A 261,071-nucleotide genomic window follows, 5' to 3' on the forward strand; every position below is an offset into this window, starting at 1 on the left:
GGGCTTTTGTTATTAGTGATTTTTTGTCCCAGCAGTCAACTGCCAGAGACATTGAGGCAATGATACCAGCATGATATGAGTGGACCACATCAGTGTCACTGCAGTGCTAAGAATGACCCTCCACACAAATAATACCTGCTCTGTGGTGGTCCTCTGGGACCACTGAAACTTAACTTAGGGTAAAGAAGGACAAAGTGTGCAGAGAAACAGAGTCTGTAATTGTAGAACACTAAAGTCCACCTATATGATAAGTGGGGCTGATAAAATGGACAATGTGTAGAAACAAGGAAGTGGTTTTAATGTTATAAATTCATAAAGTAACTGTCAACAATTTGAAGAAAAGAGTAGCCAGAGTTCAGAACATATACATTTGCAGAAATATGTTTTACAAATTCATTGTCACAACATCTTTTTTGTTTTTGGAGAAGGCCATGGGTACTGCCTGGTAAAATGTGCCACATGGGGCAGAGCTGTAGGATAATGAGACCCTGTAGACCTTTAGAAACAAGGCAAATATTTGCGAGCTTCTGTGTTAGCTGATGTTGGCTAGCAAATTTTGGTGTAATCATTTGTCACAAATCAAATGATTACACTGCAGTGAAGACCAGCCTTCAACAGTTCTAAGCAGTGCACATGCATCTGTTTTAAGGGGTGGCGCTTAGAAGAGAACAGTAGGAAGGGACTGTATTCACTTAGTAGTTGAGTTTTGAACCATCTAGCTTCAGACAACCTCCACCAAAATCTATGACCCTTCCTTTAAAGTAATGGTTTGCTGAAAAATCTAATTTACACAATTATCTACATATTTCAGATGTAGTCCATCAGCCAAGATATGTGTGGTGTCTGAATTTTGTTTCTTTAGTTTAGCACTGGAACCACAAGGCTAACATATCTGACAAACACTTGAAGATACCTTAATCTTTTCTATAAATTCATCCTCAAAACTTTACCAACCCACTCACTTGATCTTAAAGAAGAGTGGGTTGAGACAAGTTTTGTGGATGTATTTAAGGAAAAGTTTTGGGTGTCTATATACTGTAGCTCCAGTGCCAAACTAAACTGTAAGTGAAAAATTTGATTTGAAGGTAAATTTTCTGCCAAACTGTTTTATTAACCCCTTTAATGACCTACCAATGGGCCCAAAGTTTATTACACACTTCTATAACCTAAGAATAGATCAGCCAGTTTGCGTTGAAGTCTCTGTAGCTACTGAATAATAAGCCTTAGTATGTATTTCAAAGGGTTAAGGCACAATTTGGTAGTAGATGTTTAAAAGTGCAAGGTATGTTAAGATCATAGTGGACCCCAAAATTACAACTCCTCCAACTCCACTGCAGAAGATCACCAAGAACCCAAACATGGACATCTGATAGAGGTCTGAAAAGAGAGATAGAATACAAATGTTGCACAGCACTGAAGCCATTTGTTTGATTATCTTCTGTTGTTTCCTACGTTGGATTCAAGAACAGAATAGTTCAATTTGTCCTGCTGGTGGTGTGACTCACCTTGCTTTTCACTGTAGAATATTCGGACGGTCTCATTGTTTGACTCCACATTAAAAAAAAACATTTCATTATGACAGGAAAAGGTTTGTGTTTCAGGTGAATAAATGAGCTCAGTAGAGGAACAGCCTGGTTCACAGGGTTCTTTTCCTGATGCGTTTGACAACCTACACTGAACACAAGCCCTGGAGGGAATAAAGAACCAACATGAGTAAAATAAGGGAATTTATATTTTAATCAGATGTCCTACTCCTCTGGTAATAGACATTCTACTATGAAGTCTTACACACATTAAGCTAGGATGGAGTTTAATCTGTGTATAGACAGCCAGAACTCAAGGCTTTTAATTTTTAATTCTTACCCATATTCAAGGCAGGGATACAGGGCCTCTTTGCAGTGCTTGCCTTTGAAATCTGGATTGCATATACATTGATTACATTCGCAGTGCCCATGGTCACTACATATACTGCCGTTTCCTGTTTGGCACTCATCTGCAATGGTAGGACATTCACAGGCAGGTCCTTCATAGTTTGGGTGACATTCACAAGTGCCACAGTTACATCGTCCATTTCCTGCAGAGGCCAAAAGAAGGCTCAGGTCAATAGATGTGCTGACAAATACAATATACAATAGATGTGCTGAGCATTTCTTCAAATATTGTATTTATATGTATGTATATACACACACACACACACACACACACACACACACACACACACACAGGTCACTTTATTAGGTACACCTTGCTAGTAAAAGTTGGAAACATTCCTCAGAGATTTTGTTTGGTTATTTGAGGTACTGTTGCCTTTCTATCATCTCGTAACAGTCTGCCCATTCTCCTCTGACCTCTCACATCAACAAGGCATTTTCATCCACACAACTGCTGCTCACTGGATATTTTCTCTTTTTCGGACCATTCTCTATAAACCCTAGAGATGGTTGTGTGTGAAAATCCCAGTAGATCAGCAGTTTCTGAAATACTCAGACAAGCCCATCTGGCACCCATAAACATGCCTCATTCAAAGTCACTTAAATCACCTTTCTTCTCCATTCTGATGCTCAGTCTGCACTTCAGCAAGTTGTCTTGACCACCTCTACATGCCTAAATTGTGTTAACAAGCAATTGAACAGGTGCCTAATAAAGTGGCAGGTGAGTGACTAGTCATTACCTGAATTCCCTAATTAAAGAGATCTGGATACTTTTGAAGATACCTAAAAAGTAAATTGATTCTAATTCTTGGGTAATATCACAAAAGACTTACTATAAAAAATTTAAGAAGTAGCAGTACATTATGGGGCCTCGCTGGTGACATCCTGTATAAATTAAAATAATGCATGACTTAATAAGTCATGGGAATGAGATGATTAGGTCGTGGCCATGACTTAGGAAGGCATGGGAATGAGATTGCAGTTAACTAATCATGGCCACGCATTAGGATTTTGTTCCCACGCTTTACTAAGTCATCGCCACGACTTTATCATCTCATTCTCATGCCTTGCTAAGTCGTGGCCACACATTTTATTAATACAAGATGTCACCAGTGGGGCTTCGTAGTAAATCATTGTAATTCCTGCTGAACCTTTTTTGGGGGGGACTGAGCCCTTCCCTACCTCCACAGATGAGGTTTCTGTGGTAATTGCAGCTGGTGTCATCACACTGGCAGTGTTTGCCTCGGTAGTGACTGCGACAAATGCAACGACCACATAGGCAGCTCCCATGACCGCTGCAAATTTGTGTGCTGTTATTGGGTGTGCATGAAGCGTCCATGGACAATATGGAGTCTGCATTCTGCTGCTTCTCACACTCGCACATCTGACCAGTGTAGCCTTCTTCACAGCTGCAATAAAAAAGCACAAATACTACTTAAACATGGAAGTAGAATTTAGAATAATACTCTTAAAAATTAAGATGCCAATGTGTTTTTAAGGAATGTATGTAATTATATATATATATATATATATATATATATATATATATATATATATATATATATATATATATATATATATATATATGTGTGTGTGTGTGTGTGTGTGTGTGTGTGTGTGTGTGTGTGTGTGTGTGTCATATATACAACATACAGTAAATTAACCTAGATAATGATTCAGACATGTTTCCCTCTGTGTTAAGTTAAAGAACAGAAAAATCACTCATAACTGACCCTGTACTAATAATGACTGCCACTCTCATTCTTACAGAGATGGAAAAGCTTAACTCCTCTAAACAAAACTGCAGTTAGAGCGCTGGCAGTGAATTAGAATTAATTGTAATTATTACACTATAATGATGGAAAGGAGTTACTGAGGAATGTATAATGTCTGACGCAAGCTGTCCTGGTAAAAAAAAAGTTTTGGGATAATCTATGTGGAAGACAACACTCATTAAAACATTGGAACTACTAACAGGGAGTCGTATACTCACTCTGTGATAAGTTAAACTTTTTCTGGGTAAGTTTATTTGCAAAAATCACTTCAGTATGATGTCTAACAACAAACAACATTCCAGAAAAGGGTTGAGAATCCTCCTCAGCATCTGACATTGTTGTAACGAGCTCAAGTGTAAGCTTTAACATTAGCTCCTCTAAAGGGACAGCATCTGTCGCTAAAACCCCTTCTTGATAACAAAACCTGCTACTTTAATGTCAAATGCCTAAACATATTCCCTGGTTTGATTCATGTTAGCAAGTTTCCAAAATCCAGTTGTTGTTCACTAAAATTGGCCTACATTCACATTTTGTGAGTTAAAGGTGCAGTGTGTATGATTTAGTGACATCTAGTGACATCACAACACAAAATGATTAGACAGTCGAGGCAGCAACCCCTGATTCTTTTTCTTTTTACATCTTCCAACCGGTGCACCACCAAATTTAAGCTGCTGCAATGTAAAAATGTGAAAGGCACTCTCTAGAGCCTGTATTTGGTTTGTCCTTTCTGGGCTACTGTAGAAACATAGTGGTGCAACGCGGCGGCCTCTGTTGGAAGAGGACCCGCTCCCTATGTGCACATGAAGAGCTCATTCTAGGCTAATGAAAACACAATGATTTGTATTTTCAGATTGTTAGAGTAAGGAAAACATGGTTTTGTATCCTATATTCCATTTCTGCTAATAGATCCCCCTAAATAATTCTTACAAATCGCACCTTTAAACATGTATGTCCCCAGTGAAGGTAAACCGGTTTCAGATGTAGCCAACAATAACTATAATATTCGTGTAACTATTGTAACTATGTATATATGTAACTATTCTAAATACCAGTAAGGTTCAGATGGGGACTTGCCTGCAGATGCCACATGTGTATGTTCCAGTGCCATTACAGTTTGCTGACTGCTTCTCTGTGTCACTGCAATTGCAATCACAGATTGTCTCCACCGTCACAGAAAGCTCTTCTTTAAGGCCTTGGGGTTTGATGGTGAAAGACTGGATGTCGGAGAAACATACTGAACTGCTCACTGTGACTGTGAAATTAATCTGTAAGGGAAAAGCAAACATTTAGAATACTGTAAGCATTTGACAGTTTGAAAACTGGTTAACATTCATTTTAATTTTTACACCACTGCCTACAGTTGTATGCAAAAGTTTGGATACCCTGGTCAGACTACATGTTTTGTTGATTTTCTGAGAGAAAGTAAGTTAACACATCCTCTACAGAGAACACACTTCTGTGCATTTTAATGAACAATTACTGTTTATTTGCTGAACGTAACTTATTGGGGGGAAAATAAAAAAAAATTGCAAAATGCAAAAAAATTATGGCACGTTTTATATTTTCTGTGAATTTTTTACTAAAAAATAATTACAGTGAATAAAAATGTGCTGCACTAAAACTAGCAGAATTCTGTTTTTGTTACCGTATTTCATGTTCAAACTTTCTCATACACCTGTTCAAAATCACTGAAGCCTGAGCCGAACAACAGTCACTTCATCTGAAAATGATGAGTCAGTTGCATTGATTTTGGAATGTCCAGTAAAGCATGTATTATTTTCCTTTTTAAAGTTAAAACCCAAAACCAAGCTTATTGTGTTGTTTGTATTATCTAGATTCTACCATGTAAACATGAGGGTGTACAAAATAACCAAAATACCATGTCGTACTCAAATGTGAGATCACAGATTTACACCTTTTTTTACCTGCTGAGCGAAGCCTACGTTCCTGCACTCTCCTCGTCTCTGGCCATGACTTTTGGTGCTATCGCTGCAGTGTGAGCTGTAGGAGATGTCCAGTCCTGCTGGAGCTTTGTGATGCTCCAGTATCAGCTTAGAAACCAAATCCTGAGAATATTGTAATTTTCTTTGAAGGCTTTCTTCAAGCTAGTAAACCAAGATGCAAAATCCAGGAGATCCTGAACCCCCTGAATGTCTCAAAATCAAAATTGTGGGGGGTCTCTGAAAATAAACTTATTATGACATTGTCACAGATGTTGTTCATCGGGGGAAAAAGATCCTCAAGTGCAAATTCAGTGAAAGGTCATTGTTTAGCTGCTTCACCCACAAACAGCGAGCTTCTGTCTGCGGTATTCTTAACTAAGGATGCAGCACTGGTCTGCCTCAGGGTGGCGCTGTAGTAAATTAGTTTACCAAAATTAGTCCTTCATGGCTTAGCAACTGTAACTATGCTTGGGATACCATTGAGAAAATGTAAAATATGCCACATCATATTTGCAAACCTGAAATGTGAAAATAGCATTTCCAAAAGACAAATTGTTAAACTAAACATTTTGTTGCCATTGAAGCTACCACCAGTATCGCTATGGCAAGTGAGTTCTTACTATTATAGTTCTTACTATTACTATTGAGTATCTTACTATTATTTTCTAAATACATACTTTGATGGCAAATTCTTGTTCTCTTTCAAAAATTCTGCTTAATTGATTTGTTGAGATGTAAACAAAGTGGCGATGGTTGGAAGCAGGGATCCTGATGCCTAAAACACAGTTATAGCCATTTTATTTACTACTCACAGTAACCAGTGAACCTACATGTGTCTTCTGAGTTTAAATGTAGCACTGACAATGGAAAATTATGGTGTGGGTGCTGTTTTGCCTTTTTGAATTGGAAAAATATGTTTTAAGCCAAAAAACTCCCAGGCTCCAGACATTGTATTTATAATCACTTCATATAATTACTTTCAGTAAGGTAGTTTTAGCAGGATTAAATGCTTTGGACATCTGTTTCCTATCACCACCAATTCTAACATCAGACCACTCTGAATAACACTGTTTACATCTTAAGAATTATACACAAATGTTGAAAATTATACACAAATCTTTGAAGGAATTCCATTTTAAGGGTCAAAACAAAGCTGTTCACAGGCCTACCAGTATAAAACTCTGATTTTATTTTTGCAGTATGCTGGTTCACTTACATTGTAGGCATCAGAGATGAGCTGCAAAACATTGCTGGAATCATGCTCCAAAATTCCCACCACAGATTGGGGAATTAATTCACTGACTGCCTTCAAGGTCAATACATTTACAAGTGTGAGAACAGAACAGAGGATATCGATGTAAACTTTATTGCAAAAAAGTCCCACATAAATAAATGAAGGCACTAACCTTATAGCTCTCCATAACTTCCTCAGTAATTGCAAATATTATTTTTATATGGTTCTTAGCAAGGACCTCAGAAAGATGTGCAATTGAAGGGTAGTCCTAAAAACAGCATGGTGGGAACACAATGTAAGCAACATGATTGTCACTGAGAATCATTCAATGTATTTAATTTTAAAAAATGGTTATACAGACAATTTTATCCATGTAAAAGGGTATTTTTATGTCTCTTACATAGAGTGTGGCCTTTTCATAGAATCCCATACTATTTAAGTGGCATTTTCCATCATTTGGTCTGACAATACCAGCAAGCCTGCCATCTCCAGCCACATGGAAAAGATCATCAGAGAGGTATACCAAGATACGGGTCACGTTGCCCCACCCAATCTCTTTCTGAAGAGAACAGCAAACTGAAGATCATTCAAATGTTGCAATTCAAATGATACATTTCATCCTCACTTCTCAACCCTCCTCCTCCCCCTCCACCCTGTTCTCTCACCCCTGAGGATTTTGTCACCTTCTTTGAGGAGAAGGTTGATAGAATCTGCCAGTCTTTCCCCTCTGTCCCCACTCCTTCCACTAGACCACCTTCTTTTGTTCTCAGTCCCTTAAATTGTTTTTCTTCTCTTTCCACAGATGCTGTCCTTCAACTGATCAAATCCAGTAACCTAACCACTTGCCCACTGGAACCCATCCCATCTGCATTGTTTCAGTCAATCTCCAAGGATTGCTGTGCTTCATCATTTTTCTCATCAACAAGTCCTTTGCATCAGGCAAAGTTCCATCAGCTTACAAGACTGCAAGAGTACTTCCCGTCTTGAAGAAACCCATGCTTGACAGCTCTGATGTCAACAACTACAGACCGGTATCACTTCTTTCTTTCCTTGCAAAAAATCTTGAAAGTGCAGCCTATAATCAACTTTCTCTCTTTCTCACACAGAACCAGTTCCAGGACCCCAACCAGTCTGGTTTCAAACCAGCACACTCAACAGAAACTGCCCTAATAGCAGTGAAGCTCCAATCAGCAAGATCAGCCAAACTGAAATCTTTCCTGATCCTTCTTGATCTCTCAGCAGCTTTTGACACAGTAAACCATACGATCCTTCTGGGCATCCTCAACAACCTTGGAATCACTGGCTATGTGTGGAAGTGGTTCAAGTCCTATCTGGAGACTCTTATGAGGTAACATGGAGAGAGTTCACATCCTCTCTGTGCAGGCTCTCCACTAGTTTCCCACAAGGCTCGGTGCTGGGTCCTCTTCTCTTTTCTCTTTACACTAGCTCTCTTGGTGATGTAATATCTTGTCATGGCTTCTCTTGTCACTGTTATGCTGATGACACTCAACTAATGCTTTCTTTCTCACCCTCTGACACACAGGTTTCCAGTCACATCTCAGCATGGCTGTCTGACATCTCTTCATGGATTGCAGCTCACCACCTGAAGCTCAATCCTAGCAAGACTGAGCTGATATTCATCCCTGCAACTACAGGTCCTTATCATGATCTTGCCATCTCATTTGGGAATTCTCTGATTGTTCCATCTGTAGAGGCAAGAAGTCTTGGTGTGACTCTGGATGGCCAGTTATTGTTCTCGACTCACAACCCGAACCTAACTCGGTCATGCAGATATCTCCTGTACAACATCTGTAGGTTCCGACCCTTCCTCACCCGAGAGGACACCCAGGTGCTAGTGCTCAAGGTCTAGTCTCAAGGCTAGACTACTGCAACTCGCTCTTGGCTGGTCTTCCCATGCAGGCCATAAAGCCTCTGCAACTCATCCAGAATGCAGCAGTACGGCTTGTCTTCAATCTGCCCAAGTTCAGCCACGTCATCCCACTGCTGCCCTCCCTTCATTGGTTTCCTGTAGCTGCACGCATCAGATTTAAATCCCTAATGCTTGCCTACAAAGCCAAAAATGGACCAGCCGCTACCAACTTGTTGGCAATGGTGAAATCTCGAAATGTACTACGAGCCCTTTGAGCTTTGAGTACAGTTCGGCTTGACCTGACATCCTTCAAGGCGCATGGAAGACAAGCGTTGAGAATGTTCTCTGTACTGGCACCCAAGTAGTGGAATGAACTCCCACTGGCTGTCCATACAGCAGAGTCTCTTGCTGTCTTCAAATACAAACCGAAGACACATCTCTTACACAGCACTTAAATGAGCATTGAATTAAGTATTGATTGTGGAATATTGTGCTGCACTTATATATTATATTTTATTGTATTGCACTGTGTATTGTAGTTTACTGTATTTTATTGTATTATATTGCATTGTATTGCACAGATTTCTGTGTTTAACTTTTTCTGTTCCTTTTTTCTGGGTATCTACAGTGACTTTTTGTTTCTACTTATTTCATATTACAGTCTATTATTTATCAGTTTTTTTATTTGTTTCTTTTTGTATTTCTCCAAATTGCATTGGCTTTTACCATTGTATTTTATATTTTACTAAGTTTTACTCTCATGTATCTCATGTCTCATCTCATGTAATTCTTCTTTTTCTTTCTTCTGGATTTTGTTTCTGGTCCCTCTTAAATGCATTTGTTTAAAAAAAAAGATATATGTTGTCTTAACAAAGCAACCTCCTGGGGCACCATATGGCCTAGCAATACCTTAGCAACCACCTGGCATAGCATACCAACTGGCTAGCAATACCTTAGCAATCACCTGGGACAACATAGAAATAACCTAGCAACAACCTAAAAACCACCTAGTTATTACATTAACACAATTAAGTTATCAAAAACAATCACCAGGTTCCCCCACAACTGTTTTAACTTTTAAATTGTATTTAGTTGGTTTTTTTTTTCAAGACAACCTGTTTTCGCTAACTTTCCCTTTCTAGTTACAGTATATCCTCATTATCAAACATCCTTTTACAGTTACCTCACATACAGCAACCTGCATTACTCCGTCAAAGCCAGATTCAGGCAGGTCCTCGTTTGTGGAGATATTTTGCTTGCTGACCTCTGTCTCAAATTCCTCCATGTTGTCAGTGAGCTTTAGAATGTGCTGGAAGCTGAACGATGGCTGACACTGGTGCTGGGGGCAAGGATTGGCCAATTTTTTTGGATTTGTGTTAACGTAGGGACTTTCACGCTTGTCCACAAAAGCTCCAAAACCTGCACATAGGAAGGGTAATTAGTTACAGTACTGGGTGACAAAACACAATATTCAACATCATCACTTCTTGATAAATCATCTGCTCTCTCTGGGCAAGGTTAATACTCTATTGCCACATCACCCATCAGGTTGTTAAAAATTTGCTATAGTACACATGAAAGACAGAACTTTCAGTGCTGTGAAAAGGTCAGATACCACCCTTCATTTATTTAATTTTCAGTTAAAAGTGGCCAATGAATACAACAGAGCCTCAGAACTGACAAAGAAACAGTTGGTGTTCCCAGAACAATGGACTGGCCACCCAGGAGTCCAGGCCTCAACATTAATGAATGTGTTTGGATCGTGAGAAGCAGAAAATGCAACCAAATTCAAAGACTGAACTTTGGTGGTGTGGAAAAGTATCCCTACAGATGTAATTTAAAAACTGAAAGCAAGTCTTCTGAAGTGAATGGATGCTGCAATACAACTACAACTGAAAAAAAATATATAACATGTAGTTGCTGAAGCTTCTGAGGCTACTTTTCTGTTAAATACGTAGGTTTTTTCCCCCGACATTGAAATATGTTGAACTCATCGTTAAAAGCCAGTATGAGTGGAAATTACAGCACTGAACATCCATGAGACTAAACAAGGACAAAGCAAAATTAAAACAAAAGTTGCTCAAAAGCTTACCGAAGGACAGTAAAATGCAACACATACAAACAGTGGTTCAAAACATACAAATAGCAAAATAATAATATTAAAATACAGTAAATTCAATCAAATTAATTATGCCAGTTCCTCCTTATAAGACCTGCCAGAGTGTCAGAGCACCTGTCACACACCCTCAAAAATTCAGAAAGCCTTCAATCCAAAACACCTCATTTCAGCATACGCACCAATCCTCACAGCATGGGTGAAGTTCTTCAAAGTAGAGACGACATTCCGGCCCAGTGATTTCACATTCTTTAAATCATCTCTCATGGAAAATGAAAGATCCATAAGGTAGTACAGGTCAATAGGGTAGCCCTCAGCTCTTTTGAACACCACCTCAAATGTTTGGGGAACTCCTTCAAAGCAATGCAAATATCAGTCTATGAATAAATGAATAAATAATACATGTAGATCACATCACATAGAAAAAACATTTTGTTTACTTTTGACAGTGGAAATGTTATACTATGTTATAACATGTTATAAACCTGTTTGGCAGTGTAATCGGTTTAAAGAGCAAAACCTCATTTTGAATTTTTTTGATATAGTATAGAAATTATGTACTATTGTATAAAGTAGTTTGACTTAAGTTTCAAAAAGTACCATTTACTTTCCATTCCTATGCAAAGCTGCAAAACAGTCAAACAGAATTTTTAATTTAACATTGTTGTGATGTCACAAAAAAACAACACATCTGCATACATCCATATTTTCAGCCTGCGGCATTTTAGCCCTGCCCATTTATGCGCACCAACTCTGAGCGTGAGATGGAGCTTCTGTGGTCGAAGCTGGACCATGTTCTCCAAACTGCTGCCCAGCTCTGTGTCAAGGATCTTCTGGACGTTAGGCTTGGGGTCAGTGATCGCTGAGCAGTTCCTCTTCCTCAGACCCTCTGCGGTGTCACAGCGCTTATATTCTGGCTCTCCTGCACTCAGAAAACCCTTCAACCACACACACACATTCATCACTGCATTTGTCATGTCACAAGACGCATGAATTGGAAATGTGTGAGGCAGCTGAGGTGAGTTTGGGTAGTTGTTTGAGTAAATGTCTGTGTCTCATTGAAGAGGAACATGTCAGTGAGAGCTTTGGGAGCAGCTTTTGTTGGGAGGTTGTAGCTGTAACGTGCTTTTATTAAGGTGGAAGAATTGGAGAGTTAAAGTGGCAGAAGGTACGCAAAAGTAAAAAGTTAAATACTGATCAATTTGACATTAAATCCATGAATTTTCTGTGAAAGATGTGCTTAGCTCTATATAAAGAATACAAAATTATTCTGGATAAAATTGTGCTGTGTTGAGGTACATTAAAAGCATTTTACTTCTACAGTAAGTTGCTGTTTAGAAAATTGATTTTGTCAGCATTGATATTTTGAGGCTCCATGATGACACCAGATGAACTGTACAGTCAATCTTGGAATGTTCAACTGCTCACCCTCTGCTTACACCAAGCACAGCCGGCATGCTGCACACACTCTGAGCAGGTGGGATTGGACTGGCACTGGCCTAGAGTGCCTGGAAGCAGAAGATGTTTGACAAGTCAAAATCATGTTAGAAGAATAATGTTTAGGAGCACAAAATGAACTGAAGTTTAAGAGGAAGACCATGTCTGAAGCCCCGCCCCTTTCAACCTATCCTATAAAATTCTGTCCCCTTCTTCATCATATGGTTTCATCTTATACTACACCATACTGCTGTTGTCGGAACAAAACCTCATATCTCCATTTTTTGTCGTTTTTCAGGTTTTGACAGGACTGAAAGTACCTCTCATCCTATATATTGTGTGTAAATTTCATGATAAATGGACCAACAGAAATTATCTCAAATTCCTTGGAAAACTTCTGGTTCCATTGACTTACATTAACAGCAGAGCAAGTTTTTACCTTCTCCTGTAAAGCTACCATTTTGGAGATACAAGGTTTTGATCCAACAGCAGAGATATATTGAAGGCATGGTCCAAACTTGCAAACTGTTAATTATTGGTAACACTTCATAATAAAAGGCCCTAATAAACAGCATCTTAATAATGATCTAAGAATTTCTTTAGTTGGTTATGTCATAGTTAGTTATATCATGTGCATCAATAGATAGTGAATTATTAACCATTTACTCAGAGACACAGATGTTCAATAATTATCATTTTGAATTGTAGAAATCTAATTATTAATTATCATTTGTTAATAATGACCATTTAATTAAAATTCAAAATGGCATAATTTAAAATATTTAACATGTAGCATATCTTAATAAATATGAACTTTTTGTCCTGTTTGAAATTATTCGATAGTTAATTGCATGCTAGTTTAACTGTGATGCATAAAGGTATCAGGTCACACTGATAGAGATAAAAGAACCATACAAGTACATTTTTCATTCATCAAGGTACAATGTAAATGTTTCCTCAAAGGCACAAGTGTGGTTTTAAGGTCAAATGATGTACCTTAAATAAGTTTTTCCAGGTGAAAAGTACATATTTGTACCTTTTCATAGTCTAACGTTTTAAAACTGAACAATAAATTAAAAAGCCTGGAGACGAGACAGGGTGTGTGGAGTCAATACAATTTAGAAAATAACATTTCAATGGATTATGATACAATTATGTTCCCTGACTAAAGGTACTGAGGCATACCCTTGAGGGCACCACCCCAGTGTCCATTTCATATGTTTTTCTGAGAGCATGCAAGTTCACTTGAAAGTAGCTACCAAGCGATCTGTATATGATGTATGGTGTATGCTGATGGAAACCGTCTCTGTCTCTCCAGAACTGGAGCTGTCCAGGGATTATTCGGCTACTGCCACAGGCTTTTTTCAGTAGCCATGAGGTACTGCCAAAATATTTTGTATGTGAATTATGGGCTCATACAACCATTGAATCTTTTGTAGTAAATGTACCCTGAAAGACCCCTATCTAAGCCACTAGATTTAGCATTTAGTGCCCTTTGAGACCCTTTTTACTTAGTGTCTTTATTTCTCGAAAGCCATGAGTGACAGATCTTGTAAAGGGGGAAGCAAGAAATAAAAATCTTTTATAGGACTGTTGTTATTTATTCCCATGCATGCTAAACATTTTCTTTATTGAGTGTTCCTTTGTTTATCATAGCTTTGCTCACTGTGCACTCAAAAACTCGATAAGCCCAAAAGTTAAAACGTATGAATTTTAATTACATGTCAATTTTCCATTCAATTTGAACACATAAATCAAGTGTAAAAATGGTATTATAATTTATGTTTCTCCATCATGTTCAATAAATCTGAATGAATTAAATAATGTTTACATTTGAAGTGCTTATAGGATTTATGCAATTCTTTTACATAACATTTATGTAGGTCTAAAGAGTTAATAGTACCTTCTGTATTCACAGCACAATTACTTAGACTGTGTAAATGTATTCAATGACATGTTAAATTCACAAACATTTATTGTAGTCCAAACTTTATTAAACAGTATTTGCTGAGTCACATTACAAAACACATGTACACATTAAAGTCTAACATATAAGATATGAACATAACTTTATAGATTTCATCTGTGATCAAATTCCCTGGTTTAGGATTTCTATTCACTCGCAACTGAACTACTAATTAAAGCAAATGTTTATGTGCACAACACTCCTATTGAGGTGTAACTCTCATGCTAACCATCATGCAAGTTAGCTAGCTAACACTATCATCAGGGTTTGGACAGCTACTGCAAAATTAGTATTTAGCTACTTTGTAGCTACTTTCAAAGTGCGATTGTCAGAATGTTTGTGAACCTCCACGTGACACACCAACAAGCCCAAATGACAGTGTGAACAAGACACTGCGTTTAATGATGTGCCAGAAAGAAACATACAATTGAAAAGCTCCAAATGTACAAAAAGATCACCAAAAAGTGTAACTAACAATCAAACTTACACACCCAAAGGCGTAATATACAACAAAAAGTCAGTGGTCAGGGCCTCCATGGGCTCTCACAGAGCATATACTATTTGGGTGGTAGATCATTCTCAGTACTGCAGTGGATCAGGCACAGCAGTGCTGCTGGAATTTTTACACACCTCAGTGTCACTGCTGGACTGAGAATAGTCCACCAACCAAAAATATCCAGCCAACAGTGTCCTGTGGGCAGCATCCTGTGACCACTGATGGAGGACTAGAGGTTGATTAGCTCATACTGTAGAGAGTCTCTGGCTTTACATCTACAGGGTGAACCGACAATGCAGGTGCATCTAATAGAGTGGACAGTGACTGTTTAAAAACTCCAGCAGCACTCCTGTGTCTGATCCACTCATACCAGTGCAACACACACTAACACACCACCACGTCAGTGTTACTGCAGTGCTGAGACTGATCCACCACCCAAAGAGTACCTGCTCTGTGAGGGTCCATGGGGTCTTGACCACTGAAGAACAGGGTAAAAGTGGCTAACAAAGTGTCAGAGAAACAGATGGACTACAGTCTGTAATTGTAGAACTACAAAGCGCACCTATAGAGTAAGTGGATCTGATAAAATGGACAATGAGCATAGAAATAAGGTCATAATGTTATGCCTGATCGGTATATATACAGACTTTCACATTCACATTATTAAACTTCAGCAACACTTTAGCCTCAAAATCCTCATCATTGACTCTGACTCCGAATCAACCCTGAATGATCTCTGAATGATGAGAGAACTTTAGCTTGTGTAGCCTGGCAAACTTAGCCTAGTCAACTTTTTTAGCAGGGACTTTTAACATTTATAGATCTACTTGCGAGGTTCTACAAGTCCTGCATCAGCTTTTGACAGCATCAGCTGTTTTTGTTACACCCAAGAGAGTAAGCCAAGGGCCAGAGTGGTGAGGAAAAACTCCCTAGGAGTAAAAAGGAAGAAACCTTCATAGGAAGCACAATTCAAAAGGGGATCATATCCTCTACTGGTGGATGAAGAACAGCAAAACAATAGGACAACTCATTAACTATCAATAACAAACAAATAGATAAGGAATACAGTGCTATATAAAGTGGCCTCTCATTATAAAGTGTTACTATACTGGGTGAAAAAACTACTGAAGCACTGTAGGACTTATAGAACTACAGTGGAACTAATGTTAGCTGCTTCTGTCACTTTCTTTTTGAAGCAAATCATATGCTCTTATCAACAAAACACAATTAGTAACAAAAGGAATCAGAAACTACATGTTAATGACTAACATGTAAAAAGATTCCTTTATCACAGATATACAGTGGGTTGCAAAAGTATTCAGCCCCCTTGAACTTTTCAACCTTTTGCCACATTTCAGGCTTCAAACATAAAGATATGAAATTGTAATTTTTTGTGAAGAATCAACAACAAGTGGGACACAATTGTGAAGTGGAACGAAATTTATTGGATATTTTAAACTTTTTTTAAACTGAAAAGTGGGGCGTGCAATATTATTCGGCCCCTTTACTTTCAGTGCAGCAAACTCACTCCAGAAGTTCAGTGAGGATCTCTGAATGATCCAATGTTGACCTAAATGACTGATGATGATAAATAGAATCCACCTGTGTGTAATCAAGTCTCCGTATAAATGCACCTGCTCTGTGATAGTCTCAGAGTTCTGTTTAAAGCGCAGAGAGCATCATGAAGACCAAGGAACACACCAGGCAGGTCCGAGATACTGTTGTGGAGAGGTTTAAAGCCGGATTTGGATAGAAAAAGATTTCCCAAGCTTTAAACATCTCAAGGAGCACTGTGCAAGCGATCATATTGAAATGGAAGGAGCATCAGACCACTGCAAATCTACCAAGACCCGGCCGTCCCTCTAAACTTTCAGCTCAAACAAGGAGAAGACTGATCATAGATGCAGCCAAGAGGCCCATGATCACTCTGGATGAACTGCAGAGATCTACAGCTGAGGTGGGAGACTTTGTCCATAGGACAACGATCAGTGGTACACTGCACAAATCTGGGCTTTATGGAAGAGTGGCAAGAAAAAGCCATTTCTCAAAGATATCCATAAAAAGTCTCATTTAATGTTTGCCACAAGCCACCTGGGAGACACACCAAACATGTGGAAGAAGGTGCTCTGGTCAGATGAAACCAAAATCGAACTTATGTTTGGCGTAAAAGCAATACAGCTCATCACCCTGAACACACCATCCCCACTGTCAAACATGGTGGTGGCAGCATCATGGTTTGGGCCTGCTTTTCTTCAGCAGGGACAGGGAAGATGGTTAATATTGATGGGAAGATGGATGGAGCCAAATACAGGACCATTCTGGAAGAAAACCTGTTGGAGTCTGCAAAAGACCTGAGACTGGGACGGAGATTTATCTTCCAACAAGACAATGATCCAAAACATAAAGCAACATCTACAATGGAATGGTTCACAAATAAACGTATCCAGGTGTTAGAATGGCCAAGTCAAAGTCCAGACCTGAATCCAATCGAGAATCTGTGGAAAGAGCTGAAAACTGCTGTTCACAAACGCTCTCCATCCAACTTCACTGAGCTCGAGCTGTTTTGCAAGGAAGAATGGGCAAAAATTTCAGTCTCTCGATGTGCAAGACTGACAGAGACGTACCCCAAGCCACTTGCAGCTGTAATCACAGCAAAAGGTGGCGCTACAAAGTATTAAAGCAAGGGGGCTGAATAATATTGCACGCCCTACTTTTCAGTTTTTTATTTCTAAAAAAAGTTTAAAATATCCAACAAATTTCGTTCCACTTCACGATTGTGTCCCACTTGTTGTTGACTCTTCACAAAAAATGTCAATTTCATATCTTTATGTTTGAAGCCTGAAATGTGGCAAAAGGTTGAAAAGTTCAAGGGGGCTGAATACTTTTGCAACCCACTGTATAGAGGTAAAGGTGGTATCATTTGAAAATATGAATTTTACTTGAATACATGTATCTCTAAATGTTAGAATACGGATTTGACTTACCCCTAAGAATGAAGCAAAAGATGAAGACAGCCAAAGATATCTTCTGTCTCAACATTGTCCAGAAACAGTGAGTTTAGTGGACGTGAAAAGAAAAAATGAATTTAATGTCTGTAAAAATGAATTTAATGTCTTATTGAGTGACTCCTGCTAGAGGTTTGGAGCTGCACAAATGGTGCTGTAAAAGTAACTTCATGATATGGTAGAATGGGCACTGAGCAGGCACACCCAGCACTGACCGTCCTTTATGAGTGGCTGAACATGGTCTACGATTTTCTTAATTTTACTCAGGCAGGAAGAAACACAGAAAGAAAATGCAAGAAGCACAAAGAAAATGAATAAAAATGCATTCCTTATAACGGCAATATATTGAAATGTAGCTTGAATTAATAGGTAGGCTGATTATTTTCACAGCTGTCTGTGGGTTTCAGTTCTCTCACACTCAAAAAGCAGTGAGCTGTTCCTAGTGTTCCACATCACTGATAACTCAGTGGGCACCATATGCGATGAAATTTCCTTTTTTTGAACAAAAGTTACTTCATAGTAAATATATCATACACAGTACTGCGCAGAAGTCCACCCTTCTTTTATTTAATTTACAGTCAATACAGCTGTTCAGTACAACATATCAACTTCTTAGAGTCAGAAAGAAACCCCAGAAAACATTAATTGAACAGAAAATTACTCAGAAGACTCAAACTGAATGTCAAAAGCTTCAGTATTTATTGCCTTTATTACAGTTTCCAGTATTTTTGTGAGACTTTCAGTTTTTCAAAGAAATATGGGGTCTGGGGTGGTCAGCCTGTTCTAAGAACAACAGCTTCTGTTTGATTTAAAAATCTTTTTTTCTTTTCAGTCTCTTTCCTTTTATCTCAGTTAGGGCTTCTTGACAGCTGCACATTCTTTCAGACTCATAGTGTCGAGTTGTCTTCTCACAGTGGAAGGATGGATGGAAATACCTGTGGCTCTGAAGCAAAAGTGAAGCTTGATTTTCTCCTCTTTCTTAAAGATGAAAGTTTTAAGTACTTCAGGCTGTTATGTGGACTTAAGTACTGCCATGTAAAGTTATAATTATTGCAAATCTATCTATCCTTACTTCCTATATGTTGGCTGAAATCAATTCCCAGAGAAGACGATCCAAAGAAATGTCTGCTTTAGTTTTCTGTTTAAATTGATTTTAATAGATTGCTTACAGTGGTAACAGGTTTGACAAGTGCATGAACAAAATATGACAAAACAAAACAAAAAAAAAGACAAAAAAAGGTCAACAAAGAAAGAGGGCCATCACAATAAAATAACAATGAACACGAGTCTTTGGTGTACTAAAGACTAGTGTCATGAGAGAGATTGGATGTGTGGTCAGGTTTCCCCACATTAGTGCTTTGCTTTTCTCAGTCCTCATTTTACTCTTTCATTTTACCAGACAGAGTGACTGGAGTTCTTTTGCTTATAATATGCTCCATATGAGTGTGCTCAGAGGTGTCCAGATTGATCTTGTACTTAGCCAAGATCTTCAGAATAGGTCTCAACTTCAGCCACCACGCAGTCCTTGGTATACGGTGCCTAGAGAAAAGATTTGCATAATAAAGTAGACTTATAATGAGTATGCTTACCATGCTTGGAATCACAGGGTTTATAGATTGATTTTAATTTATTTACAAACATATGAATTATACACTAAGCATCACCGTTGTGCTGTTTGTTTTATATCAGGATTGCAACTATGGAGTTTCACAGGAGGGGGTTTTACCCTTTCACACCCATTGCTCACTAGCAGCTCTACCCAGTCACAACACTTCACACACAGAGAGCTGATAGTGCTGTAGTTAATCTGATAACACAGTTACAAGGAAAAATCATTTATTTTTATTGTATTAATTATCTGAGTTAATTTCCATTCAACTGGCAGAGCAGCCATTAGATGGCCTGCAGAAAGAGGCTACAGCAATATCTTTACCATCACCAGCAAACTATGCTGGACACTGTTCTTGGGACAACTACGGACAAATCAATGAGCAGGAAACTAACTGGAAACTTCTGATGATGGTAAAGATACAACAGGAATCCAATAGGTGTGAAACATGATTGCTACTATATTTGACTAGTACTGAAATGCAAACTTACTCAAAATCAGTTTGCTCCTTGAGCTCAGTCAGGGGCTGGAACATGAGACCTCTCTTTCTCATGCCTAATACGCATGCAGAATCCTGACTGTTGGCAAAAATACGCCCTGCACAGACATTGAGATGTTATAAATGAAACCAGGAGAAGACATAACATATCCCAACATTAAAAAACATACATATAAATCTGAGACACCAAAGGTATAACTCTCACCATGTCTGTAACACTCCTTCAGCTTCTCAGTTAGCCAGAGAACAGACTTTGCACCCATCTTAGTGGCAAAATTTCTGTCAAATGGAGTTGGAGTACCACCCTAGACACACAAATGCATAGTAAAGCATTTTGATGCATCTTGAAAAATGCATTCAGTGCCAGCTCTACATAATAAGTGACAAAGGCATCTGCTTAGGGCCCTGTGGCCGTCATGGGGCCCCAAAACAACTTCTGGATTATTAAGATATTTGAGTAAAGAGAAAAAAGCAAGTGGTTAATCATGTCTTGAAAAAGAATCATGTTTCAAAAATGGAAACAAAAAAGACAAGATGAGAAAAAGTTTAAAAAGGTACATTTTGTGTTTTTGTAGTGTTAACATTACGCCATCTATTTTAGCTGACTAAAGCTTCAAAAAATAAAGATGCTGTTGTAAACATTCATTTTACAACAGCAATGAACAAATCTATGTTAATCAAGGTTTAGATCCTTGATCCTTTTGTGAGTTATTCAAGTTTGGAATGGGCTGTGATTAATTCAGGCTTAGATATTCAAGCTGTGATTAATACACATACATGATTAAACAATATGAACAGGCAATCGCATGAAACATGGCGGGGGGTATCTCCAGAGAAGGAAAAAGAAAACATACTATCTAAATATGTAGAAAGCAAAACATCTAAATTGGTAAAAGTAATGCTGTCACTACTGCCACCAGGCTTAGCTCCAACTAAGCTTTAAGTTGACTGTGTAAGCAAGAAATACTGCACGGTGAGACAGAGCCCTGAATCCAGAAGGCTGAAAATGTTTTCCGTAATTTAAACTGTTAACTTATTAGAAGCCCAGCAAGCATGTCCACAGCATCATATCCAGAGGTTGGCTTCAAAAAATAGATGCACGAGTGCTCCCAGCATTGCCTCAGAGGTTGAAGAAGTGGGAGGTCAGCCTATCAGTGCTCAGACCACATGCTGCACAATGCATCAACTCGTCTGCATGGCCGTCGTCCCAGAAGGAAGCCTCTTCAGAAGCTGATGCACAAGAAAGCCCGCAAGCAGTCCAAGAATATGGATTACTGGAACCATGTTCTGTGGTCTGACATGACCAAGATAAACTTGTTTGGCTCAGATGGTGTCCAGCATGTGTGGTGGTGACCTGGTGAGGAGTGCCAAGATAACTGTCTCTTACCTACAGTCAAGCCTGGTGGTGGCAGCATCATGGTCGGGACCTGCATGAGTGCTGCTGGCAGTTCATTGAGGGAAACATGAATTCCACCTTGTATTGTGACATTCTGAAACAGAGCATCGGAAACTGCGCCTATTGGCAGTTTTCCAACTTGATAACGACCCCAAACACACCTCCAAGATGACAAATGCCTTGCTGAAGGTAAAGGTGATGGACTGGCCAAGTATATCTCTAGACCCAAACCCAATTGAGCACCTGTGGGGCATCCTCATGTGGAAGGAGGTAGAGTGCAAGGTGTCTAACATCCTGCATGATGTCATCATGGAGGAGTGGAAGAGGATTCTAGTAGCAACCTGTGCAGCTCTGGTCAATTCCATGCCCAAGAGGGTTAAGGCAGTGATAGGTAATAATTTTGGTCACACAAAATATTGACACTTTGAGAACAATTTGGACATGTTCACTGTGAGGTGTACTCACTTGTGTTGCCAGCTATTTAGACATTAAATGGTGTTATTTTCAGAGGACAGTAAATCTATACTGCTATACAAGCTGTACACTGACTACTTTAAATTACATCCAAGTTTCATTTCTATAGTGTTGTCCCATGAAAAGATATAAAATATTTGCAGAAATGTGAGGGGTGTACTCACTTTTGTGAGATACTGTATGTATTAAATTTAAACAGCTTACAATAGTCATTTTTATTAGTTAGCCTCTAATTTTACAGTACACAAGGTTGCAAGATGGGGGCCCCAAAAAGATCCTGCTTAGGGCCCCCAGAAGGCTAGAGCCACCCCTGAATGCATATCACAAGTTTAATCTAAACAGTGCTTGTGTATATTGAGTTCTTGATCACTCACCTGCTGCATGTGTCCTAGGACATTCTTTCGGCAGTCAAAGATACCCTTTCCTTCCTCTGAGTACAGGTTGAAGATAAAGTCAGTTGTATAGTTGGCATTGCTGTTCTCATTTCTGTGAAAAGAGAAATGATTTAAATGGGACATATTTTTCTTTTTTCTATATTTCTATTGTGCTCCGTTTCCCTGAATTTAAATTTTAATGTTTGTGGTTTGCCCCTGGAGAACTCAAATGTGTTTTAGGTATAAAACATTACCCCTGACTGAGTAATTCTCACAGACACTAACCTGAGAATCAGCCCTCTCTTAACTGTTGTCTTCATTTTCTCTACCAGATGCTCCACATTTACCTGAAACAAAGCAGTTTAGAAAACCAGATTATGAAGAGGGGAACCTGCAGGACTGCACACACATGACTCAAGGGTTTTGCATGTTCACCTCTAAATCACGAATGTTGAACTTCTCCTCAAAAATGTATGCGGCATCTGCACCTGCGGCGAGCCCGGACATGGTGGCTAGGTAACCACAGTAACCGCCCATAGTCTCAATGATGAACACGCGGCGCTTAGTGCCAGCAGCTGACTGCTTGATCCTGTCACAAGTCTAGACACACACAAGCAAATGAACAAATAATATAAAACACCTAGATACAATGGCTGTGATTTTTATGATGTTTTCCTTAATTGCTTGGAAAGAAAATACTTTGTATAACATACAAACGCTGTTAAAGTTTCAAAAGATATCAATTACTCCTCATACAGTTTATATATGGAAACTACCATTTACATAATTCCATCTATGTAGCCTAGAGCAGTTTAGCCCTGCCTTCACATTGAAGTTTAAAGGAGTGTTTCACCCCTGACTGCAGGGCAGCCAGTGAGAACAGAGGTTATTTATACATAACAGTCTTAAAGGCACAGTAACAAAAACAGCCTGTTTAATAAAATAGGAAAAAAGGGAGGTTGGAAAATGGTTGTGTAAAAATCAATTATGACTGTTTTTGGTGCAAAGAAAGGCACAAATGTCATAAGTGGACCCAAGGGGGAAAAATGCATGAAAAATGCAGGAACAGGGACTTGGTCCTCTGTAGATGATCAGTAACACATCAACAACATATCAGTGAAGCGGTAGTACTGCAGCCCTAATCCTAACCCTAACCTTAACCTCAACCCAAAACCTAATCCTAACTCTCATGCTTTTGACATGTTACGGAGAGTCTGTTGAGTGTTTGTTTCATCTAAAAGGACCACTCATTCTGCATTTATTCTGCATGTCCCTATTAATGATCAGCACTGTTTAGTGATTAATGATTTGTCTTGTACATGATTTGGTTTGTGCAGAAACAAAAAAAAATAATTAAAGCATTAAATAAAACATCTGAATATCTAAAATATCTGAAGTAACAACGCGATTTCTTCAGTGTGAATGGGCAGGACGGTCTGACTTAAGCTGAAAGGGCAGTCACACAAAGTTCATTTAAGTTTGAACACCCCCGGGTGAAGGTCATGTTATTCTAATTTTCTAAGTGAAAATAAGCTAAAACAACCTATATGGAGAACACAACTCTTTTTTTTTGGACAGACCATGTTTCATTATTTTTCCCCCTTTATGTTAAATTCAGCAGTTAAGCAGTAATTGTGCATTCATATGTGCAGAAGTGTGCTCTCTTAACTTTTTTTCACATAGAAAAACAACAAAACGTCATTTGACCAACTTTTGCATACAACTATATGAACAAATGTAAACAATTTTAATGAATTTAAAACAGCCTGCATTTCAGAAACGGGACCATATGGACTGGAGAATAAACGGCACATCTGAACAAAGTTTACACATTATAACTCCTTTAAAAAGAGAGCGAGTTAGCTATGGCTCTAACCGAGGTGATGGTGTTCAGGGCAGTATCAGCCCCAATACTGAAGTCTGATCCAGGAACATTATTAGAGACAGTAGCAGGTATGACCACCAAGGGGATACACAACTCCTCATACTTCTGTCTGGCATGGACCAGCTCCAGACCACCTGAGAACGCCTGATTAAAAAACAAAAACAATTTTAGGTCTGAAAATCAGTGGTGCATACAGTCAGACAGGACAATCAGACAACAGAAGAATGACAGCATAACAGCACTGAGTTTGATTTGGAGGTGGATTTAAATGAAATTTTATCACACACCTCAAAACCTCCTATGATGACCAAAGCATGAATATTGTACTTGGCAATGTTCAGGCTGATCTCCTCTATGTGCTTAGCTGGAAGGGTTCTGCCAGAGAAAAGAAAGACAGCAGAGAACATCTCAGGCCAGAGATGAAAATATAGAGATTCGCTGAATAAATAAAGATTAAATAAACAGTGATATTAACGTAATGGGCAATATTACAATTATATAATATAAATCATAATACTAAATATATGACGGGTATCATCAGTACTGCCAGAAAACCGAACTGCATGATTCTTTAAAAAGTAAAACTAATGATTTGTTTGCAAACTTCAGAAAAGCCTAATATAATGATACATATTGTACAGTATATTTTGACCACACCGACTGATGAGTAAACAGTACCTTTTGGTGCCCAAAACTGAGCCCCCTTTTCCTGTCCAGCCGCCAACACTGTTCCAAGTAATAGACTCGATCTAAGGAAAGGATCAGACTCACAGTTCTAACACAAATCAAACCAACAGCACACAGAAACCAATTTTTATGTTGTTCTGATAAACATGCATTCAGTATTTGCTAAAGAACTGTTGTGTGGTGTTTAGTGACCTTTCCTTGGGCCAAACCCTCGAAACCATCGTGCACTGCCAGCATGCTGTGGCCCTGGATGATGCCGATCCTGACCGCAGCTCGGACAGCTGCGTTCATGCCAGCACAGGGAGCCCCCACATTCAGCACAGCCACATTAATGTTACTCTGAAAAAGAGAGGAGGGGGAGAGCCAGAGTGAGACAGAAAATGAGAGATCCCTTTTTCTAGATTCCTGCAGAAATATGACCTAAAACTTGATCTGATTTTCACTCCTAATAGCAGATATAGAGAAACAAATTAAACAAATAAGACAATAACTGTAGATGTGGCCATTTATTTATAGAGGAAAATTATCCCATATTTATTGAGGAACGTGAGCATGAATGGTGTGTCCCACTTGCGCAGCAATAACTGCAGCTAAACGTTTACGATGTCTGTTGATTAGTGGCGCCCATCCGCTTGGTAGAATTTTTACAGAACAGCTTCACTGCTGTTATGTTGGTGGGTTTCCTGCTATGAACTGCTTGCTTTAGGTCCTTCCACATTTCTATAGGATTACGGTCAGGACTTTGACTTGACCATTCTAAAACATTAAATTTATTCTTCTTTATCCATTCTTAGGTAGAGCAACTTGTGTTTTAAGGGCCACTGTCTTGACCCACATTCTCTTGAGTTTCTGCTCACAGACAAATGTCCTGTAGAATTTGCTGGTATAATTCAGAGTCCAGCCCTTTTGCCAAGCCTTGCTATGTTTTTGCTTGCAATGTTATAACTGCACCATGTTATTTCAAGCACCAGAACAAAACATTGTATCTGTATTTTTGTTGTTTTCCGGTTTTTGACACAATTTGAAAATGCCTGTTGTCACTTACATTGGACAAATGTCTGGTTACATTGACTTACATAAAAGTAAAGTATGTTCTTTATATATATATATACACACACACACTATTGTTACGTGTGAGCACCTTGTGCGTGTTTCTCTCTCTCTCTCTTTCTCGCTCCCTCGTTAGCTCTCCTTTCTCTCCTCTTTACTGCGCCAGTCGGTCTTTCACCTTATAGGTGGATCGGGGTGTCATTCATCATTCTCGTCACGCTCGTCACTTACTGGCCAATCAGAGGGCGCGTCCGGACCAAGAGAGGGGCGGGACTTCGTGTTCAAAAGCTGCTCGTTGTGCTCACGCTGTGCTGCTCGATCAAATATCGCTGTTTTGTGAAGTCTTTTGTGTCTCAGTTTAGCTCTTTGCTGTTATATGTATTGCTGTTGTCGTTGTTAACCGTTTGGTGCTGGTTGTTGTTACTGTCTCTCCTTTCTTCCCGCTGTGTTTGAGCTGGTTTCCTCCTGGGAGGAAGAATAGTCTGGAACGTGCGCGCGCTTACACTGCCACACGCAGGTAGTCTGAGTGTCTAGACACCCTGGTTTAGAGGCGGGCACCACCCCCTGTACTTCTGGTCTAGTGTATCTTAGAGTAGCAGTCAGCTTTTTTATTTTGTTAGTTACACATGATACAAAAATACGAGCTAGTGTAGTTCTTCTGTTATTTTATTTTCTTTGGTGACGTCTGTGTTTTCTTTTCTCCGGTTACCTCACTGGTTGGCCATCTCCACCTACTCACACCGCACGTTACTGTCCCCACACCCTCCCCTGGGCTGTAGCTTTTTGTAGGAACGTAACAACTATATTGCCAAAAGTATTCGTTCGTCTACCTTCCCACGCATTTGAAATTGAGTGACATCCCCTTCTTAATCCATAGGTTTTAATATGTTGTCAGCCCACCCTTTGCAGCTATAACAGCTTCAACTCTTCTGGAAAGGCATTCCACAAGGGTTAGGAGTGTTTATGGGAATTTTTGACCATTCTTCCAAAAGCACATTTGTGAGGTCAGACACTGATGTTGGATGAGAAGGCCTGGCTCAGTCTCCACTCTAATTCTAATTCATCCCAAAGGTGTTCTGTTGGGTTGAGTTGAGGACAAGCCAGTCAAGTTCTTCCACACCAAACTCATTCATCCATGTCTTTTATGGACCTTGCTTTGTGCACTGGTGTGCAGTCATGTTGAAACGGGAAGGGGCCGTCCCCAAACTGTTCCCACAAAGTTGGGAGCATGAAATTGTCCAAAATCATTTGGTCTGCTGAAGTCCCTTTCACTGAAACTAAGGGGCCGAGCCCAGCTCCTGAAAAACAACCCCACTCCATTTGAAGGTCTGTAGCGATTGCCATTTTATATGGCCTACCACTCTGTGGCTGAGTTGCTGTCGTTCCCAATCATGTCCACTTTGTTATAATATGACTGACAGTGGACTGTGTAATATTTAGCAGCGAGGAAATTTCATGACTGTACTTGTTGCTCAGGTAGCATCCTATCACGGTACCACGCTGGAATTCACTAAGCTCCTGGGAGTGACCCATTCTTTCACTAATGTTTGTAGAAGCAGTCTGCATGCATAGGTTCTTGGATTTATACACCTGTGGCCATGGAGATGATTTGAACAGAATCATCAGAATCAACAGATGATAGAAACAGACACAGTTAATAAATGAATGAAATGTCAAGCTTCTTACTTTGGTCTCTGGAAGATGTACATGAGCCAGCAGCTTGTATGTGTTCCAGTTGTTCTCAAAGCTCCTGGACACGGAGAAATGGTTTTACATGGCAAAGCAAATTTAGAAACTGATTGATTATTCTACAAACACACTGAGGATACCTTCACAACCACATGCAGTATTAATTCCAAGCATTGAGGAAAACATGAAAACCAGTATTCAACAACAGACGGCGCACAAGGAATAAACCCATGTTTGGAGCAAACTGACTGAACTGAATTAAAACACTTACTTTCCTCTGAGCTTCACAGCTTCATCATATTTGCCCTCTTTCATGGCAATAGTAACATCTTTGGTCTGTAGGGCAGAAAGTGAGCGTCAGAAATCCTCACCACACAAATCAAACGGCTCCACAGAGCGATGCTGAGAAACGTATACAGGAATACACACCACTTGCACACATTCCATCAGGGGCAGTCGGACCGCCTGGTTCCCTGACAGACTGACCACACATGCTGGAGTGTCAGGAGTGGCCTCCAGCAGAGCCATCACAGCCTCCACACCCATCCTACTGCCCTGTTACACCAAACACAAAATCAAAAGGACATCTACAAAACTGAGAGAAGCAAAAGTAAAAAAGAGAGAGAGCAGGAGAGAGAGAGAAATAAAGAAAAAGAGTGTTAAAAGAAAATAGAAAGAAAAGAGAGATGAAGAAAGAAACCAAGAAAAAAAGAGAGAGAGAGACAGATAAAGCTTAGAGAGAGAGACAGATAAAGAGAAACAGAAAGGGTGTGTGAGAGAGAGAGAGTGAAATAATTAAAAAAGAAAGCAGAAAAAAGAAAACAGAAAGAAAGAAGAGAGTGTGAAAAAGACAAAGTGACAGAGGGTGAGAAAGATAGTGAGTAAAGGAATGACAGTCAAATAAAGAGAAATAAAGCAGCACCCCCCCGCGACCCTGACGGAGAAGCGGCTTAGAAAATGGATGGATGGATGGATGGAGTTAGGGAAAAAACAGAGGGAGAGAGAGAGAGAGAGAGAGACCAGAATCCTGTCGAATGCTGAAGGGGTTCCTCCTCTCTGCACATGTCCCAGGATGGTGGCGCGGGTGTCGTAGCCCAGCCTCTTAGTCACCAACTACACACAGAGACAAGAACAAAACAAGAGGACATTCAAACTATTACACACAGGATCTTTAATGAGCAGCAGCAGGTATGAATTTAAACACGAGCAGATTAGTCTGTTACCTCTTTAATCTGATCACACGTGATGGGTTTGCCGTCTCTGCCCATGGCTCCCTCAGCCACAATGATCACATTTAGCCTAGAGCCTCTGTTTCTAGTCTGAGAAGGGAAAAACACAGAAATACAGAAAATAACGGGTTATCTGTGTGTAGGGGTCTTGTTCAAAATCTATTGTGCTGAGGATACTTAACAGCTAGTATTGTATCAATGTACCTTTTCTATATGAACATCTCAATCCAATATACACAGGTTGTGAGCAATACATTCAACAGACTGGAGCAAATAAACTGTGCGGGTTTAATATTGATTATATAGCATGTAGTGTAATACAAATACAACAAATAAGTACACAGTAAGAATATTGCTTCCTCTTTACCTCAAAATCAAGAACCTGGAGGAAAAGCACATTCATTGTAAGTGTATATTACCTTACAGCTGTTACAATGCTATAATAATATGAAAATGGAAACATTAACATAAGGCAGATTTACTTTTACTTTGCTGTATTGAATCAAATTGTCAAAGGAAACCAAATAATGGATTTTGTAAATTGTTACACCCCTAATAATTATTTAATACGTAATGGATGTTTCTGATTTTCTAATGCTGATAACTTTTTCTTCGGGCATTCGGATGATTTTTCAGAATTGTGCATAATGCATTATTAATGATCTGATTATGGTAAAAAAAGATACATGCACGGCATTATAAAGAAAAGACAGAGAATGTTTTTTTTTTCATATTCAACACTATTTTGTCATTATTAGTATTACATTTGGTTCATATATAGGATCACTGGGTGTTTAAGATAGTAAATAAAAATAAATGAATTTTATATATATATATATATATATATATATATATATATATATATATATATATATATATATAATTCATTTATTTTTATATGTTGCATTCATTGTGACCATGGGTTCCTATCACCACCACTATAAAGAAATAACACTGAACAGCTTTGAATGACTGTTTACAATTGGTGGTATTTCACCACTCACCACTGTAATCTGAGTAATGTGAGTTCGCAGATTTGTCTCAAACACATCACAGCTTTCAATGTAGTATGCCAGTCCCACAGTCCAGTCTGCTGTGACTGAAGGTTTAAATACTCTGAGGTTTTCATCAAAAAGCCAAAAGTGTATAATTTGTTCTGCTTCATATTCATCTTTTAAACTTTGGTCCAAACTACCATCCCAGAATTTGCGTGCTCAAATCATGTACATTAAGATGTGTGTACAGTACCTCCATCAGCCTCCTGCACAGGTGGTCCTCCCAGCCATCATCAGGGGGCATCTCAGGAATAAACACCCAGTCAGCACCACATGACAAAGCAGTGACCAGAGCCAGATAGCTGAGACAAATACACAGAAACATGGGGCATTTAGAGTTAACACTATAATTGTCTTTTCACAGTTATCAGTAGGGAGGTGGTGATAGGTGAATTGTGGGCTGTTGCCGATACATAAACGTGTAAAATGTAGACCTACCTAAACCTAAACATTCTATACAACAAATACATCATCAAACATCAGTTGGAAATATCAGTCACATATAAACATCTGTCCAGAATATATTTTTTAACCAGATATCTGCCGATACTGATATAATTGTGATGTTGCCATGCATCCTTAATTATAAGTTATTTGTTGCTTTTTGGGCTCTTACCCACAATGCCTTCCCATGACCTCCAGGATGAAGGCACGCTGGTGGCTGTGAATGAGAACAAAGTTGAAAATTAAAGTTGAAAACTAAATATACCCAAAGTATTAGAAACAAATAACTGCTTTTCATTTCAAGGACGTAAGTGAATGACATACTACTGTCACATATCTTCAACAGAACAATGTTGGTTTTGCATTTGAGACCAACATCAAGCCGGACCCTCTTTTTGACTCTGTGTTTGTGATGTTAATACTTAAAGATGTATGTCTAAAAAGCTTGTGCCTCTGATTTTTGAATGACAAGTTCATGCTTTACAGGGTGACTTCCAGAAGCACAAGCACATCATATTTCAATGTGTTTGTTTTTCTCATGACACACCCAACACTATTTCTATCAATTCTAACAAAAATCTTACATAGAGCAGCCTTAACAAAATGTTGCTATTGTTAAGCATGGTTAAGATTCCATTTATTTTTCAATAAATTCATTCAGTCATTCAGAGTGGTTTACTGTAAAATTGTTCATTGTAGAGAAACTTGATGACTCAGATTTCTTTACAGTGATGCTGATAGGAACCAGGGGTCACAATAGTGTCTACAACACTAATATAGCCATTTTATTTACTATCCAAAATAACTAGTGAACCAACATGTGTGTTCTGAGTTTTTTTCATATAATGTTAATAGTAAAGAAAAAGCTGGCTTATCTCAAAACTATCTTAAATTAATGTCTCAGACATTTATAACCATTTCATGTAATCATTTTCTATGCTAAAGTTTTTGGAGGCATTAAACGTATAAGACATCTAGTTCCTATCACCACCACTGTGAACAATTCTGACGGGCTAAGGTTGAACCACTGAACCACTTCACATCAAACCACTCTGAATGAATTTGCATTCATCTCAATCATTTGAGTGTGCAGAAATGTGGGAGTGGGAGGGGCCCTAGCTTGCTTCGGTCATCCTGCAGACCTCTGAGCTGTGGTGGTGATGCTGTCCACCACCTCCACAATACGGTGGAGAGCGGAGTCAGTGCCGATGGTCATGTCTGTCCCACAGAAATCATTATCGATGGATCCCACCATGCCCACAATGTTCAGATGAGACGCACACTTGGCCTCCTCTGCTGTGATCTTGCCTGAAGCAAAAAAGTCGAGTAATTGTCAAATGAAAAAAGGAGATTTACAGATTCTGCTGTACTCTAATGACAGACTCCTATAGTCACTTTGCCTTCCATACCTACCTCCACACTACATATAATAGCAGTGGTTAAAAAAAGCATGTTGTAAGGTAATATTTATAATTTTGCACAAAGTAATTAGTAGTTAGTAATTAAGTTATTACATTTAGACAGTGTAGCAAAACAACAATAATAACTTGAGATTTCAAAGGGTTAAGTGTCTTGATCAGTTAGGTTATGGATGGAGTTAGACTCTGCAGGAAGGTAGAGCAGGATTGGTAACCACTGTGCTATTGTAGCATCCCTCAAAGCATATGAGAGATCTGGACTCTCACCTTTGCTGATCAATTCGCCCAGCAGGCCACTCCATTCCGTGCGGAACTGATTGGCACCAGTCAGGCTTCCATCTCCACCAATGACACACAGGTTGGTGATGCCCCTTTTGACCAAGTTCAAGGCAGCCTTTAATCGGCCCTCCCGGGTCTGGAAATCCTTACAACGAGCGCTGCCAATGACAGTGCCCCCCTAACAAAGCAGCCAAGTGTATATAATGTTTGCTTCATGAAAATAAAAACTGTGGAAGAATGTAAATAAATTATGTGAAGTACACACGGCTATGTATTTTTTTATATGTGAAATACTTTATAAATACATTGTTTTTGTTGTATTTATTTTGTACTGTCATAGTATTACAATGTACCACAGCAATACTATACAAATGCATTAGTGAATGGGGCAGTCATGGGCTGGAGGTTAAGGAACCAGCCCTGTGACCGGAAAGTTGCCGGTTTGATCCCCTCAGCTGACAGTCTATGACTGACTGAAGTGCCCCTGAGCAAGGCACCTAACCCTCAATTGCTTCCAGTACACTGTGGATAGAACTGCCCACCACTCCGAGCAAGTAGGCTCACTGATCCCCCGTAGTATGCATGTACAGTGGGGCAAAAAAGTATTTAGTCAGCCACTGATTGTGCAAGTTCTCCTACTTAGAAAGATGAGAGAGGTCTGTAGTTTTCATCATAGGTACACTTCAACTATGAGAGACAAAGTGAGAAAAAAAAATTCCAGGAAATCACATTGTAGGATTTTTAAATAATTTATTTGTAAATTATGGTGGAAAATAAGTATTTGGTCAATAACAAAAGTTCAACTCAATACTTTGTAACATAACCTTTGTTGGCAATAACAGAGGTTGAACGTTTCCTGTAAGTCTTCACCAGGTTTGCACACACTGTAGCTGGTATTTTGGCCCATTCCTCCTGCAGATCTCCTCTAGAGCAGTGATGTTTTGGGGCTGTCGCTGGGCAACACGGACTTTCAACTCCCTCCACAAATTTTCTATGGGGTTGAGATCTGGAGACTGGCTAGGCCACTCCAGGACCTTGAAATGCTTTTTACGGAGCCACTCCTTCGTTGCCTGAGCGGTGTGTTTGGGATCATTGTCATGCTGGAAGACCCAGCCACGTTCCATCTTCAATGCTTTCATTGATGGAGGTTTTTGCTTAAAATCTCATGATACATGGCCCCATTCATTCTTCCCTTAACACGGATCAGTCGTCCTGTCCCCTTTGCAGAAAAACAGCCCCAAAGCATGATGTTTCCACCCCCATACTTCACAGTAGGTATGGTGTTCTTGGGATGCAACTCAGCATTCTTCTTCCTCCAAAAACAACGAGTTGTGGTTTTACCAAAAAGTTCTATTTTGGTTTCATCTGACCACATGATATTCTCCCAATCCTCTTCTGGATCATCCATATGCTCTCTGGCAAACTTCAGACAGGCCTGGACATGTACTGGCTTAAGCAGGGGGACATGCCTGGCACTGCAGGATTTGAGTCCCTCTTGGCGTAATGTGTTACTGATGGTAACCTTTGTTACTTTGGTCCCAGCTTTCTGCAGGTCTTTCATCAGGTCCTCTCTCATCAGACCTCTCTCATCTTTCTCAGTAGGAGAACTTGCACAATCAGTGGCTGACTAAATACTTTTTTGCCCCACTAGTCTGCATGTATGTGGATGTGTCATGGCACGGATGGGTTAAATGCAGAGGTCTAATTCCAGTGTGCAAACACAGTTGGCTGATGGTTCTGAATTCAAAATGCATAAAAACAGGAAAACCATTATACGTACATTGATAAACAAACATTGCACATTTTTTCAGTATAAGAATATGAGAACTCACCAGCTGGAGCATCATAGACACACTCTCCCAGGTAGCTGGGCGAATGTTATCTCCCCCATCAACTAGGCCCTGGTAGCCCTGAATACGGAGCACAGTAGAGATAAAATGAACAGGTAATAATGACATGGATTCTTACAACAGATTGATATGAACATATGCATTGTTCCCTAATAATACAGTAAATCCTCCATTAATTAATTTAATACTTAACACAAATCTATGACAAACTGTGCTACATCATGTCTGTTAAACTGTATTTTCTCTTGACCTCATGAACGAAGAAGACTTTAGCTCCCGTGTACAGGCCAACTCTGACTGTGGCTCTCACTGCTGCGTTCATTCCTGAAACAGACAGTATGAGTGTGAGTTTCATCTCCAGTTGGAAAACACCAGTGCTGATTAGATTTACTGCTCCTCACTAATATAGTGTGCATATAGAGAATGTTGATGCACAATTTGCATTTGTCATCCCCTCAGAAACGGTCAGTTTCCTCCTCTATCATGATATTGTTTGAGGCTCATCTTATTATATAGTGAGCTGGTCTAGCTTGTCTCCTGAGGCTTGCAAAGGATGGAACAAGTGAGAAAGGTAGTAGTGGTGACAACCAATCACAGGCTAATCAGTCATAGGCTAATCAGTCAACGGCTAAGTAATTATAGGTTAACTAGTCATAGGCTATCCAATTAAAAGCTAACCAGTCATAGACTAACTAATCATATGCTAACCAGTCATTAGCTAACCAATTGTACATTTACATTTGCAGCATTTAGCAGATGCTCTTATCCAGAGCGACTTACAATAAGTGATATTGCAGGTTAAACAATATAGGCTATGCAGTCAAAGGCCAGCGAGTTGTGAACTAATCGGTCATAGGATGCTTCTAGAATCACATACTACTATATACATATTATTCTAATGAATGGATTCTTATGGTGGTATACTAGTTTTTACAAACTAATTAATTGATCCTTATAAGTTCCACAATAGGAAAATTTCACCTCTGCATTTTAAACCATCCATGCAGTGAAACACCCACATACACACTAGTGAATGCACATACATTAGGGGGCAGCGAGTACATTTGCCCGGAGCGGTGGGCAGCCCTATCCATGGCACCCAGAGAGCAGTTGGCTTTTAGGTGCCTTGCTCAAGGGCACTTCAGTCACATACTGTCAGCTCAAGGGATTGAACCTGATGACATTCCAGTCACAAGGCTGGTTCCCTAACCTCCTATTAGTATTGTAGTATGTGGTTTTGGACACAGTAAAAGACTAACCAGTCACAGGCTAACCAATCATAAACTAAACAATTGTAGGCTAAACAATTGTAAGCTAGTAAACCATCATCAAACTACATATATTCTAAAGAATAATAAGCTAACAGTCACAGACTAACCAATCATATTCCGTCAATAATGGGCTAACCAATCATAGGCTGGCCAATAGTAGAAACCCATCATAGGCCTAACTACACTGATTATGATTTCTGGGTTTGAAAATATTGCACGTCTGCAATGGATATTTAGGGGCTTAGTGTTTTGTAGTTACTCATTCAGAATGAGAAAAAAAACATATCAGGTGATAAATGTAGTGGCAATGAAACTTCATCTAAGTGCTTAATCAAGGTCCAGAATTTCTGTGGGCAACTCGTGAGGTCACTTAATCCTTCTCCTGAATCGCCTAAAACTCCACTGTAAAGGCCAGGATGCATGGTGTCCGTTGTGATGGAGGCAGTGCGGTGTCTCTAATTTCAGAACGGAACAGCTGTGGAGCTGTTGGTGTTCCTATCTACAACTTCACGTCATTCCAGAAAAAGGTCACTTGTGCTAAAATAAGACCCACATTACAGAGACACTGAGCCACAAGACAAGGGAGGCTAAAGGCTAAAGTTAAAGGTTATATGATCATCAGAGTGTAATGGAGACAAGCTAGGGATGATCAAAAGACACATTCTGAGCACACGATCAAGCCTGTTTGAGTGTTGCTCAAGACATGTTGCTCTTGCAGGAAATCGGAGAAGTAAAACAAGGTTTGTTGGAATATGGAACTGGAGTCACCACATAGTTGATTGTTTATGCTTAGCATGCTCAAACAAATGCAATTGAGTTTACTTGATTCAATGAATCATGTAAATAACATCAACAGAATTGTATTGATAACTAAGAAAACTTTCTTAAAAGAAAACAAAAGGAAATTTGTATTTATGTGGAAATAAAATACACATTAAATTAAATTTAAATTTAATGCATCAACCTTTTTCCAGTGTTCTGTATTTGTTATACTGAAAATACAGTGAACTTTCCATATATAAAAACCTTATCAGAAACACTATGACAAAGAGCTTCAATAGTGGCCCAGTGTTAAAGCTGGATCATCTTGCCTCTTCTGCTATTTCTTTGGATGTCCTTCAGAGACGTCTGCAGTGACATTCAAGCTTAGATAAATTGGGCCCCTGCTTATCTGTGCTCAAACAGACATAACCAGACCCTCTCCCCACTCAACGCATTCTGCTTACCTTGAGCATCACCTCCTGAGGTCAGGACAGCGATGGCCCGTCCAACCCCCATCTTGGTGGGGTCTGCTCCTGTGCTTGGCATTTCCGACATAATGAAAAGTGCTCCAGAGAGCCCGGTGGCAAAGAGCAAGAGAAACGCGGTTGAAAGACTGTTGTTTCCCCTGAAGTCTCTCAGAGCAGGGTTGTAGAGGGGGGAAGGTTTTATAAGAGAGCATTCCAGCTCCCGCCCCCTTCCCTTAAACACACAAACATTTCCCCCACCCACCATGTAGGACTAAATATAAGTTCCTGCATCATGCCTTAGCTTTCAAAGTTAACATCCATTGCTGAATAAATCACCGTCTTTAAAGTCATCAAATGGTTTGAAGACGTGATCTAGTGTTGCACAGTCATGCATGGTGTATACTATCCATGTCACTCAAGACCAGGCAAACACCAGGTTTGAAGTCAAAGTGTTGGGTGCTTTTAGCAACATCTTATTTGGGGACAACCACCTACTCCAATAATATTTTTCTACTTCTAAATTATATTAAATGTATTTTTAAAGTTGTACTAATACTTAGAGACCCCTGATAGCTCAGAGGCTCTATGCAGCTGCTTACATTGCTTATACAAAGAAAAAGCCTGTTTCATTCAACTATTTGTGCAGACAGACCTGAGATGGGAAGGAATTACAGCTGATTCAGTGTCTAAAGTAATATCTGTATACCGCCAAACTACACCAGCTATACAAAGCAGCAGTACATGTAAACATGTCACACATAAAAATAGTAGGTCCTGATTGATATATCAGTTGCTGAATATTGAAGATTTATCAGCATGGGTGGAAAAGCCCTCAACTAGAGCACTGATAATGTCTGGGAGTAAAAATATTGCACTCATTTCACAATCTTTGAATTTGCTCCTGTTTGAGCAAGTTAGTTCAGCATTGTGAAAGCTCATACTGTATCACGGTCTTGTTTTATCATTTGATAATTTAGGGTCACGTTTAATTCAGTTTTTTGAGTTTTGAAGGGGTATTTGACCTAAAACTAACATTTAATGTTCTTTTTTTATGCAACATTCTGTAATGCAAAATACAACCAAATTCACAAGTTTCTATTGTTTTCAACTAAACTACAATATCCAGCATGCATCACATCTCTCATTACAGTATCCAGCAGATACATCACACAGTCACTGGGAATCTCTACCATGATAAACAAGAGGCTGTGATGCTAATTAACACTAGCAATGTAGCACTAACCTCAGTTGTTTGTCTTAAATGTATTAAATGAACAATTCAGCCAGGCAACGAAAAAAAAAAAAAAGGATTAAACACACATCCACCCCAAAGCTCTCAAAACCTTTTAAAAATTAACATCCAACTTCAACATACATCAGAGGGAGGTTTTCCAAGTCTTTAAAAGAGGAAAACTAAGTTTAGAGATTAATACAGCACAGCTGTAAGAGGGGAGGAGGGATGTTTACAACAGCTTTTTAAATTATTTAATCAATTTGATCACTGATGTCTGAAAAGCACGTCGGTCTGTAAACTGTAATGCTGCTTAACAAAAACTACTTGCATCCATTTCATTTTTCACTGTATAAAATGATACTGATCTATAGTATCACTTGTTAGGAATGTTTAGCCCAGAATCAGTGACAAAACATAGCATGCCCCAAATTACACTGATTCTTAGTAGAACACTTAGTCTCTTAGTTAAAGGTGAGCTAACTAGAACTTTAAGCTTTCCTCTAATACACCATCTGACTGCAGTACAAAGTAAAGGTTAGCATACTGTTAGCATCAATATTGCACTTCCATGTTTGTTTTTTTTCCCCCAAAATGCACATTTAATCACAGCATTTCAAAGTTTCTGCAGGTTCAGGTAACAAAAAAAAAAAAGAGCTCAGGACATCTTTGTTAAACATTTATTCTTCTTTATAGACAAAATAATTACAATGGCAGTGATTAAAAAAAATCTGCTTTACAACAAAGAAACTGCCATTTCAGCTTCAATGCAAGATTATTTCTGCCTTCCTCTGTGTGTAGGACACTTGATGCAGACGGAGGCAGACAGAGACCATTCGGTCAGACAGTGATCAAACTATAGTGTTCGGTTAAAAATACATTAAAGTCTCCTACAAATGTCACTTTAAAAACAAAGAGCATAAAGCAATCACAAACACCACTGTGTGCAACATTAAGGACCTTCTCATATGTAATTCTACCAATTTTTCAAAATTTTTGTCAATTTAAATTGCTTAGATATAAACAGTCATTCAGAGTAGCCTGATATGTTTGATGTGTTCACAACGGTGATCAAAATAGAACTGAACATGTGAAGACGTCACAGAAAGCTATTACACAACATGGCTATGAATACACTGCCTGAGGCCTGAGACATTGTTCTCACAATTATTTTGATAGAAGTCTTTTCATGGGTAGAAGTACATGTAGGGTGCTATTGAACAAAACAGTCCCCTAAGGATTTTTTCCCCCAGATTTACAACAATTACACCATTAACAAAATCACATACACAAACTCATATGTAGGTTCACTGGTGGTTGCAGATAGTAACTAAGATGGCTATACTTGTGCTATAAACACTATTGACCCTGATCCCCATTCACTCCCTACTGTGAAGAAACCTACACTTTTCTTACCTTTTCACATCAAACCACTTCGAATGACTTGATTTACATGTCAACAATTGAGTTTTGCAAAAAATTAGGAAAACCTGGTAGAATTGTCCTTTTAACAAATCAATTATCACAGGCCATCTGCTTTGCTTTTGTGCACGAACGACAGTAATTATTTTCCAATTGCCTACTGGAAGAATTCCACATAAAAGAGGGCTATAGTAAAAAAAAAAAAAAAAAATGAAATAATACTGTCTTGGTATACTCTAGTATTGAAAAGCTGATTGAACTTTGCCTGGAAAAAGCAAATCAATCAAGCAGGCTTCACTTTTTTTCTCCGCAGATTCAGCCTGGCATTACCCCAACCAGGAGTCGTTCTCCATTCATTTTTAAGGTCCATCCATCCATCCATTATCTAAGCCGCTTCTCCGTCAGGGTCGCGGGGGGATGCCGGAGCCTATCCCAGCAGTCTTCGGGCGGAAGGCAGGATACATCCTGGACAGGTCGCCAGTCCATCGCATTTTTAAGGTGAACCAATAAATTACACTGAAGTCTCTGGCTGTTGGGACAACTTAATACTTAAATAACTGCCTTTGCAAAACTCATACAATGGAAGGCTACAAGAAGTATCTCAGCTGTTTAACAAATTTCTAAGTGTGAGTTTCTGTGGCCGTTTCGATGAAATAAGTTTCACATCAGTACGGCAGAAATTTGCTTTAAAAAATAATTTTGGCATTGAACAGATGTGTAGATTTAACTAATATTTCAAACTGATGTTTAATAATCTCATAACTACTCCAAAAGAGCAAAATGCTCTTGTGCTAAAATATCTGCATTTTATTCCTCTTACTTACACTTTTTAATAAGGTTAATCCAGGAAGATCCTCATTTCTACATGGTTTTGTATTGGCATTGACAGATATGTATATGAAAAATATTAGATATCTGCATCTGCCCTCAATTTGAATAATTGGTGCATCCAAATTAAGGCATTTGCATGATACACTTAATCATTTTGGTTAAAAAACAAAACAAAAACAAACCAATCATTATCTATCACACATCAAGCATCTGCACTGTAACAAAGTTTCTATTGTCTTGTAATTGCAATGTCTAGCAATTAAACAGGGCACAATACCATTTTTTTCTTTGAGCACTGCCTCTAAAAGTAGACCATCATGTTCAAAGTACTCAAACACTACTACATGACAGGGTTTTACGGGATTGAATCAGATTTACTCTTGTTTTTCCTCCTACATCCGAGCCAGACGCTATCGGAACAGCACAGTCCCTAGCAGCAATATTATCACAATATTCAGCCTTAAAATGTAAACTACTCTACACTTCTGGGCAAGAATACTGGGTTTCATACAAACTAGCTCAGCAATGTTTTTTAACTGTTTAAAGCCAACAACACTAAATGTAAAAATACTGACTTCTTTCTGTTAAAGAAAAGTTTTAAGTTACTTAATTTATTTGCTTGATGATTTCTTGTCAAGATCATTAAAAGCTTATTGTTTTGTCATTTTGGGCTTTGCCCAGTTTCTTGCCCAGGAGTGTATAACGCTAACAAAATCTGATGGTATGGAAATGCCAGAATTAATCTGTAGAGTGAAATTTAGTGAAATTCTTACAGAAGTTCAGAATAGTTTGCATGAGGCTAGATTGAACTATGGAAAACAACAGAAATCCATGCATGTTTGAATTTAGCCATCATGCTCCAATTGACGAGGGGAGGTAGGGAAGAGGGCTCTAAGAGTTCAAGTCAATAGGCAAAAAGCACTGTGGAGAGGACAAAACAGAAAAGCAAGTAAGTTAAATTGCAATTTGATCTATTCTCATGTGAGGTGGACAAAAAAAAAAAAAAAAGAAGAAGAAGAAAAAAAAAAAAAAAAAAAAAAAAGAGGGTAACTCACAGTGGAATCCTGAAAGAGGAGTCTGGAGGCCACAGGGTTGCTACAGCGGGGCTGTGCTGGCCATGCCTGCTGGCAGGAAGTGTACATAGCACATTCTTCATCCAGAAACATTTCTTCCAGGGGTGGCAGACGCCGTCTTAGAGCACACACTGCTGAGCTGAGACCAGAGGCTGCTGTCAAGTCCATAGACATGCATGCGCACACATACACAAACAAAAACACATCAATGAGCACCGTTAAACAATACGTTGTACTCAACTTGCTCACTATAACTATAAATTAAGAAGTGAAACTGGCTGATGCAGAGTGCCAGCCTGAATGCAGGAAATAAACTATTCAAGAAATATTTTCTGCTTAAACAAGAATTAGACAAAAATTTCATAAAAATGTCCGCATTATTAAACTGTTCAGTACAAAGTCATTCAGAGTGCTTTGATGTGAATGGTGTGTTCACAGCAGTGGTAGGAACCAGATGTATGGAGCATCTTTAAGATGCTTTACAGAAAGTTATTACATAAAATGGTTACAAATATGGTCCCTGATGCTGGTCACATCATTTAGGAATGTTACGGGGTTAAAGTGAGATAAACTGAGATGTAACACACTGAATGAGTATGCAGAGCATTCATCAATTTACCTTTTGTCTTACATAGAGTGCCGGGGGTAACTTGTTTACTGTCTGAATTTAGTGCACTCTGTGATCCGCTGGACTGGGCTGACTGTGCAGGAGCTGTGCTTTGAACTTCAGTGCTGGTTGGACAGGGCTGAAGCTGCCCTGCAGGCTCAGGGATCTGAAGCACAGGAGTCTGCGCATTGCCAAGAGTCGGGCCTAGCCCGAACAGCCGCAGACCAGATGAGAGAACAATGACTGACTGCCTGTGCGTTGCCTGGATAAAGGGCTGAGCTACTGGGATATTGTTCTCTTTTTGTGAATGGCAGCTGTTTGTGGTTGTGCTCCCCTCAAGCTTAAAGTGAGGTTCAACCTATGAGAAATGAAAATACAATAGAATATAGCAGATTAAGTAAATCAGGTAAATAAAAAAAAAAAAAAAAAAAAAAAAAAAAAAGTGCAACACAGAATGTATCTTACAGTTTGGTGATGTCCCAGTGATGGACCCGTATCTCGTCCTTCCTCCATTTGCTCATTCTCCTCCTGCTCTGGTTCCTCTTGAAATAGCCTCTGAACCACATCCTCCTGACACAGATTCCCATTTCCACATTAAAACCAGCTCATGCCCTTTTACTTCATTAACAGTGTAAATTTTTCAAGTTCAAAAGGTTTCAAACTCTGATGAGCCTTACTTCCTGTGGGGTAGAGCTGTCTGTGCTGGCACCTGGGGTTTTACTTAACCCAGGAGAGGCACTGAAGACAGGAGTCTTTGGTGCACAGACAAGCCTCCTCTGAAAACACACCCACACATACATGTTCAATTGTAGACAAGCAGCCAAAAATTAAGGCTTTAAAATGCCTGCTACTACTGTTTTTAGCAATGTTATGTAAGTTTTTTCTGTTTTTATAGGTAACAGCATTATCAGAAAATACAAAAGCAAGTCCATTTAAGATTACGTAACACCCTGACAGACTGTGTGACAAGTGGGTCAGGTGGAAAATAGCAAAGAAAAAAAGTTGTACACACACATGTGAAATACAAACGAACAAAACAGCAGAGCACTAACCAGAGACTGTGACTGGCCCGGAACTCGTTGCTGCGTCCATTTTGCATTAGGAGTTCGACTGGCACCTCCAGGAGGAACAAATGGAGAAATTAAACAATGAACAAAAAAAAACTTAATACAACAAAATCTTAGGCTTATATTAAAGATGTCTCAATACGGGTAATGTCATACTTCAACAGCTACAGTGCATCAAATCAAACGTGGTAGGACTGTTACAACTGTTACATAATCAGCTAATTAATTATTTGCGAGGATCACAATTACTTAAGCTGACTACAATAATTTTCCGATGTTGTTAGTTTTCAGAATCATATACTGCATCAAACAAAGTGAATTGGGTTTGCTTTGTTAAGGAAAGAAAGAAGGGGTAGGTTATGATAAAAAAAAAATGCTCCTAACTTGGTGCTCTAATAGTGCAATGGTGCATAATATTTGTTTATTTGTTAGCTATGATCAGTCAATATGGCCACTTTAGGTTTGTACCTCATCAGCTGCACACAGTGAGCAAGAAAAGACCAATCATTTGTTGCAATTATTTCTGTGACAATTAATAAACTGTTATACGACAATATTTTAAAACCTTACTTTATATTTACTTCTTTACATTCGGCTTGTCAGGTAGCTGATGCTTGGTAAAAAAAAATATGTTCCATGATCCCAGAGGCCAAGTTCAAACATATAACTTCACTATTATTTTACTGCTCATCTACAGCTGTTGTCAGTAGCTTGTGCTGCAGGAAGGATGAGCGTCTATAAAGAGTCAAACATTAAATCAGGCAGCTTATGTGCACAATGCAGCGCTGACATGCTGCTAGTAGAAAATGAAGGTATGCTCCGGTGGTGAACCATCACAGATCATTGTAAAAATGGGTTCCCACCAGCAGGAAACCTAACTAGGGTTCACTTTCAAATGAAGTGAGACCCATGACTTTTGCTGGGCCATGGCTCAGTTTTTTGGTGCAGACCCAAGAACAGGTGGGATGTTTATACTGTTGCAGTAGTTAAATAATCATCTACTCACATTTCTTTTGAGAGGATTGCAGTCATTTAAGCTGACTACAATTTTCCAAAGTTGTTAGATCACATTATGCTGTATCAAACAAAAAGTGAATTGAGTTTGCTTGGTTGAGGAAAGAAAGAAGGGTAGGTTATGACAAAAAGTGTGATAGGTCCACACCAAACAAGCTGGGTGGGAAAGCCCGCTTAGTCTACACCCTTAATCCCTTTTGTTTTGTACTGGAGCTTCAGGCCTAAACTAATAAGAAGTCTTTGTCACCAAAAAAAATTTTTGTGTCAGCTACATCACGGTCAATGCTCCAGTGCAAAGGTAAAGAAGCTAACTTCAGACACTAACCACATTTTAGCTAATTAACTACATTTGGTGTAATACAAAAGTTGTGTAAAACAAATTTTTTTTGGATGAACTATTAAAACATCAAGTTAGACTCCATGTGACAGGGGTGTCCCATCATATCTGCAATGGGCCAGTGTGGCTGTAGGTTTTCATCCACACACAATTCCATTCAACTGGTCTCTGTTTTGATGTGTTATTCTGCTCTGTTGGAATAAAAACATGCAAACACACTGGCCCTTTGTGGATGAGATGGGACACCCCTGCCTTATGAAAGGATATTTTTTCTCCTTATCACTATTATGTATTAAATACTAAGCCATTCAGCTGGACACAAAAGGAGAAACCATGTTCAGGTATTCAAGATATAGTGAGAGCACAGTCACTCTCAGAGTGACTGGAACACTGCACCCCAACTTCTCTCCACTGATATTTTATTCATCCCCTGAACCCCAGATACACTCTAAACATCAGTGCCTGGTTGCAGAAAAACAGTTTTCCCCTTAAGAATGAACCTTAAGGGTAGGATTTCCCTTACCAAAGGGAATTTGTTAAGTGTGTTGTATAAAACCCCTCAGACATTTCTTTTAGCTAAAGGAAAACAATATCAGCAACTAAACTAGACAAATACTGACAGTGACTCTTTCAATAACTATTGATTACTACTGCCATCTCCTGAATATCATCCACTTTCAGCGAAAACTCAAATGACAACGTGTCATGTACATGTTAAATATTATTTTACATAGACACACACAGACACACACAGACACACACAGACACACACAGACACACACAGGTGGTGCACCTCTCCCTTGATTTAATGAGGAGAGGAGCATGCATGGACACCTTTAAAAACAAGCTCTCTCTGGAAAGTAGCACAGGACGCTGGCCTCGAGGCTAAACGCACAACAGAGAGAGCAAAGAAGGGACTCTGCAAACTGACACTGAGTAAGCTGTTGAGGAGTCAAATTTCAGTTGTTTTTGTTTAAATGTGTAAATAAAGCATGTTTGTTCACTCGTGCTCGTGTTTGTGCGTGTGTCTCAGTGGTGGACAGTAACTAAGTAAATTTAATTCGTTACTGTACTCAAGTAGCTTTTTCATGTATCTGTACTTTACTGAAGTTTTTCCATTTCAGGCGACTTTTTACTTTCATTCCACCACATTTCAAAGTCAAATATCTTACTTTTAACTCGACTACATTTTGAGAAATCTGTTGTTCCTTTTGACTTCTATGTGCATAAAAATGTAACATGTCAAAATGAAAGAAGTGTGAAGCAAAAATACCAATCGAGGCACAGCGGGCACTTTGTTTTGACTTGTAGGTCATACTCACCCAGTGCAAGCACACGGTTCAACATCAGTGCAGCAGTGTACAATTTTGGGAGAGTCTATTCAACATGAATGTCGGAATTGACCTAACTTTGTGTAAACAGACTACAATAAGAAATATGTACACATACGCAGTCATGACTGGCATCTGTCTTTTTTTTATACAAACACATTCATTTTATAGTAAATAAAATAGTTGCTAGTTTATGTTTATAAATAGAGACCTATAAGGAAAACATATTTGAGATCTTGAGTTTAAAGCAAGTTTTTATTACACTTTATTACACATTCAACTTCATCTTGAGTGATGGGGGAGAGAGCAAGGCCAATTGTGCCCTCTTGGACTCCCTGCCATGGACAGCTGTAGCAACACCAGGGATTGAACTCTAATATTCTTGAACTTTAATATTATTCATGAAAATGTACTGACTCCCTTAAAAATCCTAAGGGAAATCACAGTTAGCCAACCTCATGCAGCACTTGAGGGCTTATTGAAAGGTAAGTCAATCGGAAAAAAAAAGGAAAAAAGTAAAGGTGTATGACAATTGCATTTTCAGAAAACATTAAGTGAAACATTTTTTTTGTACAAGAGACTTAACCTTAGAAAATACATAAGGGTAATCTTGAGGGAGAAAATTGAGCTTAAGGTGTTTTATGCAACAGGGCACAAAGCCTTGTAACAAAACTGAACTGTTGCTTAAGTATGCAGCATGAAAAGGGGCTGCAGGCCAAGGACAGAAAAAGACTCACCAGTGCGTTCTCCCCCTGTTACAGGACCTTCTGCCCGAGTCTTCTTAATTGGTACTCTTTGAGCCTGCAATAGAAAAACAGTTTGTTCAAAATTACTTTGTCTCATTAATTTTGTACTGAAACAACAAGGGTAATACAGCCATGGCAGCTTACATTAGGACTGTGCAAACCTTCAAATAGACTTGTGTATGTGGCTTCTGTCACTTTATGGCGTAGCGTTTTATTAGAGAGATAGAGAGATAGAGAGATAGAGAGATAGAGAGATAGAGAGATAGAGAGATAGAGAGATAGAGAGATAGAGAGATAGAGAGATAGAGAGATAGAGAGATAGAGAGATAGAGAGATAGAGAGATAGAGAGATAGAGAGATAGAGAGATAGAGAACACAATTGCTTAGCTAAAAACAGTAGCAACCACTTTGAACTTTCATTTTATCCATATATTTGTTTATTGTACAGCTACATTAGCCTGGTAGCCCAGGTACAAAACCAAATGAGTAAACTTCAGACACAAAACAGGTCTTGGCTGTTTTGACTGACATCAGATTGACATAGGATGAAAATTGTGCACCTTCAATTTTTTTTTGCCAAATTCCTTTAAAGAGATAACCTACTCGATATGAGAGCTGCATCATATAGTCATGTGATCAAGGTGTGAATTGGAATGAATCCACAAGCAAACTCACAGAGTAAATGGACGTTCCTCTTCCTGAGGAGCAGGTAGACACTCTGGGTGTCCCTACAGCAGGACCCCCTGCTTTGATACCCTCATTAAGCAGAATACTACGGAGGGCTGATGGGTCAGGGGAAAATGGCACAGCACTCCCTAGAAAAAAAAGTATATATTTTAGATGTAAGCAATAACATACACATGGGTTTCATTCTAGTAGATCAGCCTACTGTGGCAAGAAAAGAAACTGTAAGCTCAAGAAAAGAAGACCTACCTATGCGTCCTGGCACTGCTGTAGCAGCTTCTGTCTGAGGCTTCTTAACAGGTACTCGCTGAGCCTTTCAGAAACAAACCACTCCATGAAAGAAAATTCCCCTTGAAATCTCCCCATTCAAAAACTCTTAAAGCTGTTAACTCTAAAATTTTAATTAAACTCACTGAGTAAATGGACGTTTCTCTCCCTGAGGGGCAGGTAGACACACGAGGTGTTGCTCCACTAAGACCATCCACCTTCCCTCCGTCTTTTAGAAGAATACTACAGAGGGCTGATGGATCAGGGGAAAATGGCACAGCACTCCCTACAACAGACACACTACATCAGTGTTATGTGTTCATAGAGATGGCACTAACATTACTTATATAATACTATTATTTTTTTTGTATCAAGATCACTTCCTGTGGTTAACTGATCATTTGTCCATACTGTGACATGAATCAATGATCAATCATTAATCAAAACAGTAGGAATGTGGGAAGAAGGAACTACAGAAGAAAGAACTAAAACATACCAGGAGGTTCTGCTGTAGTAGCTTTTGTTTGGGGCTTCTTAACAGGTACTCGTTGAGCCTTTCAGAAACAAACCATTACATGAAAAATTCTTTTAAATCTTTAAAAAAAAACAAAAAAAAAACAACTATACTTAAAAGGGCCCATATCATATTTACCATACATATTTATCTTCTATTTTTTTTAGCTAAAAATGTTTGATGTGTGATGAAAAAGTACCATGCACTACACAGTCCGTATATGAAAAGTAAAAACAGCCTGTCTAGAATTTGCCTTTTGGGATCTCATGAAAACCAGTGCATTGAAGTCATACACGGATCTCGGGGGAGAAAAAAATTAAGTACAAGAAAGACAGATATGGGACCTTTAGAAAAACAAAAAATATATATTAAACACTGTAAATTGGAATCAGAAACTTTTAAGTAAACTTACAGAGTAAATGGAGGTCCCTCTGCCTAAGGGGCGGGCAGATGCTTGCGGTGTTGCTCCAACAGGACCACTCACTTTAACTCCCTCATTTAGCAAAATACTACGAAGTGCTGTCAGGTCAGGGGAAAATGCTACAACACTCCCTAGAGTATGTTAGTATATGTTACATCAGTGTTCAGTATTTATAAAATGAAACAGTAAGCTACAGAATGTCTTGCTAATATTACTATTACAATTATTGTCCTATTGACAGATTTAAAAAAAAAACAAAAAAAACAACAACATTATCCTATATTTTTAAAATATTGCATAAGAACACCTGCTTTTAATGAATTACTATCATGTAGCAGGAATCTACTTACCTGTTGTATTTGCACAATTAGCAGCCAGAAGAGTCTCAATACATCCTTTAGTTGCTGGTTGGCAAACTGCTTGGTCATCAACCTCAGCAGGTCTTAAAGAATGAGTTCGATCCTTGGTAAGTTCTGAATGTGCGAGTGTGATGCTGCCCAGTTGTCTGCTTAAGTCTCTTTGAATGGAGGAGCCTATTTCATTAGTGGAATCACTGACTAGCTGCGACTCAGACTTTGTGTGACCCTCTAGACTTAAAGGCTTCCTTTTAGTATTGTTCATGTGATCCACATGTACACTCCTTAGAGCAGTATTATGAGTGGGAGGTCTGTTTTTTGTTCTTTGTTGAGAGGTGGTCAGTGTCTTGGATGGTGTCTGTTGACTAGGATGAGTCAAGGGCATTCTAGACCTTTCCCTTTCAGAAGCAGCTTCAGCGGTCTTTTGGCTGCGAGTCCGAGACTGGGACAAACTGAAAGGAACAGGCTTGGTACACGTTTTCCTCTTTTGAGCCTTACCCTGCAGTGAGCATAAATAAAATTATTAACAGTGAAAATTTGCAGGCTATTCAAAAAATTACAGGCTATCAAACTTTCTATGCTCAGAAACTCAGTGGTGGGAGCGAACATTTGTTTTGGATGCATTTAACTGTGTAATGATTTCAATACAGATCAACAATTGAAAGTGCACAGAAATTTAAAGCCAGATTCTCGGTACAACCTCTGCTGCCAATCTTTCATTCAAAATTTTTCAATGGAAACCACTGCCAGTGACCAAACAAGGTATATGGGTTCATCCAATCAGAGTAACATAGGCAGAAAAGGGGAGGGGGTTATACATTTTAGCAGTTGTGATTTTGAGGATTTATGTTGTTAAAGGACAGTACAGCAACTGTTGAAAAAAAAGTAAGAACTCAAATAAACCAAACAAGTTCACACACCCACATATCATCTAAGCCGCTTCTCCTTCAGGATACACCCTGGACAGGTCGACAGTCCATCACAGGGCAGACAGACATACACACACACACACACATACATTCACACACACATGCACAACTAGAGGCAATTTTCCATGTCCAAATGGCCTGACTGCATGTTTCTGGACTGCAGGAAGAAACTGGGGTGCCTGGAGGAAACCCACGCAGACAACATGCAAACTCCAAACAGAAAGGACCCTGGTCACCTAGCCCTTGGAATCGAACCCATGCCCTTCTTGATGTGAGGCAACAGCACTACCCAAGCGCTACACCACCACACACATTCAGGCACTGCTTATTTTTGTAGTATTGAAACAAAGTAGCGTGTTAACACTAACATTTGTTACACCACCACCGTTCATACTGAATAACATTTTGTGTACTGTTATGACCCCTAGATGTCATGTGGTGGAAGTGATCCCTACCCAGTCCATAGGTATCCCTTCTTAATCCATGGGCATTACATAATAATAAAATCATCATCATCATCATCATCATCATCATCATTTTAAACCTGCTGACCGACGGACTATATGTCACAGACCCCACTTTGAGAACCATGGCCATATAGGGGTCCATAACATTGTCATCCTTACTGATCTTTGTGAACTGTTATGGAGAAACCAGTCATGAAAATTTTATTGAATGACCACACTTCTTTTGCACAGCTGGAACAGTTCACTTCATCATGCTCCAAAGTACTTTGTGCCCAATTCTGATAACTGACAGTTTATATCTTAGAAAAAGAGCTGGTTGTTGATGTTCATTTGTATTTGCTGCTTTAACATTACTGCCCACAACAGGTCCATATAGAGGTCCTTTCTTGTGAGGCAGGCATAAATTAAATGCTGACCTACCAGCAGAGGCCTCTCTTCCCATCTCTTATTCCCTGGAGTTTGAGAAACTTCTGTAAGAACTGGCTGCAGGGATTTTGCAAGGATAGGAAGCCTGCTGACAGTCTTCAGTTTATTTACTCCTTTTGTGGGCTTAGTAGCTTCATTTGGGTCCTGATTCTCCGATCCTGTTTTGGACAGCTGGGCAGTGTGGGCTTTGGTCCTCAGCTTCTCAGAAATTTTAGTTACTTCTTGATTTTTCAGAAACCTGTTGGATTGAGAGAGTGTGGCTATTAACATGAGGATCAACCACACTTTATACATCTGGAAATCATATACCAAAGTCTAGCAAGTCCCAAGCAAAACTAAAATATGAGCAAAGCACTGTTGTCTTTGCTTATTTACAGTCCATTTACCTTGTATGTTCTTTCTGGTTTTGGTTCTGAGGACCCAGAGGAGTTGTTGAGGATGCCATGGCTTTCAAACGTCTGTTAAAAAAGGAAAGATCATGAATTTTGACTGTAATGACTCAGACGAGAAAAGGGTCGCTAACGAACTACGCTGAAGTTGGTTTTGTCAGCTTTCTATTCAAACGTTCCGTTCCACCTTAAATGGTGCAGGAGTTAGTCGCTGGCACCTGACTATTTAACTTAAGGTGAAATAGAGATTTGAATAAGAGGCTAATTTCAGTTTCAGTTAACACAACGTCTTATAACACACACTTAGCAAACCACACAAATTATATAGAGGTTACATAACTGCGGCACAATTTAAGGTGGAACGGGAACTTCGAATAAAAAGCTGGAGAATAAGAAGCTGACTTCAGCTTCGCTAAACTAACTAGGTTTGACCACAGACCTGTAATGTTATAGCTCGCTATACAAATGAAGTCCGAAGTTTGCAAATCCTCACATACTCACTAAATACTCAGTAAAGCTCCTCCAGAACGCCCGTCTGTTTGACGCGAACCGCGCTAAACCTTTATTTCTGCCCACCACTCTCGCTTGTTGATTTCCGGGGTACACAACAATTTGTAAAAAGCTTCTTTCTCCATTGGCTAACGCGCTCGTTCCATCGACCAATCGTTGAGCTCTATCAGAGCTACTATGGAAACCATGATGCGACTTTAAACCACGTGACCCACGCTCATTTCATTGAATCGTAACCGCCGCAGTGTTCACAGAGGTCTGTGGAGCAGTTTTAAAGGGCAATCTCGTCGATTTTTCTAATGATCTGCGTAGTTGACATAAGAAAAAAGGCGTTCGGATCAGATTAATTGCAGAGGAGCTTATCGATTCATACTGATCAATTTCTTTTGGTAATTTGATTGACGTATGCAAATATGGCCATTTATTTACAATCCAAAACAACCTAAACTTCTTTCCCGGGGATTTTAAAAAGTTAATGATAATAAAATAGTGGTAAATTCAAACAAACAAACAAACAAACAAAAAAAAAACACTTATTTGGGCCTTATTTGCCAATGCCTGAGGCATCTGGCAGCCCATAGGTTTCCATTCTAAACATGCAGACGCACACCTGGCCCCACTTGTCTTGGTCACTTGGCCTCATTCTTCAAACAGCTGATCAAGTGCCTCCTGCTTTGTTGGAATGAAAATCTGCACCCACATATGACACACAAATACGACACACTGGGTTTAACCCATATTTAAGTAAAAGGATCAGGATCTTCTCTGGATCCATCATGCACTGACATACCTGCACAGCTATGACTCCTCACCAGTTAGCTTCCATCAAGATTACACAGACAGCCCTAACGTCTATTTATCTCCCTTCATGATGCATCTCATCCATTTTTAAAATGAGTCCTTCACGGCTTGCAGCTTGACATATGGATTACTTATGAAATGATTGAAAATTATGAAATAATTGTTAAAAAGGTGGCTTAATGTAAACCTTAAGCTTAGTGTTAGATGCCAGTGGGTGGAACTTGTTTGAGATATCAGACAACTACACCACTGAAAACCAGAAGAAGTGCAAAAGTACAATGTCAAAAAAGTAAGTTAAGTATGCAGTAATCCTACATTCAGCATCTATCAGCAGAGGAAATCAAGTTTGTGAGTTTCTACTTTTTTGCTCCAAAATCAAATGCCAATGTAAGATGTGCTGATCTCACAGTAGGCCCAGTGCTTTCACCATGGGGGTAAAAAGGTATAGAGAAATTGCACTTAAGAGAAAATTGTACTCTGTCCAAGTCTCACTCAATTAAAAAAAAGTGTAGAGCCAAAAATATACATGTGAAAGTCAAACTTATACATCTATGCATACTCACACACACACACACACAATTTCCAAGCCGCTTCTCCCTCAGGGTCGCGGGGGTGCTGGAGTCTATCCCAGCAGTCATTGGCTGGAAGGCAGGACAATTTATGCATGCTCAAGTACATAAAAGTAAAAAGCATTTTTTAAAGGATAAATTGGTGTGTGATGTGCTGACTAACTGGTATAACTAGTCCCTACAAAAGACGTTAGCATAATCGTGGGCAGTAAAACAGTAAATTCAAACTTGCTCACCTTTTGTCACATGTACTTTGAAGATCAAAGTAAAAATGTAAGGAGTAAAAGTCTGTATTTTTTCTTGAGGAAAACCCTTTGTTGTTTCCCAAACAAATAAAAAAAAAGAAGTCTAAACCAACTGAGGCATGCACCGTTTAACCGGGTTATATGCTATGGCTTTAATCTAACACACACATAGCCAATCAATCAAAAACTGAAACACTGAAATAAGCTTAAATGGACTTTTGCATTGAATGCTAAATTAAAACAATAACTAGGGAAGAACTGCTGCAGGGCCACAGACACAGAGCGTAAAGTCACTACGAGACAATAAACATGCAAATACAGTTTAACTGGACATTCTTTTGTAGAAATTCTAAGTCATATTCTAATCCTGTAGCGATGCTGAAACACGTTAACACACCTACATTCAGCAGTCTGTCTGAAAGGGTAAGCAACTTGTCTCTGGTGTCCATTTTGCCGTGAATACGTGAGTTACACTAATGCTAGTTTGGTTGCATTAGTGGTTAGTTTGCATTAGTTTTGGTTGCACTCGAATATTCGAGTGATATCAAATTGTGAATTCTATTAAACTGATGAGGCTAAAAGATTCTAATACTGTGCCACAGAACACCATATGACATGATGAATAGCATTAAACTTCAGCTGTAGGCCAGAATGCTCATTTAATATGCAATAACTGCTATGAAGTATGAACATCTAAACACATTTTAATCAGACCTATAGTTACACCTCTCTATTAAATACTTCAATTTTAATGGCAAGTATAAACACAGCCTATTAGACCTCTACTGTATGCCTGGTATTTTATTTCTATTACAGAAATTTGTGATGAACCTGAAATCAGTGAAGTGCGCAGGCTCCATGTAATGTTTATATTTCTGTCTCAAATTCACTTTATTTGAAAGGTAGTTTGCTCATTTATGACTCATTTATGTGAGCCTTCTTGCTATGTGCTCATGTGAATATGAGAAAGATGCAAGCAATAACATACAACGTTAAAAAATATCCTTTAATTGAGCTCATTTGAAAAAATCTGTTCAAACCTTTCAAATTATCAACCAAATGGTGTAGACAATAGCTGGCTGGGAAAATGTCAACATGTCTAATTTTCAATATGCATCGGACTCAATTTATGGCGTGCTTTAAAGTGGTGACGCACTACGTTTGACGTCTTTTTGTATTCCATCAAAATGATATTTGAGATACAAAATAAACCCTGAGAGGAATTGCGGTGAAAAACATGGACCATTTTTTCCAAGACAAAAACAGAAAACAACTGGAAACAACTTGCACAAATCAAAATACAACAGAGGTGAGGACAGAGAAACAAATAACTAAAATTCAATGGGAAGTTTAATTGGTCTTAAAGGGCAGAAGAAAAGAAGAAAAATACAAGAAAATAACCTTTTCCTCTGATTGACTGTGATGACCAAACGTTTCTCATTTCAGTTTATCCTTGATCACATGATTAGAAGTTGGACATGGGGAGGCCATCTGCATAAAAAGGAGGTTTGCACAGGCCCACTTTTCAGAATTCCTATTTTTCTTTTTTTGTCATACGAGCCAATGGAGGAGACTTCAAAAAGTTAAAATAATAAAAAAACTTAATCCAGATTTAGTAAGAACGTATTCAATCCCTCTAGAATGAATATTAAAAAACTAAAATATGTTGACAATACAGTTTATATTGGTGAGGGGGTAAAGCAAAGAGTGAACAGTAATAAACTGGCAAAACTATAGAATACATTAACTTCATTATCACCTTACCAATGTCATAAAACATCAACCAAAAATAACATATTTACCCTATACAAATAAAAATGTCTAAACAGCTTGCTGTTAAACTTTCACACATTTCCCAAAACATTAAGGTATCTTTGTACAAGGTATGTTAAGAAAGATTCAAATGCAACAAACCTTTCATTGTAGCTATAACAAAATTACACCAATTATGTACACTAAGCTTTAATACCCCACCCCTTCAAATCTTTGTCATGACACTACACTAATTTCCGTTTTAGATGCATTACCATTTTACTAAAAGGTACCACACCACTCCTGCTGATATCAGCTGGCAGAAAACTACATTTAAACAAATAAATGGAGGCAAACAGGGGAAACGAAGAGCAAGACAACATTAAGACATCCTACTGTCTGTGCTGAGTGACTAAAAATGTGTATTTACAGAGCTGAAATACATTAATCAGTAGAAATACATTGTGATTATGGTAAAAATGACACATAAAAGCAAACAGTGACAAATGCGCACTCGTTAGAACCTAGAGCATTACAGATGCTAAGGGTAGGACTGCTTTTACTGTTTGTTTGTTGGGAGATCTTAAATCAGCTGCAAACAAATATTACTATTCAATACACAATCACTACCAATTTATGTGTACGTTATGCGCACCAACCATGTGGAAAAAAGATGATCGTGCTGGCGAAAAGCATTCACAGTGAAATATTTAGTTTGATTTGAAAATCTGTCAGAAATAGCAGGACTGCTTATTTAATTACACTCCCCTGACCAAAAGTCAGCAGACTTTGGAAAATAAAAGCTGCATAATAAATGCTTGAAACTTCTATACACTGAAGAAGAGCGCATGTTGGCTTGTGTAAAAGTCATCACCAGCAAGTTTGCCAAAATGGTCTCATCCCTAAAGCTGCAAACAAGGGTTCTGTTTAAAGTGATGAAAAAGAGAAACAAAAAACCTGGTACATTAACTGATATGCTTATAAACTATCTGAAAGGAACATGACCTCCCACTCATTTCTTTTTTAGCTGGGGCTACAGACACAGGACTTGTCAAAACCTCTGCTGAAAGGCAAGAGATCAATGAATAAGAGGGTGTTTACTGATGACGACATTTTACACAGACAGACAACTGTCAGATCCTTATGCTTGATAGAGCCATAGTGAGCTGAATCTATTCAAGCAGCATTATCTTTATAGACCTTGAGAAATGAAAAATGTTTCCTTTGCTTTATCCTTTGACGGACAGCATTACATCACACTTGTTGACTGCTCCAATTTAGCTTTAGCCTTCATTACTTTAGTAGTAGTCCAGATGAAACTAATCACCATGAATTCCTCAGTGTCATCTGAGGTCTGTACAATTTCACTAAGGAACTGAATGAAGCAAATGGGACTGATTATATTAGACACAAAGAATGCTTTAAGTCCTGCTTCCTCATATTTCTACCATTACTTGACTTGCTACTAGAAAATGCTGCATACATATATTAAACACACTCACCCTTCTCCAAATCCGCTCAGTTTGGGTGCTAATCACCTGAAAACTAAACCACTGTTAGGTTAAAAATAACAGGGCTTCATATTTAACAGCAAGTAACTGTAGAGGCCAAATTTACAGTTTGGTTACTATACATACCAATTACGTAGCCGAAACAGAAATATTATAGTAATGAAGACTGAAGCCATATCCGCACTAACTCCCTTAAGTGCTTTGTAGCTTTTAGTTATTGTTTTACAATAGGTAAATAGCATGTAATAACAGATTAACAGACAAACTGATGTCTAAAACGTTAAATAAATGAGTAATAACAAAAGCATGCTAAAAAGAGGAGGTATTGAGCTTAAAATTATGAATAGCACATTTTACATGAAAAAGTCACAATCACAATAGTCAAATCAGTCATGCCATCCTTTGTTCTCTCACATTCAGTCACACAGCGTCTTTTTCAGCCAGTCTGTCCTCTTTCATCGTCCTGCGTCATCCGTTGCCCCATTTCTTCCCCACACATCATTACTGTCTTTTCCAAAGTCCTCTCACAAAAGAAGCTTGCCATTGCGGTGTATTTTCAGAATCTTTCCCAGTCTCTGTTTAGCGGTAGCAAGTCCTTTCTTTGGACGTTTCCCTGCAAGGAAAGGAGGGGAGAAAAAAAAAAAAAGAGAAACAACAACAATGGGTTGCAGATTATACAGACAAGCCCTTTTGTTCTAGCAATGAATGAAAACTATCACATTAAAAAGTTAGCTGTCATATTCAGTTCTGAAACACACAAGTTACTCTGCCATGCTTTCCTTTAAAAAAAATAACACCATGTGTAACAGAACATTCATGTGTACTGAAAATAAAACTTAGTGGCTCATGATACATTGGTACAAATTTTCAGCCATACCACCCTCCCCTAGTAACAACCTATAGAAGTAGAGTTTACCTTGTCCTGCCCCGGCAGACCCAGGACTTGCCAGCCCAGCAGGTGAGGGTGTAGATGGGGAGTAGTTGCTGCTGTTTTGAGGTGAAAGAGAAGGTCGTCTTGATGTGAGGAACACCCCTGGGGCCATGGCAGCACTTCCTCTGGGACCACCTGGGCCAAAAGGTCCCGCTGTGTACTCATGGTCCAGCAGGCTGGCAGAGTAAGCCTCCACTCTCCTCTCCTCAGTGATACAGTCTACTGGAGGCTCAGGGGGCAGTGAGGGGGACATTGGGCTGCAGTCTGGCTGTAGCTGAAGTTGTGATGCTGCTGTGTGGGCCTTCTCTTGAGGGATCTTCTTTTTTGTGTATTTTCTCTTGGTTGTGGTCTTCTGTTGCTCCTAATATCAAACCAAAGAAAAGAAGGTTAACTCAGTGGGCAGCACTGCATATTGAAAGTCTGTCTCTGCATGGAAGCATAAAGCTCACCTGCTGTGCCAGTTTGGCAGCAGCAGCAGCAAGCCCAGTCTCCACCGATGCCACCCTGACGCCCTCCCTCACCGGTCTCTCTTGCTTGGGAAGGGTGGGGGTTACGCGAGCTAGGAGTAAAGGAACAGTGAGAAACATTCGTAAAAGAAAACACAGCTAAAATAAAAATGTTGAAAAAATGTTTCATGTTATAAACTTGTACCTTTAGGGCTCCATGGTGTATCATCCCAGTTCCTCTTTCTTTTCATTTTAGACTTCAGTGTATGGTCCTCCTCATCTGACTCTAATGAAGGGTACACTAAATAAACAGGAACAATTCAAAAGCATTAGAAATAAATCACTGATCTTAAGGACAAATAAGCTATTAAGATGCCCATCAATAAAGTGAACAATTCTCCATATACAAAACAATGCTATAAGACGCATAGTAGGGACCCACCATATTCCGAGTCCTTGAAACAGGTGCCCAGAGTCTCCTGCTCATCTGGGCTCTCCTCGTCACTTAGGTGCCTGGCAGGCCTTTTAATGGGTCGTTTGCCTGGCCTCTGGATGGTGGCTTTCTTCTCACCCTTTTTCTGCGTGCCACTCACCCATGCAGCTCTCTTGCCTTTTTCATTCATGACCCTCAGTGCCTCACCCCCTCCAGACATAGAGAGAGGAGAAGAAGAAGACGAGGAGGAGGAAGACGAGGATGATGAAGAAGAGGAGGAAGATGAAGAAGGAGGATTGGCCATGGACAGCATGCCCTGGATCGCATCACGGGTACTGGGAGAAGCTGGAGCTTCCTCACTAAGTGACAAAAAATGGAAAATGAGTGTTGAAGCTCTTGCTTGATAGCATGCACACATTTTCTTCTTGTATGTGTTTCACCATTTTCAGATGATGTATTGTTTCTTTTCGATTTCATGTATCATGTAAACCACATTTCATCTGAAAGTATGACCAATCATTAAGCAGACAGAAGCAGGAAAGGTTATGGTAGGTTCTGTACCTGAGGGCTGGGTCCAGGCCAGCCACCTGTTTGCTGGCTTTGAGCAAGTCCAGAATTCCTCCAGCACCCCCCTTCACTCCCTGAACAGTGAGCATTTCTTCATCTGTGGTGTAATCCTCCTGAGGGACACAAAAAGTTACAAGATCATGCTTGATAATATCTTTGTGACTGTAACACAAAGCTTTGTACATTAAGAGGGAAATGTTACATGATAGAACATCTGATAAGTTTACCTCAATGTCAAAGTCCACCTCCCCAGGTTCTCTGACTCTATGTGGGTCAGTGCATGGTTTTGCACGAGGTAGTTTCCTGGGAAGACCTGTTGCACAGCAGTATTAGACTGCATTATCAATATTGGAATAAACATCTATTTACACTGCTCTGAAGTTCTGATATACACAAACAGCATTTCAAATAAACTGGACATCATCCTACCAGCCAGTTTTTTCTTGCTGGGTACAGCTGGCCTGCGGCGAGGAGGGGGGCTTTCATCAATCTGAAGCTCATCTTCAGAATCGAAGTCTGAAAGAGCTGAGCTGCTTGTTAGAGGCTGAAACTGAGCAGTGCGCCCTGCTCCATTAGCGCTACTTGAGCGGCCACCTTTCTTCCTGAGAGGACAGTAAGCATAAGTAAGACACAGAGCAAAGTCTTGACCAAACAAAATGATCACTACGCCAAAGCAGAGTCATGCAACACTGTCCATCATGAAGGCCCAATCATACCCTTGTATCTTGCCGTTGGTTAGGACCAATTTGAGCTTGCTCTTATTTATTTTCCCATCAAAGTCATCCAGGCAGGCACCAGGCAGGTCCAGCTTTTGGAAATGAGTAAAAACACAAATAAGTGACAACCTATATTTTGTAATCTACATAATTTTTAAAAATCCAAAGCGTCTGTAAAAGTCTTTGTCTCTGTTTTCAAAACTATTACACAATTCTACCTTGCTCTTGTTCTTGGCTTTATTTCCTGGCTGGAATTTCTTGAGGGTGTGTTTAGTATGAATCTCAAGCATATCCAGCTCTCCTGCCTCCGTCTTCATCTCCTTCCCTTTCTGGCCCTTCTTCTTTGTCCCTGGAGGGCCTACTCCCCCTCCTCCAGCCATATCATTAGGTTTGGGGCCCCTTTTTTTACCTGGGGGTCTGCCAGAGTTGAGAGGAGTAGTTAATGGAGCTTTGGGATGAGGAGAGGGAAGGCCTTGTGCGCCACCAAAGGGAGCCCCACTTCTGCCAATATTCTGCTGGAAGATGTCCTAAGAGGAGATCAACATGTAAAAAAAAGTCTGTAAACACTGGACTTATTCATAACTTAAACAAACATGCCAGATGGTAGGCTTTTAGTGCAATACGTCCCCAAAAGCTTGCATTAAAATAGAATGACATTCACCTCCACAAGTCGGATCTCTTTAGCCAGGTCCTTCACCAGTTGCTGGGTCTTTATAGTCTCAGGTATCTCATCCTCATGTTCAGCCAAAGACTGAAAGGCAAAAAAAAAATAAAAAAAAAATCACTACATACATTGAATTGTCAGTTCTAGTGAAATCAATCTTAATTTAGAATGTATGTCTTTAAAAATCACATATCAGTACAATGCTTTATGGGTGGAGACCAGCTTCAAATCAAGACAAATTGAGACCAAAGCAGGAAATGCAACTTCTATTAATATTACACTCCTGTTGAACACAAACAAAACAGTCTGAACACTGAATTGATTTCACAGAACAGACTTTCAAAATTACCTCTTTGCGCGTCCAGCTTCGGAAGGCATTATTAAGAGCCTTGGCTCCATTGACAAGGTACGAGGCAGGATGCCGACGATTTTCCCTTAAGCCTACAATGAACACAACATTTCAAAAGAACAGGCCTTGTTTTGGTTTATCAAGTTTAGGTGTTGTTGCTGTAGTAGCAGTGAAAAGCCTGTCTCTATGGATAGCATAACAAGCCTTCATCAAAGACACCTTGGCCAGAGGGCTTGAAAATCTGAACCTAAACAGGTCTCAAGCAAGTAACTCGCCCCCAAGGTTTCCTCAATGGGTGAAACAAACACTACATTTTAGTAAGCAATCTAAATGTCAATGCTCACCTCTGAATATTTAATAAACAGCTGGAAAGTCTTACCTCTGAAGGTGTCAAGCAGGTGCTTGCCAACATACCAGCACACAGTCTCAAAATTAGGAAACTTAAACAAGTCTGCTGTGCTGAGTCTCTTCTCTATTTCATAGGCCCTAATCAGAACAGAAGTGTTAGAAACAAAATGCATGACATACAGCATAACATACTAGGCATAAAAATTAATACAACTAATGACAAAGACAACATTCCTAACATCCCAACTAAAAATAGAAGACACCTCACCGAAGCTGCATGTCAATGTTGAGGCTATGAAGGAAATTTCCCCCAAACGCCAGACAGTCAACAGGGGTGAGAACTGCATGGATCCAACCTGACACAGGATAAAAAGACCATCAAACATTAGAAATGATGTTCGTTAAGGCCCCGCAAGTGCCTTCTGTATGATGGAATTAAAAATGTCTGCACAGTTCTCATTTAGGCAGGCGCTGAAATGTGTTTAGAAAATAGTCCCTTTAGTGTGAGAATAAACCAGGCACTTCCACATTCACCAAGCACGTAATTAATTAGAAACTACTTAAAACACCCCTCGACAAACATACTGCACGTAGATTTTGACATTTTAAACACAAACTGAATTTAAAACAAGGAGCAGATGCAGCCAAATATGTGGCTGATCTCAAACCACTCTCATTCACCGCAATTACAACACTAATTCAAACAGCTGCATACCAGTAGGGATAAAGAGAGTGTTTCCCTGTTTGAGTGAGCACTTATAGCACATGTCCACTTGGTCCCCAAAGAAGAGCTCATTTTGATTGGAGGAAGAGCTCCAGCGTTCAAAGAGGGCCAGGTTGGCAGGCGTAGGACGGATCAAGTAGAAGATCTTCTCACCCTAAGATAAGAACACACACGTGTTAACCATATTTATTCAAACTTCTTAATATGTTTCCTTTTTGTTGGTAATAAAAAGATGGATTATCTGCTTTAACCGTTTTACTAAAATTAAATTAATATGCCTTACCCGCAGCACATGGTACCATACAGAGGTTCCACCAAAATCAATGTGAAAGTCTGTGTAGCTGTCCTTCACGCCCATCAGGCAGTACTTCTGCACATTTGGCCTCTCAAACACAGACTCCTCTGGCCAGAGGTTTTCCACCCATGAGAGTTTCCTCACAATCTTTGGTGTCTCTACCAGGTTAGACAACCTAAAGGCATACAAAGTGAAAGAGAGTTAGTGGACAGCACTACCTGAAGGAAAGAATCTTCAATTAATGAAGACTGATGAATTACATACTAAGAACATGTTGAACATGCACCAAATTGTACCTAGTATCTGAGAACTCCAGGCTTATCACATTGAGCACTCTATCTCTGTTGGGGCTGTTATAGTATGCAACAAAATCCCCAAGTTTCATCTTCAGGTCTGCCTGACGGATCACGTCAATCACATCAATTTCCTTGTCACTTCCTATAAGACAAAGAACTCGATTAGCATTTCATTAAAGATACATTGGTTGATATCAATTATTTAAAAACACTGAGAAAAATAAAGACCTCCTGGATTTACAAAAAAAGTATGGAAACAGCACAGAACTATTATTTGGCAAGTAAGTAAGGGTGTTTACCAATATAGTGCTCAACATCAGACACAGTGAAAGATGATGGAGGGAGGCTCATGCCCAACCCATCCCTCCTCAAGACTAAGACTGGAACACTGAAGGAGCGCTCCTCTAGAAAGTCAACTGTGAGTTGAGCTCCTGTTGGCTTCAGGAGGACCTCATCAGCACTAAAATGACCAAAATCACAAATTAGGCACAGGCTCTTTTGCATTATTTTTTTCGACCTTTTTAAGTGACTGACAACAGGGACAAATAAAAATTACCTTGGAAAGGTTCGGCTGCGCAACTCTCTAACAAACTGCGCACTACCGGTCTTCACAGGCCGCCCTGACTCTCGCCCAACTGCTCCACTCTCAGACTGCTTAGAGCCCCCACGCCGTTTACGCACTGAAAGATAAACAATATTCGCAATTATGCAACAAAAAATGTAGCTAATTATCTTAGTGGCCTAAAACAAAAACAACTACATTATTAAATTATTACATATGACATTGTCCCTTGTTGTACACCCCCCCCCCCCCTTAAAGATCTCGAAGCAATGATTCCTGCATAAAAAAAGCATATTAAATTCACAGTTTTACTACTAAAAGGGTAGTTAAGTCTACTATCTCAAAAAAAAATAAAATAAAAAAAAGGATATTTGGCTTCCCAGCAGTAACTTTATCGGAATAATTCTGGTAACATCAAATTACCAAAAAACACAACAAAAAAATTTAAAAACTGATCACTTCCTAAAGTGCTTGTTGTTTTCCCAAAAGTTCCTGCCACCTTCAAAATACTTTATCAGAAGGTAGTCTTCCTTGTCTTTCACTATCTGGACTATTGTGGCATCACTATGAGGCAAGTTATCATATTTACAATGGGCATAGAAGTACATTTTTAATGTTGGTCAGAATGTCCCTTTAAAGTAAGTAGATGAAGAAACACAGATGAAAAACTACAAGTACTTACTAACAGAGGGTCCATGTGTCACCTGACAGTTAGGGCAGTGATACAGGTCAATTTCTGCTGCTTTATCTTCTTCCACTCCAACACAACTATAACGAAACATTAAGAGTGTAAAACATCACCAAACCACTGTAAAATCCAAGCATATCAAGTTTAATAATAAAATGTCACACCCACCTTCCATGGAACCAGTCTTGACAAACATCACACTCAATCATGAACCGTGTGACATCGTAAGGAAGTCGGCATAAGCAATACACAGGAACAGATGCCATACTGAATTTGTGGGCAGCGTATTTAAGCACCAGAAGATAAGCCTGAACTCCGATCTTCCTTTAGGCACCACAGTGCACACAGCTGTTAACTGTGGACAGGCACAGTGGCCCTGTTCATTTGACAGTGGACAGTCACTTTAATGGCAATATGTTAGACTGTGGAAAACGATGGCAGGGGCAAAAGTCTGCTTCTGATGGCATCAGGCAAGGTTTTCGTCACCAGTGCAGTCAAACACAGCAGCCAGCATATGCCATGACTTGACACCTGTTGAGTGATGGAACACAGTGATGGAACAATTCAGGGCAGAATCCTTTCTGTTCTATTTAAAAACATAAATTAAAGTACACTTTAATTGAGTTACACCTACTCTATAGGTGATCACCTGTGTAATTCCCAAAAAAACACTAAACATCAGATTGGCGCCTTTGATTTGGAGGGCAGCGATTTTAGGATGTACAATGAAATGTAATGACAAGCATACGTTTCAAGATTTTATTATGTTCAAATATTTCACGCAAAAAGTTGCCATTTACTGAACACGTATCGCCACAGTGAACCGTGTAAACATTTGCAGTTTAACGTTGGCAATTTACAAGTCCATTTAGACTGATAGCGTTACAAGTGTAGGAGAAAAATTAAAAACACGCACTTTTGAAAACAGCTAATTAACCACAATTAAAACAACTAGTGATATTTATATTTACTCGTTAAAGCCAGCTGCATTCACTTATTGAAGTAGTCTGCAAAATTAATATAGTAAAACAGCTCATTTTAGCCACACAGCCTAAATAAACTGAACACAATGAATTTGGGAACCCGAGCTAACTCAGCTAGCAAAGCACACAGCGGCGTTTTGCTAGTTAGCCAATAGTACTAACGTTAGCTGACCTAAAGCGTTAAGATAGATAAAGGCATTATTATTCATGCTTCATATTAGTCTAAATGAGATTCAACGTGCGGGAATACTTTCAAAAACGGGTAAAGCATATCAGCTAACCGCACCTATGGGCTCCTGTTTCCCAGCTAACGTGCTAACTAAACTACGCTACGCACTAACGTTAGCCTCTCGCTTTATTAGCTAACTTTAATATTAACGTGAACACTAGCCATATAGCCACTATCCTGCGGCAACCAGAATCATTTTGACGAATGGGTGTAAAATAAACGTCGATGCGTTGCTCTTAGCTCCTGGGCCCGCTTCGAACGAAAACAGACAAAAGACTTCCTTCAGAGCCGCTGTCAAGCCTTACCGAGTTCAGAGTGTCGCTAGATAACCGAGGGCCAGTAGCGTCATACCGGTTGAAGTCCTTGGGAAAATCCGAGGCGCCTTGAGGCCTAGTTTGGAAACACTAAGCTGCTTTCCGACTGTAATATTTGCATTGCTTTTTGTTATTTTTTGCTCACTCAGAAGTGGAGGTTGGTGAGTAATTTGCACCAAATTACAACAAGATGTATCAGAAGAAGCGTAAAGCGACAACTTTGTTCAATTCGCTACATAAACATTGGCGATAGAGAGTATCCATGTCAACACACCCGTGCAGCGACCACTGTCTGCAGCAGGAGGAACCAGATCAGTTCAGCTACATTTCGGATTAACGGGCCTGAGCTCTCAGCTAGCCCTCTCCACACAGCACACTCTCAGATGGCTTTCTGTGGTAACTCATGCACAGGCAGTGCAAAAAAACTTCCGATAAACCTAGAGTAACACAACTTTCTGTGACTACAGGCGTTAAGTACAGCCAGTGGTTAAAGGGCCAACCTTCTACATTTTTTCTAGTAATTTATTTTTCCGCCCCAGAGATCCACTTACATCATTAAAAATGGTTTAACAGACCAAATATAGTCATGATTCATTTTGGCATTATACATTTTCCAGCTCCTCTTTATCCCTTAAAAGTCCCTTGACTGTGCCTTTAAGACTGACTTATGTAAATAAACGTAGCTCTGATTGGCTGCCCTGTAACGTTATTGTGCATCATTCTAAACATAGTGAAACGAATGAAATACTCCTTATAACTTCAGTGTGAATGGGCGGGGCTAAAGTGCTGTAGGCCATATAGGCCTAAATTGGACTGGGGAGAGAACTACACATTTTACAACTTTTTTACTTCAAACTCCTTTGTTTCAAAAAAGTGGGGAAAATTTTCAATGATATGGGCTTTTAATAGTTTGTTTAATGTTAGTATACTCGATTGTATATTGTACTGTATAGCATAGATTTGGCATATTTTGTATTGTTCATTGTACTCATCTATTGTTTGTATTGCTGCACTGTGTTAAGTATAGGAGGAACTATTTTTCATTCGTTATTCAACACAAGGTGGTGGTGAGAGGGAATGACCAAGCTGATGACAAGTTTAAACTTTACAGGTATGGAGTAAGTTCTCTTTCTAAAGATAGGCTCATACACAATAAATCTTATCATCATATATATCTTTCAGGATGATGCACAAACTTTATAAATATATAGAGCCTGCTAGCTTTCTGTGATGCATAACCAGTTCATAACTTTATAAAGACAGTGTCATACTCCTCTATATTGACAGGCTCGCACAATACAAGCTAACTTACCCAAACAGACAGGTTTCCCACACATGGATTAGGTCTAGCCTTAGACTAAATTTGCAAGGCCAGTGGTTGTTCACCCAAAGTTATGAAAATCCCTTTTACCGTGGGCTTTGGCCTTATCTGGGTCTGGGATTCTGGCTCTGTATAGAAGCATGCAATTTTTCATGAGAACTGGCTCATGTAAAATACAGGCTGTGCATAAAATTTATAGACACTGGTGCTACTGTATATCCGCTACAATCAATCAATCAATCAATCAATTTAAAATTGATGTAAGTTTGTTTTAGTTCACTCAAACGGAACAGAAATAAGCAGAATCTGCACATAATCTAATGAAAACAGTAACAGTTACAGTAACAGCGTAGTTTTATTCATTACTCAGAAGAACAGGATTCCAAATATCTGGCGTAAGGATTAAAATGACTAATAAAAACAAAGCTCTGGTATCATGAGTAATGACGTAATAATTTAGCCAACCTCAAAATATGTATTTTTTCAAAATATGTGTAGAACATATGCCTCATAGTATGTCCAAATGTATCCAGTAGGGGGAGTTATTATCAAGGCTGAACTAGTAGCAAAAAAACTGATTCAGCGCATATAAACTGAAAGCATACATTTCAGTAGCATGAAAATAAGTGATACAGAACTTACTAACATTAACACAGGCACATTGAGCATACCATCCTTTACTTCAGATGCACACGATGAACTGTGACTCAGTCTTGAAGTGTGGTTCATTTTGGTTCAGCTGTTGTGTTTTATTCTATCTTGAACTTATCTTGAGCCTCCAGTTTCAGCAACTGTTTTGTGCAGCACATGTATTTGTTGTGTTCTTTGAGTCATAAATAACAACAGACAACTTCGTTGTGTAAGTTTACAGCTTTAAATCACAGCAATGACAGAATTCTGGTTATATTCAGCAAATCTCATAGGATGCAATGTAACACACATCTGAATAAAAAAAAGTTATGTAAATGAGTAACATGATAGATTACAAAACAAGGCTTTTGCTTACGTCTGTCACAGTTGTTGATAACACAAGCTACCATTCTTTGCAGAGAAGTTGGGCATGATCACTCATTTATATTTCATCTGAGTCACTGCTGTGAGAGGTTCAAATAAAAATATAACAGATGTTAGTTAAATGTTGAATATCACAGTCATTACAGTACATATAATTGTACATGTAGCTCCTTAAAAAATGTATATAATTTGTTTGCCACATAGTGCTTACATGATTTTTTAAAGTCTCTTTAAAGTCCCCCTTGTTTATCTCTGTTCTAGTAAAGTACTGAAAGGCTATACATGATTTGTTTTTGTCCAATTAAATCTATTTTATTCAAAAGCCTGATTATTCAATAAATCAACAAAATCAGTAGATTACTTGATTTCTAATATAACTGATCGGGACAGATCTAGTTTGAAGTGTAATCTTTATGGCAGTACCATTAGAGCAGCCTGTTGCATACTGACCCCCTTGCCCTACTAATGACCTGCACCACTTCCAACTAAATTGCTGCCTTGGGGTTGTCAATATATATAAATTACATCAACTTCTCATTGACAACAGTACAACACTAAAAAAACAGCATGTATCATAAAAAAGAGAGACCAATAATAAAGTGTCTGAGCACAACCACAACTCGCATATAGTAACTGTATAAGCTTTATTAACAAGTAGCTGATTGCATGTCAGCCTATTATGCCATTATCTTATTTTATTAATTTATTTGTTACCACTTGTTAGACATTTTCCTCCTGTTCACTCTTAAAGAGTTTATATTTAGAAACACAAAAATCAGTGAAGTTGTCCATTCCAACTTGTTCACAAACCTTAGAAAAAATATCGATATACATTGTATATCAGTAGAATGTCTCCATACATTATGATATTTTATTTTTGTCATACTGCCCACTTTTACAGCAGCCTGTCCAGCAGCAGACCACTCACTCCGGCTCAGTATCCCAGGCTCAGTGCTGGTGGCCGAGGCCCAGCTACAGGGGTGGGCTGGCTGGGCTTCAGCAGTCCGCACCCCCATCACGGATTGATGAATTGATTGTGGTGCTGCTGCCAGTGTGTCTGTGCCCTGGGCGAGGGCGCCCCGGTTACGAGAGGGAATCCCAGCAATGGCACCCGCTGTGGTGCTGCAATTGTGCACGGCCTGCAGGGGGCCTAGGGGGCTGTTAGCCCCGGGAGCAGCCCTGACCCACATACTGCTGTCACACCCCTGGAGACACACACTGCGAGGGCAGGCAGGGAGATGAGTGTGTGTGTGAGTGTGCGTGTGTGTGGGTGGGATAAGCCAGGCAAAAGTGGGGGTGAGGTGGTGGGCACCTTGTTGAGAGGATTTTCACAATTCCTACTGCTGGATTTTTCCAAGTTAGTGATTAATGTTGGCTGAGAGCAGTTAGAAACGATTCAAGGTCACATATACTACATTTTTCTATTCCTTTTATACTTTTTTATATATCATTATATATTTTTTATATATCATTACACTTTTTTTCTCCTGAGGTCCATTATAAATCATGTGCAAAAGTTTTAACACCCCCAGTCAAATTACATGTTTTGTCATTTAAAACAGGGAACACATATGGCATTTTCATCTAGTTGTAGTGCACAATTTCTATATTTTTGCTCCATTTAACACATCCAGAAAATACACTGGAAAATGTGTCATAACTTTCGCAGTCACATTTTATATTTAAATTAAATAAATAGAAAACTTGCACTAAAATGTGCAGAGCATGTGTTCACTGTAGAGCATGTGTTCCACTTATTTTCACTTTGAAAATCATTGTAATGAAAAGGGGGTGCCCAAACTTTTGCATTTTTTTGTTTTTGGTTTTCTGAAACCAAAAATAATCCATAATTCATTTTTACACAACAATTTTCCAACCTCTCTTTCTCCCTGATGTTTTGTTACTGTGCCACCTTTAAGACTGATTTATGTAAATGACTTCTGTTTCGACTGGCTGTACTGCATCTCATTCAGAAAACAATATAGCCTGAAATGCTCCTTATAGCTTCAGCGCCAATGGACAGGGCTTAACTGCTATAGCTGTAGATAAGTAAAAGGAACTTGTTTTCATGACAACACAAAAATGATTTATTCAAACAATGATTTTTCAGCTTAGCTTCCATATACTGACTGTGTGGACTGAGGAGAAGACAGTATGTTTTGAAACTTTGTATGTAACATTGTATGAAAACACTGTTACATACTAGATCAAATTTATTTAACACGTGAGGGATTATTTTCTATGGAATGGCCTCTTTAAAAGCTCAGGTATAGCCAGCTCCTTCTGTATCCATAGCACCATACTCTACAAAAAGATTTATAACATTCTGTGGTATTGCGTAATGTTACCAGCATTAAGGCACACGTTCTATAATTATGTACCAAACCACAAAAAGGCTGAGATATATGCTGTAACAGCCCCACATCCCACAGTGCTTAAACTGTATTCTGGAAATAACCAAGTAAATAATGAACCCAGCATGGAAGCCACTGCAACACTCAAACGTCTTTTGCAGAGTCACACAAGTGCTCGTTTTTGAAATAGAGAGTTTATTTGGGCAGTTTTGTTCAATAAACTTATGTTTATTCATTCAAGCAGATACAATGTAGTACTAGAGGCTAAGCATGAACATGTTTGTAAGTGTTTAAACTGGTTTCAAATAATGGATCAGTTTTTGATTATGTATAGTGAAGAACTCATACAAAAATTATATTTAATATATGTATCAAATAACTCTAAACAACAATTTGTGAAGGCAAAATAAGAACATACAGGATCATGAGTAGATCTGTAAATTGTTGATAATTACCCTACTTTTATTTCAATGAAAAAATAAGGCAATTACACCACATTAAAAATTCTTCTTATAATATGATATGCTAAAAGCCTTGTGCACAGATTAGTGAAGAACCAACAAAGAAACTAGCTGAGGTAACTGAGAGGTGCTGTATCATGCAGTGAAACGAAGAGGGCGTCCGAGGCATTGCTTAGTTCTTTACAAAGCATTGTCAATGCTGGCAAATCCAGCCAAATAAGAAATGAAAATTAAAACAGTAAAATGTAAATGCAAACCTCTTTTTTCATTTCTTTTTCCAAACATCTGGGCAAATATCCTGCCAAAATTGAAAATGAAATGAAATACCTACATTTGCAATTTTATTTTTCACATAAGCATGAGTGATTTGTGACAAAAATAAAAATAATTTTAAAATAGCTATTTGTCATTTCATTTTAGTCGTTATTCTGGTATTTCACGGCCAAATCTAAAGTGAAAAAGTTAATAGAGAAAAGAAAATACAAGCTTTAGCTTTTCTTTATGAATTGCAGAATACATGTCAAAACTAAAATCAAAATACAATGTTTACATTCTTATTTCTTTTACATAGCAAACGGCTGCATATCTGACAAAATTAAAATGAGAATACAAAATGGATAAATCAACAGCAAAGTTTGTGATTCACTTCGAGTCTTGGGAAAAAACACCGTCATGTCTCAGATCTGGTGACCAAACGGCCTCAGAAAAAACTATGAAAATGTTATACTGGCATTTCTATTGATAAACAATAAGTTATACGAATCAGTATATGCTCGACCAGGCTTGCGTTTGGTCTGATACCTTTTCTCTGAGGCTGTTTGGTCTGACGACGTTTGGTCTGATGTTCAGTTTTTTAGCACATCTGAGTCATGACAGTGTTTTTTCTCGAGACTCAGTCGTTTATCTTGAGCAATGATGGCGATTCTGACACGGAAGGCTGAGGATGTCCTAAAATGTACCCTGTAGCCCCACCTAGTGCTAATTAACATATATTTGCATGTTGGTCAGTTTGAAAAAGAAAAGGAAAAGTGGAAAATGAAAAGTAAATCTCCAGCAGGTGGCGCTGATGTTCGTTTGCATTTGCCTTTTCATTCTGACAGTTAAAGCGCATCCACGCCAAAAACTGAATCATAAACTTTCGCGTTGCTGTTGAGTTTGCATTTTCATTTTGTCAGATATGCATGCGATTGCTATGAAAAAGAAATAACAACCTAAACATTGCATTTTGATTTTAGTTTTGACACGTATTCTTCATTTCACAAAGAATAGCCAAAGCCAAAGTGAAGCTTGTATTTTCTTTTCTTTATTAACTTTATTTTAGATTTGGCCATGAAATACCAGAATAACGACTAAAATGAAATGATAACTAGCTATTTTAAATTTATTTTTATATTTGTTACAAATGACTTGTGCTCACGTGAAAAATGAAACTGCAAACATAGGTATTTCATTTCATTTTCAATTTTGGCAGGATATTTGTGCAGATGTTTGGAAAAAGAAATGCCAAAAGAGGTTTACATTTATATTACATTTTACTGTTTTCATTTTCATTTCTTATTTGGCTGGATTTGCCTCCCATATCAATACGGCATAAATCACGTGGGACAAAGCATTTACAAAAATACAAAATATATGCTTTCATCAGAAGCAAAAAAAGATAAGACTAACAAAATAACACAAATTTACTAATCTCTTTTTAAATGTTAACATTCATACTTCACAGGCACCAACTCAGGCAAACAGAAACCTAGTTCTGATTTGAAGACAATAGAAATGTAAACAGTAGGGCTGCACATTATATCGTTGAAAGGATGATGTCAGCATCATCTCAGTATTAGCAGATATCTGCTTTTAAAAAAGATTATGGACAGATGTTTAAATTTGACTTATATTTCAAAACAATATTTCATGATGTACTTCTTGTAATCTTGAAAATCAGAACATTGTGCTGTGTGATGCTGGGGTACTACGCTAAAATGTCTGCTTTATATTCAGTTTATTTTTAACACTACACAAATAAACATTATATTTATCTGAAGTGCTAATCCAGATGGATCAGGCATTCATTTCTAAATTTTGTCAAAGAACCCATTTCCTAAAACTTTCTTGAGTTTTATTTTTTCTCCTGAGGTCAGCTTATAAGATCTGCATAATCTTGTTCACTAAAACAGTCAAAATTTAATTTTACCATGGCCATTTTCCAAACTCTCTTTATCCCTTAGAATTAAGCATGCTGTTTTTGATACTATACCTTTAAGAGTGATATATGTAAATGATCTCTGCTCTAATTGGCTGTCCTGTATTGTGCCCCTTTGAAAAAGTACTCAGGGATGATACACTTCCTTTAATATGTTTAATATGAGTGGGCAGGACTAAACTGTTGTATAGAATGCGGTATAGGTGGACGGGTTGATTCTTGTGATATTTCAGAAACAATAAATTCCAAACAGTTCTTGGTTTAAGGTTTCCATACATGGACAGTACAAGGGTACTGACAAGGGTACTCACAAGAGGTGAATGGTACGTTTTGAAATATATTTTAAAAAGCGAGGGAAATTTTATTTTCCATGATAGGGGCCCACACAATATTTACTTACTGGCACTGGCACTAACTGTATGTGGAAAAATACTGAATATTTGAATTGGCCCACAGTTCCCATATTGGTGCACTGATAAATTGTTGTTAGTTGTTATCATGATATTCACCCTTGCAATACTGATACCACATGTTGCTGCATTATGCAGACCTACCCTCTAACTAACTGCAACCTTTTTCTTTTATTGTGTCGGATGCTTCTTGACCAATTACAGCTGCAGATAAGTGTGTCAAAACATAACGTAATTGTAACACTATGTGGTAACATGTAAAATCTCAATTCTACAAATTTTCTAACCAAAAAAGATGGTTTTCAAGGGTTCCTTAGTAAAGAAAATGGTTACATATAGGAATATGAACACTCTTTTTAAAAGAGGTTCTATATAGCACCAAAAAGGGCTCTTCTATTGTTATGATGTTAATCTTGCCAACTACCTACAGCACATTCTCCATCAATCTGAAAAACACTGTTTAAGTGTTAATGATTCTATATAGAAAAAAATTCTTTGCTAAAGAAACTTTGAAGAACCATCTTTTTTAAGTATGTAGTACTTTGTCCAAATAGTGCAGCCCTAATGAATAGAGTGCCTTAGTATCAATCTCCAATACTGTACGGATACTCTAGGAACTTTAAATGTCTGAAACACCTACCACACAGAGCTACAGAGAGCTACTCCTGTCCTGCTATTAAGGCCTATGCACAGCATCTAATACACACATGCAACAAATACAGCAAGACAGCAGATCACACTACCATGACAGACAGGCATCATGCAAGAGCAGCAAAATCCTTTCACTGAGGTGTACAAATACAGCTGTCTTGTTATAGAATTGTAAGGACCACACCAGGCATGTTTGGTAACACTTTAGTGTACGGCTGTGTTCATAAGGATACATAACAACTGCATAAGCTTGTCATGACAACTGACATGTAACTATACAAAGATTTATAATGGCTTACTCCATTTAGCCTTCATTTGTCATAGACACTGCTTTGACACTATGGTGACATTACATGTCATATGACTTTTTTTTTCCCAACGTGACAATTTTTGGGGTGAAATAATAGCGTGTTCTAACAATTGACTGAATAATAACATGAAACTCACTTTACATCACAGAAGATGCTGACTTTTGTTCAACCAGCCTGGCTTGGCAAGCTACATCAAATTATTATTATTATGACACTGTGACATACACAGAGCTACAAAGCCTGTCATTTCACCACAGAAAGTGTCATGATATTACATAACCTTACACAGATGTTAGGTCTACTTGACATCCAAATTGGCAAATGCAACCTGTCTGAAAAATGACACATATTGGACGGAGTGTTCATACATGTTAATATAGCATTTCGGTTGTCATGCAGGGCTTATGTAGGTGTGATGTAGCACTATGAACAATGCCCTACAGTAAAGTGTCACGGTATGTTCTTCATTTTGTGCACTACATCACAAAAGTGCACCTCAAGTAGTATACTACAACATAGTCTGTGCAACTACCACAACAGTGCACAAACTACCATTCAGTCAAGGCAATGTGTACGTGCAAAGACAAAGAAGCAGTGACCATATCATCTGTTTGCTCACAGAGGACTGAGGCCTGCTCAAAGACCTGGTCTATATGTACAAGCAGCCTAGGGACTATTGCCACTCTCTACAACTTTCACCACTGACTTAAATGCTAATAAAACACAGTGTGTTACTGTAAAATCTCCACAGCTTTACTCTAGCAAAAACATATAAAATTGAAACACATTGGAACACATTTGAGTCTAGCATCCCTCATGTCACAGCACACCTCTGAAATTCTCCAATAATCAGAGTCTTATTTCTGGAATCGATCAACAGCATCTGACAATTTATTTCCCACACTTAAAACCTTATGAAAATAAGGTCTAAGCCATTAGGAACAAGTTTTTGAACCACTTGGGCAGTGGTATGATAGTTTAAATGACCTGCATTTAACACTAATGTCTATATGCCACAGTAATAATAAAAGCCAGAGAATTTTTAGCATCCTGTAATAGTGTTTTACACATTTACAGGGTGAATAAATAGGAAGCCCAGAATATGATAACTGAATCACTCCAATTTACACAAGAGCTAAGCAACTTTCTCATCACTAGATAAAACATTAAAGTTATGGGATCTTTTAGTGATTACTGCTGTAGAAGATTCATCTAAATGGGAGAGGGGTTAAAAGTGACATTTTTACAAAGTGAGAAAGCACTGAACAGTGGAGCCCAGGCTGCATAGTAAAACTCTGCCTTGGCCTGATCTCTCCACTCTCATCTTGTAAACAGAATAAAAGAAACTCCAACCCTCTGGTGCTCCTTGATGAGCTGCAGCTCAAGATTCTTCTTCCTCCGGTCCACTTCACTTCTTGTTCTTGAGCTGGTTGGCCAACCAGTCTAGCCCCTCATACAAGCCGTCACCACTGGTGGCACAGGTTGCCTGGATGTACCAGTTGCGATGACGGAGAGAATGAAGGCCGAGCTTATCTGTGATCTCTGCTGCGTTCATTGCATTTGGTAGGTCCTGCACAGCAAAAGGAAGAGAAGAATGTAAAGCAGACAACATGAGCAATGGTTTGGTAAAAAAGCTAGAGTATTAAATGCTGCACACAAGAGGCACTAAAAGAGCAAAACTACAATAGCAATAAGTAACAACATGATATATAAAGCAGAATTGCTGATTGTGAAGTACTGAATGAAATAGGATCCTAATGAAATGCCGGGTGTTCAGAATGATCATCTCTAAGCAATGCTTCTGAAGGAGTCATCTGTGAGCAATATGTGAAAAATGCTGTGCCTTAGTCATGCAACTCTGAGAGCCTCCAAAAATCCCTAAAACATTTAAACTAGGTGTGAACTGTTTTCACAGCATGGGGTTCTCACCCCCCCCCCCCCTTTCACCCATCATTGCTCGCTACCAGGTCAACAAAGAGCCACAACACTTTACATACACACACACACACACACACACACACACACACACACACACACACACACACACACACAAACACAGAGTTAATATGAGAATGGGGAAAATTATTTTTAGATTTGATTATATTAACTAAAAAAAATCCACTTCCATTCTGCCAGTTGAATGGCCACTAAGGGGCTGGCAGAAAGAGGCGCACCTTAAAAGACAAGAGATATAATTTGTTTTTCTATATTGTTAAATTGTATTTATGTAATTATATTTAATTTCACAGTAAGACAATTATATTTACATTTGATTTACAATATGTATAAACAGGTTTGTGTCTTTTTAACACTGACTTTCCAAAAAACAAATAAGAAATGGCAAAAATGTGGAGAAAATTTAAAGATTTGAAACTAGACTGTATGAATACAATAAATTAATTAATCAAAATCAAATTATACAATATCTTTTCCTCTACTTACAAATATAATTGTGTGATTGACTGAAATTTATAATCTGTATTTTAGACACAATTCAATGAGCTATTAAGAATTACACCATGTGTTTGTAATCCCCTGCTCCTAAAAGTTAATATGCCTGATATTAAGTTAATATGCCTGTGTATGCAGAAGGTGAGCTGGAAGAGGTCTCTTGCCTGTTTGTTGGCGAAGACAAGTAGCACTGCATCTCTTAGTTCATCTTCAGCTAGCATCCTCATCAGCTCTTCTCTGGCCTCATTCACTCTCTCACGATCATTGCTGTCCACCACAAATATAAGACCTGACAAAACACACAGAAAAATAAGGGATAGGAGTAAAGCTAATTTATGACAACAAGACAATCACTCTGAAGAATTTCAATAGCAAGACTATGTCTTCGGTGATGAAGCAGTTAGGAAATGGCTTTCACAAGTTAATTAGTAGAAAGATTAGTAGCAACCTTCAGTTAGGATTGATGCTGAAGTAATGTTTTTCTTCAAAGTGAATCACCAACAGTTTGACTTCGAGGTACAACAACAATGATATCACAATGTATGTAAAGCATATATGAACAATTAACTCACCCTGTGTGTTCTGAAAGTAGTGTCGCCATAAAGGCCTGATCTTATCCTGACCACCCACATCCCACACGGTGAAACTAATGTTCTTGTACTCTACTGTCTCCACATTAAAACCTTAGAAAAGTAAACAAGATTAAGATAAGCTTCATTGTAGGCATATTATTTCATTAAAATATCAAGCTTCATTAATGAGAGCTTTCCTAATGAACCACATAATCTACATTTATCAGAAATTCATCTATTAATAGCACAGCATATATTTGAGAAATGGTACCGATGGTGGGAATTGTTGTTACTATCTCTCCCAGCTTCAGTTTATACAGGATTGTGGTCTTCCCAGCTGCATCCAGACCAACCATCAAAATCCGCATCTCTTTTTTTCCTATAAGACTCTTTAGGAGGTTGCCAAAAATGTTCCCCATGGTAGCAGATGGAACTTTCCTGCAAGAGATGTAAAGTTGAGAGATACTAAAATGCAAGACATCTTTTCATCTGCAAAGTCACAACCCTACTAAACAGTCATTTGTATTGTACTGACAAAGCAGCATTGCAAAAGTGAGAAAAATGAAACCAGTCCTTGCTTTCTGAGAGATCAGCCTTGGAACACATAAAATCTTTCCAGGTATTTGAATAATAGAAAATACATCTTTTTTGAGTAATAATACTAATGGTAGCTTACTCTTTCCAAACTCTCAATGAATCACTGGAATTCTAGTGTATTGGCACACTAGTACATTTTTGATAATCAAGATGCTTTTGTGCCGAATGATTCCTCAAACTTGAGCAAGGCCTAAATTCAACAGGGCTTACACTGCTGTGGACCTTCACACAACATTACCCCAAGGAAAACTTCATATTGACCAAAAGGGTTTTCAAAAAGCAGCAAATTGTTCAACAATCCTTGTAATTTTAAGTTGTTTTTCATTCCAAACACAGAAGCATCTGAAATAATTTGATAAATCATTTTGCTGCACATAAATCATTTTGCTGCACGTATGCATAATTTTGGCACAGCAGAATCACATCATTTAAAATATGTCATATTTGCTGGATATTTTATCTTTTAAACAGGGAAGATGCACAACGCACAATGACCCTGATTGTCAGCCCTCCCTCTTTCTTTCCAGTTAGAGAGGTCTTTATGCAGTGTTAAGAAATTCATCCAGCAGCACAGCCATGAGTGCAAGCAGGGCAGCATAAGCCCATTTGCTTACTACCATTAACACCTCACTGTACTCAAAGTGCATCTAGGCAAAAAAATAAAGCCTATTTTATACTCCGAAGCTGAGGTGATGGGCCAGAAATAAGCATGAGACCTGCCAAAAGTACAACAAGAGAAGTCTTATCTGGGCACATATAGGACCAGTAAAACTTCAAACTGAATCGCCTCAAGAAATGGTTAGGGATAAAGGATAATATAAGAATCATATCAATATTTGCAGATTTTTGCTTTAAACAAACTATTGGCATCGGATGGATGTTAGTTTTCACAATTATTTTAAACTGATATTTAATGACATGCAGTACTTTCCAAATTCAGAGGCCACTCAATTAAGAACAAACTACTCAATTTATAGCGCAAAGAAAACAAATATTTAAAGGAATATTTCAGAGAAGCTTCAACAAATAAATACAACATCTAAGTTTCAGTATACAGTGTGTCCACACTTTGCCTTTATTACAACTTCCATTTCTTATTAGGAGACCTGCTTTCAGTTTTTCAAAGAAATCTGCAGGGATATTTTTCCACATCTTTAAAGTTTACTTTTTCTGTTTCTCACAGTCCAGGTAATGTCAAACACATTTAATGATTTTAAGACTCTGGGTTGGTGAGTCCATTGTCCTAAGAAAACCTGGGGCTTCTTCATTTGGCCTGCATTTTCTTTTCTTTTTTGCATACGTTTTTCCGTAACGCCTTCTTGACAGCTGCACATCCTTTCAGACCCATAGTGTTGAGGTGTCTTGTAATAGGGGAAGGATGAACAGAAACAGCTGAAGCAAGAGTGGAACTCGTATTTCTCCTTTCTCTCAAAGTGCCGTTTATCTGATGATGAGTTTGTTGGTCTACCAGGTTTTACATGGTTGTTAAAAAGTTTTTCCACTTATTTTCCTTTGACTTTCCCATTCCGTAGGCAAGCAGCTTATCTTATATTCTTATCTCCTCAAAAACATCTTCCAAAAAAAAATAATAACTCATACTTTACCACACTTCATTAATGTTTACTGTATTTGTAACCCTGTATCAAAACTTCTATATTTTAGAAAAGTTTATGTATCAGCCTCGGTTTCTGCACTGGCAGGTATGTACATTATAAACATATATAAGCATCGGCCCACAATCTCCATATTGGTGCATCCTCAGACATGGTATATATGATGTACTGCGTACTGTGCACTGATGGAATGTACTGTGTGATAACTGTTTAGCAAATATAAGGATGATATAAAATGACTTCACATATATCTGATGATAGTTTATGAGTGGAAAAATACAATAACAGCCATAAAGTAAGACCATAATTAATTTCAAGTCTCAGTCCTTTCAAGCAGCACTACTGATTACCATAGCAACAGACCAGCAAGAGTACAGCAATGAGCTCATGTATCATGATGTAGTGGCATTATTGCTACCTCATCCTAACCTTTACAGTAAGAATTGACCACCAACGTAAACCTCACATGACTCAAAGGAGGGTCATCATGATGACACTAAGTAAAAAAACGGCAGACTGCATGCAGAGACAGTTTGTAATTCCTGAAAAACTCAAAAAAACAGTGTGTGCACTGTCATTCATTAGCCTGCACTGAATTATGTGCTGACAAAAGGGAATTGCTGTGGTGTCGCCTACAATTGTAGCTAGCTAGGTTAAAATGACGTACAGTAGATGACAGTAGATGGAAAATGCAGATGTAAAAAGATAATTCAGCAACACACAGTTTATACACTGTATATGGAAAACGGAACAGGGCAGAGGTTGATCTGAAGAGTTTGTGAGATTTGGACTGATGAAAAATACTACTATGAACTATAATTTTGCTTTGCTTCATTTAAATCAACTACAATGCCAATTATACTGCATGTTACCACATGAGGTAAAGCTGAATTGAAAGCACATTTTTAGAGGCGTATAAAGTCTACTCTTGAAATTACTAGATACTAGTTGCAATTATATCTTGGCAAGTGAAATCATCTTTAATCTAGACAATATATATTATTTCTCATATGCAATTCTCATCAGAATATAATCTGGAACTTTTGTTTATTTATAGACATTTATACTTATTTAAGCCATTTATTTAGTACAATTCTCTTGTTCAATTGGCAGATAACTTTTTCAAGCATTATCTCCTGAAATCTGCATTTGTACCTTTAAGCAAGCAAAACCGTCTACCCAAAGAAGACAATTTATCCGCATAAAGTTACCTACAACAATCTCATAGTGATAAATATTAGATGTATTGACTTTAAGATGTTTTCACTTTTAAATTTAAAAACTAACTCAGACCATTAGACAGTTCCAGCTACATGAGTAGACTTCAGCACTCAGTGCAGCACTGAGATCACGAGGCTTAAAGTAGGTTAGTTTGGGATTTTTTTGTTTTTTTCGTTCCACCTTAAACAGCGCAGACGTTCTGAATCTTAACGGCTGCACCATTTAAGGTGGAACTGAAATTTTCGACTAAAAAGCCGGCGAATAACTTCAGTTTCGTGCTAAAACGCGTCAAAAAAATGAACAAACCTTAATATTTCACTTAAGGAAACCACTACAGCTTCTTTTCACGTTGGTCTCCATTATTACCACACATATACAGAGTCCAGTGGCGAAAACTGCCCGTCACAGAGCTCATTTCCATACATGCTAAAGCTAGAACCGACCAACATTTCTCACCTCTCCTACGGACGTGCTCTGTCAGCCGGGGTGGCCTGACTAGCTTACAGGCAATGTGTAAAAACCTTCTGGCTCCTCCGTCAGCTACCTATTATTGCACCGTATGAGGCAAACTATGTCATGATTATACAGTATATTTGGCTAATGTCCGTTTTTGGTTGTTATTTCTCACCTTTGCTGCATCCCTACTCACCTCACACAGCGCCAACGGACAAGTCACCCCACTCTCGCGATAATACCGTCCTAGACGTTAGTGCAGCAGGGTCCGTAGTCTCATAATCTCGCGATGTCTTCCCCCATCAATGCCATGTACCACCAGTGCTGTGTTTGCATCCATGGTGTTAAATGTTCAACAGAATGTGCAAGACATGTTTGTACACTTCAAACATACAGGGTAAGAAGACGCGACGATATTTCTGGCGATGTATTTTGTATGGAACCAAAAAAAAACAAAAAAAACGACGCAAATACACCATTCCACTCGATATATTTCGGTACAATCTTATAAACAAGATGGGTTCTTTAGTAAATATACTGCTTCTATGCAGAACTATGAACCGTTTGCATGCTTAAATGGTTGTTTGCATGGTGAAATGATTCTGCAGATTGATGGAGAACGTGCATGTTTCCATATAGAGCCTTTTTGAAAATGGTTCTAAGTAGTGGCAAAAGATCTCTGCTGTTGTTTCAAGCTTGCCATCATAACAACAGCAGAACCCTTTTTTGGTGCTATATAGAATCATTTTCAAAAAGGTTCTACATAGAATCATATGCAACATTGTCAGTCTGAAGAACCATTTCACCATAAAAGGAATCAGTTAAGGATGCAAATGTTTTTTTGAGTGTTCATGGTTCTATACAGAACCACTGTCTTTCCTAAGGAACCCTTGAAGAACAATCCTTTTTAACAGTGCCTAGTATTAGTTGGAATTGCCTTTGTGTTTATTTAAGAGATTCCAGATTTCCTCTAAAAATAAGACTGCTGTCCAATGCAGTAGGTCACCGGTGAGGCACAGAGTTTCAGACATAGTCGAAATGTTGAATTATTTAGCCAAGACTCAATAAATAAATAACTTGCCAGACGCTGCCAAATGACAGAATTTGGCAGCCTGAAGTGAACTCAGTTATTAGCGGCTAGGGCAAAAGAGCCCAACGACCTCTCTAAGTATCCAAGTTGGGATTTGCTGTTAAACCTTTATTAACTGATGTAATATGCAGTGTTTATAAGGTATTCATGCATATTATGAAGCCCCCAAGCCTCTGTTTTATATCTTCACCATTCTATACAAGAACTAGGGATCTTTTTAAATGACGTGTTAATAACGTGTTCAAGCGAGTTAACAAGCCCCAACATTAATGAAGTATTCAGTGTTAAAAAGGTATTCATGCAATTTAGCAAGCCTCCAAACCTATTTCATATCTTCTCCATTCCATACAAGATCTAGCATCTATCCAAATGACACACTTGGAGTGCGTGAGCATGCTCATTCAATAATTTCATGCATTCTGCCTGGTTTGCGTCACTTTTCCAAATTTTGTGTTTCTACTGTAACCCAGTAGGCTTATTCTGACAGTGGCGTTTTAGTCAATGAGAATCATCGGTGCTTGCACAAACATTGCTCTGGTTTTTTTTTCTGTGTCGCTTTGCAAGCCTCACCGTCTGTCAGTGGCTTTGTGATGGATGTGTTTATCAATTTGGTGGTTTTCAGAGAGGAGAGAGGGACCGGAGCAGATGCTTGCAGCTGCACACCAGATTATGGGGTGGAGTGTTGAGTGGGGGAGCGCGCTGTGATTCTGTGCGCTGGGAGTTTGGGGGGGTTATGGTGGGGGGCGGGCGTATGTACAGTGGTGGTAGGAGCAGAAGCAGGGTGGGGGTGGGAGTTATAATTTAAAGGAACCTTTCCTCTGAAGTGTTTGCCAAAGTGCACCCCGGCAAACACAATCACAAGTCGGGTTGGTTAGGCTTGCAGAACTAATGAGGGCTTGCACGTCGAGGCAAGGGCTTTGATGTTCTGGGTAGCTGGCTCCTTGTTTTTTTTTTTCCTCTGCCTTTTTCTCTCTTTCTCCTTGTCCCACATCAAAAATGGAAAGGGTAGGCTGGACACAGAACCCAGAAGCAGATGTTTGCAGCTGTTTTGCCCTTGTCCCTTTACCTTTTGATGTACATGAGTGTGCGTACCAGGTCTGTCGACCTATCTATCTACCTGTGTGTCGGTCCGTCCATACTTCTGTCCTTTGCTCTGCCTCAGTGGTGGCAAGTTTGAAAAGAGTTCTTATCCAGCGTCAGATCAGTGCACTCCATTCCACCCCCCGAATTTCAATTTTTGTGTCTGGTTGTCATTATTCTTTATGCTGTCAGTATGTTGCTTTGGACGTGTAAGTGGCTGCATTGCATTGACAGGAAAGATCGAGCTCCAAAGCTATTCAGTCTCTCTCTGTCTCACACATGGAAGAAACAGCGACAGGAAATTCCCTTTTGCAGCAGCTCCAGGGTGAAATGATAAAGGAATGAAGAAATGCAAACCAGAGATCCAGTCCCTTATCATTCCACACCACTCTCCTTCTCTCCCATCTCCTTTACTGTTGCCCTAAATACCATGCAAGTCATTGGGGCATTGGAACAATCAACTCTGACCTGCCTGCCCTGGCAGGATAGTGCAAATTTAAGCACATTTTATGTAATTATTACATAGTAACAAATGGATTATTCACATTTTTACAAAACTTGAGGCTTGCACTTTTCCGAATCTCATTTCTGCATGGACATTCAGTATTGGGTAGTAATGAAGTACATACAATCCTGTTTTTTTTTTTTTTTTTTTTTTTTTACTATTACTCTACTTTTAGAGTCATTTATCATGACTCTATTATGACTGTGCTCATAAACTGCATAATAGCAGTTCTGAAGAATATATTAGGTCATATACAGTACTGCTCAAAAGTCAGAGACCCCCTATTTTTTAATAAAAAAAAAACAAGTACAAATGGTCATTATATACAATTATTCATTATTCAGTGTAAGAGAAAGAGATAAACACATATTTAACACAAAATTACAAAGACGTCTCAACAACTAAATCTCATATTTTTTACTAATTAGTGTGTCCACTCTTTGCCTTCACTACAGCTTTTTCTGGGGAGATGTGCTTTGAGTTTTTTCAAAGAAATCTACACTGATATTTTTCCAAACTGCAAAGTTCAGTTTTAGAAGTTGGTTGCATTTTCTGCTTCTCATGATTTATCATGAAAGTTATCACATTCAGTGATGTTGAGGTCTAGACTCTGGGGTGGTCAGTATGTTGTTCTAAGAACACCAGCAGCGTCTTTATTAGATTTGTGAATGAACTTTTTTGTCTGTTTCCTTTTCTCAGTGAGGGCCTCTTGACAGCTGCACATCCTTTCAGACCCATAGTGCTGAATTATCACAGTGGAAGGATGGACACATCTAATCTAAAGCAACAGTGAAGCTTGATTTTATCTTCTCTCTCAAAGATGAAAGTTCTATATACTGTTCATCTGATGGGGACAGCTTTGGTGGTCTACAGGTCTTGCAGGTGGTTGTTAGGAGTCAGATTTGTCTTTATCTTTTAATCACTTTTGAACTCCAGTTTTGGAAACTCCTTGTTTTTTCACCTTGACTTTCAGAATCAGAATCCTTTATTGATCCCAGAGGGAAATTGCATTTGTTTTCCTCCTTTTATGCAAGCGGATTATTGTATATCTAATCGCTTGAGAAACATCTCCTGAAAAATCAATAACTTGTATGTGATCACTGTTTTAGCTGAAAGTTTGATAAATAAAGAGTGGTCTCTAATTTCTGCACTGTTCACTAATGTGAATTCTGTGAAACCAATGAATTGATTAGGCAACCAAATGCCCCAGTCAGATGAGATTATTACTTTACTCATTACATTTTTAGTCATACAAATTGTAATCAGTACCAGATTACATTTCTTAAGTAATCTACTGAAGACTGCCACATTAGCTCTGTCTGTGTTGAGTTAGCGCACAGCAGTTGAGCCTCTTTCGGTGGCAGATGCGCAGACAAGTACAAACTGTTCTCGGCAGTCTCAAACTGACTGTCAACTTTGTACAGCTGATCCCACTAAGACTGGTATCATTCCCCTCCTCAGTTCCATCCCATCTTGTAAAAGTCAGTCTCGAAGGAAACCCCATCCATGCTTCCCACTTCAAGCCACTTTCCACAAGATACTTACGCTCTTTCGCCAATTTATCCCTGATCTCAGCTCTTGTTCTAAAGCCTCTTGTTCTAAAGCCTCTGTAAATGTACTAGGACAGCTCCTAGAAAGAAGTATCCTTCAAATTTTATAGCTGGTCCTGCACAAAATTGCAACATGGCACATTTCTCAAAGCAAGAACTGATTTAACAATATAATTCATCTGTTTCACTAAACATCATTTGCACACTCAAAAGTGAAAAAAATACATATGTGTCTCAGTGTCAATGTAATTTGATTATCATTACTGCAATTTAATGAATACAGCTTTCAAAAGAGTGCTCCTTCATTGCAGTATATGATGTTTGATCTCACATACAGCACACCAGTTTCCATCTGAGATGACTGTTTCTAATCAGACTTGTGAAAGAATCCATAGGACGCAGGAGCATTCTCCAGCCATTTTTTCACAGCCTCCACTGTGGTCCTCGTCTGTACAGGTTAGAAAAGGCAGCGTGCTATATTCACATTCACAAATGTCCTGGTTTACATTAAATCCAGCCAATGGGCAAAGGCACATCCTCTGTCCTCTGTTTCAATTCCCTACGAAATTGCTTGGCTTATGGCAGCGGTTTTGACATCTAAAATGAGTTGAGAAAAACTTGCAAAAGATTTGCCACAGCAGGACGAGTTCATTAAGCGCACTTTTCCAAATGTACACACAAACTGTATGCAGTGGCAGTGCCTTTGCCTTTTCGGCAATAATGCGTTCCTGCTGTTGTGCCTTGTTATTGTGAAGAACACAGATGGCGTTTGGGGCATTTTCATGGCTGAAGAGTCCAAACAGGGGAAACAAAGACAAATGACATGAGTCACTCCTCTCCTCAATCTTTGACTTGGCATTGGGAGAATAACAACAGCCACACAAAGCAAATGGATCCCAGATGAGGGGGCCGAGTGGAGAAGTGGCTGAGTCGATGCTGCGGAAGAGTAAGACTGGAAGCCTAACACTTGGCGTGAAAGGGTACGGCTAACGTCCTTTCTCCCCCCTACTCATCCCCTGATGAGTTTCTGGCCCAGTGGTAGGGCAGGAGAAGCTTGTGGCTGCTCACTTGCACACGTTGACCCACTCGGTGACCCTGCACTCGTCGCACAGTACGTAGCAGCACCAGTGGAAGCGGCAATGGCAGCGTTCGCTGCGCGTCTGCTTCAGGATATTGTGGCCACGGCCACAGCACAGTGAGCCGCAGCCATCCATAGCTGGGCTGCTTTTGTTGCAGATGCGGCCCTGTGTGCCTGGCGAGTCCACGGATGGCTCACGCTCGCAGAAGTCGGGCGACTTCTCAAAGTAGACCAGCTCCCTGGAGAGGCTGCGACGCCGTGCCCTGCCAGGCTCCACTCCCGCTGGCTCCGACGTCACCCGTGGATTGAACACACCGTTGTTCTTGTTCTGGGAGTTGATGAAGACAGCGGACAGGAACTTCTGCTGCAGCAGGGAGCCCACCAGCCGGAACTCAGGGGACACATACCAGCATGTCTTGAACTGGCAGCTGCCGGAGGTGCCATGGCACTTGCACTTTCTTTTCATGTTGTCAGTCACTATCTGTTAAAAAACATAGATACATGTATGTCAATATTTGAGAATTTTACACTTGTATACCAGGAACTGACTGACAAATTTAAATATACTGACCTTATGTGTGAAAATGTGGAAATGTGTAACATTAAATTAAGATCATATGATTTTTTTTTAGTTTATCCTTGTATCCTTTGAAAATGGTAAGCTCTAATAATGACCTTGTGCTACTTAATTGTAAATAAACAAATGAAACAGACTGCAAAAATGTAACTGATTGATGTCTGGAGTAAAATGATTAATATAATAAGTAAAGTTCTATTAACATTATAAAATGTGGAATATAACATTTATGTGTATGTAACATTTGCCAATTTTGATCAAAGTTAGCTAAAGTAGGCTTTATGACAGATGATGCCTATTGGAATAAGCATTCATAAACATTTATGTCAGTTGTCATGACAAGCTTATGTGGGTGTCATGAACTGTACCCTATAGTAAAGTGTTACTAAAATGTTTACCTACACAGTTATAAAAATAGAGTAATGCCATCCTAAAACAATGTTACACGGCAAGTGTGCACTAAAGTTGACCTTGTAGTGTTACACAATATTGTTACCCAGTGTTTTGCTATATTGTTATACTAAAGGTGCACATAAAAGTGCACAATGTTGCACTAAAGGTGTATATTAAAGTGTACATAAAAGTGTCAAGTGTACATTAAAGTTTATTAATTCACTGCAGTGTCCTACTGAAAGTGTACACTGAAATGTACAATGTTACACTAGAATTGTACACTAAAGCATGCAATGTTACACAAAAGGTGTTACACTGCAATGCTATATTGAAAGTGTACATTAATATGTACAATGTTACACTACAAGTGTACACTGACGTGTGTAATGTTACATTAGAATTGTACACTGAAGTGAGCAGTGTTACACTTGAATGTTATAGTGAAAGTGTACTTTAATGTCTATGGTATTATTGTTACACAGTATAGTGTACACTAAATGGGGTTACACTGCAACATTGTATTGAAAGTGAAAGTACATTAGTGTGTACAGTGTTACATTAAAGTATACACAAAGTTGCAATAAATGTGTTACACTACAATGATACACTTAATATGTTCCTTACACTGGACAGTTCTGCACTGAAAGTACACAGTGTTGTATTAAAAGTGCTACACTACAATGTTTCACTAAAACTATCCAGTAAAATGTACACTGTAACCAGATTAGAAAGACACATGATGTCCATAGCCATATGTTGCTTATGACCATACCTGCCTGCCAACTCGGTTGTTGTGCATCTTCATGCGGGCGTGTATATCTCGAGATGACCCTCTGGAGTCCAGCCAATCTCTGGAGAAGCGGACGCCAAAACGGGCATCGTGGCTGCAGCCCCCCCACTCCCATGTCTCCTGCACAGAGGTCACCCCGTCAGGTAGGGGTTTGAGGAGACTAGCAGGGTGGGCAGAGCGCAGGTAAGTGGGCAGGCCACTGTGATTGGGACTGAACTCAGGCGGGCGCCCAACAGCTCCCGCAATGCTCACCCCACTCCTTTGCAGCGTCTGCAGCTGTAGCTGGGTAAGTTTCCGCCGGATTTTGTCATCATCCAGACGGCGCTTAGCTTCGCAGCCACAGCCCCGCAGCTTGCCCAGGCTGCAGGCAGAAGCCACAGAGTGAGCCACACCTGCAGCCAGCAAAGCCAGGGAGAAGGCACTTTCTCTGAAACCTGCAGGCAACAAAATACACTACTCATGAAGTGTTTAGATACATTTGACCTTCTTTTAAGATGTGAATTTACCTGCTATTTCTTTTCAATTAAGTTAGGAAAAATAGCTGCAAAGGTCTTGCTTTTTGCTAACATAAAATAGCTATTTTGGGTATGCTTTGCAATAGTCAGCATCATGTTTAAGTTACAATTGTTTTTGTTAAAATAAAGACGATGTGTTTTTCCAAAGTGTTGTTTAAAAAATAATTGTTTGTATAGAATTAAACAGGCTGCTTTTATTACTGTATCTTTAAAATTGACATATGTAAATGAGCTCTGTTTTGATTGGCTGGCCTGTATTGTGCTTTATTAAAAAAAGCCATTCATACTAAAACACTGCTTATAACTTCAGTGTTAATGAGCAGAGCTAAACTGCCATAGACATATGTAAATGTGTTTTCCTGACATCACATAAACAATGAGTTTAACACAGTCCATTTTTGCAGCTTTCCAGATATGTTTTTTTGCAGTTTTCCAGATATGGAGTGGAGTGTATGGACTGAGCAGAGATGGTATGTTTAGAACATTATGCAAAGTTTGTATTCCTTTTTAAAGGAATTTATTTATTTTTTAAAAATGGGGTAAACTTAGTTTTTCATGACATGGGACATTTAAATGACCATTCCCCTGCTGTCTATTCCTTTGATTCAAACAGGTTTTGTTTCTGTATCTTTAACCCGTTAAATGGTCAAGGTTTTATTACACACTTCTATGAGCTAAAAACAGCTCAGCCAGTATACTGAATAATAAACCTTATTATGTAATAAGCTTGGGATTGTAAGTTAAGTTAAGACTTCTATATGTGATGTTGGCTCTGGTTAGCTGTCTTGTATTGTCCCCCATTCAAAAGCAGAAGAGGTTAAAATAATTAAGAACAAACTATCAGGTTTGAACTGAAATCCTCAGGAATGTTGAAAAAAAATAAACATCAGCCAGTCCGAGATGTGTCAGAGATGTGGATCCTTTTGAATGCTGCAATGATCTATTTGCTTCCTGACAAGGAGGAACAGCATATTATTTTCTCTACATTCTCCGTTGCATTATCTATGCCACAGACTGTGCAGTAACAACACTCCATATCACTTCAGTATGAATGGATGGGCTGAACTGCTAAAATTGAACAGGTGGTCATTTGTCAATAAATAAATGAAGAATTATGTATTTTTGCAACATAATTACTGTATATCGGCTGTATCAGATGTATGCTGAAAACTTAACGTACGTAACAAACGTAAGCCTTGAAAATGTCACTTTATATTACTTAAGTCCTAGAAGTGGCTGCCCACCAATCTTTTTGGGTGCTTTCACTCACCCCTGTTGAGTATGGCGCTCTGGTGCGGCACTTTGCCATGGTTCTCCAGCGTGGAGCAGTTCCAGCGCTGGTCTCTGAGCTGGTGCTGGCATTCGTGAATGGCAACCTGAATGCCCTGCAAGGCTGAGGCCGTGACATCAGGGCTGCGCACACACAGCCGCATCTGCCTCTTACTCAGGCCTGCCAGCCGTAAACACACTGCATTGGGGGTCAGTACTGGCTCTCCTGCCACCTTCAGACCGAGGATGTCATTACACAGCACCCTGGGAGAAAGAACACATAATGAATCACACTGATACAGCAACACAGGATAATCAATGTGTTCTAAGTGGTCCCCTGATTGGTATCCCTTAGACTGGACACCACATACAGCACAGTGCAAAAGTGAGACGAAACAACCAGACAAAACAACCATTGCACTCTTAAAAGAGGATGGTTCTTTAGTAGAGAAAATGGTTCTATAACCCCAATTCCAATGAAGTTGGGACGTTGTGTAAAACATAATTAAAACAGAATACGATGATTTACAACCTATATTCAATTGAATACACTACAAAGGCAAGATCTTTAATGTTCAAATGGATAAACTTTGTTTTTTGCAAATATTCACTCATTTTGAATTTGATGCCTGCAACACGTTCCAAAGAAGTTGGGACAGGGGCATGTTTACCACTGTGTTACATCACCTTTCTTTTTAACAACACTCAATAAGCGTTTGTGAACTGAGGACACTAATTGTTGAAGCTTTGTAGGTGGAATTTTCCCATTCTTATGTATTTATGTACAACTTCAGTTGCTCGACAGTCCAGTCTCTGTTGTTGTATTTTGTGTTTCATAACGCGCCACACCTGTCTTCAATGGGAGACAGGTCTGGACTGTAGGCAGGCCGGTTTTTAATGCAGTGCCGCCTGAGGGATCGAAGGTCACGGGCATTCAATGTTGGCTTTGCCGCTTACTTGCAGAGATTTCTCCAGATTCTCAGAGTCTTTTGATGATATTATGGACTGTAGATGATGAAATCCCTAAATTCCTTGCAATTGCACATTGAGAAACATTGTTCTTAAACTGTTGGACTATTTGCTCACGCAGTTGTTCACAAAGTGGTGAACCTCGCCCCATCCTTGCTTGTGAACGACTGAGCCTTTCAGGGATGCTCCCTTTATACCCAATCATGACACTCACCTATTTCCAATTAACCTGTTCACCTGTGGAGTGTTCCAAACAGGTGTTTTTTGAGCATTCCTCAACTTTCCCAGTCTTTTGTTGCCCCTGTCCCAACTTCTTTGGAACATGTTGCAGGCATCAAATTCAAAATGAGTGAATATTTGCAAAAAACAATAAAGTTTATACGTTTGAACATTTAATATCTTCTCTTTGTAGTGTATTCAATTGAATATAGGTTGAAAATGATTTGCAAATCATCGTATTCTGTTTTTATTTATGTTTCACACAACGTCCCAACTTCATTGGAATTGTGGTTGTATATAGCACCAAAAACGGTTCTTTTACTGTTACCATGTCAAGCTTGTAACAATAGAAGAACCATTTTTGAACCACGTAATAATACAAAGGGTTCTTTCTGTGTTCGTGGTTCTATATTGAACCATTTTATTTACTAAAGAACCCTTGAAGAACCATCTTTTAAAAATGTGTACTATTATATATTCTGGTGTTCTCAGAACAATGCTAGAAACAATCCACTAGCACAAGGAGATTTCACTAAAAGAAGTGAAAAAGTAGGATTTCCAGAACTGAGTTTAAATAAGATTAAACAATAAGTAACATACTAAATGGCCATTTTGGCTGAAAATTAAATGAAGGAAGGTTTTTGTCTTTTGCACAGTACCGTACACACTTAATGAAGGTTCTCCAGGCGTTCTTTAGTGAAGAAAATGGTTCTATATAGAACCATGACCACTCAAAGAACCTTCCAAGTACGTATATTTTTGAAAAGACGTGAATATAGCACCAAAAAGAGTTCTTCTATTGTTACAGGATTAACATTGTAAAAATAGAAGCTATAAAGAACTCTTTTCAAAAAGGCACTACATTACAAAACCCTTGAAGAACCATTTTTTTAATAATGTATGACAAAATAAACAGGGATGGACTTCTGACTGGGACAATGGGGCCAGTGCCCAGGGCCCTCTGAATGCCAGGGGCTTTGGGGAACCTCAGACTACAAGGCAACCCTAGGCAACTCTAAGCCTGGGGACAGTCCACTGCAAATGTTATTAGATAGCTTTTAAAATTGAATCACAAAATAAATTAAAGATCCTGCCTCCATATTTAAAACATTACAAAACTGTGCATGAAATAAAATGCTACTGCACCTAATACAAATTCATTAATTATGTTTGTTTAGATTACATTTTTGTAGCACTGTTCAATGTGTATGTAAACAAATACAAGCTGTTCGATAAAGTCATTTTTAGATTCTTTATTATTATATTACCCCTTGAGCCCAGGGGTCTCACAAGAATGATCCTTCTCTGACTATTATAAAGAATAGAACATGTTATTTAATCAAACGACTTCATATTCTTACTTGACACAGGGCTGCTCACTGCTCTATGACAGTAGTTGCATTCTGTCACATATGACACAGTCAGTTATGGGTATTCTATGACTGTGGTGCACCTGCTACCTACTCTGGTGCACTGTGGGATTGTAAGAGTGCTGGATGCATTCTTCTATGCTTTTGATTATTGCAAAATAGCACCCTCCTAAAATAGCACACTAATCAGTGCAGCACATTAATTTACAGCTTTGAAATATGGCATTGCTGAACATTTCAGCTGTTCAGAGACCATTCACAGGCACGATTGGCTGTTATGTTATGAAAATTCTTCTGAAACACATCAATAGTTCACATCAGTTCTATAAAAGTGGACTGAATCCCTAAAAAGACCCACATTTCCTGATCTGGCTCATTTGTCGAGGAGCACTCAAATAAGTGCTTGAGGCAGGCCAGCACTGGTGTGATGTCATCTGTGATGTGATGTCATCTGATTAAGCCACCCAAAATAGCTCCCTTCGCTCATTTCAAGCTGCGGAGGAGACGACAACATTCTGCAGGTGTCAAGGGAAGGGTAGCAATGTAGTAATGCAACATTTTGGAGATACAAATTCAAAGGACAATAGCTTCCACTGCTGATATCCAGTTTTCAAAACAAACAGGTCTGTCAAAACAATGTGATGTTCCCCACCATGTTACTGTTGAGAGCATGTACACTGTTAGAAATAAAGATACTGCACAGGTACATCTTTCGTTCATTAAGGTACAAACAATGTAAATGTACCCTCAAAGGTGCAATAGTGGCTTTAGGGTCTGATTGTGTACCTTAAGTGCGTATTTCCCAGGTGAAAAGTACATATTTGTACCTTTTCATAACGTAATGTTTTAAAACAGAGCAATAACATAAAAAGCCTGAAGATGAGACGGGGTGTGTGGAGCCAATACAACTTACCTGAAAATAGAATTTCAATGGATTTTGGTACAATTTCTTCCCTGACTAGAGGTACTGAGATATACCCTTGAGAACACCACCCCAGAGACAAGAGGAACACTGCCCCAGTAACAGTTTACTAGCTTTTTTTTCTGAGAGTGTAATATATTAGTGGTGTAAATCATGGCCTAAGAAAGGAAAGCATATCTGTTTGTATGACACAAGTACACATATATAATAATGAGGGCATGATCTATAGCATCGTAAGCATTTCATTCAATATTCTGAAATGCAAATATTTCACAAAGCTTATATTGTAAAACAAACTCAATCATGGCATGGACTTTGCTCTTTTGCTTAGTGCACAATACTGGAAACATCCAAAAGCAATTATTAATGACCTTTAACTTCTCTTTTGTTGCCTCTCACTCTAATCCCCCAGAATGAAGGCTGCAATACAATGGATGGATAGTAGCTATTCCAAAGCCCTGTTTTCTCTCTTCTTTTTGGCACATATATTAATAAAAGAGGAAAGACGAAAAGAAACTCTGACACAGTCTGTGGAAATCTTCAGCCCATCAGTGGTCATAAAGAAAGTTTGTGTCCACAGACAGCTTTAGGATTTGGGAGAGACAGAGGACATTCTTAAGCCTGCAGTTTTCCCTGGCACATACATAACTGGTTTTGATTAGTGCGTTTGTATGTGTGTGCCTGTGATTGGAAGCCAGGCTTGTATGGCTGGAAGTATACTCTCAATAGACAGCAATGCAAAAGTAGTGTAAAGACATGGCCACTGGTGCAAGGAATGTAAGTGCAGTGTTTACTGCAGGCCCAAATCTGTCATCCAAATAACGCAGAAAGCCTCAGTTTCCTTAGCTGTCAATCATGAGAGAAGGATCATGACTCTACACGCACTATTAGACAGTCTCATTTTTACTAATAAGTGAAATAGACCTCACAGACCCACGACACCCCTTGCAGCTCTGTACTCACGTGAAGGCAGGTGACAGAAGTGCTGCGGCCAGAATCAGGACTCGTCCCGGACGTTGTTGGAGCGACGTTTCCATTCCGATAAACGTTTTTGTCGACGTGACATTAAAACAGCGTTTGTGCTGATGGCTTTCAGCGCGCGGAACGAGGACAGACCGAGTGCACGGAGCTCGCAGTGAGGAGGCGAAAGAGGAGTAAGGGGAGCGCGCGGAGGAGGAGGAGGAGGAGGAGGAGAGGAGGAGGAGGAGGAGGGCCAAACACAGCCTGCGCGCCTGTTTTCAAACTATTACAACGAATTGTGGAAGAGTGCGCGTGTCACAGCAGCAATGATCTCCAAGCTTCAAACTTGCACCAGTGACGTTAATGATGATGATGATGATGGTGAATGTGATGATGTTGATGATGATGATGAGGTGGAGGAGGAGGAGGAGGATGTAAATAGCATTCAGTAATAAACCCTGAATGGAGCTGCATTGACTGAGATGTATGTTTATTCATATTGGCTGAACTGTTTGCCACTTTGTTAAGAGAGGAAAGAAGCAGCAGGCAGGCGCGCGGAGTGGGGGGGGGGGGGGCAACGTCACGCGCTCAGCAGCCCAACCACAGACAGACAGACAGGCAGGCAGGCAGGCAGGCAGACAGACATACAGTTAGACAGACAGACAGGCAAGCAGAAAGACTTACAGTTAAACAGATAGACGGACAGACAGACAGGCAAGCAGGCAGGCAGACAGACTTACAGTTAGACAGACAGACGGACGGACAGCAGGGCTCCCACTCAGACCAGCACATTCAGCAGTTTACACGACGTGCTCTAATAAAGATATTACGCTTAAAAGGGTTCTCCAGTACATGTTATGTAGAACCATGAGAACTTAAAGAACCATTCTTTGCATGCTTAAGTAGTATTAGTAAAAATAATAGCAGTAAATAGTGTTGCATATGGTTCTTTAAAGAACGTATAAAGTGGTTCTATATTAGAGTTCCACTACTGTTACGGTCTAGAGCCTTTTTGGGGGCCACACAGAATCATTTATTTGCAAAAAACGTGTTCTTCTTCTTTTGTTATTATTATTAACACTTAGTAATAATAGTAATAATGCTTATACTGGCGGTATTACTGTGTTATATTATTATTATTGAATTATCTTATGATGATGATGATTATTGCTGTTGGTGATGATGATGTTCATTTTATTTACTACTTAAACTGTATTGTTATTACTGTTATTATTATTGTTGTTGTTGGGAAAATCCGAGAGGAGATGAATCTGTAAGAGGTTATTTTTTGAATAAAATCATTCTTCGACCCTTTTTAGTTATATCATAAACTTCTTTTCATCACAGTCGCCGCTCATTGAGCAGAATGAATAACCCGCTCTTCGCTCACTGTGGTCATTATAATGGTCAGAATTCTCTTAACGGTCTAATTAATCATCTCCGACGTCGGTATTTTACGTTTCGTGCATCTGTCCACAGGTCGCGACACAGAATCGGCTTATTTTCTTAATGTGGAAGCGGCCTAAAAGCGGCGGATTAATTTAATAAAATTGAGTTAAAACCCACCCATAACTACTATCAACAAGAGACAGTGACAATTCTTCGTTTAATCCCCTCTATTTCATTGCCTAATCTCTGCCAATGAAAAGTGCATTAGCATTTTGCCACGGCGTGTAAGTCTAAGTGGCTTAAAAAGTGATTTGAAGTTGATTTGTGTATAAAAAGGCGCTGCCTTTAACCGGATTGCCACTTAATCTGCTCGGTGGCGCATGAGCGCTCAGAGACGCGGTCTAAGCGCCTTGGAGAAGCGAGAGAGAGAGAGAGATAGAGAGAGAGAGAGAGAGAGTAAAGAGCGGCTATCATTAAACAGAGCCAACAAAGGCACTTCCTTCAGTTAGCCTTTTGCTGCAGACCTTCAGAGAAAACGAGGCTTTAGGCCACTCTGTTTGTGCGTGTATGTGTGTGTGTGTGTGTGTGTGTGTGTGTGTGTGTGTGGTGGGGGGCAAAAATTGCGCTTTCGACACCCAAAAAGAGAGCAAAATAAGTAAGACCAAAAACATTTATTTGACTTTTACCAGCAGTGACACTCTTTATTAGTGCTGTATGGAATCTGCAACCAGCTGTTTCTCCATCATACACTGTACATTGTTAATATTGGTACCACTAAAATACAACTACCCTTATAAAGCATCTATAGTTTACAATTAATTCGTTAATGGTTATTAGTTAATCATAAACACTTTAAAAAATCATCAATAAGGGCAAAAGCTTGCTGTTATATCTGATGAATATGACTGGGATGAATCTGAGTTTTAATGCCAGTGAAACTCCACAGCTGTCTAACTATAAATGGTTGAGAGTTCATTATTAGGCAAACAACAGGCGACTAATGCACTTTTACTGCCCTCTTATGTGTGCTGTAACTGTTAATGAATGATTTTAATAGCCATTTAATAACCATTAATAAACTTGCTATAGACCACTCATAAACCCTTTATAAACACTTTATAAAAGGTCTTAATTTTAAGTGGCACCGAAATATTTCCATGTTAAAAGCAACCAAAATGCATTACTCACAACTGGATATAGAGATATTTCAACACATTTGGCATTAAAAATAACTTCAAATGTGTTGCTTCCATCTGAGCACACTGATGTGTCTTGTTAGAGGCAGAATGTGTCGTTTTAAACAGGTTTGTTTTAAGAAAGCAGAGAAGAATCGTTTTGACATTCAAGTGACTGTGAGTGTTATCCCTTGTTTTTAGAGGAATAGCAGCTGAAACAAACACTCCACTAAAAGGTTCACTACTTCTGTGAAATGATGATTTAAGTAAAAGTACAAGGTTAAAAAACTACTTAAGCACTGATTCACTAACAGAACTACAGCAGAACCTCATTCTTTTAACAAATTTACGTTCCGCCATATAAAAATCACTTTTGGTTAATCATGTATGCAAAAGAGATCTGTGAGTGTGAAGAACCATTAAAAGCTTAATGGAATGAGTTAAAAGGTTCGTCCTGGATCCCTTACATCCCACTCACACATCTTCTTTACCAAACAAGCTTCTGAACCCTTGAAGAGTGTCCTCAGCAGATCCAACATCTTTGAGGAGAGGAGCTTCTCTTTTTGAGATGATAAACATCAAGGTATGACCAGACACAGCCAAAACCAATGGAGTTGAAGTTGAATGTTAATGACTACCAGTGTGACTGGGTAAAAATATTAGATTCCTTGACGCTGAAACGCAGAGAAATAACACTCAGCAAAGGCACAAACCCACCAGACTTTACCTTCTGTACTCGTGAGCTTTGTTCTAGTGTTAAGTAGACTTAGTGGTGGAGTTTCAATGAAGGGAGCATTTTTATAGTTATGGTTAAGTTATAACACCAAATCTTCTCCTTCTTTTTCCTCTTCTTCTTCTTCTTTTTTTTTTTTTACAGTGGAGTGCGTACTGTACTGTGTGCCACAGCTCTGGCCACATGTGTCTCAAAGAAGGTCTGCAGTCCAGATGTTGGAAGCTACATCTCGACTTATTTCCCTTCCCTATGTGGTGTCACCCCTTAAACCTCTCATCCACAGAGTTATTCATCTACTAAAATAACTTCCCTTTCATCCCTGTGCTGGAACTGACCAGAGAGAGAAAGAGATAAAAAGAAAGAAAGAAAAAAGGAAAGAAAAAGAAAGAACGGAGGAAAGAAGGATGCATAAATGGAAAGGATGAAAAAAGGAAGGAAGGAAAAAAGAAAAGGCAGGAATGAAGGAAGGAAGGACACATAGAAGGAAAGAAAGAAAGAAACAAGCAAGTAAAAGAAAATGAAGGAAGGAAGAAATGAAACGAAAAAAAATAAAGAAAGGAAGGAAGAATGCGATGGCAGGAAGGAAAGGGGTGAAAGAAAGAAAAAAGGGAAGAAAGAACGAAAAGAAGGAAGGAGGGTAGGAAGAGGGAAAGACAGAAAGAAAGGCATGGAGAAAGAAAGAAAGACAGAAAGAAAGATTGAGAGGAAGGAAAGAAGAAAAAGAAAGAAAGAAGCAAGTTAAAGAAAAGGAAGCAAGGGCAGAAGGAAATAAATGAAATGAAAGAAAAAGAAAAGAAAGAAGCAAGTATAGGAAAATAAAGCAAGTACAGAAGAAATGAAATGATAGATAGAAAGAAAGAAAGAAAGAAGGAAAGAAGAAAGAAAGAAAGAAAGAAGGAAAGAAGGAAAGAAGGAAGGAAGGAAATGCCCTCCACAGAGCGGTGTGTGAGTGTGATGGAGCTGCTGGGCTGATACAGCGCGGCTGGCTCGCTGTGGATGATTCAGCTCTCACTCAGTTAACGGAGGGAGCGCGGGGGACTCCGGCGCGCAGGTGGGGCAGCGCTCGCTACTGTAAGGGGGAAATAGAGGGTGACGGCTGGGCTGATGGACATTAGCTGGAGGAAAGGATCTGTATTTAGTGGGAGAGAGAGGGAGGAGACGCGGTTAAGGGAGGAAATCCAAACACTCCCGAGTAAAAAAAATAAGGAAGACAGAAAAAGGCCACATTAGATGCTTCATATGCCGCACTCACTGTACTGCGGACTGACCGCGCGCACGGATGAAACGCTGGAGAAAGACGTGCCGCGCGCTCGTCCTCGGCGAAATGGAATAAAACTGAGACGCAGACCGGATCAGGCTTTTCAATCAGAGGAGAAAACAAAAGTTTCACCCTTTCTTGTTACGCGCGTGATCGGAACCGTTGGATTCAGTTCGGATTTGCCAAATGATATTTCGCTTTGAGAAAAAAAAAAAACAGAAAGGAAAAGAAAAGAAAAACATCGTGTTTGTGTTCTTTTCCTCTTTTAACCCCCCTTTTCTTTCTGTCTGTGTTTTCTTTTCTTTCTTCGCCGTGCCCTGCGAGGAGAATTAACCTATCCGTCTTTTCAGCCCTTTTCAAAAGGAGGGGAGGAAGAGAGGAGAGAAGAGAAAAAAACAGAGGGAGATGAGAGCAGCAAATCCCCTTTTTATTCATCTTGTTGCCTTCAATAAGTGAAGAATGTGTCGCCTATCAGTCACCAAGGGGATGAGGAGCGCGAGCGCCGTGCACAGCATCAGTGAGGCGCAGACACAGAGCGCGAGAGCAGCAGCAGCAGCAGCTTCGAGCTCCCTCACACACACATAAAACACACACACACGCACACACACACTCACACATACACACACAGAGACACATACACAAACGCACGCGCGCATACACATGCGGCTGACCGGCCCTGCGCATCGCTGGAACATGTGGAGTGGTGAGTTCAGCCTGCACGAGACAGGATCATATAGAACAAGAGCACGTGCACATCACGGATCAGGTTATTTTAGTTACTTAGGCTCGTTGAATTAATTTTGAATGGGTGGAAATCACTCTTAGTGTGTAGAATTCACTCTGAATGTGTAGAGTTCACTCTTAAAAGTTTGATTGGACTTTTAATTGGTTGAATTTACTCTGACTCTGAATTCACTCTGAATGTGCTGAATTCACCCTGAATGTGCTGAATTCATTCTAAATGTGCTGAATTCACTCTGAATGTGCTGAATTCTCTCTGAATGTGCTGCATTCATTCTAAATGTGCTGAATTCTCTCTGAATGTGCTGCATTCATTCTAAATGTGCTGAATTCACTCTGAATGTGCTGAATTCTCTCTGAATGTGCTGCATTCATTCTAAATGTGCTGAATTCACTCTGAATGTGCTGAATTCTCTCTGAATGTGCTGCATTCATTCTAAATGTGCTGAATTCACTCTGAATGTGCTGAATTCACTCTTAGTATGTTGAATCATTTTTTATGTTTTAATATCACACTTAAAAGACGAATCCACTCTAAGTGTTTTGAATTCACTCTTATTGTGTTGAATTCACTCTGATTGCGTTGCATTCACTCTTACAATGTAGAATTCACTCTTAGTGTGCTGGAGTCACTCTTAAGTGTGTCATTCCTGCAGTGCCGAATTCATATTTACAGCTGAACGTATATAATCACTGTAGGTCTTAGTTGGACTCTGGGTATTTTGCTATGACGTGAGCATGCCATTAATATCTCACTCACGCAGTGGTCAGTCACTAAGAGAGTGGAGTGGACACTACACAGCAATTCGCCAATTAACACAGAATGAGAGAGAATTAAAGTCATTTGAACATTTACAGCGTATAACGCTGAGCTCTCTTCTGCTGTCCAGCTGGGGGCTTTGCTCTGTAGTGGACAGACAGTTATACTAGCGTTAAGGTCCAGATAAATTGAGTTATTGTTATATTAAATTTAGCTCAATTATTATTCATTTGACATACTCATGCCTTTAACATCATCATCATCATCATGATTAGTTATTTTCATTGTTTGTATTGTATGATTTTAATTGGTGTGAAATTATCGTCTCTGTCTGCAGCCGCCTTGCGCGTGCTCGCGCTGCTGCTCGGACTGAAAGGCGCGTGCGTGCTGCTCGTGTCCGCGCTGTCGGGAGCGAGCGCGGCGAACAGCAGCGGCCGCTGGTGGTGAGTGAACTTCATTCTGACCAGGCAGGGATCACTGTAAAGGGGCGCGGCTGAACTGCTGCAGTTGGTGTTAAGTTAATCCCGCATTTATTAGAGCTTTAAACACTTTAATAGAAAAAGCCTGCACTTCATCTGTAGTGCTGTCTTAGCTATTATCAACACTGCTCCGCTCTGGAAAGACATACAGCCAGATTTGTTCACAGGGGTGGTGATGGGAACCAGACGTCTGAAGCGTTTAACGCCTCTGAAAACGACTTGACAGGAAGTTAGCACACGAAATGGATATAGATAAGCGGCTTAATGTCTGAGGCACAGCTTTACAATGAGCTTTTGGTCTAAACCCTGGCTCCTATCGAAGCTACTGTAAAGAAATCTGAGTCAGAAAGGTTCCTTACAGTTAACCATTTAACATCAAACCTCTCCGAATGAGACGGTTTACATCTCAACCATTTAACTGCGCGGAAAATGTGGAAATTTCGGTGGCTTTCCCCTTTCAACCGCACGGCCCAGTCAGGAAACCTTTAATTTTACAGAGCGAAGACAGATTTACACAAATGGGCCTGAAGACGAAGCTGAAGTGAACGCAGTGCTCCCGCTGTACAGTCAGAGCTGCTCAGACAGACCGAGGCGGAATGTTCCAGATTCTGCTAGAACATGTTCTGTGATTCAGCCTTTAATACACAAAGGGTGTTATCGAGAAACTCTCGACGCCTTGATCTGTTTAGAGCGAGCGAGGCTTCGTGCACGTGAGTGAAGGATGAAGAGGAAGGAGGAGGAAGAGTTTTCCTCAAAGCAAAAACATGCAGTTTTACAATGAAGCAAGCCCCCTCCTTCTCCTCCTCCTTTCGGTGCCTTTCGTTTTGACAGTGTGGCTTGAACCCCAGACAACAGTTCCCTCAGTCCAATGTGGGATAAATTAAATGTGGATTTATTTCATGGCTCCGTTCAGGGTCGCGTTCTCGTAAGGCGCTGCGCGTTCACGCTACTCCAGAATGCGCCCACTCGCCAAAGTCTATATGTACACTCATAAAAAACGGTCGTTCAAGGGTTCTTTAGCACATTGCATGGTTCTATAAGGAAACATGAATTCTATATAAACCCATTTGCATGCTTAAGGGGTTCTTTGCATGGTGGAAGGGTTCTGCAGACTGAAGTAGAATGTGTTCTATATTTTTCCATATAGCCGTAGCAGAACCCTTTTGGGGCTTTAAAGAACCATTGTCAAAAATGATTCTCTATAGAACCATATACAACACATCCTCCATCAATCTAATGCAAAGAACTCTTTAAGCATGCAAATGTTCTTGGTTCTATATAGAGCCAGTCTGTACTAAAGAACCCTCGAGGAACCATCTTTTAGGAGTGTATGGTTTCAGAAAATGGTTCTTTATAGGACCAACAAGGGTTCTGCTATTGTTACGATGTTAAGCTTGTAATGATAGAAGAACCCTTCTGATGCTACATAGAACCATTCTATGAAGGTTCTATATAGAACCATCAACAGCACATTCTCCATCATTGGGGAGAACAATTTCATGATGCAAAGACCTGCACCTCTTAATGAAGGGTTTTTGGAGTGTTCATGGTGTTATAAAGAACCATTCCTCTTACTGAAGAACCCTTGAAGAAGCATCTTTTGTATGTGTGTATGCATAACAGACTGATGGTGTTGAGGGTTTAGTCAAGTTTCTGTTGATGATCTGCACACACTGCCCTGAGTCCTGCAGCCATTTCTAAAACGTCCTCTGATTTTTGAACTGAATGAATTCAGAACCATCAGCCAAATGTGTCTGCACACTGTGGAATTAGACCTCCTCATTTATCCATGCAGTGAAACACCCACATACATGCACACTAGTGAACACACACACTAGGGGGCAGTGAGCACACTTGCCCAGAGCAGTGGGCAGCCCTATCCATGGCGCCTGGGGAGTAAAAGGTGCCTTCCTCAGGGGCACTTCAGTCAGTCATGGACTGTCAGCGGAAGGGATCGAACCGACAACCTTCCAGTCACATGACTGGTTCCCTAACCTCCAGCCCACAATTGCCACAGTGGCACTCTGAGTTTCATCAGAGCAGAAGTTAGAAATGAACACCACAGTATTTTTTTTAAAGGAGAATTAAAAAAAATGAACCCACAATTTTAAAATATTCTGTGTAATTCAGTGTTTGAGATGTAAACAGGGTCATTCCGAGGTTTTTCATGTAAATTGGTTCATTGTAGAAAAATGCACTGACTCTTTCTTTACAGTGATGGTGACAGGAACCAGGGGTCACAATGGCTGTAACACACATATAGCCATTTTATTTACTATCCATAACCACCAGTGGACCTACACGTCTCGTGTTTACATGTAATGGTGTTAAATAATGAAATTGTGATAAATCTTCCAAAAATATGTTTTCTTTGAGGACTACTTTGCCTTACAATGTCCTGATGTACCTCTCCGTTATGAATGGATTCTAGAAGTGTGTATTAGTTTGAAAAGTTATCTGAGAACTATCATAAAAACTGTGCCTCAGGCATCAGGCAGCATATTTGTAATTATTTTTGTATAATAACTTTCTGTGAGGGAGTTTTTTGAAGCATTAAAACTCTTCAGACATCTGGTTCTCGGAGAAATCGGAGTCAGATTCATTTCAGATCATACCACTCTGGGTGATGCTGTTTAGACCTTTACTGTTTAACGATGGATACTTTTGAAGATTTGCTGTAATTATCCTCTCATGAACGTTGTAAGAGTAAACCCAAAGTGATTTTGCTGTGTATACTGGAAAATAGGTTTTAAATACATTCTAAAATGGAATGGCCATCTTATTCATGGTCCTGCACCGCAGGCACGTTAAGGGCGCAGTCAGTTGACATGAGTTTGTTTAAAAATCGAGCAGCGCAGCAAAATGAGATGTTGAGAACAACTCAAAAGTAATTATGTGGTCAGAAGCTTTTAATAAGCTATTTTTGCAAATAATCTCGTTTTTCTTTATATTACCGATAGGCAGGGCTTTACACTGGCCCGGCTCCAGCCATGTCTGACTGCAGATGCTCTGCTTTATATAATTACAGCCTACTGGTACAACAGAATGAGAGCTGTGAGGTCCAGGTTAATGAGGAGTTTCCGATTTGCTCTGAAAGATCTATGAGAGATTCTTCTGTGGTTCTTGGTTGTGACTGAGCTCTGTAATCTGAACACTGATGAAAACTGATAAATGATTCTTTTAAAATAATTTCTCTTTTATCAATAGTAGAATACTTCAGTGTTATATAGAACCATTTTTTCCACAGGTTCTTTAAAGAATCATAAACAACATGTAGTCAAAAATGGTGAAGAACAATTTTACCACGCAAAGTCCGTTCTGATGCATTCTGATGGTTCTTTGTCACAGCTAATTTCCTTTACTAAAGAACCTTTGAAGGACCATTTTCTGCACAATTTCTGTTTATTTGTTTATTCAACTCAAATAAACAGTAACAGTGCATCAAAATGTGCAGAATTATGTTCTCTGTAGAGGATGTGTTCACTTATTTTCCTTTAGAAAATCAATAACGTGATATGACCAGTGGTCGTCCGTAACTGTAAGCGTGTTATTGCTGTACGATTCATCTTTCTGTCATCACCTTTACGATTCTGTATAATCAGTCAAAGTCAGACCTGAACAGTGATGCTGAGGCTGCACAGGCTCACTCTCCTCTCCTTTCCTCTTCCAGGGGTATTGTGAACGTGGCATCTTCAGCCAACCTCTTGACCAACACCAAAAACGTGCAGTTGGCGCTGGACCCCAGCCTGACTTTGCTCAGCCGTCGTCAGAGGAGGCTGATCCGGCAGAACCCTGGCATTCTGCACGCCATCGCGGCCGGCCTGCACACGGCCATCAAAGAGTGCAAGTGGCAGTTCCGCAACCGCCGCTGGAACTGTCCCACCTCACACACACCCACCGTCTTTGGCAAAATCGTCAACAGAGGTGAGCTTATCTTGTCTGCCAAAGAGAGTAAATGACTTTTTCCACACCTATTTTTTTTAATAAATTGAAGGGGAAATTAACTGCATTTTCTTTTTCAAAATTTGTGACTAAATGAATTTATAGGCTTCTAAAACAATAAGTAACGCTCAACAATAAAAGGAAAAATAAAGATTCCAAAAAGAGATCTTTAGAGCGATATTCTAAAAGAAGTGATATGGTTTTCTGAAATCATCTACTGAAAAAGAACTACTGCAGTTATGAAAGTGAGGAACAGAAGTTTGAGAGGTTAAAGCCTACCTTACATTTGAATGGAACAAAATGCAGGCTCGCGTTCTTGGCCAGGGGAACAGAAAACGACCGCAACAGAGGCTTTTGCGAAATGATTTATCCATTTAAAAAGCAGACGCAGTGGGAATTCCAGAAGAACATTGCGGCTGTTGTTTTGTCAGGTTGCCGAGAGACAGCCTTCGTGTTTGCCATCACGAGTGCGGGGGTGACCCATGCAGTGGCCCGGTCCTGCTCTGAAGGCACCATCGAGACCTGCACCTGCGACTACAGGCGGCGGGGCCCCGGTGGGCCAGACTGGCATTGGGGCGGCTGCAGTGACAATGTGGATTTCGGCCGGGTGTTTGGACGAGAGTTCGTGGATTCCAGCGAGAGAGGCAGAGACCTGCGATACCTCACTAATCTACACAACAATGAAGCAGGGAGAATAGTAAGAGACACCATCAGTGACTAATATTCACCAATATTCATTCATTAAACTATGAATGATTATGTTTGAGATAGTGTGAATGTATTTGAATCTTAAGATTCTTATTATTCAGTAACTACTATGAAACTAATATGTGAGATGTATAGATATGATAGGAAGGACTTTTAGATCAATATGGAGGCCTACATATGGTCCACTGCACTACGATGGTCTAATGACTAAAAAAAATCCTAGGCTCATTACTCGGTTATTATTCTTAAGACTTATTATTCAGTGACTGCTATCAAACTATAAAATGAATATTTAGCTATTAGAGCGAAAATTAAAGTCTGGGCCTGCCAACAGCTCCACACCATTATTATTATTATTATTATTATTATTATTATTATTATTATTATTATTATTATTATTATTATTATTATATCTGGTGTGGCCAAGTGTCTTAGGCTCTTAGGGAGTTTATGCCCTCAGCAATGCTCATTAATGGTTGGGACAAGGGTTTGTGGAAAGCTCTGTTCATGGCAATGTGTTATTAAAATACCATACAATTTAATTAAAATAAAATGTATACATAAACTGTCAAGTACTTCAAAATTGCAACCCATGCTTTTGTATTTAAGACAGCACTAAGACACTAATTTTTACATTACTTGAACATTTTTAAGCCCCTTACACTGCAGGCTTTTCACTTAAGACTTATAGCTACTACGATTTAACCAGCAACTACTCTGTTACTAATGTGCAAGTTATGTAGCAGTGAAAGTGAAAAACTGAAAGTTGGACCCACATACAGGCTCTCAGATTAGTTTAAGGGATTAACCCCTTAAAATTTAGGCTTATTATTTATTTATTAGCCCAACACCAAGGGTTACTACAGAATGACTGCAATGAATTTTTCAATCATTGATGGCTGTGAAACTAACGTTATGTAGTTATAGGAATAAGGGACTAAAAGGTGGACCCACATACAGACATGTTTAAAGAGTTAACTCCTTAAAATCTAGGCATATTATTTATTTATTAGCCTAACATTAAGGGTTATTATACAATAACTTCAATGCATTACTCAGTCAGTGAATACTATGAACCTAACATGCAAGTTGGGACAGTGAGGAATTTAAAGGTGGACCCTTAGGGTTTAAGGGGTTTATACATTAAAATGTATGCTTATTATCCAGTTATTAGCCTAACATTAGCCTAAGGGTTATTACACATTATTATTATTGGTACAAATAATTATTATGAATTATTCAGTGACTATTATGAAGCTAATATTTAAGTTATGGGAGTGAAGTTTTATGAGCGTGAAGAAGTATAGACCCATTTAACTCCCCGTCAGGACCCATCAAGGCACCTCAGTGATGTTAGGCACCTAAAAAAGGCACCTAACTAATTTCTCTCTCTTTCCTCCAGACTGTTGCCGCAGAGATGCGTCAAGAGTGTAAGTGTCATGGCATGTCTGGCTCCTGCACTGTCCGCACCTGCTGGATGCGGTTACCCAGCTTTAGAGCGGTTGGGGATGTTCTGAAGGACCGCTTCGATGGAGCCTCCAGAGTGGTATATGCCAACAAAGGCAGCAACCGGGCGTCCCATCGCGCTGACCCCCGCCACTTGCAGCCTGAGAATCCGGCACACAAGCTGCCATCTGCCCGTGACCTTGTCTACTTTGAAAAGTCCCCTAATTTTTGTTCTTACAATGGCAAAACGGGCACGTTGGGCACATCGGGACGCACCTGCAACAGCTCATCTCCGGCACTGGACGGCTGCGAGCTGCTGTGCTGTGGGCGGGGCTATAAGACTCATATTGAGAAGGTGACGGAGAGATGCCACTGTACTTTCCACTGGTGCTGCCATGTCAGCTGCCTCAACTGCACCAGCACGCAGACTCTGCACCAGTGTTTATGAGGGCAGCATCACTGCCACATTCAAACGGGCATAAACTGAAATTGGACATTTGGACTATGGGCGTTTATCCAGGTTCAGTGTGTATATATTGGAGATTAATATCTTTTTTAGCAGTTGCTCTCATACAAAAAACAGTGGCTGGGTAAGTAAAAAAAAAAATAAATAAATAAAATAAAGAAAAGAATAGAGCTAAATGAGCTAAATAAATACTCCAGCATTTTTCAAGCTAATCTCAATCTAGTGTATCCGTAGTGTATGATCAATTATGACGGCCAATAATTGGGACAAATTTCCTTGTATTTAAAAAAGAGCAGCCCATTGACTCAAGAGCCACTTACAATAGAAGCTGATGGGCAGTTGATTCAGCACCTTCCCACTGGCCTCTATTATAAAGGAATTTTGAATCGGCTGCTCTTTTACAGCACAAGTACAAGGAAATTATTGTCAGTGGTAACTGATCATATGCTACAGATGCAGTAGCCTGAAAGATGCTGGAGTGTTCCTTTAAAAAAATTCCATCAAAAATTTCAAAATTCCTGTTATTTAATTGGTTAAGTGTGTCAGAACTGTTCACAGTGGTGGTGATAGGGATCAAACCACTGAGGTGTTTAATGCTGCCAGCAGCTGCATCACAAGAAAATTACGGGATAAAATGGTTGTGTATACAGTGCTTAATGTCAAAGAAATTGTTTAACAATAATTTTGAGATATGAATCTGGCCCAAAATGTATTTTTTTATTGAAATAAAAACATTCCTGGGCATATGCCAGGCGATAGGCAAAATAGCAATTTAAGCACTATAGGATTATCAGCATATTACATATAACAACCCATGCAAGTTCCATGGTCATTTAGGATTATAAATAAAATAGCAATTTATGTTATATACATCATGATCCCTGGTTCCAATCACCACCACTTTTTTTTCACCACTCTTAATGGCTTTGTTTACATCACAACGACTGAATTATGCAGAAATGTTGGAATTCCTCTTTAAAGTTAATAAGCTCCGAGGGTTTACTCAAAACATCAGAATAGTAGAGACCAGCTCCAGCTAGTGCAAAAAGCTGAAATTGATACATCAAATTAAATTAGGTGGGATGCAGACCACTACGCACAGCTACCCACTGTGCTACAGTATATAGGGAATTGCTCAGAGGGATCCAGTCCAAAAATACTTATAGATTTTGAGGCCAGAACCACCAATCTGAAGGCCTCTCTCTCCTGGTGTCTGATTCTCTGCGGAGCAGGAAACTGGAGAGGCAGGAACTGGACGCAAAGTCTGACAGATGTTCCTGTGGCCAGAGAACCACAAGCATGTTCTCTCATAAACCAGTGAAAAAACCCTTACAAGAGGAGGGTTATTTAAAATATCAGCATGTTGTTTACTTTAGCTACAGTTCTGCTTTTCTCACCGAGAAAAACCCAAAAAGCCGTATGATGTATATCTCAAGACGGGATGTACCCTCTTTTCCCGATTTCTGTGTAGTGGAATCCTGGAGCCCGCCCAAAGCTCTTATGATTTCCCACTCAGACTCATCCTACTTCCCGACGTTGCTTACGTGCTCCTGTCACTCTGTACCAGGATTCACTAATGTGCGGTCTACCACACCACGGTACTGATAGACAGTGATTGGAAGCAAGCATTAAAGAGAGATGAAAATTTCCTCTCAAAATGAATGAATGTAGTGCTAAAACACTGAAGAGAGACACTTGTTCATCAATCTGCTTTTTGTTGCAGAGTAGCACTAAACAGTCTGAACAGAGAAGGCCAGAAGTCTTCACTACTGCACTGAATTTTACTTGTGTGTGCACACTCTCTATATGAGCAGAATATATCACATTAGCACTTTTACTGCCAAAATGAGTACAAGATAAAAGTGTGTTGATGTAATATATATTTGTTCATGCGGAAATTATGTACACATTTGAATCAGCAAAGTGCATCACTTGTTTCAGTGCTTTCAACAAAGAACAGAAGGTAAAAGAACAGGGGCATCTGTATAACAATCTAAAAAATGTGTGACGGTATACAGGACTGTGCAAAACTCAGAGACCGCCATTCATTTGTTTTCATTTAAAAGTTATTCATTTTTGAGCTTAAAGGGAAAAAACTGAAAACATATTTAACCCTGTAATGCAGGTTTATTTCATACAAAGGCTTATTATTCAGAAACTACAGGGACTCCATTGCAAACTATAGGAGCAATCCTTTGTCTGGTCTCATGGCTCATGGCTCATGGCTTAACAACTAAATAGAATAGCAATTCGTTCAGTATTTATTAGTGTCCTCATTTTGCCTTCATTGTAGCTTCCATTCTTTTCATTAGGTTTACTTTAAGTTTTTCAAAACTGCAGGGATTCTTTCCCAGCTCTGAAGTTCAGTCTTAGAAGTTGGTTGTATTTTCTGCTTTTCATAACTTAAGTAATCCCAAACACACTGAGTGATGTTGAGCTCTGGGTGGTCAGTTCATTGTTCTGAGAACACCAGCAGCTTCTTTGCTTGATTTGCAAAATGTTTGCCTATTTCCTTTGCTCAGTAAGAGCTTCTTGACAGGTACACATCCTTTCACACTCATAGTGTTGAGCTGTCTTCTCACAGTGGAAGAATGGACAGAAACAGCTGTGGAATTTTTCAGATGTGAAGCAGTTTGATTTTTTTCCTTTTTTTTCCTAATCTTTTTGAGCTCCTGTTTTGGAAAGTCCTGTTTTTTTCACTTATTTTCCTGTGACTTATCTTACATTTAATCCCCTCAGAAGCATCTCCTGAAAATTAATAACATAATTACAGGCTGTTTTGATTGGAAATTAAGGGAAATAAATGATGGTCTCTGACTTTAGCACAGTACTGTGGAGCTTATAATGTGTAAAGATAATCTTGTAAATTCTCTAGTTTACAATGGACATGTAATCCATACTGAAACTGTTCTGTATATCAGCTGACTTAACCAAAATGTTGTAAATACTATACATAGATGAATATATATTTATGCTGACAAAATCTGCAAGTGATATTATCCAAAAGTAGAGTGAAACAAAGCTATCATTATTTGCAAATATGGAGCTTTCATTCATTCAGGGGTGTGAAGATATATAAAAATTACTAACATGTGGATATGACTTGTAGGTTTACCTGGATCTTCCAGGATGCGACCAAATGTACCGTAGAGAGGCTGCCCTAAAATGCTTTGTTCTTTTGTCTCTGAAAATCTGTTTTACATGCACTGAACATCATTTTTGTGAATAGAAATATTTATTGCTGTATGACGGAGGGCAGTGAAAAGTTTTTTCAGTATTAGGATTTCAGTTTAAAGCTTAGAAACATGTTCTTGTTGTCTTCAATTAGTGTAACAGGAAAATAAAGTTTATATTTTCAAGTACAAAAGAGTCCTCTCTCTCAACAAAAACATGGTTTTAAATGAAATGTCATTCTATTCCCCATTTTTCACTTAGATACCACAACATATTCTCATCAGCTTTGCTTCACTTACCATCTGTCACTCACATTCTGCAAAAAAACATAACACAAGTGCTTTTATTAAGCTAAATCAACACTGAGAGTGCACTAGTCTATCAGACGCTGTGGACCCGAAGCCGCTGCTGTGAGCCTGTGAGCAGGCCAGCCCCGCCCAGAGAATCCACAGCAACCGCTGAGGCAGTCTGAGCAGTGCCATAACACAGCGTCCATTCTATATGTTTTTACAACACCAAAGGTTTTGCTTCATTTACTTAATGTCGTAAAAAAATAAAGAAAATAGTAAAAGAAATAATGACAGGCCGTTTTTTTCTTTTCCATCTGACTGGAAGGCCAGCGTGACCACAGGAGTTTGGATGCATTTCGGTTCTCTCTCTCAGGCCGGCAAAGGCGCAGCGGTGGGCTACCGAGGGTCAGCCAGCCAGAGCACAGCAAAGCCTCACTCAGAAAGAGAATGAGAGAAAGAGAATGTTAAAAACTATGCCCTATTCATTACACAATAAAGTACTGCCACTATCAATTATATTAGTAATACTGGAAAACAGGTGAACAAGAATACAAGGGTGCCTAAACTTTTGGCCTTGGGGGGGCAAAATGTTTGAGGTGAGCTGAAACAAAATCATATACAAATAAAGAAGGTAGTTATGTTTCAAATGAGGTTTTTAGGATTTTTTAAAAACATCTTTATAAATGTGACAACTTGTTTTACTAAAATACTTAAAATATACAACTAGAGAGAATTTAAGTTATGTATAGTATAAAAATATGTTTTTTCTCCATTGGCTGAGGTGGGGGGGGGTTGTGGTAACTTTCTGGCGAGACAATGTGAACGTCCTGACAGGCCAACTTTGGCCCCCAAGCCACACTTTAGGCAGCCCTGCTTTACACTGTATGAAAACACCTCTGTTACTTACTATAAGGGAGATCATATGAGAATTTGAAATATGCATTATCATCATGCAAATGGCCACAAGAAGCTTAATTTTAAACACACGTTTTTGAATTTTGAAGTTATCAAGTTTAATTCAGTAATCATGACTATACCTGGTGTCTTAGTTAAGGAATGTGGCATTGTATAGCAATAATGATGTTTATTATTCAGTGGCAAACAATCACTTTTAGACCTAGGCTTTCACTTTGGTCCAAAAATGTCAAACTCAATCCACAATGGGGAGAAAACACCTCTACAGTATGCCTATTTCTGCTAGCACCCCTTTGGGATTCTAGTAGTATGTTAGCACTAAGCTTAGGCAATTCACATGAACTTTTTTGGCTGTTCAAGATTAAACATCAACATTTGAAGCCTGGAAAAGATATGTTTTATTTGAAACTTCTAACAGACATATCAACATATATCTCATGTTTTACGGTAACTCTTTTAGTAAAGAGCTCTGGCATACAACTACCAGCACTGCTTCCCACGTATAACAACTGACTGAAACTTGGTTAGACCATGACTCATAGACTAGGACTTTAGCATGACATCGTTCTTACAAAAACTTGTCCCATGCATTGTCCCATGTCCCATGCAGTCGCTAATTATGTTTAGTGGTTTATCTGACACTGTAGAACTTCAGTTCAGCGCCTATAATTCTTTTTTTTTTTTTTTACTTTTTTTTTTATTTTGTAACGTTAAACAACATACTGTACTATGACAACATAGTACAGTATATACGAATATAAGATAATATACAAATAAATAAATAAATAAATAGAACAAAACATCCCTCTTTAATTATATGTTACTCTATAAAAGCCACATAAATCTGTACAAACTGGAAAGTGCAAGAGAAAACCGAATATTTGTATTAAAAGTGACAGCCAATCACAGTAAAAAAAAAAAAAAAAAATCACTAAAAGGCCCGTCACTAACCTGCCTTTGAACAGGACAGTTATGCTTACATAAAACTGTCAACAATCGATGCTGTTTAAAACCTAGAAATGCTCCCAAAGCAGCTGCCTTAGACGAAAATCTTAAAGAGCTGTTTCTGAATGAAAACTGCCTCATTGCTCAATTCTGGTTTTTTTCCCCCCAGATCTGATCTTTCTAACTGGATGGTTCACATTTGTGCAGGTAAGAGACTCAAATTTGTCATTAATGTGAACAAACCTATGTCCTGAAATGACCTCCATGCACACAGCCTAATCAATAACGTCATGTTAACGAACCGCATATGTTATGAACAATAAATGAACAAGCAGTACAAGCCTTCCTCACAAAGACAATTAGCTTTGAACATCTCTCAGCTGTTCATTATTAGAGTGAGATGAAGGCAAAAAGGGGTGCTTTTTCAGCGTTTGCTGCCACTAAGTTCAGGTAAGATGCTGAATGGTGGCGCATGCGCAGTGAAGAAAACCACATGAATCTGACTGTTCTCATTACAAGAACACGGCCACAAATCGGATATGTATCCAATCTAGGGCCACAAGTGGCCCAGATCTGATTTGACAAGATCAGATTTGCATGTCCACACAGCTCCGAGATCATCACATCTGTGTTACATTAAGGGCATGGAAATGTGCCACTTTAGCCTTTTTCTACATGGGGATCTTTATCCAGTTTCATATTGGTGTGATTAGATATTTTAAGCAATTACTTTCCAGCATGCATGCAAATTACACATAAGGAAAGGTCGAAAATCTATATAGAGGAAATTTATGACAATTATATCGGCATTATCAACAGCACTGGTCTCCCAATAGAGATGCAAAAATAAAATATACCACATTGCATCAAACAGCATCGCAGCATATCAGATTGTTTCATCTTATCATGACTGGCATGTCAGCTTGTGGCTAGTGTGTTAGCTTAGGGCTAACACATAAGCTTGTGGCTTAAGCATTTGACTGGGCCACTATGAAATTCAGCTTTAATTTAAAAATATTGTTCTTTTATAATGTTGAATGCTCTGATGAAATGAAAACGGAATCATTAACATGTTAAGGCACAATTTCAGCCACTCCTTATATTTTGCTGTATCAAGACACTCCTGTATTGCATTGAAATGAATTATGAATTTTGTGTACCCCTACCTCCAATACATGGAATTATGAGAGAAAAGATGGCTGTTAGAGGTAAAATACAAAGGGGTCATTCAAAGAATCAGAATCATTTTTGCCTAGTACATTTTAGGAATGAAGAATTTGTCTTAAATCATATAAAGCAGACCAGACAAGTACACATGACTATTCAGGGGAAAATATGACAGTGAATAAAAGACACATACAAGCAATTCCAAAGTAAGAAAGAAAACAGTTATAAACAAGCCCAAAAGAGATATATATAGACATACAGCAGAACCATGAAATAAAACAAGCAACCATAGGAATAATAAGTGGAACAATAACTCAGTGCTGTGGCATCATAGTGCAAGAAGCATGTCAGATCAAACTGTGTAAAGCACAAAACACTAGTAAAACGAATGAGTAGAGAGGACGGGAGCAATGGAGAGACCAAAAGCCAAGGAGACATGAGACTAATAATAGACATATCCATCTGTCTCTACAATTTATATATTTTTACAAGCTAGCCAAAAGAGAAATTTATTATTCATTTAACCCAAGACGTATCATTAAGTACATCTTAATAGCCCTAATTGAAAGGGGGAAAATGAACTGTGAGCGAGCTCGAATCAAAGCAGCGAGGCCCAGAAATGGAATTTGGGCCTGAGCGGGTTTTTGCTCGAGAGGTTGATGGGTACACGGACATGCTTTAGAAGGCTGGAAGTGCACAAATGCAGAGCATTAACCATGAGTATGAGGGAGAAGGGGATGATGGGGGGAGATAAGGATAAGAGAGTAAAATAAGGCGGCATTCCCAGGCACTGGAGGATTGAGGGAGGTGGTGGAGGGGGTACTGTCATTGTGGGAGTGCTGAGGAGTCAGTGATAATTAGCTCAATTAGTGACAAAGGCAGTGTAATAAATACCGACTTAGTGTCTGGGTCCCTGCTGTCCTCTCCCTGCACGGTTTGTGATGCAGCCAGGGACTGATGGACAATTCATTAAACCGACAAAATACCCCACCGTCCAGGCGTGACGCTGCGAGTTAGCCCCCTACTGGCCTCGCCCATTGTTCTAATTGTCTGGGTTGGAGTCGCTTTCTAGCCCTCTTCTCCTTACCCCCTCCTTCGTTCTTTCCTTTCACAAAAACCCGAGGAGTTAATACCCCTACCTAACTCCGTAAGTAGGTGATCGGCAGGTTTGGGGGGGGAGAAAAAAAATGGAAAGAGTTTCTTGGAGGGAGGGTTTTGGGGGGGTGGGTTCTTGGTGGGATTAGGGTCCGAGGGTTGCCTGGGAGTGCGGAGAGTCGCCCCGATCGGAATGTCAGAGAGATGAGTCCAGAAGCTCGGATACGGGACAAAGCGAGAGTTAATTAGGAAAGATTGAAGGGGCTGGCGACAATGGGCCGCCACCCGAGTCGAGATGAAATTGCTTCCGCGGATTATTGGGGAGAGAGTGTGTGGGTTGCAGGGTTGTGTGTGTGTGTGTGTGTGTGTGTGTGTGTGTGTGTGTGTGTGTGTGTGTGTGTGTGTGTGAGAGAGAGAGAGAGAGAGGATGGAAAGGGGAGGGAGGGGTTCATGCGGGCTGGGATTGATGGCTGCCCCTCTGCTTGGGGAGCAGGGGAGCGAGGGAGGCTAACCGGCTGTTCCCACAGTCTGTTCTCCTGAAGCCACCTTTGACACACAGGCCTGCCAGGCGGCAAGCAGGGAGGGAGGCTGGGAATGTGGCAAACGGCAACACAAAAACCACACAAGGCATCAAAAAACCAGAAATTCATCATCTCTCTGCTTCCAAAGAGAGCCACGAGACAAGTGGAGCGCAAGACAATCAGAAGAAAGAGCCACAGATTAAGACACGACAGGAGAAGTTAACAGATAACCTCAAGAAGTCCTAGAAAGAGACCTTTGTTAAATTATATTCCAGGTATGCACCAATATCTGTGGGCTGATGCTTATATCCGATATTTTTCATGTACACACGGTCATGCAAAAGTTATGGCGCCCCTGGTCAAATGACATTTTGTTGAAAGCAAAAAAAGTCCTATAGATCAAACAAATGTCTGCACATTTTAATGCACGGTTACTGTTTATACACTGAATAACATGTAGGACAAAAAAAAAGAACATAAAATGTGGCCCATGCACAATTTTGCATACAACTGTATCTGCCTATGCCAATGCTGAAACATAAACATTTCCAAAATGTATAAATGTGGACTAAATGCAGCTGGATTAGCATTCCAAGGAAACATAACATTTATATACAAAATCAGAAAAATGATTAAAACGCAGAGATTTTGGTGCAGCAGTCCAGCATCCCCGAAACATTCTGCTCTTCTGAGGGCCAACAAATATATGACCAAATGTTAATATGAAATATCAGTCTAATAGGAATATAATGTTATAAGCAAATATGTTCCAATACAATGTGATTCCAGTTTAATCAAGAATCTCTAGTATATTACAGTGTTTCCCGCACATACTTGGGTGCCCCTCCAAGTCCACTGGCAGTCAACCAAGTATATTTCGTCCCATTTTAACAAAGTCCAATATCCATCTTGTCCCACTTTAGCAAATTATGAAGTGTTATGTATAAACAAGGACCTGCAGAGTCACTGATGCAAAACATCACTCTTTTCTCTTTAGCCCTTTCCACAACCTAAACACTTTTAAAATTCACTTATTTTATGCCTTATTCAAGTACTCCAAAAAGTAAACAGTTGCTATGATGAGTTTGGATGTCCATATATTCAAATAACCTTCCACAACCCCCCACAGTGCCCTTACTAAGCTTGTTTCAGACCTGTAAGAAACACTGCATCCTGTGTAGAAACACTACAAAGAATGAGAAGGTCGACTAATTGCCAGTTCCCTTCATGGGAAGACACAGCCCTTTTTTCCATTTCTAACAATAAAAGCCTTAATTTAATAAGTGCCTCAGATGGTCTCTAAAGAGTCTTTAACTTGAGGAGCAACTTAATCCACAGATTTAGGGCCAGCGGTGGTTAGAAGCTAATTGAATAATTGCACAAATTAAGTCACTTGATATTTGTCCAAGACAAAACCACACAACGCTGGATTGAGTAAGACGTTGACTTAGCAAGAGTTTTCTTTTGCAGTACAGCATATTCCCCTCTGTGCCTCCACTACTACAGGCTAGAGAGCTTCTCTCTGAGCTCCTCAGGAAAGGACTCAGTAGAGGAACGGTAAACAGGTCAATTACGATGTGCCTTTTTGAGGAGGAGATGATATACTGACCCTCACCCTCCTCCTCCTTCTCCTCCTCTACAAAAAAAGCAAAAAAAAACAATCACAACATGGTCAGAGCTTCTTATTAAAATTCCTATAAAATTGTGGAAGATTATTTTCCCTGGTGAGATGCTGGGCCTGCGGAGGAGTTGAGGGGCAGGGGCCACTGGAGAGAATGGGCCAAAGAGGGTGTGTGGAATGCGAACACACTTTGGGTCACCACACTGAATAGCACTCACACTGCACAGCGGTCGGAGAGGCAACAAGCAGAAGTGTGGGGGTACTTAGGTTTAGCAAAGCTAGCGTATCCTCCTGAGGCCAGCGGTAGAACGGAAAACTCTGGACGCAGTGAGACACGAAGCCTGACATTCTGTGGTTTCGCCCCTCCAACGAGAGCGATTTCGGGGGCACGGCGAGCTCTGGATTATGTTCTGTGTGTTTGTGAGTGAGAGATAATTGGGAGGTGTGCGAGTGTGGTGCTTTTTTTTGCGTGGGCTGCGGGGAGTGCCCAGGCACGGCAGCTGGGCAATAGGCCGGGTCCAGGAGATTTGAACCCTAAAGACTGCCTGACCCTCTCAGCAGATGGTGGCTCCAAAGAAACTGCCACTTCTCTTCACAATGGCTTTGCCCTTCTAACATCTCCATCATTCTCTCCAGCTCCAGCCACCTAACAGAGGAACATGCAACACCCGTGGCAGGCATGACAATGCACTCAAATAATGGCATTCAGTAATAACTGAAGGGTCAAAGGATAAATGCCTATTCTCATTTTGACTCTTGAAAAATTCATAAATCAAAAGAAGAAAGTGTGCATTTAGCATTTAGCATAGCTTTCTTCAGTGTGTAGCTCCCACACCTTGGAATATGCCATAGACTGACGCATTATATGTTGTGTGTCAGAAATCAATTATAAATATATTATACTAGAAATACTATTAAAAAAAAAACATAATTGCGTGTAAAAGTTAACACCCCCAGTCAAATTATGTTTTATTGATTTTGAAAATTGTTACCATATTCTGCACATTAAAAAAATTCAAAATAGCAAATATTTAGGGCAGAATTTATATTTATTTGCAATAAATGGAAATAAACAGTTATTGTGCATTTAAGCTGATAGAAAAAAAAAGTAATTTGACCAGGGAAACCTAAACTTTTCCATTCAACTGGTTTAACTGTACTAGACTACAATACTTAATACACACTTCATAAAGATGGTTCTTCAAGGGTTCTTTAGAAAAGAAAATGGTTCTATATAAAGCCATTAGCACACCAATAACCTTTTGCCTGATTAAAAGCTTCTTTGCATCGTGAAAGAGTTCTTTTAGATTAACAGAGAATATGCTACAGATGGTTCTATATAGCACCGTTTTGAAAAGGGTTCTATATAGTACCCAAATAGTCTCCTATTGATATCATAACCATAGTAGAACCATTCTAGTGCTATATAGAACCCTTTTCAAAAAGGTTTTATATAAAGCCATGTGTAGCATATTCTCCATCAATCTAAAGAACCCTTTCATGTTGCAAAGAACCCTTTAATCATGCACAGCGTTCTTTCAAGTAAAAATGGTTCTATAGAGAAGCTTCTCCTTTGCTAAAGAACCACTTTTTAAGACTGTACTACCAAACAGAGAAAAGGTTACCATTATCAGAATCATTGCAAAAGAAAACGTCACCACATAATTCAGGTGGACCTTAGAGGATTTTAAGCTGGATAAAAAAGTGCTGTGTATCTAAATCATATTCTGTAACCACACGACTGCAGAGATTAGGTTTTCAACAAAAATATCTCAATATATTATACGTTATACTACATGACGATGACTGGTGAGACTGAAAGACGTCTAGAAAGCAGAGAGAGAGAGGGGGAAAGAAAGAAAGAAAGGGAGGGAGGGAGGGAAAAGAGAGAGAAGAGAGAGAGAAAAGAGAGAGAAAAGAGAGAGACAGGGACAGAGAGGGAGGGAGAGAGAGATGGGGGAGAGAGACACAAAGATAGGGGAGAGACAGAGAGAGAGAGAGAGAGAGAGAGAGTGAGAGAGAGAGAGAGAGAGAGAGTGTGAGAGAGAGAGAGATGGGAGAGAGAGAGAGCAGAGAGAGAGATGGGAGAGAGAGAGATGGGAGAGAGAGAGAGCAGAGAGAGAGAAGAGGGAGAGAGAGAGACGGGGGGGAGAGAGAGACAGAGATGGGGGAGAGAGAGAGAGAGAGAGATGGGGGAGAGAGAGAGAGAGAGATGGGGGAGAGAGAGAGAGAGAGAGAGAGAGAGAGAGAGAGAGAGAGAGAGACAGAGATGGGGGAGAGAGAGAGACAGAGATGGGGGAGGGAGAGAGAGAGAGAGAGAGAGAGAGAGAGAGAGAGAGAGAGAGAGAGAGAGAGAGAGAGAGAGAGACAGAGATGGGGGAGAGAGACAGACAGAGAGAGAGAGAGAGAGACAGAGATGGGGGAGAGAGACAGACAGAGAGAGAGAGAGAGAGAGAGAGAGAGAGAGAGAGAGAGAGAGAGAGAGAGAGAGAGAGAGACAGAGAGAGAGAGATGGGGGAGAGAGAGAGAGAGCGAGAGAGAGAGAGACAGAGATGGGGGAGAGAGAGAGACAGAGATGGGGGAGAGAGAGAGAGAGAGAGAGAGAGAGAGAGAGAGAGAGAGAGAGAGAGAGAGAGAGATGGGGGAGAGAGAGAGAGAGAGCGAGAGAGAGAGAGACAGATGGCGGAGATAGAGAGCGAGAGCGAGAGCGCGAGAGCGAGAGCGAGAGCGCGAGAGAGAGAGAGAGAGAGAGAGAGAGAGAGAGAGAGAGAGAGAGAGAGAGAGAGAGAGAGAGAGAGAGAGAGAGAATGAACTTTGATTCACTGTATGAGTCTAAGATTGTCCAAACACTCAGGGGTCCAGACACTCTAAAACCGCTGCTTTCCTGTGGATGTGTTTGCTATGCGAAAAGAACGCAGACAGACCACTGGACCACACAGAGCAATAAGGCCCATGTCTGCGGCTTCCCCCTCAGCACCCTGAGGACCGCTCACTCTCCTGTGCCATTTCCCTGGTGCTAAACTGTGTGTGAGCAGCTTTGTTTTCTTGTGCAAGTGTGTGTGAAGGTGTGTTTGTGAGTGGTGGTATAATTTACACCGCAATATCAGCCCCCCTAGAACACAATAAAGGACCACGACCTCTTGATTTCTCTATTGAGGTGACAGGCTGTTCCCATTTGGCCCGCATTTCACCCAGACTAAATCATTTTCCTCAACCACATAACTCAAGACATTAACTTCTCAACTAAAATGTCTCAGTAATTTATACTGTATGTCATGTACTTACAAATTCAGCTTCACCACTGTTTTTGCACAGAATAACTCCCGTATGCACTTTTAAACATTTTAAAACTTTTAAAACTTTCTCAAAAAATTGATGAACACAATTTTTGTATCAAATATTGTAGAATCCTGGTATAATATATAATTAACAGTGTAACTGTTATGGCTTTGCTCTTTATTTATTAATATTGGTATAAAAAGTTGCTGGAAAAGAAGGCGTTCCACTCCAGACCAGAGTAACTGAGCACAGAATGAAAGTTCATTCATTAGTTTAACGTATGTGTGAATAAAGTGAGCGTCCTTGACCAACTGTTGTTGAGTTATGGATGCTGCATCTAAGTTTCGTACTCAAGTTAGTTTCACTTTCACACACACAGTTTGTGGTTGTAGTGAGCTACCAGTTTGTAACCTGCCATGTTTACTGCTCAGCCACATTGTAGTCACATGTTGGTAAAGCTACCTCGCGTTCAGTGCCGTTAAAAACTAAACAGAGGGTGTTACTGAGATGTACGAGATCTGTGGCATGTTTGTGAACATTAAGTTGCTTGCTGTTCATTTTACAGCCACATGCACAACACCTTAAACTCACTACTGTCTGTGCTGCTGTCTTTGTGAGTAAAAGTGAAAAAAGTAGTCTCATCTCTGAGTTCTTACCCGTACTCCAGAGTGAACCGCACTTGGGCCTTAAAAGCTTCCTTAACAATGTTTTGGGGGCAATTTGTTAATTATTATTGTATTTCATGTGATGCACCAATGTATCACACTGTATCATGACAATGACATTGTGATGCATGTTATATCATGAAGTTAGTGCCAATGCCCAGCCCTAATCTTCACATCTTAAAGGTACAGAAGTCTGGAGAGGCCATGAGGTAGTAATAATTTCTGGATTCTTATTCTGAGATAATGAGTTAACTATCTTGCTAACTTGATCACTTGATCATGAATTGATTATCTTGTGATCCAGGTAACAAAAGGTGTTACTTGCGATCATGAACTAACTATCTTGTGACCTCACGATAAAGTTGTTATCTTTAGATAATGAGTTACCTATCTCGTGAAGTTGTTATCTTGAGATAGTTGACTCATTATCTTGTGATCTCTTGATAAAGTTGTTGTCTTAAAATCACAAGTTGGTCATCTCGTGATCAAGATAACCATAAGATAATTATCACGACTTAACTATCTTGTGATCAAAATAAAAGCTGTTGTGTTGAGATCACGAGTTACCTATCTTGTGATCTCAAGATAAAGTTCTTATTTTCAGATCACAAGATGATTACAGCAAACTTGGCCTATCTGAACGTCCGTAAAAAATGACATGATACTGAATCCGGTACTGATACTGAAACCCGGAATACTGTCTGATACCAATATGATTTTTTTTTCATTAAAATACTTTAAAATGAACAATTTTTAAATGAAGCACTTCACTTAAGACGAGCATCTAAAAGTAGGCCATCAAACCCTCTCCTACCAAACAGGAAGAAGTATAAAGCTAATCTGACTTTGTGCTGAAATGTGTTCTCTGTAGAAGATGTGTTCACCTATTATCACTCAGAAAATCAACAAAACATGCCATCTGAAAATATGTAACTTTTGCATACAACTGTATTATCAGTACATAAACACATTGTGTATTTTTGCTGAGATCATAAGAGACTCTCGACATGTTTCTTCAGAACGGCCTTGAACGTCACTAAGTAACTTTATCTAGAGTATCTTGTGGATTCATAAGATGAAGACCAGGAGAACACGAATCAGTGATACATGGCCTAAAATGCAATCCATGGAAAAAATGTTTAAGACAAAGGAAAACAGTACTGGGTTCTTTGGTTTTAATTATTGCCTGTGTTTTTACAGCAACAGTCGGCAACTATTCAACTCTGACACACGAGCGCAGGAATGTTTATTTGCTGCAGTTTAGGAGCGTAGTGGCTTACAGGAACAATGACACATTCCTGTGTCACCCTCTCTCTCTCTCTCTATTTACTACTGCATAACCATCACCATGAGTCCACAAACATTTTCAAATGACGATTTCCCAACCAAGCTGTTTAAAACTGCTATACATTTTATCAGCCTGAAGAGCAGAGCAGACCCAGTCAACAGACACCACATGGTCCAATGACAGCAGTCGTCTTAGAATTTTATAAACACAAACCAAATAAGGCAGTGGGATTATCCTAAAACAGTGTTAATGGGAGAGAACGGAGAGAAGAGTTCTACACTCTTCAAAAAAAGACGGTTCTTTGGTATCATGAAATGGTTTGTCAAAATGATGGGGAATATGTTGTAAAATGGGTTCTTATGTTGTTACAACCTTGACATCGTAGCCCTTTTTGGCGCGATGTAGAACCATTTTCCAAAAGGTTATGTATAAAACCATATACAACACATTCTCCATAAATCTGAAGAACCTTTTCACCATGCAAAAGGTTCTTTGAGAGTTGACAGTTTTATATAGGTTCACTGTCTCTACTAAAGAACCCTTGAAGAACCGTCTCTTTATAAGCGTAGACTAGTGTAACTCCTTTTCCGGAACAATGTACATGTGAAGAAAACTTCAGAACAGCGAGAATAGAGGAGAACAGTCTAGAACAGGCTGAACGGGGAGAACTTTCTAGAACTGTGTACACAGAACATTCTAAAACAGTGAAAATGGAAAAAAAAAAAAACATTCTGGAACAGTCTGAATTTTATAAATGTGCATGGGGAAACATTCTCGAACAATCTAAGCAGGAAGAAAATACAGGAACAGTGTGAAAGAGCAAATCATTCTAGAACAGTCTTAATAGGGAGAGTTATCTAGAACAGTGTTATGGAGAGAGTCTTCAAGAATAGTGTGAGACGGTGAGAACAATCAAGTACAGCGAATAGCCAAGAATGTTCTACAACAATGCAAACAGAGGCCATTCAAGAGAAATCAAGAGTAGTGTGAATCCTATAACTGAGCAACATTCTAGAAGTCTGAATGGAGGAGATCATGCTAGAACAGTGTTAACCATAAATGGGGAAACATTCTAGAACAGTGTAAATGGAAGGGGAAAATTTCTAGAACAGTCTGAAGGTGTACAGAATCCTAGAACAGTGTGAATGATGGAGAGAATTCCAGAGCAGTATCTATGTGTGAGAACATTCTAGGAAAATACAAATGGAGGAGAACATTCTACAACATTCTAGCACAGTGTGAATTATAGAGCTGTCTCAGAAGATTCTAGAACAGTGTAAATAAGGGAGAGTGTTCTAGAACAGCGTGAATGGGGACATTTTTCTGTAACAGTGTGAATAAGATGAACACATTCTAGAACAGTGTGAAAGGAGAAGAACATTTTAGAACACTGTAAGTGAAGCAGAACATACTAGAAGAGTGTAAAAGGTAATGAACATTTCAGAACACTGTGAATGGAGCAGAACACACTAGAACAGCATGAAAGGGGAAGAACATTTCAGAACAATGTAAATGCAGTAGAACAGTCTAGATCAGTGTGAAATGGGAAGAACATTTAAGAACACTGTAAATGGATTAGAACAATGTGAAGGGGGAAGAACATTTTAGAACACTGCCAAAGGAGTAGAACATTCTAGAACAGTGTGAATGGACAAACAATGTAGAACAGAGTGAATGCTGGAGAACATTCTAGAACCAAGTTTATGGGGAAGAACATTCTAAGGACTCCCAACAGCCGTGCACAAGTATGGCATACCAACCAAACCTGTGTGTTAGTAGGTGTATGTTAGGTCAGTGAGCTCTGGCCTTAAGTGACTTGACTGAAAGGCAGCTGAATGACTCCTCTGCTCCCGCTCACAGGGGGGGCTTCGGGCTATTGCCTCAACTATTAACTCTGTATGAGTTGTCCATGCGTGGGTGAGAGTTTCGATTGCAAGCATCTTTGCATTGGTGCTCCTCTGCTGCTGTCCCATCCATTATCCCCTCGGCATCTGGAAGCCAAGCCCTGTAAAGAACACGTTGCTTTTGGCAACTGCATGCTGACTGCAGCGACACAGAGGACAGCCAACCACAGGAGCCCCACATTCCCTCTTCCACACATGCTGAGAGCCGCTTGCATAACCTCGCTCTCCTCCAGCTACACACACTCGCATGCTTGTTTTCATACAACGTCAGGACATGGGGTCACACATACGTCCCATATGTGTGCTGAGCAGTGAGGAAGGGAGGGCTGCTGAGGTCAAACAGGAGTGTGAACACGTGTTTGTTTTCATACATTTTCAGAACAAAAGCGCTCTGGATTTGTAGAGAAAAACAGGGGTGACCTACAGACGTAAAATTATAGTTCTTCAAGGGTTCTTTAATAAAGAAAACATCCATGTAGAACCAAAAACACATTTATAGGGACAAAAGACCCTGGATTTGCAGGAAAACCAGAGAAGTGTGTATTTAATCAGGGTCAACAATAAGGTCCCGACAGCAAAGTGCTTTTACAAAAGATATGTTTCGTTTTTTAATTGCACGCTTAAAGATTTCTTTGCATTATAAAATTCTTCAGATTAATGGAAAATGAATAGGAATATGGTTCTATATTGAACCTTTTTGAAAAGGGTTCTTCTATTACGATATCAAGCTTGTGACAGTAGAAGAACCCCTTTTTGGTGCTTCCAGAACCCTATTCAAAAAGGTTCTGTATAGAAGCATATTCAGCACATTCTCCATCAATCTGAAGAACCCCTTCACAATGTAAAGAACCCTTTAAGCATGCAAAGGGTTTTCTGAGGGTTCATGGTTCCATATAGAACCATTTTATTACTAAAGAGCCCTTGAAGAACATCATTTTAAGTGTGTACACAGTCAGGACCAAGAATACATGTACATAATATCCCGAAACTAAACTGAAACAAAACTTTGCTTCTCCAGAAATGGTGACTTTACAGGAGAAGGAAAAACATTCTTCATTTTGAATGGAAGTGAATGGAATACTTTTATCCAAGTAATGTTGAAGTAGGCCTATTACTCCATTCCTTGTCAAATTATAATGTGTAAAAGGACTGATGGCATATTAAAATTCTGGAAAACAAAGAAGTAGTAACGTTTGTATATAGCTGTAGGTATCTAGAGCACTGCCTGTTTGTAAAAAGAGTTTTTTCAAGTGTAACTCAACACCTAATCCTAAACCCTAACTCTTGTCCCTCAAAATGTATTAAAACAAACACACAGATCGACATTCACACAGGCCTGTTTGCCCTCAGCCGCCCTCCCTTCTTCACTGCTCTGCACACTCTGTAATGGCTTCCAGAGGCAAGACTGCGCTCATTTCACAACTCTGTCCGCCAACAGTACATCATCTCCATGTCTCCCACAGTGACAACACACTCAACACAGGCCACCCCGCTCTGTCAGCGAAGCGAGGATTCATCCTAACGAGCTACGGAAAACAGAAAACGTGTTAATAGGACCTGAGGAGTGATCGAGCTGGTAAAAACACCAAACCTTTCGCCATCCGTTTTATTCCACGGCCAGTCAGCATTCCACTTTACCTGACTGCGACTGACATGTTCACCCCTGTCAAAGCCGCGTCCTCACAGCCACCGCCGGGCACCTGCTGACATCTAGTGGACGTACACACAGCACGCTGTATGCAGTCCGTTGCATTTGATAAGAATGCAAAGTTATTGAGAAGGAAATCAATGCCATTAGCGAACTGATCAATATGTACCTACGCTGATGTGACGAGGCAACACAGCGAAGAGACCTAGATTACTGTAAATGCGTCAATATTGTAAATCTCAGTTCATAATTACCCGGGTTTGTTTGTTTGTTTGTTTATGCATTCAAAATAAGTCAACATGTCCTCCTCTCATGCGCAATTTCTGTTAATTCATGAATTTGATGTAAAAAGGGAAAAATAAAACATAAAATGCGGAAACGTGTCAAAAGGTATGACACGGTTTGTTAAACTCTGTAAATATACAGAATGTTTGGACTAAAATTGATAGAAAATGCCAGGTTTTGCAGTTTGTATACAGAGGATGTTTTTGTTTCGACAATCAACAAATTATGTAATTTGAACGGTGGACTTTTGACATTTTACACACGATTGAGAATTGCGTGTCTTTTATCGCAACATTAAGTAAAAAAAAAAAAAAAAAAAAACAGGTTTCAATCCAGCCTAGAGACTTTTATTCTTCCAAATAAGGGTTCCGCCGGAAGAGCACACAGGCTTTATAATCTACGTCACGCCGTTTCCGGTCCTCTCGCTTGCCACTCGAGGGAAGATGGTGAGTGTGTAGTTTGTGTTGGGCGGATTTCTGAGCGGTGTTTAAAACGTTTCACGGCTTCCTTGGGATGCCGGCTCATAAGCATGAGCTTCCCTCGTCATTCATGTCAAAATAAAGCTGAAATTAGGTTGTGAGCGAGTCGTAAAACCGGTCTGAAAGGAAACGAGCAGGTTTCACCAGAGAGAATGGAGGACTAACATTTACTTCCTCCGCCTTTTCATAATTAAAATGTTTGATCTTTATGGTAAACTAGTATCACTTCATATAAGCACTTCTGCTGTCCACTTTAACCAAGACGACCTTCTGGTGTGAAGTCGATGCTCTCCCGAGGATCTCCTCCTCCCTCCGTTGTCATTGTGGGGTGAATCCCCATAAAACTGACATCACGGTTCTTTAATTCGTTTATTCTACAGTTTTTAAAAGATCAGACATTTCATTTGAACAAGTCAAAATGTTATTGCCTGTTAGAAAAACATTTTTCAGTGCTAGTAAAAATTAGGGAAAGTATTAGTTAGGCATGATATCGGAAACATTTCTGTAGATATTTGCCCAAATTAATCATCAGTGGACAGATCTTTACATGTGACAAATATATCAAGCTATCTTCATGTTCTGGAAAACTGTTTAGGCTGTGCTGGGTTATTGCTGTCTGCGTTGTATCCATTTTACTGCATTTATCATTCTAATTCATTTGTAATTATAACCCCAACTTCTGTTTTATGTCAGTTTTCATGATTATGAAATCAGAGCATGAAATGAATACAATTAACAGCAAGTCATTTAATTCTTACTTGTAAACTTATCTTTAATTGAAATTAATGTGAAGGGGTTCAAATAAATTATCTCTAGCGAGAACAAATCTCACATATAAATCCGTATAAATTACAAGCTGAATTTTGACACTGAGTTTGTGTGTTTTTTTTTTTTTAATTAGTATTGCTTTTATTAGTGCTAATGATTTGTTTGCTCATTTAATTTTATTTATTTTTGGCTTAAAAGCTCAAATCGCATTCCATACAACCACAGTGTCTGAAGCAGATTGTTTATTGTATGTTACAGAAGAAAGAATAACTTCTGGCATAATTGTTCCTTAGACCAAGAAGAGGAGGAACAACGGCCGTGCCAAAAAGGGCCGTGGCCATGTCCAGCCCATCCGTTGCACCAACTGTGCCCGCTGTGTGCCCAAGGACAAGGCCATCAAGAAGTTTGTCATCAGGAATATTGTGGAGGCTGCAGCTGTGAGGGACATTTCTGAGGCCAGCGTGTTTGATGGTGAGAGAAATATATGCTCAGAAGTATGAGACACCTTAGACCTTAGTCAGTGCACAATATGCCTGTTAATAAAACAAACTGTCTTAAAAATAGGGGTATTGAAACACACATCTAATCAGGGCTAATGCAAGACTCCGTTCTCTATTTTATGTGTTTAAAATGTCTTGATTCTACAGAGCTCTAATTATTATAGTTTCTAAAGCAGGAGTGCCCAAACACTTTGACATTGAGGGCCAAAGTGCAGCGTTTGTGGTTGGCAGAGAAACAAAAAAGCAAAACAATATGGAAATAAGTTGGTTTGGCTTGAAATCAAATCTTTAATCATTTATTTTGCAGTTGTACAGTAGTTTGTTTCTAAAATACTCCAAAACCACAAAACATAAATCAGTTATATTAAGCTTTTCACTACTACTTCATCCAATTAAAGTTATTTAAGCTGGTTTAAGAAATGTTTCATTGTTAGCTTTTACAATCTTGTGTATCTTGGCACAGACATTGAATTGAAAAATCCATCTAAATTTAAATGTAAATAGTGCAGTCTGTGCTCGGTGTATTCTGCTCTCTGCTGCAACTAAATTCTATAAGGTCTTTAGTGAAACAGAGAAAAATCAGCATCTCTGCATGTTCTTGTGAGAGACCCGCTCTCCTCTGAGAACAGATACGCCATACAGCAGAGAAGAAACTCTTCATTTCAATGTTAATCCTTTATCCAGCTACCTAAACTGTTCGCGAATGGTGCCAAGTATTTGCAGAAAATAGAAAACTGTTGTAATCAACATCCTGTGTTCGTCAAATTTGAACACACCGGTGGCCTCAATGCAAGATGACAATGCAGTGTTTAAAACTGTAAGCGTTATCTGGAACGTGAACAGGGTCACTGTGAATAATACTTTTCTGTTCCAACTCAGTTAACGATTCAAGAGAACCTGCATTTCGGAATAGAAAACGTTACAGCTCGGCTCACAACATGTAGTAGGACGGCTTTCAACATTAACGTTAGCCAACTAGCTCGCTAGCACAATTATTGCCATGTCCCAAACCACACACTTCTGTACTTTACATACTATGCTAATGAGTGCACTTCTAATGGTATATGCGCTATTTTTTCCACACTGTGTGCTATTATGCCATTTGGGATGGGGCATATCATACCGAGATGAATCTTCTTCACCCAGTGAGCTGACGAGTTTCCTCTTCAGATACTCCTAGGCCAGCTGAGCTTGGCTTTACAAATAGCTGACAACCTTTTTTCTGAGTTTCACTCCACACTTTTGAGGATTTTGTTTTTGACGCTGCCATCACGCGGGTGTTAATTCTCCAGTGAGCGGTAACGTGAAAACGTTCCTAGTGAGCATGAGAGAGACGCATAATGACATCACCAACTAATAGACTACTAAATTAGTTGCCAACTAATTTGGTCATTGATTTTAGTCGACTAAGTCGAATAATCGTTGCCTAGTCGTGAATCATGTTTGTTTTTGAGCTCAAGCTGTGTTGTCACTTTGCAGGTACTAAGTATCAACAGCTAAGGAGCAAGATAGCAAATTAGTTTGCCCATTTTAGGCTTGTACTTTTGGAAAAAAGACTAATTGTTTTTCAATGAATCTGCTAAAATGTGATTGTCAGGCATAAATGATATAGTGTAAAATCAGACATCCTTGTAGGCCACACACTGAGCTTGCATACGCTTCTCTCAATGCTTCCCTTTCCAGGCTTCTAATAAAATAAGCCGTAAAAATCGCAACCTCCAAAACCAAGGTAATGAAATATGAGCCTACAAAATACAGCACTGGAAGTTAGTTCAAGTTGTGGATTTGGAAACATCTGCCCTATAATTTATAAGTGATGTGCACATATTCAGTGTTTTTCAGTGCAGAACTTGAACCCACTGGTGGTTTAGCTTCATGGTAAAAGTTTAATTCAGTATGCCATATATACAAATGAGTTGTAGTGAATTTGAACAGAGCTAACTGTCTCACTCTGTTAACAGCCTATGTTCTGCCGAAGCTGTATGTTAAGCTTCATTACTGCGTGAGCTGCGCCATTCACAGCAAAGTGGTGAGGAACCGGTCACGAGAGGCAAGAAAGGACCGTACCCCCCCACCTCGCTTCAGGCCCAGTGTAAGTGGCTGAATATAGGTTATGCCTGCAGCTACAAGTTGTTGCTCTCTTTTGCTGCCATGTATTGATACTTTAATGTATAAGAGGATTTAAGTTATTTTTTTCTTCTTCTTCTTCTTTTAGGGTGCTGCCCCAAGGGTTCCTCCTAAACCCATGTAATTTGGAAAATGCCTTGCAATTAAAAATAATAAAAGTTCCCTTAAGACCATGCTGACTTATCTTTTTTTTTTGATGTCGTTCACCAACTGAGAATCAGCTACATTTAAGCATTTGACCTTAAGCACTTACATTTTAGAAAGCTGAGCCAGAAAGAAAAGTGAGTGGTTAGACCTGAATGGTCATTCATCTTCTCTTCAAAGCAGAGTCAGGGAACAGTTGACAGCATTGGCATGTGCTGAAAATTTCTGCATATTCTTCAGGAGTGCTTGAATACTGGGTAGGCTGTTAAGAATTCCCAATGCTTATCAGAATATTTATCTGGAATTTTTGAGTTAGAGTTGCAAACCACAATTTTGAAAGAAACTTAAGGACAGGAGCACGTTACATCCACTGCTGTGCAGGACTGATAGCTGTTTGAACATACTTGTGGATGCTATTGTGACAAGATTGTTTGGGAAATACTATATAAAATACTTAAATTTTTTTCCAGATTTCCTCTTTGCACCACCCTGAGTTTTGCATGAGTTTACTTATTTCTATTAATTTGTTCACTTGTGGTGATTGAATAGATCATGTAGGAAATGCTGTGATGCATTTAAAACAAAGTTTTAATGGAACAAAGCTTAAAGTAAAAAAAGGTAAACAAATTTTAACATTTTTGTTCTGTGCTGTGACTTGAGAAACAGTATCAGGGAATATTTCCAAGTTAGCTGAGCATTTTTGCTCAAAGATAGGTGGGGATGGTGGGAGTGGGAGGTGAAATGTATTTTTCTCCACTCTGGCTCACAGTGATGATCGAGTGCTGTTTTGAAGGTGGGCAAAAGTAATCACGTTTTAACAGAAGAATATTAGAAACAAAGTTGTCTTTTAAATGTGATGAGTCCATTGGTGGGAGGTAATGGAACACATTCATATATATGAATATATAATCAGTATACATACAGAATTCACATTTTTTTCAAAAGCAGTATTCACAATAGTTACCTTTTCATGTTTTTAGGAGAGTCTTTTACAATAGTTACATACTACATTACAAATATGTAGCATCTTTAAGGGAGACGCTGTCAACGCTTGTTTATTTTAAAGCAGCTCATTGTAACCTAAAGAAAACTCAAAAAGAGGTTTCTTTACAAACACTGAAGTGTCCGCTAAAAGACAAAGAAAACTGATAAATTCTGAAAAAATACTGAGCTAAACTCCTTTGATGGATGATCAAACCGAACAGTTGACTCAGTTAGTGGACATATTTAGGAGAAATAATCTTAAGATTGGTGTTGTCCTGGACTTGTATATACACTATAAAGTATTCACTCACCCATCCAAATCACTGAATGCAGGTGTTCCAATCTCTTCCATGGTCACAGGTGTATAAAACTAAGCACCTAGGCTTGCAGACTGCTTCTACAAACATTAGTGAAAGAATGTGTCGCTCTCAGGAGCTCAGTGAACTCCAGCATGGTGCAGTGATAGGATGCCACGTGTGTAGGGGCGCAACTATTAGTCGACTAAAATCGACGACCAAATTAGTTGGCAACTAATTTAGTAGTCGATTAGTTGGTGACGCCATTGCACGTTTTTGTCGCGTTCACTAGGAACGTTTTCATATTACCGCTCACCGAAGAGTTACCACAGCGCGATGGCAGCCTCGAAAACAAATTCCTCAAAAGTGGGAGCTCAACTCAGAAAAAAAGGTTGCCATTTGTGCTAATCGTAAAGCCGAGCCCGCTATGGGGAGAACACCCTCCATGCTGGAGTGACTGAAGAGGAAACTCGGCGGCTCGCTGCGAAGAAGTTTCATCTCGGTAAGATGCGCCGCGTCCCAAACGGCATGCTAGCTCACTAAATAGTGTGTGGAAACAGCGCACATACCATTAGAAGTGCGGTCATTAGTGTAGTGTGTGTGGTTCGAGACGCGGCGCTAGCTAGTTTGCTAATATTGGTGTTAAATTTCGTCCTACTTCATGTTCTGAGCTGAGCTGTAACATTTTCTATTGCGGTTCTCTGTAATCGTTAATGGAGCTGTACCAAGTAACTAGGTACTCACAGCGACCCTGTTCACTTTTCAGATGATAACGTTGCATATATCGTCGTTTTAACGCCGAGGCCGCCGGTGCGGTCAAATTCGGCGAACACAGGAGTTTCCAAACAGTCCGCGGACGTTTGGCTCCACTCGCTAACAGGTTGAGGAGGTAGTTCTCCGTGAACACATGGAGCGACACGCCAGAGCGCAGAGAGACGCGGACTTTCCTCCGTGTCATTAAAGACCTGTGATTTGTGAAATTTAGTTGCCCCAGATTTTAGACAGACAGCAGAATACACAGAGCACAGACTGCACTGTTTAAAATGAACATTTCAATTTGGAACGTTTATTTACTTGATTAAAGGAAAACCGTTTAGTTTCTTGGCTGGAAAAATATATTGTGGCTTTTTTTTAAAAATCTTTTGTATTAGCAGGAAAGTTAGTGAATTCTTGAATGTTGTTTATCTTTATTGTCTTCATTGTTAGCAAATGCATAAAACAATGTAAAGACTAATAGCTACATAAGTTACTTGGTAATGTAATGATTCATATTCAGAATAATTGATTTGTTCCAGTAATCAATTGATCGATTATTTAATTATCAAATTAATTTGTTGCAGTCCTACTCCTGTGCAACAAGTCCAGTCGTGAAATTTGAATGCAGTGGTGTAAAGCGCTGCCACTGGACTCTAGAGCAGTGGAGATGTGTTCTCTGGAGTGACGATTCACACTTCTGCATCCCGCAATCCGATGGATGACTGGGTTTGGAGGTTGTCAGGAGAACAGTAGTTGTCTGAATGGATTGTGGCAAGTGTAAAGTTTGGTGGAGGGGGGATTATGGTATGGGGCTGTGTTTCAGGAGCGGGGCTCGGCCTCTTAGTTCCAATGAAGGGAACTCTTAATGCTTCAGCAGACCAAGAGATTGTGGGAACAGTTTGGGGACGGTCCCTTCCTGATCCAACATGACACTACACCAGTGCACAAAGTATGAGGAATGGTCAACAATTCCCATAAACACCTAAACCTTGTGGAAAGCCTTCCCAGAAGAGTTGAAGCTGTTATAGCTGCAAAGGGTGTGCTAACATCATATTAAACCCCATGGATTAAGAATGGGATGTGACTCAAGGTCATATGCGCGTGAAGGTAGATGAGCGAATATTTTTGGAAATATAGTGTAGATACACACTTTATAGTCAATTTTGCTATTGGGACATAGTGAATCATTTACTTGGCTCATGAGACAGCAGTGAAATGAAACAATAGAAAATTACATGAAGAGAAGTGTCAACCAGTAACCGTGAGGAATAGTGTAAATTAATAAAAATCACAACAGCTGAGTTTTCCTCATGTAGTTCATTAATACGTATCCCAAATATGTTACTTTTTACATATTATAATGGAAGAGTAGATTCTAACTTCAAGTTGACTATTAAATAGTTGCTGACAGGAACAGATCTTAGATCAGCGCTGCTAATCTGAGATGCTTGGTGAATACAGGTCCAGGATGATTTTTGCAGATGTCTGTGGCAAATATTAACCCATTATTCATTCACAAGCTTTTTATCTTAACAGAAATGAAAAGATGTTGGTCTCAGAGCATGTAGATAGACTGACAACACACAAGGCAAAGTTGGAAACAATGGTTGAGGTTTTTAAGTGGACAGGAGGTACGACAAATATTACTTTATTGGACATGAAAAAGTACTTCAACTGAATGTTGGGTTACACTCCTTAAAAACAAACTCAAATAAACAATACCTCTTGAAACCAACACACCTTTTTAAAGAACATGAGGCAGTTTTTCATATTTGAACAAATTTGAGGTAAAGAGTTTTTTCTTTGTCATATACATATTTTTTTCTCACAAAGCCTTTACAAACATTGAACCCAGGAGAAAGCCTGTAAGTATGAAAGGGAATTCATTCCCTGCCTCACCAAAACCTCTCGGTCTCTCTTGCTGCTTGTTATGGTCACTTCACAGTTCATTTAAAAATATTAATTTAAGTTCATCACACACGGGGTTCAGGGAAACAAACTTTGGGGAGAAAACAGTGAGGTTGGGGTGGAGGAAATAGGGAAAATTTGCAGCTAATATTTTACAAGCTGAACAGTTCCAGATTTCCAGCAAACAAATAAGCAAACATGCTACCTTCTCAGTCATACATACCATATAATTATTTACATAATTTCATTTCAACCATTAAGTGCATCATTAAGTATTATATATATTTGATTTTTTTTTTTAAATAACTTCAAGTAAATTTGTTATGTCTACGGTAGAAGAAGAGTGAACTTTCTTCAGCTATGAAGGGTGCAAAGCTATTGACTTAGCATTGAAAAGGAAATACTGGTTTTGGTCTCGTTTATAGTCTTCCTCTGAAATCATTCACACTGTTGGCCGTGAAGCCAAATGCACATCTTAAGAGGTTACCAGATGCATTTCAGCTAGCGATAGGTATAACACTAGATCAGTGGTTCACAAGTAAGCAGGTTTGGGAGATAGCTGACCACCTTCACAAAGGCTGAGTGACAAACATGCTACAATATCAAAGTATCCTTAAGCACTTTCCACTTTAGAAAAGGTGGTAACAAACAAACTTAAAAAAAATCTTTGATATTTTCAAAATTCGAACATTGGTGCTTTAGTTTTCTGCCGTATTCGTTTCAAATTGTGCAAGAGAGGACTTACAGGCCACAATATCTTGGCAGGACGGTACACAATTCTGCAACAACGAATCCACTCTTTTCCCTCAACTCAAGCAGCAATCCATAGTTGTTGGAGGGGGGGGGGGTTAGGTGTACCTTGATACATGAACTCGTACGTGACGTTCACACAGGACAAGCGTACAGGATACAAGTTAAGTCCAATATCAAGGGCAGAAGCCACACAAACAACCAAGCACCAATTTTACAACACAAGGAGAAGTTTTCTCGTCTGAAACCTGTGACAATGACCCCTTTCATTAGGAAAATAGTATTTATAGAACTTTAAAAACAACACACTGTTTATCTGGTCTTTATAACCTACATATTCTCGTATCAAATTGTTACTTATTTTCCCTAAATAGCATTTTATCAGAAATCAGTGCAATAGAGCAATTTCAGAAAACAAAAGAATATGTTCCAAAGCTCAGTCACCAGTGAGTACTGTAGGATCCCCTAAAGCCTTTTAGTAACAGCCCCGCCCCCTAGAGCCCACCCGACAGCCCCAGCAAAACACTCACATTTAAGCAGAGTTAGAAAAGTGCAAACCTCCTCCGAGGTAACAACCCCCTCCTCATCGTTCGTCAGAGTCACAGAATGTGATATGGGTCTGTGTTTGATCTGCACCAGCACATTAAGGCTCCTTTCACTGTTCAGTGCTTCACTACACCAGTTTGCAACTGCCTAGTACACAACGTTTAGCCCAGTTTTGATCAACTCTAGAACAGAGTCGATGTACCTTTTGTTAACCGAAGCTAGGCGATCATTTCATATTCAACAACTTCATTGTACAGGCTGGATATAAGGGGGGACTGCAAAAATGATACAGAAACCTCTGTAGTCCTGAAGATTTTTTTTTTTCAACAAACTTCATCGCCACTGAGGTGAGGTCTATCTAGATTAAAAACAACAATCAAGATCTGAGGCACAAGGAAACCAGCAAGTCCAAGAATTTGACCTGGACAAAGGTTACCTGCTGCTGTACACTCAAAAACTAAGGCAAAATATTTCAAGTTAATTTCCACTTAAATAAGACATTTAGCATACACTGTTTTTAGAAGAAATAAAATATACAATTATCCAAGGCTTGACCTAATTCTTAATCCTCCTTGACTTCAGTCTGCCACGGTTAGGCAATTGGCAAAATGTTGTATTGTGCCTCCAGTAATCACCAGTATTAAATGGCATGCAATTCAACAACTAGCTAATACAGGGTTGATATAAAGCAACTAATTAAGGCAATACGTGTGTGTGCTCCGTTTGTATGGCTAACATACAGATCTCCTCTTTCTCCGAGCCCTAAAGAGGCCTGCAGCTCATGTTGCTGCTTTACGTTTCTCCTTTAGTTCCCCTGCGTCCTCCCTGAGTCCACTAAACTCCACAGCCGCTAAGAACTACTGCAAAAGGAGTCCAAACAATAAGCTTCTGAGTATACTTGAGCTGTGGATCTCACTCAGCAGCAAGCGTTTTTTTGTTTTTTTTGACAGTCACTGTCTCGCACACATTCTCACACACTCACAACCTCTAACACACAGACTGTGTGGAAATGCTGCTGGCAAGATTTCACCGGCCCTGCCTCCTACTGCAGCATGCTCAAGCACCAAGTTTCTCTAACAAACCAAGAATAGGTAAACCCCACTGAAGAAAGGCACTTCTAAAGCAAAACAGCTTCGTCTTGCCAAATAAATTGATTTGGGAGTGCAATCAGGTGGTACGATCTACTCCCTCTGTTCTAATCTAATCTCTCTCCATTGCACCAGGCCAAGCCCCACCCCTCCAGCATCTTCAGTTTGCGCCTATGCCAGTTAGCCTTCAAAAGGAAAGCATGGTGTTCACTTAACAGTAAAAGCAAGTGCTCATTTGTCCTGCCCCCCCCAACTCTGGTGCAGACCAAACTGGACTCCGTGTCATCTCAAAAGCAGCATACGTCTCTCTGTCAGTACCCTCCTCCCTCTTCTGAAAAACCCGTCCCACCCACAGACCAGCCCTTTAACCCCTTCTCAGCCCACCTGGTGCTCCCCACGGACGATGTGCGAGGAGAACTCGTAGCGGTCCTGGCTTCGGTGGCCACATATGTTGCACTCGAAGGGCTGGCGGAAGCCGTGGCAACCCATGTGGATAGTGAACATGACATGGTCCAGGAAGAAGATGCGGCAGTGCTCGCAACGGAAGGAGCGCACCGGCCGGCCCTCTCCGTCCACCACCTGCATGGTCTCCCTGGAGGTGGGCGGAGACCGTGGGCTTCCTTTAGCTGGGACCGTCGACAGGGCCCCAGGGACGCCCCTCTCCCTCTCTACATCAAGGTCTGTTTCTTTGGCGTGACTGGGGCTGTGCCTCTCTCGCCCGCGGTGGTTGGAGCTGCCAGGCGGGACACTGGCCACAATGCACTGCTCCTCTGCCATGCTCTCGTTGTCTGTGGAGTCCTGGCAGCCGTTGCTGGGCGAGGTGGCATGGCTGCGGCCTGAGGGCATGTCTTCATGGCCCTCGCCCGCCTCCCGTCCAGCTAGGCCCATAGATATGCCCCCCCCGCAGTTTAGGCGCTGGCCCAGGGGTGTGATGTGGGGGTAGGCTGAGCTGATGACGGGGGTGAACTCGGACATGCAGGCTGGGTGAGGGGGAGGCAGACGCATGGCGCACGGTGAATCCATGTCTTCACCTCCTCCTCTTTCTCCACCTCCACCACGGGGTCCACGGAGATAGCGGCTTCCTACGCCTACTAAAGCAGCGGGGTCGCCTCCGGCGTGTGAACCCAGCACGTCCCGCTCCTTTTCAGGGCTGGAGCTGAGTACATAAGGTGCATCAGAAATGTTCAGCCGCATGTGCTTTTCCCCTACACAGACAGGCCATGGAAACAATACACAATTACAAAAATCACAAAACCTCTCTCTCATGTAATTTTACAGAAGCATTACTGTGGGTAAAGTATCACACTAATTACTTTTTCTACAAAATGAAATCATAACATTTTATTTTTAACTATAACATAACAAAAGCACAATATGGGTCATATTAAGAGGCCCCTACACCAACAGGGACATACAGTTAGGCCCAGAAATATCTTGACAGTGACAAGTTTTGGCATTTTAGCTGTTTACCAAAACAAATTCAAGATGCATGTATCAACTTGGCCATACAGTGCAGACTCTCAGCTTTAATTTGAAGGTATTCACATCCTAATTGGAGGAAGGGTTTAGAAATTACAGCGCTTTAATATGTAGCTGTCTCTTTTTCAAGGGAATAAAGGTAATTGGACAATTATCTCAAAAGCTATTTCCTGGGCTGCACAGGCTATACCCTCATTAATCCATCATCAATTAAGTAGGTAAAAGGTCTGGAGTTCATTCCAGGTGTGGCATTTGCATTTGGAAGCTGTTGCTGTGAACCCACAACATGCGGTCAAAGGAGCTCTCAATGGAAGTGAAACAGACCATCATTAGGCTGAAAAAAGAAATCCATTGGAGTAGAAATGTTAGGAGTGGCCAAATCAACAGATCGGTACATTCTGGGGCAAAAAAGAGTGCACTGGTGAGCTCAGGAACTCAGAAAGGCATGGACGTCCACAGAAGACAGAAGAAGTGGTGGATGATCACAGAATCCTTTCCATGGTGAAGAAAAACCCTTCAACGTCCACCCAAGCTAAGAAAACTCTCCAGGAAGTAGGTGTATCAGTATCTAAGTCTACTATAAAGAGAAGACTTCATGAGAGCAAAAACAGAGAGTTCACCACAAACATTTCATAGGATATTATATTATATTTTTGTTCAAGTCCTTAAATTAACCTGAAAGTCTACACTTCAATTGCATCTCAGTTGTTTAATTTCAAATCCAATGTGGTGGCATGCAGAGCCCAAATCATGAAGATTGTCATTGTTCAAATATTTCTGGGCCTAACTATAGTAACAACACATACAGCATAATCATATGTGCAAATGACACTACTGTCTCAGTATTTATATAATTTCCAGTCAAAACTTTCAATAAGAAGCTGATGATCTTGTACATGGCAGCCTTGACTAGAAATAAAAAAAAAGTTAAGGGTGATCTCTGACTTTTGCTTGTAACACAACACCACAATATGAATACAAAACTCTCTTTACTGAATATTGCAGTAATGATGCACCATGTGAATAAAAACATTAATGAACAATTAATGGACATGTACAAAGAGGGGTCTGCATTATTTTTCACAACACAACTGCTTTGATTTGTCAAAACACCCACATAGCACTCAGCAGGAGCACTTGAGATTGGTCAGCATGTTCACAGAACAAAAATGAAAAAAAAAAAACTGTGCCTTTCTTCCTTATAAATATACAGTCTCCTCCACAATTATTGGCACCCCATTGTAGAAATGAATAGAAAAGTTAAAAGACATTCACATTTTGGTGAAATAGTTTAATCTCACCCTGAAAAAATGAGAAAAATCCAACCTTCCCTCTACCAATAAAACAGCACTTAGTCTTCCCCTATATCATCTTATGAGGCTGCAGGATACAGAGCAGGGAATTGGAAACCATTCTTCTTTATGGAATCTCTCTAGATAAGCCAGGGTCCTAGGTTCTCCCTTGTGCACGCTCCTCTTTAGTTCACCCTCACAGGGGGTCAGTAAGACAGACAGATTTTGGTTTGTTCGGTTACTTCATGGAGTCCATGATGCCATCTACCCTAATAAAGTTCCCAGTGCCTTTGGAGGATAAACATTCCCATAATATCACAGACCCTCCATCATACATAACAATGGCCATTATGTTCTTTTCAGCGTAGTCATCATTCATTTTTACACCAAACTTACACTGAGTGTTTGCTGCCTAAAAGGTCAATTTTCATTTGATCTGACTACTGAAAACAATTCCAGTCAAAGTATCAGTAGCATTTAGCAAACTCCATGCATGCTTTTCCCTGGTATGCATTTCAAATATTCTGTTGGCATAGAGGTGGTGCCTGATGGTAGTTTTGTTAGACCCCAAGATACAACTTTTTTCTGCAACTCTCCAACAGTGATCCTTTTTGCCTCTTTATCAGCCTCCTCACTGGATTTAGGCAAAATAACCTTGGAACCAGGCAGGTTTGTCAGTTTCAGTTGATAGGGTAATAATTAAAAATTCCAATCTGAAGATATGGGCATTTTGAGGCAAATAGCTATTTTTACAGCCATATTCAGACCTACGATCTAAACAACTTAAACAATATATAAATGGACAAAATACTTCAGTTACATTTTGTTTCTAAGAATTTCTAAGGGTGCCAATGATTGTGGCACATGTGGCTTTCTGAAAAATAATTATTTCTTGAGGGTTTTTTCCCGAATAAATTTACTTAAATTAAAGGTCGGATTTTTCTATTTCTTTCTGTGTGAGAAAGCTTATTCACCGATAGGTTCAGTCTTTATAACCCTTTTTAAATCATCTTTACCAATACCAGTTGCCAATAATTGTGGAAGCGACTGTATAGTGCAGCTGCATGTTGGTGTGACAAACTATGCTTAATAAACATTTCCAGTGACACTCTGAACATGACCTACCTAGAAACTTCTGAGGTGTTGACCGCTTCCTTTTAGTAATGCTGTTAGCCACCCGTTCAATGAAGGTCATTTTTTCTGAGGAGGGATGGACCAGAGGGTCAGGAATCACGTCCATATTGCGAGACTCCTCACCTGTACAAAGAACAGTCAGACTGTAGTATAAGAGTATGCATACAAAGACACATAACCATACAAGGCTATGTCAGCTCTGCAGAAGTATTTTTGTCAGTTACCCTGTGTGGATTGGGTGCTGTGTGCAGGCTGATGGTCCAGACTCTGAAGGTAGCTGTGGCATCGCTCTCGATGTTCCTCCAGTGTGCTCTGCTGCTTGTAGCTACGGCCACAGTAACTGCACTTATAGGGCTTTCCCACAGTCGGAGAGGAAACTAAAATAATCCAGGAGAGCATTATTAGGTGGGGAGTCAATGCAACTCAAGAAAAAAAAATTATTGGTCTATCTTGGTCTTATTGGTCTACTATTTTAATTATTAATAAAAATACTCTTACTGGTATTAAGATGGATTACATTTTCAATACCTACACTTCAACCCTCAAATGATGTTAAAGCTTGTTTAAAGCTTGTCTGTGACAATGTGGAATAAATTTGTATTGATCCAGGATCATGAAATTTTAGCTGAAGATTATTTGCCCTATAAATAACGTATCCATCCATCCATCTATCCATTTTCAAAGCCGCTTCTCCGTCAGGGTCGCGGGGGGATGCTGGAGCCTATCCCAGCAGTCTTCGGGCAGAAGGCAGAATACACCCTGGACAGGTCGCCAGTCCATCGCAGGGCAGACAGACAGACACAGACAGTCACTCACACACTCACACCTAGGGGCAATGTAGCATGTCCAATTGGCCTGACTGCATGTCTTTGGACTGTGGGAGGAAACCGGAGAACCCGGAGGAAACCCACGCAGACACGGGGAGAACATGCAAACTCCACACAGAGAGGACCCTGGCCGCCCGGCCGGGGAATCGAACCCAGGCCCTCCTCGCTGTGAGGCGACAGCGCTACCCACCACGCCACCGTGCCGCCCCATTAATAACGTATTAATAGCTTAATTGATGTTTTTGAAGGACAGGTTAATTGTATAAAACGCAAGCCTGAACAAACCCAAATTGATTAGCTATTGTACATCCTACCTGTCAGTACATAATAGCTCCTAAATAATACATACAAGATACAGCTCAAGCTCCAGTAAACATACATTACTCACCGCTGCCCTCTAATGGAATTACAGCTCCAGATTTGTTACTTTCGTAACATAATGTTTTTTTACTTTTTTAAAAAATATTTACCTACAGGACATTGCCTTAACCCAAATGTTAAAAAGCACCCAGTTAAATTCTGTTTGTTGCAACATTAACATATTATTGTAAAAGCTAGGAACTTGCAGACAGTACCAATAACTGCAGTCAGTTTAAACGACTGCAATCTTGCAATTATGTAATGACTGTGACAGGCTTATGTATACCTCAAGACCACTTTTCTTGATAAATACTAAATAAATACTAAATGCAGCCTTTTCCAGGGCAAAATGAATGCCTCTAATTTGTCTTTTTCGTAATTTCCCAAAATAATGTGAACGTAACAAAGAGTTTCTCGTCAATGACATTTGAAAAGGGAAAAAATACATAAACCGCATTAGCCCATTGGCAGGAGGGATTTACGTCATTTCGGAGAACTCCATGACTCTCGATAGTCATTTCTCTGAACCTGTGCGCTCATTCCGAGGAATGGTAAGAAAGCCACCGCACCCGGTCTGCTTCACATTACTACAGGTGAATGCACATCAACATTTTTGAAAGCACAAGCAGGATATCCTGTTTTGATAATATTCTAAATGTCATGGGCTATGAGCATGTGGGGGGGACTGCTGTGAGGTCATTTGCCATTTAGTGTTTTCACGCACCTGCTCATCCAACGTTTCATCTGAAATTAACGATATTAATAAAAAGTCCCACCCCCAAACCTTTTGCTGCAGCAACAACCTCAAATCCTCTGGGAAGGCTTTATACTAGAAGTTGGTACGTCACTTTGACGATCTGACTGCATTCAGCCACATCAGCTTAAGTGAGGTCAGGTACTTATGTTGGATCATTAGTTCTGGATTACAAATGCAGGTCCAACTCATTTCAAAGGTACTGGATGATGCTCCATCACTCCAAAAAAATGCAGTTTCACTACTCCACACAGGCATGGAGACCTTACGCTTCTGTTCAGCTGCTCCAGAGCATCCCATTCTACTGACAGTGTGTTTCTATAACTGAATGCTTGTGTCAGAAATGGGTGCATCCTGAAGTAGCTGAATTTACTAATAAAAATATTTACAAGGCAACACTTAAATATTTGCAAAGTTTTTGTGGCCTCTTTAAAGGAGCTTTGTTCAAGGGCTCAATTCTGCAATTCAACATAGCTGCCTCATCATGCTCATTATATTCAGTGTTACATCATTTCATTCATCCCACGCACTTTCCATTCCTACATTTCCTACACCACATATTGTCCAAGTTTTCAGTTCCTTGCCTCTACCTACTGTGTAGACTCACCAGAGTGGGTGCGGAGGTGACCTGTGAGTGCGTCACGGCGACGGCAGGCGTAGTTACAGAACGGGCATTTGAAAGGCTTTTCACCAGAGTGGAGCTTGATGTGACGCAATAAGTTACCCTTCTGTGTGAAGGATGCTCCACATTGGTTACACTGGAATGGCCGCTCACCTATCAACAATTTTTGCAGCAAAAGCCCCCACAGGTATCATTTATTAATGCATCCAAAAAAGCATTCAGATCTCAATTGTAAAACTGATATTTCAGTGAAGAAAAACAACAAAAAAACAACATACAACACTCACCTGTATGGCTGCGTTTGTGTACCATCAGAACATTAGGACCAATGCAGATCATTCCACATATGTCACACTTCAGTTTTCCATTGGGCAGCCGAATAGGTCCAGGTGAAGCAGGCTCAGGGCTGCCCATCTCCCCACAGCTGCTTCCTCCCTGACCTCGAACCCTTCCACCCATCTCCACTCCCCCCTCTTCAGGCACGTCTCCTTTATCATCCTTCCATCCCTCATCCCGTTCTCCTCTTCTCCTCTCTGTAAGTGGAGCGCCTCCTGCTTCTTCATCACTGTAGAGCTCTACCTTGATGGAATTAGCTAGACAGATTGGAAACAGAGCAGAATGAGCACTTATGAATGGGTTTATTGGAACAGCATACAAACAGAAACCAGAATACAACATGTGCCATAATTATACATGTTCCATGTGGAGAACTTTTGCATTTTAAAAGATACAGTACTGTGCAAAAGTCGCCCTTCACTTCCGATCATAGACTAAGAAATGCCTGAGAAATGCACATGACTCATTATGACCATGAAACCATCTGATAAACAGGAGTTAAACCTTTCATTTTTGAGCAACAGCAAAAAAATTAAGCTCTTTATTCAGATCTGAAAAGATCTGCAGTTTTTTTTTGTCCATCCTTCCACTGTGACTACACAACTTGACACTATGGATCTGAAATGACATACAGTTGCCAAGAAGCCGCTAGCCTTTGTTTCATAGAATTCTCAGAACAATGGACTGACTGCTACAGAATCTAGATTTCAACATCATTATATGTGTTTGGGATTACTTCAATTGTGAGAAGTAGAAAATACAACCAACTTCTAAGACTGAACTTTGGACATGCGGGAAATACTCCTGCAGATTTCTTTGAAAAACTGAAAGCAAGTCCCCAAGTAATGGCAGCTGTAATAAAGGCAAAGTATGGGCACAGGAAATACTGATTAAGCAGAAACTATATTTAGTTATTAAGAGTTCTGTGAGATTTTCTGTTAAATATGTTTTCACCTGATTTTTCACCTGCTTTTCCTGATGCTAAATAATGAATTGGTTAATGAACTATATAAATAATTGGTGGTCTCTGAAACTCGCACAGTACCGTACAATATAAAAGTATATCAGTTGAGTACTAACCACTGAGGGAGCGACTGGGGGAAGAGTGCTGACTGTTAGGAGTGCTCACTGTAGGTCCTCTTAGCCCTGCAAAAAACTCACGTTCTGTCGAAGAATCTCCATTGCCTGCAAACACACACACACAAAGTCAAGCTCCTACAGAGGTCCAAACGCAGATGTGTTGGTTAAAATCAATAGAACTTTCCAATACCTGACATGTAAGAACGGCCATTGCAATCGTCAGCATTCATTCTCACACCAGATGCCTGAAAACACACAAAAAAAAGCCACAAACAAAACTGTCAGCACAGTGAGTGTATAACATGGCAACACGTCCAAGAGTGCCTCACATCTTTTTGTAAAATCGCTCTACTGTGAAAGAATTCAGGGCCAAACATTTTATGACATATTTTAGGGCATAGAACCTTTTTTGGATTTAAACACTAGAATCTGTTCCTGTTTTTTCACGCTTTCATGTTTTGTTCTTAATAGTTAATATGGTTTCAAGAACAATACCGCGAATATAGTCCTAGTACCAGTCCCAAGTCTCTGCTTTCTACAAACTTTGGTGAACACAGAAAAAGCAGCTATAGGAAACTGCCCTCCCCTTATATCTGACCTATCAGAGAGCAGATGAGAAAACAGCAAGAAGTGATTACACCAACAACTGAATGGGTAACAAAGACGGATAACTGCAGATAAATGTGTCATCATATGAAAACTGAATGGTACAGATCTTTCTGCACAGTGCTTGTCCTATTATCTCCAGTGCAACAAAGTGTGCTGGGAGAACATCACACCAGAAACACACATGCAAATTAAGGATGCAACACATTCTTTTAGATAAAAGTAGTGTTAAATGAGGGGAAAACAGTGCAGTCAGAATATTGCATGGATTCATGTATTCTGGGCCATGGGAGATGCTTAATAGTGAATTCTTTCTAAAGAAGCGGGATGAAATATCATAAATAGGCACGTTATGTGATACAAGCAAGGTTTAGTGGGGAAGTAGGAGAGTAAATAAGAGTGGTTATCATTCAGGGCCCATATAAATAAACACTGTCCCATATGAGACGATGCCTCATATTGCAAAATTACCCTCCTAATTTCAGAACAAAGGCTACTGACACTCCATGTTTAACATTGTTTACTAGTTTACAGATCTATATTCAACTCTACAGAGCTGTCGTGCGTTACACGGCTGTCCCTGTTAATCATACAACAGAGAAGTTAACTCCAGAGCTCCGACAGCAGGAGAAAAGATACGTTAAAACTGAATTGAACGACTTCGCGCAACAGGCACTCGTTTCTGCGCCTGGCAGGTCAGGAACTTATGCAAAACATCAGCAGTTAGACGCGACTATGTGGATTAAAACCCTTTCACCACCGGAGGAAGACGACAGACATTACTGTCAGTGTTGTCAGTCTCCGGTCCTTAGCTGCAACTGAACGTCTCAACCTGTGTGGCTGAGGCGAGCCAGCTAGCGGCAGCGGCTAACGAGCTAACGAAGCGCGACAGCTTGGTGAATAAGGCGAGAACACGGCCGAACTGACCAAAAAACAAGGCAGATTAGCGTTAGTGTGTGCGTTAACGGCTCGGCCGGTCCATTCGTGCCAACCTGCTCGGTATTTTCGCCGTGGCGAACTAAAGCGCGATAATGTTGCCCGAGAGCCCGTCGGCGTTGCTATGGCACCCGATACTCGGCAGATGCCGCGCGGCTAGCAGGCTAGCTTTAGCCGCCTCTGTAAAACTCGGCCGGACCGAGCGCGGCTGGCCGCCCGCACGACGCCGTGTCACCTCCCCGACATGACGGGTGCCTCGCCCGGCCGGCCCGGCTGTTCTCCCCACCTGGCGAGCGACTCTCTCTGCCGTGTTGTTTATATGGCGCGAGCGCGGTTTGTTTTCTCGCGCATCTCCGGGATCCTTTACCTGAAAATCCCGAACAAGTTCCGGGATCCAGCAGGCCCGAGTAAGCCACCTGCGGAGCGCTCGATCATCATGGAAAACCGAGAGCATCGATGGATGGGAAAAGGGATGGGAAGGATGGGATAACTCACACGTTCAAAAGTTTGAAGACACCTCCCCCCCCCATCCCCCACGGTTGTTCCCAAACCAAGAGCGAGGTAAGGAGTTTACCCACACTACACGATGACTCTTCAAGGGTTCTTTAGTAAAGGCAACGATTCAGATTAGAGCCATGAGTTCTCTATAGGACCATTTCGTGCTTAAATGGTTGTTTGCATGGTGAAATGGTCCTTCACGTTGATGGAGAATGTGTTGTGTATGGTTTTATGAATAACATTTTTGAAAATGCGCTGTTGTTAGAATGTCAAGCTTGTAACAGTAGGAGAACCCCTTTTTTTGCTATAAAGAACCATTTGCAAAAAGGTTCGATATAGAACCATATACAAGGACCATTGCACCATGCAAAGAATGGTTCAATAGAGAATTTATACTTTACTAACAAACGATCTTTATTAAGTGTTACTGTAGTAACAGCCTCTACTTTTCTGAGAAGGTTTTAGATGTTTGGAGCATTGCTGTGGGAATTTGACTGCATTCAGCCACAAAAGCATTAGTGGTCTGATGTTGGATGATTAGTTCTGGCACTCAAACCCGCCCCAAAGGTATTTTAATAGAGCTCCAGAGAACACAGTTTCACTGCTCCACAGTCCAGTGCAGGCAGGCTTTATACTGTAGGCTGCTGGGCTGCTTCTCTAGAGTGGCTCATTCTGCAGTATTGGCAGCTGCTTTTTCTGTGGAATATATACGAGCTGTGGTTTGATATGAAAAGTTCCATTGAAGAGAAACTTGCTGAGTGAGAATTCTTCACAGTGGTGGTGACAGGAACCAGATGTCTGAAGCATTTAATGTTTCTAAAACCTACATCATAAGCATATTATTTAAAATGGTTACAAATATGTCATCTCTCTCGATGCTCAAGACACTGTTTTATAGTACTTTTAAGATAAGAATTTTGGCTTGAAACCTACATTTAAAAAAAAAAAAAAAAAAAAAAAAAAAAAAAAATATATATATATATATATATATATATATATATATATATATATATATATATATTTATATATATATATATATATATATATATATATATATATATATATGTTAAAGGGGAATGCCACTGACTTTTGAAATTGTCTGTGGTTACCTCACAGAAATCTAAGCCTATTACAAGAAATGGTTATGAGCATGCTGCCTGATACCTGAAAAATCGAAATATTGTTTTACAGTGGTTTTACGTTTTTTAAAAACCTATTCATGGTGGAGAGGTACATGCAGAGTGTTGAAAGTCAAAAATATTGCCCAAGTAAAATGTGTTATTTTGAGATTTAACTCAGATGAGTAGCATGAATGAAACACAAATATGTGACATGTAGCCTGTTTCACATCCACTGGTGTGCCACTGCATTCCTTTCATTTCAACATAATTTTTTAATTTCTACATTCTTTTCAGTCCAACCATCAAGTGTAACCAAAGACATCTCTACATTATGTTCAGACAGGGCCTCATTCACCAATATCTTTCTAACTTTATTCTTAAATTTATTCTTGAGAAAGTTCCTGAGAAAAATTCTTCATCAGATTCATGACATGTTCTTAAACCATAGAATTGTTCACACCTTGGTGCTCTTAAGTTTGTCTAGATTCTGTTCTTACCTAAGAACAATTGGTGAATGTCAGATTCTTCACGAAAACTGTGTAAGTGGGCTTTAAGAAGAATTGGTGAATGAACAGTTGGTGAATGAGGCCCTTTGATTCTATATTATTAAAGATTAGTAAAAATCATTTTAAACCAGCCATTAGGGGTGTACTCTGTGTACTTCTGGTGCTGGTCCCAAGCCCGGATAACTACAGAAGTATAAAGTTGATGAGCCACACCATGAAGGTATGGGAAAGAGTTGTTGAAGCAAGGCTAAGGTGAGAGGTTCAGATCAGTGAGCAGCAGTTTGGTTTCATGCCCAGAAAGAGTACCACAGATGCAATTTTTGCATTGAGAGTGTTGGTAGAGAAGTACAGAGAAGGTCAGAAGGAGCTACATTGTGTCTTTGTGGATCTACAGAAGGCATATGATAGGGTGCCAAGAGAGGAACTGTGGTACTGTATGAGGAAGTCAGGTGTAGCTGAAAAGTATGTTAGGGTGGTGCAGGTCATGTATGAGGATAGTGAGACAGTGGTGAGGTGTGCAGTTGGAGTGACAAATGGTTTCAAGGTGAAGGTAGGGTTACATCAGGGATCAGCTTTGAGCCCCTTCTTGTTTGCAATGATGATGGAAAGGTTGACAGATGAGGTCAGGCAGGAGGCTTCATGGACCATGATGTTTGCAGATGACATTGTAATCTGTGGTGAGAGTAGAGAGCAGGTGGAAGAGAATCTGGAGAGGTGGAGGTTTGCACTGGAGAGGAGAGGAATGAAGGTCAGTAGAGACAAGACGGAATACATGTGTGTGAATGAGAGGGAGGCAGATGGAAAGGTGAAGATGCAAGGAGTAGAGGTCGTAAAGTTGGATGACTTCAAATATCTTGGGTCAACCGTCCAGAGCAATGGACAGTGTAGAAATGAGGTGAAGAAGAGGGTGCAGGCAGGATGGAGTGGGTGGAGACGGATGTCAGGGCTCATGTGTGACAGAAGGATAGCAGCAACAGTGAAAGGGAAGGTTTACAAGACAGTAGTGCATCCTGCTATGATGTATGGTTTGGAGACTGTGGCTCTGTCTAAAAGACAGGAGGCTGAGCTGGAGGTGGCGGAGATGAAGATGCTGAGATTTTCGTTGGGAGTGACAAGGCTGGACAAGATTAGAAATGAGCAGATCAGAGGGACAAGGTGGAGCAGTTTGGAGATAAAGCCTGAGAGGCCAGGTTGAGATGGTTTGGACATGTGTTGAGGAGGAATAGTGGATATATTGGTCAAAAATGTTGGAGATGGAGCGGGTAGAAGGAGAAGAGGTAGACCTCAGAGAAAGTTTATGGATGTAGTGAAGGTGGACATGGAGATGGTTGGTGTAAAAGTAGAGGAGGCAGTAGATAGGGCAAGATGGAGGCAGATGATCCGCTGTGGCGACCCCTAAAGGGAGCAGCCGAAAGAAGAAGAAGACGAAGAAGAGTAAAAATCATTTTAAATGTTTTATATATATATATATATATATATATATATATATATATATATATATATATATATATATATATATATATATATACACAATACTGTGTGAAAGTTTTAGGCATTATACTTTTTTATTATTAATTAATATTCTATAAATTTTGTTTATTCAAATATTAACGCTTTTCTCAGCAAATAAACACATACTACGCAAATAATTCGATTTTGAAAATGTGTCTTCGATGCCTAAGCCTTTCACATAGTACTGTATATGTATATATGCATGTATGTGTGCATATCACTCGTTGTTATATAGTCATGTTCCTCAAAGTAAAAAAAAAACAAGCCAAAAACAGCCTTTTTTATCTGCAATAATATAAGAATCAGTGAAAAAGAACAAGCAAACAAATGTGCAAATATGTAATGTAAAGTTGCAGTTTCTGAGTCAAATGTATTATTAATCACTATTTTTGAATTTAAATGTGTGCAAGCTAATTCTCCTAGAAATATGAGCAATGATGTCAACATATATACTGTAAAAATTGTGGTCTTTGTCAGTGTATGTTAACAATATATTTTGTCACTTACAAAAGCAGTTGTGGCAGGTAAAGGGGAATTCCACAGATTTTTCAAAAATTTTGCATAACTCAATGAGATGCAAGCAATGTCATAGTCCGAGTGCTCTGATATGAAATAGTTCACAGTAGAGAAACTTACCAACCTGTACCTCTTCACCAAGAATATAATAAAAAATATTTTTCTGTCCAAAATCTGATCTCAAATCTACTATAAAGTCATGTCTCAGGCAATGTATCTGTAACTACTTTGTGTCATAGCTTTTTATGATGTAGCTTTTAAAAGCACTGAACACTTTAGACATCACCACTGCTGTGATTAATTCTGGCTTTGTAAGTTTCCCTAAAAAGAGGCATTTCACATTATATCACTCTGAATAACACACACACACACACACACACACACACACACACACACTCATCTTTTAAGCCGCTTCTCCTTCTGGGTCCCGGGGCGTGCTGAAGCCTACCCCAGCAGTCATCGGGCGGAACAAATGATCACGTGCTGAGAAATATTTTAAATCAGTGCTGCTGCTCTAACTTGAAAGAAGTACTGTTTGCAGCCACTGAGTGGCAGCAGACCTACATGCACACAGCTCATGCAGAAATGAAACTGCCAAATCTGTTATTAAATAATAATTATTGCCAATGTGTTTAACATAACATCATTAAAACATCATGCTCCAGATGTATTAATTATTAAAGCAATCCAGTTCATTATAATTCCATGTTCAAAGCATCCTGCACCTGTTGGGACCTGACACATACATAAAAATGCTGTTTAAGTAGAAAATTACTTTCTTTTCTGAGGCTTATGCCTGTTTATCAGTGTCTCATATGCCTCTTGGATTCGAATGAACATCTGTTGTGCCTCTTCTTGCTGCTTGGGGTTGTGGTCCGGATGCCATAATTTAACAAGCTCTCTGTAGCTGTGGGTTATTTCCTCCAGTGTGGCCCCCTCAGAGACTGCCAGCAACTGGAACAATACAGAAGAACTTTTTTCATAGCAGATCAGAAAAGCACAGAACTTCAATAACATTATATCAGCTGAAAGTAATCTACACAGTACTGTTCGGAAGTAAGACACCACTTTTCACTGGTTTAATTTCCAGTGAAAATAGCCATTGAGTGCTAATTATTCATTGTTCAGTGTTAGGAAAAGAAACAGAAAATGTATTTAACAGTTATTTAACAGCAAATTTAACAGGAAACAGGAAATTATACAGAGGTCTCAATGACTAAATATAATATCACAATTTTCAAATTTTAATGTGTCCACCCTTTGTCTTTATTACAGCTTCCACTCTTTTAAGGAGACTTGCCTTCAGTTTTTCAGAGAACCATGCAGGGATATTTTTCTGCACCTCCCAAGTTCAGTCCTAAAGTGGTTACATTTCCTGCTTTTCACAATCCCTTTCATCTCAAACACATTCAGTGATTTTGATTTCTGGACTGGGGTGGTTCTGAGAACACCAGTGGCTTCTTCATCTTCATTTGATTAGTAAATTGTCTTCTTTTTTGTCTATTCCATTTCTTTCAGTTATGTTTTTTGGCAGCTACACATCCTTTAGACTCATACTGTTGAGTTGTCCTCTCACAGTAGAAGAATACACAAAAACCCATGTGGAAGTTTTCAGATCTGAGTCAAAATCTCACAAAGATGAAAGCTTCAACTACTGTTTATCTAATGGGACAGTTTTAGTGGTCTTCCAGGTGTTACAGGTGGTTGTCAGGATTTCAGTTTTCTCTACATATTCATTTTTTGAATTCCAGTTTTGAAAACTCCTGTTTTTTTCTCTTGTTCTCCTTTGACTTTCTCCTTCCTTACAGAAGTGGATTATCTTATATATCTAATAATCTCCGCAGAAATATCTCTTGAAAACTGAACAGCTTCAACTCACTGGCTGCTCTGACTGGAAATGAAATAAATGGAGGGTGGTCTCTGATTTTTACACTGTATAGATCTGGACCATATATGGGTCAATATGTGGGTCATATTCACCCTTGGGTTAAAAATGCCCTGTCTGTCCACATCATAGATTTCGAAGGAAAAAAATATTAATGCATTAATGCAGCTCTTCATACTTTAGATATTAAATTCAGAAAAAAATAATTTAGAGATTTTGTTGGTCCGAAAAAAAAAACAACTCCTGGATCATTAGTACTGCAGCTATCTGTTGTATCGTGCCAAAGTTTTTATTAAAATCAAGTCATGTAAAGTCCTGTGAAGTTACTATTTTGAAGTTATTAATATGTTTTGGACAGCAGCACAGTGCTAAAAATGTAAGATTACTACATAAACAGAATGATAACTGATACTGATGAAGACTGATAACTGACAAATATTACATTTCACAGATGAAATATTGGGCAACTGACATAAGAAGTACAACCTCTAGTAAATTAACCTTTGTGGGCATTAATTACCATGAAACTTGTTGATATGAAGTGCAATTATTCCTAGTGTTTTTTTTATATTTCAGCCCATTCAATGATTGTGTAAGCAGTTAATTCAATATTAAAATGCCTAAGTAACTAGAAAACAACAAGCAGTACATCTGTGACATTTTCATAGTTGCATGAAATACATTTTTTTTGCTTGTTTTTTTAAAAAATGGAAATCCATGTCATGAATGGAGAGGCTGTAGGTGAGTTGGCTTGGATTGACCTATATAGTTCCATGAAGACATGTGGATTCACAGTATTTTGAATTTCACAAAGACTCCTGGATTCTCTGCATTCTTGCAGTGAAACTGAACTGAGTGAAATCTGACCAGCATAAGCATGCAACACATTCCAAAAACATCCATAATGTGCTAAGGCTTATGCATATTTGTCCTTCACATATTTATTTCCTACATAGTGGAGCTTATGGCATATTTGGTCATACTGTGTCAAAGTGTACACTTAGGAAGATGTTCAGTCATTTCTAAGCATGTTATTTGTCACTGAAGCACAGTCGAAGCAATGCTACAGTGCTCTTGTTTTTAAATGGGAGGGCTGAGAAAGCAAGGTTAGAAAGCAAGCTCAAGAGCATGTGGACTGGAAAGGTTTCTTCAGGCTCAGTTTCAAGTAAATGTCAACCCAGTCACTACCTTCCTTGTCATGCCATACAGTTTCGGTTTCAGTGCAGTTTTAAGGTCATCTTTAGACTGTTGTTCAGCTTTTTTTTTATCCAGCAACTACTTTAAGGTACTACATATTGCTGTTGAACAAATGGTATCTCCATAATGATATCTTTACAGGAGAAGGAAAAAACCTACTTTACTGTTAATATTAGTTTGTGGAACCAGACCTCCCCCCCCCACAAGTCATTTTGGGACATTTCTTTTAGTCCATTGACCATACATTTTAATAGGCAATACAATGTAAAGGGCGATAGACAATGAATCAAATTACAACCCCATTTCCAAAAAGTTTGGGACACTGTTCAAAATGTAAATTAAAACAAAATATAATGATGTGCAAATCATTTAATCCCTGTATTTGTTTGAAAATAGTACAAAGACAACATATCAAATGCTAAGAACTGCTATTGTTTTTTGAAAAACGTGCCCATTTTGAATTTAATGGTGGCAACATGTTCCAAAAAACACCTTATGGTTAATTGGCAACAGGTCAATAACACCACTGGATAGAAAATGAGCATCCCAGAGAGGCTGAGTCTTTCAGAAGTAAAGATGAGGAGGGGTTCAGCACACTGTAAAAGACTGTGTGGGCAAATAGTGCAACAATTTAAGAATAATGTTTCTCAAATAGCAAAGAACTTGGGGGTTTCATTGTCTACAATGCATAATATCATTAAAAGATGCAGAGAATATGGCGAAATCTCTGTATGCATGCGACAAGGCCAAAAACCAGTATTGGCTAACCAAGATCTTTGGGCCCTCAGGCAGCACTGCATTAAAAACAGACATGATAGATAGTACGTGAGACGGACAAATAAGTTAAAAGACAGGACAAGCATGATTCTGTAGAAGAAATCACTGCATGGGCTCAGAAACACTTCTGAAAACCACTGTCTGTAGGAGGTTTTGTTCCAACAGCAGCGATATACACCTGCAGTACATAGCACTGGTAGTATTATTAAAATAGGTAATACAAAATAAGTGAAAGTTGTTTTCCTTTTCACTTTTGTCTTTATCATCTTTCAACTCTACTGAGAATCTGAAACTCTACGGAGTCTCGTAAATCATAAATATACAAACCTCAATTTCAAAAAAGTTGGGATAGTATGTGAAATGTAAAAACAGAAAGCAGTGATTTGTACATCCACTTGACTTGTTTTAAATGAAATCAATACATGTAACAGTACAAAGATAATAATTAACATCATTGTTAATTAACACACATAACTGATGCATTTATTGTGGTCTTTTTAAAGAATTGGCATGGGGCAATTTAAGACGAGGAATATTGTAAAATGTTCAAAAAGACCTCTTAAACAGGTGATGCAGTCATGCATGGGTATAAAAGGAGCATCCAGGAAGGGCCCAGTCCTTTGTGAGCAAGGATGGGTTGAGGCTCACTATTTTGTCAGTGTGTGTAACAACAATTCCTCAATGAACAGTTGTGAAGATTTTTGTTTAATATCATTAATTATTAAAGGAATCTGGAGAAATTTGTGTGCATAAAGGGCAAGGCCATGCATTAAACTGCACTGCATTAAAAGTGGACATGCTTCTGTGACTCATATCACCACGAGGTCTCAGGATTATTTTGACAAGCCACTATCAATCAACACAAACAAATTTGTTGTTGCACCCACAAACGCAAGTCTGAACTATGCCCTGTACAGGTCATATGTCAACAACAGAATTTTTCATTTGGGCTCACCTTCATGGCATCCATTTCTCTTTTGCTGTACTCATTCAGAAGTATTTCTAGCACCTTCCTCCAGCTGTCCTCATAGTAACTCCCTCCTGTCAGAGTGCACAGGATCTGGTATGGCAGCAGCAGAAAGTACTCCATAACCCCTCTGAGCCAGGGAAAGAACCAAAACATGTCAAGGATTGCTGCCACACAATCCGATATGTAGTACAAAGTGGCTGTGGTGTTGAGAAAAATACTGTATCCCAGAGGAGCTGAGAACGCCAACACAGCCAAACTCAGGCAATACAGACGAGGCCCTAAAGAAGAAAAAACAAAAAAACATTGGCAGTCACTTCAACAATGACATAATGGCGTTGGTGGCCGTTACTTAAACACAATCACATGTGTCCATGATCATATAAGGACATATTTACCTGATATTTTAGACATGAGGAATAATGGCATCATAAAATACACACACAAAAAAGAAGACCTTACATATTAAAGGGACAGTCTGGCCAAAAGAAAAATAACCATCGCTACAGCTGTTGTAAACTTGCTTAGTTACATTATACAGTGGTCTCTGGAGTGATATTTTCTGGTTTGAAGACAGGGACCCTCTTTCTGATGATGTGTCATGATGGTGGGAGGAACTTTTGGGGCAAGTTTTGGGTGGTGGGTAGTTTTGAAATGATTACTTTGGCTTTTTTTCCTCTGACTGAGAAAAAGAAATTAGTCTCTAGTATCCTTTTTGTGCAGACTATAAATAGAATAACTGCTTTTTTGTTGGAAGAGTTAGACTAATGCTAGCTTGTTATGTTTATTAGTCTTAAATTGTTGATACCACAGAGATTTCCAATGATTGTAGGATGTGGTAATGCCTGCTGGGTATTGTAGTGTAAGAACACTGATAAACAAAAACTTTAAAATGAATCAAACCAATAAGGCTGAGGTATGTTGTTATATGCTATAAGATACTTTATAACGTGACAAATAACTTGTTTTGCCCCCCTTTTTTTACTTTTGTTACATTATAAACAATACTAATATACACAGTGTAGATTTGAATGTTATAAACTAGTTGCCAAATGGCATTTTTGTTTTTATTTTGTTTTTTTGAAACACCAAGAAGTTATTCAATTATAATTAACACACAATACAATTACAATTAACATAATTAACTATTTACACCAGTTTTGTCATATTTGTGACTGATGTCTTTGCACTTTATGTGTAATGTCTATCTGCCTATCTTACCTATGACCAAATTAGTTTATATTATCAGAAACATTAATTATAAATGTTTTAAGTAAAATGTATGTGTGCAACTGACCAAGTGGCTCTGGTGGGCTTCCTGCTTTTCGAGGGGGTTTGAACCTTCTGTGCTGTGCTGCTGTGACACTGGCCGCTATGCTGATGGGCAGAGGGGACAGTTTGCTGCCGTAGAATATGGACGAGGTGATGATACATGCAGTGAGGGTCTTCTGGAGGTCAGAAGTCTGCTGACCGATGCAGGACACCAGATGGACGCCTGCCCCCACACTCAGTGGGAGCACAATCAGGTAGAAGAAGCTCAGAGTGTTGAGACTGATCAGAGCCACTGAGCCAAAGTAGATACCCACACAAATCTGGCCAGCAAACCGAACCAAGCCCACTGATGGGAGGGTGGTGGAGGGGCGTCTAGCTTTTTCTGCCTCCTGGTTGGCTTCACTTACGTAGGACGGGATGCGGAAGAACTCCCGGAGCCAGCCGACCCCAAAGCCGCCCAGAGTGAGCATCCATAGGAGAGCATGGCTGTCCCTCCGTAGGTACAGATGGTGCAGACCCAAAGGGCCTCCTACTGCCCACAGGGCATATGCTACTATTAGTTTAGCCATAGGAGCATCCTTTGATCAGACTCTAGTTGAGCAAAATACTCCTCAGCATGTGAGAGGAGTTATTTTGTGAAAAATCTGCACTCAAACAAATAACATGGTGTAAGACAAATCGAGATGTCATGAACCTAGATTTTGCTACATTTGCTACACTCTTCAAAATAAAAGTTCCTAAATGGTTGTTAGTTAGGTCATAAAGTTCTAGCAACACCCTTACAGAAAATATATCTCACAAATGAAATGCAGTAGTCATACATTTTTTACATTTGATAAAACTTATAACATGTGATAACACATTTTTAACATGTGAGATGGTTTTTAAACAACCTCCAATTGAAAAATGCCTTTGTGGTATCACTTTAGGAACCCTTTTTGATAGGGATGGGTTACTGACTGGGTCAGTGGACCTGGCCACTGATTGCCAGCAGCTTCAGGGGGCTTCAGACTACAAGGCCAGAGAAAGCTCAAATCCTTGGTACAGTCCACTGCAGATGTAAACATTACATGGACAAATAGCCCTTGAATATGTACAAATGACTATATAAATGAAAAACATATAGAAATGTTATCTCTTCTCAGACACCTCAGTTTTAGATCATTATTGACTCTTAAGGTTTTGTTGTTGCCATTCAAATGGGATGTTTAAGTGGTGTTAGCTTGTACCCTTCTATACGTGTAGGACTACTTCTGTTTTTGCATTGTCACTCAGTTTGGATTAAAAGTAAAAGAGGTTTCAGGTTTGCCTTCACATACAGTGTAGTCACAGTAATAGTATATTGCACATTAATTAGGCAAAATAATTATGTTTCTTTAAAAATGCTTTGTCTGAAGTGCACTTAAACAAGTATTTAAAACATTGTTTAATTTTACTTTTCAGGTAATTCATTGGTTGGTGGTTGGTTTGTTTATTTGTTACTGCTAGAATCGGGGAAGGTGTCTCGTACCCAGAGGCCTTTTCGGGACTTTCATTTTAAAGAGTGTAGATTTGCTAGATTTATGAAAGCTTTTAATGACTTTTTTGTGTCATATCATATGCTATACTTCAACCAGTCTTATTTTGCCCACTTTTCCTAAAGAAAGTAAAAAAAAACAATTATTGCACTCATTTATTGCAAATCAGGCCAAATGATTCTGCATTAATTATATTATTATGTAACTGCTAGACTCTGTACAGAAAAAAACTGTATTCAAACATATTTTTAACATATTATAAAACGTATTTCAAAATCAGAATTGTCTTGGTAAAAAAGTGTACCAAGAACTTCACCTGAAGCTTATGTCAACAAGTATTCCAATACAAATGGAGAAAATAAATAAAATTGTTAGATTAATGAAAGATTTTACTACATTTTTTTGTGACGTGATAAATGATTGGTGTATGTCGTACACTGTACTTCAACAAATCACATTTCACCCACTTTGCCTGAGGTAGAAACAGTTTCACTCACTAAATGCAAATTAGACCAAACAAAACAGAAGGTAATACTATGCAGCACTACAGCACTGGGTGCATATAAAAGGCCTAATTAATCTTGACATTAATGACACTACAATAAAAGATATTGGAAAGTGAGATTATGTCCAAAGAAGTCCAAACAATAAATGCTTACCTATAACCAGAGCAGTGATTGACAGCTTGTCCAAACAGTGAATGGCACTTTAAAATGGCCTCGTTCAGCTCAAGGGGCAGGAAAATAAAAGCATAACGTAGCATGCATCACTCTATAAAACCGGTGCGAGTCATATTCCTAAAAAACATGAAATACAGTGAAAAGTTTGTATATTCTTCACTATCAACTCCTGTTAACTCTCGTGGAGCGAAAAGCTTCCGTACTGGTGAATTGGACTTCGGACTTTGGAAGATGACAGTGATATTGCTGAAGTCATTTATAATGTTAACTAACTTTCCTGATCAAACACTCATGGTTGGCTAGGCCAACACACCTGATCTTTAGAACAGGCTTCATAACATGTCTGCATTAGTAATAGCACTGCTTTCTCTGCCTAATTAGATGCATTTCAATAATAATAAACAATTATTTCAATTATACATGTAAATTGCTATACTGTGTACAATAAAGTCTATATTTAAGGACACATTTCATAATGTATGGGATTATTTAAGACTCTACAACAAAGAAAATCCCTTTTTCTTTCCATCCTGATATCTAAAAAGGTAGAGAGCCCTCCCAGACAGTGTGTACAGTCAGGGTTATGTTGTCTGTTTAATGTAAAAATACGTCTTATGACAACAAGCAATTTTTTTTTTCTTCATTTCACAGTGTCAAATGCTAAAGTTTGAACTTATCGTTTGGTGTTTCGTTGATTTTTTTCTAAGTGAAACTTATTTACATTCTTTATAGACAGCTCATTTACATATGCATTTTCTTTATATTTCAGTGCACAATTTCTGTTTATTTGCTGAGTTTAACATATTAGACAATTTTATTCTGTAAAACTGATCCAAAATATATAATGCTTTCATTTCATTTATGTGCAGATAACAGCATGTGCTAGGAAAAGCAGATCAGGTCCATATATATTTGAAAAGCAATTTATGACATTAAAGAGAACATTTCAAATCTGCAATGAAATCCTGAACACCATCATTTCATGAAGCAGCAAAGAAACTCGTCAGTATATTTCTAACGTTGCCCATGGGCACAAGTGGTACCAGCAGGAGTCACCGTAGAGATGGTTGAGATTCAGGTTTGAGCCTCAGCTGTGTGACGCTGTGTGCATCGTATGTCTTAAAAAGATTTTCACAGTCTGTTGTGTTTCTACTGGAAATGAAACATGGCAGCTTGTTTAGTGCCTTCTTTATGTTCACTGAGGCTGAAGTTCAGTAGAACAGAATGCCTTTTGGGGCAGTTTGAAAGGATTTCAGATGGATGGCATCAGAGGAACTATGCACATGTTCTATATATTGGATTCTACGTGAATTTAAATATTATATACTACTATTAGTAACAATAATAATCACTAGATTTGGGTTTCTTTAAAGTAATACAGTGCTTTCAAGGCAAAGTTATTACTATAAATGAAATAAATAATAACATTACGGAGCACTGAGACACAGAAATCAGATGTATTAAAATAGAAAGGAAGGAAGAAAAAAGACAAAGAAACAGATTGAAGAGAAAGAAAGACATGAAGGAAGAAAGAAAAAGGAAGGAAGGAATCTGGCGCTAATTATTTATTTATTTGTTTGTTTGTTTTAACATTTCTTACACCCCTTCATACTGTACTACCTTCATTTGCGCCTTCACCATCAGCGGCGTGGTCGCATCTTTTTTTAATAGGACACGCCCAGCACTTTCCCACATTTTGTAACCCCGCCCATCACCCGCCCCCAACCAATCCAACCCCTATCCCCCCATACGCGGTATATGGGAGCCTTTATCAATGTGTTTGCAGTTTGTCAGTAGCCGCAGGGCGTCTGCACGCTCAGCTTTTTCAGCCTTTAGCTTTTAGCGTCCGTTAATGGACTTTAAAGTGTAGAATATATGCAGGTACAAACGTTGAGCCGTTACGTGGCCCGTTTAAAGTAGAGTAACGGACTGCACATTTTTAGGGTAGCAGCTAAAGAGCTAACGTTAGTGAGAGTGAGAGAGAGAGAGAGAGAGAGAGAGAGACACTGACACTGACACTGACACTGACTGACCGACCGACTTCCTCTACTGGAACAAACGACACAACTTTTGCCCTCACGGGTCGCTTTTTGGTCGTTCAGTGAGCAAAACAGGTGACCACAGCTCACGGTGCCTCAAGCTATGGTTCTGAAGGATGGAAACAGACGACGTGTCGCTTAGAGAGCAGCTGTTCCACGACCGCGTCCGAGAGATCCTTGTAAGTTGGTCGTCCACTTTTAAAGCTGCTGTTTATACCGATATCACAGCTAGGGGTCTGTTTAACGTTCACCAGTGGGCCAAAACGACGCCCAGTTGTTTGCCAGGTTGCTGAAGTGGAAAAGTCAACGTTACTTCAGCGATGTCAGAAGTAACAGCAGCAGAAGACAGAAACCAGCTGGTAGAAAATGGTTTCAGGGGGAAACTGCTCAAGTAACTACTGGGCTCTTTATAGAACTTTGGTTCCTTTTGTCTAAAGTAAAACGCTAAAGCTAAACCAGTGAGAGCTGTGAGAAACAGCAAAGAAGTCCAGGATCTGAACCAGCAGAAGCATAGAATTAAACCCCTAAAAGCTGAGTAAGATGTAAATCAAATATTAGCATTTGAAATACTTAGAAAAGTACAAATCTATAAAAATGTTCCTTACATACACGTAGTCTTTAAGCCTACATGAAACGGAGTAAACAGTTAATTACCAGCCATATGCAGGATATTGATTGATTATTGATTTAGCATAGTGATAGTAAACCTAAGAAAGGAAGGGGGGGGGGTATGACTGTTGTGACTTGTGCAGTGGAGTGTGGCAAAAATGCTACTAATTTGCCATCGTGAATGTTTTCAGTATGTTTACCTGCGTCCCACCTCAGTGAAGGAATACTTGGGTAATATCAGTTCATTTTGCTCCTTATTCTTTTGGTAAAGCCTATTAATTAACCTTAATGAACATTGTATTCAGTTCAAAGCTTTGTATTGGTTGTGGATCTACAAATCTATCCTATTCTGTTGTACAGGATGGACAATCAAATGAAAATGTGTGGCCTCAGATGCTTTGAATTTGAATATCTGAAGCTTGTAAATTCACTAGCATGGCTGGTGCCTGCTAGTGTTTTAATGCCTTTATCATAATTGCCATTGTACAACGCAGGCTGAACTTCAGACTTGAGCAACCTTACAACGAGGCACTGATGCTGAACTTTACACCTGCAGAGCGTGATTCTCACACTCAGCAACTTTTAATGCACTGTGAACTATAACTGTGAATGAAGAATTAAAAAGAACTGCAGTATACAACAGAACATTTTTTAAGATGAATAATGAATGAGCGTTTCCAGATTGTTATAGGAAAGATTTAAGTGGATAATTTGGGAAGTACAGCTTGCATTATTAATATTAGCTGCTGGCTGTTGCAGTAGGAGGGGACAGGTGTCTGAATTCCAGGGATGATGACATGTTGCTTTCCAAATTGTCTGTCAGCACTGATCTTGCCTGTGTGGTTATGTAAAGTTGAGTGAAGCTGTTTGTTTTTGCTAACCCTGTGAGCATGTAATGGCATTGCTCTGCGCAGAGATCAGAGGCCCTGTAGTACTCTCCCCAGTAATGTGGCTGTTGGATGTAAAATGTTTACTATTTAAGACAAGGAAAATCAGAGTACTAAATCTACTTTAGGATAAAACTGATGTGTCGTAACCTTTTGCTTTGTGAATTTCGCTTTACAGGGGGCCTTTTGTCATGGATTTGGTGGCAAATCAAACACATTCTGCACACCTTATGTACAAAACTTGTACCCGAGCCCAAACATACAGTTCATGAGCAGTGTGCAGGGAAAAACAGAGGAGTTGTTTAATGTAAAAATACATCGTATGACAACAAGCAATTTACCAGATTTTTCTTCTTCGTTTCAGTGTCAAATGCTAAAGTTTGAACTCTCCTGATCGTTTGGTGTTTTGTTGACTTTTTTTCTAAGTGAAACTTATTTACATTCTTTAAAGACTGCTCACTTAAATATGCATTTTTCTGTACATTTCAGTGCACGATTTTAACCAGACTCCGTTAGACAACATATTAGACAACAATACAACTGTGCAAATTGTGCATAAAAATGGGCAAAAGTGTGTTCTCTGTGTATATGTACTTTTTTCACTTAGGAAATTAACAAAAGATGTTATTTCCATGCAACTGATATCAATATCAATAATATTTTGTCTATATTAAAAAAAGAAAGAAAGCATGGGTGCCATCCAGGGTTTGGATAGCTACTGAAAAATGTGTAGCTAGCTACAATTTGGCTACTTCTCGAGAAAGATTAAAGCACTACTTTTTAGCTGCTTTCAAAGCGCAGTTGTCAGAATGTTTGTGAACCTCCACCTGACACACCAACAAGCCCAACTGACAGTGTGAACAAGACACTGCATTTAATGATGTGCCAGAAAGAAAATTGAAAAGCTGCAAATGTACAAAAAGATCCACCAAAAAGTGTAACCAACAATCAGGTTTTTCCTAACAAATACAACCGTAGAAAAAAAAGAGAATTTCGTGCAGAGTGTTGTCAAATAAAACTGCTCCAATTTAAACATTTCAGCAAGATACACCAATCAAACATAACATTATGAACATCATTCTTGTTTCTTCACTCATTGTTTGTTTTATCAGCTCCACTTACTATATAGGTGCCCTTTGTAGTTCTACAATTACAGACCCTAGTCTCTGCATACTTTGTTAGCCCCCTTTTACCCTGTTCTTTAGTGGTTAGGACCATCATGGAGAGCAGGTACTATTTAGGTGGTGGATCATCCTCAGCACTGCAGTAACACTGATGTGGTGGTGGTGGTGGTGGTGGTGTGTTAGTGTGTGTTGCCCTGTCTGAGTGGATCACACACAGCAGTGCTGCTGGAGTTTTTAAACACTGCTGGACTGAGAATAGTCCACCAACCAGAAATATCCAGCCAGCAGCTGGATGTCTGAAATGCTGTGTCTGATCCACTCGCACCAGCACAACACACACTAACCAACCACCACGTCAGTGTTACTGCAGTGCTGAGAATGATCCACCACCCAAATAGTACCTGCTCTGTGAGGGTCCATGGGAGTCCTGACCACTGAAGAACAGGGTAAAAGGGGGCTAGTAAAGTATCAGAGAAACAGGTGGACTACAGTCTGCAATTGTACAACTACAAAGTGCTGACGTTCACATTCAGAGTCTTTATTAAACTTCAACACTTTAGCCTTCTTATCAGTGACTCCTGAATGATCTCTCCACTGCTGCAGAGCTGCTGCGGCTCCACTGCAGGGCTAGATTTTTAGGTAAAATTGCTCCTTTGCTGTAAAATCGTTATAACACACAGTTCTAACACAGCTTTTACAATAAATGGTCTTAATGCAGAGTTAAGGTAGAGTTAATGTAGAACTGCTAATTCGTTGACTTTTACCGCTGAAGACTGACGCATAGACTGTTGGACACAGCAATGCAGATAACGAAACGTCAGCCTCGTAAAAAGTGGCACATTGAGAAATATTTTACAAGAAACTCGCGGAGAAGTTTCCTAAGATGTGAGAAAAGCGGCTACAGCTGAGCTAAAGGTTAAAGCAGAGCAAAGTAGGTCTGGGTTTGTATATATATATATATTTATATAAAAATGGGTTGAGTATGGCTATTTACATGTTCTACTTAATTCACTGAAGATGGCAACCTATTGGCTGTGGGTGGGTTGAATTTTTCTCTGCCTTTTAAAACCAAGGTCAAGTTTGTGGCGATATCTCAAAATTGTGTTGTTTAGAGGTCTTCTACACTAGCAGTTAGACACGAGCTTTGAACTTAATTTCAGTTGTCCGGTATGCCTATGTGAGAAGACACGGTTCATTTTTGTCCATTTTTATGTAGAGTAGAACTTCATTTCTAGCTTGTTGATTTTTCTGCAATTTTGCCACAGCTTTTATAGAGTTAGTAGGCAGTGCTGTACACAGTTTGAATTATTTAGCTACAGCTTTAGTAAATTGTGAGTTAATTTTAGATGCGTTATGAGCACTTGTAGCAGTCAGATCAATTAACATTTTGCCTTCATATATATAAGCCCTCAGATGGATCCCTTGACGCCTGTATCTTAAGGATGTTTTCAGTTTTAAAGACTCTGCTTGCCTTGGGTAATCAGCGTGAACTTGACCAGATTATAAAACGGACCATTTGCAAGTTCACAGGGTAGTTGGTAAAATTAACACTCTAACTGGTTGTACACAACTGTTGTAAAACAGTCCAAAAAACTGTTTGTCCAGAAGTGTCTAATCTGTAGAGATTTTGGCCTCCTGTCGAGACTTGTAATCAATCCGCTTATTTCACTTACAAACAACTGAATGAAATGAATACATGGCTGGTCCTTTTGTAGTCTTGGCTAGTCGAAGAGGCCAATTCCAGTAATCCCAGATAGTCACATTGCTAGATTACTCTTTGATTAACTGTGCATAGAATGAGCATCAGGATGTACTTTCCACAGGGTCATAGTGACACATGCTCCATTCCTTTGAATAGTGTGCTCTTGTGTAGTCTGCCCTTCATACAGTACAACTTGTTCCAAGTAGTTTAGTGATATCACTAATAGCCCAAGTCATCTGTGGCATTCTGTGTGCTGGTTATCTGTACATCTGACTGATTAAGATGTAGATATTTATCTTTTTAAGGGTTCCTAGGTTTTCACTATTTTAAATTCTTTAAAAAAACAAGTCATGGGTTGTTATTATTCATGTTACACACACAGTTCTCTGCTTACCTCCAAATGACATCAATCAGTCAAGACAATTTTTTCCTTAGTTTTGCGCTGGGGCTATGAGGCAAACGTTGCTAAGAAACACCAGAAGTCAATAGCCCCCCAAATATTTCCAATAAATACTTCCTCAAAACTTCTCTAAACCAGGTCTCCCATGAACAGCCAAAGAATCCTTTGCGTGACACAGTAGAAGAACCCGTTTTGGTGCTATATAGGACACTTTTCAAGAAGCTTTTATATAGAACCATCTACAGCATGTTCTCTATCAACCTGAAGAAACATTTCACAGTGCAGAGAACCTTTTAATCATGTAAAGGGCTGTTTAAGTGTTAAAGGTGCTATATAGAACCATTTTCTTTACTAAAGAATCCTTGCATTATTTTTTAAGAACTAGGTTTTGCTTGTGACTTTAGCCTTGTAGCTCCAGTGCTAAACTAAATAAGCAAAATTTGGAAACCAAATGTCTTGACTAATCAGCTGTTTCTGGATTAAGTGTAAAACTGTGTGAATTAGATTTTTTTTTGCCTTTTAAACTTAATGGTTCTGCCTTTTTTTAGTGACAAAATACTTGAGTTAAGAGTTTAGTGAGAATCATCTGACACCCCATGGTTTTCCTGCTTTGGAAAATATTTGAATACTCAATCCTAGACCCCAACCTGTTCCAAAAATCAGGTCAAGCACTGGCACTACCTTTGTCCAAGCTTGCTTTAGTAAATAGCTAATCTTTTCCAACACGTGTTTACTCTGCAGCGTGGGGCTTTCTCAAAGTGCCAGTTCACTGCTGTAATCTCATTTGTGACCATATTAGCCAACACAACGTTTCCTGAAATATTAGACTTCATGCCAAGTCTGGTTGTGCAGTAAAGGTTTTAGTGTGAATGAATAAGCTTTCTAGTGCACGTGAGATGCTGTTTCCCCATCACTGCTGTTCAACAGAAATAGGAACTCAATAGCGTGGATCTTAATTGCCTTTCTGAGTATGACGTCGTTCTTAACAGTGATGTTTCAAATTGCTGGCAGCCCCGTGTGTGAACATTTTATGAAGGATGATCCAAAATGAAATGGTTCAAAATTGCACTAAAGACATTTTTGTTGTACAATACAACAAAATATTTTAATGTACATTAAAGCAAAGAATGTACTTACTTTCTCCTATGAATTTACAATTTCAGATATATGGTTTTGTTATGACAGCGATGCTATGTAGTCTACATGTAATTCTGCTAATAATCAGATTTCTTCCAAAAACCGAGTGAACGAATGGCTGTAATGAAGATGAAGGGTGGACACACTAAATACTGAACACTTTGAAATGTCTAGTTGTTGAGGCAGTTGTTTTGTTTAATGTGTGTTTTCTGCTTTTTCCCCTGATGCTGAAAAATGAATAACTTCTTAATGGAGGTTTTGACTGGAAATTGAAATAAACATATAAAAGATTTTTTTTGTAGTATTTTACACTGTCTTGGGTTTTTCCTGTCTGTCAACTGTCTAGACTGCTGTTTATTGAAGCCAGATGGCTCTGAGATTGCAACCAATTTTTTCAGTGCAAAGCCATTTGGTCAAGTAAGCTTAAAATTGGGTCAGGAATTGTAGTTGGCCCCTCCTCTCACTGAAGCCAAAATGTTTTGTTTGGGATTTAAGCTCTTCCCCTGTTGTCTATGCTATATACAGTATGAACTGCTGCTTCTCCTTGATGTCTTTGTCATGTTAACAAGGTTAGAATAGATGGATAAACACAGAGTTAGCCTATTGTGTCTCATCAGGCCACAACTGTTTTATGATGATACAAAAGTGTCTGTATTGATAACAGAATGGTGTGTGTTTATTTATAAACTTTAAGGGTAATTTTGCTCTGGACAGTCAGCCATATAATGTGTGAACACAGGCCTTAACAACCCAGAGATATCCCTGATATCTGTGATTTTCTGCTGATGTTTGTCCTCCAGTGTTGAAATTTCGCTTTCCTTCCTTCTTCCTTTGAGTTATATTCCTTTGTTCCCTGGAAGAGTGGGAGGATGTGAGGCTGTGCTTTGCATTAGTTCTCTCTTTGGCTTGATAAGTTTCCAAAGAAGATTTCCATAAACTAAAAGGCATATCTGCCACGTTTCAGATTCTTACTGCAGGTCTATAGTTAAAGGACTAGTTCAGCAAAAAAATTGATATATTTGATGTTCCCCTTCCCCAGATGTAGCCAAAAAGTGTTTTGTGTCTGAAATTCGCCTCTTTACTTTTGCACTGCTGCAACAAGGCTTATGTAGTTAGCCAGTATTGGAAGTGAATAACTTACTTTGTGCAAACTGCATGCCTAAATCATGACTCACTTGCCTCAAACTGTCAAGTTGTTGTATATTCCCAATTTGACTTGATTGTGTGGTTTCTAAAACTGTATGACAATATTATCTATAAAATTCTCAAAGATGCAGACAACATGCAGCCTTAAAATGGCTACTAGTGCTGATGTTTTTAGCTACGTACAATTCCTTTGTCCATTTTATAGGCTTTATATGCCTTTGTATTTGGGGAATGGATAAATTATGTAAAATTGGTCGAACTATTTCTTTAAGTAGCTGGCATGCCTGAGGATATTCAGTGGTGTGGACTTACTTGTGTACTTAAAGTTAAACTGTAATAGGATGGCACTGCAAGTAGTTCCTCTTCTGTCATCCACTCCGGATGAATGTGTTAAAACTTGCAGATTTGGTTGGGCAACAATGACGAGATTTCTTGAAGCAAGACAGTTAATATACTGTTGACAGTTTGAATATGCACACACGACATACCTCTGTATGGGAGTATTCAGCACTTATTGTAGAAACCAATGTGAGTAATGTGTTGGGCAATAAGGGATTAAATGTTAAAGGCAGCCAGACAAGTAGACATGTGGTCTAGCTGCATTGATGTATACACTCTATTGTTCAAGATGTCGGTGCACTCACTCTTCTAATCCTGGTCAGCCACTTTCATCTGGTTTTGCTCTCCTTTGGGGCTTCAGCCATAATCTTCTGCCTCCATCTGTCACTGCTTCTGCCTCCCATTTCTTCTTCTACCAGTTGTAATTCAGTACAAAAAAAACATCCGTATGAACATAATGAGTGTTTTCAGATAGTGATCTAAAAATATAACAATCGGCTGTGGTCATCATTTGGTGAATTGTAAATTGCCAAATATTATTGATTGGATCACTATCACATTTCCTAATCACAGATGATTTTAAAAATAATTTTTACAGGAATTTGACATACTATATAAACATTATTAAGTCCATATACAGACACTAGGGTGCAAATAACAGCTTATTTTAAAGTCATTGTGTTTGTAATGCCATGAAAACAGAACACTGATACCTCGTATCCGCATTTTTGTCATTTAGTTTTTTAGTTTTTGACATAATTTGAAACTACCCATTGTCCTTTACACTGTGTGTAAATTCAGTGATGAATGAACAGAAATCACCCAAAAGTATTCGGAAAGAAGTCTGGTTCCATTGACTTACATTAAAAGTAGAGTGTTTTTTACTTCTCCTGTAAATTTCTTGTTTTTGGAGATATTAGGTTTTATTCCATACACCTGGCCTGTAACAGTTTAGCCTAGCCCATTCACACTAAACAGTTTTTTAATGAAGTATAGTATAGGTAATTTACATTTATCAAGCTTAAAGGTAACAAAGGCTATAAAGTATCAAATGATTTATTTTCAAGAGATGTATAGAGAGAGGTGGTAAATGATATAACTTTGATTATATTGATACAAAAACTCACACTAATGTGATAAATTGATTTTCATGGAAAAACAATAGAAGAAAATAATAGGATATGGGCCTTAAAACTCTCACACACTCACAAGGTCATTTTCCACATCAGGGATTAAACCTGGTCCTAAACCACATTTTGCTGTCAGTGGAGAAAATCCATTCTGAAAATGGTGTAGTCCAGGGTCAGACGTAATCTCTGTCCACGAAACTCTTTAATGATATAACGTGGTGCGCAGGAGATTGAAGAATTATTAAGAATCATGTTTTTGGTTCTGAAAAAAACAACGATTGTCTAGTATTGTCTAGTATAGAAGGTCAATATCTTCAGAAGAGTCAGATCTAGAGATTTTGGACCGAACTGAATACAGCCTCAGACTTTTCTGTCCAACCTGAGCAACACACAGCATCATGTTTTGAGTCTGAACCTGAACCAAAGTTTAAAAAAAAAAAGTCTGTCTGAATTGGACCCAAACCACACCTCTAAAACTTACCTTAGTATAACTGAATTCTATTAGATACTGACCTTAAGCAGCTCATCATTAAGTGGCAAATAAAGCCTCCCGGTAGGCCGTGCCTGGAACACCCCCACCGGGAGGCGTCCAGGGGGCATCCGGATCAGATGCCCGAACCACCTCAGCTGGCTCCTCTCAATGTGGAGGAGTAGCGGCTCTACTCTAAGCTCCTCCCGGATGACCGAGCTCCTCACTCTATCACATAGCGTGTAGCCTGCTGCCCGACGAAGAAAGCTTGTTTCCGCCGCTTGTATTTGCGATCTCGTTCTTTTGGTCATTACCCACAGCTCATGACCATAGGTGAGGGTTGGGATGTAGATTGACCATTAAACAGAGAGCTTCGCCTTTTGGATCAACTCCCTCTTCACCACTACAGTCTGATACAGTGACCGCATTACTGCTGCCGCCTGTCCCAGCCTACGGCCGTTCTCATGATCCCTCTTCCCATCACTCGTGAACAAGACCCTGAGATACTCCTCCACCTGGGGCAGGTCCTTTCCCCTTACCTGGAGTGGGCATGCCCTTCCTGCATCGGGGCCTTGTCATGGCGGAAGGGCTTGTATGGCCTAGGGATCTTCAGAGCCAAGTCGTCGGGAGCAACATGCTCCTGGTAGGGTCTCCCAGGGTGAACAGGTCTGGAGTGAAGACCCAGACTACCACGATCCAAACTTCTCCATGCATATCGGGCACAAAAAAATCGTGTACCCTGCCCGGGAAAGGGTCACCGGGACCTACCCTTGGAGCCAGGCCTGGGGGTAGTGTTCCACGGCGAGCGCCTAGTGGCTGGGCAGCCCACATAAGCCGGCCGGGCTCAGCACGAAGAGGTAACGTGGGTAGGCCATGTGGGCCCACTACCCACAAGGTCCAGCATGGGGGAGCGGTGCAGTGCCATATTGGCAGTGGGAGATTACAGCAGAAACTAGCTCTTGGGGTGGCTGGGTGTGTGTGTGTATATGTATGTGTCAAAAATATATATATGTTTATGTGTGTGTGTGTGTGTGTGTGTGTGTGTGTGTGTGTGTGTATATGTATATATATATATATATATATATATATATATATATATATATATATATATATATATATATATATATATATATGCAAGCTATAATAAAGTGGCCAGCTGAAACCAAAGTGAGGTTTAAATTCTGCTTTAACTTTTTTTTAAAGCTTTTGAACAGCATCTCCAGCTTTTAATTTAGTCTGCATAATGTTTCCATACTGCACTGTTCTCACACTGTGCAGTGCTGCTATAGAGAAATGTTGATCTTTTCCTGTTTAATCCTGAAAGTGTATTTCTTTGCATAAACATGTGACATAACATATTTTGAAAAAAAAAGTAACAAACACATTTTGGCCAAGGAGATCAAACCACCTTTAAGCAGAGTAGAAGCTGTCAAAAGTGGTAAACAGTCTATGTCTACCCAAATTTGAAATTTAAACCCTACCTGAGCCTGACACACATTTGAGAAGTGTTGACTTGACCAAACCAAGCATGAGCAGTTGGGTCCCATCCAGTTTGAACAGATATTTCAAGCTCCAACCTGATTGAAACTATTTTTTAAAGCTTGCCAAAAGTGTAATTATAATGGAATTGTCTGGTGCTTTAATTGATTGAGCAGGGTTAGTATGAGTCATTGACAGTGATGGTGACTGCTGTGGTTTTCACTCTGGGTCAGTTCATTCCATCCGTTGGTTGTGATAAACTGGAAAGGATTGGAACAGTGCCAGTGTCCTGTGATCCATACTGTTATTTTGTTCTTGTTTGTGCACATGGAAGAATCAATGATTGAGTCGTAGCTGCCACTGATTGGTAGTCCATGTAAAAATTGATTTGTCCATAATTAATGCCTGCTTCACTGTGATGCGGTGTGATTTTTGACCATGTAGTTTAGGGCTGTCGATTGGCAGTCAGACTGTGATGCATGATGAAAAGCGCATTAAAAGGGTAAGGATGTATTATGTAATAGTGTTATTAAAAAGGAACTTGATTAACATATGTTTCAGTGCCGTTATCATTGTGAGCTGCAATCCTAAAATAAAGAAATGTAAATGCACCTGGGGTCTAATAAAGAAAAATAATTTGAGACAAAAGGAATGGTACATGCGTCACTGTATTGGTTACGAATATAGTACAGCAGTAGGTTGGTTACACAATGCTATCTATTTCCATCTCTTGTGCCCCCCTGGTTTAACCCCATTGCCCTAGGTATTTATGTATTGTGTTCTAAGGCTCTGTCTTTCTGTCTCATCTCCTGTCAGGTTCCTCTTAGCTCGTTACACTCATTTGCATTTGCTGATCTGCACAATGTATTTTCATAGCCACCCAATACCCCATCTACGCAAGACAGATAAGCTGCCCTTATGTCACAGGACTATAAGGCCAGCAGCTGCGAATGAGTGCAGCATTGTACAGGGTTGATAAGCCTCTGAGTGAGTGTGTGTGTGGGAGAGGCTACTCTGTGCTCTGGATGGTGCTGGACCTCGTTTGTAACACACTGCCTGATAACGGACAGTGATGGGTTAACTCCCTTTAGTTTGGATGTTCAGTTCTAGAGCCTTGCCTGTTTTGACTTCATCCAGTTGTCAAGAAGGTGTAACAGTTCATTTGAACCGTCAAGTAATACTAATCCGCTGAATTGCCTGTATCGTGTATTTTTCAGGGTTTTTTTTTTTCTCCTGAGGTTCACTTATGATATTTATTTACCAAAAAGGGCATGCACCAAAACATTTGGCAATTGAAATATCTCAGCTGAAAATAGTCAAAAGAAAATAGACCAAAAATTTTGACCAAAAAATTTAAATAGGACTACAAGAAATGTCAATAGCTAAGACTTAACAAATCATTCAGATTATAATGGTAACAAGAAACAGTAATTTAAAACCACTTTGTTCCCTATGCTCTCTTGCACCAATCAGCACAGATGCATATAGCAGTTATATAACAGACACAGCTCGACAGTAAAGGGGGGAAATGACCATTTTGTGGTTTCTATGAGGGGCATTACACAAGATTTGTAATCGCACTTCATATAAATTATCAAGAGTGTACAACACTCACAAACTGATCCGTTAAAAGTTTAAGACCACTTGAAAACATCCCGCTTAATATTCAGAATACAACAAAACAGAATCAAGAAGGAAGTCTCCACTAGGACATTGATGCTACTTGTACCCTCCCGTTTTGAAATGCAGAAAGAAATTCAGACGGTGCATAAATGCAAACTGTAACCAAAAAAATGGGCATATTGCCTTGGATGAACAATGTTCTCTATTCGTGAGGACGGTAGATGTGGTAGCACATTCTGTAGCCTACATAGTGTAATCATTTCAGTAGGTTCATTTTAAATTAGCTGTATTTATGGTTTCTGTTTTGGTCAAGAATTTTGGTGCACCACTATCAAAACCAGTCAATATTCATTTTTACATGACTGCTTCCGTCCTCTCAAGCAGGCTGTTTGCGTTACTGAGCCTTTCTTTAAGGCAAATATATGTAAATGAGCTCAGTTCTGACTGGCTGCCCAGAACTGATCCATCTGAATTAGCATTACCCCTGATAGCAAGAGGATAGTGAGCCACTGTTGGCCAACTGATGGCAAAGCTGGCGGACCACTGGTGTTTTGCTCGGCGTTTTCCGGGCGGTCGAGCAGAGTATTAGACAAAATTCTACTTTTCACTCATTTTCGACATGAAGTCCAGTTTACTTATTTTTCCTTCTTACCTGTCTTTAATTATACTTTGTGAATTAGTTTAGAAAATTATTTTAATATAGCACAGTGTTAGCAACCCCACTTTCTATAAAACATTTTATATCAGGGTTTTTTTCTGTCATCATCTGGGTGGTCCAAGGGTGGATCAAGGCAGTGGACCGATATATGCTTGCTATCTGGGTACAGAAAAAATTGTATTTATATTAGTAAAGAGACATATTAGTTATATCAGTGAAATCAATAAAATGTAGATATTTTATCACTGTATGCTCTTCTGAAGGACAATAAATACATCAAATTGTTTTGAAATATGGGTCCAGTCTAAACATGGTTAGAGATTAAGTTGAAAACGTTTTGCTTTGTCATAAATGCCAGTTGACCTTTTCCTTTCTCTTGAAAATGTCTAAGGTTTTACAGTGACAAGACTTATTTCCACGATTTGATTGAAAAAGGCTTTTAGACATTTTTTGCTCGCATACCAACTGTTACTTTTTTTTTTTTGTCTGTTACAGATTTGCGTGCAACTCTTTGTCTGCCTTTACATCCTGTCCTACCTCATCCTCACTCACTTCAAGAAGAATGCAGAGTTTGTCACAGGTACGTATAGGCACCTTGGGCAATGCACGGCAAGGTGCGTTCTCACATAAATTTCATTCTACAATACTGCCATACCACAAAGCAGTAGAGAGACAGGGCATTTTTAAAAATTCACATAAAACCTTCACCTTTATTGATGCTTTGGATCTTGTACACTGCCTGTGAAAAATTTGGGTGCCCTTTGCTTTCTTTTGAAGTTTTATGAGGTTTTTTTTTCTTTCCTTTTTTCAGGTGTCCTTTAGTTTTGCAGAGGGATATTTTTGTCTGCAGAAGTGTGCTTGGTTTTTTTTTTTTTTTTTTTTTTTTTTTTTTTTTTTTTTTTTTTTTTTTGCATCACACATATTTAGGATTGATATTGTGAAGTGAAGGACAAAGTTTAAACGATTCTGGACTACTGTGATAAAATTAGGGTTGGGCGAACTCACAAGTGACGTGAAAGCATTCATGATGCTTTTGTGCAGTCTCATTCTGCATTATTCCAAATTCAAAAATAATGAAAAAGTTTAGTTTGAATACATGGTCACCAAATAAATGAACACAGTACATGATTTTCAAGCCATCATTTAATAAATTTGAAGCCATCAAGAGAGGAGCTGGTTAGCATTAGCTTAGTTTGCTTTGTAAGAGCTCCGCTCACCACAGAGCATGTTTGATTCTGGCTAACTTGAACACTGATGCACTTTTAGATGATTTAAATCTCCAGTGGTGAAGTCAAACAGAAATGTTAAGTTTAACCGGTTTCTTGGTGTTTGGGTCTTAGCTTTATCAGCTAACTTCATGTTAGCTAAGCGAGAACACTATGCAGACCCAAACAGTATTGAAAAAAGAGCAGATAGAAAAGCTAATGTTAGAAAACAAAAGTTGAGTGACTTGTGTTGGAGTGACAGCCAAAATCAAGCCTGTTTGGAGCCTGGGGCTGTAGTGCTTTGGTTTAGTTTGCAGACTAAGTGTGCTGCACACCACAGCAGCTTGGTTCCAGCTTACTGAAGCTAAAATAATGCCTGTCCGGTCAAAAGCTGAAATTGAACTGGTTCAATTGTAGCACACCTTCACCACAGAACCAGTCAAATTTGCTGAGCAACAGTCATACTTTTCTGAATTTTTTTGGAAGTTTTGCCTCTGATTTTTTTTTTTCCCTTTTTGAGCTGTCACACCACCATCAGTGACCACCTCTAAAATATAAATAACAGGAATGTTCATTTTGAATAGGACTTGGACACGTAATCATTTTGAAATACATTGTCATTTTTAAACAGCCCAATGCTAGCTAAAGTTTCTGCTTTGTATATCCTTTACTGCATTTGTAAGCCTCTACAAATAAATGTTACTTTTCTCTGCAGCTCTAGTCTAGGTGGACTTAGCCCCAGTTTCTACTTTTTTTTCCCCCCCTGTATCTTCATCAGTAAGCATACATGGACAACTATCAGACATCACGTTTGGCCTGCGATTCCCATATTGGTGCATCCCTGTCCTGTGTTGCTTTGTGTTCACTGATGTTTGACTGCCACCATATACTTCATTTGCACAATACATTGCACACCTATTTCCCTTTGCTACTCTAAGTGAAGTTTATGCATGTGGAGGCTTCTGGCTCTTGAACAGGGACGCTAAAATGACACGCAGGATCAGTATCCCCAGTGGCAGAGGAATGGCGTTACGCAATGGTCCTGTCAACAGGGGGGAGGGCGTAAGGAATGTTCCTGGGAGATAAACACGGTCTCCTTTACCTAGTACTGCCTGTTGGCCTCACAACATTCAGCCACCCCAAGGGTCTTTTTCTAGACACAAAGCCCTCTGTGTTCTCCCTTTCATTAGCTACATAGCAGAACAGTGTGTTTTTTTGGCCTATTCCTTACTATGTCTCTTCAGAAGTGTCTGTTTTGCCATATTTTCTGTGAGCATCTTTGTGCAACTGCATTTTCTTAGTTTTTTTTTTTTGCAGTGTAGAGACGCACATCATAGAATGTTAATTGTTAATGCTCTGTTAAAAACATTACTGTCCAGTTTGGATCAGGTGGCCACACTGCTGGACGTGCGTCAGCGTTCCAGAATTTTGTCCATATTGGAACCAGCTGTAGAAGCTGGGAAAACTTTTAAGAGTTTCTGGGCTCGTATTGGATTGGCTGGAGGTATTCCAAGTTGCTTAGCAGATTTTTGGCAGGAAATGTGCGAAAACCTGCTTTGCTTTTTAGAACATTGTTATTCACTGTGCAAGTTCTCATGTGTTTCTGCCCTGCGGTTTATTGCACAAGCTCTGCGCAAGTTCTGTTTTTCTTAGCATGTGTGAGGGAGGTACTTCTGATTTCCTCCTGGAGGGGCCATGTTGTCATTTATAATTTACAACGTATGCACTTCAATCTCAGACTAGAACTATTTGTTCTTGGAGCCAGACTTTTATTTTGAGGCCACTTGTTTCTCTTTGTCATTCTGTCACTGATTTATCTTCTGTGCTATACCATAAGGGCCTTTACACACAGGCAGAGAAGTATCACTATGTGGGGTACAGTCTTTGTAATACTGTACGTTTCATAGTATAACATTGGACATAATAATTGTGTAGACATGTTGTTTGACTATTGGTTAGTTTGCATGTCATGATGTTCTGACCTCTACACAAAAGAATAGATAGATAGATATTGACTTCAATGTTTTTTCTCTCTCTGTTTTTCTAGATGATATTGAAGATGCCACAGTCAACAAAATTGCGTAAGTAAATAACTGTTGAATGTGAAAGTTTAAACTTGTGTGTTTAAGTCTCAATAATAAACTGAAGCATGTTTCTCTCTGCGTTTATCTGCTTTTTCTGAATGTTAATATCTGGCCTGGTTTGGCCTTTGACCCTCCACTGTGGCACTGAACACCTTTCACAGCTGGACTCATGTCAATGTGTACATCTGACACTCAGTTTTTTTTGTTTGTTTTTTTTTGTGTGCGCTGTCTAGGCTGTGGCTGTGTACGTTTACTCTCTCAGTGGCCGTGTGTGCAGTACTTCTCTTGCCAATCTCAATCCTGTCAAATGAAGTTCTGCTCACTTTCCCACACAGTTACTACGTGCAGTGGCTCAATGGTTCTCTTATACATGGTAAGCGCACTATACCAAACATAAGTGTCCTCTGATTGGATTTACATATACAACTGTAACAGCTATACATACATACATACATACATACACACACACACATATATACATATATATATATATATATATATATATATATATATATATATATATATATATATATATATATATATATATATATATATATATATAAAATTACACACACATCGGAAAATGCAGGAGAAATGTATGATTCCACACTAGTTTTAGGTTCATGTATTATTTTTAGCAAATACACACGATCATTAAATTTAACAGGAGTCATACCATGTAAATATGGAAATATTTCAGAAGTTCTACTTCTGACTCTGTGCGTAATTTGTAATGAAAATTTTTCACATATAATACAAAATAGAAGCATTTTCACAAGTTTCCTGACACATTTGGAACCCATGTCCCACCATTCCTTTCCACCTATTTGGCCATATCCCCTTTTGGTCATCTCACTTTCCCAGTTACATATACAACAATTAATTGAATAAGTAAGAGTTTTTAAAGGTCAGCCAATAAAAATTACTTTAACTAAACAATAACAAATGGTGTGTGTATGGGTGTGTAAACAGACTAGGTTTCTTAGAGTAAGGGAGGCCAGGAAGATACAACTTAAACGTGCATTTTTTTAAGGCAACGTGCCAATTAATCATCAATAATCCATCAGAATTTTTTTTCTTCAAATTAAGTTCTCTCATGTAATTGATTGTGACAGACGTAATAACATGGACTTGTTTTTAACATAAGGCCAGAAGTCTGCTCATATCACATGACCATGACTGACGTGCATTAGCACCGGCTCTAACTGCCATGACCAAGGTGTTAGTAACATAGTACTACTTGAGTGTTATGTAAGGAATTCAGAGAGTGTTAAATGATCTCTGCATTACCCCACTGTGGTTCAGTGAACACTGCCTCAATGCACATGCAGAATGCAACAAAAACTAAAGTTCTGGCAGTGTTTCCAAGGCAACACAAGTTGTTTTAATAAGCCTGCAATAATGTAGGACACATCCCTTTATGATGATGTATAATGGGATATGGGCCAAAACTTTCTTTTTTTACATAATGATTTATGTAATAGGTTTTACATAATGCAGAAAAACAACATGAACTACAAAGACACAGCATTAACATCTGTTAAGTCAAGTGCCATAACAGAACAAAGCAATACATTTAGTTTGAGTTGCATTATGACTGAGTTTTGCCCTCTAGTGGTATTTTTAATACCTACAACTGTGTTCCTGAAATGTTATGTTACTGTTGCAGCTTTAATACTTGACTGATTGATTGATTGTTTGTGTATCTGTCGTTTGCCATTCAGGCCTATGGAACTTGGTCTTCCTGTTCTCCAACCTCTCCCTGGTCTTTCTTATGCCTTTTGCCTACTTCTTTACTGAATCAGAAGGCTTTACAGGGTCTAAAAAGGTAATCATTTTTGTGTTTTTTTTTTTCTTTTTTTCATTCTTTTTATCTCCTGTATTGTGAATACTCCATTTGTCAGTCTGTGTACGCATGTTAATACCCACGTGCCTCTGTGCTCCTGTTACAGGGTGTCATGGCCCGAGTTTATGAGACTGCAGTGATGCTGCTTCTCCTCACTCTGCTGGTGCTTGGCATTGTGTGGGTGGCATCAGCACTCCTCCATGACAACACAGCCAGGGAGAGTCTCTATGGTGGGTGAAATCAAATCTCCCTCCTTTTTTTTTTTTTTTTTTTGGGCACATTTCACCATAGACTTACTTTTTTGAAATATTCTTTCTGAAGGAAATGCATTTAGATACTGAACAGATCAGTAAAGTTCTGTATCTGCTGTGACTGTAGTATCAGTCAATGAACAATCATTTCATTACTTCATTACCCCATACTTCAGAAAAGAACAGAAAACTCATTACTCAGTACACACTTATAAAAGAAGGCAATGTGCAGCTGTAGTGGATTTCTTTTCTGTTCTAAGCACAAGGAAATCTAGGTAATTGACTGCACAGACAGCAGGTAGGGCTCAAAAACAATGAAGGATTGATCTAGTGTGTGTAAATAATAAGTGATTTATCTCTTTGTATTTTTCACCAAAGAGATAAATGTACAGTGGTGTACAAAAGTTTTAGGCAGCCATGAAAATTGTTTTAAACTATTCATCTCGGAATTAAATATATTGTCTGTAGAAACATTATGTAGCGCTAGAATAAATACATGTAATTGTTAATGCAGTAAAACACATTTTTTAAAATTTTTTTATAAAAGTTAGTTTGGTTCCTGGTCCACAGGTTTGGTTCCTGACTTCACTCTCTACCCACTGTATGGATATGTGAAATTCAGTCTGATTTAATTTAATGAAGGATTGATTAGAGAAACTAAGAACTAGATGGTAGAGAGCTTTGGAAACAACTAAGCTAACACACAGTGTGTTTGTTTATTTGTATATTTATTTGTTTAATTGATAAATGCTTAGTGCCTTAACAAATAAGTGCTTACTGCCTTCTCTATTTTCTCCAAATTTTGCACAGGACTGTTTACTGGATATTGACAAACATTAATTGTATAAATACTCTGCGTCTGTTCAGTCAAAGCCTTTGTGGTTTAAGCTGTTCTCTTCGCTCTCTTGTTTACTTGCTGTCTTTCAGACCTGTGGGAGTACTACCTGCCCTATCTCTACTCTTGCATCTCTCTGTTTGGAGTGCTGCTGCTACTGTGTAAGTACATCTCTGATACTTAAAGGTCTTGTGAGGATGCTTTTTGAATACATGGTGAACGTTAGTAGTTGTGGTTTATTTGGTTCGAGTTTAATTGTAGTTCATGCTTTGTGAGGTTTTTGTGTTGCATCATTTCCTTTCCTTTTCTGGCTCAACAGTGTGTACGCCCTTTGGAATGTCACGCATGTTTAGCGTCACTGGAAGCTTATTGGTTAAACCACGGGTAAGCATGTGAAGTGTACTAAGTAGCTTTTGAAATCTGTTGGGAAATATTGAGCTGTGGTCAACTATTTCAGCTGTTATGTGCATGCTGATAAACTGTCAGATAGTAGGCAACATAATAAACAGAGTCTTGGGGGTATATATTTATATTTCCATAAATCTTTATCATATACGTTTAACTCTTTAGAGTGCAGTATTATCTAAGTAAGCTCAGTGTGCACTGACAAAGTTGGTCTTTTTTGTCTGCGCTCAGCTGTTGGAGAATGTGGAAGAGACGATGAACTGCGCTTTGTTCGAGGAGGCCTCTCTCTCCAGGAAGATCAACAGTGAGTGTTGTACGGGTGACGTAGGGCTTCTAAAACTCTAATCTTCATATCACAGTACTCATTGCTGATGGGCATTGTTTTTCACATATGTGGTTATCTAAAAGCATCTTGGTATTTCTTTACTCAAGTAGGTGCTTAAAAAATGTGATGTTTCTAAGAAAAAATTCTAGCGTTGTAGAATTATTGTTTTAAATAAGTTTTTGACTTTGATCTGTACAGAATGTTGAGACAGAAGTATCTGATAATGCTCATGTTTAGTGAAGTGGTTACATCTGAATGGAGCTGTATCTGGAAACATTTAAAATGTTTAAGTTGTGCGACTGACACATCATTCTGTATGTTAAGTGATTGGATGTTGAATCGTATATGCCTTATGTAAAAGTAGAACTGTGGTATTCAAGTCATTCAGATAGAGATCACCTAGCAGCATGCAGTAAATGAATGTTAGAGGCATTCTGGTGTAAAACTAGAGTTTAATATGTTATACAGTATTGTGTGGCATTGTATCACTCAGCCTTAACAGTTTGGCAGAATTCATGTTGTCATGTTTTTGTTCATTATTTGATATTTTCTCACTGCAGTACCCACCATGCATTATGCAAATACATTACATCACACAGTATGGGGAATTCCTGTAGTGTCAATCAATCCTGATACCCAAAGAACTGAGCTATTGAATAATAAATAAAAGAAAGCTAGCTTAGAGTAAATCTGACTTTGGTGGTCAAACAAATCATAAAGAGTGCAGTGATTTTTGGCTTAATTCAGCACAAAGTGGTGCAATATAAAGTGTTTTACCTTTTTCTGCAAGAGAAGACAGGCCAGACTGAAGTCAAGTACCTAGATACAAAGGTAGCTACTCGCTAAATTTGGCTTTTAGCTTATTGACCTGTTTACCTGATAAGTAATTTCTGAGTTCCTCCCACCTTCAAGATAAGTCATCAGAGGAGGGTTCTTCTGGTCTTTAAACTAGAAAAACTCTGGTGGGTGCAGACATGTTTACAGCAGTAAAGCTGTAGCGATGAATACGTTTTGTTTCGACCACAGTGTCTCTAAGTCATCTGTTTTCATGCTGTTTTTTTCATAATCAAGTATATTTTCTAGTTTGTGGTATTCAAAAATTGTTTATTCAAAACGTGTTTATCCTCTGTCTGTCTCTCAGGTAACACCTCCTGCTGGCTGAGCCTGAATATGGAGGCGATGAAGAGGCAGTTTGTGAGTGTGCAGTCTAAGCGCATGGCTCTGGGTGAGAATGCTCTCCTCTCAAGTACAACTGTTATTTCACATCAAATGCCAACTGTACCTTACTCACTGTCGTCCCTCACCCTTTCTCTTCTGCAGAGACACGGAAGAAAGCATCACCATGGCAACGTAACCTGGGCTACCCACTGGCCATGCTACTACTCTTGGCTTTAACGGTATAGAGGAGTCTTTTATGCCATTGATATTGTTCTTTCACTGTTCAGGTGTGATTCTCACACTATTCTGGTGTGATTCTTGGTATTTCTGCTCAGGTGGTGTGTGTGCTGATGGTGTGTTTTCACGTACTGGAGCTGCTTATTGATGAGTCTGCTATGCCCAGAGGAATGGAGGTGAGATTTTTGGGGGAAAGATGAACATTGTGCAACCATAAAAGTGATATGCTATGGAAATTCCACAAAATTATTACAATTTTAGCAAAATTCAATGGTTGAGACAAAATCATTTGACGTGGTTTGATGTGAAATGATTAATTGCACAGATGTTTTGAAACAGTGTGTGAAACCAGGTGTCACAACACCTGAAAACACAAGACAAATTATTTACTGTCCAGAATCACCAATAAACCAACATGTCTATGTTGATAATAGTACAATAGTGGCAAAAGAAAAGTTTTCGTTGAGGATTAATTTTGCCTTGCAGTGATCTCTGCTATGAATGTGTCACATGTCAGCATTTCACATCAGATCACCTTTTTTTTTTTTTTTTTTGTTAACAATTTAATGGTGCAAAACTATAAACTTTGCCATATGGTGATGGCATATCTTCCAAAGCATTTAAGCATTTTTATCAGATATTTACATTCTACATAACATACAGTTTTTAAGTGAACAGTTTCTCAACCACTAACTAGTTCTTTTTTGTTTTTTTCTTCCTCTTAATCACAGGACCCCCATCTGGGACTAGCATCCTTCTCAATGTTTGGCTCCCTAGGGGCTGCAGTGCAAGTGGTCCTTATCCTGTATCCTTCTCACAATTGTTCATTTAGGTCATATGCTGCAAAGTAAATCACTGATTTATCATCAGGGTCGAGTGATTTAGAATCAAAAACAACCATCAACTCATACACACTGCTCACATACAGCAGTCACTTGAATGAAGCAGCTGCAAATAATTTTTTGCACAGCGGAGGGTGATTTTTTTTTTTTTTTTTTTTTTTTTTTTTTCTTTTCCAAAGATATTCAAGTTAAACATGCTGTATCGAACATCACTTTGCACTGGACTATATAGTGCCATTATTTTTCCAAATATAGACCAAATATAATCCTGCCGTATGTAATTCCTGGTCAGATTTTGTATTTTGTTTATTTTTATTTTTTGTTTATTTTTCCACATAAACTAATGTGCCACAAACAGGAAGTTAATATCACCAACCATTCCCATTTTATTTGGGTCTATCCATATAAATGGCCCACCCTGTAGTGTATGTAGTCAGTGCAAAAGTTATTTTAGGTTTTATGTTTTTTCTAGTACAGTAAACTAGAAAAAACTGGAGCAATAAGTGCACTAAAATTTACAAAATAAAATCATAGTTTGTGTTCACTGTAAAAGCTGTGTTCACTTATTTTTACTTAGAAAACGAGTAATGCAAGGAGTACTCCAACTTTTGCATACAACTATATATTAGTGTTTTGTAAAAATAGACAATTTTGAAAAATTAATGTCACCAATCCTTTTTATGACTGAAGCTTTTCGAATGTGTTTCTTGGCCCATATGTTCTCACATTCAAAAAGGGCTATCAGTATAAAAAAAGTTAAATCAGATTTAATAAAGCTCTTGTGACATTTGAGGCCTTATTTTTATGATGTTAATTATTTCATCTTTAGCTTATGCCTTATTAGAAGATCAGTTCTTTTGTACTGTGTTGGAGACCTTAATATGGCGTGTCAGGTATTTGATGGTTTCCTCAGTGGTGGGTTTCTACAGTTCACCTTTATTTTGCAGCCTGCTGCCTCGCACGCAAGACACCACCCTCACACAGGTACAGAGAGTTCACATGCTCACTTTCACCCAGGTACAGACGCCCTACCACATTCATTATCATATGCACATTCTCACACTGTGTGTGTGTGTTTCCACAGATCATAGTGAATTGCGTATCTCTTCTGGTGCTCAGCTCTGCTCTGCCTGTCTTCTCCCGCACTTTGGGTGAGCTTATATAAAATCAGTGTCCTTTGTCTCTTTGTGCTGAATTCTATGTGAAGTCTGTATGTATTGTTTGTGTTCCACTTTTGTCCACAAGAGGGCACTGCAATTAGCAGTGTAGTTCAGCATAAACATTTCAGAAGTATTTCAGTGTGGCTTGGGCTGCAATGAGGAGTAAAGTTGAGGGAATGAAAATGATAGCTTATCTGCCTGAGGGCAAGTTAAAACTATAGTAACTGGGAAATTCTCCCATCATGGTCACAAACTGTGTACAAATATTGATATGTAATTCAAGTGTAAAACAATCTGCTATTTTAAACAGCATGAGTTATGCTGCAGTTTTATTTTCAAAGTCACGTTATGAGTAGGAAAAAAATGACATTCATCATTTCAATTTTAAAATCGCTTATTTCATGAGTAATCACCATGAAACAAACTTTTTGCAACACATGAAGCTGTCAATATCTTGGTAAATTCATCAGAAACAGATAGTCTTTCTTCTTTTAAGGTATCCATGTAAAAGTAACTCAAAAACTCCTTTTTATATGACATTTACTTTCTTTAACACCACAGACAAAGCCATGAGATGAGATTTATCATCTAAACAAAATATATATTTATGTATTTTAAATATAATTTGCAAAGTTTAAACTGAAAGACAAGCATCAATATTTTTTTTTTTCATTTAGCATCTGTGAATTCACTGCACAGTGTCACTAAAAATCATTAAAAAAAATTAACAAAGAGGAACCATCATCACTTTTACTGGATAGTTTAGGTACAGAACAGGGTATAAGCGGGTGTCTACTTTCTGTGGTGTATACTTATTTTGAGGTCATTTTCATGGCTTCAAAGTCTTGGGACACCAAAGGCCATCAAATGATAGAATGACCAAGTTTGATTTTATAATTACAAAAAGTGGAGATATGTGTGAATCAGTTGTTCGTTTTTGGTCCTTTCACTGAAAAATCATTGTTTTTGGTTTTTTTTCTCTCCTTTGGTTGTATTAAGGAATCACAAGGTTTGATCTTCTTGGGGACTTTGGACGCTATAACTGGCTGGGAAATTTCCACATAGTTTTCCTGTACAACATGCTCTTTGCTGGTCTCACCTCCGCCTGCCTCATCAACACAGTTACCTGGGCTGTGCAGAGGGAGCTCATCCGTGCCTTCGGTCAGTTTAACAACTCTGTTTTCAGGTCATGTCTAATAGCTGCATGCAGTTAAGTAGCTGTTCCTCTCAATTTCCATTGTACTGAAATTTGTCACACGTTGGAATACTAGAATAGGTTTCGGCCTCAATAGTATGCTTAAAAGTGAAGGTACCCAAAGAGTTCTTGGGAGTGATGCCATAGAATAACTGCTTTTGACTCCACAAAGAAACTTTCAATGAGTGATTCATGGAGAAACTATTTTAGAACTTTTTTCAGTATAGTCGATTTATTAGTAGTGAGGGTCTTATTAATTTGGTGGATAATTTTGTTTTAAGAATTGAAAAAGCAGAAGTATTTCTTGAAATAAATTAAGAAATATGAATACGAATTTGCCCAAAACAAGTAAGCATGTCTATAAATATGTTGATATTTCAGTTGCATATATATGCAGTCTGAAGTTTAAAGAAATTTACTGTAAGATTCTAGATTCTATTTCTTTAGACTTTCTTTGAACTGGGCCAAGAACTATTGAGGAACACTTATTTTTAAGAATGTAGCTCAACAAAGTGTGAAAAGGATTGATATCAGTATCCACAGTGGGATTATGCCTTTGTGCTGTTCTGACAGCTCTGTGAAAAGGGGCATGTTGCACTGGAGGTGCCAGTGTTTTGGGTTAGGTGTTCCCAGAGCAGGCAGTGTTTCTCTATGGGCTGGTCTCTTTCCTCAGATACAAAGAGCACAATTCTCTCAGGAAAGCGAAAGGGGACAGAAGGGGAGTAGAATCCCTCTGGGGCCTGAAGACTGAGCAGACAGGCCCCTTCTACGGCACACACACCCTCTCCCCTCCACCCTACACAAACAACACTGAACAACACACACATACATGTGCATACACACACACCAACATTGCTCAGATGGTATCTTGCAGTGAGTTTTTTCCGTTTATTTCCCTGGAAGTTCTGTTGTTTGATTGATTTGTGTGTTTCTTTGTTTTTTTTTTTAATAACATTGGCAGCCAAAATCAAGATTATCAATTATATCAAGTTGTTTTTCATTATAGCCTTTCTAATATATGTAAATGACCTATATGTTCTGATTGGCTGCTCTTTTTTATCTCTTTATTCCAAAGCAGTACAGTTTAAAACATTCCTCATAATAACACTGTGTATTAGCTGTGCTAAACAGCTGTCAGCTGAATAGGCAGATGTATGTAAATATAATGGGGGGTTTTTTATATTAGATTGAATACTTTGAATACATTTTTATGTTGTTTTTGCCACTGAAATTCCATATATGTGGATGTGATATGAAATGGGCCCTTAAGTCTTTTATGTAGCTAAATTGTGCTATTCGGTTGGCAAAAGAATAAGAGTTACTTTAAATAAAATATTACTTAAGATAAGATGCAAAAATTTTAAACATCTAGAAATTAGTAAAGTAATTGTATTTAATTACATATTCACTGCATTTTGGATGTTTTCACTTGCCAGGATATCACTTTTTGCCTTTTTAGCTGTAAGAGAGATCAGTAGGAGAATTAAACGTATGTATTATTATCATGCAAACTAATCAGTGATCCCTAAAAAATAGTTCTCTGTTTTTCTTTTCTATGTCCAAGATGGCAGTTGAACATGCTCTCCCTCACTCTTTGCCTTCTATAGGTCTCCATCGGCTGCCTTTCACCGTGAACCGATCTGCAATACCCTTCAGGCTTTTACTGGCAAGCGGACTGTCGAAAATCCAGTGATGGCAGTTGACCTTTTTCAAGCACATTATTAGCCTTCGTCCTCTCTGGTGAAAGCTCTATGTCTGTCTCCTGTTGGACCAGAGGCATGCTCTGTTCAGTCAGTCAGCTAATGAGTGAGCAGATCACCAGAAGGCTGATGGTGAGGATCTGTGGTGCTTGCATTCTGGTAGAGTTTCGTCAGGAATGACCATCTAAGGAGCCTCATGTGTTTTTCTTCGTGGACTGCAGTTCTGTGGGAATGCTGCATGCGGTAATACTGGGTTCCTCAAACAAGTTCATATACAAAGGGATTGAAGCAATCTTCAGTTTCTCTGAAGGTTGTGTGTTCACTCACTCTGAGCTAATGCCTTAATGAAAAATGCACAGTGGCTTCAGAGGTGGGACTCTGATGCAAATCCATCCACTAAAGCTATTTCAGAGGATGACATAATAAAACTTGACTGTGTTTTCCTTTTCCTGTTCGTGGACTGAGGGAGTTCAATTCTGTACCGCTGAACCCCCAGCCCTTTCCCCTCGTGCACCACTATTTTTAGACTTTGACCACCGAAGTCCCATTGCTGTTTCTCAGTGGGTCCTAACTACTGTTCTGGAGGAAAGCAGTCACAGGAAGTCCAGTCTGATGAGGGAGAAAAGCCAAAGGGTACGGCATGACAGGATTCTGTCAATCAAATGACAATCAACTGGTTAAACTGGTAAAATTTATTTTCTCAGCATTCTGAAAGTGAAATATTGGAGGCCTGTATTGTGCGTACCATAACTTGAGGAAATAATTTTTTATTTTTTATTTTTTATTTTTTTAAAGGACCAAGATAACTGTGAATAAATACACATATATTATTATTTTTTTTCTCTCATTTTGGCCACAACATTAAAACCACCTTTTTAGTTTCTACACCCATGATCAGTTCCACTTACCGTACAGGTGCACTTTGCAGTTCTACAGTTAGCTTTAGACTGTATTCCATCTGCTTCTCTGCTTACTGTGTTAGCCCCCTTGTCGCTGCTTTTCAAAGGTCAGAACCCCCACAGGACCACCACAGAACAGGTTTTATTTGAGTGGTGGGTGATTCTCAGCACTGCAGTGACACTGACTCAGGTGATTGTGTGTTAGTGTGTGTTGCGCTGGTATGAGAGGATTAGACACAGCACTGCTGGAGTTTTTCAACACCTTGGTGTTACTGCTGAACTGAGAGCATCCTGTGACCACTGAACTAGACTGGTTTCAAATCCTGGTAATGGAGAGCTACCTTCCTGCAGAGCCTAGTTCCAAGCACACCTTGCCACACCTGCTCCATCTGATTAACCTCTTCCCAAGTCACTGAATGGCTGGATCACATGTATTGGAATGTATTGGTGATTGTATTGGAATGATCCACTACCCAAATACTGGCTCTGTGGTGGTCCTGTGGGTAAACAAAATATGTAGAGCAACAAATGGACTACAGTATGTAACTGCAGAACTACAATGTGCTGCTATATGGTAAGTGGATTTGATAAAACGGACAGTGAGTGTAAAAACAAGATGGGTTTTTGTTTTTTTAGTGTTATGGCTAATCAATTTTTATTTACTGTATTTTTAAGATTCAACTGCAGTTCAAGTGCAATATTATACTGTATAATGTGTTGGATATAAAATAATGGGTAATACTTTACTGAATGGAAACTTTCATGACACTAAATACATAAGCTTATCTTGTCAACTGATAGAAACCTATACAGACTTTTATAAAGGCTCATTCCAACAAGCGTCAGTTGAGGTGAAATGAACAAAACTGACAAAGCAGCCTTTATGTCAGCCGACAGACTCTTGTTTTTATGAATGTTTATATAGATTTCTCAGTTGTGATTAAGGCTTATTAAGGTTTATGCAGATGTCATGTAGCCTTACAAATGCACCCTTTCAGTAAAATGTCACCAAATTATGTAACATGGCTGCCTCTTCTAGATGCATTCAGATGACCTCTTTTATGGGATGTGGCATCTAGTGAGGTTTACAGAGAATGCATGAAAATGTTTTTAGATATATAAAGGGGCAGACGCCACTTTCTCTGCTCTAGATTTACCAAATGTGTCTATTTAATACTTTTCATTTTTAAAAAGTATTTATGTCCATTCACTTTTTACTTCATTTGCTGTATCAGCATGTTTTAAACAAATGTTCTTTGTGTAATGGCCAGAAGGGGACAGTGTATCCTAATCACATTATTCCTCATACTCGTGGTTCCGTTATATTAATTTGTTCTTGATTTCTCCTCGTAAGGCATTTTTGGTCTCTTCAGATCACAGGGGCTTATTAGGAATGGGGTCATGTTTTCTAGACTAGGCATTTGTATTGCATGTTTTTGTTGTGAGAGAGAACGGACTTTTGAGTCATGTTAATTAGGGATTACGAGCTTTGGAAATGGTAAGATTCTGTCTCTATCCAATTATGTGAACGATCCTTGATTTAGGGTTTTTTTTTCCCTTTTTCCCTCTTAAAGGCAAAACACAAAGCTGAAGGAATGTAAGAAGCAGTAACCAGGGTGAATGTCTTATATTTAAAAAAAAAAAAAAAATTTTTTGGCATTTGAGTTTTTTTAAAAGATTTTGTAAATGTTAGTAAACCCAATTGTACACTGTTTACATTGTCTTATAATGTAGTTTGGAATAACATGAGTAAGAATTGAGACAAAAAGAACAATAAATGTATTTCTGTCTGCTTTTCTAAACACTGCCTCTTTTGTGCTGTGTGTAGGAAGACTGTTACAGTTACTTGAATGCATTTAAAAGGCAACAATTGAAGCAATTAATACATCTTCCCAGAAATGTTATGCAGAGGTTCTAATTCCTGTCACACTGACAGTTTTGTCATTGCTCTGATTGTGTCTTCGTTTTGTTTGGTGTTGATGTTCTTGTGTTTCCATACAGCTGGCCCTCCGCCCTGAGCACAGCAGCTTTAATCAGGGCCGTTATTTTGCTCCTGGTCTGTCAGCAGGCCTGCGGGAGGGCGCCACCACTGACCCAGCCTCCGCTTTCCCCACACGGATGCCCCTGACAGATGAAACCCCTACATCATCATCAGCAGAGCTCCAATCACTCTCTTCTTCACCCCCACCTCTCTGACCTTTTTCTTGCCTTGTGTTCATTTCCTTTTCTTTCTTTTTGTTCTCTGAACAGAAAGAAAAGAAGTCCCCTTAATTGTTCTTTGTTTTCTTTTGTTGGATCTGATAATTGAGTCTAGTTTTGATTTTGTAGGGTCTTTTTTTCTGGTACGTTTCCTCTGTACAGATATAGGCTACAGTAATAACCGCCTAGAATACAACGACAGACTCAACATCAGTGTGTCTCAGCCAGCTTACATGTTTTCCCGTTTTCATGATTACAAAAGATGCTACATCACATGTAAGTTTTTTTTTTTTTGTTACCATTAAAACTTCTTATCAAAGCTACTCGTGAACAGCTTTTAAATAATCCATATTCTACATTTTTCTTTTATTTCTCCTCATAAGTTTGCTTATACCAGAGGTGCGCAAACATTTTGTCTTGGTCAACCGAAGTGCCATGTTTATGATGGGGCCAAAAGGACAGAACAATATACAAATAAAGAAGCTAGGTAAGACTTGGTTGAGTTTTTGAAAGGTTTTTTTTATTTTTAGTACTAAAATGCTATTTTAAAGAAAAAAGATGAAAATGTATCTTTCTGTCCTTGGGTAAAAGGGTGGGGTTACGGTAGCTTTCTGATGGGCCAAATCATATCAATTCAAGCTGTGACACATAATTTAATTTGAGCACTTTTATATACCAAAGACACATTTTTACATCACATTTATCCAGCCTCTCTCAATCCCTTACAATTGAGCAGGCTGTTTTTGTTACAGTACCTTTGAGGCTGATATCTGTTCTGATTGGCTGCCCTGCATTTGCCTCATTTAAAAAGCAGCCCATGCCGAGACGCACAGAGCAAACTGTCAAGTTCAGACTAAAATTGTTATTTGAAGAAAAAAAAAAAAAAACTTCAGTTCCTTTTTTCACTTGTCAGGATCCTTTGGGAGGCTGCAGTGCTCCATTTCCTGCTAGACAGCCAGGAACAGCACAACGTTTAATCATTTTTCTACATCTCCCACTCCAAATGCTCCGATTCAGACTGCCTGCAGTAACAACACTCCTCATCACTTCAACACGAATGGGCAGCTAAATTGCTGTGGGCTGAATAGGCAGTCATATGTAAATGTATTCATGATTCTGACATCACAACCATGAGGAATTCAAAATGTGCTGCGCAGTTATGTCTTGAAACATGTTTCAAAACGTAATGTCAAAGTATAACAAAGTCTTATTTCAAAAAAGCAACTTTTTCAATAAAGCTTTTCCTCCTATTAAAGTTCAACATATGGCATAGAAACTATTTAACAGGCCTATCCTTGATTCTGTTATCAGATTGTGACAAGGGGGACAGAATTCCTTGTCACAAATTCATTGTATTTCTCTTCCTGCACTTGGTGTAAAGGGTGGGCCAAGACCATTTGACTAATCCGAATTATTTTAGCATATCAGACACAATGCAAGAGGCAGCCAACTTTCATGGGATGTGATAGGATATCTTTATTGTCAAAACACAAGAATGAAGGGGGGAAAAGGCTCAGATTAGCTTTCCTGACAGTTGGCTGTTTGAAGTGTGAGCCAAAGTGCATTAGGACCTATTATTCCTAGGGGCAAATAGAAAACTGGTGGCAGGAAAAGGCGAGACTTCTTGCTAATCAACTGATAATGGGTCGCACTGTCCGCCTGCCACTGCGGACCCACACCCTGCATGGCACACTGATGGCACACTCACTTCACACTAAATTTCACACACTGTGCCTGGACTAACACTGTCTGACACTAGTGACACACTGAAGCTTTGGAAGCCCAAGTGTCCTCCAGAATGGGTAGTCAATACTGGTGAAGGAGCCTGAAGTCCATGCTGCACAGCATCTATATAGAGAAAAAAACAGCTTGATGGAATAGTTCAGAATGTCTTTGACTTGTTTGTGTTTTTTGGATTCTGCATCACATGCTGTCAGAGGGGAACCAACGGAGCCTGCTAGGCCTTTGGAGAAGACCTAATCACGTCTAGAAATACATTTTTAGTTCATTTTGTTCACTGACCCATCATAGCTGTTGTATTTACTGTCTACAGGCATTATGATAATAATCCAGTTACATTGTTAAGTTTGGAAACAAATGAATTCAATTCTTTTAACATGAAAAGAAAAATTAGCCAAGTTAGCTCACTCATTGGTTATGTGTTGAGGAGCTGGAAATACATTGTATGTTCCATTTACCTCCAACATAATTACTAAGTGACCAATTACATTTTGATTTTCAAATCTTGGTGGGACCAATTTTATGAAACAAAAACATCAGTTTAGGCCTACTGGAAAACCTAGATACATCACTGACTGCAAACTCTAGCATTAGCACAACTATTACATTTCTGTCAGTAGTTATGAATCAAACTACTCGACACAGAATCACAGAATCACAATCAGAGTCTACAGTGTTCTAGTGAATCTAAATCAGAGTTATGATATAAATTTGATTATGTTCATTAAAAATGGCAGAGTTGATGTCCGTTGCACCATTGAAATAGCCACTAGGTGGCTTGCTATTTCCCCTTTGTGGCTCCTGTATTAAACTAAATAAGCAAATTTTGCACACCATATAAGTATAACCCTTCTTAAGGTAACCATAAATATCTGCCTGTGTTGGAGGTCTCTCAATTGAACTGCACATTTTTCTTCAATAACGCTTTGATGGAAATATGAACAATTTAGAAATGTTGTCTTTATAAGCAAAGCAATCTTTACAAAAACGTATATTGTATAATGTAAAAAAATTATTTTTATACACTTTTATAGTGGCAGTTGTACACAACTGTTAATATGAAGAAAGTTGCAGATGTCCTTTTTATGTTGGTATGGCCGTCTTTGTGGAGAATTGTTCTCACCCTTGTTCACAGCCATCTGCCTTTGCCCCTCATTGTTTGCTAGCAGCTCAACACAGAATCACAACATTGCACAAACAGTCTACAGTGTCTACAGTGTCCTAGTTAATCTAACATTATAATTATGCAATAAAATTTTTTTGATTACATTCATTAAAATGGCAGAGTTGATGTCCATTGCACCATTGAAATAGTCAATTTTGAACACCACACATCTTGGATGATTGACTACATATAAATAATCCTTTAGGAGCTGAAATGAACTTAAAGACCAAACACTGATCATATAATAACCATTCAAAAGTGGACCATCTTTTGTGGAAAGTGTCATCCAATGTTTATATCTTTTCATGGCCTTTCAAGACGTCAAAACCTTGAGAACACATTGCATCATTGCTAGAAAAAATAAAACATTGTTTGGAAAGAAAACAATTGCTCTTAGATATGTAGTGAATGTGATAGCAGGTATGAGGTATATTTTCTTCTTTCAACCTTTGACCTGCTTGCTTCGTGGCCAGGAAGTTCCACCCTGGTTAGCTATTGTCCAGTCCATTGTAGCATCCCGGCTGTCACACTGCGGCAAATCTAAATCTCGTGTTGAAAAGCGGCTCTATATAGTAGACGCATGACGTGAGGGCTAAAACAGGCCATGATTGTGGTACAGCATTTCTCACAGCATGTCTAAGTACACCTATGACAGATCGTCCTGTTCGGTGAGCTCTTACTGCTTTGCTTCAGGCTGTGTGGCTGGCATGTTATTTAAGGTCAAGCGTGGCATTGGAGGGTGGGAGCCATTGCTGTCTGATCCCAGAGTCAGAATTCATTCATTGTTAGCAGCAATGGTGGATTCAAACAGTTATAGAAGTCCCTCCTTATATGTACATAGACTTATATATGTATACGTGTGTCTGTCCCAAAACCCTAACCCTAAATATTGACTTGTAAAAATAGTTTTTTAAAGATGTTTCTGATTTCTATTACAGTAAAATTGAAAGATATATATTTATCACTATTTATCATGAAAAACATTATTAAAAACACTGTCCCATGATTTTATGTCACTACCGAAACACAGTTTCAGTCAATAGTTGGAGCCTTATTTTAGCCACAACCTTGCATTTTAGAGTGAGACTGCATCCCTGTCCCTCATGTCCACATGATACGCAGTTCATTGTTTTGAAGTAAATGTGTCCCAGTTTTTAAATCAACGTCTAACATTGAGAATTGTCACTACTGAAAAACACATTTTTCTGCAAATTCTCCATTTTTGTGTTTCAATACAAAATTAGATTTTCTGTGTGCTCAACTAAACTTTAAACCTGTGTTCGCTAGTCATATAACAGCTAGCATGTTTGAGTTCTGTTTAAAATTAGCTAAAATTGCCACTACCAAAATAGTCACTACTGAAACATTTGATAACGTTTCAGTAGTATAACGATTGTATTGCCATGAAAAGAACCGAACATTTCATAATTCATTTGAATAAAATAAACATAAAGGTGAAGAGTCACTTGAAGCAAAAGGATTTTAGTCTAAAGTCCAAGTCAGTTAAAAGTCAAAAATGTACTTTCAACTCTGACAACAAATCAATTCAGTAGAATGATCCATATTCAGTCAAAGTATCTGTTTTACTGACTTTCTATGTAAAAATTAGTTAACACAGCCTTGACAGAGAACACACTTCTTCTTCGAGAGAACATTTTACACATGTATGGTTTAGTTGCTGAATTTAACTAGGGGTGTTGGCACATTACTGTAAATATACAGCACACATCAACATCAATGGATTGTGAATTGAAATGGCAAAATTCTGAAGACCTTACAATGATTTTATATTGTTCTTGTGGGTTTGGTGCATTTCGTTCTAAGGCTTGACCTGAACATTTTTTAGCTCTTTAAAATACTGATTTTAAGGAGCTAAAAATTCTGATAATCACTAACATCAGCTAGTATATCATTGCTGTAAGAACAAAACCTTGTATATCTTCTTTTTTAACATCAGTTTAAAATGCCAGTTGCTTTTTCCATTGTGACGAATCATGTACCATGACATGGAATAATATGGAGACATGGAGTGACAATATCTATCATATAATTAATTAAAAGTATCTCTGAAGAGTTTTTCTACCATCAGAAGTATCTCTTCTTTGCAATGTCAAACAAACCTCTGATGGCTGCTTTATCAGTGTGATTTTTGCAGACACCCATAAATCTGCAAAATCTGACAAGTTCAAGCCTATCTTATACGTCCAAAGCATTTTGGCATGTAAATCTCAAATATAGAGAGAATTCAAATATTGATACTAGACGTCCTTGATGATATCATTCAACAACATTAATCCAAAGGGGATGAAAAGGAGGGGATGGAATTTTCCAAGGTGAATCCTTTTTTTGACCAAGGGAATGGCATCCCCTCGCATCCCCCTTCAAACTGAGCCATGACTGTTAGTGAACTGAGTCGGGACGCACCCCTCCTGCCTCTTCCTGCACTGATAACGGGGTGAAAGACACCGGGATGGCCTGCGGGGTGTCAGCTCCTTGACCGCCCTTGCTAACAGCCCTCTCTGTCAGGAAGCAGAGTGTCTATTCAGCTTTTTTCAGTCCTCATACATCCTCTAAACTGCCCTCATTTCAGAGTATTTACTTGTATTAGTTACCTAAACACAGTCTTATGTTATGACTGTGATTTACGCTTTGAGGGTTATCTGGTGGACATCTCATGACAGACGATTGGAACCGAGAGCTTTACGAATGACTCAGCATCTAATTTTACTGACGCTGACTACAGTGGCATGAGCTCAACACCGCTGTACTATTCTAAGCCCAGGTGCAGTGGTGGGCCCACTCTGACAGAAGGGGGAGGAAACAAAGAGAGCCAGAGTAACTCGGACAGGAAAAATCTCGTTTTCTGTGCCTTGGCTGCTCAGGAAATTCAGCCATTCACAGCCGCTATATACTCCCATCCTGAAAGAAGGGAGCGAGGCCAGTTAAGAGCCAAGAAGGTGGGGGCCGGGGAGACACAGAAATACAAACTAATAACAATTACATTATCTCCATTTCAAACCATGCTGATGTTTGTTTTTGTTGTAATCCCCCTCCCTTTGATATTCAATAGCAGCTATTTCTCTCTTTCCTCTCTCCACAGAAGTGATTCTCCTTTTGATTAGAGGTCAGCAGAAAAGCCTGAAACTATACTCAAATAAAATTTACAGGCTCAACTACAAGTAAAAGTATAATCTTAAAAATTAATGTTCCAAAATTATTTTTGGCTTGGACACACAGTTCTAAGAAAAATCTCTTCAAAATAATTCAATTGGAGTTTAGCCCAGCCTATTCATGTTAAAGTTATAAAAGATACAGTTCTAAAGTCAGGTGACTCTAAAGTTATATCTAAAGACTGTTTCAGCCCAGACTGCTTTTTGAACAAAGCACAAGACACGGCAGCCAATCAGAGCAAAAGTTGTTTATACATATTAGCCTTAAATGCACAGTTCTGTATAAAGAGAGGATGGAAAATGGTCACATAAAAAATTATGACTGGTTTTTTAGTAGATAAAATATTTGCAAATGTCATAAGTGAAAGACAAATGTAGTATATGGGTGCTTCAACCTTCTTTAAAGTTTAAATTTACAGAGGAGTTCCACCAAATATTCCATTTTAATGCATAGCTTTAAGTCATTAAGATGTAATAAAACTCATTTTATTTTCTTTGGTGTCTATTTTGCCTTACAATACCCTAATATAACTCTTCACCATGAATAGATTCATTCATTTTGGGCCAAAACCTTATCTTAAAACCACTGTAAAACAACATCTGAAGCATCAGGCATTTTATGTAACAGCTGTCTGTGAGGGAGCTTTTAGAGGCATTAAATATAGATAGATAGATAGATAGATAGATAGATAGACAGACAGACAGACAGACAGACAGACAGACAGACAGACAGACAGACTTAAACTCTTCAGACTATCACAATTTTACATCAATGAATGAATTTGTTTACATCCTAACCATTGAATTATAGACACTTTGAAAAATCAGTGAAAATTACCTTTAATTTGAATATAGAACTGTTGCATTATGTGAAGGTACTTAGAACTTTAAAAGAGTTTGTCACACTCACACATCTCATTCACAAAAATGATTCTTTAAAGGTCCATCCAAAAATGGTTCTTCTATGCCATCTCCATTTCCAAAGAGCCCTTCTGCTGCACCTCTATTATTAAAAACACCTATCATTTTCATATACTGGCAGAAAAGAGGAAAACCTATTCTAATAGTTAATTACAATTCTCACTAATTGTAAATGACTGGGAAACTATATAAACAAAAGTAGTGCCAAAGAAGTGCTTATCCTCCTGGGTCTGGTGGGTGGGGGGGGTGGTGTTGCTGGAACCTATCCCAGCGCTCACTGCGCAGAAGGCAGGAAACACCCTGGACAGGTCAGCAGTCCATCATAGGGGATGTGAATTAAAAAAAAATATATATTCTATTATGCATGGTAAAATTTTAATAGATGTTGTTGCCCTTTGATCATATTTTCATGTATGACGATAAATGTTCCTGGTGTCCTGTTGTCTTCTTCTCCTGCTGTCTACTTTTCTCTAGCCTCGGGTGACAGCGTCCTGCACAGTATTTCAGCAGAACGGAAAGTAACAAGCACTGAACGGACAGTAAAAGGTGTTTACCGACTTTTCCTGAGCACATGCAGGGCCTACCATGACCTTTGCCCTGTCTGTCATCTTGCGCCTAAATGAATTATCTCAGCTGTCAAAGTTCTAGATGCACACTGTAGGTCAGCGGAAATCATGGCAATATTTCGCTACTTGTTATTTTTCTTCCCTCTCTTCTTCAGACTGTGACACTAAATGTGATTTTTTTACTGTCCTCTACGTCCAAGCATTGTTCTAAGTTGGGTAAAAATATACAAGATGTTTTCAGAGTGAGTGGGTGTTCCCCACTCTGAGGTCCTAAGTGCACGGAGGTCACGTGTCTGTCAGCGTCTTTTGGGTCAAGACGAAACAAAAGGGGGAGAAATCAGTGAGATGGGGAGACTGCAGATGGCTGAATGTACAGTATGTCATTGACAGGTTGTTAATATTATAGATTCCTACACTGAATCTTTTGAATGAAACCTTTTTGATACCTTTTTAGTGTTATCTCTGCTCCAATACACCTGATCCAACTCAGAAGCTAAATTAACAAGCCTTTCTCATCAGCTTGGGTCATTGCAGGGGCAATGCCCACCCAATCCATGCTCAAAACTCTTCTGCAGGATGCCAGAGAGGTGCTAAGAGTTGAAAGATTTGGGGAAATTATCTAATTGCCTTTTTTCTAAACAGTATTGTGATTGTGATTTAAATATGATCATTTTCAGTAAGTTATATTCCCAGCCATTTTTCGGCAAGAAGACCAGCACATTTTTATGGACCAGACGGTTGAACGCTGAATGTTTAGTGTTATAGAGTGACAGTTCACAAGCTCTGCGTTGTGGGGCAAACTTACTTCTTACTAAAGTCCATACTTACTTAAATCTTAAGATAACATTGACCAAAGTAGGATTTAACTAAAATGGAAGCTCTTGCTTTATTTACATTTGTAAACTCTAACTCTTTCAATCTGTGCTATCGATACAAAAATGAATGATTGTTCTGCTTCACCACTATAGCTCTGAATAAACTCAATATAATTAAGTACATGATAGTGAAAACAAATGTATCCATATCCCCCAGCAAGCACCCAGCTGGACTGCAGTTCAATAGCCATGTTTTTCTTTGAGCTTCTCACGGGCCATAATGTTATATGTAATATGAGCATGGCATTGTATCCCTCAGCCTCACCAGTTTGACAGAAATGCCAATTTTGTACCCTTTTTATGTCTTCATCCATCAGTGTTCTCTCACTACTGCATGCATTACACAAATACATCTAATTTACCAACTAATGGTGGTAAAGACATCCACTGATGTTCCACTATATGATATTTGGCGTCCTAACACTAATATTAGCTGACTGCCTTCTGCATCACACACTTATCCTTATCCTTCTGGGTCACAGGGAGAGCTGGAGCCTATCCCAGCTGTCACTGGACGGAAGGCAGGATACACCCTAGACAGGTCGCCAGTCCATTGCAGGGCAGACATATACATTCACACCTAGGGGCAATTTAGCATGTCCAGTTGGCCTGACTGCATGTCTTTGGACTGTGGGAGGAAACCAGAGTTCCCGTGGGAAACCCACGCAGACACAGGGAGAACATGCAAACTCTACACAGAAAGGACTCCAGATACCCAGCTGACAATCGAACACAGGCCCTTCTTGCTGTGAGGCAACAGTGCTAACCATTACACCACCATGCCGCCTCCTTCTGCATCAGTCTATCATTAAACAAATAAAACAAGGCATCCGTAGCCAGGAGTCCAAGAGAGCACAATTGGCCTCGCTCTCTCTGGGTGGGTAGAATGGCCCCCCTTCTCCCCCATCACTCAGCACGATACTAGTCAGTGCAGGTGTCTGTTAGCTGACATAACAGATTTGGCGGTTGGCGCTTTCCTCCAAGTGCGTTCGGCTGTCCCGTGACGCTGCGTGAGCGGCAGTTCGAAAAGAAGCGGTGGTTGGTTTCACAGGTCTAGGAGGAAGCCTGTGGTAGCCTTCACCCTCCTAGCATTGGTAGTACTGTTTGACTGGGGGAGTCCTAAGTAGCAGGTGGAATTGGCAATGACTAAATTGGGGAGAAAATCGGGTAAAAATCTGGAAAAAAAAACAAACAAAAAAAAAACAAATAAAACTAAATTCAAATAGCCCTTCCTCTTGCATCTGCACTAAAGCACCTGTAGTTTTTTAAAGGTCCTCCTACCTTCAGGAGGCTGTTTAAATCTGAAAATCTCACTCTTGAGACTACTGTGGCACTGTTGTGGGAGGTGAGTTGGCATGATTACAACAGATGTAACAATGGTTAAATGCTTCTTTCTGATCAGAACGCTTCTTTAATTACATTTTGCTGGTATCCGCTTGGCCGCAACCTAGAAGGATGAGCGGCTTAAAACGTGTGTATGTGTTTATGTGTGTGTGTGTGTGTGTGTGTGTGTGTGTGTTATCCAATTTTGATGGCAACAAAGTAGATTATGGTGTTATATGAACAATATTGGAGAACTTAACAAAGAGCAAACGTGAACACAAAAATCTGATTTTACAGTGATACTGAATGATTATTCCTTATCGCTCTCCATGTCTTTGATCCCTACAGTGTCAGAATTAAAGGTAGCCAGTACCCTTTTTGTCACTGGGCTGGTCCCCTCAAGGGTACATCTCAGGACCTTTAGTCAGGGAACATAATTGTATCATAATCCAGTGAAATTATATTTTCTAAGTTGTATTGACTCCACACACCCCATCATGTCTCCAGGCTTTTTTTAATTGTTCTATTTTAATACATCATATTATGAAAACGTACAAATATGTACTTTTCACCTGTTTTTAAGGTTTACAATCAGTGTAATCAGTCACTGTTGTACCTTTGAGGTACATTTACATTGTTTGTACCCTGATGAATGAACGTAGTACCTGCACAGTACCTTCATTTCTAATAGTGTGCATTAGTTCCATATTAATTACATAATGATGGGTGACAAATGAATGAAAACCATAACGAGTACTGATGCTGCATTGTTTGACACGTTCAAGCATTTAACACCCTTGCATGCTCCGTGACGTGTATACAAAGCTGAGCAGAATCGACTGACCCTGATTTGGATCAAGATGGCAAGAGCAAAAGATCTAAGTGACTCTGAAAGAGAGTTCATTACTGGAGCAGGAACTTTAGTCACAAAGACTCAACTGGCTAGTGTTTCAATAGGAACAAAGACTGAAGTGATGTCTGCATTTCAAGGCCTTCAGGTTGGAAATTGTGGTGGGAAGTGCACATTCGGTGGCTGTGATTCTCCAGCATTGCTGTGATTCGTAAGGAAAAACAGAAGGGCGTCTGTTTCTCAGGTGACTGAGAATGTCCTTGCAGGATGTGATTAGACTGGAGCAGTCCCTCCACAACTATGGGACACTATAGCAGGCCTGCAGTGCATCAAACGCACAAAACAACATACAACACAGCATTTCATTTGTCACCAGTCTGTGTATTACCTGGACATGATAACTGTCCTTACTTTTGGCAGTAACTGCGTTGATGTAATGCGTTTTATTCAGGTGTTAATGATGTCCACATTAGAAGCGGATTAAGTGCCTTGTATTCCGCGTGCAGTGCTGAGGGGTTTAAAGGTGGTCTGTCCTGTTGTTGTTTTTAACCCATCCTCGCGCTGACTGACCCAGCGCGCTCGAGGCCCGAAGCGGGCGCGTGCTCCGCCGGCGCAGGAAGGGCGGGCGTGCGCGTCCGGTCACGCGCGCGCAGTTAAAAGCGCTGAGCGCGGCAGAGAGACGGACACGGAGCCCGGCAGACAGCGCGTGGACGTCGCTGTGGTCAATAAATGACCGGTAAAGGAAGGGGTCTCCGCGGATGATAGGACTGGACACCTGCTGCCGAACTTCATCTGACCGGGACGAAGAGGATGCATCAGTGACACTGATCTAGACTCTTCATGTTCTTCTCATCACCGGTCATATGCTGCTGGACTCTGAATGAATTTTAACGTCACTGACTTTTAGGGCTAAAGAACCTTTTACAGCTGGCTACAGTGTAATACCTGCTGACAACATGAGCGACAGATGACCAACCCTGCTCACCTGTGGGCCTCTACTGCTCTGACTGTCCCTTAAAGGACGTTCCCCTCGGGGTCATTTCTCCGCAGTGGACCGGCGCTGAAACTTCTCTCCAAACTTTTGTTTTGCGCACTCGGTTAGGCGCTTGGTGTGAACACAGACTTTAAGCCGTCCTCTGCTCCAGGGTCGCGAAATGCGCGTGCACACGCTCCGTCGCCTCGAAACGACAGCGCGCGCCAGGAGCCGCGCTCTACCCGCGCGCTCCCCGGCGTGCTGAAGACGATGCGGTCTCCGCGCGCGGCCCGCCTCGGTCTGCTGGCGGCGTGCGCGTGCACGTGGCTGCTGGCGGCGCAGGGCTGCGGTCCCGGACCCGGCTACGGCGCGAGGCCCCGCACGCGCAGGCTGACACCGCTCGCACTCAAGCAGCACGTGCCCGGCGTGTCCGAGACGAACCTGGGCGCGAGCGGGCGCGCGGAAGGCAAGATCACGCGCCACTCGGAGCGCTTCAACGAGCTCGTGTGCAACTACAACCCCGACATCGACTTCAAGGACGAGGAGCGGACCAAAGCGGACCGCCTCATGACCAAGGTACTGTGGGTAATGGAGTTCAGATGCTTTACAGTCACATCCCAGAATATGGAGAGCCAGAGGTTTCTTATATGCTAAGGGTTCGGTTGAGCCTGCTCTGCTGAAAAAGGACCATTAAAACCTAATGGTTTTGCTTTCTCATGCGAAATGGCTTAAGAGGGACCACTAGTTTCCTGTACAACAGAGCCCATTAGGAAACCATCAAATGCATTTAGAATCAGCCAATGGTCACCTGTTAAACCATTAGGATCCTTTACATTGTGAAATCAACCAAAACAAAACCATCAGATTTTTATCAGCAGGGTAATTCTAGATCACATTTTCCCACTTTCAATGGAGAATCTGCATTCTGAATGTGTCTCAGTGTAGTCCAGGACTAGACATAATCCAGCCTATAGTTAAACCAGCCCTATGCTCAAAAGTTAGTATAGAACTGCCTAGTTTGTCCTCCTTTGCTATAGTTACAGTCTTTACTGGGAAGGGTTTACACATGTTGGAGCACTGTTGCGCTGTTGTGCTTAGAGGTCAGGTACTGATGTTGGACAATGGTTCTGGTTCACAAACATCACTTTAACTCATCCTACTGGGCTGTGGAGCGGTGATATGATGTTCTCCCATCAAGCCAGAGAACATAGTTCCACTGCTTCACAGCCCAGTGCTGAGGGGGCCTTATAGCCCTCTTGCCAGTGCTTGGCATTGGGTATAGTGACCTTAGGCACCTGTACAGATGCTCCGCAGCATCCACTTCTATTGGTAATGCTTTTCTATGGAGATTCTACAAGCTGTTTATGTTGTCCTGAATACCTGCTTCAGCAATGGTTGCTTCTTAGCTGAATTCACGAAGACTGAATATTTTTGGATGTATAGCATAACTCATTACAAATGGTTAAACATAGTGATAAGTGGTAATAAGTCACTGATAAAACCAGAATTAAAAGTGTCGGTACCTCAATGCAGTAATGATTCTGGTAGAAGTAAAAGTAGTTGCTAGAAACCAATTTGTAAAAGTTGGTGTCACTCGAGTTCCATGTAGAACTGCAGCTGAGCCACTCACTACGTCCAACATCTATCAGAATAGGATTTTTTTTTACTTTTCTTCTCTTTTTGTGATCATTTTAGTGTAAAATAAACTTCTAAAGCTCCAAAGTAAAATGTGTGAGCAACTGAAAGGCAGGCAGGGTGTTCAACAAGATTCCTCATAAATACACTTGAGTAGAACTGGTTTAATCTTTTGAAAATACTCAGAAAAGTATGAATACATCCTTAAGTGCAAGGAACTGAGCCAAAGGAATTAGCTACCATTAGTGATAACCAGTGAAATTGTATCTGTACCTTACAGCTCAAAGTTAAATATGTAAGCCAGTGTGTCTTTCCAGTATCCACCTTGATGTTGGTTAAGAAACAGGAGGGCTAAATGATGCTCCAGGGACTTCATTGGAAATTAACCAGATTTGTGGTTGTTTTTTTGACCTTGCTGTGCTTTGGCTAATCACTACAAAGGACATTAACAAGTCTGCGCCTAGTGCACAGCACTCCTTTAATATTTAACCAAGGCCTTTGGTAGAAAGCTGCAACCCCTTTACCCTTATCTGTGTGCTCTTTTTGTAACAGTAAGTAGCAGATTGGGGAGATAACCTTGTTAATATTAATAGTACATAGATCACACAATTCCATAAGGGATAAGGAAACTTCACAAAAATACACAAATAACTTCAAAATGTAACCATTCTGCATTTTTATGAGTTGTGTGCTGTTGGAACAGTAAATGCTTTGTCGTCTATGTCAGAAATCAGTTCACCAAGTCTTCATTATGACAGTGCTGGTAGTGGGAGTAGGAGAACTCTGGAGAAATTTATGACTCACTGTGTCGACAGCTTCATAATTCAGAGCAATTAGCAGAAAAGGGCAAAAAAGGTGTCCTAGACACAAAGTAAAAGAACCTCCCAATTCAATTAAATTCACACATTGAATATACAAAAACAAAGTGCCACATTAATAACAGAATCAGTGAAGTAACTAGGATCTCAAGGGCCCCACTGTAAAAAAATTAATATGTTCCAAAAGAAAATTAATTTTACGCATGTGGCAAATGCTCTAATTCAGACCAATTTACTGTTTAATCATATTACCGAGCAAATGCAGCATTAGGAGTCTTACCCAAGGGCTCTTCTTGGTATAGTATGGTGTTCTTGCCCGAGTGGGAAATCAAGTCCTAGCCTGCTTTGTGGATGACATTGTTGTTACCCACTATGCCACACCAGCTTCTTTGAACAAAAAGGTTAAAATGTAATATGCTGAGATATGCAAAATATGCAAAATCTTGGACCTCAAATCACTGGAGTGCAAGTCCAAGTTGTGTCTTGAGCTGTTAGTAGACAATTTTGGTTTAATCATGTTAGAAGCTGCAGATATCACATTGTACAAAAGTAAACCCCTATGAAAACCTGTCAGCAGTAAATGTTGTGGCTGAAGGAAAGAGGCGATACAATTTGCAATGGTTGGCTGGCATGTAGTTTGTATAACAAGTATGCTAGTTAGCTAGCATAATAGCTAGTCCAAGTCTTAAAGGAATGTTACCTGTAATTTACTAAAACTTCTGCCAAATTAGCTATTGTGCTCGCTAGCATATTTGTTATACAAACTACATGCTAACCGTTTGAAGTTGTTTTACCTCTTTGGTTTAAAGGAACAATATGTAAGATGATGCAACTTTTCAAAGCTAGCTGGTTAGCATGCTTCAGTAGATATCTCTGTAACATGATGCATGGATGTTTTTGACCTAACGTCAAAACAGGTATTTCTTCACATTCTGTTGATAATTTTAGTTAATTTTGCAATGTTTTAAACTAAACATCTTACAAATTGCACCTTTAAAAACTTACTTTAATAAATGTAGTACTTCATTCTCTCCTATGAAAGGCTCATTATTTGATGTTGTATCTGATGAAGTGTCCTAAAGCTACTGTGACATATGGGAGAATGCCCAGACATGGCTATAATAACCTGACAGGGCGAAGTCTTTTGTTTTTTTCAGGTGGAAATTTTGCAAGTCTTAATTTAAGGTCAGTCAGTATGAAACTCAAATGCCCATCTCTGGTTATTTGCTTGTTTACTTGCTATTGCTATAAACCATGTTGATATATACCATGTTGGTGCTAAGGCTAATGGTTGAAGTACAGCTACCTGTTAGTCATTGGTGTAAAACTGTATGTAATGATATAAGGGGTCCAGTAAAGATGTTAAGAGGCCCCATGCTACAGGTCCCAGTGTGATGGCCCTATCTGGTAGCTATGTCACAGCACAGATACATTTCAGGGTTGTTTAGGAGAGACTAAAACTTAAGCTGGATTCATTACATCACCTGAAGTTGTTTTAAGATATGAAAGATCTAATCAGTTTGATTACACATGATACGTAACCAGCTGACTCAGTGGTGCCTTTATGATGCCCAGACTGAGAGTTAGTGTACAGTATGTGTATGTATGTCTATGTCCTTGCCTTGTCTGCCGCTGAAAGCCATCCTTTGTGTATATTTCGGAGGTTCTGCGGGGTCGTCTATGCAGAATTCCCGCCTGCTGAAGTAATGGCAGCATCGGAAAAGCCTCTATTGTGGTTCTGACAATGAAACGCCTCTGTCAAACTGCATTGCGAGAAAAATGTCCCCAGTTTGTTTTTTGCCCCTCTTGATTTCTCACTTCTTCTGTCACACATCCAAATGCAAGCCCAAACATTCCACCATTCTGCCCTCTCACTCGGCCTGGGCCCTGTCTTTTCTTCTCTCTTTTCGCCTTTTCCCGACCCCTGCCTCTCTCTTGCTCTTTCTCACTGCCTCTCAATGGGTTCAATATATACGCTAATCTAGAACTCTAGATTTCCCACGAACAGCCACCTTTTTGATCATATACTGCATTATGTGTGGTGGTGAGAAGCAAACACAGTTTGTACATTATGTAGAATAGACAGCAGACAGTACAGATACTGTAAAAACACAACAATTCAAGTGACTGTGTAAAAAGGGCTGTGTGAAAATGTTACTGTTGTGTGGGAAAATAAAATGACCTTGAATTTACTGTCTTACAAAGCTGAAATGGCCAAAGAATGTAGGAGATTAGTTACAGTAGCTTTGTTCAGACTGTTAGACACAATTTTTGGAGGGGGGTGTAGATGGCCTTTATCAGTGCTGAATGTACAGACAAAAATTTGCTGGTGCCAACCAGTGAGGCCAAAACATAACACAATGATGCGGTGTTTAGTCTTCATTCAATTACAGAATGCCTCTGAATGGAGGTTGAAGGTAGAATCACCCATCCCAAGAATAAGGGACTTTTGGTGACATGGACTTTTCTAACTATGAGGTTATAATTAGGAATCACTAAGAAATGTATTAGTGTAGTTATTTTTGGTGATTAAATGAATGATCAGAGTTTTGAAAACATGTCCAACAATGAAAATGGACAACTCAACAGTACCAAACCATGCAAGATTCCTGAATACTGGCTTAATCCTACTGTGCGCCCATCATGAGCAAAGTGGGCCCCCTAAAATCTTCAACTGGGCTGCTCATATAGATACTGACATAATTGTACAACAATGACTCACAGGAAGATTTAGTTTGTTAATAACACACCTCACCATCAACACGACACTGTATTCATGTGTTAGACCTATTTAAATATTTAAATCGTTCTCATATGTGATCACTGGTTTTGATTATTTTATACTTTTTCTATACTTTGATTATTTTTATATGTTTTTTACTCTTATGTTTTATAACCCTGCGATGGACTGGCGACCTGTCCCAGGGTGTATCCTGCCTTCACACGATGACCGCTGGGATAGGCTCCAGCACCCCTTCTAAGAAGCGGCTTAGAAAATGGATGGAGGGATGTTTTTATAAGAGATATTGAGAATATTTACTCTCATGTGCTGGCGTATTACATTTTATTATGTCTTGTTAAGCATTTGTAAGCAAAAGATGCTATAAACAAAGTTTATTATAATTTTTGTTGTTATTATTATTTCACAGACAGCCCTGATCTGTATTTAATGCTCTCTTATTCACAGTGTATTTCATCCATGGTAACCATTTTCAAACAGATCCTTGTGAACGTGCAACATGAACATTTAGTATTTAACTATTCTACAATCTTAAAACATTGAAATGACTGTGTCAGATATAAAAGTTTGTGTCCAATTTACATGTTGTTTTTTCACAAGTTCACACATCCTCCACAGAAAACATACTCCTGCATATTTAAATGTATAATTACTGTTTATTTGCTTAATATAACATATTGGGAAAAATATACAACACATAAATTGTGGCTTGTTTTGCCCCCCCCCAATATATTAATTGTGCAAATAATTTAAAAAATGCCATATGTAAATTTATTCTCTGTAAAGGATGTGTTAACTTATTTTCACTTCAGATGAACATGTAATTTGACCTAGATTGTGTAAAGCATGACACCTCTGAACTCTGGAGTAGTGGAAACGCATTATGTAGAGTGACGAATCACACTTCTCCATCTGGCAGTTTAATGGAATGCCAGAACATTACCTGCCTGACTGCACTGTGCCAAGTGTAAAGTTTGGTAGAGGAGGGATTATGCTATGGGGTTGTTTATTTAGGGGTTGTCCTAGGCGCCTTAATGCTTCAGCATAACAAGACATTTTGGAAAATTGTATACTTCCAACTTTGTGGGAACAGTTTGGGGAAGTCAGTTTGTCTGTTCCAGCATGACTGACCCAGCACACATAAAGGTGTCGTTGGGTTAGTTGTGAAGAAACTTGACTGGCCCCATCAAACACCTTTGGGATGAACTAGAACAGAGATTACGAGCCAGGCCCTCTCGTCCAACATCAGTGTCTGACCTCACAAATGCTCTTCAGGATGAATGGACAAATATTCCCCCAGACACACTCCAAAATCTTATAGAAGAGTGTAAGCTGTTATGACTGAAAAGGGGGGACCAACTCCATATTGATGCCTATGGATTTAGAATGGGATGTCATAAAAGCTTCTGTGGGTGTAATGTCTAGGTGTCCTAATATTTTTGTCCATATTGTGTATGTATGTTGCATTCCCAGTAATCTGCATAACTATATTTGGCCACTGCTGTTTTAGACAGCTAAATATGGCACATAATTATTGTGATACAAATAGATTCTCTAAAATGAACATTTAGATCAATGTTAGATGACATTGACACTATCTTTTGTTATAAATTAACAGTCATTTTTGTATGGGGGAATATTCATTTTTGTTTGCCTGGGGTCTATAAGATTAAGTCACTGATAGAGTTATACTTATACTGGTTTGTTCTTTGTTCCCTGGCAGCGCTGTAAGGATTGCCTAAATAAATTGGCTATTGCAGTTATGAACCAATGGCCAGGTGTTCGGCTGCGAGTGACCGAGGCCTGGGACGAAGACGACAATCACCCATCCGGCTCTCTGCATTATGAGGGTCGTGCTGTTGACATCACCACCTCAGACAGAGATGCAAAGAAATATGGCCTTCTTGCCCAGTTGGCTGTGGAAGCTGGGTTTGACTGGGTGCACTATGAGTCGAAGTATCATGTGCACTGTTCTGTCAAAGCTGGTAAATATAATTTGAACCATGACTTTTGATCATTTTAATGTGATTCAATATCATCAGAAATATGGTTGGATGGGTCATTTACATTTTTCTGTCATTTTATCATCTAGAAAATCTAGAAGGACTATTCAAGCTGGATTAAACAGTGAAGGAATTTGACTGGTCAATTCATACAGGCATAAAGTATATTTGTAATTTCCCCAAATTCTCACAGCTAGCCTGGATTAAAATTAATTCGGTTAGAGCCAATGACAGTCAGGCTTGTAAAAACAAAATATTTTGCTAATTTATACTGGATTCAAATCACAGGTCTCAAAAGTAATCACTTAAATCATGCTCAGATAAAACAAATTCAGTAAAGGGCTTATACCTTTAAAAATACTTTTTCAAACATGCTTTTCCCAACTACAACTCACCACCCATAAGGGCATTATGGCTACTTTACAGAAGAGGGAGGAATAACTGAAAGTTTGCAAAAAATGACATAATTTATGCTGTTTCCACTTGCTCTGTACAAGAGAATCTAAATCTCTACAACACATTCATAAAAATACTTATGAGAAATATGGAGCAAGTTTAAAGAGAAATCTTTAAAGCTGAGCAATGTGTCATTGCTGTTTTGTTTAATTTATGGCTGTATTTCAGATTGCGAGAGTACATAGACAAAAAAACACACTGATGTAATAAAGTAGCTCAAGATGAGCTGCAGCCACCTTATGTCTATATCTTAATCTGTTTACCATGTAAAATCACTATTATGTTTTCTTCTTTGATGGGATAAAAGTACATTTTAATTTCTTTATTAGTCCGCTGTTACCTGTCACCTTCTGTTTCCTAGCAATAGCATAACAGCATCCCTTGGAACAGTGAGCTGATACATTATCTAGCCATCCAATCATGCAAATCGTTTTTTTTTTTAAAGCTTGAACATAAAATATATTTTATGAATAATTTATTTACCGGACTATGAATTATGATCTAAAACTGTGGTGTTCTGCCATTTTTTGTGGCTGCTAGCTGTACTTACTAGCAGTCATGTATAACAGATAGAGAATAAAAACCCAGTGTGAACATCAAAACGAATGTTATGGTTTTGAAATATGAAACATCTTAAAGTCATAAATTAAAAGACAAAAAAATGACCAGTGTTGAATTATTAAGAATGATCATTTTTATGTATTATTGTTATTGCCATAAACCTCAACGCTCATTAAGAATATGAAGATCTATGTATATGCATGAGTATGCAAATTCCCTTGCTCCCTATTTCTAAACCCCCCTCCCCGACTACCATGCACACCGTTCTCTGTGTTTAAACAGATGAGTTGGAGCAGAAACAAAGCTTTTTGTCATAGCTTGAATAATCAGAAAGATTCTATTTTTCTGTCGTTCCAGCAGCAGATGCTTGATTTCAGTCACTCAAATTTGAGTCTTTCTCTTCTAAGTTTGCCTCAGTGCAGCATCAGTGAGCTGGAACTGCTGGTTGTTTATCCTTCAGGCCTTATCTAGCATTAGCCTCTGGTGCTAACAAGGATATAAATTAAAAGCACTTTAAGCTTCATACACAAAAACACAGATTTACCTGCTCAGATTTTTGTCTTTATCCTCTAAACTTGGGTCAGTGAGCCAGAATTAACCTGGTTGTGTGCAGAGTTCTTTAGGCCTTCTTGTTAAGCTAATAGTAGCATCTGATGCTAAAATCTATTGGCACTTCCTCTCATTAGCATATTGTAGTTTAGTTTCAGTATACTGGACAATAATATGTTCATGCTAATTTGTGACATACAAAACCAAGTAGCACCCCCAAAACAATTTCTTTTTTGCTCAGTTTTCAATAGGAAATTGTGATCTCTGTGTTATAGTACCACATGACAGAAATATCAGTTTGTAAATATAATAAGCCATCCAAGATAAGTTAACTACTTAAAAAAATGTTTTAACAAGGGCTCCTCTAACAAACTACACTTGAGCTCAGTAGGACTTGCCTTTAAGATGGCATCAGGGATTCCTCTGAAGGGAAATTGTGAGGCCAAGTTGAGGAAGGCATGTTTAAAACTGGTTGTAAAACTTTTGAATCAAACATTTTGATTGTCATTTTGACATCACTCTGTTTCTCAATTTCTCAGATCACTCTGTCGCAGTGGAAAAAGGGGGCTGTTTTTCAGCATCTGTACTAGTGACTATGCCTGGGGGTCTGCAAAAGCCCATGATGTGTTTGCAGCCTGGAGACACCGTGCTTGCTTTGTCCGAGTCAGGCAAGGTGGTTTTCAGTCGCATTCTCCTTTTCTTACATCGGGACGCTAACAGTAGGTCCACTTTCTTGATTCTCAGCACTGAAGATGGGCAAGAACTTGCACTTACTTCCAATCACCTTATCTTTGTGTCTCAGAACTACAAATTGCACCACCACGAGTATCATGCTTGCTTTGCCAACCGAGTTAGGAGAGGAGACTACGTGCTCATTTCTGGAAGGGATGGTGGGCTGTGTCCATCCAAAATAGTCTCCATCTCAGTAGAGGAAAGAACTGGGGTCTACGCTCCATTGACAGAACACGGCAACCTGTTTGTGGACGGCATGCTGGCATCCAGCTATGCATCCATAGAGGATCACAGACTTGCACACTGGGCTTTCGGGCCTCTTCGGTTCTTGCTTGGTCTGAAGCAGCTGTTTGTGGCCCAGACGTCGCAACCAGTAGACAGACAGTGTGTCTCCAAAGGACACATGAATGTGATCCACAATAGTTCAGGTGCCGTTCACAGCACAAGATCATGTTTAAATGAACATACTTGTTTGCGATATTTTGATGACACCAATGTCAGGGTTTACTGGTATGCAAGGCTACTACACACTATTGCGCAGATGATTTTGAATCTTCAGATGTTTTACGAATAAAGATCCAGGAAAAGCGCTACAAATGACATTTCTCTGCGGGGGCATTACAATTCTAACCACATAAAACCTATTCATAGAAAAAACATGCAAATGATACTGAAATTGATGAAGCTTTTCATTATATGTAATTCACTCACACATGCAAATCAGGTGTTCCATTCACTTCCATGGCCACAGGTGTATAAAACCAAGCACCTAGGCATACAGACTGCTTCTACAAACATTTGTGAAAGAATAGGTTGCTCTCAGGAGCGCAGTGAATTCCAGCATGGTACCGTGATAGGATACCACTTGTGCACAGTGCACAGAGGTCACCAACTTTCTGCAGTCAATCTCTACAGACCTCCAAACTTCATGTGGCCTTCAGATTAGCTCAAGAACAAGCGCTCAAGCACTTCACGGAATGGGTTTCCACGGCCAAGCAGCTGCGTCCAAGCCTTACATCACCAAGTGCAATGCAAAGTGTTAAATGCAGTGGTGTAAAGCTCCGCCACTGGACTCTAGAGCAGTGGAGACATGTTCTCTGGAGTGATGAACCACGCTTCTCCGTCTGGCAATCCAATGGATGACTCTGGTCTGCCAGGAGAACGGTACTTGTCTGACTTCATTGTGCCAAGTGTAAAGTTTGGTGGAAGGGGATTATGGTGTGGGGTTGTTTTTCAGGAGTTGTGGAAGTACTTGACCGTCCTGCACAGAATCCTGACTTCAACCCAATAGAACACCTTTGGGATGAATTAGAGTGGAGCCAGGCCTTCCCATCCAACATGTCTGACCTTACAAATGCGCTTCTGGAAGAATGGTCAAAAATTCCCATAAACACACTCCTAAACCTTGTGGAAAGCCTTCCCAGAAAAGTTGAAGCCGTTATAGCTGTAACGGGTGGGCCGACATCATATTAAACCCTATGAATTAAGAATGGGATGTCACTCAAGTTCATACGTGTGTGAAGGCAGATAAGCGAATACTTTTGGCAATATAGTGCATTATTAATTTCGTTTTTGTGGTCATGCATACATGTGAAGTACACTGTATAACGTAAAACTTATTCAAGTATGGCACATATTATTGTGAGATTGAAATGAAGAATTTTTATACATAAGAGGAAATATTTCGCAGAATAAAACAATTTATTTTTATACATTTAAAATTTATAATATATAAACCTTTGCAAGCTATGGTTATTAATCTGATTATGACTTTTATGTCTTTTATTACCTGTTCTACAGACTGAATATATAACAGATTTTTGATGATGAACTGTAAGCTAATGTTACATTTGACTTCTAATGTATTTTGTTAGAAATCTAACATGCCTTTTGTTACATTTGGTAGATGTCTAATATAAAGTACTGTGCTACAAAATGTCACACATTAACATCACCAGTCAAGAATGGGTGTAACTGGCAGGCCAGTTTTAGTACTGCAACAATAGCAGCAACAAAGGGTTTCAAATAATAACACAGCACTTATACAAATATGAACGATTTCGGTTTGTTAAATTGGCCATTCTTGATTAGGGCTTTAAAGAATCAAGATGATGATGACACAGAAGATGATGAGAAAAGCTCTATGCATTTCTTTAGTTTCAGCAGAAATATGAGATTGTAACTTAAATTCATTCTAACCTTTATAAAAGGAATCATATGTTGGTGGAAAAATAAACGTAAGATTCCCAAATAAAGCGTGGTTATGTTTTGTGATATTTACATGTGATGTAATATTGACATTCAAGACCAAAATGTTGTTTGATTTGTTGTCCATAGAAAACATCTCCCCAAGGATGTTGGCTTTATTTGCTTTGTGTTCTAGTCTACTTCCATAATCTTCTACATTGCTAACTTTGTAAACTTCATAAAACAAGCACTGCTTTGACACTGATTTTCAAATGCCGCTGGTAATATCCAGCCAAGTGTAGTATTTTACACCCCCCTTGTGGACAAATAAATGTTGTACAATGCATGGTTACTTTATTATACAATGTCTCAGCTTATTAACTTGGCACATTAAAAACTACAATATGGTTATAATTTATTTAAGAAGAAAGTCCAAGGATTGAAATCTATTTACCAAGAACAAACAAGCCCAACAAATGGGCCCTTGATGGTTTAGCAATTCTTTATTTTAGTTGAAGGGAGATCTGAAAGCTCTCCAAATGACAAACAAAGGTGATTACAATCATAATCTGGCTATTTGTTTATTGGACTTTCATGACATTTTTCAGAATCTGACAAGACAACAGGAGGATGGCCTTTAAAAAGCTGCATTCAAAACAACAAGCGCTACAGTGATAAATGTCAGCTATAAATGACCTTTAAATTATAAATTAAAGGCCTGCACCAACGAAAACAAATAGCCTTGTGCTCAGCCTGTTTGTGCAGTTTACACATCCTTTTGGAAAAGATTTACATGTAAACCAACCGTGTCAAGATGGAAAACATACATATAATTAGATAAATATACAAGGGCTTAAGGAATACAAATGCATTTAAATGTATGAATGATACATATAACATCTAAAGCAAAGTCTTTAGATTTCAACATACAGAATGATTCATGCATGACACATGATGGATGCTGTTTAAAATGCACAAAGAAGTGCACTTCTTTTACTATTATTTTTTGACAGCTGTGAAGGTATTCAAGAGGATTATCCTGTCGGTAGAGGAGGCAGATGGGTACATACCCCCAGGAGAGGTACTGTTCTGTCATCCATCTGAACCAGGCCAATAGCAGACGCTGGATGACATAGCCCCTCCCCTTATTTATCTTTGCTTAACCAATCAGATCTTACAGATTCTAATTCTGTGCTCCTTCCCAAACCACTCCAGTTTAAAATAATCTTGGTGAAAGCTGTATGGCAGTTTGCTAATCCTGTCAGTGGGATAGGATGGTCACCTGCCACAGCCAGAAAAGTCTTTCATGTCACCCAGTACGTAATAAGGATAACAAAATATTTTCACAGAATACATGAGGGCGCAATATTATCGACTATAAGAATGATCTGCCCCATGTATACACATTAGTTAGCCCACATTAAACAGGGTACTCCATAGAAATCCTTTACATTGCACTAGATTTCATATAGGTTCATGTTGTTTTAAAGACCGTAAGATGTTTCAATTTTCTAAGATATAAACGAATAAACCATTAGTTTGGCCTAATACAAAACACTGTGCAAAAGTCAGAGACCACCATTTATTTCATTTAGAGCCAAAACATCAATTAAGTACACATTATTCAATTTTCAGCTGCAGGAAAAAGGCAGAAATCATATACAGTATCTCACAAAAGTGAGAACACCCCTCACATTTCAGCAAATATTTTATATCTTTTCATGGGACAACACTACAGAAATGAAACTTGGATATAACTTAAAGTAGTCAGTGTGCAGCTTGTATAACAGTATAGATTTACTGTCCTCTGAAAATAACACAGCCATTAATGTCTAAATAGCTGGCAACACAAGTGAGTACACCTCACAGCGAACATGTCCACATTGTGCTCAAAGTGTCAATATTTTGTGTGATCACGATTATTATCAATCACTGCCTTAACCCTCTTGGGCATGGAATTGACCAGAGCTGCACAGGTTGCTACTAGAATCTTCTACTCCTCCATGATGACATCACGTAGCTGGTGAAAGTTAGACACCTTGCGCCTCACAGGTGCTGAACTGGGTTTAGGTCTGGAGACATACTTAGCCAGTCCATCACCTTTACCTTCAGCAAGGCATTTGTCATCTTGGAGGTATACTTGGTGTCGTTATCGTGTTGGAAAACTGCCATGTGGCGCAGTTTCCGAAGGGAGGGGATCATGCTCTACTTCATAACATCACAGTACATGGTGGAATTCGTTTCCCTCAAAGAACTGCAGCTTCCCAGTACAGGCAGCACTCATGCAGCTCCAGACCACGCTGCTACCACCACCAATGCTTGACTGTAGGCAAGAGACAGTTGTCTTGGTACTCCTTACCAGGGCGCCACCACACATGCTGGACACCAAACAAGTTTATCTTGGTCTCGTCAGACCACAGGACATGATTCCAGTAATCCATGTTCTTGGACTAGTTGTCTTCAGCAAACTGTTTGCGGTCTTTATTGTGCGTCAGCTTCAGAAGAGGCTTCCTTCTGGGACGATGGCCATGCAGACCGAGTTGATGTATTGTGTGACTTATGGTCTGAGCACTGACAGGCTGACCTCCCTCTTCTCCAACCTCTGCAGCAATACTGGCAGCACTCGTGTCTATTTTTTGTAGCCAACTTCTGGATATGATGTTGAAGTTCTTTGGTTGACCCTGGTGTGGCCTGTTCCAAGTGGAACCTGTCCTGGAATACCACTGTATGACCTTAGCCAGTGTACTATAGCTCAGTTTTAGGGTGTTAGCAATTTTCTTATATCCTAGGTCATCTTTGTGGAGAGTAACAACTATTTCACACATCGTCAGAGAGTTCTTTGCCATGAGGTGCCATGTTGAAGATCCAGTGGCCAGTATGAGCGAATTGTACCCAAAACACCAAATTTAACAGTCCTGCTCCCCATTTACACCTGGAACCTTAAAACTCTAACAAGTCACATGACACCAGGGTGGGTTGACACGTTCACTGTGAGGTGTACTCAGTTATGTTGCCAGCTATTTAGACATTAATGGCTATGTGCTATTTTCAGAGGACAGCAAATCTATACTGTTATACAAGCTGTACTAAGTTATATCCAAGTTTCATTTCTATAGTGTTGTTCCATGAAAAGATGTAATAAAATATTTGCAGAAATGTAAGGGTGTATTCACTTTTGTGAGATACCTTATTCCATAGAAAATTTCACAAAAGCCTCAACAATTAAATATATATTTTTAAAGTATTTAGTGTAGCCACCACATGCATCTATTATAGCTTCTCACAATCCAAGTAATTCCAAACACATTCAATGATGTCAAGGGGTGGTCAATCCATTGTTCTGAGAACAACAGCAACTGCTTTCTTTGATTTACTGATTTTCTTCTTGATCATTTCAATTTCTCAGTAAGGGCTTCTTGACAGCTACACATCCTTTAAGACTCACAGTGTTGAGTTGTCCTCTCAAAGATAAAAGCTTTGAGTGCGGTTTATCTGATGGGGACAGTTTCCCTGGGTGGTCTCCCAGTTCTTGCATGGTTGTTAGGAGTCACCTATTATCCATACTTTTAAAGAATGTTTGAACTCTAGATTTAGAAAACAGGTGGTTACATATCTGTAGTTCCAAAATTACTAAAAAATATAGAAAAAAATGGTCCTAACAACCATGTAGAACCTGCCTTTTTTATTGCTTCTGCAAGCAGAATATATCTCCTAAAAAAACAAAAAACTTGTACTTAATGGCCATTTTTACTGCAAATTAAATAAATGAAGGGTGGTCTTTGACTTTTGCACAGTACCATACGAAGAAACATCACAGGTGCCTGTTGCATTTCTAAATATTCTTGAGAATGTAACTGACAGAAAACTAGTTTACTATGTATTCAAAGGTTTGTATCTACCCCTTCTAATTTTATGTGCACCCATTGCTGACTCACGAATTCACACAGCTTGGATAATATCCATAGAAAAGCAATGCCAAAAGAATTGGACTAGAGCAATACACGAGTCTGACGTCCCCATGCCCAATGACAAATGTTCCCTAGTGAGGTATAAAGCACCCCCAGCACAGGGCTGTGGAGCAAAGAAACTGTATTATCTGATGTGATGGAATGCCATCCAATACCTTTAGGTTGAATTGGAGAGGCATTTGTGATCCAGAACTTATCATCCAACATCATTATCTGACCTTACGAATGCCCTTGTGGCTGAATGCAGTCAAACCCTTATAACAACATGACAGATTTTTGATGACATCTAGTGTTCCCAGAAGAGTAGAGGCTGTTATTTGCAGCATGTGAATGCCCTTAATTCTGGAAAAAGTTGTGTGTCTACAAACTTTTAGGCATCTAGTGTACATATATATGCAATAAATAGAAAAGCAGGCCACATAGTTTCAAAAAGCAGAAATTGTGTGTAGTAGCAGAATAGTGGAGCCTTATTGTTATTGTTGGCTCCCCCATGTGCCATCGTGTATGAATGTTCTGAATCGCAGACAATGGTTAATCCTTGTGCTTGGTGGTCTTAACATTTAAAGCTGGTTTCCCTGGACAGGGATTAAGCCTAGTCCTACATTTTTCTTTTTAATGAAGAATCTCCACTCAGGACTTCGGCAACTCGATCCACAGAGCCAAATGGCCGGATATGGAATAAGCATAGTCTTGGACTAAAGTGCAAGCCTATTGTTTAATCAATATAAAAAATCTTTGTAGTCTAACTTTAGATTTGATCTGGTCTGAGAAACAAGCCTTTGAGTGATCATACCACCAACCAAAATATCTACAACGGAAGTTCCAATCCCTGTGAGAGAGCAGGTCCTTGAACAAACCCGAATGCCATCATTAGAACAGAGCTCACTAATTGGTCTTCATTCTAAATCCACACACTGCAAAAAAAATGGTTCTTTAGTAAAGCCAGTGGTTCTATTCATGCTTAAATTGTTCTCTGCATGATAAACCAGTTCTTCAGACTGATGAAGAATGTGTTATGTATGATCCATATATAACCATTTTAAACTATATAGCACCAAATTTTTTCCTATTCTTACCATTGCTGTAAAAACCCACAGAAACCATTAAGTGTGTCCATTGGTTCCTGGCAGTTCTGTAATGTGTTTTGGCTTTAATCGGTTGATATATAAAGGATCCTAATGGTTTAACATGTGACCAATTGTAGATTGTAAATGCACTTGATGGTTTATAATAGGATCTAATGGTTTATAAAGCGATTCCCATTAGAAATAAAAAAACATTACGTTTTAATCCTAAAGGACCTTTTTAAGCAGGGACAAGCTTGATATCGAAACAACAGAAGATCGGAGCTATATAGAAACAAAGACAAGACTCCATCAATGCGAAGAACCATTTCACAATGCAAAGAAACATTTAAGCATGAAACGGTTCTATATAGAACTCGTGGTTCTAAACAGAACCACTTCCTTTCCTAAAGAAGTCTTGAAGAACCATGTTTTAAGTGTATACCCTAAAAATGATACGTTACTCATTTTAGCATTTCATGATTCTCTTTGTTCGAGACTAAACGGGTTTGTGTTCTTGCATGAAATGCTACAGCGCCGTAATGTTAGCTGTCGTAAGGTAAACAAGCTCGAAAATGGCTGCAATTCAATTTCATTTAGCAGGCTAACCCTGCTGCCCCCACGCCCTCAGTCATAACAGGCTAGCCATATTTTTCATACCGTCTCAGGATAACAGTTAAATACATGAAACCTTGTTGGTATGAAGGCAGCGAACATGTGTAAAATGTGTTGCTTGAGTCGCGCGTCTCTACCGTGTTGTGCAAGTTTTCGGACAACAAAAACACTGAACGATTTCCTTCGTTGATACTTGTTAGCTTCCCAACCATAGCCAGCTAATGTTAACGTTAGCCCACTCTAATCACTGGGATTGATTCGAGCTGACGGTGATGGAATCCGCATCTTGACAAGATTGAAACATCACAAAAACGCCAACGTTAGACAACCTAGCATCCCTATTTTCTACGAGGCTGAAGTTGGCTTCATATTCGAATTTTCCCGTTCTACCTTAAACGGCGCACCAACTCCTTCTGGTGCCTGAGGCGCCAGAATGTAACTGCTGCACCATTTTAAGGTGGAACGGGAAAATTCGAACAAAAAGCTGGCAAATAAGAAGCTGACTTTAGCTTTGTATATTTTGTCTTGTTCCGCGCCAGATAGCTGCATTAGTTCCTGTTTAGCGGTGCTGCTTCAACCGAAAAGGGGAGTTAACATATTGTGGCCGCAGATTACTGCGAAAACTTACTGCTGTGCGAATCCTAGCTAGCTTGTATGTCCTGGGTATTTATTGTGGGGATTTCTAAAGCTGCCGGGAGTAACTACGCAGTTAGTTACCTGCAAACTATCAAAAAAGAAAGAAAGTTGCAAAGCTGCAACGCCACCAGCTTGCCTACTTCTCGAAGACTGGGATCTGGTCGCAGCTCTGCTCCAGCTATTTGGACAAACCGTGCCTGGAGGGAGCGCAGCACAGGATGAACTCAATATGATTAATTTCGTTAGCCATCTTGTACGCTAACCCTAGCTAATACATTATCAAGTCAGCAAACGTTGCGGCCACCCTTCGGGCACTTCCCCCATCAACAACAACAAACTGGTGTGAGCAGCTAAAGCTTTATGAAATGAAAGCAACACAGTCGATTTCTGTCCTTAGGACTGTTCTGAATCTGAAGATGTACGAGGACGCGAGTATCGCTCTGTAGGGTAAGTTGGACTCCTTACCTACTCCTTTTCATAAAAGGTAACTTGTTTGAAATGACAAACTCGTACCATGTTCATTTGCTTTACTAGCCAAAGTCGTTTAACTTCGATATGGTCGAGATATCGGGCTGGTTCCTATTTGTTTAACTGACGTTAGCCAGGTGGAGGGATTCGCATGGGAAAGTAGAAAACCTTTAACGATAGATTGGCTGGGATGTTTGTGTGGTGCGTCTCCATTTTTGTCGGAGGACAGGCTAGACTGCCTCGTTGTTTTGCTTTATAACAAAATAAAGATGCACGAATCGTGTGCCCTTGGTGTGTGAGAGTTAGGCTAGCAAGGTAGTTAGCTAGCTAGTTAGCTGGATAGCTAACGTTACATTCCCTGTCGGTTAAATTCAGTCTAAATAGGATTAGCCAGTGTGCTAGTTAGCTAAGTTATCTGGGTGCCACCTTATGTGTTGTATGCTTACTGTTCATGGTAAACGTTAACCCGCTTTAACGATAGGAAATAGCACTTTCTGCCAGTTAAACTGGCTTGCTAACGCACCTAGGTACTTTACTTCCCTACGGACGGGTCGAAGCTGAAGTCAACTGCCTGTTCGCCAGCTTCTTCGAATTTTCCCGTTCCACCTTAAATGGTGCAGCAGTTCCATTCTGGTGCCCAAAGCCCCAGGCGCCAGAATGGAACTGCTTCGCTGTTTAAGGTGGAACGGAAAAATTGGAATAGGAAGCCAACTTCAGCCTCCTACGGTCGGGTCATTTTAGCATATGAGCTAGCAAGCTTCGCTAAGTAGGTTAGCTAGCTAGCTACCTAGTGGTAGTCGTTGCCTTGTGTTGACAGTTTGGAAAGTTCATGAACTAAGTTGTTTCAGTGTTAGAGCTCTGTCGTTATTGCATAACCTATAAGCTAAGTGGTTAAACCCGACTCTGTTATCCTGACAAGTTAACAGCTACACCCGGTGGACAGCCTGTGTTTCAGAGAGTTTGCTAGCAATGTAATGACCCATATTATGGAATTAGCTAGCTAGGTTAGCTCGTTAGCTGCGTACTTGCACTTTTTAACTGTTGAAATTGCACATACTGCATTTTGTGATGCGGTTTATCAGACGTAACACTGCGATCAAGAATGATGGTGTCGTAGGAATTTCATAAGTAAACTAATATCGAGTTTCAGAAGGAAATAAAACAGCAGCTTGCCAACGCACTGGCATTTGGCTCTGGTAGGTTAATTAAGCTAACATTGACAGCTAGCATGAGCGTATTAGTCCCGTGTGTAGTCTCCATGCTACAGTAGCTAACCTCGCTAGGTTTTAAATAAATAACGCTAGGCGTTTTTACCAGACCAGAAACGCCAGCACATTATAAAAGGATGTTAGGGCTGATACACACAGTAACCGGTGAATTTAGTAGCTGTATTTTCAATTGAAGGTAAATGTGTATCTAAATATTTATAGAAACATTTACCTTCAATTGAAAATACAGCTATGGAGTTCACATATGTTATATAGATAGAGATTTTATGTAGATCGCTGCATATCATTTGTCATTTTATGTTATGTTGATTGAGCATCAAATGTCCCAGTAGATGTAGTTATTAAGCTTTTGTTCTTAACAGTGCACTATTCTTTCTACAATGACTGCCCAATTTGCATGCGGCTGTTCCAGCCTGCGCTGTCCATTTACATCGCCCAGCCGTTGTCAGCTGTACCACCACGTTTCATTTTGTTTGGACTATATCATAAAGGGGGGATTTTAGAGCAAGAGGAGATAGCTTATATTCAGTCAGAATATGTATCTAATTGAATAGAATGAAAAATAACTTCCACGCGAACATGATGCATGGTTACAGTATCTCTCAAAAACTTGGCTATTAAGTTTAGTTGTTTTCAGTAGCCGTTTTTGTTTGGACAATTCTCATAGTAATGACTTAAGTTCTCACTGAATAGTTTGTTAGATTGAGCTAAATCTGTTTATTCCTAGTCATTAAATGTTTGAAATTCACAGTCCTAAAATACTCACATCAAGATAAACCGTCTAGACAGTGCAGCTTCCCTTACACCAACGGCTTCTTGTCATGGGAGGAAACAGACATGTAAATCAAGGGATGTGGAGACAACCGTGCTTAACGTCGCAGGCATTAAGGAGCAGGACTCCTATGTGGTTTTTTTTTTTTAAACATAGAAGTTTTTTTTCTGACGTTTGTGGTGTAACTGTACAACTGAGTTCTTGATACTTTTTACTGATGTTATTGTCATTTGAAGTATGACAGTGTATGCGGTTATTATGATAAATTGTCACAATACAGTACAATATGCTTCCTGAACCTGTTGTTGGTATTTGCAAAACACTGAGAAACTGCATGTTTCATTATAGAGAGCAAAATTACTGCTGTTTAGTACAGCGCAGCATGCCAAATATCTAATGAAGATTTTGTTTACAGTTTTGATCATAATCTCTGTTCCAGCTGATCAGATGAAAAAATAAAAATTGTGACATAATGAAATGTTCAGTATTGCAGTATTATATTTTTGTAGCAGCAGTAGTATTATTGTAATCTTTTTAAACAGGAGATAAAATAAAGAAATCTAAGTAAATACATGTATTTTAAGAAAAGGTTAAGGATGACTAGAGTGAGCCGTGACCCATAAGATACAAAAAATAAGCCAGAAGCAAGGTACAAATATGTATAATATTTGTTAATAATATATTAAAACACAAAAAATCACACATCACATGCCAAGACGTCCTTTCAAGCGTGCCAATCCCATTTTTTATTTGCACAATCGTTCGCATTGAACAGCCGCGGAACTGCCGAGCGTTGGACTTGTTTCAGCACGAAGCCGTTATGCACGTCGCAGGAAGCGGGCCGCTCGGAAGTTGTGTTTTCTTTGTGTATCTCCGTTTACGGGTGTTTTATATGAATATAGCGCTGTTCTGTGCGAATCATGTACGCGGTAAAAACATCCCGTTGATCTGGTGTAACTGGTAAGCACCGTATCTGGCCGTGCACAGTGGATTATTTTCGCTGTTTTCCGGCCTTTTGTGTGCGGAGAGTTAGCTCAGCCGGGTTAGGCAGCTAGCGCGCTAACGTTAGCTGCAGTAATCTCGGACAGATCAGAGCCAGTTTAGGAGCAAACACACAAACCCGCTGAGCCTTTGTTTACCGTGTTTACCGGGAACGAGCGCTCGTCCTTCTGCACAGAGACAATGAGCTGAGCATGTGGATGCATTTCCATGGTTTGTATCATTTTTTTGCCTTTAACTTTCTCATTTTTGTGTAATTGTGTTCACGCAGTTCCGTGCAGAGCGGTTTTAACTTCCAGGACGTAAGCAGCAGCGCGTTTAGACTTTTCTTTTGCTCTCTCTGTGCTACTTTTGAGTATTGCTGCTGCTTCAGCTTGGTGTTGGTAGAAGGCAGCCTTTAAGTTTTGTTGTGAGAGGGAATGCTGAACTTTTCTTGTGTTTTTTCTGCGAACTTTTGTAGGTCGTTAGCAGACTGGCTAACTGGGTGGTGTAGTTAAAAATAACCCTCTCTCTTACCCGTTTCAAACTTTGTTACCTAGTTAATGCGGTCATAAGATTTAAGGATTCAAGTAATGACTTCTCTCTGCTCTCTAGATCTCTTTTAGAGAGATCATTTTCAGGAGAAGGTATGGACGAGCAGAAGTCAAACTGCGAAGAAAATGATTCAGAAACGGCAGGTAAGTGTGCACATTTAAATCTGGCCTGCCTGATGCTGTGTTTTTGGTGTAATTTCTCCTGTCTAGCATGCAATAGAATATGCACTATACATCCAAAAAGTTAGTAAACACATGCTAATCCAGTGTTTCTTCGAAAATCTGTGGTGTTATTTGGGAGTTTATCCCCTGTTTTACTGCAGTAACAGCCTCTACTCTTCAGAGAAGGCTTTGCACTAATTGTTGCGACATTGCTATGAGGATTTGATTGCATTCAGCCACAAGAGCATTAGTAAAGTCAAGTACTGATGTTGAATGATTAGTACTTGGTTATAAAACTCACTCACTGCTCATTACAAAGTTTTTGGATAGCACTTTCTCATTGAACACAGTTCCGCTGCTCCACAGCCCGGTACTAGGATGCTTTATACACATCTAGCTGAAGTTTGGCATTGGGCATGGTGATCTTGGGCTCATGTGTGGCTCCTCCAAAGTGTCCCATTGGCAGTGCTTTTTTTTTATGGAGATTACACAAGCTGTGTGTCTACAGTCATTGCCTGTGATGGCAATGAGTGCACCTTAAAGTAGCCAAATTCACTAATTCAGACTCTTCTGGATGCAGTTGGATATGTAGTGTATATAATGGCATGATGCTCTAGTTCTTTAAAATTTTCTTTGCACTGTATATAAAGTATGTGTATGCATACATTAAGAAATTGCATGTTTTAAATATGTATCTCTTATTTGCTTTTATAAATAATGACATGTTCCAAGCTGTAAAACTCTTTGGCAGACTGAAGGAGTTAGATTTGTGACATGACTGATCTAGTGTATGAAGTCCTATCTAAATTCTTGTATAGTTTGTTTGACTTGTGTGATTTAATTGCAGTATATTAATAATTTGCTTTTCAATCAGGTTTTGCATATGTTCATTAACTAATGTCAGCCATGTGCTTTACAGCTGATGATGGTGCCTCTACTAAGGAGACTGTCCCTTTTTTGGGGGAATCAGATACCCCTCATGCTGCAGAGGACATCTCAGGCTCTAATGTGGACACTTCCAGTGCACCAGTGTAAAGCCTTTCATTAATTTTCCTATATGTTTTTTGTTTTATTATTTTTGGGCTCTTCAGAAAGGGTTTAAGTTGGAAGCATTACACTTGAATTTTATCTGTGGATCAGCAACTCCACAATTGTAAATTTATTTTTTGAGCTTTAGGGAATTGTGAAAGTCACCAAGTCTGAAAGTCTTTATGCTGTAAACATTTATTATTTGATTCCTTCTTTCTTGCTTGTTTTATGGGTGTGAAAGATGCTGATTATATTTATTTGTGGATACATTTTTAGGGAGATTGTCAGGGCCTGTGCGCTCTGTAACTGCGTGGAGAGAAGTCTTCATGGACAACGCGAGCTCCGGTGTTTCAAGGCCTCTTCCCACCAGCCCCATGCGGAGGCTTCTACCTCCTCACTGCCATCGCCTGGAAATGATGACCTGTCTTCCATTGGCTTCCCTGAATCCACCAGTCTTGCGTTTCTCTTTGATGACACAGGTATGTTCAAAAGCACTGTTACCTTGAATTTGGTTAAAGAAACAAATAAAACACAATGACTGTGTTTTGTCAAGCTGTGAATTAAGCCTGGTCATACTGTTTGATACAGGAAGCTGCTGGGTTCACCACTGGTGTGCAGTATGGTCAGAAGGTGTGCAGCAGGGGGAGGGTGAGGAGCTGATAAATGTGGACCAGGCAGTCATCTCAGGGATACAGCAGGTAAATTAAGCAGGTAGTTTGGCTCCAAGGCTCCAGAAGATAAAATGAGAAATCTTCCTCCAATCTGCATGTTTCTCTGTGTTCCAGCCATGCGATTATTGTAAAAGGATGGGTGCAACCATCAGGTGCCGTGCTGAGGACTGCTCACGGTTCTACCACTTCCCTTGCTCGGCTGCAAGTGGCTCGTTCCAATCCATGAAGCAGTTGTCTCTCCTTTGTCCCGAGCACATAGACAAGGCAGAGGACATAGGTAAGAAACACTGCTAAAGAAATAACAGCTTAGTATCCTGGAAAGATGTTTGTTTTTATTTAAGTGGCTGTGGGTTTGTTGTGTCTCAGCTGGAGAGGAGGCACGCTGTGCAGTGTGTGATTCTGCAGGGGAGCTCTTGGGTTTGTTGTACTGTACGGGCTGTGGGCAACACTACCATGATGCCTGCCTGGAGATCAGCGCCACGCCACTCCAGCGTTCTGGCTGGCAATGCCCAGAGTGCAAGGTGTGCCAAACCTGCAGGTAGGTTTGAACATGCTCTGCTGTTTGCAGTTTTATCAGTAGCTGGATTTCTTTCCAAGTATTTTTAGGCATATTTTATTGTTCTTGAATAATAAAAGCTTGATGGAAATGGTAAATATTTAATAAAAGCATGATAATTTGTCAAATGTCTTGATGTGGTTTTTTTTTTTTTTTGTTTTGTTTTTTGCTGATACAAAAAGAAATACTAAAAGAAATATGTTAATTTATGATGGAAAATGCATTAGCTAAATGAAAATTGTAAATGCTGGTATGACTAATCAAGTGTTTCTGGTTTTGTGGCCATAGTTTTGAAAAATGACACAGGTAACAAATGTACTTTAATCTTATGAAGGAACAACATGTAACAATGTAATTATGTGGTAAACAGGTAGAAGGTGTTGCAGCCAAATAATAAGCATATTACTGTATTGCATTTTCTCATGATGTAAAATACTGTTGTAGAATTAAACAAAACAGCAACGAGAAGCTACTTAACATTAAACATTTCTCTGTAGGCTCAGTCCATATATCTCAGAAGAGTAGAAATTTTCACTCTTGTGCAGAGCTGATGTAAATGTAGCCTAATTTACATTTAGTCTTTTGCAACTTCAGTTATTCCTTTTAGTTTAATGTTTGGAAAGCTGCTCAGTGACATGAAAAATCAGTATATGATAGTCTTACTTCTTTTTGGCCTGTTCTGTGAATGCAAATGTGTTCTTTGATTTTTAGGCAACCAGGGGAAGATTCTAAGATGCTGGTCTGTGACGCATGTGACAAGGGCTATCACACCTTTTGTCTGCAGCCAGCTATGGACTCGGTACCACCTGACTCTTGGAAGTGCAGAGTAAGTTCCATTCCACTATAATCTACTTATCCTTAGTCATATTGACTACAGAGAGAACAAGCAAGACTTTTTAGTTAGATCATTTGTGCTTCTGTATCATAATGTCTCTGTTGTCTTAACTGTGGAAACAAATTAGATTTTTTAAAATTATTTAAATCTTTGCTGAAAGCAAAGTAGGTGCAGAAGTAACCCAAATGGTTATATATACAGTTTAATAGTCACATAAACAATTTAAATTCTTTAGTGAAAGGCATGAATTCTTACACTTCAGAATAGTGCCAATATGCAAGCTTGGCACAAGGAGTAAAGAGCTGGCTAACAGTTAAAGAAATATGTAGTATATTTCTTTTCAATCTGCTCATAATTGAGAGAATAGTCATTTGCAGTTAAAATATAGTTTTGTAAATTGTCACTACAGAGATTTATGCGTCACTCTTTCTGTCCATTTTAAGCGGTGTCGTGTCTGTACTGACTGTGGGACTCGAGGACTTGCTCTGTCTGGCTCGGAGCAGTGGTTTGAGAGCTATTCAGTGTGTGAGAACTGTTATCGGCAGCGCACATCTGTGTGTGGGGTTTGCAGTAAAGTTACAGAGTCTCTGGTCTCTTTACAACACCGCTGCACCATCTGCCACAGGTAAGTCTTCCTCGTCCTCACATGGTAAAAAGAATGGGCATAAACAGCTTGTAAAAGACATGGATATTGTTTTGAATTTGCTTCACGTAAAGTGATCCCGTGTGAGCTCCTAATGCTAAATGGAAATGGTTGTGCATGGTGTGTCCAGTATCGAACTTTTCTTTACATCTAAAAACCACCTGTCCAAGCATAGTTTTGCAAACGGCAGCACAGATTAAGTTCTAGTGGTTACAGTAGTTGTAGTCAGTTGGATAATACTATTATACTAGTACTAATACTAGTATTAATACTAATACTACTGAATACTATGGAATGAATCTAAATGTTTAAATAATGTTTAAATAAAAAAGGCTCTTTCTTCTGTGCCTGTTGTCTTGGATATCTTTTATGTTTATTTGTTTGGACTTAGCTGATTAAATTGAAAACACAAAGTTAAATACAGTGCCTTGAAAAAGTATTGATACCTCTTGAACTTTTCCACATTTTTTTCATGTTACACCCTTGAGCCCAAAAACTGTTTAATTGGGATTTTATGTGATGGACCAACATAAAGTAGCAAGTATTTATGAAGTGAAAAGAAAACATGGTTTTCAAAGTGTTTAATAAATATCTGAAAAGTGTGGTGTGCATTTGTGTTCAGCCCCGTGCACTCTGATACCCCTAAATAAAATCCAGTGTGGCCAATTGCCTTCAAAAGTCACCTAATTAGTAAATAGAATCCACCTCTGTGTAATTTATTCTCAGTATAACTAGAGCTGATCTGTGAAGGCCTCCGAGGTTTGTTAGAGAACATTAGTGATCAGCATCATGAAAACCAAGGAACACACCAGACAGGTCAGGGTTGAAGTTGTGAAGAAATGTAAAGCAGGGTTAGGTTATAAAAAAAAAAAAAATATCCCAAGCTATGAACATCTCACAGAGCACTGTTCAATCCACCATCCAAAAAAAAATGGAAGGAGTATGGCACAATTGCAAACCTGTCATGACATGGCTGTCCACCTAAACTGACAGTCCAGGCAAGGAGAACACTAATTAGAGAAGCAGCCAGGAGGCCCATGGAGATCCACAGCTCAGGTGGGATAATCTGTCCACAGGACAACTAGTAGTCATACACTCCATAAATCTGGCCTTTATGGAAGAGTGGCAAGAAGAGAGCCTTTTTTGAAAGCAAGCCATAAGAAATCCCATTTGTAGTTTGCCACAAGCCATGTACGGGACACAGCAAACGTGGAAGAAGGTGCTCTGGTCAGATGAGACCAAAGTTGAACTTTTTGGCCTAAATGCAAAACGCTATGTATGGTGGAAAACTAACACCGCTTATCACCCTGAACACACCATCCCACCGTGAAACACAGTGAAAGCAGCATCATGCTGTGGGGATGCTTCTCTTCAGCAGGGACAAGGAAGCTAGTCAGAGTTGATGGGAAGATGGATGGAGCTAAATACCGGGCAGTCCTGACAGAAAACCTGTTAGAAGCTGCAAAAGACTTGAGACTAGGACGAAGGTTCACCTTCCAACAGGACAAACGACCCTAAACATACAGCCAGAGCTACAATGGAATGGTTTATATCAAAGCATATTCATGTGTTAGAACGTCCCAGTCAAAATCCAGACATAAATCCCACTGAGAATCTGTGGCAAGACTTGAAGATTTTTATTTGTTAAAAAAGAAAAAATTGAAAACCATGTAGAATTTTTTCACAATTACTTGCTACTTTGTGTTGGTCTACCTCATCAAATCCCAATAAGATGCATTTAAGTTTGTGGGTGTAACGTGAACGAATGCAGAAAAGAAGGCACTGTAACAGTTAGCCTTACCCTTATTGTCTTTGGGTGCTAAACTATTTTGCTTCGTGTTTTGAAATTTGTGCAACTACTCATGCATTCATAAGGGTCCTTGTTTGGGTTTCCCCTCTCTCTGTGATGTCATTAAAATGTACAGTTGAACTTAATGAATGTTTTGATTCATACCTTTTTAAGGTATCTTATTAAGTTTTTTTTAAACCCACATTTAAAACAAGTTATATATTTTGGAGTCACTACTTTTTAGACATTTTTTTTTACTGATTATTTTCAGTGCTGCAATATTTTAATTTGTCTTACATTTTTTTAGTACCAGTGTTAAAACAGTGTCAAGAAGTTTAAAACCCTGTTTGCAAAAAAAGTTGGGATTCTATGCAAAAAGTAAAAAAAAAAAAAAAGCAAACCATATTTTTAAACCAAAATACTGCAAAAACAATATATCAATAAGTTTAAACTGAGAAATTTCATTGTTCTTTGAAAAGTATATGCCCATTTTGAATTTGATGCCAACATGTTTCAAAAAACTTGGGATGGCGGCATGTTTTCCACTGTGTTTCATCACCTCTTTTTAGTAACAGTAGGTAAGCGTTTGGGAACTGAGGAGACCAATTGATGTTTTGAAAGTGAAGTGTATTTTCATTCTTGTTTGTTCAAAAGCCAGTATTCATGATTGTATTGGGGTGCATTAGTGCACATGGCATGGGTCACTTACACATCTATGAAGGCACCATCCATTCTGAACGATATGTACGTTTTGGCAACATATGTTGCCATCCAGACGGCAAAAACAATTTCAGATGTTGATTTGTCAGACCACAGGACACTACTCCACTTTCCCTCAGTCCATTTTAAATGAGCTTGGTCCCAGAGAAGGTGACAGCATTTCTGGATCCTGTTTATGTGCAGTTTCTTTTTTGAGTTTTAGTTAGCATTTGTGGATGCAGTGACTGTTTTCACAGTTTTCAGAAGTGTTCCTGAGCCCATGCAGTGATTTCCACTACAGAATCATATGTCTTTTTAAAGCAGTGCTGCCTGAAGGTGAACTTCTCAACTTTTACTTCTTTAAGAGGTTTAAAAACTCGGCCTCTCTGAGATGCTCTTTTTATACACAGTCATGTTACTGACCTGTTGCCAATCAACCACCAGGTGTGTGTGTTGTGTGTGTTGTGTTTTTTTTTTTTTTTTTTTTTTTTTTAAAGCAATACACAACTTTACCAGTCTTTTGTTGCCCCTGTCCTAACTGTTGCCATCAAGTTCAAAATGGGCAAATATTTTTCAGTAAACAATGAAATTTCAGTTTTAATGTTGTCTTTGTACTATTTTCAGTTAAATATAAGGTTTAAATTATTTGAACGTCATTGCATTTTGTTTTTATTTACATTTTATTTACATTTGCGTCTCAACTTTTTTGGAAATGGAATTGTATGCATAGGCCTGCCAAAGTATTCCTGTCTGTCAGTCTTTTACTACTGTCCTGTATAGACAGCCATATATTTAGCATTGTTCATGCTTTACTTGTTTGGCCCTGTTATTTTAGCATTTTAGACCAATTTAGAATTCTTGAAGGAACCCATTATACTATTTTCATTTTGAAATTTTTGTAAGTCAGTGAAGGTGATTGCTGTCAGTTAATGCTAATACTAATGCTGTGTGAAGTAAAGGCTGAGGCCAGTCAGTAGTCTGGTCAAGTTGAGTAGAGGTAGATTTTATATTCTATGTTGTTCCCTCCCAAGTAAAAGCTAATATCCTGTTTCCTTTGCATGACTGGGCAGTGACTCCGTGATAATGGAGCATAATGCAAAACAGGAAAAACACAACACCATTTTCAAGCAGTTACATGCTGACATTAATGAAGTTCTGTATTTAAATATTTTGTGTCTACCTCCATAGATGGGTGCACAGTGAATGTGCGCCTCTCTCTGAGCCCCCAGAAGAGAAATGCATCTGCTTAATCTGCAGAGAAACACCTACCAATGTCACAGAGACAGAGGTGTCATGCACACAAGTGGATGAGAAGGCAGATCTGGAGGAGCCCATGGATTTGGGTATGTATAGTTTGTATATTGCTGTTTCAAACCCAGGATCACTTCATAACAGCAATGCAAACAAAACAGTAGACAAAACGTACACTACGCAGTTTTTTTAGTAAAAAAAAAAACATTTTTAAAGTTTTTATTGTACTCCTGCAATTTGTTGGAAATGGCAGCATTTTTGCCTTAATATTACACCAGTATAAATTGAGTGAGTGTTCTGATCTAGGAACAGAAGCTGAAGTTATTGAGGCAGCACAAGTGGATGAAAGCATTATTGGGCAGCAACAGGAGATGAGTGTAGACCTGAGTGGAGCACCCCTGGATAGTGAAGTCCCCACAGAGCAGCAGACCCCTGTAGCTGAGGTTGCAGGTAATCACAAAAAACCAAAGCAGTTTTATACTTATTCACAAATAGTCTGAAGGAAGGTTAGTCTCTGTACATTTTGATTAAATTAAAACATTTTCTAGGTCCTGAAGATGGAGTCAGAGACGTCTGTAATGAATCTGTTGCTGATGGTGCTGTCAATGCAGAGGATAAGCCCGAGGACACTCAGGAACCTCCAGACAGCCTTGCTAGCTCCATCACCAACACTATGGTGGAAGCCCAACCCAATGTAGCAGAGACCCAAACAGAAAGTCATGTTCAGCCGCAAGAGGAAGCCAGTTCTCAGGGGGGGGAAGAGTTGAGCAGTATTGTTACTGTTACTGTAATAGAAACCTCTTCAGTCTCCTCCTCCCCTTCTCAAATCCCTCCCCCAGCTGTTTCGGAAGAGGCAGATGCTGTTGCAATGGACACAGAGGAGATGGACGCAGAGCCAGAGATGCCTAATGAAGAGGCATCCAACAGGACTCCCCCTGCTCCTCAAGTGGAACTGCCCTCTGTTTCAGACACAGATGACAGAACTGGTCAATCTGAGGAGGAGGAGGAAGATGAGGAAGAACACGGTGGAGAGGAGATGTTAGAAGATTCTAAAGATGACAGTCAGGCAGAAGGTGATCAGAAGCAGGAGGCTGATGCTGCAGAAACAGGCAGCAAGCCAGAGCTGCTCCTTGATGAAATGTCCAACATTAGCCATGGTGATGGGAGCAGCAGTGGTTTCCTAGGCTCTCCAGCAGAGGCTGACTCGCAGATGCTGTCCACAGACCTCAGTGTTATGCCAGCTTGTAGGCCACGTTCTGATTCCTTGCTCACTGAGACTGATGACTCCTTACCTTTTGACCCCCTCAAGTCTGATGGAGAGAAGCTAAAGCGAAGAGGATCTCCTGGTCGCTCAAGAGTGAAGCAGGTAGGTTTAGCACAAGATAGTACTTTTTTTTTTATAGATATAAAAGTTGGGCTGTCATGATTGCTTGATTTTAAAATGGGTTACTCAGTTGGGAGAAAATCTATTCAAGTTTACATTCTTGATGAGTCGGCTTGGTGATTAGTTTGCAGTTTTAATAATAAATTGGCCTTCCTCAGCAAGTAGAACATTCTCAAGAAGGGGAAGCCTTTATCATTAAGTCAGTGAGTGTCACTGAAGGAGAAGAAACCCACACAGGCAGGATCTCACACATGCGCACGTTTTTATTTATGAATTCCATGTTTATGAAATGATAATGTCAGCTGTTACAGATTGCGTGCATTTGATAATTTGATTTGTCAAAGAATGTTAGTTACTTCATTATTATTAGAATCTTTAGTTACAGCCCTAACAAAAACAAAACCATATGTAATCTAATGATTGACTTTAAATTATAATGCATCAGGGAAGGGGAGGTGGTTTCCCAGGAAAGCGAAGGCCACGAGGTGGGGGAGGTGGAAGAGGTCGAGGGCGATCGCGGCTAAAAGCCATGGCTTCTTGCATTGATGCCTTCTTGGTGAGTTCTACTCCATTATCGCACAACCTCATTTCCAAAAATCTTGGCACGCTGTACAAAATATAAACAGAATTTATTCTGTTTTTAGAATATATTTATTATATTTATTAGAATATATTTAATTGGAAATAGCATAAGACAACAGATCAAATGTTGAAAGCTGAGAATTAGTTTTTTGAAAAATCCATGCTCATCTTGATGCCAGCAGCAAGTTTCAAAAAACATGGAATTTTTGTTTCATAATATGCCAAATGTTTTCAATAGGAGACGGGTCTGGACTGCTGGCTGGCACCCAGACTCTTTTAGTACAAAGCCAAGCTGTTGTAATACACGCAGAATGTGGTTTGACATTGACTTGCTAAGATAAGCAAGGCCTTCCCTAATAAAGATGCATGGATGGCAGCATTATATGGCTCCAAAACCTGTTTTTATCATTCAGTATTAATGGTGCCTTAACAAATGTACAAGTCACCCATGCCATTACACAAATTTACCAGTATTTTTCAACATTTATGCTCCCAACTTTTTTTTGTAAACTGTATGTAGATTATGTATGTATAAATCTCCCTTGATAAATGCTGGTGTCTCTTTCTTTTCTTTCCTTGTAACCTACTTTCCATAATATATGTTGAAAGGTTTGTAAACAGGCCCTTTTTTTTTTTTTTTTTTTTTTTTTTTAATTGAAGGGTATTAAAAAGGACTTTATGCATTCCAATCAGATGTCCAGATCTGTGTGTGTACTGATTAACTGTCTAGTGTACCTAGCTTGTGTCAAATATATGAAACTTAAATTTTGTGTGTCATGGATTGGGTTGTGATTTTTATCTGGTAGACCATCTCTTTAGATGCTGTATTTGAATGTGTCTTACAGAATTAATCGAGTTTTCAGTGAAGGTTGCACATTAGAGTAAACTTGTATAAGGAAACCTTGTAAAGGTACAAAGTATTGCAGGTCTGACCTGAACCATTTTTGCCACTGTTATAGCAAACCATGACAGCAGACACTGGACTTAGCAAAGAGGAAGATGAGGAAGAAGATGACACAATGCAGAATACAGTGGTGCTCTTCTCCAATACTGATAAATTTGTTTTGCTGCAGGTAAAAAACAAATCTGCCTTTCAGGCTTTGGTGTTTTGTCGTCATTTGCCAGATCTGAATTCACTTTGTCTACTTCCTAGGACATGTGTGTGGTGTGTGGCAGTTTTGGACGAGGTGAAGAGGGCCAACTGTTAGCTTGTGCTCAGTGTGCTCAATGTTATCATCCATATTGCGTAAACAGCAAGGTAAGCTCTGCCATCCCCTTTGACTGCAGTTGGCATTGAGAGTGTACACTGAGAACAAATAGGTCCTTAACAGTACATTTCTTTTGTCCTTTTCCATTCCGTGCATAGATCACCAAGATGAAGTTAAGAAAAGGCTGGCGTTGTCTTGAGTGTATCGTGTGCGAGGTATGTGGGAAGGCCTCTGATCCTTCCCGATTGCTGCTGTGTGATGACTGTGATGTGAGCTATCACACCTACTGCTTGGATCCACCCTTACACACTGTACCCAAGGGAGGCTGGAAGTGCAAATGGTATCTCATATTTTCCTCAATGGGTCCACTGTACTCTTAAATGCTGTATGACTATAACTGCTGGTACTACTACTAATTTTGTGTAGAAATTAACTTTTTCTTTCAGTTGTCTGAGTCACTTCTCTGTGTTCTCTCTGTTGGTTATGCACCAAAATGAAAAGTGAAATTCAGGTCTTACAGGGGCAAAATCAAAAGTTGAACAAAAGCTGACAGTCAATAAAAATAGTTATTAAAATTATACATGGATTAAAAAATGATTACAGGATTTTCCATGTAATTCAACGTCCTTGACAGCAGAGAACATTTGGGCAACCAGGGCAATTCATTGTTTTTTTCCTGTAGCACTTTGGCTCTGTCATTGATATTTTTTTCATGATTGCTAAAACTGTGGCTGTCAGTGTGCTAATGAGGACCTTTTCTGCTTATGTTGTTTTGTGGTATAAACCTTTAATGGTGAAATTTCTGTGTTATTGATACTAATGAACAGTAAATTATAAACCACTTGTCTACGGTCCCTGGTAAAATCTATGAAATGGTTCCCCCACAGAAACAAACAAGTAATTTTTAGAATTTCTCATTTGCAAAGTGCTTTGCTATAGGCCAATTTAATAGTTTCAGTGGCTTCTTCCCCAGGTCTTTTATAGGGTGCCTTGAACTGAAAGAGATTTTCATTCATTTATTGCTTGCTGTTGATGATGATGAGGGGGAAACAGTAACAAGACCTGTTTGTCTGCTATAGGTGTGTATGCTGCATGCACTGTGGAGCCAGCTCACCAGGGTTTCACTGTGAGTGGCAGAATAATTACAATCACTGCGGTCCCTGTGCCAGTCTGGTCACATGTCCTGTGTGTCGTGAGAACTTCATGGAAGAAGAGCTGCTTCTGCAGTGTCAGCACTGTGACAGGTGAGATCTGATGCAGGTCAAACATTTGGTGATTTAGAAATTTAGATTTTTCATCAAGTTGGAGAAACACAGTAAGACCATGGAACACCATTTTGCTACTTTCCTGGTCTACTGCAGATGGGTCCATGCTGTGTGTGAAAGTCTCTATACAGAGGACGAAGTTGAACAAGCATCTGATGAAGGTTTTGCCTGTACAGCTTGCACTCCATTTGTTCCTAGACCTGTTGGTGAGTGTCTTGAAAATAGTAAGTCTGCTTATTGGGTTTTATTCCTGTTTATTCTAATCACTTCTCTGTTTGTGTACTGTCTTTCTTCATACCTTTTTATTTACATTTTTCAGTGGAGTCTCCAATGATGTCAGCCTTCAAAATTAAAGAGCCTGGTATGTCTTGTTTTAGAACATTGCAGAGAAGTTTTCCCCCTATTGAGTACATTCCTCTATGGAATTGTCTATAAACTACTATAACTATGTTTTTTGACCTTTTTATTTGATATTGTTTCTCCAGAGCCACAGTTCTACCGCTTAGAAGGTGTCTGGCTGACTGAGACAGGCATGTCTTTGCTTCGAAGCATCTCCATGTCTCCCTTGCATAAGCGAAGACAGCGCCGCTCCCGATTGGGAATGCTTTGTATTGAAGGAGCCCCTGATGGCCTTGAGATCAAAGAAGGTGAAGGTGATGGAGAGGAGGGGAAAGGTCAGGTTATCTATGTGTTCTTTGTATATGTGAATCATGATGTGATGAGTTGTGTTGATAGGTAGGTTAAGCAGTTTAAACCTACTTGTGTGGCAAACTGTTGCATTACTACTTGTAAATATTGCATACTGGAGTAATAAACTAATATATGGTATTTTCCACTTTTTAGTGTGCGTTTCCTTGCAAATAAATCAGTATTTCTGTATCCTCAGGCTCTGCTGAGGCAATGGAGTGTGAATCTAAACTGGAAGCTCCTGGAAGCCCAGACCGAGATGGAGGTGCAGATAAAGAGCCTGGGGTAGATGGAGTTGCAGAGGGCATGGCTGACTGTGAGGTTCTTAAAGGAGGAGCAGAGGAAGCGGATGAAGGAAAGAAGAGGAAACGAAAACCATACCGGCCAGGTACCTTAGCTCCTTAGGACTGTCAGTTCATTTTGGTGGTATTATTATTTTATTGTTTTTTTTTTGTTATTATTGTTATAAGCACAGAAAGACGCATCATGTCCTTTTGTAGGTATTGGTGGGTTTATGGTCCGGCAGAGGAAATGTCACACACGGATGAGAAAGAGCCTGAGTTTACCTGGGTCTGGTGAAGGTGTGTCTGAAGGACAGACAACAGAGACAAAGCTTGAGGAAGGCAAGTGGAACCAGCACTTGGATACTAAGAGTGTAAATAAATGAAACCAAGGCATATAAAAATTTATATATTTTTCCCCCCCAAGGCCCTCATCCTGACATGGATCCACCTGATATTAGGGCAACAGATGGAGAGGGTGAGCAAGCCAAAAAGCGGAGGGGGAGAAAGAAGAGCAAGTTGGAGGATATGTTTCCTGCATACCTTCAGGAAGCTTTTTTTGGAAAAACATTGCTTGATCTGAGTAAAAGGGCTGTTCTTGCTCCTCCGGCACAGAGACCTTCTCAGGGCCTTCTGAGACCCCCATTACCTGCTCCTGGAGCAAGGCCTGCAGCTCCTGAATTGGGTAAGGAAAAGCTTTATAATCCATCCATCCATCATCTTCCATTTCTCCGGGGTTCGGGTCGCGGGGGCAGCATCTTAAGCAATGAGGCCCAGACCTCCCTTTCCCCAGCCACTTCCACTAGCTCTCCGGGGGGATTCTGAGGTGCTCCCAGGCCAGCTGGGCAATATAGTCACGCCAGTGTGTCCTGGGTCTTCCCCGGGGTCTCCTCCATGGTGGACTTGCCTGTGACACCTCCCGAGGGAGGCGTCCAGGAGGCATCCTAATCAGATGCCCGAACCACCTCAACTGGCTCCTCTCGATGTAAAGAAGCAGGGGCTCTACTCAGAGTTCCTCCCGGATGACCGAACTTCTCACCCTATCTCTAAGGGAGTCCAGACATCCTGCGGAGGAAACTAATTTCGGCCGATTGTATTTTTGCAATCTTATTCTTTCGGTCATTACCCAAAGCTCATGACCATAGGTCAGAGTGGGAACGTAGATCGACCGGTAAATCGAGAGCTTTGCCTTATGGCTCAGCTCTTTCTTTACCACAACAGACCGGTAAAGAGCCCGCATCACTGCTGACCCAGCACCAATCCGCCTGTCAATCTCCCGCTCCCTTGTACCATCACTCGTGAACAAGACCCCGAGATATTTAAACTCCTCCACTTGAGGCAAGAGCCTATCCCCCACCCAGAGAGGGCTCTCCACCCTTTCCACCTGAGAACCATGGTCTCAGATTTAGAGGTACTGAATCTCATCCCGGCCGCTTCACACTCTGCTGCAAACCGATCCAGCGAAAGCTGAAGTTCACGGCCTGATGTCCCCAATAGGACCACATCATCTGCAAACAGCAGTGATGTGACCCTGAGGTCACACCGGACACCCTCTGTCCCCTGACTGCCTAGAAATTCTATCCATAAAAATGATGAATAGAACAATAAAAAAAAAAAAAAAAAGCTTTTGTAATATGAAGAACAATTAAAAGTAACATGTTAAGTGTAGTTCATCTGATCTTTTCTTTTCACATGCTTCCTGTTGTAATAGAGGTTGGAGACAGAGTATCTGGTGGCTCACTGCAACTTAAACAAGAGGCTGATAGCCCAAAGCCTAAAGGTGACATAAAAATAAGTTGCTTAAATAAGGTTTTTAAAACATGGGCTTTAAGGTAAAACAAAATCTTAGATTTCTTGCATTATGTTTTAGTGGTCCCCGGAGCAGGTGAGCAGCCATCTCTCAAAGATCAGAGTCTAGGTGATGTCCCTGGATCTGGTGTGCAGAAGAACGAAGGTAAAGGCTGTTTATTAAATATTCCCTTTAATGTTCTGCTCAACCAATTGGAAGAGCACATTTTGAGTCTCTATATATTCCAAAAAGTGCCATCTTGACCATGTGGTAGATGTGAAAATTTTTTTTTTTTTTTTTTTTTTTTTTTAAAGTTGTTTTTATTATTGCCCCAAACAAATAAAAATACAAAAAAATAATCCCATTGCTTTTTTTTCTTTGTGAGGACAGTAAAGGGTTAAGCCGTTACTTATTAGTAATGATTTAAAGTTTATTTTATTTGATCCAGGTCTTCCACAAGGGACGAAATCAGACTCTGAGCAGTTCTTCCGAAGGTACTTGGGGCCCTTCGGAGGGGAGTTCTTTGAGTGGGACGGTTCAGCTAGCATAAAAACCCGTTTTAGAAGAGGAGTCAAATCGCAGTGGTTTGCCCCAAAGAAACATTTCAGGTATGACTAAACTGTTTGAATGCCTGTTCAGTTTTACTTAGAACTGACGTGAGAGTTTTAACCGAACATGATTATTCCTTTACAGGTGTGTCCTTGTCTAGCTCGTTGCCCTCAGCTAATGTGATGGAGTCCTTTCAAGGACTTTCCCAGTCTCCGTTTTTTGATATGCGGTAAGGCATGGAAATTTCTGCATTTACAAACTGTTCAGTGCCTTCTTAATTTATTATACTCATGTATCATTCCATTTCTCCAGTGATCGAGGTGGACTTTTCAAGTCCAGAGCCAGGATGATGAAAGCCCTTGGGCAACACCATCTACTCCAGCTACTCCTTCCACTCCCCCAACTCCTACTGAACAGGAAGGTGATGGGCCTCTCATATAATCAACGCAGTCTGCAGCGTTGGGAGAAAGATGAGGAACTTGGAAATCTGTCTACAATTTCACCTGTTCTCTATGCTAACATCAATTTCCCTAACCTCAAGCAAGACTACCCTGGTTTGTAATTAACTCTAGACAAAATTAAATGTTAATTATTCTTGTATCTACAAATTTGAAATAAAATAATCATAGCTGATTTTATGTAAAATTACTGCATTGTTAAAATAATTTGTTTGATAGATTGGGCCAGTCGCTGCAAGCAGATAATGAAAATTTGGCGGAAAGTATCAGCTGCTGACAAGGTTCCCTTTTTGGTAAGTGCTGGTCATGTTAACATCCTTATCTATTCTTATAGATTGATTGTTGAACATTGAACTTACATTTATTTTTGTTCCTTTCATCTAGCAAAAGGCCAAAGATAACCGAGCAGCTCAGAGGATCAGCAAGGCACAGAAGGTACAGTTTTATATATAAAATAGACATTTTATTTATAAAATTATTCTTAAACTTGCTTAAACACTTGCGCACACACCACAACTGGCCACTTCATTGACCCCTTAAGACCCAAACAGAATCCTGTGATGTTCTTGTGAAGTTTATTTTAAAGGAGACTCCCAACTCTTTAATATGAAAACAAAACCAAGAGATAGAGATCAACACAGAACTATCGTTTCAGGCCTGATAGGGAAATGGACATTGAGACTGTAGGCATTGCTAGTATTGAAAATACAAATTAAGCATAAGAATACCTAGAAATGAAGAACAGGGTTATGAAACAAGCTGACTACTGCGACTAATAAACTTCATTAGTTTCCAGCAATGGATCACCATGTCATACCTTTGTTGCTAAAGGCTGCATGATTATTATAAGAACTCTCTCCAGCTCCAGTTCTACAAAGCCTCCCTGTTGATGGCATTTTGGTGTGTTTTTACTGGTATGAGTCAATCAGACACAGCAGTGCTGCTGAAGTTCTTAAACATCTCATTTTGGTTAGTGGACTGTTCTCAGTCCAGCAAAGAGAAATATTCAGTGTGCAGCATTCTGTGGGCAGTGTCCTTTGATGAAGGAGTAGAGAGTGGACACGGTGTTTAAAACTTCAACAGCGCTGTTGTGATCCACTCATTCAACACAACATTCACAAACATGTCACTATGTGAGACTGCAGTGTTGAAAATGATCCACTATCCAAATAATACCTCCTCTTTTGTGGTACTGTGGGTGTCCTGATTATTGAAGAACATGGTAAAAGTGAGAGAAATTATGCAAAGAAACAGTAATGGACTTCAATCTAATTGTAGAACTATGTACTGCTCCTACATGGTAAGGGAATATAATGAAATGAGTGACCACAAGTGTAGATACAAGGCTAGGTGTACTTAATGAAGTGGGCAGTGTGTGTGTGTATGTTTGCAGAAAATAATGACAGTGTTCACTGATTTTCAGCTCTTCTCTTTTTCTTTCCACAGCAGGCGGAGAGTCAGGTGTTAAGGCCGATTAAAACTGAGACAGTTCGGGTAAAAGGAGAGCGCCCCAGTTTGCACCTTCAAATTCCTCCACCCTCCGGATCTCTTTCTACCCCCTCTCAGCCTAGTTCTGCTGACAGCCCGTTTCCCTTTACTCCAGATACAGCATCTTCTGCCTTTTTTCCAGAAGGACCTGTGAAGGGTTCAGGCTCAGCAAGTGTTCAGACAGACCCTTTTTCCAAGCTTCCATCTCAGTCCCCACAAGCCCAGTCTCAGCCATCCACTCCGTACTCACAGCCTTCCTCCAGTCCCCTGCAGGCCTCCTCAGGTTTTCCTTTACCTGGCCTACAGGGTGCTCCTCAGGGACGGCCAGCAAGTCTTGGCTCCCTAGATGTGCAGACGGGGATGCCTCGCAAGGCTCATCACGTAGACCCATTCTTTAAACCTCAACAGCAAGTCCTTCCATCCCAGCCCCAGCAGGCTTCTCAGGAACCAGTAGGCCTTCCTGAGAGTCCTCAACCCAAAGGTAGTGGGACTGGAGACTCACCTTTGTTTTCCCCACACCACATGACTCACCATGGAGACCCATTTCGTGGCCAACAGGGAATTGGCCGACAAGATTATACTTCATCTCCATCTCCCTCTTCTATAACATCTCCAGCTGGAATGGGGCAAAACAGGACAGATATGAGTGCCCCTTCTCCCCGTGCCTGTATTGGTCGACATGAACTAGGCAGTGGTTCTCCTGCCAGCATGCTGGACACTGGAGATGGCCTGTTCAAAGCTCCATTGACACCACGTGTGCATCAAGGGGATGTTGGAAGCTCATCTGCACCACTTCCTTCTGTTGCCTCTCCTGGTCATCCTCCAGAGAACTATCGTCAGTCTCCCTCTACGTTTTCTGATCCATGTAGCCAGCCTCCTCTCACACCTCGGCCACAGTCAGGAGACAGTTCTTCTCCCTTGCCCCAAAGACTGCCTGTACCCCAGCAAGAATGCTATGCGAAAGTGGCCTCTAGCCCTCAGTCACAAGGCAGTTCACAGTCCCCTCTTACTCCAGGAGCCCTCTCTAATGATGGACATTCTGTCCAGTCACCAGCTACCCCACGCTTTCAGTCTCCAGATCCTTACTCTCGGCCCCCCTCGCGTCCTCAGTCCAGAGACCCTTTTACCTCACAGCTCAAACCTCCTCGCCCAACCTCAGCAGCCACAGAGGTTTCCTTTAGAGGCTCACCTCATCCTAGCCAGCAGCCTCCTTGTTCAGCTTCTGTAGGAGATCCACTCACTGGAAAACCACCTGGACCTCCAACTTTTAGTCGCAGCCCCAGCATGAGCACTCTTCAAATCGGTCAGCAGCAGGCAATGATCCAGCAGCAAGTGATAAGTCCTCAACAAGCTCAGGTTCAACTCCAGCAACCATCATCCCAGCCACAAAGTGTGACTGCAGATTTAAACTCTAGAATAGTGCTACCATCTGGAAATCAGGACAGTGCTTCTGTAAGACCACCAGATGGGCCGCATCTACCAGGCATGCCAAGTGCCCAAGAACTGCCTGACCTGCCAGCTGGTCAGGATCAATCTCTCATTGGCCTTAGTCCATCAGAGCTTGAAAAGCACAGACAGGTATAGTGGTACAGCTTGAAGTGAAAAGTTGTCAGTGATGTGTAATCAAGTTTTATCAACTGTACTTTTTTTTTTTTTTTTTTTTTTTTTTTTTTTTTTTTCTTCTTCATTGCAGAGGCAGAGACTTAGAGAATTTTTGATCAGACAGAAAATGCAGAGGAACTCTCTTCGTCAAGAGAAAGAGGTAACTGCAGCTAATAATGCTCCAAATTGGCAAGAAGGGGAAGTGGCAGTCTATCAACAAGAAAAATCTCAGCGTGCACCACCTCCTTACCCACAGGTATTTCTGTAATGATCTATGGAGCAAGAAATCCATAGAAAAACACAGCTTTTTACTCTACTAAATGAGCATTGTTTTGTTTTTCTGTGTAATATTAGGATATGATTTTGATGATCTTTTACTGAATATTCTATCATTATAAAATGTCAATTAGGATAGAGCACCTGTTGCTCAGGTACCAGTCACTGGCAAGCTGCCTCTACCTATGGGAACAGTAGATGAAAAACTGTGCCGGCCACCTCCTCCTGGAACACCTGGCGTCATGGACCCTAATGTACTAAGGTGTGATTTTAGTTTGTTTTATATTATATCTCTGAAAGTAGTTCTTGATTAAGCATGGAAACTTGTGGAAACTTGTTTAATCACTTTAAATGTCAAATGTTTGTCCATAGGCAACCTGGCCCTAATATTCCTCAGGGGATGTATCCTTGTCCACCTTTTCCTGCGCAGTGGCATGGTCAGACACCTGGTCCACGGAGGTTTCCCCAACCTTCCATGTTGGAAATTGGGCCCAGGCACCACCTAAATGCTCCTATAAACAACCCTCTCAGTATGCAGGGGATACAGGGTATGCCTAATCCACTTGCAGTGGCGCAAGGTGCTGGAACAGAGACAATGCAAGCATGTGCTTCTGGACCTCCACCACAGTTTATAGAACTGAAACATAATGCCAGACCACTGGCACCCCAGTTTTTGCCAAGGGCACCTCAGCCCCGCCCACGTTTGTTTATATCACAACAGGAAGTGGCTGCTTCGTTTGTGCCACCATCTGTTGATGCGCAGACAGAAAGTGGGCAGGATCCCAGAATTGGGCTGCCACAACCTAGTCTAGGCATATTAATGTCTCAGCAGAACAGTGTTCCTCAACCTCAGTCCCAACTACAGCCCCAGCAGATGCCATCTACACCATCAAACACACCTGGTCCCTCCCATTCAACCACTCAGCAACAAGGTTCTCAGGCTAACACTGTAGGAGAGCAACAGTCTGCAGAGGAGCCTGTTGACTTACCAGAGCCTGACCTTGAAGACCCCTTTGCTACCAAAGAATTGGGTGATGCAGTAGCAGAACCTGGAGTAGAGGATGAAGATGACCTTGCTCTTGACTTGGATCCTGATAAGGGGGATGATGATTTAGGGAACCTTGACAACCTTGAAACAAATGATCCCCATTTGGATGACTTGCTTAATAGTGATGAATTTGATTTGCTTGCATACACTGACCCTGAACTTGATCAGGGTGACCCTAAGGATGTTTTTTCCGACCAGCTGCGACTTGTTGAAGCAGAAGGCGAAGGTTCAGGTCCTTCCATCACCACGGACATTAAGATAGAAGAGAAACCTAAGGTTAGTTTAATTGCTAAGGACTCACTTGCAACTCCCACACAGCCTCCTTCAAAAACTGAGAGCATATCTTCCAGTGTTTCTCATCCCTTCAAGACCGAGTCTTCGGATACAAGTGGACTCTCTTCTATAAAACTTGAAGAGAAAGGCTTGGTTGAGCAGCAGCAGTCAGCACAGACTGTGGTTAAAGATGAGATGCGAGAGGCTGTCTCCTTGCTTCTGAGTGGAACATCGTCCAAGACCTCGGCTCAGCCAGAGAATGCTTCTGCCTCGCTGAGTACCGTACGCTTAGGGGGTGTGCCGTTTCCTCTTCCTACCCAAGCTGATCCCCTGCCTTTTCAAGCGCCTACATCACATTCAGACCTTGGTGAAGATCACCTTAGTTTGCCAGATGGTGAAGGCCAGCACTCACCTGCAGTTGATCTTGACAAAGTAGAAAGCTCTTTGGAGGCAAGTGAACTGCCTTTACTAATTCAGGACCTCTTGGAGCATGAAAAGAAAGAGCTGCAGAAACAGCAACAGCAGCAGCAACAGCAACAGTTGAATGCTTTACAGGGAGGTTTGGGCAGTCATCTTCATAATCTACAGAATCAGCAGCAACCTCCTGGTGGAACGAACCAGATTATGCTGCCCCATCATCGTCCACCTCAGGGTCTTGTGAGTCAACCTGGAATGGTGCCAAGGCCACCTCACATGCTGTCACCTCAGCAGCAGAGGCTGCTTGGTGCAGCTATGCCTCCACCACCTCATCTAGCAATGGGACAGCAGCAAGGCATAATGCGAGGTGGACAGCCAAGCAGCATTCACCCTGGTCTTAATCCACAGCAGCAAGCGGCACCCCCTCAACACCTTCCAAAGCAATCAACCCTCCCTAGCAACTTCTTTCCAGATAAAGGTATGTTTGTCTTGTGCCTTTTGTACAACTTTGAACTACCTTCTCCATCTTCACTTGTCTTTTTGTTTCTTTTTGTTTTAGATCTGGAGAAATTTATGACCGATGACATTATGGACCCTATTGCCAAGGCAAAAATGGTGGCCCTGAAAGGCATCAAAAGGGTGTTGACTCAAGACCCCATGGGTGTACCTCCTGGGATCAACAGGTGCTTCACTTAGTCAAGACACTATAGTTTGCTGTTTTCCCCATGAACAGTGATTTATTTTGAGCCCTCTCTTTTAATCTCATCAGGCAACAAGTATCTCTCTTGGCTCAGAGGCTAACCTCAGCTCCAGGAAGTGTAGAAACTCAGACTCACCTTGCACCTGGATCATCTAATGTCAGTGGCATATCTGTCAGATTTAGTTTCCAGTATTTTGATGTAAATTATAATTGAAGATCTTTCATCTTTTTTATGTTGTTTTCAGGATGGGGAAAGCAGTGACCAGACTCAGGCACGACCTAATCCTCCTCAGTTTGTCCAAGGCATCATCAGTATGTATGATTTCTAACTTCCGTAAAGATTTATTATATTATACATTGTACATCTTTTTAGTAAAGTAAGTTCAGTGAATAGTATTAATTTCTATTTAACTCTATTGAAATCCATTTGCACAATAGATGATGCTGAGCAGCACCAATATGAAGAGTGGCTTGTGCACACCCAGCAGTTGCTACAGATGCAGTTAAAGTTCCTAGAGGAGCAAATAGGAGCACATCGCAAGTCCCGCAAAGCTCTATGTGCTAAGCAACGCACTGCTAAGAAAGCAGGACGTGAATTTGCAGAAGCAGATGCTGAAAAATTGAAATTGGTCACTGAAGAACAGAGTAAGATCCAAAAACAGTTAGATCAGGTGAGCAAATGTGCTGTGTTCATACTAACAGGTGCATACCCTATACTTTAAGTGTTTTGTATGTGTGCCAGATATAGTTCTAACAGGTGGCTTTTTTTCCCCTTTAATAATTTTTAAATTCTAGGTACGCAAGCAGCAGAAGGAGCACACTAATTTAATTGCTGAGTACAGAAGTAAGCAACAACAGCATCAACAGGGCACCTCAATGCTGGCACCTGGTCCTTCCAATCAGGGGCCCCACATGCTTTCTAAGATACCTGGGCAGATGATGATGGGCCAACAAGGGGGACCAATGATGGGTCAAGTACCTGGAGGCATTCCTCCAGGTGGTATGCCGGTTAGAATGCCACAAGGGCATGCATTTCCTGGAACCCAGCCCCCCCATCCTGCAGCACTTGGTACTGTACCACCTGGTGCACCCGGTGGATTCTTTCCACAAGGCACTGGGGCACAAGGACCAGACCCAAGACTTCTTCAAGAACGACAGTTACAGCAAAGGATGCAAATTGTTCAGAAACTGCAGCAGCAGCAGCAGTTTATGATTGGTCAGCAGCCGGTGTCGCATCAGAGTCAGCAGCAGGGTGTTATGAGTCAGCAGGCAGGTCCTATCGGTGGTCAACCACCCCAGCCTTTGATGAGTAACACAGTAATGGGGCAGCAGCCACCAAATCTACCACCAGGATTAATATCTAACCAACATCAACCAGGCCTAATGCAGGTTCCTCAGGGTATGATGGGGAACCAGGCAGTCGGACAGGCACAGCCAAATCTTATACCGCAGCCAATATCCCAGAATCAAAATATGATTGCTGGCCAACAAAGCATAGCTGGAAATCATACTTTGCAGCAGCTTCAGAGACCTCAGGGTTTGATGGGTCAACAGGGGCTTGATGGACCACAGCATGTTCTTAGAGGGTCGCAAACCCAACTTACACCTCAGCAGCAGAGCATTTTGGCACAGCGTATGCTTCTTTCTCAACAACAGCAGAATACAGCAAAGAACCTTGCTCAGCTCCAACAGCAGCAAGTTCAACAACAGAGACAACCAACACAAGTAGGCCCACCAGAGCCACCAAGAACACAAGGAACTCCTCCCTCAAGCAACATTCAAGGGAATGTTGAAAATTTGCAGCAGGGAGTTCCAGGACTCTGTCAAGATGTCCAGAATTCTGCTGCAAAAGAAGGAATCCTCAGTCCTAAAACCCCACCTCAGCAGGGTGGTGGACCCTCAACTCCAATCCAGATACAGCAACAAGGGCCAAGTGGAGATCTGCAGGGAGCTGCTGGACAGCAACAACCATCAATTGCTTATATTACTCAACCACAGCAGCCAACACCGCAGCAATCGGGACAAAATCCTGGCCCATTGCAACATGCATACGTAAATAATCAGCAGGCTGGAACACAAGTACAACAGCAGCAACAGCTGCAGCTTGCTCTTCAGAGGCAGAACTCCCTTAATACAGAAAAGGTGAAACAGGAAAGTCAGCAGATGTGTTTTGTGGCCCAGCAGCAACAACAGATGGGTCAGAATATTGGACAAGAACTACAGGTCATGCCAGGACAGCAGACTGGCCAGAACCAGTCTATAATGTCTGGAAATCAAAATCTGCAACAAGATCTACTGGCCCAACAGCAGAAACAAGCTATGCTTGAGCAGATGAATAGAGGTCAACAAGTAATGATGACTCCAAGGCCAGGGGCTCCCCCTGGACAAATCCGAACTCCTATTAACATACAGGCCATCATTGCACAAAATCCTCAGCTCCGTCATCTGACCCCTAATCAGCAGATACAGCAAATTCAGGCGATGATTGCTCAGCGGCAGGCACAGCACCAGGGCCAGATGCTGAGGTTGCAGGCACAAACACAGGCCCAAATGCGTCCTCAAGGTCCACAAGGTCAACCTGTTGGCCCAAGGTTGCCAGGACTTGAGGCACAGCAACAACATCCCTATGCATTTGTTGGTAAGCAGGGGCCAGCTGGATCTCCACAGCAACAAGGAGCAACAGGCCAGTCCATAGTCATGGCTCCTCAATATCTTCAAGATACTGGATCATTGCAGCACCACCAAACACCACAAGGAACCTCACCTCAATATATCAGTAATACCCACCAACAGCAGCAGATGATGCAGCAACAGCAACACCCAATGATCAGAGGTCAGGTACCTTTAACACGACCAATGATGGGTCAGATTCGTGCAACTCCACTTGGTCAAATGACAAGACCAATGTCCCCACGCCAGCTTATGGGTCAAGGTTCTCCCGGTAGCCCCCTCTCTAGTCAGCAAAGACAAATAATGGGTATGCGTCAGACTCCACCAGGCCAGCATGGGGTGACAGCTCTTAGCCCTTTTCAGGCCTCTCCTTCTCATGTTAATTCTCCGAATGCCTCAACTGTCCAAGAAGCTGGATCAAGTCCAGCATCATTTAATAAACGTGATTCAGGCACTCCTTCTCTGCCTGCCCACCTTTCACCAGGGAAAAGCAGTGCTGGAAAATGTAGTCCTTTTAGCAGTGTTGGAGTATTAGCAGCCTCACCACTAAGATCTCCAACAGCTAAAACTCCAAGTGATTTATCAGGTCTCAAGTCAGAGCCACAGGCCCTAGGTTCTGAAACGCATGGTATTCCACCTAATGGTCCTTCCCCTAAGTCAATGCAGAATCTGACACAGCCATCAACTTCAGCAATAGTGGGTGAAGTACATTCAACACCAATGAGTAGTGAAGCTGATCTATGCAAGATCACACTGGAAAACATAAAACAGGAACCCAGAGAGGTTCAGTGTGACTCAGGAGGGGGTCAAGAGGTCCCCTCTCCTCCTATTAAGCGAGAAATAACTGGAGAGATAGTCAGTGCCAGTAATTCCTCTGGTTTTATCAACTCTGTCTCTGGCCCTGGACATCCACCAGGAGACTCTGCAGCACAAACTCCCAGAACGGAGACAGGCCAACAACTATTGCAGAAGCTTCTTCGAACTAAGAACCTTCAGGTGGCATCCCAGAGGCCGTCTGATGGTATCCACAATGAAATAAATGGTCATATAAACAGCAAGCTGGCCATGTTGGAGCAAAAACTTCAGGGGACACCACGCAACATGGAGGTAAAAGCAAGATAAAAAATTATAAAAAAAAAAAAAAGTGAGGTGTTGGTGACCTAGAATATACTATTAAAACCTAATCATTATTGCTTTTAGGATCTCCAGTCAATCACAAAGAGAGCTCCTGTAACAAAGGCAAAGCGTACTCCAAAAGCTGGAGATCGAGGGCCAAACTCAAGGAAGAAGACTAAAAAAGACGAAGTTGGAAAAACTGAAGCAATAATGAAGCAACTTAAACAAGTAATGACCTATACTTGTCGTTTTTTACACACATCAACACATACACTGATCATTAAGTACACCTTGTATCTACTCAGTGTCCATTTAATCAGCTCCCTTTACCATATAGGTGAACTTTATAATTCTACAATTACAGACTATTGTTCATGTGTTTCTCTGCATACTGTAGCATTCTTTTACTCTGTTCTTCAGTGGTCAACACTAGGGCTGTACGATATTGTTTGATAAAGCTGTCAGATATCACAATGACAATATAAGAAGTAATCATTATTATTAGAGTAGTGTGCCTCTGATGTGATGAAAATAGACTTTTTTTTTTTTTTTATGTGTAAACAGAAAACTATTTAACCTCTCCTTTTAAGCTAGTAGCAGAATAGATTACAAAAACACCCATTTCCTACTGTGCAAAATAGGAAAAACTACTAATCAGCTGCCAGCACATTTTTGTGCACTGAAAGGCTGAGAAACACCATGACCTCAACAGTTTTTGCTAAAAAGGTTACAAAAACAAACATTTTTGTGTAGGCACACAAGAACGAATACATTTATTTTTGTTTCGGTATTAAGTATGTTGTGACGGTAGTCATTTCTGCTTCTCACGCTTACAGTACTGGATATAATAAATAATAACATCTTTCTGGCACAGTCTGTGTTAGGTTCTGTTCTGTCATCACTGCTTTTAATGATTTTGTTCATTGCAAAAACCCAAATAATAATAATGATAAAAATATAATTTATCATGCAGCCCTAGTGTATATTGATCCTAGTTTTGAAAAGCTAATAACCTGCTCTGTGTACCACATGACTGCTACAGCTTGTACTCATTGTCCATACACACATATACTACACACATATATAGCAGCTACTATATAAAGATAGATAGATAGATAGAATGTGTGTGTGTGTGTGTGTATATATGTATGTATGTATGTTTGTTTCATTATTATCCCACTTCTGAGTAGATAATTCATTACCTTTTATGTATTTATTTATTTTTCATCCCTTTTTTTTTTTTTTTTCTCCCAAACCCCCCACAGGGACTCTCTCTTCTTCCTTTGATGGAGCCTTCCATAACTGCTAGCCTGGATTTGTTTGCACCTTTTGGTAGCAGCCCAGCTAATGGCAAGACACAACTGAAGGGCTCTTTTGGAAATGCAGTAATCGACAATATTCCAGACTATTATTCTCAACTCCTCACTAAGGTACATGGTAACTTCTTGTTTAATGTAAATCTGTGAATACCGTAAATTAGTCATTTCTCAGTGATTCTACTTAAAATATTTTTTCCTTAATACATTTGCCTCTTCCAGTTTTGTGAAGGGTGCATGTTTGTGTAGGCTTGTCATTTGCACCAGATGAACACTTGATTAATTATTTGAAATCATGGCTTTCTCTAAAACTTTTTTTCTTCCACTAGAATAACCTCAGCAATCCCCCAACACCACCTTCATCTCTTCCCCCAACGCCACCCCCTTCAGTGCAACATAAGCTTTTGAATGGTGTTACTGCAGTAGAGGACCTATCAGAAGGCCAGAAGGAGAGAGAGACCTCTGAGGATACCTTGGGTAACAACGCCTATCAACTAGGGATGCTTAAGGGTGTTGCTTTCTCATTGGTATTGGCTGATATTTGCTTAAATGAAAAGGCATTGGACAGTATTTTTATTTGACCAATGTTTCAGACTGATACTTCAAACCAATTTTTGATGTACATATTGTTGTACATGAACAAGCAGAACGTTTAGATAACACTACTATGCTTAAATATCCACTGTATGTGCATTTTACTTATTTTTGCACCTTGATAAGTTTTATATTTTGTTATAACACTAATCTGGGAGGATGTAGTCCCAATTGGTATGTTGTATAAATGGGAATATTGATATCTGTATCTTATATCAGCGTGGTAAACATTCATCTTGGCTTAAATGAACGGAATTATGATTTAACATTACATCTGTTGACCTCAGACTCTACTCCAGATGAGGTGAAGGGTGTGGACATACTAGCAGCGCTTCCCACTCCTCCACATAATCAGAATGAAGATGTGAGGTATGTTACATGTAAAAACTTGCTTCCATACCCATAAAATTGCTATAATATGATTATTATGTAAGCCATCTGTTTTAATTATTTGCTCTCAGGATGGAAAGTGACGATGACAGTGACGCTCCAGACAGCATTGTACCTGCATCATCGCCCGAGAGCCAACTGGGAGAGGATACATCACGTTTCCCTCATCTACTGGAGCCCAAGGAAGAGGAGGAGGAAAGGGCCATTTCTCCTGTCATACCAATCATCCCTAGCTCTGCCATACCTAGTATGTTTCCCCACCATGCCACTCTGTCTGTTTAATTTTTTTCTGAAATTGATTTGTTGTGTTTTTAATATGTAATGGACTTAACTGTTGTTTTCTTCCCTATGCTTTCTGCCCTATGTCCAGCATTTCCAGAGACAAAACCCTTTGATGCAGTGGAGGGAAAGGCTGGCTCCTCTTTAAATCCCTGGGACAAAGCCAAGAGTAACGAAGTGTCCGTTACCTTTACCCTCTCGACAGCTGCTGCCAAGGTATTTAAACTTTAAACTGCCTGAAACCACTTAACAGAGCTGTTAACGTGTTGTATTCACCCAAGTTTTCCCAACAGAATCTGAATTCTGTGATGGTGGCAGTTGCTCAACTACTACAGATGCGTTTGCCCGGGTCCTATGAGGTGGCTTTCCCCCAGAGTCCTGGTAGAACAGGTGGTGTTGGTCCTGGAAAAGCACCTGACTCTTCCAGCCCAGGTAGCTTTGTCTAGTAAATTGAGAATTTTGGATGTGATATTCTGGATTACTCTAAATTTTGAATTTCATTAACAGGATTTTATAAATGTAGAAGAATTGGTGATTGTGACCGGTGTTGCCTATAGTGGTTACTTTAATACAAACAGTACTCTGTTTTAGGGGTGTAACAATACATGAATTTGTACTGAACTGTCATGGTGCTGTAGTTCTGTATATGCAAATATACAGAAAATATGTTCTAGCCTATATGCAAAGATTGATGCACATAATGCAGAACCAAATGTCTTTCCTTGGCTCAAGCTGATTAGCTTCTGACTGGCTTATCCTATTTAAACGACCATTGCTATGTAGGGTGCATCCTTTGCCTTGTCCTTAGCAGCAGCATATAGGCTTCACCTGTAGGTAGAACCAAATTATGTGGTCTTTCAAGGGTTCAGAACTAAAGCAGTATCAAAACTCATTACCCCTGATCATCTGTGAGGCTGAAGATTTAGGTGTTTGAACAGTGAGCAAGAATTGAGAGAGGCAGCTGTTGAGGTAAATGAAATGAGGGATTTTTTTTTAAAAACAAAAAGCTGAAATTAAATTACAAACATTACTTATCCCTATCTACAGATTGCTGTATTTGTGCACCACAAATTCGGCAAAGTACCTCTGTTTTCTGTGTTCATATTTAAAAGAAAAAAAAATAGCTTAAGCTAAGATTCACCACACACACTAGTGACTTTCCCCATCATGTGCAAATGACCCACAGCATGTAACAGCTTCCTTAGGTGGGGAGCCATATGACACTAGAACATATGTAACTTGTGCTACTGTCTCTTTAAAGTAAATTAAGTCATAGACTTCTGTATCTGAGGGGTTTTGTTGCTTTTTTGCCAATGTACCAAACCGTGATGTCCAAACTGTGGTATGAATTAAACTGGGACTTCTGTGTGCAGTTACACACTTAGTCTATTTACAGATACTGCAAAAATATATTTATGTACCTAGTTACAAGATGATGGCTGTAAAACATTCCAGATAATACATGTTCAAATAATGTACTCCTTCAAAGAAGTTTAATTTTTGTGATGTTTTCGGTCTTGGTCATGTCCTTAAAATTGCAGTGCATTTGCCTGTTTGTGATGGTCCTAGACACATATTTTGTAAACTTGTGAATGGGCCAACTTGTTTGGCCTGTTTGGTATTTTTTTTTTGTTTGTTTGTTTTTGCTTTTGTTTTTTTTTTTTGTATCCAGTAAACCTCTGGATTTGCATGCATTGTTTAATTCCATCGCCATTTGTAATTCAGGAGCCTTATGTGTAAAGACTGATCAGTCTACAAGCCAAGATGAAGAATGGCTCAGGCAGTTTGATGTCACATTGCCAGGCTGTACTCTAAAGAAGCAGGTTGACATTTTGTCCCTCATAAAACAGGTTAGTTTAACTTTTTGTTTAATCCACAGTTGTATATATGCAAAAAGGGTCATTCATTTTGTAAAGATTTTGAATGAAATACTGTGGTGTTTTTGTGTCCTCCAGGAATACCCTGAGCACGAGGAGCGGCCCGCTCAGCATTGTTACATGACCAATGTGTCTGACCTTGATGTGCGACATCTTCCTGTTATTCCTGTTGAGGCCTCACCACCCCCTTCACCTTCACCACCACCTCCACCATCAGCATCTGGTGAACCTGAACCTGTCGCTCAGTTAAACACTGACATTCAAACAGAGCCTGAACCTGAGCTCTCAGCAAATCCAAAGTCACCTTCCATCCCATGCATTTCTGTTAAGACAGAGCCTCCAGGTGAGCCTCCTCAGAGCTGTCCTGTTAAGACTGAACCTGAGTCTGAGGTGGCCCTACTACCTCCTCCAGCTGCCCCATTTGAGGAAGATCCTGCTCCTTCCGCTGCCTCCATGTCTCAGGATTCCCCAACAGTAGAAATCTGTCCTAAACCCATCAAACAGCGCAGCAGGCCCCTCTTAGAAGAGGAAGAGATACGTCCCAAGATTAAGAAATGGAAAGGTGTGCGCTGGAAGCGCCTTCATCTGGTTATCACCATCCGCAAGGGCAGTTCCAAGAAAGAAAACAGCCGGGAGGTGTCTGAACTCATGGAGCGCCTGCGCATCACACTTAGACCAGACAAGCTTCCCCGAGACAAGCGCAAGTGCTGCTTTTGCCATGAGGAGGGTGACGGTGCCACTGATGGCCCAGCTCGTCTTCTTAACATTGATGTAGATCTGTGGGTGCACCTTAACTGTGCCCTGTGGTCTACTGAGGTCTATGAGACACAAGGTGGTGCTCTCATCAATGTGGAAGTGGCCCTTCGGCGTGGCTTACGCACACGCTGTGCTTGCTGCCAGAAGACTGGCGCCACTAACAGCTGCAACCGTCTACGCTGCCCTAATGTCTACCATTTTGCCTGTGCCATCAGAGCACACTGCATGTTCTTCAAAGACAAAACCATGCTCTGCACCCAGCACAAGCTGAAAGGCCCCAGTGAGGAGGAGCTCAGCAGCTTTGCTGTCTTCCGCCGAGTCTACATCGATCGAGATGAAGTGAAGCAGATTGCCAGCATCCTTCAGCGTGGCGACCGCATACACCTGTTCCGGGTTGGCGGGCTCATCTTCCACGCTGTGGGTCAACTCCTGCCCTCTCAGATGTCTGCCTTCCACTCGCCCACTGCTATATACCCAGTGGGTTACGAGGCCACACGCATCTACTGGAGCACGCGTGTGCCAAATCGTCGTTGCCGCTACCGCTGCCGCATTAGTGAGCTGGATGGCAAGCCCTTGCTTGAAGTACGTGTGCTGGAGCCTGGACAGGAAGACATGCACTTCCGGGACAGTAGTCCAGATGGTACGTAGCTGTAGTTATATTCTATCAGTATGTTAGTATGAATGTCATCAACTTTGGTTTGAAGAGCCATTCTGGATGAAAACTAGCATTTATTGTTATTTGTGTTACATTCATGCATCATTACACCCCTCACTCTCAGCAGTGTCCACTTGTTTAGTAATCTCCACTGAATTTGCTTAAGTGGTTTCTGATACTGAATGGCATACTTTTAACATGGACCGAAGATGGTGGTGTCATATTTGAAACTAAACGTTTCTTAGCGCAGAAAGGTCTAGAGCTGTGGTCCTTCAGCTGTTTTTGACTTTCAGGCATCTGGGACAAGATTGTGCAGAAGGTTGCCAAGCTGCGTGAAGATGCAGCTATGCTTAAGCTCTTTGCCGATCATGTGAAGGGAGAGGAGATGTACGGGCTTACTGTCCATGCTGTGCTGCGCATAACTGAGTCGGTAAGTTGCTTCCAACACTGTTCTGCAATTCATTACTGATAACGCCTTTTAAAAGTTAAAAATCACCTTGCACACATTTAACAAATCTCTTTACTTTATAGCTTCCAGGGGTGGAGAACTGTCAGAACTACACATTCAGATATGGCCGCCATCCTCTTATGGAGCTTCCTCTCATGATTAATCCCACTGGTTGTGCACGCTCTGAGCCCAAAATTCTCACACACTGCAAACGGTAAGGCGGTAACACACTGTATGCTGTTGGACATAAATCTAGAATGTAATGTCATCGTTCACCATATTGAGCTTTTTTTTTTTTTTTTTTTTTTTTTTTTTTTTTTTTCTGTCTCTTCAGGCCCCATACGTTGAACAGCACAAGTATGTCTAAAGCCTACCAGAGCACATTCACAGGGGAGATAAACACCCCCTACAGCAAACAGTTTGTGCACTCGAAGTCTTCTCAGTACCGTCGTTTGAAGACTGAGTGGAAGAACAATGTGTACCTGGCTCGCTCCCGTATCCAGGGGCTTGGTCTGTACGCAGCTAAAGACCTTGAAAAACACACTATGGTTATTGAGTACATTGGTACCATCATTCGTAACGAGGTGGCAAACCGGCGGGAAAAGATCTATGAGGAGCAGGTATGTTATATAAAACTTTATCCATGACTGTATTAATAAGAGGACAGTCAGGCTTGTGGATGAAAATGTCTGTTATTGCCTGATAAGTTGAGTGGTTTGTTTTATTGTTCTAAATCAGAATCGTGGGATCTACATGTTCCGCATCAACAATGAGCATGTAATAGATGCCACCCTCACTGGGGGGCCTGCCCGGTAAGATGCTTACTGCATACAACTTTTCTTTGTGTGACTTTTATGCATCATTCTCCTCATTTGTTATTGTGGCAAACAATTATTGGAGTGGTGCAGGGTATTTGTGTGTTCATGCAAAGTTGAGACACTTTGGCCAAAATTAAAAAGGGTAACATTATTACATCTGTTTTAAACATGCCTACTCGTCTCCTAAAGCGCCTTCTGATGATGTATTTTGAAGGAGGTTGGAGGATGTTTTGTCAGGATTTGTTTGTCACTGTGAGGGGATTGCCAGAAGTTGTGTAACACATTTGCGTAATGCATGCTGGGAACATTGATGAAGGAAAACATGTGAACAGTATAAAATTGTGAATTCTGGCAAACTGTTAACATCATTTTGGGCACTAAGAATGCAGAACTTTCATACGTACACATGTCCACTATTAAAAACAAAGTTTTCACACTTGTCCAAAATCTAGAGCCTGGGCAAACATAGTAACAGCTGCATCAAATCAGATTATTCAACTGTAATGTTACTGTAGTTTAGCTCGTGTTTCTTTGTGGCCTGGGATGTTAAAATACAGATTTACTGCCAGTAGCAAAATAAAAGAATCGGAAGATGGCTACAAGAATACATGAATTCGAAAAATTGCCGTCAAGTGGAAGAAAATTTGTTTGTGCACCATGAACATAGAACAGATATTCTATAATTCTGGTGACTAATTTGGAAAATCAAGAAGGAAATTTTAGAGTTACAACAGCAGGAAATTGTTCAAATTATGTTTTTTATTAGGATGAAGTTAATTGAAAGACAAATCTTATAGTTAAACTGAGCCATGGGTTTACAGATGTATGCTGTATTGAACTGCTTGCTTATACTGTCTCATTACCAGCTACGTCAATCATTCCTGTGCACCCAACTGTGTTGCGGAGGTTGTGACCTTTGACAAAGAGGACAAGATCATCATCATTTCCAGCCGCAGAATCCCCAAGGGCGAGGAGGTAAGAAACGAGTTGATTCTTCTCCAAATTAACTTCATTAAATGGTTGATATCTCTCTGAATAAACCCTTCTGTCTTCCTCCCTATGCTATCCTTGATGACATAAAAGCTGACATATGACTATCAGTTTGACTTTGAGGATGATCAGCACAAGATCCCCTGCCATTGTGGAGCCTGGAATTGCCGAAAATGGATGAACTAACAGGGAGAGAGAGCGAGAGCGTGAAACACGCCTTTTGCGCCCTGGTGCCAGATAACGTCTGCGCCAAAGCCTCATTTAACCTTTTTACCCAGATCATAAGCTGTTCTGAAACAAGAGGAGGGAAAAGCGTTTACTCTCCGTCGGTGGAAAGAGAAGACTTTTTTTACATCAGGAGCCAAAGCTTTGAAGAGAGTAAAATTTAAAGCCACAGCCTTTTCAAATGAGCTCAAAGGTGTGCTTTGAGTAGTCTTGTTAAACTCGCCTCTGCCAAAAGCACCTCCTTCCTACTTCCTCTACTGTTCCCCTCCAATAAGCTGACTCTGGCTGGAATCAATCCTCTCTACATCTACCAAAATGTCTGATTCTGTATCATATCAATACACTTAGGGTAGAACTCAGTGAAAAGTTTGATTAAAGCCATTTAAGTACTCAGAAATGAACTAATACACTTTAGCTTTGGACCTATATCTTTTTTTTTTTTTTTTTTTTTTTTTTTTTTTTCCTTTTTTTCTTTTTTTTTTTTTTTCTTTCTTACCACCTGTCACCCCAGAACAACACTCTCCCATCAAGTCATCAGTGAAGATTGACAACATGGATATTGGCAAGACAATCCTGGAGTGGCTCAGATCGAATCCATGTATCTATGGTGGATAAGATGTAAGATAATATAAAGTTTAAATACTATTTGACCTGTGGCTCAAAAGGCACCAGATGTTTTATTATATTGAGTTTAAAGGTGGGTTCGGTTGACCCAGTCTACCTCATTGAGTTTGTGGGAAGTGACTGCTTTGTATTAAACTGTTAAGTGCTACTGTGGAAAGGGGAAGGTAGTGTGTTGTCATGGCAGTTGCCTTCTCGGTTAAGCAGGGAACCTTGAGCAGCCGGTTTGCTCCTATCTATTTTGCTTATTATTTACAGTAGTGAGCCATTGCAACTCATCAATATACAAACTACAGAGCCTATATGACAGTTTCAATATGATCATGCATTATTCAGAGCAATCAAAAAACCAAATGGGTGTCCCAGTCTTGGAGGCCACCTGGTCTGAATGACTGTAGATCTCATGTAGCCATTTTTCCTTACTGTCTGCCTCAGTGCATCTACAGATCATGCTTTTCTTTTTCTTTTCTTTAAAATTTTATTTCAAGCGCACAACCAAATCCACTCATACATTGCTAAGGACAGTGACTTTTGCAAATAGCCGAATAACACCTAGCTTAAAACCTTGAAGTGAAGCAGAATCGTGGAATCATGGGTGCGGTTGGAAGACGATTACGTTTTGTGACGCTCAACCGAAATAACAATCGATGCTTCAGGCTCTTTTAATAATTGTGATGCAAGACTACTATTATGTTTGACTTGTTTTCCATCTTAGTTTTTAATCGCCCATGTTCATTAGGTCTTCATTTGAGCTCATCACTCCAAACCAGAACTGTTCGTATGCCTCTTCCTCTCTGTAATACTTAGTGGACTGTTGTAAACTTTACTGTAGTGAACCTTTCTCTGCCTGACCACAGTCAGTGTGCGTAATCCCTGTATTGTGGTGTGATACCTGTTGGCACTGTCTTTTAGAGGCTTGAAACAATGGCAGAGAAAGACTTTAAAAGGGCATTTGTTTTTTTTGTGTTTTTTTTTTTCTTTGATATTAAAGTAATTTAAAAACATCTACAAAAAAAAAGTTAATCTTCAGAGAAGGGAGCCGAACAAAGTCTCCACGAACCGCGTACTACTTTGTTCCTTCCTCCCCAGATGTATGACCTCACAGTAAAAAGAAATGCAAAATGTACAAACTGTATATAATGGGGGAGGGCAAAAGCTCTTTATCCGACTTCTTCTTTTTAATCAATAAAATCAAAATTGTAGAGAAATAAAATTGATGGAATAAAAAAACCACTGGATATCATTTTATCAGAAAGATTAAATGTGTATATATCTATAAATATATGTAAAATGGCAAACGAAGTAATATCTTGATATGTATATGAATCGGAGTGTTTTTTGCATTTACCTGTTTTTTCTATTAGCATTTTTTTGCTATAAGACCATATACAGTTTAACAGAAATAGTGTGCTGGTTATCTTGTGTTCACCAATGATATGGATGAGTGGTTGAGGTGATTGAAACAACATTTGACATGGGCTTCATGTTGGAAAGTAGTCCTGATTTAATATTACTTCATCAAGCGAATCGGTCCTTTTTTCGGGGGGGGAAAAAGCAGTAGAATGGTGCATAGCATTTGTGTATTTATGTAATATTGTTCACATATATTTCTTCTTTTATTTATGCTACTGCTTGTGAAATACCTGAAATACTGAAACCTGTCCTTGAATTGGTTACCATTTGATGAGTAAATTCTCTAAATAGAAATTCTTGAAGGTCCTGAGACGATACTGTTTTTGAGCTTAGTGTCATGTTGTTATTTTATTTCCTCCCTGTAGAAGTGAACGTGTTTATATAACTTGTGAAACGGCAATATAGCCAGTGTATGCTATGACTTTGATATTCAACGATATCCCCGTACTTACCCAAGAGAGAGAATTGCACTCTGAAGTGATTTTGCCTAGAAAGTCAGTTTGAGACTAATAGCTGAATTGGTGAACTCTGTCTGTTGTGTGTATCTTGTCAAGGGAAGTTGATTATAAAGCTCACAGGCACTCACTGGATTTTAGCCTAACTCCTACCTTCTGATCGGTTAGAATATCTTAATTTAAGGTCTCTCTGCATATCCTTTAATTTAATAAATAGATAAATAAAATTGCTGATTTTTTTTTTTTCTTTCTTTTTTTAACCCAACCTACTTTTTAAAAAAGATGCTGCATCTGTACAGCAGAGCTACTTTTAGGAAGATAAAATGATCATTTTTATTGTATGTGGCATGTTTTGTATGGATATAATTTTGAATTGTACATATTTTTTGATGACGCCAGAGGTTGCATCACTTTATATACAGCTGCCCCCTTCCCTTCCCTCTTCCATTTTCTTTGTCTCGGCTTTATTTCTTGTAAAGGAAAATAAAATGCATTTTAAATATAATGATCTCTGCTTTGTGTTGGATTATTAGTATTGATGGATCGGGTTTGTATAGTCATAGACGTTGTATCGGCAACCTAAATGTTATAAAGAGCTATTTTGTCCTTTCAACACCTTGGATTCCGCCGTTATATCAAGAACAGGACTGCAGAAAAGCAGAGGGCGCCCGTGAGCGAGTTCTCTGTGGATGGGAATAAGTGAGGCTCAACGAAAAACAAGTTAAAATAGTTTCTAATCACTTGCCCACAACTTTCCCGTAATTAAAAAAAAATAGAGGATGTATTTCACAAAAAAGCAAAGAAAAAGTGTATATTTCCTTTTTTTCTATGGCAAACGAGTTTTGGGCAGCAGGATATTACTGCTGCTGAAAAGCGAAAAGCTGTTAAAAAAACATGACAGCAAAATGTGTAAATGCCATTGTGTTCGGAAATAAATCTATTCTTTTACATGAAATACATTCAGGCATCTATAAACCACGGTTTTGCTGCAGCGCTCCGTCTTAACCCATTCATTTTGGAGTCGTTCGGGAGCGCCCTCTGGTGTTTAAGCCAAGGATACATTATGGAGTTCTGTTACCATCATGGTTATAAGTGTGGCTCAGTACGCACTGGTGTCCTGCGTGCAAGTTTTTACGAGACTGTAGCGCTACAGTTGGATTAAATGTAGCGGCTGTAGTGCATAGAAAGTTTGTGTAGCTATAGTGAAAATTTTCAGTCAATCCACAGAAATTTCGAGCCACAGAGCACGGTCGATATCCAGGCTGGTGGCGATTGTCCTCTATTCCTTCATCAGTGGTCACAGGACGCTGTTGGCTGGATATGTTTGGTTGGTGGACTATTCTCAGTCCAGCAGCAACACTGAGGTGTTTAAAAACTCTTGCAGCACTGCTGTGTCTGATCCACTCAGACCAGCACAACACACACTAACACACCACCACCACGTCAGTGTTACTGCAGTGCTGAGAATGATCCACCACCCAAATAGTACCTGCTCTGTGAGGATCCATGGGGTCCTGAGCACTGAAGAACAGGGTAAAAGGGGGCTAACAAAGTGTCAGAGAAACAGATGGACTACAGTTTGTAACTGTAGAACTACAAAGTGCGCCTATGTAGTAAGTGGAGCTGATAAAATGGACAGTGAGCGTAGAAACAAGGAGGTGGTCATGATGTTATGCCTGATCTCAGAATCTTGCTGAAATGTTTAAATTGGAGCAGTTTTGTTTCAACAGTTGACAAGCTTCGCACAAATTTCTCTGATTTGTGTTTGGTCATTTTTGTCGGTCTTCGTTAGGAAAAACCTGGAATGACTGCCTTTGGTCTAATTTTTGTTGGACATCACGCCTTTTGGGTGTGTAAGTTTGATTGTTAGTTACACTTTTTGGTGATCTTTTTGTACATTTGCAGCTTCTCAATTCTACGTTTCTTTCTGGCACATCATTAAACGTGTTGTTCAAACTATCAGTTGGGCTTGTTGGTGTGTCAGGTGGAGATTCACAAACATTCTGACAGTCGTGCTCTTATAGTAGCTAAAAAGTAGCCACTACTCTTTCTGGCAAGTTAGCTAAACAACATGTCACATGTTGCTGATCGCTGATCTTTGTTTTTCCCATTTTAAATGTGGAATCTGTTCAGAATGCTGTGTAATCTACAGCCAGGCCTAAGTGTCTTTAATCAAAAATAGTGTTGGGCCACCAGTACCAATACACCTTGATTCCACAACCTTCTGCTGGACGGACAGAACAGCTTTCTTCCTAAAGATATTCCAGCAGTTGGTGTTCTGATGCACTATGGAGAGCACTATGTAATGTTAGTCCACAGTCTCTCATAGGTGTTCAACTGGCATACAATGTACATGATATTCATACTCATCAAACCATTCAGTGGCCCCTCATGCTCTGTGGGGGGGTAGAAGAGAAGAAAGAAAATGGTTCTATATACACTACTCAAAAAAAGTTAGAGATGTTTGGCTTTCGGGTGAAATTTATGGAAAACATAAAAAGTTCACGCTACAGTGATATTGTATCATGAAAGTAGGGCATTTAAGTAGAAGCATGCAGTGGTGATTTCCTCATCTCAAACAATTTATTGAAACAAAAGCCAACAACAGTGGTGGGTGCAACGTTAATGCAACAAAAAATGTCAATGTCTCAGTAACTTGTCATGTGCTTTTGAGCATCAGTTACAGCTTGACAACAACGTCTCATGCTGTTCACAAGTTGACATTGTCTCCTGAGGCATGGCATCCCACTCGTCTTGAAGGGCGGCCCTCAGGTCATTGAGGTTCTGGGCTACAGAGTTATGAGCCTCTACAGGGTGACTCAGCTGATCCCATAGGTTTTCTATGGGATTCAGATCTGGAGAAAGTGCAGGCCACTCCATTTGAGGTACCCC

The 261,071-nt window shown here is 39.7% G+C and overlaps 13 protein-coding genes across 20 annotated transcripts; 5 read left to right on the forward strand and 8 right to left on the reverse strand.

The window, feature by feature from the left end:
* Positions 1–277: 277 nt before the first annotated feature.
* On the reverse strand, positions 278–17,926 carry LOC108433259 (integrin beta-7-like). The gene is made up of 14 exons (XM_017707708.2): positions 17,753–17,926; positions 12,298–12,377; positions 11,618–11,807; positions 11,052–11,222; positions 9,937–10,172; positions 7,284–7,442; positions 7,056–7,151; positions 6,866–6,955; positions 5,632–5,772; positions 4,781–4,971; positions 3,114–3,340; positions 1,864–2,074; positions 1,506–1,687; positions 278–1,377 (listed from the first exon to the last, which is right to left on the reverse strand). The coding sequence occupies exons 1-14, from the start codon at positions 17,805–17,807 to the stop codon at positions 1,244–1,246; spliced, it is 2,163 nt and encodes a 720-aa protein (XP_017563197.1). The 5' UTR covers positions 17,808–17,926; the 3' UTR covers positions 278–1,243.
* Positions 17,927–18,902: 976 nt separating this feature from the next.
* Positions 18,903–36,392, reverse strand: pfkma (phosphofructokinase, muscle a). The gene is made up of 22 exons (XM_017707721.2): positions 36,209–36,392; positions 33,962–34,035; positions 33,694–33,771; positions 31,850–32,039; positions 31,307–31,472; positions 30,337–30,381; positions 29,914–30,022; positions 28,660–28,755; positions 28,457–28,549; positions 27,866–27,991; positions 27,708–27,772; positions 27,434–27,497; positions 24,890–25,036; positions 24,689–24,759; positions 24,298–24,385; positions 24,002–24,154; positions 22,561–22,725; positions 22,411–22,472; positions 22,126–22,237; positions 20,087–20,186; positions 19,874–19,979; positions 18,903–19,312 (listed from the first exon to the last, which is right to left on the reverse strand). Exons 1-22 carry the CDS (start codon positions 36,297–36,299, stop codon positions 19,153–19,155), a joined length of 2,361 nt encoding a protein of 786 aa, XP_017563210.1. The 5' UTR covers positions 36,300–36,392; the 3' UTR covers positions 18,903–19,152.
* A 1,723-nt stretch (positions 36,393–38,115) lies between these two features.
* Positions 38,116–50,922, reverse strand: LOC108433271 (trophinin associated protein). Of its 2 annotated transcripts, none has more exons than XM_037540986.1 (16): positions 50,821–50,922; positions 50,321–50,392; positions 49,929–50,172; positions 48,107–48,611; positions 47,748–47,887; positions 47,318–47,375; positions 46,968–47,107; positions 46,804–46,867; positions 46,546–46,685; positions 45,862–45,925; positions 42,428–42,492; positions 42,053–42,151; positions 41,841–41,945; positions 41,388–41,733; positions 40,751–40,923; positions 38,116–40,616 (listed from the first exon to the last, which is right to left on the reverse strand). In XM_037540986.1, exons 2-16 carry the CDS (start codon positions 50,377–50,379, stop codon positions 40,587–40,589), a joined length of 2,232 nt encoding a protein of 743 aa, XP_037396883.1. In that variant the 5' UTR covers positions 50,380–50,392; positions 50,821–50,922; the 3' UTR covers positions 38,116–40,586. The 2 variants fall into 2 exon arrangements, with proteins under 2 accessions (XP_037396883.1, XP_017563224.1); XM_017707735.2 differs by having other exon boundaries at positions 50,825–50,915.
* A 2,513-nt stretch (positions 50,923–53,435) lies between these two features.
* Positions 53,436–64,634, reverse strand: phf8 (PHD finger protein 8). Its single transcript, XM_017707746.2, has 22 exons — positions 64,248–64,634; positions 62,899–63,261; positions 62,725–62,810; positions 62,037–62,160; positions 61,780–61,940; positions 61,481–61,622; positions 61,173–61,359; positions 60,881–61,043; positions 60,434–60,521; positions 60,197–60,303; positions 59,818–59,909; positions 59,466–59,555; positions 59,023–59,331; positions 58,805–58,896; positions 58,518–58,690; positions 58,316–58,401; positions 58,083–58,201; positions 57,531–57,880; positions 57,294–57,389; positions 57,092–57,201; positions 56,628–57,003; positions 53,436–56,324 (listed from the first exon to the last, which is right to left on the reverse strand). The coding sequence occupies exons 2-22, from the start codon at positions 62,994–62,996 to the stop codon at positions 56,236–56,238; spliced, it is 3,138 nt and encodes a 1,045-aa protein (XP_017563235.1). The 5' UTR covers positions 62,997–63,261; positions 64,248–64,634; the 3' UTR covers positions 53,436–56,235.
* Positions 64,635–71,706: 7,072 nt separating this feature from the next.
* On the reverse strand, positions 71,707–80,193 carry arf3a (ADP-ribosylation factor 3a). 3 transcript variants are annotated; one of them, XM_017707766.2, is made up of 5 exons: positions 80,079–80,193; positions 76,270–76,436; positions 75,999–76,109; positions 75,591–75,715; positions 71,707–74,545 (listed from the first exon to the last, which is right to left on the reverse strand). In XM_017707766.2, the coding sequence occupies exons 2-5, from the start codon at positions 76,415–76,417 to the stop codon at positions 74,384–74,386; spliced, it is 546 nt and encodes a 181-aa protein (XP_017563255.1). In that variant the 5' UTR covers positions 76,418–76,436; positions 80,079–80,193; the 3' UTR covers positions 71,707–74,383. The 3 variants fall into 3 exon arrangements, with proteins under 3 accessions (XP_017563255.1, XP_017563248.1, XP_017563258.1); XM_017707759.2 differs by having other exon boundaries at positions 80,058–80,088; XM_017707769.2 differs by lacking the exon at positions 80,079–80,193 and adding an exon at positions 79,886–80,044.
* A 3,260-nt stretch (positions 80,194–83,453) lies between these two features.
* Positions 83,454–93,495, reverse strand: wnt10b (wingless-type MMTV integration site family, member 10b). Of its 2 annotated transcripts, XM_037541325.1 has the most exons (5): positions 93,173–93,262; positions 91,646–91,780; positions 88,731–88,993; positions 86,928–87,379; positions 83,454–85,666 (listed from the first exon to the last, which is right to left on the reverse strand). In XM_037541325.1, coding segments are annotated over exons 2-5 (1,212 nt in total). In that variant the 5' UTR covers positions 91,648–91,780; positions 93,173–93,262; the 3' UTR covers positions 83,454–85,171. The 2 variants fall into 2 exon arrangements, with proteins under 2 accessions (XP_037397222.1, XP_017561695.1); XM_017706206.2 differs by lacking the exon at positions 91,646–91,780 and having other exon boundaries at positions 93,173–93,495.
* Positions 93,496–97,556: 4,061 nt separating this feature from the next.
* Positions 97,557–106,460, forward strand: wnt1 (wingless-type MMTV integration site family, member 1). Its single transcript, XM_017706219.2, has 5 exons — positions 97,557–98,427; positions 99,563–99,668; positions 103,375–103,628; positions 104,078–104,343; positions 105,757–106,460. The coding sequence occupies exons 1-5, from the start codon at positions 98,385–98,387 to the stop codon at positions 106,246–106,248; spliced, it is 1,161 nt and encodes a 386-aa protein (XP_017561708.1). The 5' UTR covers positions 97,557–98,384; the 3' UTR covers positions 106,249–106,460.
* Positions 106,461–125,442: 18,982 nt separating this feature from the next.
* Positions 125,443–129,110, forward strand: rps26 (ribosomal protein S26). The gene is made up of 4 exons (XM_017707778.2): positions 125,443–125,509; positions 126,604–126,781; positions 128,772–128,902; positions 129,026–129,110. Exons 1-4 carry the CDS (start codon positions 125,507–125,509, stop codon positions 129,059–129,061), a joined length of 348 nt encoding a protein of 115 aa, XP_017563267.1. The 5' UTR covers positions 125,443–125,506; the 3' UTR covers positions 129,062–129,110.
* A 3,639-nt stretch (positions 129,111–132,749) lies between these two features.
* ikzf4 (IKAROS family zinc finger 4) lies at positions 132,750–145,268 on the reverse strand. 3 transcript variants are annotated; one of them, XM_017707799.2, is made up of 8 exons: positions 145,203–145,268; positions 143,484–143,538; positions 143,294–143,398; positions 142,165–142,470; positions 141,863–142,030; positions 139,539–139,691; positions 139,306–139,437; positions 132,750–136,614 (listed from the first exon to the last, which is right to left on the reverse strand). In XM_017707799.2, the coding sequence occupies exons 2-8, from the start codon at positions 143,521–143,523 to the stop codon at positions 135,785–135,787; spliced, it is 1,734 nt and encodes a 577-aa protein (XP_017563288.2). In that variant the 5' UTR covers positions 143,524–143,538; positions 145,203–145,268; the 3' UTR covers positions 132,750–135,784. The 3 variants fall into 3 exon arrangements, with proteins under 3 accessions (XP_017563288.2, XP_017563295.2, XP_037397323.1); XM_017707806.2 differs by having other exon boundaries at positions 145,122–145,230; XM_037541426.1 differs by lacking the exon at positions 145,203–145,268 and adding an exon at positions 144,892–145,087.
* Positions 145,269–149,589: 4,321 nt separating this feature from the next.
* On the reverse strand, positions 149,590–157,493 carry dnajc22 (DnaJ (Hsp40) homolog, subfamily C, member 22). The gene is made up of 4 exons (XM_017706231.2): positions 157,263–157,493; positions 155,112–155,730; positions 153,803–154,095; positions 149,590–149,942 (listed from the first exon to the last, which is right to left on the reverse strand). Exons 2-4 carry the CDS (start codon positions 155,653–155,655, stop codon positions 149,760–149,762), a joined length of 1,020 nt encoding a protein of 339 aa, XP_017561720.1. The 5' UTR covers positions 155,656–155,730; positions 157,263–157,493; the 3' UTR covers positions 149,590–149,759.
* A 1,563-nt stretch (positions 157,494–159,056) lies between these two features.
* On the forward strand, positions 159,057–187,969 carry lmbr1l (limb development membrane protein 1-like). 2 transcript variants are annotated; one of them, XM_017707819.2, is made up of 17 exons: positions 159,057–159,501; positions 172,521–172,605; positions 175,278–175,311; positions 175,548–175,687; positions 177,039–177,142; positions 177,267–177,390; positions 178,339–178,407; positions 178,566–178,630; positions 178,883–178,955; positions 180,118–180,201; positions 180,297–180,373; positions 180,470–180,547; positions 181,103–181,176; positions 182,107–182,197; positions 182,298–182,364; positions 183,373–183,534; positions 185,176–187,969. In XM_017707819.2, the coding sequence occupies exons 1-17, from the start codon at positions 159,439–159,441 to the stop codon at positions 185,259–185,261; spliced, it is 1,476 nt and encodes a 491-aa protein (XP_017563308.1). In that variant the 5' UTR covers positions 159,057–159,438; the 3' UTR covers positions 185,262–187,969. The 2 variants fall into 2 exon arrangements, with proteins under 2 accessions (XP_017563308.1, XP_017563327.1); XM_017707838.2 differs by lacking the exon at positions 185,176–187,969 and adding an exon at positions 184,242–185,150.
* Positions 187,970–199,587: 11,618 nt separating this feature from the next.
* On the forward strand, positions 199,588–210,221 carry dhh (desert hedgehog signaling molecule). The gene is made up of 3 exons (XM_017707884.2): positions 199,588–200,525; positions 206,866–207,127; positions 209,251–210,221. Exons 1-3 carry the CDS (start codon positions 200,220–200,222, stop codon positions 210,015–210,017), a joined length of 1,335 nt encoding a protein of 444 aa, XP_017563373.1. The 5' UTR covers positions 199,588–200,219; the 3' UTR covers positions 210,018–210,221.
* A 7,589-nt stretch (positions 210,222–217,810) lies between these two features.
* Positions 217,811–258,684, forward strand: kmt2d (lysine (K)-specific methyltransferase 2D). The gene is given in 57 exon segments (XM_017707851.2): positions 217,811–218,360; positions 221,976–222,058; positions 222,996–223,107; positions 223,382–223,584; positions 223,694–223,803; positions 223,891–224,053; positions 224,143–224,314; positions 225,044–225,158; positions 225,611–225,792; positions 229,487–229,641; positions 229,856–229,999; positions 230,098–230,915; positions 231,379–231,489; positions 232,475–232,588; positions 232,669–232,773; positions 232,882–233,063; positions 233,803–233,967; positions 234,085–234,194; positions 234,308–234,349; positions 234,474–234,662; positions 234,875–235,063; positions 235,176–235,298; positions 235,384–235,641; positions 236,668–236,736; positions 236,827–236,910; positions 237,194–237,246; positions 237,248–237,353; positions 237,439–237,523; positions 237,607–237,628; positions 237,631–237,720; positions 237,722–237,848; positions 237,972–238,045; positions 238,137–238,187; positions 239,199–240,818; positions 240,934–241,098; positions 241,253–241,380; positions 241,491–243,334; positions 243,416–243,539; positions 243,626–243,713; positions 243,802–243,868; positions 243,995–244,227; positions 244,352–247,333; positions 247,427–247,570; positions 248,608–248,772; positions 248,988–249,135; positions 249,540–249,621; positions 249,714–249,889; positions 250,013–250,137; positions 250,215–250,353; positions 251,647–251,771; positions 251,877–253,194; positions 253,503–253,639; positions 253,741–253,871; positions 253,992–254,277; positions 254,396–254,469; positions 255,342–255,450; positions 255,559–258,684. Coding segments are annotated over 56 exon segments (15,075 nt in total). The 5' UTR covers positions 217,811–218,360; positions 221,976–222,009; the 3' UTR covers positions 255,652–258,684.
* The last annotated feature ends 2,387 nt before the right edge of the window (positions 258,685–261,071 follow it).

Source organism: Pygocentrus nattereri, chromosome 9 (assembly GCF_015220715.1).
Source record: "Pygocentrus nattereri isolate fPygNat1 chromosome 9, fPygNat1.pri, whole genome shotgun sequence".
In the NCBI taxonomy this organism is placed as follows: domain Eukaryota; kingdom Metazoa; phylum Chordata; class Actinopteri; order Characiformes; family Serrasalmidae; genus Pygocentrus; species Pygocentrus nattereri.

What these genes read in the sequence shown, in the direction of transcription:
- LOC108433259 (XM_017707708.2), bottom strand. Translation starts at nt 17,807, where the DNA reads ATGTTGAGACAGAAGATATCTTTGGCTGTCTTCATCTTTTGCTTCATT. An exon ending in CACCCATGCTGTGAGGATTG is followed by an intron (nt 10,173 to 11,051) that starts GTGCGTATGCTG and finishes TCCTATGTGCAG; the next exon opens with GTTTTGGAGCTTTTGTGGAC. An exon ending in TCATCTCTGATGCCTACAAT is followed by an intron (nt 5,773 to 6,865) that starts GTAAGTGAACCA and finishes CAATATTCTCAG; the next exon opens with GATTTGGTTTCTAAGCTGAT.
- pfkma (XM_017707721.2), bottom strand. Translation starts at nt 36,299, where the DNA reads ATGTCGGAAATGCCAAGCACAGGAGCAGACCCCACCAAGATGGGGGTT. An exon ending in GCTGTGAAGCTCAGAGGAAA is followed by an intron (nt 27,498 to 27,707) that starts GTAAGTGTTTTA and finishes CTCCGTGTCCAG; the next exon opens with GAGCTTTGAGAACAACTGGA. An exon ending in GAAGGAGTGTTACAGACATG is followed by an intron (nt 19,980 to 20,086) that starts GTGAGAGTTATA and finishes ATGTCTGTGCAG; the next exon opens with GGCGTATTTTTGCCAACAGT.
- LOC108433271 (XM_037540986.1), bottom strand. Translation starts at nt 50,379, where the DNA reads ATGGCATCCTCAACAACTCCTCTGGGTCCTCAGAACCAAAACCAGAAA. An exon ending in GAGAAACGTCCATTTACTCA is followed by an intron (nt 46,868 to 46,967) that starts GTGAGTTTAATT and finishes TGTTTCTGAAAG; the next exon opens with GCTCAGCGAGTACCTGTTAA. An exon ending in CACTGGGACATCACCAAACT is followed by an intron (nt 41,734 to 41,840) that starts GTAAGATACATT and finishes CATTTCTCATAG; the next exon opens with GTTGAACCTCACTTTAAGCT.
- phf8 (XM_017707746.2), bottom strand. Translation starts at nt 62,996, where the DNA reads ATGGCATCTGTTCCTGTGTATTGCTTATGCCGACTTCCTTACGATGTC. An exon ending in CAAGACTGGTTCCATGGAAG is followed by an intron (nt 62,811 to 62,898) that starts GTGGGTGTGACA and finishes GTTTCGTTATAG; the next exon opens with TTGTGTTGGAGTGGAAGAAG. An exon ending in AAGCCAAGAACAAGAGCAAG is followed by an intron (nt 58,897 to 59,022) that starts GTAGAATTGTGT and finishes CATTTCCAAAAG; the next exon opens with CTGGACCTGCCTGGTGCCTG.
- arf3a (XM_017707759.2), bottom strand. An exon ending in AACAACAATTCCCACCATCG is followed by an intron (nt 76,110 to 76,269) that starts GTACCATTTCTC and finishes TACTTTTCTAAG; the next exon opens with GTTTTAATGTGGAGACAGTA. An exon ending in CTACTTTCAGAACACACAGG is followed by an intron (nt 75,716 to 75,998) that starts GTGAGTTAATTG and finishes GTGTTTTGTCAG; the next exon opens with GTCTTATATTTGTGGTGGAC.
- wnt10b (XM_017706206.2), bottom strand. Translation starts at nt 93,246, where the DNA reads ATGGAAACGTCGCTCCAACAACGTCCGGGACGAGTCCTGATTCTGGCC. An exon ending in CTTCTGTCACCTGCCTTCAC is followed by an intron (nt 88,994 to 93,172) that starts GTGAGTACAGAG and finishes TCTTTCTCCCAG; the next exon opens with GGTGCTGTGTAATGACATCC. An exon ending in GAGCGCCATACTCAACAGGG is followed by an intron (nt 87,380 to 88,730) that starts GTGAGTGAAAGC and finishes TGTTGCCTGCAG; the next exon opens with GTTTCAGAGAAAGTGCCTTC.
- wnt1 (XM_017706219.2), top strand. Translation starts at nt 98,385, where the DNA reads ATGCGGCTGACCGGCCCTGCGCATCGCTGGAACATGTGGAGTG. An exon ending in AACAGCAGCGGCCGCTGGTG is followed by an intron (nt 99,669 to 103,374) that starts GTGAGTGAACTT and finishes TTCCTCTTCCAG; the next exon opens with GGGTATTGTGAACGTGGCAT. An exon ending in TGGCAAAATCGTCAACAGAG is followed by an intron (nt 103,629 to 104,077) that starts GTGAGCTTATCT and finishes TTGTTTTGTCAG; the next exon opens with GTTGCCGAGAGACAGCCTTC.
- rps26 (XM_017707778.2), top strand. An exon ending in TGAGGCCAGCGTGTTTGATG is followed by an intron (nt 126,782 to 128,771) that starts GTGAGAGAAATA and finishes CTCTGTTAACAG; the next exon opens with CCTATGTTCTGCCGAAGCTG. An exon ending in CACCTCGCTTCAGGCCCAGT is followed by an intron (nt 128,903 to 129,025) that starts GTAAGTGGCTGA and finishes TTCTTCTTTTAG; the next exon opens with GGTGCTGCCCCAAGGGTTCC.
- ikzf4 (XM_017707799.2), bottom strand. Translation starts at nt 143,523, where the DNA reads ATGAATGCTGACGATTGCAATGGCCGTTCTTACATGTCAG. An exon ending in TGGCCGTTCTTACATGTCAG is followed by an intron (nt 143,399 to 143,483) that starts GTATTGGAAAGT and finishes GTGTGTTTGCAG; the next exon opens with GCAATGGAGATTCTTCGACA. An exon ending in ACACAAACGCAGCCATACAG is followed by an intron (nt 142,031 to 142,164) that starts GTGAGTGTTGTA and finishes AATTGTTGATAG; the next exon opens with GTGAGCGGCCATTCCAGTGT.
- dnajc22 (XM_017706231.2), bottom strand. Translation starts at nt 155,655, where the DNA reads ATGGCTAAACTAATAGTAGCATATGCCCTGTGGGCAGTAGGAGGCCCT. An exon ending in AAGCCCACCAGAGCCACTTG is followed by an intron (nt 154,096 to 155,111) that starts GTCAGTTGCACA and finishes TTTCTTCTTTAG; the next exon opens with GGCCTCGTCTGTATTGCCTG. An exon ending in GAGAAATGGATGCCATGAAG is followed by an intron (nt 149,943 to 153,802) that starts GTGAGCCCAAAT and finishes GTATTGTTCCAG; the next exon opens with TTGCTGGCAGTCTCTGAGGG.
- lmbr1l (XM_017707819.2), top strand. Translation starts at nt 159,439, where the DNA reads ATGGAAACAGACGACGTGTCGCTTAGAGAGCAGCTGTTCCACGACCGC. An exon ending in AGCCAGGGAGAGTCTCTATG is followed by an intron (nt 177,391 to 178,338) that starts GTGGGTGAAATC and finishes GCTGTCTTTCAG; the next exon opens with ACCTGTGGGAGTACTACCTG. An exon ending in TGTCTTCTCCCGCACTTTGG is followed by an intron (nt 182,365 to 183,372) that starts GTGAGCTTATAT and finishes GGTTGTATTAAG; the next exon opens with GAATCACAAGGTTTGATCTT.
- dhh (XM_017707884.2), top strand. Translation starts at nt 200,220, where the DNA reads ATGCGGTCTCCGCGCGCGGCCCGCCTCGGTCTGCTGGCGGCGTGCGCG. An exon ending in CGGACCGCCTCATGACCAAG is followed by an intron (nt 200,526 to 206,865) that starts GTACTGTGGGTA and finishes GTTCCCTGGCAG; the next exon opens with CGCTGTAAGGATTGCCTAAA. An exon ending in GCACTGTTCTGTCAAAGCTG is followed by an intron (nt 207,128 to 209,250) that starts GTAAATATAATT and finishes TCAATTTCTCAG; the next exon opens with ATCACTCTGTCGCAGTGGAA.